This window comes from Rana temporaria, chromosome 6 (assembly GCF_905171775.1).
Source record: "Rana temporaria chromosome 6, aRanTem1.1, whole genome shotgun sequence".
NCBI classification, from domain to species: Eukaryota; Metazoa; Chordata; class Amphibia; order Anura; family Ranidae; genus Rana; species Rana temporaria.
Window position 1 is genome coordinate 151,395,683 of NC_053494.1, and position 288,358 is coordinate 151,684,040.

The 288,358-nt window shown below is 43.2% G+C and overlaps 5 protein-coding genes and 1 long non-coding RNA gene across 11 annotated transcripts; 5 read left to right on the forward strand and 1 right to left on the reverse strand.

Annotated features, from left to right (window-relative positions):
* The first annotated feature begins 218 nt into the window (after positions 1–218).
* On the forward strand, positions 219–56,372 carry LSS (lanosterol synthase). Its single transcript, XM_040357598.1, has 22 exons — positions 219–245; positions 6,339–6,498; positions 10,057–10,195; positions 10,280–10,388; positions 11,254–11,375; positions 15,224–15,320; positions 20,340–20,475; positions 20,549–20,657; positions 25,340–25,458; positions 25,958–26,055; positions 27,160–27,187; positions 29,011–29,067; positions 30,416–30,487; positions 33,138–33,188; positions 37,400–37,549; positions 40,505–40,601; positions 40,847–40,952; positions 43,420–43,485; positions 44,957–45,037; positions 46,135–46,299; positions 52,704–52,782; positions 55,594–56,372. The coding sequence occupies exons 1-22, from the start codon at positions 232–234 to the stop codon at positions 55,738–55,740; spliced, it is 2,202 nt and encodes a 733-aa protein (XP_040213532.1). The 5' UTR covers positions 219–231; the 3' UTR covers positions 55,741–56,372.
* Positions 56,373–61,743: 5,371 nt separating this feature from the next.
* Positions 61,744–70,470, reverse strand: YBEY (ybeY metalloendoribonuclease). 5 transcript variants are annotated; one of them, XM_040357600.1, is made up of 5 exons: positions 70,377–70,466; positions 66,228–66,441; positions 65,995–66,126; positions 63,212–63,280; positions 61,744–61,982 (listed from the first exon to the last, which is right to left on the reverse strand). In XM_040357600.1, the coding sequence occupies exons 1-5, from the start codon at positions 70,445–70,447 to the stop codon at positions 61,890–61,892; spliced, it is 579 nt and encodes a 192-aa protein (XP_040213534.1). In that variant the 5' UTR covers positions 70,448–70,466; the 3' UTR covers positions 61,744–61,889. The 5 variants fall into 5 exon arrangements, with proteins under 5 accessions (XP_040213534.1, XP_040213537.1, XP_040213536.1 ...); XM_040357603.1 differs by having other exon boundaries at positions 70,357–70,460; XM_040357602.1 differs by having other exon boundaries at positions 70,352–70,460.
* Positions 70,471–70,480: 10 nt separating this feature from the next.
* On the forward strand, positions 70,481–142,085 carry LOC120943922 (minichromosome maintenance complex component 3 associated protein). The gene is made up of 30 exons (XM_040357599.1): positions 70,481–70,563; positions 78,386–78,783; positions 78,820–80,758; positions 82,094–82,317; positions 90,777–90,855; positions 91,839–91,965; positions 92,053–92,246; positions 101,391–101,530; positions 104,720–104,917; positions 105,138–105,406; positions 106,188–106,350; positions 108,613–108,773; positions 111,276–111,508; positions 115,264–115,442; positions 115,529–115,629; positions 117,576–117,710; positions 119,445–119,558; positions 121,278–121,430; positions 121,514–121,705; positions 123,638–123,706; positions 123,796–123,924; positions 124,672–124,819; positions 125,290–125,527; positions 126,019–126,116; positions 131,100–131,490; positions 132,509–132,766; positions 133,778–133,898; positions 134,389–134,538; positions 138,217–138,375; positions 141,526–142,085. Exons 2-30 carry the CDS (start codon positions 78,433–78,435, stop codon positions 141,866–141,868), a joined length of 7,056 nt encoding a protein of 2,351 aa, XP_040213533.1. The 5' UTR covers positions 70,481–70,563; positions 78,386–78,432; the 3' UTR covers positions 141,869–142,085.
* Positions 142,086–157,195: 15,110 nt separating this feature from the next.
* Positions 157,196–197,149, forward strand: FTCD (formimidoyltransferase cyclodeaminase). 2 transcript variants are annotated; one of them, XM_040357606.1, is made up of 14 exons: positions 157,197–157,347; positions 166,287–166,470; positions 169,450–169,578; positions 170,374–170,462; positions 177,720–177,899; positions 179,733–179,870; positions 182,394–182,525; positions 185,132–185,193; positions 187,633–187,759; positions 188,093–188,254; positions 191,175–191,218; positions 192,777–192,915; positions 195,249–195,344; positions 197,033–197,149. In XM_040357606.1, the coding sequence occupies exons 1-14, from the start codon at positions 157,294–157,296 to the stop codon at positions 197,114–197,116; spliced, it is 1,620 nt and encodes a 539-aa protein (XP_040213540.1). In that variant the 5' UTR covers positions 157,197–157,293; the 3' UTR covers positions 197,117–197,149. The 2 variants fall into 2 exon arrangements, with proteins under 2 accessions (XP_040213541.1, XP_040213540.1); XM_040357607.1 differs by lacking the exon at positions 177,720–177,899 and having other exon boundaries at positions 157,196–157,347.
* A 25,864-nt stretch (positions 197,150–223,013) lies between these two features.
* Positions 223,014–232,781, forward strand: LOC120943926 (annexin A7-like). The gene is made up of 4 exons (XM_040357608.1): positions 223,014–223,094; positions 227,242–227,270; positions 229,088–229,446; positions 232,452–232,781. Exons 2-4 carry the CDS (start codon positions 227,252–227,254, stop codon positions 232,482–232,484), a joined length of 411 nt encoding a protein of 136 aa, XP_040213542.1. The 5' UTR covers positions 223,014–223,094; positions 227,242–227,251; the 3' UTR covers positions 232,485–232,781.
* A 29,087-nt stretch (positions 232,782–261,868) lies between these two features.
* On the forward strand, positions 261,869–279,903 carry LOC120943927. Its single transcript, XR_005750335.1, has 4 exons — positions 261,869–261,957; positions 263,202–263,231; positions 271,016–271,232; positions 279,819–279,903. It is a non-coding gene; the product is annotated as an uncharacterized LOC120943927 (long non-coding RNA).
* Positions 279,904–288,358: the final 8,455 nt, after the last annotated feature.

Below are 288,358 nucleotides of genomic sequence, written 5' to 3' on the forward strand. Positions count from 1 at the left end.
CTCTGTCACTGCCACAGTGTCTCTGATTGGCTTATCCTTGCTCTGCTCATGTCAGCTTACCATGAGCAGACGGCGCGCTTCATTCTGGGAGATGTTGTCCTCTCTGCATCCTGGGAGCTGAATACTTGTGCTTTAAAAACTACAACTCCCAGAAGTCTCTGCGCCCAGAGGCGATCCCTCTTTATTAAGGTGCTGCATCAGTGATCAGAGAGAGAGAGAGACAGCACAGCTATGAGTGTGGGGACGTGAGTATTATAGATTTGTGTATCTATGCGCTAATTTGGGTTTCTTAAATTAAGTGTTTTTCGGTGTACAGAAACTGCACTTCTAATAATAAAATGCAGGCTTTTTAGTACAGAACACAGCTCCTTTCTTTTATGGAATACTACCGTAGTATTAATTAATTCAACTTCTACATTAAAGTGTGTGACATGCAGGCTGAGAAATAATACATATGTACATTTACAATTACAGTAAAACCTTGGCTTGAGAGTAACTTGGTTTGAGAGCGTTTTGCAAGACAAGCAAAATGTTTTAATACATTTTTCCTTGATATACAAGCGATGTCTTGATATAAGAGTAGCGTCATGTCACAACTGAGTATAAAAAAGAAGAGAGAAGCCTCTAAGTGTAGCAATATGGTTACATTTAATGAAGGTACAACATTTAGCAACTTATTGCTACACTTAGAGCCGGTTCACACTGCGGCGGCACGACTTCAGAGGCGATTAGCAAAATGACTTCTGTATAGAAGTCAAAGCAAATCGCCCTGAGCCGCCCCCGAAGTCGTACAAGAACCTTTTTCTAAGTTGGAGCGACTTGCGTCGCTCCTATTAGAACGGTTCTATTGCATAGAATGGGACGCGACTCGTCCGGCGGCTGAGCCGCCTGACGAGTCGCCCCAGTGTGAACCGGCTCTTAGAGGTGCCTCTCTTCTCTTTCATACCCTGTAAAAAAATGCTTTGATATACAAGTGCTTTGGATTACAAGCATGTTTCTGGAACGAATTATGCTTGCAATCCAAGGTTTTACTGTACTGAAATTCACTAAAAACCTGCATGGTTAGCTTATTAGACTCTTAGGGCCAGATTCACCAAAGAGATACGACAGCGTATCTCCTGATACGCCGTCGTATCTCTGTGTTGGGGCCGTCCTAACTATGCGACTGATTCATAGAATCAGTTACGCATAGCTAGCCCTAAGATCCGACAGGTGTAATTGAATTACACTGTCGGATCTTAAGGATGCAATTCTAGGCCGGCCGCTAGGTGGCGAGGCCATTGCGGCCGGCGTAGAATATGCAAATGAATACTTACGGCGATCCCCGAACGTCCGAACGGCCCGTCGATCTAACTGTACGTCGAGTTACGTTGCGTAAAATTAGGGCTGAGCCCTAGTTGTCCTAAGCCATGTTAAGTATGGCCGTCGTTCCCGCGTCGAAATTTAAAAATCAATGTCGTTTGCGTAAGACGTCCGTGAATGGCGCTGGACGCCATTTACGTTAACGTCTAAGCAAATGACGTTGGTGCGACGTCATTTAACACAATGCACGTCGGGTAATTTACGCATGCGCAGTACGCTCGGTGCGGGAACGCGCCTAATTTAAATGGTGCCCGCCCCATTTGAATTGGGCGGGCTTACGCCGAGCGCTTTTACGATACACCGCCGCAAGTTTACAGGTAAGTGTTCTGAGAATCAGGCACTTACGCTGTAAACCTGCGGCGGTGTAACGTAAATCACATACGTTACGCTGCCAGGAGCAACGTTATTATATGTGAATCTGGCCCTTAAAGCGGTACACATCCTCTAAACTAAAATGTAATAATACATTGCAGCATACCAATGCACATATACAATTAAGTGCCACAATGGGCTTGGGCACTGGAAAATTTCCAAGTTAACTTTTTATTGAGATTTTTCAAAAGGGGAAAAAAAAAACAGGTACATACTTGCATCAGAGAGAACAATAAGCTAGTATTGTTACCATGGAAGAGCATCAGTTAGTAAGCCCCTGTACACATTGAAGCGATTTGACATGTGAAATCGCAACCTATTGCCGGCAACGACACTGTCCAAATCTGTGTAACGCCGACTTTGTGGCGCCGCACCGATTTCCAAAACGTAGTTTCTGCACTAATTTTGGCAACGATTTCAATAGACATCAGCTTGAATCCGCACAGATGTCTTTCAAACCGCCCCCGAACTCGCACTGACTTGTGGGTCTGAAATTCAGCTGAACTCACACAATTTCAAACCCACCTTCAGTGTGACGGAGGGCTTATAGTGAGTGCCGATCCTGACCTCCCTGGGGCCCTAAGCAAAATGACATGTCACATTTAAAGAAGTTGAGAAGCGGGGCGCACTGACATGTCACATTAAAGTTGAGAAGCGGGGGGAGGGGTGTTCTGCTTTCGGAAATTACATCTTGCATTAAAGTAAGAAGCGGAGGTTGCTGACTTCTTACCTCTTCTCCCATGCAGCCAGCGAGTTAAGAAGCGGGGTGAGGGGCCGAAAATGACTTCTCACCAGGCAGGGGGCCTCTAGTAATTTGGGGGGCCCTAAGCGGCTTGCATAGTGAGCCTATAGGGCGGATCGGCCCTGCTTATAGTCATACTGTACATCTACCATATCAAGGAAATTATTGTTTTTTTATAACATAAAAAGGTATATTGCCAACATCTGGTGATAATTTCAACATTGTACTCTTTATATACTGTTCCTTCTACATAACCGTACAAATGAAAGGTTTGGGCACTGGAGGGAGAGAAAAAGGGAAAAATTTGCAGTAACAAAATTAAAAGAAAAGAATGTGTGCACCTGGCTCCAAACATATAACATCATATATAGCAGTAAAACGAGACAGCTCCAGATGTAACAAAGATTCTGTGATAGAGAACAACTTTATTAATGAAAAGATTTAAAAATGACTAGTACTCTGAACACTAGAAAATTTGACAAAGGCTTCTTAATCCCCTTTACAGTGCCTGACCTGTTCATCATTCATAGAGTATATTATACCCCATTGAAGCTTTGGTATATTATACCCCATTGAAGCTTTATACTTGGGGGGGGGGGGGGGGGGCAGACTGTACATTGCACAGGGGTCCTTCGCTGGCAGACATATCCCCACTTTGCAAATACTTTTCTATATTTTACAGGAAGCTTTTCACTACCAAATGGCCCTTAAAGCGGACTTTCACCCATTTAAAAGTCAGCGCCTACAAAAAGTGTAGCTGCCGACTTTTAATAATCAGACACTTACCTGACCCACGGTCCAGTGATGCGTGCTCACAAAGCCCCGCTCTTCTCCCCCTCCTCTCTGAGGTGCCGACATTCTAACTGTGGGCAATCGGCTGTGGCTTCACAGCCGGGCATGCCCTGCACATGAGCTTGCCGTGCTGCGCACTGTGAATGGTCGGGCAATCTTCTGGGACCTGTGACTTGTCCCAGAAGATTGCAGGGAAGGGGGGGGAGGTGAACTTTCTTCTGGTGCAGCGGAGCTCGGGGAGGAAGTGGGAGCTGGGTGCCCATAAAAACTGGGTATCTGCTCCCCCCCTAAAAAAATGACATGCCAAATGTGGCATGTCAGGGGGTCACCATAACTTAAAGTGGAAGTTCCATTTTTGGGTGGAACTCCACTTTAACCAGTGTCAGTATGATCCAACTCGCTCTTTAGAGCCGTTTTGCAGCAGAACTAACACTGGGAGACACTGTGACATTACATACTTCCACAACAGTGGTGTGACATGCTTGACTTTACTCTGCGGAGAGAAATTAGTTAATATATAAACACAGAGGGTGCCCTAAGAAATTTTAAAAGAATCCGCTCATTATGGCTAGATTCTTATTTCTTCTCTGAAGGATAGGCCACCATCTAGTGAGAATTATTGCCACAGTTATTATTTGTTGTGTATGTCCTGGGATCAGTGCCGGCCCAAGACATTGTGCTGCCTGGTACCAAGAATGAAATGCTGCCCCCCCCCCCCAAAAAAAAAATTACGCCAACCAAAATGCCCCCACATCAATTATTTTATATCATGATAACTAAAGTGGACCTATCATGGCTCTATACATGTATATTAACCACAGATTGTGAATCTACCACCGATGAAAGAAATTGCATACTCTTACAGGACTTAGTGTACCCAATGCCAGCAGCACAGAGTCAAACATGCATGGAACTGGACGTGGTCACTCTCAGGAAACAACATGTTAGGTCATTTTCCGTTCAACCTTGTCACCGGACCCAGTCATGGACTCCACCATTCATAAAAGAAAAAGGCCGCCACATAGTGTAAAACCATCAACTATGGGTATTATTGTAAAAGGCAGAACACTTACATCAATGATGATATAAACAGGCGAGATAAGGTATGTGATCACAAATGTGTGATCTGGGGTCCCAGATCATGTTCTATTGAATGAAACCAGTCGGGTAGACTTAACTAGTTCCACGTTACTGCGCTTCTTGGATGTGTTTGTGATCAGATGCCTTATCTCGCCTGTTTATATCCTCATTGACGTAAGTGTTCTACCTTTTACAATAAAACCCATAGTTGACGTTTTACCCTATGTGGCGGCCTTTTTCATTTTATGAATGGTGGAGGCCATGATTGGGTCCGGTGACAACGTTGAAAGGAAGCTAACCTCACATGTTTCCTGAGAGTGACCACGTTCCCAGTTCCATGCCTGTTTAACTCCGTGCCACTGGCATTGGGTCCACTGAGTCCGGTAAGACTATCCAATTGTTTTCATTGGTGGTGGATTCATAATCAATGGTGATTTCTTACTGGATGGTGGCCTATCCTTCAGAGGTCGATTATATTTTCAATTTCAACATTGATTTCTACCTAAACACATTTCAAGTGTTTGGACTGTTTTCCCTCGTGGGTTATTTATTCACAATATTTCACATATATGGACTTTTTTAGTGATTTCAATTTATGAATTGTATTTATATTCATGTATTGCTGTTTGCACCTAGCACTTTATTTTATTTTGCACAGTCAGTGGGCCAGATTCAGATAGGTCAGCGGATCTTTAGATCCGCGTAACCTATCTTATTTACGTTACGCCGGCGCAAGTTTTAGAGGCAAGTGCTTAATTCAGAAAGCACTTGCCTCTAAAGTTGCGGCTGCGTATCGTAAATCCCCCGGCGGAATTTAAATTCCACGGCTAGGGGGCGTGTAGAATTTAAATCAGGCGCGTCCCCACGCCGAACGAACTGCGCATGAGCCGTCCGCTAAATTTCCCAGCGTGCATTGCTCCAAATGACGTCGCTAGGACGTCATTGGTTTCCACGTGAACGTAAATTACGGCCATCCGTATTCGCGAATGACTTACGCAAATGACGTAAAAAATGCAAAATTCGACCCGGGAACTACGCCCATACTTAACATAGGATCCGCCGCATATAGCAGGGGTAACTATACGCCGGAAAAAGCCGAACGCAAACGACGTAAAAAAAAAGCGCCGGACGGGCATCATTTCTGAATCGGCGTAACTCCTCATTTGCATATTCCTTGCGTATACAAACGGAAGCGCCACCTAGCGGCCAGCGTGAGATTGCAGCCTAAGATCCGACGGTGTAAGTCACTTACACCTGTCGGATCTTAGGGAGATCTATGCGGAACCTGATTCTATGAATCAGCCGCATAGATCCGACCGACGGAACTCAGAGATACAACGGCGTATCAGGAGATACGCCGTCGTATCTCTATCTGAATCTGGCCCATTGAGTTTTACTTACTGTTTGCATACTTGCACATAATATGGATTAGTGCTGCACTTAAAATTCCCATTACTTATTTTAATGCCAAGGGTGACAATGCACTAAAATATTGTCATAACAAATGCACTATAACAGTAATACCGGTAGTGCTCTTTCCTCAGTCTGTAGGGTGATGTACACCGAGTGAGGGTTATTTTTTGTATATGACGACTCATGTTTGTCTTCACACTATTAGAGAGTCTTATAATGTTCTGTAAAGGGTTAATTTTTCTGTTACTGGTTTGTCTCAATGCATGCTCTCTGATATGTGCATTACTTTTTCCTAATGACAAATTTGTATGCTGTGACAGCTGTAACAGATGGTTTTTGTATTTTGTTTTTTATTTTTATTGATATTTGAAAAAAAAGTAGTTTAATAAAAATGACTTTTTTTTCCATGGAAAAAAAAATAAAAAAATTCTGTTGGACCTTTTATTTTAGCACATGTTAAAAAATAAATGTGTATGGTTGTTCTCTGCAACACAGATATTTGCTTTCAAAAACAATCATGCCTATTACATTTTTTAACACAAAGTAATTTTTTTCTACTTTTATATCCTACCATCAGGTGCCTGCGGAGAAGGGGGGGCCCTTATAAGACTGAGCCAGCAACAGATCTCACACGCTGGCGCCTCAATTGCAAAGAGGGCAGGCAAACCTGGAGCTATGTGGAAGAAGAAGACCGACCACAAAATGTGCTGGAGGCACATTCTGTAGGACTGACTACGGTAAATAAGAAAACTCAACCATAAAACAAAACATAAGGGGGGTTTTACTAATACTAGAGCACTAAGGCCCCTTTCACACTGAGGAGTTTTTCAGGTGGTACAGCGCTAAAAATATCGCTGCTATACCACCCGAAAAAACTCCTACCCAGCCTTCTCAATGTGAAAGCCGGAGGGCTTTCACACTGAGGCGATGCGCTGGCAGGAGAGAAAAAATCTCCTGCAAGCAGCATCTTTGGAGCGGTGAGAGGAGCGGTGGTATGTATACCGCTCCTTCCCATTTAAAACAATGGGAAACTGCGGCAATACCGCCAGCAATGCGCCTCTGCAGACCCTTTATCGCGGGGGGGGGGGGGGTAATACCGCATCGCTAGCGGCCGAATCCCGCGGCAATTCCGACAGTATAGCGCCGCTTCTTTTTTTTTTTTTTCGTCACCGCGCCTCCCGCCCCAGTGTGAAAGGGCCTTAGAATCTGGTGCAGCTGTGCATGGTAGCCAATTAGCTTTTAACGTCATCTTGTTCAAATAAGGTTTGAAAATAAAACCTGGAAGCTGATTGGTTTCTATGCAGAGCTGCACCAGATTTTGCACTCTTCAGTTGTGATGGCACTGGCATCCTGCTTTACTGGTTTGGGGGGGGGGGTTTGTGAAAAACAGGTGGGGGGGCTTTTTTCTGTCTTGGGGGGGGGGGGGTCTGATTGAGGAAGAAGGAAGTAAAATATTTTCATTGTTCCTTCTCGGTTCTCTAGCAATTCTCTCTTCTCTTCGCCGGTTCTCCACCTCTGGGTTGGAAAATCTGGGACGGAGAATTTTCACAGAGATCGCCAGTGAAGTGCTGAGATCGTACCTCCATAAACCGTTAGTTTCTGTGTCGGTCAGTGACAGATTTTCTGTGTGCTGCGCTGATCAGCGGAGAACCGATAATTATCTGAGATGAACTGCGATCATCAGGATTGCAGCTCATCTTGGTTTCGTAAACGTACACCTTAGTCATGAGAGAAACATGCAGGCTGCCATTTTTTCTCTTTTTTTTTTCTAGTTGTCTATGATGCTGATGCTTTGTATGTACTACTTTCTGAATCACTTGTTTCTGACACTGGACACCTGTTTTGGGTCTGTACCTCAGGAGTACTGAAACCAGAGACAGCCAGGCAATGATCATTTTCAGAATCAGAATATAAGTGAAAGATTCAGTACATCAAGTCCCTAATGCTAATCCTTGCTGCCTATTTACTACAGCTACTAAGAAACGTCCCGTCTGTGTGCTTTTTAGTGCTGCTTGTTACATAGTTACATAGTAGGTGAGGTTGAAAAAAGACAACCTATGTGTGTGATTATATGTCAGTATTACATTGTATATTCCTGTATGTTGCGGTTGTTAAAGTGGAGTTCCACCCATAAATATAACATTACATCAGTAGTTTTAAAAAAATGTCATTAGTCCTTTACGAAACATTTTTTTTTTTTTAGATGCCTTCAAAGTGTTGTTGCTAGGCAGAATAGTTAATCTTCCCACTTCCTGCACCTAGGTGCTTAATGCTTCCTAACCTACACCGCACAGACTCCTGGGAATGTAGTGGGTGTAACTTTCCAGGAGTCTGTGCACTCCCCAGTCTCAAAGAATCATGTGACTTGGACAGCACAGGTGCTGAAACCTGATCTGACACTGCTTGTGCAGCACTGAGCATGTGCGAAGGTCTGCAAGGCTGAAATCCAGGAAGTCATACAGTCTGGCTTCATGATGCCCACACTTAAGATGGCCCCAGTCAATTTCTATTTTATAAAGTGTCTAAATGCTGTAACAACCTAACAAAACGGACCTTAGTTTACAGACTAACTTTACTAGAATACATTAAGCTTGTGTATTATAGGGGTATTTATATTTAAAAAGTGGAATTGTGGCCGGAACTCCGCTTTAAGGTGTTTATCTTATAGTTTTTTTTAAACTATCGATGCTCCCTGCTGAAACCACAGCCTATGGAAGGGAATTCCACATCCTTGCTGCTCTTACAGTAAAGAACCCTCTACTTAGTTTAGGGTTAAACCTCTTTTCTTCGAATGTTAATGAGTGGCCACGTGTCTTATTAAATTCCCTTCCGCAAAAAAGTTTTATCCCTATTGTGGGGTCACCAGTATGGTATTTGTAAATTGAAATCATATCCCCTCTCAAGCGTCTCTTCTCCAGAGAGAATAAGTTCAGTGCTCGCAACCTTTCTTCATAACTAATATCCTCCATACCTTTTATTAGTTTTGTTGCCGTTCTTTGTACTCGCTCCATTTCCAGTACATCCTTCCTGAGGCCTAGTGCCCAGAACTGGACAGCATATTCCAGATGAGGACCAGAGTCTTGTAGAGCAGAAGAATTGTCGTTTTATCTCTGGAGTAAATCCCCTTTTTAATGCATGCCAATATTCTGTTTGCTTTGTTATCAGCAGCTTGGCATTGCATGCCATTGCATGCCATTGCTGAGCCTATCATCTACTAGGATCTACCTGGTCCTTTTCCATCCTAGATTCCCCCCAGGGGTTCTCCCCCTAGTGAGTAGATTGTGTTCATATTTTTGCCACCCAAATGCATTATTTTAAATTTTTCTACATTAAACTTAATTTTCCATATAGTTGCCCACCCCATTAATTTGTTCAGATCTTCTTGCAAGGTTTCCACATCCTGCGGAGAAGTTATTGCCCTGCTTAGCTTAGTATTGTCTGCAAATACAGAGATTGAATTGTTTACCCCATCCTCCAGGTCGTTTATGTACAAATTACCGTATTTATCGCGGTATAACGCACTCCCGCGTATACTGCGCACCCCTAAAGTGGCCCCCAATCCTGTGGGAAAAAAGTTTTTTCGGGTGTCCTCTTCGTCGGGTCCGGGGTCCGTCTGCGGGCTTCGGGTGTCCTCTTCGTCGGGTCCGGCGTCCTTCTGCGGCGTCCTCGCGTTCTCCCCGCTCGTTTCCCGTGCCGAGTTTGAATACTGCGCCGACATATACAGAGCGCAGTACACTCGTGTATTGTCGGGCAGGCTCGGCAACACTGGCGCTCACGTCCTGTACGTCCAGGACGTGAGCGCGGAAGGAGTCGAGACTGGCCGACTATACCCGAGTGTACTGCGCTCGGTATATGTCAGCGCAGTATTCAAAACTCGGCGCGGGAAAGCGGGTATCGGCGTATACCGCGCACCCACGATTTTGCCCTGATTTTCAGGGTGAAAAAGTGCGCGGTATACGCCGATAAATACGGTAAACAGGATTGGTCCCAGCACAGAACCCTGGGGGACCCCACTTCCCACCCCTGCCCTGACCATTCCAAGTATTCCCCATTTATCACCACCCTCTGAACTCGCCCTTGTAGCCAGTTTTCAATCCATATACTCACCCTATAGTCCATGCCAACGCACCTTACTTTGTACAGTAAACGTTTATGGACAACTGTGTCAAGTGCTTTTTGCAAAATCCAGATACACCACGTCTAGGGCCTTCCGTTATCTAGATGGCAACTCACCTCCTCATAGAAGGTTAATAGATTGTTTGTATGAGGTAAATATTGTGTATTGTTTTACACAGAGTGAGTTTCTGAAGGAATTGCCAAAGGCCCTTACAGCCCAGGATGGAGCTGAAAATGGAATGACATTTTATTCTGCTTTACAAGCTGAAGATGGTCATTGGGCTGGTGACTATGGAGGACCTCTTTTCTTAATGCCAGGTAGAGATTTTCAGCATTTTTTAACTTAATCTCAGTCTTCCTTTGATTCTGTACACATAAAGTAAATATGTGGTGTTTTATCAGGTCTCTTGATTGCATGTCATGTAACTCAAACTTCACTTCCTGAGGCAACAAAGAAGGAGATGGTGCGCTACCTCCGCTCTGTGCAGCTTCCAGATGGTGGATGGGGCCTGTAAGTTGACAACATACTTAATAATATAGGATTATTGACCTCCTCCTCACACAATACCTATCAGAGTGTGCATTTTCCGCACTGTAGAGGTGACAGGGACTAACCAATTTGTTTACAATGCCATGTCAAAGACATGACCTTACACTCGTAGAATGTTCTTAAAATATAGTAAATAAACCCCATTGTGTACTTCAGAGTGGGGTATGCCTGTACTATTTATTAGGTCACTAACTTAGCACAAGCATGCATACAGTGAAGTTCAAATATCTCCTAGGTCAGAAAATCACTAATAGTGAAGTCAGGATGAGAATAATGATCACAAACTTTATCCTTTAAAAGCAAGTTAGCGGTGGTATCGTCTGTCCTGACAGATTCCTCCATCCATGTCTGGCAGAATGGAAGCACAAATAAGACAAAACAATATATTTCCAGCTTACGGCTGGACATGGGTGATATGTTTTCTATTTTAGATCAGTGAGAGGGCTGATTGAAAAAAATATGAATGGATTCTCCCATCCAGTGAGGGGGATGGAGGAATCTCCCCCAAGATGTGGTAATATATTCTAAAAGCAGGGACTCCTCCACTGTCGGAATACACTGAGCAGTGCTGCAGCCGCTGATCGAATGATCAGTCCCATTCGATAGAAGTCAGTTGTAAGATTGTGAGCGTGGAACGTCCATAGATAGATAGAAACTTGTCCTGTCCCTGCTGAACCAGTCAAGTTACGACCCATCTATGGCCAGCTTAAGGGTATATACATACCTTAAAGATGGCTAAACGCTTTTTTTTTTATTATGTCAATGAGTGTTATGAAACTTTTTATCCTGACTGAGAATCTCTAGTAATAAATTATCTGCAATTCAGGCATGTTGAAGATAAAAGCACAGTCTTTGGCACAGCGCTCAGTTATACCTCCTTACGTCTGCTGGGAGTTTCACAGGATGACCCAGATCTGACCCGGGCCAGGAACAATCTTCACAGTAAAGGTAAGTTTTATATACAGAAATTTGTCTTCTTGCCTTAACAATTACCTAATTGTTGCAGCTTGGAAAAAAATTTAAGTTAATTTGACCTTCCAAGCAGAGGTCTCATTTAGCTTCCATGAACCTCCTGCAGCAATGTAGAGGTTTCTTGCAGTTTCTCAGTTTTAGTGGGACTGGCCAGGGGATCACATATAGCACCAAAGTGCAGCCTGTCCTGTCTTACATAATGGTACTCTACGATGTAAAGCTACTTGAAGGGGGATCCCCCCATAAAGCACTGAAAGAATTTTGGAATGCTTTATTTTTTTTTCAACAATACATTTTTATTGCAATTTTTTAAATAACAATACAGATTGCCGTTAACGTTTAGTCATTTGTAACCAACATAGTTACATTGGTTCATAAAGATTTTTGCATAAGAGTATAATACAGTGGTGGCTGGTGCTCAACATTTTTGGGGGGGCGCAAACAAACGAAAAAAAATAAAAAATCAATTGCAGCCTCACTGTGCCCATCAATTGCCGCCACTGTGCCTATCAAACGCAGCCAATGTGCCCATCAAACGCAGCCAATGTGCCATAAAATTGTCGCTACTATGCCATAAAATTGTTGCCACTGTGCCATGCCATCAAACGCAGCCACTGTGTCATGCCATCAAACTCAGCCACTGTGCCCATCCATTGTCCCCACTGTGCCATGCCATCAAATGCAGCCACTGTGCCATCAATTGTTGCCACTGTGCCATGCCATCAATTGTCGCCACTGTGCCATGCCATCAATTGTCGCCACTGTGCCATGCCATCAATTGTCGCCACTGTGCCATTGTCACCACTGTGCCCATCAATTGTCGCCACTGTGCCCATGCAATTGTTGCCACTGTGCCATGCCATCAATTGTCGCCACTGTGCCATGCCATTGTCGCCACTGTGCCCATCAATTGTCACCACTGCACCACTGTGCCATGCCATTGTCTCCACTGTGCCCATCAATTGTCGCCACTGTGCCATGCCATTGTTGCCACTGTGCCCATCAATTGTCGCTACTGTACCATGCCAAACGCAGCCACTGTGCCAACAATTGTCACCACTGTGACATACCAAATGCAGCCACTGAGCCATACCATTGTCACAACTGTGCCCATCAATTGTCGCCACTGTGCCATACCATTGTCGCCACTGTGCCCATCAATTGTCACCACTGTGCCATACCAAATGCAGCCACTGAGCCATACCATTGTCACAACTGTGCCCATCAATTGTCGCCACTGTGCCATACCATTGTCGCCACTGTGCCCATCAATTGTCAACACTGTGCCATGCCATTGTCGCCACTGTGCCCAGTTTGCCTGGCACTTACCTGTCTCGGTCAGCCATCCTCGGATCTTCCTCCACGATCCCTCAAAGTAGTCCTGCACTCGATGTCGCTTCAGCCAATCAGGTTACCGGTAATCAGAACCGGTGAACCTGATTGGCTGAGACGCCTGTCAGTGTTAACCAGGGAATGCACACCCCCTGCATACCCTGGTTAACTATTTGAAAGGCGATTACAGCCCTCAGGCTGTAATCAGAAAGCCTATCCGAGCTGCTGGCTCTGATAGACACTTCCAAAACCAACCACCTGCCGTTATTCAGATGGCCGCCGCTCACCAGGGGGCCGGCCATCTGAATAGTGGGCAGCTGCGACAATACATAGATTCATGCAATGCATGAATCTATGTATCGTTTTTCAGTGGCGGTGCAGGAGCGAGAGGGGGCAGCGCTCCTGTGCCCTCTATGGATGCACCGCCACTGGTATAATACTTGTTAACCTGTACCAGTCTACCCCGAATGGGTTTGAGCTGTAGGCATGGACAGGCCTCCAAGTGAACTAGAAATTTCATTACAAAAAATGAAAACAAAAACAGAAATTGCTAATTAGATTAATAAAGTGGGTCACCTTTTTAAAAACCTAGTTTTCAGGCTGTTGTGCTGTTCCAGTTGATTTGATAATTCAATCCACATTATGGAGCAAGTCTAAAAAATAGGAGTTTTGTGTTTACTCTTCGCTTGCTGTGTGTGTCTGTGATTTAAAATGCACTAAATATGGAGGAAGCCTCACAGCTCACCGTTATGTTCCTGGTTAGGGTTAACTGTGACCAGAGCACTGTGTGAAATGGTTATGTTAAAGTTAAATCTGATTATATTTTGCCTTCTCTGTGTAGCGCCCCCTTACTTTTTTTTTTAAAAGCCAGCATCTACAAATACTGCAGCTGCTGACTTTTAAAAAATGGACACTTACCTGTCCAGCGCTCCTGCGATGTCGGCAGCCAAGGCCGATCAATCACTCGTCTCTCGGATGCCCCCGCCACCATCCTAGGTGAGGGAATCAGGAAGTGAAGTGTTGCGGCTTCACTGCCCGGTTCCCTACTGCGCATGCGCGATCTGCGTGGCACGTCCCCACTGGTCCCTGCTGTCTTCTGCGACCAGTGTGTTTCCCAGAAGACAGCGGGGGGGGGGGCGCAAAGAGGCGTGACTCCCGCGGCAGTCTTCCTTAAAGTGGGTGCAAATACCTGTATTTTACAGGTATCTGCACCCCCCTCCCTCCTGAAAGGTGCCAAATGTGAACCAGAGGGGGAGGGTTCCGAAAAGCGGAGGTTCACTTTTGGGATGGACCTCCGCTTTAAATAACTTCAACGTGTGATGATAAGCCTCCATAAAAAAATAACTGAAACCCAATAAAATAAAGGGGTGGGCAATGGACAGTAAGGCTGGGGAGGAAAAGTCTAGATGATGTTGGATGTCTACCAGCCAGGGAATTAGGCAGGTTCTACTGGACTTTCTGCATGTTCTTATGTGCACTGTAAGCAGTGCCGATCCTGACCTCCCTGGGGCCCCAAGCAAAATGACATGGCACTAAAAATGAGAAGCGGGGGGCGCTGACGACAGTGACATGTCACATTAAAGAAAGTTGAGAAGCGGGGGGAGGGGGTGTTCTGCTGTCGGAAATGACATCTTACATTAAATTGAGAAGCAGGGGGTGCGGACTTCTTACCTCTTCTCCCATGCAGCCAGCGAGTTGAGAAGCGGGGTGAGGGGGCGAAAATGACTTCTCACCAGGCGGGGCCTCTAGTAATTTGGGGGGCCCTTTGCAGCTTTGCGGGGCCCTAAGCGGCTTGCATAGTGAGCCTATGGGGCGGATCGGCCCTGACTGTAAGTAGCTCATAGTGAGCAGTAAAATCTGAGCAAGCTATTTCGGTATAGAAAAGGACAGCTGTGCAAGACTAAAGGCAAGGCTGAAGTTCAGCTTTAAATTCTGATAAAGACTCTGCATATGTTTTACGATAATCAAGATGAGACTTTAAACCTTTTAATTTCCAGATGGTTGGATTTAGAAGGTAGAGTACTAGCAAACACAATTTTCTTGCTCTCGCTTTATGTACTTTCCCATAGAGAAATAGGTAGACTGCCAATGCTACCCACTTAAAAATGCTAGTTGCCTGTCTGTTATGTTGGTCCACTTGCTTTAATACTTCCTGAGCCACTGATCTGGAACAAGCATGCAGATCAGGAAAGTCAGATGTCACTATCAGTTACTGGAGTCAGTCACTTAATTTCAAAATATTGAAGCAAGACGGTCAGCGTGGTAACAAGAATTTCCAGAATAAGAAGACAGAAGGCTTTTTTCTTGCGAAAGCTTAGTTAAAATTTTTTTTTTTTTTTTAGGCATATCTAAATGTACATACCAGGGTGATGCTATATGAGCAAGTTTAGGATTTGTAAATTTTTGACACAAATTAAAAGAGTGTGGTAATCTTAAAGACATGGTGGTGTGCCCTTGTCATCTTACCCGCTCTCATCTTCCCGCTGTCACAGGTGGTGCCATTGGAATTCCATCATGGGGAAAGTTCTGGCTGGCGGTGCTCAATGTCTACAGCTGGGAGGGGCTGAATACATTGTTTCCAGAGATGTGGTGAGTTATATCTGTTCTTTTGTACGATGTGGTGATTCTATGATTGAACATTTAGGCATTGGTTTAACATTACAAAATGCATACTACCAAAAGTTAGAATACGAAGCTGCCAAAACCAGCCTCGGGAACAGATCCTTTTCTAAGTTTTTTTGAAAAAAAAAAAACCTTTCGTGATCACTCCTACAAGCACAAAACCATTTTTATTTACCTTCAAACTTTTTTCAAGCTCTAATGAAGAGGCAACCCCTTGAAATTCTGAAATGTGTTGACTTTTATTGAACGTAACTTCCAATAATGTTAAAGTTTTGGCTCTTCACAAAAATTTGTCTGGTACTCTCCTCTTTACATACCAATCTACACTCATTCACTTGCAGGTCTGGAAAATATGGCATTACCCAGAAGTCCCTATTTCTTTTGGAGAAAGTTATTTACACGTCCTGTCAATAATATGTCACATACACATTCTATCAATCAATTACGGAGTAGTGCATAAGGCTGGGTTGACACTGGTACCACGCGACAGTCGTACGACTTTAGATCCAAGTTTGCTCTGCAACTTGAAGTCCGACATCCGTCCGACTTCAACGAACAGGGATCCAACTTTGATCCACGACAATACAGAGATTCCAACAGGAAGAACAGAGGACAGCACAGGACTGACATCACTGAGTCTCACCCCAAATCTTCTAACGATAGAAGTCGGAGGCAGCAGAGACTTAGATCTCACACTGCAGATATACAGCCATAATACTGTAGGCACAGAAGTGCCTTGTCATGTACCTTACTATAGAGCCCAAGATGAGCATGGCCTCTTGCACAATTCCTGTCCAAGCAACCCTGGTAGTGGAGACAGGGACTGCTAGGGCAGTAGAAGGGTGCAGGTGCCTGTAACTTAAAGACACAGGAGTCCTTCCAGTGGTGGCGTGGAGTCTGGTCACAAGCCTTGTTCAGCAGGAGCCAGGCACTCAGGTGCAGAATCGGTTGAAAGGTCAGGGAACAGGCAGAAGTCGGTAACGTAAAAGAGGAAAAGAAGGGCGCATGACCTTGGGCATTACCGATAACAAGGTTTAATTCTAAAAATGTACAAAGATCAAAGCTACTCACAAAACAAGTTAAAATACAAGTGTATACACCACTCCGTCAACAGGGATAGATGCCTCCCGAAGGCCTTCCACTGGAACCAGACAGCCGGAGAGTCCAGACGACATATATAATACGGCTTACGCGTTACGAGGGCAAGCCCTCTTCTTCAGAGCCAAAGTGGTAGTATAAGCGGAAATAGCAGAAATAAAAGCACTACTCCACATATAAATAACATTTTTGGGTTAACAATCACTCTAGAACAGTGGTTCTCAACCGGCCTACTGCCGTGACCCCTTGATAAAATTCCCCAAGTTGTGGGGACCCATAACAGTAAAATTATTTTCCTATCGTGGGTTTTTGGCACCCAAAGCAAGACAAGTAATTTGCACCCCTAACCCACGGACATTTAGCGATCCCTGAGTCCCTTCCACTCGTACAATATTAAAACCTTTTATAGTACATTTTAGGATGTACCAGTCTCTTTGTTCTGCTTTCTTTCCCTTTTATCTCTCTCTATCCTTATTTCTTGTTTGTTATCCCCATCCCTCTCTAGATGTCTTTCTTGTTCTTTCTCTTATTCTTTCTCTCCCTTTTTCTTTGTTCCTCCCCCTCTTTTCCTCTTCCTTCCATGTATTCTCTATTTTTAATCCTTCTCTTACTCCCTGGTGAGGAGTGTGGGATCAGTGGCAGTGCTGGCGGGGAGTTGGGATCAGTGGCAGTGCTGGCGGGGAGTTGGGATCAGTGGCAGTGCTGGCGGGGAGTTGGGATCAGTGGCAGTGCTGGCAGGGAGTTGGGATCAGCCAACTTAGGTGCTCTTGATCAAGGTCATCTGTTGATCTGAAAACTGTAGTGAGGACTTTTAAAGACAACTCTAATCACAGGTAGTGTTGCTCAATGTGTCTCCGACTTTGTGGTTTCTCGTAGCAGTGACACCTATGCTGAAATCAGTAGATAGAGTCTCCTCCAGCCCCTCCCACTTCACATTCCTCACCAGTCAGCTGACCTCTAGTCCCTGCCCCCCAGCTAAGCCGTGAACTGAATGGGCGGCTGTAAAGAGGCCGAGTGGGCGGCCGCAGGCTTCAGGAACAGCCCAGGTTTTGGGGACCCCTGGAAAATCCTCATTTGACCCCCAAGGGGGTCCCGACCCCCAGGTTGAGAACCACTGCTCTAGAACCTATGATTTGCATTTTGGTGGAAATAGGTCATGCGACACACAGCCCAGAAATATTGGCATTTTTTATTTGTGGCCCAAAAGCAGATCGCTCCAAAATGTATATCTTCCTAATCCCTCCACCTAGAGAAAAGTTAATCTTTCAGGATAGAGGTTTTTCTAAAAAAGTTAACAAATGATGGAACTACACCTGGTTTGGATCCTGTGGTGTTTATGATATAGTTTCAATGTAACTAAGGTTGTAATCTCGTAATGACCAAAGAAGAAATAAAGATAGCAACTTTTTCATTTTACCGGAGAATCTAATAACGAATAAAACGCTGGTGACACCATTATGCTTACATTAAACCTCAGAAGACAGGATCAATCCCCTAATCTATATAAACAGTAAATTGTAATATAACAGTTGGAATTGAACATTTAAATGTGAATGTGCTGTAATAAGCTATGATAGCTAGCAGGGCTGTGGAGTCGGTAGATAAATGTTCCGACTCCGACTCCTCAGTTTTATGTACTTCCGACTCCGACTCCTCTGTATTAATATGCAAATGTATTTTATACATTCCTTGAGGGAAAGAAACGCAACCTACCAAAGGACTACTGGCTGGGAAGCCAACAGTCTACTGCAGGGGTCTCAAACTCAAATTACCTGAGGGCCACAAGACAAGTTTACATATCCCATGGGGGGCCGCATGCAAACTTTCAAACTTCAAAAACAGTACTGGTGTCAGCGAACGCATTATTAACCCTGACCACTACACTGCACACTGACCACTACACTACACACTGACCACTCACCATCAGGGTACAGCACATCAGGGCACAGGGCACAGCACACATGAGTGCACAGCGCACATCAGGGTACAAAGCCCAGCACATCAGGGTACAAAACCCAGCACATCAGGGTACAGGGCACATCAGAGCACAGCACATAAGGGTACAGCACAACAGGCCACATCAGGGTGCACGGCACATTAGGGCAGGGCATATCAGGACAGGGCACATGGCACAGTGCAGGACATGGCACATCAGGGCACAGCACATCTGGACAGGGCACATGGCACATCAGGGTACAGGGCACATGAAACAGCACATCAGGGTACAAAGCCCAGCACATCAGGGTACATGGGGCACATCAGGGTACATGGGGCACATGGCACATCAGGGTACATGGGCCACATCAGGGTACATGGGGCACAATCAGAGCACATCAGGGCACATGGGGCATATCAGGGCACATGGGGCACGTACGAGCACACCAGGGCACATGGGGCACATGAGAGCATATCAGGGCACAATCAGGGAACATGGGGCACACCAGGGAACATGGGGCACATGAGAGCACATCAGGGCACAGCACATCAGGACAGGGCACATGGCACATCAGGGTACAGGACATGGCACATCAGGGCACAGCACATCAGGACAGGGCACATGGCACATCAGGGTACAGGGCACATGAAACAGCACATCAGGGTACAAAGCCCAGCACATCAGGGTACCCCATGTACCCTGATGTGCTGGGCTTTGTACCCTGATGTGCTGTTTCATGTGCCCTGATGTGCCATGTGCCCTGATGTGCTGGGCTTTGTACCCTGATGTGCTGTTTCATGTGCCCTGTACCCTGATGTGCCATGTGCCCTGATGTGCTACTCCCCGGCAGCCCCCCTCTCTTCTCGTCCATCTCAGATGATGTCACAAGCAAATGGGGATGGACGAGAAGAGAGAAGGGGCCGCCGGGGAGTAGCAGTGTGACATGAGAGACAAGTGAACTTATGACAGACGCTTCCTGCGCTACTCTTCATGCGATCTACACTTCCGCGGGACACGCCCTGCCTGCGGGCCATTTAAAACCGGGCCGGTACTTTGAGACCCCTGGTCTACTGTATTGCACAGTTTAAGCAAAAGACAGACACAATGAAAACAAAGTTTTTTTATTCTAAAACATGATTTTCCTAGGAGAATCCCATAGTCATGTTTAAAGTTTAAGCTAACAATCGGAGTTTACAAGTTTTTATAGCCTTAGCTAAATGACAGCAGTTTTTCCAATGGTTTACAGCTTCAGTCTTGAACTATTGGCCCTCCATTCCCTTCACTTATACAAGTGTCTCACTCTCTAGTCCTGCAAAAAACATATTTATTTAATCCCTTATCAGTGAGAGGCTAGGTTACACATGGACGCTGCGTTCCCTGTAAAAGCAGAACACAACACTATGGAAAGTATAAGTATTGCAGCTCCTAATAGTGTGTTGCGTGCCATATAGTGAAGCACATGAAAAGCATGCTTCTTCACGGTCACTTAACGTGTTAGTTTTGCGGTTACGTGAGGCACTGCATGCATTGGTCTTTATTCTTACAGTAGAGAAGTCATTAATTATAACTTTTTGTGAATTGGGACATTTAAACTTGCTTTTTTTTTTTTAATTCCAATCTAAATTTAGTAGGAGTCGGAGTCGGAGTCGGTGCATTGTTTGCCGACTCCGACTCCAGGTACCCAAAATTTCCCCCGACTCCGACTCCTCGACTCCGACTCCGACTCCACAGCCCTGATAGCTAGCACTGAAAATTGTGAACCCATACAATGCACAGATGCTTCTTTACTGTAAGGAGGTTGCAAAACCATGTGCTAATTTTTAGACTGTGAACGTTTATTGTGTAAAACCCAATCAAATGTATTTGATATAACAGAAAGAAAAACTACTCCACATAGTATTTTTTACTTGATGTAATCATATTTATATACTTTCTTCAAATACTTTTTCCAGGCTTTTGCCACAGTGGTTTCCAGCTCACCCCAGCACTATATGGTGTCACTGCAGGCAAGTCTACCTTCCCATGAGTTATTGTTATGCCACAAGGCTGAGTTCCTGTGAGGATGACTTGATCCGCAGCTTGAGACAAGTGAGTAGAAGACCAAGAATCTTCATTGTTCATTTTACCAACACGTTTATTCACAGATATTGTTTTCCTTCAGGAACTCTATGTGCAAGACTACAACAGCATTAATTGGCCAGCACAGAGAAATAATGTTGCCCCTTGTGATCTGTACACCCCCCACAGTACACTGCTAAATGTTGCTTATGGTAAGAGGCCTACCTGTAAATTTCTAATGTCTAATGGTGCCAACATTTGTTACAGTCTGATTATATTGCATTTGGTTTATTTGACTTGTCATTCAGCCTTTCTGGTATTTCCATGACTGTATGCAGTGTTGCTGATGAAATATTATTTGAATGCTGCAAACGGATCAAGTAAAATACAGATCAAGCAAAGCAGAAAAATGTTGTGTCCCAATGGCGGACTATGTTGCCAAGGAACCCCTGTGCATGGCTAATTTTGGTCCCCCATTCAACTACTGGCCAAGTAAAATTTATACACTGTGTATTGACGGACAGCTAGATAGAAGTGAGCGGTTTGAAAAAATGTGACAGTGGTAGGGACCCAGCACCCACCCATGTGTACTACATCTAGATAAAATGGGCTCCAAGTCCCAGAGGGTCCTTGTGCAGCTACACAGTGTGCACATATGCTATATCCGCCCTGGGATCTACCTGTAATATATGTGTGCTTGTAGAATTACTTTTGTGATTTGCACATTCACAAGAATTTAATTACTGAGTGAGTTATAAAAAACATAAAACCACTGCAGAAAGAATAATTAATTTTAACAGAAAAGGACAGTCCAATCTAATTACAGTTGCAGTGTGTGTGGTCAGCATAATGTGTAATCAGTAGGGGTGCAACGGATCAAAAAACTCACGGATTGGATCGATCCTCGGATCAGGAGTCACGGATCAGATCATTTTCGGATCAGCAAAAAAAAAAAATTATTTATGAAAAAAAGTCGGATTCAAGTCTGGGCTCTAGCTGGGCCAATGGCGGGCCACTTGCGTGAAAGATAATATTCCGCTAAATTGATATAATGTAGATTTTCAATAAACCAGAACAAAAACCTGAGTAAACATGTGTAGACGCATTTTGAAGCAACATACTATTGCAAAGCAAAACCCTTTTTGTCATTTTTGTAGCCAGTGTGTAGAAATTGCAGTTTATATTTCAGACACTAGGGGGAGTTGCTGAATTTTGACAGATGGTAAAGCAGACATGCATAGCTATAGGGCAGTGGTCTCAAAGTACCGGCCCGCGGGCCATTTGCGGCCCGCGGACCAGTTATAAATGGCCCGCAGGCAGGGTGGAAGTGGGGGGAGCAAAGAGTAAAAAAACATTTTTTTTTTTTTTTTTTTTTTGTGAGCTGGTGCTATCTGCTGGTGAGCTGTTGGTATTACAAGTTATTACCACCAGATGTGAGCTGGCGCCATCTGGTGGTGGCCGTTGGTATTACAAGTTAAGCATTACAAGTTAAACAGCAATTCTAATGTCATTTTACACTCTTTTCACTGCCATCTTCTTCCCTCTAATTAGAACCCCCAAACATTATATATATTTTTTATCCTACCACCCTAGAGAATAAAATGGCGATCGTTGAAATACTTTCTGTTACGCCGTATTCGCGCAGCGGTCTTACAAGCGCACTTTTTTGGGAAAAAATTACACTTTTTTGGGAAAAAATTACACTTTTTTTTAATTAAAAAATAAGACAACAGTAAAGTTATCCCCATTTTTTTTAATATTATGAAAGATAATGTTACGCCGAGTAAATTCATACCCAACATGTTGTCACGCTTCAAAATTGCGTCCGCTTGTGGAATGCCGACAAACTTTTTTATCCTTTAAAATCTTCATAGGTGACGTTTAAAAAAATCTACAGGTTGCGTTTTTTAAGTTACAGTGGAGGTCTAGTGCTAGAATTATTGCTCTCGCTCTACCAATCGCAGCGATACCTCACATGTGTGGTTTGAACACCGTTTACATATGCAGGCGCTGCTCGCGTATGTGTTCGCTTCTGCGCGCAAGCCCGTTGGGACGGGGTGCGTTTTCTGGCTCCTAACTTTTTAAGCTGGCTCCTAGATTCCAAGCAAATTTGTCAAACCCTGCCTTACACCAGTGCTGGTGGTAATAATGCGCTCGCTGACACCAGTACTGTTGTTTTTGAAGTTTGAAAGTTTGCATGCGGCCCCCCATGGCATATGAAAACTTGTCTTGTGGCCCTCAGGTAATTTGAGTTTGAGACCCCTGCTATAGGGAGTTAATAGCTTTGAGCTGTGATTGGTTGGGGTGGAGCAAGATAGCCGCCGCTCCGGAGCTAGGCCGAAGCCGGGGACTTTCCTACGGCCGAGGCCCCGGAGTGCTCCGCGGATCACGTGGTGTGCCGATCCGAACGGGGTGACCCGTTCGGATCATGGATCGGTGACGATCCGTTGCACCCCTAGTAATCAGCTCATAAAATTGTTATATGACCTAAAATACTTAAAGTGGTTGTAAACCTCAGACATTAAATATGAACAAAGCATATCCCTCCATAGTGTGTACTTGTCTCAATTAGGAGCACTAAGTCATAACCCATGGAAATGGGAAAGAATGGGCTTTATAGGCATTTACAATTTTTATTAAAGAAGGGACGTCAACAAATTTAAAAACATATATAAATCAGTGAAAGAATCATCTGAAATCTTTGCCTATGTGAGGTTACTTATGCCACTTATCACCGATATAGATAGACCTACCTAGCTCCAGAAAGCGCGTTCTTTAAGCGCAAAACTAGTCGAGCAAGTCTTATGAATCTCTGAAAAGCAGTATCAACATTTTTTGAACTGGCTCTATTAACCCCAGTTTCATTATTATAGGGTTGTACCCATTCAGGTTATGATGTATATTACGTGTGTTATTACATTGGGGTATTAGTACTTTCAGTTTTCTTTCTGGCCTTCCAGAAAATGTCTTGATTTTTTTGTCCTTTCATTAATAAAAATTGTAAACCCTTTTAAGTATTCGTATAAAGTCAATTCTTTCCCATTTCCATTGGTTCTAAATATTCAATAGGACATGGCATAGTGTATCTTTTTGTGCTGTCAACAGCCCGTTCATATATTTATAGGAGCACTAAGTGTCATTTCTGTCTGTTGCTTCATTCCTGTTATCAGCATTAATTACTTCTGACAAGTTTTCCGGACAACAAGAGAAAAATGGTGACTGGAGGGAGCTCCAGCTGATTGACAGCCTCACCTCTGTTCCTGTGTGCTATGTGAAGGGAGGTGTGTCCCTTCCCTCCAATCAGCTTTCAGGGCTCACCTCACTGAGCTCTGCAGAGTGTAGTTTCAACTCTCCTCCCCCTTTTATTTGAACTCTCAGACAAGCTTTCTCAGTACTTTGAACGGATGTAAAAAAGAGAAGACTGCAGATAGACGGGTACAAAGTATGTAGGAGGATTTATTCAATCTCTGTGTGATACCTGAGGCCAGTCAATTCACTGGGTATATGAAGGGGTTTACAGCCACTTTAACAAACTGTTTGCATCCTGTTACTTTTAAGGTACATCATACTTTTGAAAGCATATAGTTGGTTGTTTAATTTTGGATAGACTGGAGAAGGATTAGCATCCTTGCCAGATTTTTCTGCTATCCAGGGACTTCAATAGAGAGATTTCCTTCACTTACTGTCCCATTGACAGTAGTTTTACAAGACAGAAAGTGAGGGAAAAATTGCAGACCGAAATTAAAATGCCCCTCTTAACAAAGTAGTGGGATGACAGAACCCCTGTTTGATTTTTACCTCTATGTTCCTTTTTTTCCTGTCTGGTAAAACAATTTCACCATGACAGAAATTGAGAATAAACCTCTCTAATGGAGATCCTGACAGCAGTGAAAACCATCTTGGGTTGTAATACATCCCCCTTCAGTCCACAACTAAAAAAAAAGTTATGGCATACAAACATTAAACATTATGGGGTAAATTCACGTAGAATGGCGTAACTTTGTGCGGGCGTAACGTATCCTATTTATGTTACGCCTCCGCAACTTTTACAGGCAAGTGCCGTATTCTCCAAAAAAAGTTGCGGCGGCGTAGTGTAAATAGGCCGGCGTAAGCCCGCCTAATTCAAATTGTGAAGAGGTGGGCGTGTGTTATGTAAATCAGGCTTGACCCGACGTGATTGACGTTTTTCCCGAACAGCGCATGCGCCGTCCGTGGAATTTCCCAGTGTGCATTGCTCCAAAGTACGCCGCAAGGACGTCATTGGTTTAGACGTGAACGTAAATGACCGCCAGCCCCATTCACGGACGACTTACGCAAACGACGTAACTTTTTCAAATTTCGACGCGGGAACGACGGCCATACTTAACATTGGTACACCGCACTTACGCCACCATATAGCAGGGGTAACTATACGCCGGGAAAAGCCTAACGTAAACGGCGTAACTGTACTGCGTCGGCCGGGCGTACGTTCGCGTATCTAGCTGATTTACATATTTCTAGGCGTAAACAGCGTACACGCCCCTAGCGGCCAGCGTAAATATGCAGTTACGATCCGACGGCCTAAGAGACTTACGCCTGTCGGATCTAATAGATATCTATGCGTAACTGATTCTAAGAATCAGTCGCATAGATACGACCGGCCGGACTCAGAGATACGACGGCATATCTGGAGATACGCCGTTGTATCTCCATTGAGAATCTGGACTATGACATTAAAACACTTTTTATTTTTAACCTCAGTAATATAGTGTTCAGATTACAAAAACCCATACAGCCCAAATAAGATTTTAGTTTATTGTGCTCAAGTCAGGGAATGAGAATTTATTTTATGGGTTATTGCACTTTGCCTTTTCCGTCCTTCTCTGTTCATTTTATATGTTTTTATTTTTTGCAGTTCTACTGAATATATATGAATCGTACCACATTCCTTCCCTCCGCCGTCGCGCAGTACATGAACTATATGACCACATTACAGCTGATGACCGCTTCACTAAATGTATCAGCATTGGTCCAGTAAGAATTTTAGCACATGCACTTTTAGTTTTAATAGATTAAAGCTGACCATAGACGGATCAAAATTTGACCTGTTCAGCAGGGACCAGAAGAATTTTGACCATTGTGTGACCATCCCTGTTTGACAGAAGTCGATCGTTTGACTTTGTCAAAGGGACACACTGGAAAACTTTTGCCGATCAGCAGCCAATTGGCTGCAGCTGCTGATCATTGTATTCTGACAAAGCCTTGTCCTGCTGTCACAATACAATGTATTGACAGAGGGATTCATCCATCCACCTCATTTGTATGGATGGAGGAATCTATTTAATTTGTTTTATTATTTTTTTCATTCCGCACTATGGCTGAACAAAAAAGAAAAAGAAAAAACTACCCGTCTATGGCCAGTTTGAATCGATACTGATGGCACATGAATGACTAGATTTCATTGATGGAATTATTACTGATGACATGCAAATAACTAGATGTAGCTAAAAGACTCGCCTTTTATGTTTTACAGATCTCAAAGGTGATTAATATGCTAGTTCGATGGCATGTGGATGGATCAGAGTCTCCTGTATTCAAGGAGCATGTAGACCGCATACCAGATTATCTTTGGTGAGAATATTGCTGCAGCTAATGGACAAATGTTTGTAGCTGGTGTCACTTAGGGAACAGATGCAAATGAACATGGAGTTGCTTCCTTCATGCTTGTAACTGTTTAACCACTAACCCCCCAGGCCAATTTTGATAGATCTCACATACATGTAAAAATCTGCATTTGTTTGCTAGAAAATTACTTAGAACCCCAAAATATTATATATTTTAAGCACAGGCCCTGGAGAATGGTGGGTGTTGAAATTTATTATGACACACGATATTTGCGCAGAGCATGATTAAATGCAAATTTTAAGGATTAACAAACTTTATTGAATTTTAGTGAACAAAAACACAATATAATACCCAATTGTTGGGGTAAAATATAAAATATGAGGTTACGCTGAGTAAATGGATACTAAACATGTCAAAAAAATTGCACACGCCCGTGGAATGGTGACAAGCCATGGTACATTCAAGTATCCATTTGCAAAGCTTTAAATCCTTTACAGGTTACCAACATCGCTTGTGATAGCATGGACCATGACGGGTCCACTTTATGAATTGAATTGGGGTCTGTGTGACCCCGTATCTCTCCCCTGACCTTCAAAGTAGCTGATCAAACGGAGATTGGTTTGATTGGCTGCTTTACAAGCTGGTAAAGACTTGTAAACGAACAAACCAGAAAGAGTGGGATGACACCGTCTTGTGCACCTGATGCGGATGGTGTCATCAGTCCCAGGTTCCCCACTGAGGGAGGAGCCTAAGAAAGGCGGCTGGGGATCCTCTTCCGTCGCCTGTAAAAGTGATCAAGTGGCTGTATAGACATTCGGATAACTTTTACATAAAATATAACAAAACGGTACCAGGATCATGGCTGTGCAACCATGATCCCCCTTATAACCACCTTGATTTGAGGTTGTATAGATGTACCTAGGTATTGGTGTGGTTATAATTCCTATTAACGCTGAAAGTTTACCATCTGTTATTACAAGTGTCTCTTGATCATAAACATGCCTTTACCCTATTATGTTGTCTATCACTAACCAAATCTGTGTAGTCTTTTACTCTTTTTTTTTTATTTGCTTGATGTTCTGCTTTTCATACAGTATTTCTTTATTACAGGTTGGGTCTGGATGGAATGAAAATGCAGGTAAATGCTGTTTTGTATGCTTGTGAACTCTATTTGCTATGTTTGTGTAAGGCACTTTTGAATATTATGTTTCTGAAATGTTTTTTTTGTATCGAAAGCTAGCAATCAGATTCTGTGACCAATCACAGCTGATCACCGTGGTAACTAGGAAGTGCCGGTAATCGGCTTTCCTCAGTTCGCGCTGACAATGCACGAGTAGAGGAGAGCAGATCAGCGGCTCTCCTGACAGGGAGGGTCTTTGCTGACAATCAGCGCAGCCCCCATCAGAGGTGCTCACAACATATGCCACTCAGTGCCTATCAGATGTCAATCAGAGCAGATAAAAATGCCAATCAGTGCCCATCACAGATGCCAATCAGTGCCCATCAGTAATGCCTGCAGTGCCTCATCAGTGCCCATCAGTGCCACTTATTAGTGCCCATCAGTGCCACCTATTAGAGCCCATCAGTGCTGCATATTAGTGGCACCTTATCAGTGCATGTTGGTGAAGGAGAAAACATACTTATTTATAATAGAAACAAAGAAAAGCGTATTTTTTTTGGTCTTTTTTAATTTGTTTAGCAAAAAATAAAAACCCCAATGGTGATCAAATACCACCAAATGAAAGCTCTATTTGTGGGGAAAAAATTATACAAATTGAATATGGGTATAGACAGTGTAGCATGACCGTGCAATTGTCATTCAAAGTGTGACGGCGCTGTAAGATGAATATTGGTCTGGGTAGTAAGGGGGTGAAAGTGCCCTGTATTGAAGTGATTAAAGTCTCTCTTGCGTTTCTTCATATAAGGTTCAAAATTTTATTTACAAGCCACCAATTTGCAGTTTACAATCTAAAAATGAATCCTTTACACTGTGCTCAGTGATTCGCACCACCGCTGTGCCTAAGTGCTCGCCTCCATATGTGGACCTGTCTAGAAACAGGTCACAATCACCTTCATCATTGGGGATCAATCTGACTCGCTCTCTGTTGGTGTTACTCCTCTTTCTATGCTCAAGGTTGATGGCCCATAGATCATCAAAATCTTAAAGGTGTACGACCCCGTTAAGAGTTCGACCTCATTCCGTCCTGCACTCTGCAACCAAACTCAAAAGGCATAGGGACCCCTCATAGTGTAGTATTACTTAAAACCACTTTAGTTTAAAGATTACGATTAAAATGCACTTACAATATTGTGAAAATATACTGGCATAACAAACTGACAGCTGGGCCACATTCCTGCGCCATTTCCCATTTAGGTTGTCTACGCGTGTCGTCACGGTCATATGACTTCAGGGTATCCTACTGATTCTACAGATGATTTCCTTCAGACATGGGCTTTTTAGCAGTGCAGTGAGCAGAATATAGCAGGCCATAGTAAACATTCCCATTCATTTTTAGTAGTTGAACAAATTCAAGATTGGTTGTGGATTACTGAAACTTGTAAATTCATATTTACCTTAATAAAGTATCCAACACTGTAGCTAAGTAATGCAGCCTAGTCAAGGACCCACCCCAACCCAGGTTGTGATTGGACAATGAAGAAGCAGAAGCACTCAAAGCACACAATATAATTGACCCTTGATTGTCTGGTAGTGTTTATCTTCCTTTCGCCATTGTAAATGCTATGTGCAAAAGAATTAAAGGTGGATTTAATGTTTTTTTTTTTTTTTTTTTTTTTCTTCCTATACTTCAGCTTCAACATTGGCAGTGCTCTAATAAATTGATAAGGGGTCCATTGACTCCTGCATGTACATGTATGACTAGTAAGTCAGCATGTAAGTGTAAATGTATCATAAAATATAATGGTTTTAGTCTCTTGCCTTAATGCATTTTTTTTTCACAGGGAACAAATGGCTCTCAGCTGTGGGACACTGCATTTGCTATACAGGCATACCTGGAGGTATAAAAACTGTTTTAATTTTTGCGTTATCAAGTTATTTTGTTTTGAAGAGAGTTGGTGAGGCACAGAATCGCTTTTAAGGTTTTATTGCTTTTGTGTCCCCTTTGGGAATATTTGGCACCACTTGCTGCCTTGTCATGCCATGACATACAGGGGATCACTGGTACAAGAAGAGATTATAAATAGTAGAGACATAGGTAGGAATCGGAGTATGAAACAATGGCAAACAAAATTAAGTATATGCCATAGACAGATGTGGATTAGATCTCTTTCTATAAACGTATAGTAGTTGCATAGGGATTGGCTGAGAGCACATGTGTAATATGTCATTGCAAAGTTACATTTCCATTGAGTGACCATAGCCAGTATAGGAATCCCTGGCTCCTATGAACTTTGCTCGTAGAAGATCAGTCAGTGACATGCCATCTGTCAATACATATCTCTCATGCTGCTGGATAGCTCAATGCCAAAAGTGATGTTGAGCGGCTCAGACAACTCTCCGGTCAGTGAATCGGCGTATCCAGGTAATTTGCATATTCTATGCCGAAAACAGCGCATATTTCAAATTATCTGGAGATACGCCGCCGTAAATGCTACGTGAATCTACCCCTCTATCATCAATAGACCTTCACACAATACAGGGTCAATTAGCACAAGCCAAAATTAAATATCCTTAGAAGTTAGTCTGGATTCAATTTACATTACACAGGCAGCCAGGTAGCTGGAGGTGATGACATCTTTCAATCTTTCAATTAACATCTTTCAATTAACCTGTTGAGTTCAGAATCAACAAACAGTAATAGTTCTTTACAGATATCCTGGAATATATTGTGAATTACAGACTCATGTTAAAGCAACCCAAGATATATTCTGAATGTCCATTATTTTCTGGCTCATACTTTCTAAGAGCTTCTGGGTTCCACTGGCCCTCCCGTTACAGAGGAAAAATTCCAGGAGGTCCAAGATTAATTCATTTTGGTGGGCCATTTCAGAATAAAATGTATCCAAAAAATAGTTTACAGCTTTTAGTCCAGAATAGTGAGGTATCAATGTATACACAGAGATTCCACATTGATACATACGAGGTATCAGTCATCATCTATCTCTGTTGTTTAGTTTGCGGAGGACATCCTTTGTATACCTTTTAAAGGTAGGAATAAGAACTTGATAATGCTTTTCACCCTGCATTTCCACTGGGGAGACAAATGGGGCATTTCATGGAGAAAAAATATGAGGAGTAATTTCTGTAATGAGGTCACAGACAGCAATACAAATCTGACACAAATTGTATATATGTGTGTGTGTGTTTGTATGTGTATTCATAGTATTTTTTTCTTAAAACTTGCAGGCTGGAGCTCACAAAAAGAAGCAGTTTCAGAAAGTGTTGGAGAAAGCACATGAATTTTTGCGTATTTCACAGGTGCAGTACAGTGCTCACTAGGGGGAACAAAATATGATGGAATTTGGATGTGTAGTGTAGATGCACAGTGCATCCAGTATTCACAGCACTTCAATATTTTCCTCAAAATTCTACAAACAATACCCCATAATCACAACATAAAAGAAAGTTTTTGGAAATCTTTGCAAATGTATTAAAAATAAAAAAACATCACATTCAAGTTTTCACAGCCTTTGGCATGACACTCAAAATTGAGCTCGGGTGCATCCTGTTTCCACTGATCATTCTTGAGATGTTTCTACAACTTGATTGGAGTCCACCTGTGGTAAATTCAGTTGATTGGACATTATTAGGAGAGGCACACACCTGTCTATATGATGTCCCACAGTAACCGTGCATGTCAGAACACCAACCAAGCCAAAAAGTCCAAGGAGTTGTCTGTAGACCTCCAAGACAGGATTGTATCGAGGCAAAGATCTGGGGAAGGGTACAGAAAATTTTCTGCAGCATTGAAGGTCCCAATGAACACAGTGGCCTCTTCCACCCATAAATGGAAGAAGTTTGGAACCACCAGGGCTCTTCCTAGCGATGGCCACCTGGCCAAACTGAGGGATCGGGGAGAAGGGCCTTAGTCAGGGAGGTGACCAAGAACCCGATAGTCACTCTGACAGAGCTCCAGCATTTCTCCGTGGAGAGAGGAGAACCTTCCAGAAGAACAACCATCTCTGCAGCACTCCACCAATCAGGCCTGTATGGTAGAGTGTCCAGACAGAAGCCACTCCTCAGTAAAAGGCACATGACAGCCTGCGTGGAGTTTGCCAAAAGGCACCCTGAAGGACTCTAAGACCATGAGAAAAAAAAATTCACTGGTCCGCTTTTCACCTGGACAATACCAAAGGAGTGGATATGGGACAAGTCTGAATGTCCTTGAGTGGCCCAGACAGAGCCCAGACTTGAACCCGACTGAACATCTCTGGGGAGATCTGAAAATGGCTGAGCACCGACGCTCCAACCTGAGCATTCAACCTGATAAAGCTTGAGTGGTCCTAAAAAGAATGGGAGAAGCTGCCCAAAAATAGGTTGTGCCAAGCTTGTAGCATCATACTCAAAAATACTTGAGGATGTTATTGCTGCCAAAGGTGCTTCAATAAAGTCTGTAAATACTTGTGTACATGGGATTTATTTGTTTTTATTTTTTAATAAATTTGCAAACTTCTTTCATATTGTCATTATGTGGTATTGTTTGTAGAATTTGGAGGAAAATAATGATTTGAATACATTTTGGAATCGGGCTGTAACATAACAGCATTTCCGGATGCACTGTAGGTAATGCAAACATGCCAATTACTGATGTATATTTTTGAAGATATGTACTTGATGGCTGTGACAGCTACACATATACCCACTTAATTCTAGTAAAATTTTTAAGTACCCTAAACATTAAAGCGGATGTGCGGCCAAAAAAAAATATTAAAAGCCAGCAGCTACAAATACTGCAGCTGCTGACTTTTAATATTAGGACACTTACCTGTCCTGGAGTCCAGCGCCGTCCGCAGCAGAGGACGAGCGATCGCTCGTCACTCTGCTGCCCCCCCCGCCATCCACTGTGAGGGAACCAGGAAGTGAAGCGCTCCGGCTTCACTGCCTGGTTCCCTACGGCGCGAGTCGCGCTGCGCCCGCCGATTGGCTCCCGCTGTGTGCTGGGAGCCGAGTGTTCCCAGCACACAACGGGGGGTTACGGGATGTGATGCAATGCCCGTCTTTTGCCCGTGAGTGCTGGGCCTGGAAGTGGGTGCAAAAACCTGTCTTTAGACAGGTATCTGCACCCCCTCCACCTGAAAGGTGTCAAATGTGACACCGGAGGGGGGGAGGGTTCCAATCAGCGCGAGTTCCACTTTAGGGTGGAGCTCCGCTTTAAGTTAAAACAGTACTAGCCTCAAAATGTATGAAAATGGTCACCCTCAGATGTTTGTGTTGTTGCAAACAAACACACTATTGTCTTGCATTTTTGTAGGTTGTATATCATCAATATTTTGTTTTCAGTTTTTGTGCCAAGTACATTTTCAGTAAGTATAGAAAATACTTGTTGATCTTGCCAGAAATGCAATTTCTGTAAGATAAAAAGAGAGCTCAAAGAACCTTATCTTTATTGTATAATAAACGAATCCCACCAATTCACCATGTAATGAAGATGATCAAAGGGACACATTTAAAAATGTAGTATTATCGCTCTCACTCTTTTATACTGGTAACTGGAAGGTTAACATGGCACCTCATGGCAAAGAACTCTCTGAGGATCTAAAAAAAGAATAGTTGCTCTACATAAAGATTAAGCATTGCTGCAGAGGTTTAAGGGGTGGGGGGTCAGCCTGTCAGTGCTCAGACCATAAGCCGCACACTGCATCAAATTGGGGTGTGAGGGGTGTACTCACTTTTGTGAGATACTGTGTGTGTGTTTGTGTGTTTATGTATATATGTATATGTGTGTGTGTGTGTGTGTGTGTGTGTGTGTGTGTGTATATATTATTATTTTTTAATAAGCTTTGCCTTTTAGAATGTACAGACATGTTTTTGCTTGGACTTGGGTTCTTCTTTAACTCACAAAACAGAAGCATTATAACATTGTGTAAAGTTTTGTACATTTTAATGTGTGTATTCTTTTGTGTTACAGATATCAGATAATCCTCCAGAGTATAAAAAATACTACAGACAAATGAACAAGGTGATGTGTACTGTGGGGCATATACTGTAGCTATAAACAACACTGTAAAATTATCTTTGGTCAAGCTTTACCCCTATAATTCTGCCATAACATCCATTGTATTAAAGTGATTTTAACTTCTATGTTTTTTCTATTTTTAAAATAACAAACATGTTATACTTGTCTGCTCTTTACAATTGAATTGCACAGAGCGGCTCTGATCCTCTTCTTCTGAAAGCTATGAAAGCATTTAAAAATGTGAATGTTAGGCTAGGTTCACACCACGATTTTACCATCCGATAAACGGACCGTTAAATCGGATGGAATCGTATGTGACAAAATCGTATGTAATCGTATGTCAAAATTTTCACTAAAAAATCGGATCCTGATTTTAAATAATGTCTGGGAAAAAGAAGATTTTTGAAGTTATGGATATTCAGGGGAACCCCGCCGGCAATTTAAAACAAAAATGACGTGCGGTTCCCGGTAAATATCCATAACCAGACCCTTCAGGTCTGGTATGGATATTCAGGGGAACCCCGCCGTCAATTTAAAACAAAAATGACGTGCGGTTCCCCCTAAATATCCATAACCAGACCCATTATCCGAGCACGTTGACCTGGCCGGCCGCAGAAAAGAGGGGGGGACAGAGTGCGGCCCCCCCTCTCTCCTGAACCGCACCAGGCCACATGCCCTCAACATGGGGAGGATGTCCCCATGTTGATGGGGACAAGGGTCTCATCCCCACAACCCTTGCCCGGTGGTTGTGGGGGTATGCGGGCGGGAGGTTTATCAGAATCTGGAAGACCCCTTTAACAAAGGGGACCCCCAGATCCTGACCCCCCCCTGTGTGAAATGGTAATGGGGTACACTGTACCTCTACCATTTCACAAAGGAAGTAAAAAGTATTGTAAAAAAACACACTGACACAAAAGAATAAAGTCCTTTATTAAAAAAAAAAAAAAAAAAAAAATCCAGCGCTGAAAAATCCACTCGTTCCCGGCTTCCAGCGTTGTCCTGATCCTGCGACGGGTGCGGGTGATCTCCCGCGATGAGAAGATCCAGCGTCGGGTGATCTCCGCTCCGGCGATGTGAAGATCCATTCATCCGGCGCAGCAGCATCCCGGACCTCCTCTCACCGCTGGGCACAGCCCAGCGAATGAGCGGCTGAAGCGGTGACATTTCTTATATAGAGGAGGCAGAGCCACCCGTCACGTGACCCTGCCCCCTCTGACGTACCTCTGCTACGTCACTGGGGAAGACCAAGCAGAGGAAAGACCTTTCCTCTTCATGGTCTTCCCCAGTGACGTAGCAGAGGTACGTCAGAGGGGGCAGGGTCACGTGACGGGTGGCTCTGCCTCCTCTATATAAGAAATGTCACCGCTTCAGCCGCTCATTCGCTGGGCTGTGCCCAGCGGTGAGAGGAGGTCCGGGATGCTGTTGCGCCGGATGAATGGATCTTCACATCGCCGGAGCGGAGATCACACGACGCTGGATCTTCTCATCGCGGGAGATCACCCGCACCCGTCGCAGGATCAGGACAACGCTGGAAGCCGGGAACGAGTGGATTTTTCAGCGCTGGATTTTTTTTTTTTTTTTTTTTTAATAAAGGACTTTATTCTTTTGTGTCAGTGTGTTTTTTTACAATACTTTTTACTTCCTTCGTGAAATGGTAGAGGTACAGTGTACCCCATTACCATTTCACACAGGGGGGGGGGTCAGGATCTGGGGGTCCCCTTTGTTAAAGGGGTCTTCCAGATTCTGATAAACCTCCCGCCCGCATACCCCCACAACCACCGGGCAAGGGTTGTGGGGATGAGACCCTTGTCCCCATCAACATGGGGACATCCTCCCCATGTTGAGGGCATGTGGCCTGGTGCGGTTCAGGAGAGAGGGGGGGCCGCACTCTGTCCCCCCCTCTTTTCTGCGGCCGGCCAGGTCAACATGCTCGGATAATGGGTCTGGTTATGGATATTTACCGGGAACCGCACGTCATTTTTGTTTTAAATTGACGGCGGGGTTCCCCGAAATATCCATACCAGACCTGAAGGGTCTGGTTATGGATATTTACCGGGAACCGCACGTCATTTTTGTTTTAAATTGACGGCGGGGTTCCCCTGAATACCCATACCAGACCTAAAGGGTCTGGTTATTGAATTTGCGGGGACCTCCGTTCGGGTTCCCTCAACCCTAGTAATAAAAAATCGGGTACATTTATCGCACAGTCATCCGATTCAGTACGATTTACATTGACCACAATATAAAAAAAAAACGGACACGATTGTAATACGATTTCAAATCAGGACCAAAAATCGTGGGCAGACACGTTTTTTGATACGATTTTAAATCGTATTAAATCGTATGCGGATCAAATCGGATGCACTTGGGGACCTAAATTAATGAATGGCAGTGAATGGATCCGTTTTGCCATACAGATTTGTACGATTTTAAAGCTAAAATCGTGAGTAAAAAACGGATGACAAAATCGTGGTGTGAATGCACCCTTATAGTGAAATTATGTTAAAGGGTAACTCCACTTTCAAGGGGGAAAAAATGAGCAAATCAAAAAATAAAGAATAATAATATAGCACAGGCCTCAAAATTTCAAGTCCTGAGCTACTAGCCAGGCCTTAAGAGTTACTCGCCACATGTTTCCCCACCCAAACCCTACCTTGCCCCGCCCCTAAACACGCCCTTTTAAACGATCTCATGAAATAACAACACTATTAAATGTTTTATTCAGAAGTTACAAAAATAAATAACAACAACCAGTACATGTCCAACGCCTCCCCCAGTACGCCTCCACCTCCAACGCCTCCCCCAGTACGCCTCCACTTCCAACGCAGTACACCTCTACCCTCAACGCCTCCTATAATGCCTCCCCTAGCACACCTCTATACCTATAATACCTCTTCCCAGTATGTCTCTGCCTCCAATGCCCCCCCCCCCCAGCAAACTTGTGCTTTTAAAGACCCCCCAGCACACCTTGTCTTCCCACCTCCCCTCACCAGTGTACCTTTGCCTCCAATTCTGCCCTCCTCCCCCCATTCTATCATACCTATGCCTCCAATTCTGCCCCCTTCCCCCATTCTATCATACCTATGCCTCCAATTCTGCCCCTCTCCCCCCATTCTATCACACATATGCCTCCAATTCCACTCCCCCTCCCCCCATCTATCATATGGTCTGATAGATGGGGGGGGGGGCAGAATTGGAGGCATAGGTATGATAGAATAGGGGGACGGGGGGCAGAAATGGAGGCATAGGTATGATAGAATGGGGGAGGGGGGCAGGAATGGAGGCATAGGTATGATAGAATAGGGGGAGGGGGACGGAATTGGAGGCATAAGCATGACAGATTGAGGGGAGGGGGCAGAATTTGGGGCATAGGTATGATCGAATGAGGGGGGCAGAATTGGGGGCATAGGTATAATTGATTGGGGGGATGATTTAAAGTCTAAATCTGCAATTAACCCCCCCCCCAATCCAGCACATATCTTCCTTCAATCCCCCTCCCAGCAAACTCCCAGTGCCTCCAGAACATCACACATCTGTCTTAATAAACATACCATTTTACTGCGGGCACAGTGCACTCCTTGGATGTGTGGAAGCCTGGGAGGTAGATAGGGGCGGTCCGAGGCGGAGAGGGGCGGTCCCGGGAGGCGTCTGGTATAGTAGTCCTGTGAGACTAGTGTGAGGGACGGTTCCGGGCGGCAGTTCTAGGCACATTTCTATTGGACTGTAGGCGGTGAAGAGCAGCGGTCCCGGGCGGCAGGTACAGTTGTGGGAAGTACTGACCTATAGGAGGTGGATAGGGGCGGTCCCGGGCGGAGCTCATGTCCAATCTGCTGCTAGCCTGTGAAGGGATGGCGCAGCAGCTTAGTTGAATACTGGCCGCAATGTGTGTGTGTCTGAGCGGCACTAGCACTGCACATAAATCTCCTCGCCAAATGCGAGGAGGCGAGCACAAATTTTGAGCCCTGATATAGCATATACAATTGCGACTCAAGTCATATTGTAATTGAATGTTATTAAAAAATTACCTTTTCTTTTTCACTCTGCAGTGCTGTAATTTTCTATAAAATGCAATATTTAGTGTTTTCACTCTAAAAGGTTATAGGGTGAGAGCAGATCAGTTAAGTTACATATTGCTGCAGCTTAATAGCAGCTAGAATGCTGTGCATTGTTCTATATAGCATTGACTTTGTGTTCCTCTGTTTTCTGTATGACAGGGAGGGTTTCCATTCAGCACTCGTGACTGCGGTTGGATTGTGGCAGATTGTACAGCTGAAGGTCTAAAATCTGCCATGCTGCTCCAGGAAAACTGCTCTTTTCTATCTGATCACATTCCAAGGGACAGATTACGACAGGCTGTAGATGTGGTAAGATGCTTTTAGATCAGAAATGTCTAAACATATTATATTGTAAGCCCGACCAAACATGGAGCAAAGAAAGGTTGCTAGAAAGAAATTCGCTCAATTCCACCCATCAACACAGACAGTGATGATGTGGGAATCCCGCCTGCCGGGCCATTGTCTTCACCCAGCAGGGCAGGGGAGCGCGGGTAAAGACGTCTCTGTGGGGAGAAGACAGTGATTATTGCTAGCGGCTATAGCAACCACTAGCGATAATCGCAGGTAAAATCCGGCATGCTGGTTGTACACAAGTTGATCGATTTATTTTTATTACATTTTTCATTTACAACAGACCACAAAAATAAATGAGAAATTTATTAAGGTCAACTTCTATGCAATATATATAAAACCAGCCAAACCACACCCACCTGTACAAAACAAAACAAAAAAGAAAGCGGGGAAGCGGGGGGTACTTGGTACATTTAGCCTGTCCATAGACGGTTCAAATCTCGGCCGGTTCCTGCTGAACCGCCTGAGATTTGAACCATGTATGGCCTGCCTAAGCCCACTTCCAGACATGAACAACTTGATGGAACCACTCAGATTAGGAAAATGGCAATTTTTTTTTAGTATTAAGGGACACAGAGAAAACTGAAAGAATTGTGTGGGTTAGAAAACAAACTTAATTGCACAAAAAATAATAAGAAGAAGAAAGTCCCAAGGTTAATAAGTCCAATTAAGAAAAAATCACTTGTATGATGACTGCAGCTCTTCCAGTAGAGTATTGGATGATCTCTCTGCACTACAATAAACAAAAAAACTGAAGGCGTCACCTTCTAAGTGTATCAGTATGTTGAAAACCGTTTTAAAAATGTAAACCAATGGGGCAATATATCTCCTCTGTGCAGCTCAGGGGTGTCCAATAGATCAATACAAATAGCTATTGTACTGATTTCTTGGACACTTCTGAGCTGCACAGAGGAGAAATATTGCCTAAGGCCCCTTTCACACTTGGGTGGGGGCGGCATCGGCGGTAAAGCGCTGCTATTTTTAGCGGTGCTTTTCCGTAAATTTTGCAGCGCTATTTCCACTGCTAGCGGAGTGGTTTTACCCCCCGCTAGTGGCCAAGTAAGGGTTAAAAACCACCGCGCTTTGCTGGCAGTATAGCCACGGTGCCCCATTGATTTTTAATGGGCGGGAACAGTGGAGGAGCGATGTACACACCGCTCCAAAGATGCTGCTAGCAGGACTTTTACCGTCCTTCTAGCGCACCGCTCCAGTGTGAAAGCCCTTGGGGCCTTCACACTGGAGAGACAGGATCGGCTGTTTCAGGTTGGTTTGCAGGCGCTATTTTTAGCGTTATAGCGCCTGCAAACTGACCCAGTGTGAAAGGGGTCTTATTGGTTTCCTTTTTTAAACTGTTTTAACCACTTAAGGACCGCCTCCTGCACATATACGTCGGCAGAATGGCACGGCTGGGCACAAGCACGTACAAGTACTTTGTTCTCTTTAAGTGCCCAGCCGTGGGTCGCGGTCCGAAGCTCTGCTGGAGTCCTGCGATCGGTCCCCGGAGCTGATGAACGGGGAGAGGTGTGTGTAAACACAGCTTCCCTGTTCTTCACTGTGGCGCCGTCATCGATCGTGTGTTCCCTAATATAGGGAACCACAATCAATGACGTCACACCTACAGCCACACCCCCCTACAGTTAGAAACTCAGATGAGGTCACACTTAACCCCTTCAGCGCCCCCTTGTGGTTAACTCCCAAACTGCAATTGTCATTTTCACAGTTAACAATGCATTTTAAAATATCGCTGATCGCCGCCATTAGTAGTAAAAAAAAAATTGTATTAAAATGCAATAAAACTATCCCCTATTTTGTAAATGCTATCGATACACGCTTATTGCGATTTTTTTTACCAAAAATAGGTAGAAGAATACGTTTCGGCCTAAACTGAGGAAAAACATTTTTTTTATATGTTTTTGGGGGATATTTATTATAGCAAAAAGTAAAAAAAATGTTTTACAAATACCACCAAAATATTACCAAAAGAAAGCTCTATTGGTGTGGGGAAAAAAGGACGCCAATTTTTTTTGGGAGCCACGTCGCACGACCAGGCAATTGTCAGTTAAAACGACGCAGTGCCGAATCGCAAAAACTGGCCAGGTCCTTTACCTGCCTAAAGGTCCGGGTCTTAAGTGGTTAATAAACTGATACACTTGGGCCCCATGCTAAACGAAAAATTCAGAGGCAATTGGACGCTTTTTTCAACTGCCCCTGAACTAATTTAATGTTATCCTATCCTATGATCATGTACACTGTCTCCTTTATTGCCGTTTTTAGGCAGTTGCGTTTTAACAGCGTTTTTTTGAAAAACAAAAAAATGGGTTCAGATGCAAAAGATTTCAACGTTTCAGACGCAAAACGCGACTAAACGCAGCGTTTTGTTTATAGGCATTTTTCAATTTTGGCCATTTAAAAAAAAAAACGGCAAAGCACCACTAAACGCGGCATGTAAACGTGGCAAAACAGACGTTTTAAACGTGGGTTACTATCTGTCAAGTTTAATCATTTAGGAGCCGTTGTAAAAACGTCCTGTGTACATGGAGCCTTAGATGGTGGCACCTTCTGTTTTTTTGTTTATTGTAATTTTGTGAGTTATACCCTGTCTATCCTGCTGAACTTGTCGTGTGACTTGTGATAGATAAAGTCGCATGACACGTCAAAACACATTCATTTCAATGGGTGGCGTCTTAATGCGACTGAAGTTGCAGCGAGAAAAATGCTCTTGCACTACTTTTAAGGCTTATGGGAAGTGTATGATGTATCAGTTGTCTGCTCAGACTAGCACCAAACACATGCTGGGCATCTGCTGAAGCAGTGTGAGTTTTAGTGGAGACCAATATGAACAGGCCACTGGACTTATAAACTTTCCTCCTGTGTAAACTACTAACATTCACAGATGTTCTAATGATTTCACAGCTTCTTAGCATGAGAAATTCTGATGGGGGATTTGCTACATATGAAACAAAACGTGGTGGCCGCCTGCTTGAACTGCTGAATCCCTCTGAAGTGTTTGGTAAGTAGGTGATCTAAATAATAGCATTTTGCATCCCAGAAATGTGTTTTCACATATCTCATTGACTTCCCTGACAACACACAGAGAAATTCAGCAGAAATACACCACACATTTCCCTTAACAAGCATGAATACATCATTTTTTCAAATGTCTACTTTGAACAAATCCTCACTTTGATTACGTTGTCTTAATCACTGTATACATTTGCAAATAGCCTTGTTGTAAGGAAAACATCTATATTTCAGGGGACATCATGATTGATTACACGTATGTAGAGTGCACATCTGCTGCGATGCAAGCCTTGAAACATTATCAAGCCTGGGATCCTGACTACCAAACGCAAGAAATCAGGTAAGCAATCACATACCCAGCTCTGACAGCAGTGTATAAAGCACCAGGAAGTCGAGAGGGGCTGACACACAAACCGCTCTATTCAGCTCTATTCAGACCGCTCTAGATCAGCTTCTAACTTCAGCTTTGACACAAAAAAACTGGAAGATAATTGGTTTCTATGCAGAGCTGCACCAGATTTTGCACTCTCCAGTTTAAGTAAATCAACCCCACTGTTTTTTCAGTTGTATTTCGTTCATCCTTAAAGCGGATCTCCACTCTAAAGTGGAGTCCCGCTGATCGGAACCCTCCCCCCCTCCGGTGTCACATTTGACACCTTTCAGGGGGGAGGGGGGTGCAGATACCTGTCTACAGACAGGTATCTGCACCCACTTCCGGCCCTACGATACGGGCAAAGGACGGGTTTTTTCCTTCCTTCCCGTCCGTCCCCCCGTTGTATGCTGGGAACACTCGGCTCCCAGCACACAGCGGGAGCCAATCGGCGGGCGCAGCGCGACTCGCGCATGCGCCGTAGGGAACCGGGCAGTGAAGCCGGAGCGCTTCACTTCCTGGTTCCCTCACCGAGGATGGAGGGGGGAGCAGCAGGGTGACGAGCGATCGGCTCGTCATCTGCTGCGATCACCGCTGGACTCCAGGACAGGTAAGTGTCCTTATATTAAAAGTCAGCAGCTGCAGTATTTGTAGCTGCTGGCTTTTAATATATTTTTCCCGTGGCACATCCGCTTTAATTACAAAGTTTATTGCAAATTATAATTTGGGTTCCTTGTTAGTACATCAAGTGGATACTAGAGATGCACCGAAATTTCAGCAGCAGAAACATATTGGCCGAAAATTGTGTTATGGCCATTTTGCAGATAAGAAGAAAAGATGGCCATAATGGCTTTGAAAATGCACATGATTTTGCAGTGCTTTTACTATGCTTATGGTGTGTTTTTCATAGGACATGTGACTCAAAAAACACATCAAAAGAGTAACATGAGTGCGTTATTGATGCGTTATTGCTGCATTTTCAATGCATTTCAGCGAAGAGGTGCTTTTTTTTTTCTTTTTTGTAACTGACAAAAAATGCAGCAAGCAGAATTTTTAACACCACAACGGTCTCATATCACATAGTTTAGCAGGGCCGCCATCAGGAATTATGAGGCCCCTTACACAGCTTCAGGCATGGGCCCCCTGGATATCATAAAAAGGTTCTCTGCTCCAAAGGGGCCCCATAATTTCTGATGGCGGCCCTGCTAAACTATGTGATATGAGACTGGAGGGTGGGGCTATTTTTCACTCACTTTCTGGGTCTCTCCTTAAATATATTGTAACTATGAGACTGATATCGCAGCTTACATGCAAGAAAGCAAAGATAGCGTTAATTGTATCTAAGGTTTTAAAGGAGAAACCCAGAAAGTGAGTGAAAAATACTCAGGAATTATGGGGCCCCTTACACAGCTTCAGGCATGAGCCCCCTGGAGCAGAGAACCGGGGGGGGGGGGGTGCTACCGCCTTAAATTGAGAAGCGGCGGGGGTGCCACGAATTGGGGGGGGTTGCCCTGGGGACCTCTGGGCCCCTTACAATAAAACAAATAAATATATATATTTATATATATAAAATTATAAAAAAAAGGGGGGGTGTCATCCGGGGGCCCTGGGGACCTCTGGGCCCTTTTAATAAAATTGAAACAAATATATATATATTAAAAAAATATCTAATTTAAAAAACTAAAAACAAAACAAAAAGGGGGGATGCCATCCGGGGCCCTGGTGACCTCTGGGCCCCTTACAAAAAAAAGGGGGGGGTTGCCATCCAGGCCTCTGGTGACCTCCGGCTCCTTACAGGTGTACTGCCTGTACCCCCCTGGTGGCCGCCCTGTAGTTTTGTGTGATGTATGATACAGACAGACAGCTTTATGTTAACAGTAATACTTCCAATCGTGAACATATTATGTGTTGTATGCTACATTGTTCAAAAAAATGCATCATTGTGTTGTGCTTGACGTACTCTAATCTGTCCCACTTTGTACTCTGAGTTGTACATGACATACTTGGACTGCCCTGCTCTGTATACTGTGTTGGACATGGCTTACTCTGGATAACCCCACTCTTTACGTGCTTTTAATAATATACTTCAGACCTTTCAACTTTTCTACACTGTGTTATAAGTGGAATACTGCAGATTTACTTATTTGTACACCAGGCTGGACATGACATACTGTAGACTGCCTCAATGCTTATGATGCAAGGTACATTACATACTTCACATACTTGCCATGGTAATTAGAGGAAAGCTAGTCACATCCTCCAGGCCTGTTATGTGGCCAGGGGTTGGAAGATGGCTTTGCAGACAGGTAAGGATCTAGATCACAATCTCTTTAAAGTCTTGTTCAGGTCAATACAGCTGGTGTTTCTGTGTAACATATCGCCATATATGTGCTGTAGAACCTTGTTTGATAGTCCATTATTTTATTTCTTTCTCTAGAGAGACTCTTCAGCGTGGGCTTGATTATTGTCGTTCCGTACAGAGAGAAGATGGCTCCTGGGAAGGGTGTGTGTTCATATAAATATATCTTATTCATCAAGGAACGAATTAAAGTATCTAAATTGTTGGTGTCTGTCCTCATTACTTCTACAGTAAAACCTTGGTTTGCGAGCATAATTCGTTCCAGAAACATGCTTGTATTCCAAAGCACTTGTATATCAAAGCATTTTTTTTTACAATGTATAAAAGAGAAGAGAGGCACCTCTAAGTGTAGCAATAAGTTGCTAAATTTTGTACCTTCATTAAATGTAACCATATTGCTACACTTAGGGTCAGATCCACAAAGCGTTTACGCTGGCGTATCTATTGATACGCCGCGTAACTTCTAGGTTGCTCCGGCGTATCTTTTTTTTGTATCCACAAAACAAGATACGCCTGAAGCTGGGCTAGATCCGACTGGCGTACGTCTTAGTACGCCGTCGGATCTAAGGTGCATATTTACGCTGGCCGCTAGGTGGCGTTTCCGTCGATTTCCTCGTCGAGTATGCAAATTAGCTAGATATGGCGATCCACGAACGTACGTCCGGCCGGCGCATTTTTTTACATCGTTTCCGTAATGCTTTTTTCGGCGTATAGTTACCCCTGCTATATGAGGCGTACTCAATGTTGAGTATGGCCGTCGTTCCTGCGTCGAATTTTGAAAATTTTACGTTGTTTGCGTAAGTCGTTCGCGAATAGGGCTTTGCGTAGAATGATGTTCACGTCGTAAGCATTGGCTTGTTGCGGGTTAATTTTCGAGCATGCGCACTGGGATACCCCCACGGACAGCGCATGCGCCGTTCAGAAAAAACATCATTTACGTTGGTTCAAGACGTATTACCATAAAACACGCTCCCATCTCATCCATTTAAATTGCGCGCCCTTACGCCGACACAGTTACACTACGCCGCCGTAACTTACGGCGCAAATTCTTTGAGAATAAGGGAAATACGCTGTAAGTTACGGCGGCGTAGTGTATCTGAGATACACTACGCAGGCCGTAAAGAAGCGCCGCGCTTCGTGGATCTGGCCCTTAGAGTCTGCTTTCTTCTTTTTTTATACTCAGTTGTGACATGACGCTACTCTTATATCAAGACATCGCTTGTATATCAAGGCAAAATTTATTAAAACATTTTGCTTGTCTTGCAAAACGCCCTCAAACCAAACCCTCAAACCAAGTTACTCTCAAACCAAGGTTTTACTGTAAATGTTTTTTTTGTGCTGTGTTGACATAGGAAGCAACTTGAGTAAAACATAGTGAATGGTGAAAATAATAGAGGAAGCAGATTTCCCTTATGCTTGGAGGTCTCCTGTCATGTGTCTTTTTCATTCAGGGCTGCTGTAGGGCAAGATATGTCAGTGCATGGAAAAATGTTGTTCTCCATGAAACATGTAATATCCATAACATCTCTTCTGTTTCTTTCACATAAATCGGTCCTTAAAAAAGGTCAATCTGACATGTTTATGAACATGGCTTTATACTATCTTTGTTTTCCAGGTCATGGGGTGTTTGCTTTACATACGGCATTTGGTTTGGACTGGAAGCCTTTGCTTGCATGGGATATAAATTCTCTGATGAGTAAGTACATATTGGACATTAAAGTCAGATAGCCAGATCTTTCTCTATCATGCTTTTGTTCAAAAATATATATGGGCACACTGGCAGGGTAACTGGCTCCTGTTAAAAATTGCCCTAGTATGGGAATGCGTGTATGTATACGTGCAAGATAGGGGCCTTAGATTGTAGGTTCCTTGAGGGCAGGGACTAATGTGTTGCCATTATATAAATACCTAAACAACCTATAAATGTAGCGCTAAACAAATAATAATACACCAAGTGATCTAAACACCGTGTCCAACAATATATAAATGTATCAATGAATATATATCTATATCAGAAAACATGTGAAAAAAATCTCTGATATGCAAAAAATGATGAATGTTGAATACAGTCCAATGTAAATAAAAGTGCTGGTGCTCCCACATCCAATATGAACCAAGTGAAGTGAAGATGGCCACCACCAACTTAGGAGAGGTGTCCTCTTAGTCGGGTCCGGCGTCCTTCTGCGGCGTCCTCCCCGCTCGTTTCCCGATTTCCCGCGCCGAGTTTGAATACTGTGCCGGCATATACCTAGCGCAGTACACTCGCGTATAGTCGGCAATGCTCGGCTACTCTCGCGCTGACGTCCTGGACGTACAGGACGTGAGCGCGAGTGTAGCCGAGACTGCCCGACTATACACGAGTGTACTGCGCTCGGTATATGCCGGCGCAGTATTCAAACTCGGCGCGGGAACGCGGGTATCGCCGTATATCGTGCACCCACGATTTTGCCCTGATTTAGTCGGTATACGCCGATAAATACAGTATGTTCAAAGGGTCAACTAAACATGGTATGAACCACTGTGAAGATCGAATCCTCTGCTGCAGTTCCCACACAACGTCTCGCACACCAAACCACTTTGCAAAGGGTATGTTGATAATGGGTGCATAGTTTGCCCGCCCAGCACTCTTGTCGCAGCCGCTATCAGTGCGTATATAAATACCTGTAACAAATAAACTGATTATGAAAGGAATACACAGGGATATGCAACACTGGAAAATGCAGGGTTTACAAATGAATAATTATATGCAGTGTATGCATGATTACTCTTTTTTTTTTCTCTGTACCTGTTCAGGTGCCCAGAGATCAGAAAGGCATGTGATTTTCTGCTGTCACATCAAATGAAGGATGGGGGCTGGGGAGAAGATTTTGAGTCCTGCGAAGAGAGAAGATATGTTCAGAGTGCAGACTCTCAAATACACAATACATGCTGGGCTCTGATGGGACTAATGGCCGTAGGGTAAGTTTTTTTTTTTTTTTTTTTTTTAAATGTGTGCCTGACACTTCTGAAGCAAAGTCACACAATATAGAAAAAAGTGTGGTGAACACAAAGGGTCAGCTGCTTGGCACAGGCACCATTCAGAGAAAGCATTTTCTGAATAGATGCAAAGCATTCTCTGAATAGATGTGGTGGCGAGTGTGACATCACTGCCCTTCTCTCCACCTCATTCAATCAAAGATTGCTCTACATTCATTGAGAGAATGCAAAGCAGCCTATGAATGGTGCCCGTGCCAAACGGCTGTGTTTACAATGCAGCAGTCGGCACATGACCCAGAAGCTAGTGGAGATCACTGTATAAAGGGTTATAGTAACAATGGGTGATCTATAGAATGCGCCCTAAAAAGTCGCCCACCGTTGCGCCTATGGAGGAGTGGATGATGCCTAGCAGTGAACAAAAAGAATGTAAGATGATGAAACTCTCTAAGGAGTGTCAACAAATTAAAACAGCGCTATCAAATAACTGTGCATATTTGACTATATAAAATACATTACTACAACCCATATGTAATGATATACAGTGATAATAAACAAAATATATCCAGTTTAAGAAATAAACACTAAACTGTGACTGTAATAATAAACACCCGTGATTGACTTAAACGTGAAGTGAACGCACTGAAAGTGCAAGAGACAGTCTTTAAAAAAATTTAGAATGTGGCCAAACAAAGCAAAGTTCATGTGTATAAGGATCCTGCGATCTTCAAATTTTTTCAAAAACTTCCACCACACCCGACAGTGCTCAGTGATTCCTCCCCCATCAAATGGACACTCACCGGATAGGTATGCCTCACACTCTCGTGTTTTGGCACAAAAAACCTTATCAGATGTAGTTGTTCCCGTCAATAAAGATGTAATCCAAATATGACATCCAATCAGTTCCACATATATGTCAGAGAGAGACAAAAGAAGTGCAAATAGTGTGATACCATCAAAGGTTTAATAGCACACCAAAATAAAACTTCAAACAGTGCACTCACAAACAAAATCTTGTAAAACAGCAGAATATCACATCAAGAAACTCCTTCAAACGTCAAAATGGTGAGAAGCGGTCACGGCGGACCCCCGATCAGCGAGAAAAAGTGAAACCAATTCTCCTACTCACGGTGCCATGGACTTCTGTCAGATGCAGCTGCACATCCACTTAAATAAAAAACTTCAAACGCACTCTGCATCCAAAAACGCAGCACTCACTAGTAAAATTAGACTGTATGGCAATACCCCGACATGTTTCGTTATAAAAACTTATTCATGGGACTAACCACACAGTCATAAATGGTTACCTTATATCTGATGTAGTCAGATCAATCAGCCTATCAGTTCTGGGCGTTTTCCCACTTCCTCCAAAACTGTGGGCGGAAGTAAACGATAATCCCAAACTCCTGTGGGCTGACAGCATCATCCACCACCACTGGCTGGTGTATGAATCAATCAGCCAGTGCGATAGGCGTGGCGCCAGTCCCCAGATTCCAATAGGTGAGAAAGTATGTTAATCACATCCCCCAACAGCAGCAGTCTGAGCCAATCACGTGCTGCACAGCGCATCCCGCTCCGCCTACAACGATGGGCGGGCCTAGAGCGCTTATGCAGCCAAAGCTAGGAGGAAGTCAGCGCCTCCTCCATTGGCTGGCTGTCTTACCCAGCAGCCACAGCGGTAAGCCGACCTGATAGGTCGAGCAGACGCTGCTCATGATAGGCTCGCCGCGGGGAATGGCTTCTAACAACACAACAGGGGCAAATCAGCTGTTGTATAGGCAGACGTGGGCGGCGGAAATGAGAGGAAAAAAAAAAAGCCGATTTCCGGGTGTCCCCGTGACCACGAATCACATCTACAGCACAATCATTACACTGTGTTTATATTGAATAGCCATACAACAGTTCCTAATTAAGTCATCAGCTGATATATATCAATCATGCACTGGAGTATATCAACAAATACATATAAAAACATTTGTCACTGGATGAAGGCAATAGTCAGTTAAAATAAATTAATAACATTTTGCATTAGTACATATTAGTATCAAACGCCAATTGCAAATTCATATAAATGATTAAATATATATAATTAAAATATATCTAAAATATGTAAAAAATGCATTAAAAATTAAACTCGATAAAATCAATCTAAAACTGGAACTAAATACAAGTGGTGAATTAATGATCGCTGAGCTGATCGCAAATGGTCACCGATAACACCACCACTGGAGAAGGGATTAATTAATAGCAAAATATCAGATAAATGAATAAAAGAGTACATATACTGAAAAGATGCCAGAAAGGGTAATACTAAACCCACGGAGGGAAAGGTGTGGGTATGATAAATGTCTAAGAATTATTGATAAAGCAATTCAAGTCTACCTCTATATTCAACCCCCGCGGAAAAAGACATTTTAGCAAGAATATCCAGTGAGTTTCGCGCTGTGAAAGGTCACGGACTCTGTGTGACCCCCTCCAAGATGGGTAAACCACATCTATGCCACAAAATTGAGCAAGCGTGGGGTCCTGGTTATGTACCTTTTTAAAATGCATGGAAACGCTATGTTCCTCAAAGCCTTTTTTAATATTTGCTAGGTGTTCTGATATGCGGATTCTTAGAAGTCTTTTAGTCCTCCCAACATATAATAACCCGCATGGGCACCATAGCAAATATACAACATATGACGAGTTGCATGTACTGAATTCTTTAATGTCAAACATTGTGCCATCGGAGCTGGTAACTTTGTTAATTCCTTTGTTGTGTTCTTTCACCGTGCGGCAGCAAATACACCTTCTGCAAGGAAAGAATCCTTTCAGATCTATTTTCAATTGGCGATCAGGTGGATCCAATATTTTGCGGACCACTCTATCGCCAAAATTGGGCGCACGTCTATATATAAAACGTGGCTGCTGAGGAATCACTCCACCCAGATGTCTATCTCTGCTGAGGATGTGCCAGTGTTTCTTATATATGGTTTCAATTTCCTTATATTGGATGTGGAAGCCCGTCAGGAAGCTCCACTGGTGTTCATTTGTGGATGGTTCTTCTATTTTCTTCTTAAAACAGTCTTCTCTCGGCTTCTCTGCGATCTCTTGAATCATTGACACCAGGTTGATCTCATCATATCCCTTTTGGGCAAATCTCTTCTTCAGTACATTCGCCTGCTCAAAATAATCTGAGTCATCAGTGCAGTTTCGGCGCACTCGGAGAAATTGCCCTTTAGGGATATTCTTTATCCAAGCAGGGTGGTGTCCACTTCTGATCGATAGATAACTGTTTCGATCAGTGCTTTTAAAGTACACCTTTGTTTTCAACCTGTCATTACATCTTTCTATAGTTACATCCAAGAAGTTAACTGAACACGCACTGATCACATATTCCAGTTTAATGTTGTTCACATTGTTGTTCAATACTTCAAGGAAAACTTTGAGATCTGTTTCCGATCCCTGCCAGATCAAAAAGATGTCGTCAATGTATCTCCGATAGAAGATAAGTTGAGATATTTGATCTCTGAAGACACTTTTGTCCTCCCACTCCGCCATAAACAGGTTGGCGAGGCTAGGGGCATATTTAGCTCCCATAGCCACGCCAACCTGTTGTGAAAAAAAGAAACCATCGAACCAAAAATAATTATGCGACATACAGAAATCGAGGGCTTGACCCAAAAATCTTTTTTGTGTAAACGGGATCTCCTCCCTCTTACTCAATGCCCAATTGAGTGCCAGAGCAGCGTCCTCATGCTGTATTATAGTATATAGTGAGGCGACATCCGCCGTCACAAGGAAGGTTTCAGTACCTGGATTTATTCTTATATCCTCCAGGGATATGAGCAGATCAGCTGTATCCTTTAAGTATGCTTTGGTTTCCCGCACACTTGGCTGGAGGAATTTGTCCAAGTATTCACCTAACCTTGCCGTGACGGACCCAATGCCGTTCACTATTGGACGGGCTGGTGGCATGGTTGCATGTTTGTGTATCTTCGGTAAGGTGTAGATAACCGGAACTCTACACACAGAAGGGGCCAAATATGCTTTCTCTTTAATATTCAGGGCATTGATCTGGAAACCCCATTGTATTAAGGAATCCAGTTGTGTTTTGTATGCTTCTGTAGGGTCAGAGTTCAACCTCTTATAGGTGGTTCGATCTTCCAACAGTGTGGACAATTGCTGATGATAATAGTCCTTGTCCATCACAACTACTCCGCCCCCCTTATCAGCAGGGCGGATAATGATGTTCTTTTTGTCTTCCAGTAGCTTGATACCTTCCCTGATATACTCAGGATTGATATCTTTTTTCTGTGGCAGATCTTCTATATCTTTTAGCACAAGCTGTTTAAAGACTTCAATGTAGTGATTGTTGGAATTTTGGGGGTTGAAGAGCGATTTATTCTTCAACCCACTGTCTATGTTCCTATTGGCTGTAGTGCTCCTCATTGATGCTTCGACTGGGTGGCTCAGAAAATATTTTTTCAAATTTAATGTTCTGATAAATTTGTGGGTATCAATATAGATGTTAAACTTATTCATGGCCTTTCTAGGGGCACATTTTAGGCCTGTATCTAATACGTTGAGTTCTTTTGCACTCAAAGTAACCCGACTTAAATTGTAGATACCAGCTCCTATGTTCTCCTTGCTCTTTTTTTTTTGGATTGCTTGCGTCTTCCAGCCCTGCACCCCCTTCTTCTCTTTGCAGGTATTCCCCAGCTCTGTTCATCAGATAAGACTGTCTCTTGCACTTTCAGTGCGTTCACTTCACGTTTAAGTCAATCACGGGTGTTTATTATTACAGTCACAGTTTAGTGTTTATTTCTTAAACTGGATATATTTTGTTTATTATCACTGTATATCATTACATATGGGTTGTAGTAATGTATTTTATATAGTCAAATATGCACAGTTATTTGATAGCGCTGTTTTAATTTGTTGACACTCCTTAGAGAGTTTCATCATCTTACATTCTTTTTGTTCACTGTATAAAGGGTGCCTACTACAGTGCTTACTGGCTTCTAGAGGTATCCCACAGATATGGTATATGCATAATTACATTCTTCCAAGTTGGAAAAATTTGATATTTAAAAATATCCATACCTGATATTTAAACCCAAGAACTAAAAAGGCAGTGGTTTCCCTAGATGCAGTGGCTGCATTCATTTTTACATTTTCAGACTAACAACATTAAAAAACCGATCGTGTCAGAACGCGGTGACGTAAAACACAACGACGTGCTGAAAAAAACGAAGTTCAATGCTTCCAAGCATGCGTCGACTTGATTCTGAGCATGTGTGGATTTTGAACCGATGGACGTGTCTACAAACGATCAATTTTGTTCTATCGGTTAGGTATCCATCGGTTAAATTTAAAACAAGATTGCTTTTATTTAACCTATGAATAAATAACCGATGGGACCCACACACGATCGGTTTGGTCTGATGAAAATGGTCCATCAGACAGTTCTCATCGGTTTGACCGATCGTGTGTTAGGGTCACATCTGTGCAGTTTCCTGCAGTCTATATTTTTTCATGCTAGAATGTGCAATTTTGGGTCCATGAACTTCAATGTAAATGTGTTTTTGGTAGGATTTTTTTTTTTCTCCTTACAAAAAAAACAAAACACATGAAGCATGAAAATGGGTGAAAATGCAACAAAAACACATGAAAAGCATGTGCATAGGTGTAAACCTAGCCTAAACTTCTCACTTTCCCACACCCATGTAATAGAGATAAAGAGAGGAAGATGAGTTTAAAGTCCAGCCTAGGTGGCAACCAAGGTTCTCTCTATAGATACAGTGGAGTAGTTACCTTCTTTCTCCATGGTTATCCTCTAATGCAGGGATCCTCAAACTATGGCCCTCCAGCTGTTGTAGAACTACACGTCCCATGAGGCATTGTAACACACTGACATTCACAGACATGACTAGGCATGATGGGAATTGTAGTTCCTGAACAACTGGAGGGCCGTAGTTTGAAGACCCATGCTCTAATGCCTTGTACACACGGTCGGACTTTTGACCGTGCAAAAGTCCGCCGTGAGTCTGTCGGAAAGAACGAGAACAGGTTCTCTATCTAAGGTCCATTGGACTTCCGACAAAAAAAGACAGATGGAGGCTACACACGGCCGGACTTTCCGAGGGGAAAAAAAGCCCCCCTGACTTTTTTTCTCTGAAAGTCCGGCCGTGTGTACGAGGCATAACAGTACCTTATTACTAAAAAAACAATTATTAATGGCTTCTTTTCTCTTTTTTTGGTATTACATTTTTCTTTACTATTGGCCTTCGACAAACTATTTGTTCACTCAAAAATGTGTTAAATCGTTTTTTGTTCATTTTTACTCATCTTGATTCTCACTGTAATTGCTACAATAATGGTCATATTTCTGTAATATCATACAGGTTCCCAGATGTCAGTGTTTTGGAAAGAGGAATTAAACTGCTCCTGGAAAAGCAACTCAGTAATGGAGACTGGCCTCAGGTATGACTACAACTACGTAGAATATATATCATGTGTAGCTATTACAGGGGTTGTAAAGGTAAAAGTTTTTTCACCTTAATGTATTCTATGCATTAAGATGAAAAAACATCTGCGGATTAGAAGCCCCCCGAACCCCCCCTTTACTTACCTGACCCCTCAAAAGTCCAGTGCCGTGAACTCGCAGGCTTCTCGGCAGTCTTCCCGGCTCATTCATTGGTTGATTGAAAGCAGCGCAGCCATTGGCTCGCGCTGCTGTCAATCACATCTAATGATGCGGGGGGGCGGGGCCGAGTGATACAGTCGGTGGCTATGGCTCGCTCGCATTAAGGTGGTGAGTCCTTGCGGGGGGGGGGGGGCGAGACAGGCGCCGAAGGACCCCAGAAGACCAGGTTTCTCCTTCTTTTTCCCCGACGGCAATGGGAAAAGTTGGCTCGCCGAGATCCTCGGCGGCTTCACATGGAACTCGACGAGCAAAACGATGTGTTTTGCCCGTCGAGTTTCTCGGCCGTGTGTAAGAGGCCTTAAAATTGATCCAAGCTCTCTTGGTGAGCTGCAAAATACCCCCCCTCCCCCTCCCCATGTCGCATAACAGAGGAGAGGGGGAGGTTTTCTGTAATCCTATTACACTTTCTGTTTCAGGGTGACAGCATTTCTTCTTCATAGATACCGTATGGTGAGCATTCTCACCCTAGGACAGGAAGTGTGTTTCTGGCAGGATCACTAAAAGTGGCCTCTGCCTTCCACCCAATTCAGGATATTGTTCTTCTTTCCTTCCTTATCTCCTGCTCTGAACTATCCTAGGTAAATGTCTGTCCGCTTTCTGGACGTGGTGTGTGCTACGAGAGTTTACTTGGCTACTACTTTTGGGAAATCAAATTCCCTCATTTTGCTTCCTTAAAGTGTTACTAAACCCAGTACAGGCGGTCCCCAGGTTACAAACAAGATAGGGTCTGTAGGTTTGTTCTTAGATTGAATCTGTTTGTAAGTCGGAATATTTTAAGTGTAGCTCCAGCCAAAATAAAAATGTTAAGCTTTTTGGATAGCATAGGGAAGGGTTAACACCCCTGTAATGTTTGTTTTGCTGTCTGTGCCCCTGTTCAGAAGATTTCACCTCACTTTCTGTCACAATGATAATTGGATTTTGAAAACTTTGGGTTGTTGTAGAAACAAGCCTTGGTGATAACGCATCAGTGGAGGTACCTTTTTCCCATAATAACTCTTACGGGAGTATTTCCCTTCCTTGGGGGAGATTTCCTCTGACTTCCTGTTGTCTCCCTCTGTTTGTAAGTCAGATGTTTGTAACTAGGGGACCGCCTGTAATATGAAAATAGGTTATCCGCCCCCACACAGTGCCCACAGCTTATAAATCTTCTTTTTACATTAAAATACTGCCACTATATACCTTTTTGGCTACTCTATACCATGGTCACATGATAAACTGCTGGGTTTGTCCTAGTATTGAGCGTTCAAGTAGGAGGAGATTTCCACTATAGACTGAGTTCTCATGCTGTTATGGGAGGCGGATCATCCATCAATCAAGATGTGACATTCCACCCACTGTGTTCTTTTTAGTTACTGCTCATGGAAGAGGAGGGAGGGATTGGGCCGTCATTTAGGATCTGTATACACACCCAAATGTGTGATGTCAATATCATGTGACTTGAAAAGCTCAATACAACAAGGAACTGTTCTCTTCAGCAATAGAGACCAAACTGAGCATGTGCAGCTTTACTACCCTCACTGTGTCTTATCTGGAATTACCAAGAGAGCCCCTGCAGGAGGGGAGGATCTGTCCATACAAGATCAAAGAGCCCTTTTATACAATACAGAGTATTAACCCCTTAGGTTCAACAGTGAGTATAACAGTCATGCTATTCTACATATACAGACAGATTTTACTGATGTGGGTTTAGTAACACTTTAAGGTTCCCACAAGGGCATCCCTGTCTCTCTCTTTATCCCCCATTGCTGGTTCTTTTTTTAGAGCTTGTAGTCCTGAGGATAGAGTTCTTCTATAACCTTTTAAAGTGGAAGGAATTCAAAATCAAACTAAGCTTAAAACCACTCCTATCCCCATTCTAAGCCTATTCTATATACCCTGTAAAAAGAAGGACTTACCTATTCTGAAGTCACTGCAGTCCGGTCACATGATCTTTCCAGTGCCGGCTTCAGTATAGAGGAGAGATCACCGACAATGGCTGCAGAACCTGTGCGATGACCTCACCGATAGACTTTCTACGGGGCATCAGTTGTTTGCTGATACTCCTCTGCACTAAAGCTAGCGTTGGGATGTGGTCAGGTGACCGGACAGGAGTAACTTCAGAATAGGTAAATACAGGGTAGATAGAATGGGATTAGAATGGGGGTAAGTATAGATTAGTTAGGTTTTGACTTTTCTTACACTTTAAGGCTCTTTGTAGCAGATCTCTTAGTGCTGCATGGGCTTTTCAGCATCAGATTTGCAAAACGGTCTTCTGTTCACACGTTTGTTAAGGCGGTGCTTCACCCTAAAGGGAAAGTCCTGCTTTATGCCCCCCCCCTTCTACTTTTGGCACTTTTTGGGGAGTTAGGGGATCGGGGGGGCAGGTACATGGATTTGACAGGTACCCACTCCCACTTCTGGTTGGATCACTGCGGTTTTAGGATAAACAGATATTTTAATGACATGGGTATTTGAATCAAGCTCAGTCCTTAACAAGCCTTTTAGGATAGGTTACATATTTACAGCTTTACATATAAATGTTATTATAGTGGAAATTCACATATTGCTATTCGTATTAATTATATTCTTATATATATTTTTCTGCCTAGGAGAATATATCAGGTGTGTTTAACAAGAGCTGTGCTATCAGCTACACCTCATATCGAAATGTTTTCCCAATATGGACGCTGGGGCGTTTTTCTCGTCTTCATCCAAACAGCCCTCTGGCTGGCATCCATAAGGCCAGATACGGCTGATCCTCAGTGAATACAGGAACAGGACCAACTAACTACCCCTTACAAAACCTATCTACCTCCCAAGTTCTTCAGTCTGCTAAAATGGTTCATTTGTTATTTGATTATTAATTTTTTAAATAAAACCTGACAGTATTTATTCAATATATTTCTTACTATCAGTTTGAGCAATATTAAAAGGATAGCTCTAGAAGAAAAAAAAACACAAATGCGCACATGAAAAAAAAAGAAATGAAAAGCAGTGTATCCTTTTTTTTTTGGGGGGCACCAAATTGTAAAATGCCTACACACTTTTCAACTAAAACCATAATACCATGGGTAAATCATTTTTAGATTGCAACCTCCACTGTGATGGTGTGCTGCTGCAGCCACACTTAGAAACAGCAACATAACATGAAACGGTATGAATTTTGATTGTCAGCGCTCTGATTGTAGTTCTCGTCTAATAGTAAATGACCAGAATGTTGTATAATAATTTTAGTTCAGGCAACCAAGATATATTTTGCATAAAAACATGGGTGACCTAACTGTGGCTATGTAGTAATTTAATTGTTGAAATAATTTGTGCATAGTGAAAGAAAAGCTAACCTGTCACTACTACTTTTTATCTTTGCAAAATAAAGATTTTTTTGTTACATTGTGTTTTCTCTATATCTATATAAATATTGCTAAGATTGGCTTACAAGGACTGTAGAAGTCACAAAAGCTGAAGCCACCGTTCTTTTTAAATGCAGGAACTTCTCTAATTCTCTTGAACATATTTCTATGTTGGGCACGCTCGCTGGCAGCAAAAATAGCTGGATAGGCCTGGGAGGTTTAATCAGTCATTATATTGACTCAACAAACCAGAGCCCCAGGCATCATGGAATTTGTAGTTCCGCAACAGCATGATGGCCACAGGTCGAACACCCATGCCTTACATGATTATTTTTTTGCCAATCATACACTGATTGTCTTGCGACATTATGCTTTCCTGAGTTCAGCAGTACTTGGTTCTTGTTACAAATTCTACAAGAAAGAATGGATGTCTCTTAGGATGCATGCACGGGATCAGATTGTCTGGAAGGTCATGCATGGAAGGTGGAAATTCTAAATTGTGCATTGACGCACGGGTATGTGTGAACCCTTGCTGCTGTAGCTGGCATGGTAACCACTTCAGTACTGGACATTTTCACTCCCTTTCTGCCCAGGCCAATATTGAGATTTCAGTGTTTCTACATCCTGAATATCAATTAATCAATCATGCAACACTGTACCAAAATGAAATGTTTTTGGCGTTTTTTGAGACAGATAGAGCTTTCATTTTTTGGTACCACTGGCCTTTTTTTCTTTTTGCTATATAAATGAAAAAACACATTTATTCTGCTACATTTCTTTGGTAAGAATAACCCAATCAGTGTATATTATTTAGTCTATATGAAAGTTTATAGGGCCAGATTCACATAGAAATGCCCAGGCGCAGTGTATCATACGCTACGCCGACCTATCTTACCTGGCTCAAAGTCGAATCCAGGAAGATTTTGCGCCGTAAGTTACGGCGCCGTAGTGTATCTCTCGGCGCGTAATTCAAAACGGCGGGTAGGGGGCGTGATTCATTTAAATGAAGCGCGTCCCCGCGCCGATTGAACTGCGCATGCTCCGTTTTGAAATTTTCCGCCGTGCTTTGCGCGAAATGACGTCGCACCGACGTCATTTTTTTAACTTAGACGTGAGTTACGCCCTTTCCTATTCACGGACGACTTACGCAAAAAAAAAAAAAATTTCGACGCGGGAACGACGGCCATACTTAACATGGCAAGTCTATCTATACGCCGCACCATTTTTTGGAAAATATATATATTTTTTTTACATACTGTGATTAATGCAGGACAGTATCACCATATGACAGTGTGGCTGTGATTAGGGATACTGACTGGTGACAGCATGTACAAAAATGAAAAAAGATGATCATTTTATTTCCAGATTTTTAATTCTTCACATACTTTGACCGGACCAGTGCAGTGTTACCATAATGACACTGTACTGCTCTGGGGAAGTGATCAGGATTTTTGTTTTTACACTATAATTACTAATAACAGTGATGTTATATTTAACAAACATATTGTTTTAAACTTTTCTTTCAATAGTTTTTATTGAGTTTTTTCATAGAAGAATAGGACACATTGGTACATTCTGTTATACATTGTAGTGCATAATGAGCACAGTGTCACAATCGACCTTAATCATCAAAAGGAGAATCAATGCCAACGTACGGCCAGGGTATCACCCACCATCTCCAGACACCCCACATGGGAGCAAACTGTGTCATAGGGTGGTGGGCGACACAGCCATCAGGTTATCGATATACTGCCAGTCAAGAATGGAAAAAAAAGGATTTTTTTATTAGCGTTTTTTCCAAAACAAGCAACCCCAGGCACCTAGCTGCATATTCACACAGTGGCACCCAGATAGTGCTATATGCAGCGAACCGATACAGAGGGAGACTTCCAAGCTCCTGCAATAGAGATCTTAGCTGCATACAGCACAAAGTAAACTAAACGTCTCGTATGCCGCGGTCTGTTTTTGAATAGAGTCCTGTTTGGGTCTGGTTCAGATACGAATTCAAGTAAAAATTGGACTCTGCACTGGACTCCGGACAGAAAACTGCAGGTGGACAGGTGGAAAGCTAGCCTAATGCCACGTACACACGATCATTTTTCAGCATGAAAGAAAACACAGTTTTTCAGCATGTTTAAAAAACAACGTTTTCCCAACTTCATCATTAAAACGATGTTGCCTACACACCATCGTTTTTAAAAAATGATCTAGCAAAGCGCGGTGACGTACAACACGTACGACGGCACTTTAACCACTTAAGACCCGGACCTTTAGGCAGCTAAAGGGCCTGGCCAGTTTTTGCGATTCGGCACTGCGTTGCTTTAACTGACAATTGTGCGACGTGGCTCCCAAACAAAATTGACGTTCTTTTTTTTTTTCCACGAATAGAGCTTTCTTTTGGTGGTATTTGATCACCTCTGCGGTTTTTATTTTTTGCGCTATAAACAAAAATAAAGACAATTTTGAAAAAAATGCAATATTTTTAACTTTTTGCTATAATAAATATCCCCCAAAAATATATAAAAAATACTTTTTTTTCCCTCAGTTTAGGCCGATATGTATTCTTCTACCTATTTTTGGTAAAAAAAAATCGCAATAAGCGTTTATCGATTGGTTTGCGGAAAATGTATAGCGTTTACAAAATAGGGGATAGTTTTATTGCATTTTTATTCATTTTTTTTTTTTTTTACTACTAATGGAGGTGATCAGCGATTTTTTTCGTGACTACGACATTATGGCGGACACTTCTGACAATTTTTGGGACCATTGTCATTTTCACAGCAAAAAATGCATTAAAAATGCATTGTTTACTGTGAAAATTACAATTGCAGTTTGGGAGTTAACCACAAAGGGGGGGGGGGGGCTGAAGGGGTTAAGTGTGACCTCATTTTTGTTTCTTACTGTAGGGGGGTGTGGCTGTAGGTGTGACGTCATTGATTGTGTTTCCCTATAAAAGGGAACACACGATCAATGACGGCGCCACAGTGAAGAACGGGGAAGCTGTGTTTACACACAGCTCTCCCCGTTCTTCAGCTCCGGGGACCGATGGGCGGGACTCCAGCTGCGATCGGGTCCGCTGGTCCTGCGGTCACGGAGCTTCGGACCGGGGCACGCGCCCGCGACCCACGGCTGGGCACTTAAAGAGGACGTACCTGTACAGGATTGTGCCCAGCCGTACCATTCTGCCGACGTATATGTGCAGGAGGCGGTCCTTAAGTGGTTAAAGGGGAAGTTCCATTCGCCTTTGGGCTGCTTTAGTTGATTCCGCGTTAGTAAGACGATTCGCGCTTTTTTGTCTGTTACAGCGTGATGAATTTGCTTACTCCATTATGAACTGTAGTTTTATCAGAACGAGCGCTCCCGTCTCATAACTTGCTTCTGAGCATGCACAGGTTTTTTTCGTCCTTTTAGCCCACACAAGATTATTTTTTACAACCCGAAAAACAACGTTAAAAAATGCAGCATGTTCGGAAATTTTTTTTTTCGTTTTTCAGAACCTGATAAATGATGTGAAGCCCACACACGATCATTTTAAATGACATTTTTGAAAAAAATAATTTTTTCATGCTGAAAAATGATCGTGTGTACGCGGCATTACTCTCAGCGGCAACTCAACTTGCCTGCAAAATGCCGGATATGTGATATGCCATGCTGCAAAAGCTGCACTTTCAATAGCAGGCAGTCAGAGGCGGTCTTTAAATGTGTCCACATGCTGCACCTCAGAGGGGACTTTTTGGCTTGATGCCATCTTAATCATGCTGTATGGCCCCATACACACGAGGAGACATGTCCGATGAAAACGGTCCGCGGACCGTTTTCATCGGACATGTCTCCTGGGAGCTTTTGGTCTGATGTGTGTACACACCATCAGACCAAAATCCCCGCTGACAGAGAACGCGGTGACGTAGAAGACATTGACGTTCTCAAACACGGAAGTGCAATGCTTCCACGCATGCGTCGAATCAATTCGACGCATGCGCGGGATTTCGGGACGCTAGTTACACGTCATAACCAGCGGACATGTCCGATTAGGTGTACTAACCATCGGACATGTCCGACGGACATGTTTCCAGCGGACAAGAAACTTTTGTCCACTGGAAACCTGTCCGCTAGGCCGTACACACGGTCAGACATGTCCGCGGAAACTGGACCAGTTTCAGCGGACATGTTCGACCGTGTGTACGCGGCCTATGTCTTGTTTTTTTGGGCCTATTTCAGTGCACTGCCTTGGTCAAGAATAAACATAGTCACTTTAAAATTGTGTTGCCAACAGTGATTCCTTGATTATAAACTGCCCGGTCCAGACACTGTGGCCTTAAAAGGCTAAAAAACTGAGTAGAAAATGTGTATAATTTTTTTTCTTTTGTCTCAGCTTAATACATTGGGGTCTATTCATGAAGCAGTATTTTCCTCTTTAAAATTTGGAGTAAAGCGACTCAACAAAAAAATGCTACTGAAATACCACATGCAGTATTTCATTGAAATATGTGGTATTTATCTCATGAGATATCCAGTGGAATGGATACAGTGGAGAAGAAGAATTAGAACCCCTGTCAGTTTTTATTGCTAATAAAGAGGTAAAATGGTTTTAAGCATAAAAATATGTAAACTCACTAAGTCAGTGCGGTCCCTGCAGCATATGTAATAATACATAAGAAAAAAGGTGATTGGAATACCAATTAAAAGGGAAGCTGCTTTTACAGGACACACGTGGTATCAAAAACTAAGGTCCCTTTCACACTTGTGCGACTTGTCCTGGGACTTGGGACAGCAAAGTAGTGTGAAAGGGGTCTAAGTTCAATTAAGTAAATACAAAATATCTTTAAAAATGTTAAATATTGAATGAAAATTACACATATATAAATACCCTTCTTCCATCAATAAAAAAGACAATGGGGCAGATCCACTTACATTTAGATAGGCGCAGCGATGTAACTTACTTTTGAATTCTTTGAATCCACAAAGAATTCGCGCTGTAAGTTACGGCGGCGTAGTGTATCTCTCGGCGCGTAATTCAAATCGGCGGGTAGGGGGCCTGATTCATTTAAATGAAGCGCGTCCCCGCGCCGATTGAACTGCGCATGCTCCGTTTCGAAATTTCCCGCCGTGCTTTGCGCGAAATGATGTCGCAACGACGTCATTTTTTGAACTTAGACGTGACTTACATCCATCCCTATTCACACACAACTTACGCAAGAAAAAAAAAAAATTCAAATTTCGACGCGGGAACGACGGCCATACTTTAACATGGCAAGTCTATCTATACGCCGCAAAATAGCAGCTTTAACTATACGCCGGAAAAAGCCGACTAGAGACGACGTAAGAGAATGCGACGGCCGCGCGTACGTTCGTGGATCGACGGAAAAAGCTGATGATTCAGATAAGAAAGAATTAACCAACCATAATAACTCAAGGTCATCTGCTTTATTTACACTTTACTATGTACAAAGATGTAAAAAAAAAAATTGCACTTCTCTGTGTATGAGCACTTAAAAAAAAACACTTTAAAAAGCAACTCCACATAGAAATGTTCTAGGTTACAGATAACTCCATTACTAGTGGTCAAAATGGTTTGTCGTCAATGGCTTTAATGCAGATCCAGTGGCTTTATTTATTTCACATAGAACCTCATTTTCTTTAGCAAACATCTGTTGACAAAAAAAAAAAAAGAATATTTAATTGCTATACTATTAACCTCCCTAGCGGTATGATTATTTCAGAAAAAAAGGTGCTGAAAGCGGTACCATTATTTGCAAGGAAATTTGGCGTTTTATACTGTAGGCCTGTCATTTGTAGGAATAACTCACTTAAATCTGACCAAACAAGAGTCTAGTAGGCATCCCGGGTATGACATTTTTTTAAAAACAAAATTATAATATAATAAATAATTATAACAAATAATAATATAATTATAATAAAAATTATTCAATAATGTAATCAACTGAAAATCACTGAAATTTGCTCAGTTGCAGAATTGTCACTGTCATTACTTTTATTTTTTTATGACGAACTTCCCCACAAATCGCTATCGCACAATTCTGCAAGTGATTATAATTTATTATCGCTGTTTTCTAGCTGCTCTAAAATCATTTTTGACATAAAGGGACACTTTTGGTTGCTATGGACAATCTACAGATTGCAGTCAGAAAGAACAGTTTTTATTATATACAAAGGTACATGTAGGACACTGGGCAGACCACTAGGGACAAGGGGTGTGTGTATTTTTTTCATACAGTACTGTAATCTATAAGATTACAGTATATTGTATGTATAGTGTTTGTTTACCTTTTTGAATTTGGCGCCGTTCTCCGCTCCCATGCGTCATAACGTCGCAGGAAACGGAGATCGGCGGCACACAGAGGCACTGTGTGAATCGAGCGAGGTCCCGCTCGCTCACACAGCGCGGTGGCATCGCTGGATCCAGGGACAAGGTAAGTAAACCCTGCCTATGGATGCTGCGAGGCGAGCCCGAGTCTGACTCGGGGTTACTGATCGCAGCACAAAAATGGAACCCCGAGTCAGACTCGGGAATACCGCCAGGGGGGGTTAAAGGTTTGTATTGAACACAGAACAAACACAATTACAAAATGCAGTATAAAACATATTTTCCTGTAAATTACAAAAGATATTAGTAGTTAAGAGACGTTTGTGATCTAAGTTGCTGCACATAACAAGCAGGCAGAGGGTACTTCTAATGAACTAGAATGTGCAGAAAAAATAAATAATAATGAAAATAGGGTTCAACCTGAGTTACAACAAAGTGTGTATTAAGCTGGCTGATATCATAGTATACTTTTTTTTTTGCTGTAAAATGTTAAAATTACAGGATTTGCCAATTTCATGCTTTTGTAATTTTTTTTTGTGTGCATACACCAACCTGTTTCCAGTCTTCTTGTCTGTCATGAGTATAGCCAAGAAGATGACAAAGGCCATGTACTGCTGTCACCTGACAGAGAGAACACCCAAGAAGTATAAGTCATATGTTATTTTCTAAAACCCTTATTTACATAATTTTTTACATTAAATTGACCAACATATAACCAACAAACATTAAATACCTTTTGTCACACCGCAGCTGTGCGGTCACATGATCCCCCTGCTGGCTGACCCCGATCTATGGAGAGAAGCCGGAGGGGCCGAGATCCCCCTGTGCTGGCCATTTGACGTCATAGGGGAATCTCAGCCCCTGCTGCTTCTCTCCATAAATTGGGGTCGGCCAGCACAGGGGGGATCATGTGACCGCACAGCTGCGGTGTGACAAAAGGTATTTAGCCATTTCATTTTTTTAAAACATAGTGACTTTACAATCACTTTTAAAGTGAATGTAAACCCGATTCATGGAATTCGACCTAGGCACATCTTATCTGTAGTGTTTACTTATCTCTCTCCAAAGCCCTGAGTCCTGTGTCTTTCTGCCATTTCATTCCTCTGTTATCAGCAAGATAACGTATGACAGAAACAGGGGATAAAAGCAGTCTGAGATTTGTGTCAAGGAAGTTGCTATAAATAGATTAGCAGAGAGCTTGTCTTGTCACAGCACAGCTCTGAAAGTATCTACGTTCTTCTGCCTATGTGAAGTGGGGGTGTGTTCCTTTCCTCCAATCAGCCATCACACAGCGTAAGCCAAGAATCCACAGCCAGTGCTGAATGAGAAAGTAAAAATTTTAACACAATGTAAGAATTCTAAAGAATACAGCAAGCTGAAGACAGCAAATATACATGTACAACTTATGTAGGGAGAATAGTTTCATCCCTGCTTATCATCTAAAGGGCTGTTCACTTCACTATTTATGGGAGAGGGTTTACATCTACTTTAAATTCTGTGACTAAGGACACTGTATAGAAATTCATCCTCAAACTTCACTACAGAGGCACTAAAATCTTAGGGCTGGATTCAGGTAGATTTCGGCGGGCGTAGCGTATCTCAGATACACTACGCCGCCGTAAGTTAGAGCAGCAGGTCCTGTATTCACAAAGAACTTGCACTGTAACTTACGGCGGCGCAGTGTAACTGGGCCGGCGTAAGCCCGCCTAATTCAAAATAGGCTGGTTGGGGGCGTGTTCTATGTAAAATACTAGTGACCCCACGTATTTGACGTTTCTAACGAACGGCGCATGCGCCGTCTGTGGACGTATCCCAGTGCGCATGCTCCAAATGACGTCGGCAAATCGTCAATGCTTTCGACGTGAACTTAATTACGGCCAGCCCCATTCACGGACGAGTTACGCAAACGACGTAAAATTAGAAAAATTTTACGCGGTTCCGACGTCCATACTTAACATTGGCTGCGCCATCTTTTTGGTGGTTTATCTTTACGCCTGAAAACCCCTTACGTAAACGGCGTATCTTTACTGCGATGGCCGGGCGTATGTTCGTGAATAGGCGTATCTAGCTGATTTACATATTCTAGGCGTAAATCAGCGTACACGCCCCTAGCAGCCAGCGTAAATATGCAGTTAAGATACAACGGCGTAGGAGACTTACGCCGGTCGTATCTTAGCAACATTTAAGCGGATCTCAGTTTGAGCATACGCTTAAAGTTGCGACGGTGCGGATTCGGACTTACGACGGCGTATCTACTGATACGTCCGTCGTAAGTCTTTATGAATCTGGCCCTTAGCTTTTTTCTATGGGGAAAAAAAAATTCCAACAGCCTAACAATGTGACAATTAGCAAGTGTTTCTAATCTTTGAGAATGAATAATTTCATAATACAAGCAGCTAGCGATGGCTTCTTTAAAACGCTTAGGGCCAAATCCTCAAAAGAGATACAACGGAGTAACTGCTGTTACTCCGTCGTATCCCTGGTCCTAACTATGGAACTGATCCACAGAATCAGTTTCCCATAGTTAAGACGAAGATCCGACATGTGTAATTGAATTACACTGTCGGATCTTAGGATGCAGTACCGCATCCGCCGCTGGGGGCATTTCGCGTCGAAATGCCGCCTCGGGTATGCAAATTAGGACTTACAGAGATCCACAAAGCTTTTCAGCTTCGTTTTTTCTACGTAAGTTTTATTTTGCAAACGCAAAATTAGGGCTGCTTTTACAAGGTGTAAACTGTTTACACCTTGTAAAAACAGACCTTTCTTGCTAGCGACGCGATTTTTTTTTAATTTTAAATTTTTTTTTTGGCGCCGTATCTTTTTTTTTACCCGACGCAACTTTATTGTCCCGTCGCGATCCACAAAGCCCGGCGTAACATAATTTCGCGCTATGCACGTCGGGAAAATGACGTCACGAGCATGCGCAGTACGGCCGGTGCGGGAGCGCGCCTCATTCAAATGGGAATCGCCCCCTGGAGAAGAGGAACGGCTTGCGCCGGCCGGATTTAAGTTACACCGCTCAAAATTTCTAGGTAAGTGCTTTGTGGATCGGGCACTTGGGTAGGAATTTTGCGGCGGTGTAACTTAAATAGGAAAAATTACGTTACGCCCGCTGGCTGAGGATTTGCCCCTTAGTACTTGTTAAGAATATGTAAATGAATCAATATCCACAAACTGGGCACAGGTGCAATAATGCTGTAATAATCCCTTCAGAATTATTCCAGTTGGCAAGTGACTGTTTACAGTCCCCTATGAATAAAAAAGAAATTGTTTCCATTCACATCTTTATCAAATAATGCTCATTTATGAATAACACTTGGCATATAATTCACCGTTAGGTTGCTGTTAAAATCCTCTTGTGCTTCTTGACATTGTTTATATATAAATTCAACACTGAGGTAGATATCACCCAGATTATATTCATCTTGAAATGATGGCTTGGGCAGAAATTCAGGATGAAGATCCTACAAGTGGGCAAACACAAAATACATATAGTATAGGACAAAAGAGGAAACTATCACAATAAAATGTCTGCGATTCTAAAAAATGTTGCTTAGCTTTGTACCTCGTGAAATGGGAATGACAGTACATCTGTTGCTGTGTCTTTTTTTCTATAACTTTTATTCAGTTGTCTAATCTTGGCATTGTTGACACATATCACACCCACATCAAAATGCCTCACACGAAGGCAACTTCTAGCAATCTCTAGATTCTTGCGCAACGGAGCTCTGCGAACATGGACCACACTCTGCAGGTTCCGTATGAGTAGAGACATCATTCTGTAAAAAAACAAAAAGAGCTATATTGTAGAATAAAGAAGAGAGGGGTGGGCATCCGCGCTAGCTATAACATAACATCTACATAAGCCAGGGCTCGACAAATCGCGGGCGCCAGGTCGCCATGGCGACTAGAAATAGTGTCCTGGCGACTTGGCTTGGAAGGTGGGCTGGCGCCATCTGGTGGTGAGCTGTTGGTATTACAAGTTATTACCACCAGATGTGAGCTGGCGCCATCTGGTGGTGGCCGTTGGTATTACAAGTTAAGCATTACAAGTCAAACAGCAATTCTAATGAAATTTTTCACTATTTTCACTGCCATCTTCTTCCCTCTAATTAGAACCCCCAAACATTATATATATATTTTATCCTAACACCCTAGAGAATAAAATAGCGATCGTTGCAATACTTTCTGTCACGCCGTATTTGCGCAGCGGTCTTACAAGCGCACTTTTTTGGGAAAAAAACACCTTTTTTAATTAAAAAATAAGACAACAGTAAGCAGCCAGCACAGTTTGTTGATTGTCAAACAATAAATAGACTTGATCCAATCATAGAGTACAGCTTATAATGGGCTGTATTGATTATCCAATCAATCGGTCAGTGATACCCTGTTTTTCAGGATGGGAAACCTTAAGAAACCCGAATACCTGGAGGAAACCCACACAAGCACATGGATAACATGCAAACTCCAGGCACATAGCATCCTGGACAACTCCTGGATACAATCCTGAAAAATAGGGTATCGCTGACCTATTGATTGGATAATTACATCTACCATATCTTTGGAGTTTGTGATTTTGATGGCTTTAACCACTTCCGGACCGCCGCATACAGATATACCGTATTTATCGGCATATACCGCGCACTATTTTGCCCTGAAAATCAGGGCAAAATTGTGGGTGCGCGGTATACGCCGATACCCGCGCCGAGTTTGAATACTGCGCCGGCATATACCGAGCGCAGTAGACTCGTGTATCTTCGGGCAGTCTCGGCGCCTCTCGCGCTGACGTCCTGAGCGTACAGGACGTCAGCGCGAGAGTTGCCAAGCCTGCCCGACGATACATGAGTGTACTGCGCTCGGTATATGTTGGCGCAGTATTCAAACTCGGCCGCAGAAGGACGCCGGACCCGACGAAGAGGACACACGAAGCCGCAGACGGACGCCGGACCCGACGAGGCCGCCGATGGACGCCGCGCAAGACACCAAAACTGTAAGTACAAAAAAACTTTTTTCCACAGGAATTCGGGCAACTTTAGGGGTGCGAGCTATACGCGGGAGCGCGCTATACCCCGATAAATACGGTACATTGGCTGTTTGAAGGGGGTTACCTCTGTTATGGCAGCTGCTAACCCAGGTATCCTCTTCTTCAGCCTGCGGTCTGGTTTTCTGATAATGGTGGTCTCTGTGGTGGATTCGCCGTCAGATCACCGTTATCTGTGGGGAGAAAGGGGCCTCCCGTGCCCTCCGACGCTTACCGGAGCCGTCGGCAGCGGCGGAGGCGATCGGGTCCTTCTGGTGGCTGGGGATGGAGACGAGTGAGGGGAAGATGGCTACCACCCATCTCCATACCATAGCAGGGCGGAAGTGGTGTCAAAACGTCACTTCTGCCCATAGGTTTTAAAGGGCCATTTATTTTTATTTTTTAAATGACAAATTTTTTTTTTAATTATTGCATTTTAGTGTAAATATGATATCTGAGGTCTTTTTGACCCCAGATCTCCTTAGGAGGACCTGTCATACTTTTTTTTTTTCTAATAGAAGGGATGTTTACATTCCTTGTAATAGGAATAAAAGTGACACCATTTTTCTTTTAAGAACAGTGTAAAAAATAAAAGGTAAAATAAAGAAGGAAAAAAAAAAAAATCCCGCCAAGCTCGCATGCAGAAGCGAACACATACGTGAGCAGCACCCGCATATGAAAACGGTGTTCAAACCACACATGTGAGGTATCGCCACGATCAGTTGAGCGAGAGCAAAAAATTCTAGCCCTAGACCTCCTCTGAAACTCAAAACATGCAATCCGTAGAATTCTTTAAACGTCGCCTATGGAGATTTTTAAGGGTAAAAGTTTGTCGCCATTCCACGAGCGGGGCGCAATTTTGAAGCGTGACATGTTGGGTATCAATTTACTCGGGGTAACATTATATTTCACAATATGAAAAAAAAATTGGGCTAACTTTACTGTTGTCTTATTTTTTTATTAAAAAAAGTGTATTTTTTCCAAATAAAGTGCGCTTGTAAGACTGATGCGCAAATACGGTGTGACAAAGTATTGCAACGACCGCCATTTTATTCTCTAGGGTGTTGCAATTGTTTTTATAATGGTTCTACGTAATTTTCCAGAAAACAACTTGTTTTTGAAGAGGAAGTAAACCCTCTCTAAAAAAAATTAAAATAAAAAAAAAACACCCTGCAAAGGCATCATACTAGCTCATTATGAATTACTTACCTGAGATCGAAGCCCCCACTGCCGTCCTCGGTCACCGCCATGATATGCGGTGTGACTTCCGGGTATCGCTGCTCTGGTGCTGTGACTGGCCGGAGCAGCGATGACGTCACTCCCGCGCATGCACGCGGGTACCGCCACTAACGGCATTATCGCCGTTAGAAGCGGCACACTCAGTGAAGTGAATAAGTGCCCAAGACATGGATGAGCGAGTTTGGGGTCGAGGAACGCGCTGCACAGAGTCCTGACTTCAACCCAAAAGAACAATGAATAAGAGCGGCGACTATGAGCCAGGCCTTCTCGTCCAACATCAGTGCCTGACCTCACAAATGCGCTTCTGGAAGAATGGTCCAACATTCCCATAGACATACGCCTAAACCTTGTGGACAGCCTTCCCAGAAGAGCTGAAGCTGTTATAGCTTCAAAGGGTGGGCCAACACAATATTGAACCCTCCGGACTAAGACTGGGATGCCATTAAAATTCATGTGCGTGTAAAGGCAGGCGTCCCAATACTTTTGACAATATAATGTATGTCATTTGGAGGCAGGACACCGATCCTGAGCTTTAGGCACTGGAGGAAAGAACACAGCGACAGAAATCATGGAGCAGCCTAGTCATGCCCAGACTGTAATAAGGGTATGTAGGCATTTTGTGTATGCACATACGATGTGAAGCACCAGGATTTACATACATTACTGACAATGATCTCATATGGGGTCGTAAAAACAGGTGGCTGAGCCAACCCCAGCTTCCCATCTGAATTTTAACAATACAGCCTGACCAAGGCCGAATCTAGGGTCACAGGCGCCTGGGTGCAGAATATTTCTGGCGCCCCTACATGGGCGTGGCCATCTTAATAACTTCTCCCCTTTAAAAATGTTTATATGGCAACGACTCAAACACAGAGATGCTCCCCTAACACGGACAAGGAGAACACGTCAGGCAAGGACCCCCAACGAGATCCGCCTCTGGACACAGACAAGGAGAGGAGGAGGGAGGAGAGCACTCTGGCGCTTCAGTGCCCCCACCTCTGTGGCGCCTGGGTGCACTGCACCCCATGCACCTGCCTAGGATCAGCCCTGAGCCTGACAGACCACACCACAACTACGAGTCAAATGCTTGGCTTGCAATTGCGGCACAATTCTGTAATGTAAAATTGCCATTCGCCAAATAACCTGTTCCTGAAACAGGTGTCAGTAGTGCCTCCTGAATGCGACTATACTGTGCTCTAAAAAGCGACCCACAACAGGTCTTATTTCAGAGGGAGGCTAGCATTACCACTTGTCTGAAATAATTAAAGCATTCAGGAGTTCCTCTTTCTAACAGAATCTAGAATATCTATAATTGTTTCACAGATCTCAGTCTAAAGACCACTATGGCACACTTCTCACTGGATGAATAAGTGCATTATACATTTTTCTTTTGGGTGTTTAGATTATTATTTTAATGGTTGTCACTTAACTGTACAATAAAGACGCTTCACTTGCTCAGAGCTGCTCTCTCCGATCTGTGAGCTGCAGGACTCCCTCCATCTTCTGCCAGCAGGAGGCGGGAACATTCTGCCACCGGAACTTTTGTTTCAACTCAGTGACCGGGGGAGCAACTTATCCGGATGGACAGGAAGTGTTTTTCACGAAAGAGGAAGCAGAGCTGAGCTTGTTTAGAGGAATGGAGGTGAGTGCCAGTGAAGGGGTTTGTAGAGTTTTTGTTATGAATGGTGTGAGCTGTGAATGGCTGGATTGTGGGGGCTGCAGTTTGAGCTGTGAGTCCGGGGAGTGTACTGGGGATTTTTCGTGGCATTTCTGGTAAGAACGGATGTTTTCTGTGCTTGCTGAAAATGTTCTTAGCCTGATAAAAGTAAACACATTCTGCCACCACAGATTGGTAAGCTCTAATACCTCTCTTTCTATATCTATCTTTGTTTTGGTGTTTAGATGCTGTATATTAACCACTACAATACAGGGCATTTTCACCCCCTTCTTGCCCAGACAAATTTTTATTTTTCAGCGCTGTCGCATTTTGAATGACAATTGCGCGGTCGTGCGATGTGGCTCCCAAACAAAATTGACGTACATTTTTCCCCACGGATAGAGCTTTCTTTTGGTGGTATTTGATCACCCCTGTGTTTTTTTTTTTTTTGTGTGCTATAAACAAAAGAAGAGCGACAGTTTTTGGGAAAAAAACACTTTTTTTACTTTTTGATTAAATAAATATCACAATTTAAAAAAAAAAAAAAAAAAGAATGTTTTTTCCTCAATATTGGCCGATATGTATTCTATATATTGTTGGTAAAAAAAATCGCAATACGTGTATATTTATTGGTTTGCGCAAAAGTTATAGCGTCTACAAAATAGGGGATAGATTTATGGCATTTTTATTTGTTTTACTAGTAATGGTGGCGATCTGCAATTTTTATTGTGACCGTGACATTGCGACGGACATATCGGACAATTTTGACACTTTTTTAGGACCATTCACATTTTATACAGCGATTAGTGCTATAAATATGCACTGATTACTGTGTAAATGTGACTGGCAGGGAAGGGGTTAACACTAGGGAGTGCTGAAGGGGTTAAATATGTCCCTAGTGAGTGATTATAACTGTAGGGGGACTCACAAGGGGAGGAGACCGATGTGTGTTCCTCTATACTGGGAACACATACCGGTCTCCTCACCGCTGACAGGACATGAATCTGTGTGTTTACACACATCCACAGTTCTGCCGTGATTGTGGGCAATCGCGGGTGTCCGGTGAACATCGTGGTCGCCGGGCCCCCGCGTGCCCCTGCCCCCTAGACGGCCGGGAAGCCCAGGATGTCATGGGATCTCCCATCCTGATTGGATGTCATATATGTGGACGTCATTTGACTATGGGCAGGACCTGAAGTGGTTAAGAATTCTTTCAGAAATAGTAGTGTTTCATGTTTATCAATAAAAAAAATGGAAAGTAAATGAAGAGAAATCCAAATCAAATTGATATTCGGTGTGACCACCCTTTGCCTTCAAAACCACATCTGTTCTGTTTTTGACCTCCATTCTTCCATTACATTTTTTTTTGGGTGTATCTGGTTCCACTGGTTTCTGCCAGTTCTGTGCTGATGGCTGGATATCTTCAGATGTTGATGGGGAAGTAAGCATGATGTATCATCTGCTACATTTACCAGTTCTGGACCACCCACTGCACATTTACTGGGGCAGGGCGACCCGGCTGTGCGAAACAACGTACCTGTACGTTGTTTGTGCTTCCTGGTCTGGGACACGCGCACCATCGCGACCCGCTCCCGCTGTGATTGGACATAGCGGAAGCCAATCAGGTCCGGGGGCCGCGATGGCAGCCAACCACTGGTGATCGTTAGGGGCAATGACAGAATGTTGGTCTGCCTATGTAAACAAGGCAGGCTCTAGTTCTGTCACAAAGAAAGAGAGAGATCTGTGATTCCTCCTAATCAGGAACACAGATCTCTCTTTGTTTAGTGTCGGCATCCCCCACACAGTTGGAAAGCACATTTAACCCATTTGCCCCTGATGTTAACCCCTTCGCTGCCAGTGTCATTAGTACAGTAACAGTGCATTTATTTTTAGCTCTGATCTCTGTATTGGTCCCCAAAAAGTGTCACCTGGTGTCCAACTTGTCTGCCGCAAGGTTGCAGTCCTGCTAAAAATTGCTGATCGCCGCCATTACTAGTAAAAAAAACAAAAATCATTTCCATAATCTATCCCATAGTTTGTAGACGCGCAAACCAATACGCTAATTGTGATATTTTTTTTCTACCAAATATATGTAACAGAATACAAATTGACCTAAATTGACGAAGAAATTTGATTTTCTATTTTTTTTTTTTTTTTTTTTTTTATGTTTTATAGCAGAACTTTCCCAGAATACTGTGATGCCTTGGGCTCCATGTACACTAGCAGCTCCTAATTTTGAGTGTATCCATGCACACAGGCTTTTAGCAGAGTTTAGAAGCTGCTGTGGTTAGGTGAGGTTCAGCCTCCCTCAACCTCTCTCTCCTGAACGCAGAAGAATCTCTTTCAAGATAGGAACGTTTTGACCTGCAAAACCATGGGTCTCTTCTGTCTGAAATAGCCTGCCTGTTAGCATTTGTTTGAATTGGTTTAACCACTTGCTTACTGGGCACCTATACCCCCCTCCTGCCCAGGTGAAATTTCAGCTTCCGGCACTGCGTCGCTTTAACTGACAATTGCGCGGTCGTGCGACATGGCTGCCAAACAAAATTGGCGTCCTTTTCCCCCCACAAGTAGAGCTTTCTTTTGGTGGTATTTGATCACCTCTGCGGTTTTTATTTTTTGCGCTATAAACAAAAAAGAGCGAAAATTTTGAAAAACAATATCCAATATTTTTTACATGTTGCTATAATAAATAGCCCAATTTTTTTAAAAAAACATTTTTTTTCTCAGTATAGGCCGATACGTATTCTTCTACATATTTTTGGTAAAAAAAAAAAAAAAAATTGCAATAAGCGACTGGTTTGCGCAAAAGTTATAGTGCCTACAAAATAGGGGACAGAATTATTATTTTTTATTTTATTTTTTTACTAGTAATGGCGGCGATCTGCGTTTTTTTTTTTTTTTTTTATATTGGGACTGCGACATTATGGCGGACATTTCGGACACTTTTGACACCATTCACATTTATACTGCGATCAGTGCTATAAATATGCACTAATTACTGTATAATAATAATAATATATATATATATATATAATGATATATGACTGGCAGGGAAGGGGTTAACACTAGGGCGTGAGGAAGGGGTTAAATGTGTACCCTGCATAGTGTTTCTAACTGTGGGGGAAGGGGACTGACTGGGGGAGGTGACCGATCTGTGTCCCTATGTACAAGGGACACAGATCGGTCTCCTCTCTCCCTGACAGGACGTGGATCTGTGTGTTTACACACACAGATCCACGTCCTTGTCTGTGTAACCGCCGATCGCGGGTGCCTGGCGGCCACCAGGCATGCGCATCGGCATCTCAGTGATGCGGCGGGCACGTGTGCGCCACCATTGGCGGCGCTAGCGCGCCCCCTAGTAGCGGAGGCCGTGTATATACGGCTTCCCAGCAATTGGCATCCACACTGCGGCCGTATAAAGTCATACGGCCGTCAGGAAGTGGTTAATACCACTGTAAGAGATTTTTCACTATTGCTTCCTAGTTTCTTGCCTAGGCAAATTATGTCATACATCCCAAGAGTCTTCAGGAGGGAAGGAAAGGAGTAGGGGGTTTTCTCAGCTAAGCACACTCTCATGCATGCTTGAGTTAAGGGCAGATGGATTCCAGGAAGTAAATGCTACATGAATCATCTGCCCTCAAGATGTCGATGGCCACAAATGCTAGGGGCTGTTTTTTAAAGTGATTTCTCAGGAAAATTAAGCATGAAGACATGGATGGGGGAGTTTGCTTTGAATATTAAATAGAAAATAATGTTTTTGGTTTGTGGTGCTCGGATGCAGTGAAGATTCACTTTAATGTAATAAAGGTGTTGCAATCCTTTGCGCCCACTATTTTGTCTGAATATGTAAAAGGGTGGCAGAATTGCCTTAAAGGAGTTCACTTTTATATAAATAAATAATAAATGCACATCTTTTTGCAGATAAAAAAACAAAACATTGGTATTTACTATTTTTACTTGCTCTGGAACCTATGATCAGCAGATTGCGGGTGCCATGCCAGGATCCTGCAGACTCAGTAAGCTGTCTGACCGTACCTCCAATACAGGCAATACTATGAGAGCGCTCACCAGTGCCCTCGCAATTTATTGAGAACTGCAAGCTGTCAGCCACAGTGGTCAATGGTACTTGTAGTTTATTCATTCACAGAATGCTGCTTTTGAATTGTGACAGTGGGTGAGGAGAGAAGATCCCCTGCCTGCTGTCAAGGGTCTAATCAGGGGAAGAGGAGGCAGGTGCTGGAACATGTTGCATGCTCCACCCTAAATACAGTTGGAACATGTAACATGTTGCCAGAGCTTTTTTTCTCAAAAAATAGGTGCAGGAACTCAACCACGACCCCATTCAAATTTCACAAACAGTAGAAGGGTCTTAAAGGGGCATTAAATACCAGGATTGCATTGCATACACAGTGCAGAGTTCAGGGGGTTACAGACAGAGTGCAGAGCTGTCACTTGTAAACACAGAAACCAGACTTCTGTGTTTACAAGTGATTTTGGTGAGCAGGCACCAAAGGGTCTGAGCCAGAGGTGGTGGAACTGAGTTCCCTCAAGTTCCCCCTGAAAAAAAGCCCTGCATGTTGCAAAGGTAAACTTGGCCTCTGCACCTGTTTATGGCTGGATTCACACCTATGCATTTTGTTTTGTGCTTTTTGCATTTTGCAGATTTGTACTACAGTCCATGTACCACGGTTTCCTTCTGTAGTGCAAATCTGCATAGGTGTGAATCCAGCCTAAGAAGTGGTCCACATTATTTCTTAATTTAGTGACAGATGAGTGGCTTAAAGTGGATGTAAACCCGAATATTTAAATTTATTTTGTTTGTTTTGATGTCCACCTGATATCACGACTCCACCCACCGAGCTCCAGAAAACAAATCCACCCACAGAATCTGCAGTTTTTCAGTTCTTATAACAGACAGAGGGGAGACATTTGACAGGTAAGGATACATGCAGGAGGCATATATATCCTTATAGATCAGCACTATGGCGGTAGTTTAGAAAGGATGAGAGTGGGTTTACATCCACTTTAACTCTGCTGGAAACTTGTTGAGTACTTTAGACAAATTTGCAAATGTGGTGCGTCACTTGAAATTTTTATAGCTGCAACAGGAAGACTATGCAAATTAAATCACGCACAAACAACGACCTTGAAACAATGATAGATCACAGAAATTAATGTGGAGTTCCACCCACATTTTTCAATCTTCACCATACAGCACTAATGTGCACCCTTAAAATTAATTGGCAATTAAATATTTATTTTTTCTGTTCACTTACCTGATTTATGCCTGTATCTAATTTCACTTCCTCCTTTAGTGGCCGCAGCGCTGTATGTCATTTCCAGCTTTGCATTGGCTCCTGGGAGATGTGTGTCATCAACCCCAGGAGGCAATGGGCATCGCCGGCTCGTAGCAAAAACCCAACCTATTGCTAGTGTACTCGCTTGCACCGCACTGCGCATGCTCGAGATTGGCAGGTGCATGCTGGGTAGCCAGTATGCACAGAATCCAGGAAGAACACTGAGGCTTTGAATGCTCACACTGGAGGTGGCCGCACTGTGCAGGAACTTCACAAAGTAAGAAAACTATGCTGCACACATAGGAAACTGGGCATAGTTTACAGTATACTAGTTACATTGCATGAGGCATGAGTATTGTAGGGGTATTTTTCTTAAAAGTCATATTTTGGCCGGAACACCACTTTATAGCAATACAAAGTTTCTTCTTCGGTTAAAGATCATCAGGTGTATGGTGAGGTATAAGGCTCAAAGCTTGAGAAAGGGGGTGGACCCCCAAAGTGTGTTGTCATACCCACCTGGATCGAATGACATCACTGGGCTTCCCTGAGCTTGAGCTTGTATAGTTGGATCTCGGGCCAGTAGAGAGGGACCTCTTAGCAGTGGTGATTCCTTGCCGGCTGGGTAGAGCTGACTCCAGGCTGGATGGGAAAGATGAGGGGTGCTTCTATACCGGACAATTTTTGCTTTTCTGTTTCTTCAGGACATGTGAGTAGCCATTTTTAAGTAGTCTTGCAAGAATAAAGATTTATAATACTGCACTTAACTGCGCCCTCCCATTTTTTTTTTTTTTTTTGTGTATTGCAAATCCTTTCAGCCAACCTTTATGATCCAGGATCCCATAACAGACCTAATGGGTAGGAAGATCCCTTTTCTTCCTGGTTCAGATTTGCTAATGCTGGATCATCTCCCAACTGGTTGGACAGAGGGTGATCATGCTAAATAATTTTTAGTGGTAAAGCAGCAACATAGAAAGCGGAGCCAGGAAATAAGAGTCAGTGGCTTACAGTATGGCTAATGTGTGTCAGTTACAAGACTGTCTATCAAGAATTACAAATCTTTTGGGAGTTAAACCTGCAAACATCTCTATTTAAGCTATACATTTAGCTGTTTTATCTGGCATTTCAGTTTAACCTCAAAGTAAATGTGTATAACAATTTTAACAACAAACTAAAATCTTTTAGGTGGAGGGAAGTAAAAATAAAATAATATGGTTGCATAAGTGTGCACACCCTTAAACTAATACTTTGTTGAAGCACCTTTTGATTTTTATTACGGCACTCAGTCTTTTTGGGTAGGAGTCTATCAGCATGGCACTACTCTTTGCAAAAACAGTCCAAATCTGTCAGATTGCAAGGGCATCTCCTGCGCACAGCCCTCTTCAGATCACCCCACATATTTTCCAATGGTTTCATGTCTGGACTCTGGCTCGGCTGTTCCAATGCCCAGACATATGAAGAATACGGGAGATTGTTATCACATGTACCACACAGCCAGTACTTGCCAGATATGCCTGCAGCTCCTTTATTGTTGCTGTAGGCCTCTTTGCAGTCTCCCTGACCAATGGCACTGGCAGTTGGAACTGGTTGGCGGTGGCGCTAATTTGCGGTGGCGTTGGCAGTGGTGGGTGACACTGGCTGGCACTGGCAGGTGGCACTGATTGGCTGGTGGCACTGTCAGGTTTCCCACTGAGACGAGTGTAAGTGTATGTGAAATTGACAAGTAACAGAGAGTGCTGTCAAAATTGAGCTCCATGTGGGGGTGGGCAGGACCCGACCGGGGTGGGCGAGACCCAGTATCTATATTACACCAGCCAATGATTGAGCTGCTTAAGAAATGGGGCGGGGCCACATACACGTAGCCGCCCGCCCAATATACCATCTCATTGGCTGTAGCTGCTGGGTCCTGCCCCACCCCCAACATCAAGCTAAATTTTTGACAGCTCCTCTGTTACTTGTCAGTTTCACACACTCAGTGCGGCAATTGATGCTTGCCAGAGCTGCGGAGTGTGGAGAAGGGAGGGGCAACGACGGCCAGTATAAAGTATCAGCCTAATTTTGATAATAATCGGCCATTTTATAAAAAATGGCAAAATATCGGCCAGGAGATCGGTCGACCTCTAATGTATATTTCATATATGTACAGTGTTGCATGACAAAGCAATTGCCAGTTAAAGTAGCACAGTGCTGAATAGCAAAAAACGCCCTGATCACGAAGAGGTAAAACCTTCCAAACTGGTTAATAATGAACCAGTCGCTCCCAATCTGAATGAGTATGCAGTGAGTCTGGTGAAAGAGTAATATCTTCGCAGGAAAAGGTAGGGATCTGCTACAACTATCATTAATATTTTATTGTACCATACCAACCCTTGCATGTGGAGACTATTTATCTGTTGTGGCTATTTTATTATTGCTGACAAGGAAGCTTAAAGTGTATATTATTAGTTATGGTTTTTTTTTGCCAGTTTTTATTAACTTTAATCCTGTTTTATTTACTTTTTCTTTTAAAGGTTTTTAACATCTGTGCATAGACCTGCAATACTCCTCTGCTTCAGACATGAATTCTAATAATCCATTTGGAGGACCTCAAAACACTGGTAATGCCAGTCAGAGTGCTGCATTGTTTGGACAGACATCTGTATTTGGCCAGAGTGCTGGTGGACTTTCTGGCCCTTCATTTGGACAGTCTTCATCCATGTTTGGTCAACTCGGTACTACAAGTCAGGCTGCTCCTGTGTTTGGTCAAAGTACTCCTAGCCAGAACCCTGCGTTTGGACAGACTACTGTGGCACAGCCTATTCCATCATTTGGCCAGACAAACAGTGGTTTTTCTTCGCCTATGTTTGGTCAGGCATCCACAGGACAATCAGCCCCTGCATTTGGACAGTCTGGTCCTGTATTTGGACAGGCCACATCTGGAACATCTAACTCTGTTTTTGGGCAGACCACATCTGAGCAGCCTGGTCCCATATTTGGGCAGGCCAACTCTGGACAGTCAGGATCTATGTTTGCACAAGACAGCTCTGGACAGTCTGGATCTGCATTTTCCCAGGCTACTTCTGGACAATCTGGATCTCTATTTGGGCAGGCCACCTCCGGGCAGCCTGTGTCTGCATTTGGTCAGGTCACTTCGGGACAGTCTGGATCTGTATTTGGGCAGGTTGCTTCTGGACAGTCCACAGCTATATTTGGGCAGGACAATTCGGGACATGCGGCACCTACATTTGGACAGACAGCCCCAGCATTTGGACAAGGAAATACTGGACCATCTGCTTCCCCTTTTGGACAGACATCCACTACCCAACCTTCTTCTGCATTTGTGCAGCCAGGTCCTACATTTGGGCATTCAAATTCTAACCAAACACCTCTGTTTGGACAGGGTGCTAGTAGCCAGTCAGCATCCCCCTTTGCACAAGTAACAACTAGTCAGTCTAATCCACTTTTTGCTCAGCAAGGTAACAACCAGTCCACTTTGTTTTCTCAGTCCAATATTAACCAGGCAGCTTCCCCATTTGCACAGACCGTTTCTAGCCAGTCGTCTACACCCTTTGGAAGTAGTGGCCCAGTATTTGGACAGGCAGCTTCGGGATCTTCTGTGTATGAACAGTTGAGTAAACAGTCTCAAGGGGAATCAAGTCAAGGTTCAGTTTTTGGACAGTCAGTGTCTGGCACGACCTTTGCTTTTAGCCAGCCAGCTTCTGCACAGAATCCTTTGTTTGGGCAGAACACATCTGGGCAAAGTTTGGGCCAGTCATCATCCACCCAATTAAGACCAGATGGATCAAATCAAAATGTTGCTTTTGGACAGACAACTACTGATCAGAATAACTTGTTCAACCAAACACCTAAATTTGGACAGCCTCCCTCCGCTCAGTCTTCTAAATTTGGGACTGTATCCACTACACAAACTGGTAGAAATAATACATTTGGAGAAACAGGTGAAAAAATTTCAATCTTTGGTCCACCGCCAAGTACTGCCACCTCTGAACAGACTAAAAGTATTGGTCTAGCCTTTGGTGGAGCTACTCAAATGACTACCAATTCTAATGTTCCAGAATCCAAAGTGTCAACTAGCATGGCTTCCTCCCCCTTTGCACAAATGTCTAGTATAGCCTCATCCAATACAGCTTTCAAACCAATCTTTGCAGGTGCTGGTCAAACTCAGGAAGCATCGGAAAAGCCTTTATTTGGGAAACTTTCTGCAGCAGCTTCATCAGGGGAAAGGCAGAAGAGCAGCTTATTCTCTTTCTCTACAGAAAATAAACTCAAAGATGAATCTGGGCCTTTTAGGCCTCCATTTGCAAGCGCTGATAGTAGTTTCACCAGTTTTAATGAGGAGGTTGAAAGACAGGAGACACATAAGGCATTGAAGCAAAAGGAAGACCCAGGCCACTCTACTGGCAAACACGAGTATGCCCCCTCAGACAATACTCCTCCCGATCTGCATCGTGAAGACCCTTCAGGAAGGAGGTCTACCCGAATGAATAGAGAGATAAAAGCAAGTGCTAATATTTTGTATAAAAGCTTGTTTGATGCTTTAAAAAGTCAAATGAAATCCCAACAAAAGGAGTCCAAAAAAAAAGATACAGATTCTAAGTTGCCAGATCCGGACACAGCATCAAGTCAGACAGCTGCAAGAAATCATCCAACATCTGAATCTAGGCAGCATGGATTGGCTAAACCCCAAGTACAAGCTGTACCCATTCAGCCCCCACCGTACAAGCCTCCTCCCCCTGCTGGCCCGGGAACACCGAGCAGGACAGTTACAGTTGTTGGACCAAACTTCCAAAGCCCTGGCAGAGACAGTTCTGTGGCTGGACCTAGTCAACTATTACCTGGCAGAATTCGACCTTTGATGGAACTAGTGATGCCTCAAACTCCACGTATGTACAATAAAAAGTCCACATTGTCTTCTTCATTACAGTTTTAGTGCTAACCACTAACAATGACGAAAACAGAAATGAATGAGCCCAAGACCCCTTACTGAGGCGGTTTTCAGTTGTTTCAGTGCTAGAAGAAGCGCCTGAAAACCATCTCCCATTCATTTCAGTGTGACTTTTCACACTGGGGTGGGAAAAGTCCTGCAAGCAGTATCTTTGGGGTGGCAAAATGCCCTTCCCATTGAAATAAAGGGCCAGCGCTTCCAAAGCGCCTGAAAAGCGATTTTGGAAGCGCCACAACATGGGCACTTTTAACCCCTTTGACCCCCTAGCAGGGATGAAATGCACCCCGCAGCGCCCAAAAAGCGCAGCTTAAACAGCAGTAAAAGGTCGCTGAGACGAGCTGTGCTTAACCGATACCACTCAGGCGCCCCTAGTGTGAAAAGGGTCTAATTCTAGTTTGTGGGGCTTCTATCATAGATTACTTTTCATTTGCAAAATATTCCAAAATCTATTTACTTTATTGCCTATTATTATTATTATTATTATTATTATTATTATTATTGGTCCTTTTTATGTCTCTATTAAAAAAAAAACCCATAAAGCACATATTTGTTTTATTTTCATCTATAGATCTAAAATTATTCTCTGAGAAATGGGTATACATGCAATTTGTTGCCCATTAGCTTCTTATTTAATTTGTTTATTGACTTTTGAGTGTTAGTATTAGAATAAACCTGTACATCTTCAGATGAGTTGTGCAGATTGGATGGCATAAATGCACATTGATTACCGGTTCTTTTTAAACCTTCACGCATAATGCAGTATTCCTGCAGAGAACCGAGGGGAGGAGTTTTGGTAACTAGGATAAAGTGATCAACCTGACGGCCAGAGAAAAGGGTGAGAAAAAAGGGGGGGGGGGCTGCGGTGGACAGATCCAGTAGAACTATAAGGACAGGAGCTCTTCATCAAAATGCCCACTAGCTTCTATGCTTTTAGTCTCCGACATGGAACATGTTTATCAGAAAGTAAGTCATAAGTTTTTCTGCATAATTTTTTTTGAGTTAGTGACTCAAAAGTATTGGAGTCAGCAGGTCAGAAAAAATCAAGGAGAAACTCTCCTGTCCTGGATCCTAGAAATGTATGTGGTCAGCAGAATGTGTGATGCGGGTTACACTGTGGAAAGAAATAGTCTTAGTTAAAATATCAATTGAGGCCTGCACTAAATGACCTGACAAGTGTATAATGTACTTTTTATAGTATGTTGACTTTTTTAACGGTTCATTTATAAGCATAATTTTGCTGAAAATAACTCTTAACATTTGATTTTCTGTTTAGCTTCCCCTACTAAGACGCCATTACGCAGAACTAAGCGCAGTGACAGCACTGATAGTATCGGACCACTGTCTCCGAATGAACAAACTTGCATCCAGTTAAAGAATCTCCCCCCGCATCTAAATAAGAAACAGGCTTTGGAAGCATTCTTTAAGAAGTTTGGTAAAATTCAGCGGACGTATTGCAAGCCTGGGAACACAACGGCGATTATTCACTTTGCCCAGCATGTAAGTTTTTTTTTTCAAAATTGTTTATTTATTAAGAACAGGAAACAGGCCCGCCGGACCCACAGCGGCAACATATACATTACAACCATAATTGTATGGGCTAGGTAGAGTACAAAGAAATACAGTACAGGTAGGGGTGGGCATACATCCCAAGTATTACAATGCAGTTGACATCATACGTATTTTACCCATTTGTTCCCATCCAGTACTCAGCCGCCCAGCCCACTCATCTCGCAGTCTGTTTGCCATGGTCCTACGGGACCGCCACCCGTCACTTTTTTTAAAGGAATAGGGTCCAGAGAGGGAAAAAAGAGGTTAGAGAAGGTAGCCTAAGGGAAGGCTAGAGAGTTGCCGGGTAAAGCCCGGTTGAAAAGGGGGCAGAGAGAGAATAGCAGATATGGGGGGGGGGGGTACATGGGGGGGGGGAGGGATCCGCAGACATGAACTCACATTTCGCCCGAAGTGTTTTATTAGTACCGAGGGCCGTCTAGCTAGAAATGCGTATTCGAGCTTACAAGACTCTTCTGAGATTTCTAGTGCGCTCCTCTAAGTGCTTGTCCCTCATCTGAGTACTTAAACATATTCCAGAGTTGCCACGTCTTAGAATATGTTTCGCTTCTGTTTTGGCTCGTAAGGATCAGGTCTTCCAGTCTGCTAATGTCATCCACTCTCCGCAGCCACATGGCGACCGTCGGGGGGTGGGGAGACTTCCAGCACAGTGGAATGCACGCCTTTGCTGCGTCAAGAAGATGGCGGATAACTGATTTCTTATATACACGCATAGGTACGTTGTTTGCGTGCAGCAGGAAGTATGCCGGTTCGTCGGGTATCACCCGGTCAGTAAATTTTTGCGAGATTGTTCGTACTGCTTCCCAGTATGGTCGTAGGGTCGGGCATGTCCAAAAGACATGCAGCAATGTGCCTCTGTCTGTCTGGCATCGCCAACAACGGTCCGACGTTGTCGGGAAAATCTTACTCAGAAGGGCCGGGGTCTTGTACCACCTTGTCATGATCTTATAATTGGTTTCTTGCACTTTGGTGCAGATTGACGACCTATGTGTAAACGTAAGGATGTGTTGTGCCTGCCCCGACGAAAATGTACACTGCATATCTCGCTCCCACTTAGCCAGACTTGGAATTCTGTAGTCCTCCGCCGGTGTGACCAATATTGTGTGGATAAGGGACAGGGCATGCGGTAGCGTGCCCGATTCCGAACATATCTCTTCAAAAGTTGAGAGAGGGTGGTCAGGTCGGGTGGGGGGGGTCATTGTATTCAGAAAATGGCTAAGTTGTTGCGCGCGCAGGAAGTCCAGCTGAAATTGACCCGTTGGGTCCGTGAGTTCTGTCGGTGTTCTCCACCGGCCCGCCACACTGAAGTGAGAGGCCTGGAATAGGCCAGCATCTCTTAAGGCGGAGAATTTTGCATCCCTCATGCCCGGTTCAAAAGAGGGGTTCCCTAGTATTGGCCGTAACGGTGAAATCCCCGACGAGAGGCGCGATTGTGTCAGAAGTCTAGCGCAGACTTTAATGGTGGTCCCTATCAACGGGTGGTTTTTAGATGGTTTCCGTATTGCCGCTTGGCACCACGGCGCTCGGTCCAGAGGGGTCTCACACTGTAATTGTTCCAGTGTCGGCCACAATTTAGTGGTCTTGTGTCTGCACCAGTCTACAAGGCGGTTCAGATGCGCTGCGTGGTAGTAGGTCCTGATATTTGGCATGGCCATGCCACCATAAAGCTTAGGGAGGGAAAGGATCTTCTTATGAATTCTAGGGCGTTTCCCGGCCCACAGAAACGTCGTGAACGCGGTTTGGGTTCGCTTGAAGAATTCGGCTGGTATATGGATAGGGAGAGCCTGCAAGAGATATAGGAATTTTGGCAGTATGGTCATCTTGAGGATGTTGCTCCTACCAAACCAGGAGTGGAATCCCGAGGTCCACTGTGTCAGCAGCGTCTGGACCGATCTAAGTAGGGGCGGGAAGTTTAGTTTATATACTTGGGAGATCTTTGGTGGAATTCGTGTGCCCAAGTAGGTCAGGGCCGTATTCGTCCACTTCAGGGGGAAGCTGCTACGGAGACTCGCCAGTTGTGCCTCGGTCACTCCCACCCCCATCGCTTCCGATTTTGTGAAGTTTATTTTTAAATTTGACAATCGCCCATATCTCTCAAATTCTTCCATTAAGGTGGGTAGGGATATTGATGGTGACGTTAACGAGAAGAGCATGTCGTCAGCGTACGCTGATATTTTAAATTGTTCTTCCCCTATCTCTACACCCCTGATGTTTGGGTTTAATCTCACATGTCTCAAGAAAGGTTCCAGGGACAGAGCAAATAGTAGGGGCGAGAGCGGGCATCCCTGCCTGGTCCCATTGGCGATTGGAAATGGCTCTGATAGTGTACCATTTGCTCTAACTCTAGCTGTCGGGTTCGTGTACACCGCCGATATCCAGTTTATCATTTTTGGTCCTATTCCTATATGTCTCAGGGTGGCGAACATGAATGGCCAGCTAACCCTATCAAATGCCTTTTCGGCGTCTGTCCCTAAAAAGACACAGGGGGTTTTCGTTGTCGTGGCTACCTGGATCAGATTCAACACTTTGACAGTGTTGTCTCTGGCCTCTCTAGTCGGGACAAATCCGACCTGATCGAGATGTATTAGGTCTGGGAGATGTTGTTGGATCCTGGAAGCTATTATCTTGGTGAACAATTTAAGGTCCGTGTTCAACAGCGAGATCGGGCGGTAACTACCGCACTGCCCCGGGTCCTTCCCGTCTTTATGTATCACAGCTATTTGTGCTTGTAGAGTGGAGATGTGCAGTTTCGACCCGTCGCTTAGGCTATTAAGAAGTGACACCAAATGGGTACCCAGGGAGGGAAGGAGGGTCTTGTAATAGGCAGTGGTTAGTCCGTCTGGGCCTGGGGCCTTATTCAGCTTGGTCGTACCAATTGCAGTCGTGAGCTCCGAGAGGGTGATCGGCCCTTCAAGGAGGTCCCTCGTCTCTGCGGCCAGTGTCGGCATCAGCGAGGAGGTTATGTAGGTCTCTGTCGTGCCAGCGTCTGGGATCGGGGAAGTGGTGGGTAGGTTATATAGATTATGATAGAAGTCTCTGAATTCTTGGGAGATGTGTTGGGGTGTTGAGATCTTCCGACCTCCGCGGGACATGATATGTGGTATGTAGGCTGATGTATTTTGTGCGCGGATAGCTTGGGCAAGCATCCGTCCGCATTTATCGCCTGACTCATACACTTTACGTCTACATATCTGAAGCGTCGCCTTAGCTTTAAATTGCAGTAGTTCAGTGACTTGTCTGCGGGTAGTGTCCAAGTCTATGCTAAGCTGTGGCGTCTGGGCCTGTTTATGCTGTGTTTCCAAAGTCTGGAGTTTAGAAAGTAGCGCATTCAGTTGTTCAGATCTCGTTCTCTTTATTCTAGCTCCGTGCTTAATAAGTATGCCCCTGACAACTGCCTTATGGGCCTCCCATACTACTTCCGGATTACTATCTGGGGTAGAGTTCTCCCTGAAATAGTGCCCTATTTCCCTTACTACTTCCGTCATGGTGTCTTGGTCTTGTAAGAGGGATTCGTTCAGTCGCCATGGGCGTCTCTGGGCGGGTTGTCCTTCAGACAGGGCATAAACCAGCCTGATCGGAGCATGATCCGACCACGTGATGGAACCTATTGTGGCGTCTTTAACGGCTGCTAATTGTCTGTGTGGGATCAAGAAGTAGTCGATCCTGGAGTAAGATTGGTGGGGTCTGGAGAAGAAGGTATAATCCCTCTCTCCGGGATGGAATAGGCGCCAGGCATCTATCAATTGGTTGGAATGTAGCAGTGTCTGGATGTTTTTCCGTAGGGCCCCAGAGGTCGAGGACACTCCCGAGGAGGTGTCTTCATGTGGTGACAAAGGAATGTTCAAGTCGCCCCCTACCACCAGTTGTCCCTCTACAAAATTGGTCAGTTGTTTAATATGTCTTGTCAGGAACCAGTCTTGTCGGTCGTTTGGGGCGTAGATGTTCGCAAATGTAATTCGCGTCTCTCCTATTTTACCTTTTAAGAATATAAAGCGACCCTCCGAGTCTAGTTTCACGTCACCGTGCGTCCACGGCACTTTCGCAGAGATCAGTATGGATACTCCCCTGGACTTGGACCGCTCATATGTCGAATGGTGGACTGTGGGGTAATATTTGTTTTTTAGCATAGGGTATTGATTCCCCTTAAAGTGCGTCTCTTGTAGGAGGATAACGTCCGCTCGCAGGCGGCGCATGTCATTCAAAAGCATCCTCCTCTTCTCAGGGATATTTAGGCCCTTGGCATTGAGTGATACAATTATTAGTTCGTCCATGTCTGCGGATATGGGGGGAAAAAACTGGAGTTAAAGAGGGGAGGGGGAGAGGGGCCGTAGGGCAGTCAGAGAGTGACCACACGGGCCCCTGAGCAAATGGGATGGGGAGGGGAAGAGGTTAAGATCTAGGTAGAGAGAGGTAGGCTACTGCTCCCGAAAGAGAAAGCTTAGGGCAGTAGGCCGCTACTAGGGTGTGCGGCACCAAGTAAGAGGTCTAATTTAGCCAAACGGGCTAAAGCGCTCTCCAGGTAGACCCTGGATATTGAGCACGGTCCTATGTGGGTGGTTGGTTGAACAGAGCCTGCGGAGCAAGCCCACCGGCCCTACCAACCCCCCCCGGCTAGTATTTAAAATTGGATCAAATGTCGGCAAAACAATCAAACAAAACAGTGCAATTTAGTAACATTAATAATCCTTATAGCATTTATAATCTTTAGTAACGTTGCTAGGCCCGGCATTGCTACTTCTGAGCCCCTCAGACATGTGGGGGGTTTCCGGTCTATACGGCCGAGAAATATGGTCTGACCAACTAATAGTCACCCCAGTTCTTACGTGAAAAACATCGTTCAGCACCCCTCATCCCTCTCAACCCCCCCCTCCCCCCCCTGAAACACACACATCAGAGTCTTCTGTAAGACCAGTAGGGGTCTCCCCATCCCCCCCCCCCCCCCCCCCTAGTAAGACATCTCATCTCCCCCTCTTGTCCTGCGAGCATGTCATTTTGCTGTGTATACTGCTCCAAAACCCTCACGGACACGATCACTCCGAGCAGGAATTCACAGAGGTTCGGGGGTGGTGGTGGTCTGGGTCCTGAGCTCCGTAAGTCCCAACAGAGTAAACATGAACCCAAGAACAACAGGGGGTATCAGAGCTCAGGATTGACACCTGTTAGGGCGCGTCCTAACAACGCGGGGGCCCATAGCTACACCCGGCTCGGGGACTTCAGCATAAATCTCTGGTTCCTGCACTGTATACCCCGGGGGCTCACCTCATTTTAGTCTTCAGCAGGAAAGGTGGGAGCTTGGTATGCAGGGTGAGGGGGGCATGGTGGGGGCACATTGGTGAAACATACCAACCAGAGGTTCCTCTATCTGCTCCGGGTGCCGTATAAGGCCTGTGAGGGGTAGGGTGGGAGTCAAACGGGGTGTGTCAAAAATGGTAAGAACCTGGGGTGCTGGCCAAAGGCCTACTCACGTCTCTCCTCCCCGGAAGGTGCTCGCTGTCTTCGTCTGCCGCCTCTCTGCTGCCTGGGTTGTGCTGCCATTCTATAGGTGGAAGGGCCAGACCTGCCGACGGAGCGTGGTTGCAGTTGTAGCCAGTCGGGGACGTCTATTCGTTCCGCGTCCATGAATCCGAAGAGGGCCGGGAGATCCGCTGGAGTCTGCAGAGTGAAGGCTGAGCCCTCCTTCCGGAAGGAGACCGACAGCGGGTAACCCCATCTATAGGTGAAACCCTTCCGTCTCGCTAGATCCAGGACAGGGCGTAGCATGGCCCTACGTCTCAGGGTGGCTCTCGAGAGGTCTGGGAGGATCTTAACCTGAGCGTCTTCCAGGAGCCCGTCTCTGCCGTCCCATGCGTTGCGTAGGATTCTTTCTTTCTGGGCGAATCGCAGGAGTCTACATATTACGTCGCGCGGTCTGGCTGGATCTGTTGATCTCGGGCCTAAGGCCCTGTGCGCCCTGTCAAGCTCCACCTGCGCCGACGGCTCGTCTAGTACCGTGCGGAACAGCTCTTGCAGCCTCTCCTCCAGGGTCTCCGCCTCCACAGTCTCCGGTATTCCGCGTATCCGCAAATTATTGCGGCGGCTGCGGTCTTCCACTTCCTCCAGGTGGAGCTGGAGGGCGACCGCTGCGTCTCTGTGTTGGTCCCTGGATCTCTCAAGGTCAGCGACTCTTAACTCCAGCGCGGTAAGTGATGTCTCTCCTGTGGTCACCCGCTCCGCTATCGTGGAAACCTCTTCTCTCACCTCCTGGAATTCCCGGCGGTGTGTCTCCTCCAATTTGAGGATAAGGGCCTCGATGTCCGTTCTCGTGGGTAGGGCCCGCAGGAGGGCCCGAATATCCTGGTCTGCCTGTGGGTGCTCCGGGGACTGCGACGGGGAGTCCATGGTGTCCCAACTTGTGGGTTGTGCTGGCGCTTGTCCGTCCCTTGGTTCCGTTGGCCTCCGGGTGTCTGATGAGGAGACTCCCTCACTCCGCTCCTGGTTCAGTGCCAATGGAACTCTTACTGTGCCTCGTGGCGTCGTAGCTCGGGCCCCGGGAGAGATCTGCTGTTGGGTCGGGAAATAGCGGTGTAAGTCGCCCGCGAATGCGCCAGATCGGGTCACTCGGGTGTGCACTCTCCTTCCCTGTTTTTTGGAAGATTGCATGCCTGTTTTGATGGTCTGGTAGCCGGCGGAGGAAGGCTCAGGCCGGGAGCTCAGATGAAACACAGCTTCACACGGCCATATCCAAGCCACGCCCTGAGCATGTAAGTTTTGACCAAAATGTACTTCATTTATATTAAGTGTGTGTATGTATTCTCCATGCCCAAGAGGGTTAAGACGGTGCTGTAAAATAATGGTGGCCTCACAAAATATTGGGCCCAATTTGGTTATTTTCACTTAGGGGTGTACTTGCTTTTGCTGCCAGCGGTTTAAACATTAATGGCTGCGTGTTGAGTTATTTTGAGGGGACAGCAAATTTACACTGTTATACAAGCTGTGCAGTCACTACTTTACATTGTAGCAAAGTGTAATTTCTTTAGTGTTGTCACATGAAAAGATATAATAACATTTTTACAAATATATGTAAGGAGTATACTCTTGTGAGATACTGTGTGTCTATCTAATAAAAATAAAATGTATATTTATTATAAAATTAGAGCTGTACGATTAATCGTTAGGGAATTCTACTCCCCTTCCGATCTTGAAAAATCATTTTCCCATTCTATGTAACAAGTGCAGAGCTCTCTGGGAAAATCCAGGCAGCCTGCCAAGTTATTCTCAACATCAGAGATAAGGAGAAACATTGCAACACTTGGTACTTTTAGATCAAAGGAATGAACTTCAGTCTGTAAATGAGGTCAGTTTAACCACTTAGAGGAAGTAAACCCTGATGGGTTTTACCTCCTCCTTATTTCCCTGCAAAGGTAAAGCATAATGGGCTTCTATGCATTGCATACCTGAAACCTGCGCTGTTCCCACTGGCTGGAAGCGTCCATCTTCACCCTTCTTCTTTACCACGGAGTGGTACAGGTTTTGCTCAAGTATATCCCTGTATTTATCACCTTCCATCTTTCCCTCAACTTTGACCCGACTGCTGAAAAACATCCCCACAACATAATGCCACCACCATGTTTCACAGTGGGGATGGTGTTCTTTGGGTGATGTGATGTGTTGGGTTTGCACCAAACGTAGCCTTTTCTTTGATGGCCAACAAGTAAAATTTTAGTCTCGTCAGACCAGAGCACCTTCCCCCATACATTTTGAGAGTCTTCTACGTGCCTTTTTGCAAACTCCAAACGTGCCATTTTTGTTTTTTGCTGAAAGTAATGGCTTTCTTCTGGCCACTCTGCCATAAGACCGGGACACAGACTCCCAAGCTCGCAGGCAGGGGGGGAGAGCACAGAGGAGACACGGTGGCTGATGGGGGCATGTAAACTGACCACGGTGTCAGGGCTCAGCAGCCACGATAAACCGTGGTCATTTTACAGAGGGGAGGCCAGAACTGGGCAAGGATCAGCCAGGTTTTTTACAGCTTCCAGAGGGGCAGGTTAGACAGCACAACACTGTGCTGTTTAACCTGCTATAAGGCTGGATTCACACCTATGCATTATTGGTGCTTTTGGCAGATTTTCACTACAGAACATTTACTTTATGGTTTCCTTTGGAACACGTTCTGTAGTACAAATCTGCAAAATGCAAAAAGCACTAAAAATGCATAGGTGTGAATCCAGCCTAAGGGAACACGATATCTATCCCCCCAACCCCCCTTTTTTTAAATGTTTTTTAATCGGATAAATGCGGTTTTCTAATTCTGCTTTTCAGAAGTTACCAATTTTGAGTTCTCATTGAGCAAATACCTCACATTTTAGTGGTCTATACAGGTTAATACTATTCTGTTTTCCCTCTTTGTGCAGAAAGCAGCAGCAAATGCCAAGAAAGCAGTAAAGAAATTCCACGCAAACGTCTCTGTGTTTTGGTATCGAAAGAAGTCCAGTGAGTGAAACTTCATATTAGTTGCAGTTGTAAAGTGATTTATTTTTGTGTGTGTTGTGACAATTTTAAATCCTCTAATGCCTGTGTCTCACAGCCATTCACAGTCAAGTGTGTTCTAATTTCCACTTGTCTGGGTCACAGACTAGTTGACTCTTTACTCAGTCTCTAGTAGAAGAAATAACACGTGTGTGCGTTGTGCTGTTGGTGGAAAATGAGTGACAGGAATCTGTAGCAGCGGATTGACATAACATTTTGTGTGAAAATTGGCAAAAGTGTGAGTGAAACTTTAGCTCTATTACAACAGTCTTTTTATGGTGACCATTCCATGAAAGTGTTCTTAAATGGCATAGGCGGTTTAAGGAGTGGTGGGAAGACGTCCACGATGATGCAAGAAGTGGGCAGACGGATGCATATGTAAACAGTCTGCAAACCTTCAAACTCGCTCATCCACACTATATTGTCAGGGTGAAATATGGTGTGGGGGGGGGGGGGTTTGCCTTCCAGGGGTTGGGCCTGGCCCCTTAGTTCCAGAGCAGGGAACTCTTGTGGCATAAGCATATCAAGGCATTTTGGCCAATTTCATGTTTCCAACTTCGTGGGAACAGTTTTGGGGATGGCCCCTTCCTGTTCCAACATGAGGTCCATAAAGACATGGATGAATGAGTTTGGGTGGAACAACTTGACTGACCTGCACAGAGTCCTAACTAGAACACCTTAGGGATGAATCTCCGTACCTGACCTCATGAATGTGATTCTGGAAGAATGGTAAAGCATTCCCATAGACACATTCTTAAACCTTGTGGACAGCCTTCCCAGAAGAGTTGAAGCTGCAAAGGGTGCGCTAACTCAGTATGGAGGAAGACTGGGATGCCATTGAAGTTCACAAGCATGTAAAGGCAGGCGTCTCAATACTTCTGGCAATATAGAGTATGTAGATAGATGGATTACATATACATGTTTTAGTTTTATTTATTTTTGTTTAGGTCCGGGCAAGACACCACTGCCTAAGATAGAAAATCGGGAGGAGGAAAGAAAAGAAATGCAGAGTGAACAAGAGAGCAATGTGCTTGCTTCCCCTGTGCGCAAGCCTATTTTCCGTACAATTAAGGGGTAAGTGCATGCACAGTTTGGTCTTGGTACCTGCACAATGAGTATATTGTGTTGCTTTTTGACATTTTTGTGTTTGAATTTCCATAGATCTCCTCAAAAGAAATCTCAGTTTGCGAAGACTCTTCAGTTTGATGTTGATAATACAGATGCCCCAACAACATCTTCTGACTCTGCAATTCCATCTCTGCCACCTTCACTTTTGCTTCTTGTGGGAACTGTGGCAGAAACTCCTGAAGAAAAGTATCGCCTGCTGGACCAGAGGGACAGAATCTTGCGACAAGGTAAGAACAGATCTTCTTTTTCTCACTTCCTGTTTCTCTTCAGTAAGCTTGCCCCCATCATCCGAGCTGTTCTGGCTGGGGGTTAGTCAGCCAGAACAGCTTACTGAGGAGAAACAGGAAGTGAGAAATTGAGACACAGAAAAAAAACATTTAGAAGGGAAATCGAAGGAAAAGGTAAGTGAACCAACAATGCACTAGCTTAAAGGAAACTATTTAGAAAATACAAAACTAACCTTTACAAACGGCTCCTTTTAAGCTTTGCCTTATGGGTCAGGTCAGGACTGTCATTTATAGCTGCCTGCCATGTTATTCCCCTGACGGCTGACCCCTATTCTGTTCCTAAAAGTGGACTCTTCCAGATTCCAGGGCCTCTACCCTCAGGGAACAAGTCTCTCTTTTTCTTTAACCCATTCACCTTTTACAGCATCTATCATCGGCCCTACTCAAGGGTCACAGCGCCACCACCTGTTTTCTTTATCGTACATCACGGGACACAGAGCGGCATTCATTACTATATGGGTTATATGGAGTACCTTCAGGTGTAGACACTGGCAATCTCAAACAGGAAATGCCCCTCCCTATATAACCCCCTCCCATAGGAGGAGTACCTTAGTTTTTCCGCCAGTGTCTTAGGTGTTAGTCATGGTTTAGCTTGCCTCCACATCCTTGGGATTAGGTGAGCTAACCGGTTCTGTCCAAAAAAGCCTCAGCGCTAAAGTGGTCAGTAACCGGACCCCAAACCCTTGGGGTATAGCCCATAATGCTTTTCTTTTTAGAGAGCTGGACCCTGGGCCCAGAACTTAGAAACCTTTGGGTGCCTAATGTTTCTGTTGCCAGAGTGCTATATGGGCCCAGGACAGTGGATCCTTCATAGGAACCCAGGGCCTGAAGGTCTAGACATCCCCACCGAGATGGGGGAAGATTGGGCCTCTTGCTTGGCAAAGTCCTGCGGCATGGAGCAGGTAAGTGAGGGGAAAACTTGCGGAACTTGGTTCTTAGCAGGTTTTTTCTGGGGGGTCACAGGGGACATGCCTAAAGTTATGCACTGCATCTGGCAAACTAGTCACATATCATAAAGATAGGATGGCTCTATATGTATTATTCCCCATAAGATGTGACCTCCCTTGTAGTGTTGGAAAAGCATTGAGTGGGGCCTGTGTGATATAAAAGTATATGTGTGTGTCAGAGAGCTGTGCTTACCTGCAAGCCTCCAGGCGATGCTCCATTCAGTCTTCCTCCTCACGGCCTGCAAAGCAGGCAAAACGCCGACCTCTGGAGCAGAGAGGTCCCTTCCTCCCAACCCCACCCCCCCCCTGTCGGGAGGGGCATTTCCTGTTTGAGATTGCTGGGGGGGAAGGGCGGGTCAGTGGCTTAAGGAAGGGGCGGCCCTTCCTTGTTTGTTCCATATAGCTCATTCAATACTTTGGAACTGAGGAGGAAAGACCAGAACGGCAAGCACGGGGCGCCGAGGACACACAGTGGCCAGAAAGAATATTGCAGTCTTCAGAAAGACTGTTTTCAAGCCTAGAAATAGGCTGTTTCTTTTCCATCTCATAGTTTTTCTTGCAATACTACTCAGGGGGACAGAATGTTTTTTCTTTCCTAGATTTGAAAAAAAAAAAAAAAAAAGATTTTTTTTTTGAAAAAAAAAAAAAAAAAAAAAAGTGTCATCTAGGGGAGAGGAAGCATTTTTTATCCCCCAAACAGGTGTTTGGGCATTTAACTATTTATAAGTCCCAGGTACCAATAAGTAGCAGGTGTACCTCGGTATTGTACCATGGCATCAAAAAACAAGGGTACAAGAGGTGGGGAATCCCCAGAGAGTCTGAGGTCTCGGACAATGCTATGCCGCTGCTTTCCCCACAGGGAGCCTTGGGGCCATCGGGATCTGGGGCTGGAGCTGACGCGGGTCAGTCCAACCCTAAGATGGTCACGGAGGAGGTATTACTCACCTCTTTAAAAGAGATGCAGAAAAGCATGGGTAAAATGATAGCCGCAGCTATGCGGGGCAGTAAGCGGAATAGATCTCCGTCGCCCGAGCGCGGACCCTCAGAAGAGGAGGTCCTTTCCTCAGGGGAATTGGACGACCTCTTGGACAAGGACCAAGTAGGTTCAGGGATCGAAGATCCGGATACAGAGGAGTCTGGGGCAGTCTCCCTGAGGGAGAGCTGGTGGATTCAAGGATTGTCGGACTTGGTCCATAGGGCATTCAACTTGCCAGTACCAGATCTCCAGGTATCGACGGTTTCAGCTTTGGGCTCACTGAGGGCGCCTCAAAGCAATGCTGTGTTTCCGATCCATCCTCTATTAGAGGGAGTTTTGTTCCAAGATTGGAACAAGCCAGATAAGATCTTCTTACCACCTAAGAAGTTCTCTGTCCTATATCCTATGGAAGAAAAATTTTCCAAAAGATGGGCTACTCCTGCAGTGGACGCAGCCATCTCATGTGTTAACAAATCGTTAACATGCCCTGTAGAAAACATACAGGTGTTCAAGGATCCAGTTGATAAGCGCTTGGAAGCACTACTTAAGAACTCCTTCACTACTGCAGGGGCAGTAGTACAGCCAGCTGTGGCTGCGATTGGGGTCGCTCAAGCATTATCGGATCAATTTAAGCAGATGCTTAAACTTATTCCTGCCCAGCAGGCAGAAGAATTTTCGGATGTCCCTAAGGCCATATGTTTTACGGTAGACGCAATCAAGGATTCTATCCAGCAAGCGTCACGTTTATCGTTATCCCTTATCCATATGAGAAGACTCTTATGGTTAAAAAGCTGGGAGGCTGAGCCCCCATGCAAGAAGCTCCTGGTAGGGTTCCCCTTCCATGGAGGACGACTCTTCGGAGAAGACCTAGATAAATACATTCAGACCATTTCAAACGGCAAGAGTACTCTCTTGCCAACTAAGAAGAAGGTTCAGGGGCCTGCGTTTAAACGACAGTATTCCCCTGGGCAGGGGCCCTCTAATGCCAAGCAGTATCGACGGCCTCCTGCAAAAGCAAACTTCGGCTTCAACAGCAAATCACAAGGACAGGCTGTTAGAGGCAAAAGGCAGTGGTTTCGCAAACCAGCAAAACCAGCCCCCAAGCCAACCTTATGAAGGGGCGCCCCCACCCACGAAGGTGGGGGGAAGGCTGCGACTCTTTTCAGAGATTTGGGAAGCCAGCATTCCCGACGAGTGGGTACGGTCTTCCGTGGCCACAGGCTACAAATTAGATTTCCTAAGGTTTCCTCCTCCTCATTTCCAGGAGTCGAGGATTCCAAACGATCCGCCTCGGATTCCGGCCAGTCCTGGAACAGGGGCTGGGTTTCTACTCCAACCTATTCATCATCCCCAATGGAGATGTCAGGCCAATTTTGGACCTAAAGATGGTAAATGCATATCTAAAGATCCGCTCATTTCGGATGGAATCCGTGCGGTCAGCAGCTGCCACACTCCAGAAGGACGACTTCATGGCGTCCATAGACATAAAGGATGCCTACCTTCATGTTCCAATTTATCAGCCACATCAAAGATATCTACGCTTCATGGTGGCTTCGCGTCACTTCCAATTCGTGGCGCTTCCCTTCGGGTTGGCTACGGCCCCCCGGGTGTTCACGAAGGTCCTAGCTCCGATCCTAGCCAAGCTAAGGATCCAAGGGGTCACGATCCTAGCATACCTGGACGACCTCCTAGTCATAGACCACTCGTCTCCCGGCTTGGAGCGAGCAGTGGCCCTCACGGTCCAATACCTCGAGAGGTTCGGCTGGGTCCTAAATCGAGAAAAGTCAGCTTTCCAGCCCACAAGGCAGTTGGAATATCTCGGCATGAGATTAGACACAGAACAACAAGGAGTGTTCCTACCTCTGAGGAAGGTAAAAGCCATCAAGGAATTAATCCTACTGGTTTTAAGCAAGAAAGAACCGACTATTCGCCTATGTATGAGGTTACTAGGCAAGATGGTGGCCACGTTCGAGGCGGTACCATACGCCCAGAGCCACACTCGAATCCTACAGGCAGCCATCCTGTCAGCATGGAGCAGAAGGCCACAGGCCTTGGATATCCCGTTGCCGCTCTTATCAAGAGTCCGACAAAGTCTGTGTTGGTGGTTAGACCCTCAGAATCTACTGAAGGGGAAGTCTTTCAGCCCAGTGGCTTGGAAGATAGTGACCACAGACGCCAGCCTGACGGGCTGGGGAGCAATTTTGGATGGTTGCACTCGCCAAGGTACTTGGGCAAAGCCAGAGAAGCAGTTGCCCATCAACATCTTGGAGCTCAGAGCTGCTCGACTAGCCCTCAGGGCTTGGACGTCAAAATTGCAGGGGTTCCCGGTGAGAATTCAATCAGACAATGCCACGGCCGTGGCATACATAAATCACCAAGGGGGAACCAGGAGTCAAGCCGCTCAGAGAGAGGTGAGCTTGATTCTCCTATGGGCAGAGGCGCATGTGCCCTGCATATCGGCAATATTCATTCCAGGAGTGGACAACTTTCAGGCGGACTTCTTAAGCCGCCAGACTCTATGGCCGGGGGAATGGTCTCTGCATCCACAAGTCTTTCAAGCTCTCTGCCAAAGATGGGGAGTGCCGGACGTGGATATCATGGCATCGAGACTCAACAAGAAACTAGACAGGTTCATATCCCGCTCAAGGGATCCGATGGCCTGCGGAACCGATGCGTTGGTTTGCCCTTGGCATCAGTTCAAACTTCTTTATGCGTTTCCCCCGCTCCAGTTACTACCCTGCCTGCTGCGCAGGATCCGGGTGGAACACATACCAGTCATCCTGGTAGCTCCAGCATGGCCCAGAAGGGCATGGTACTCACTCATCCTAAAGATGGTAGTGGGAGACCCTTGGACTCTTCCTCTACGGCCAGACCTGCTATCGCAAGGTCCGATCCTCCACCCTGCCTTACGGCATCTAAATTTGACGGCCTGGAAGCTGAATCCCTGATTCTCAGGGGTAGAGGTCTGTCTCAGAAAGTAGTCTCTACCCTAATCAGAGCCAGGAAACCGGTCTCTAGGGTGATTTATTACAGGGTCTGGAAGGCCTATGTAGGCTGGTGTGAGTCCAAGCGATGGCTTTCTCGCAAATTTACCATCGATAGAGTATTAAGTTTTCTCCAGCTAGGAGTGGATAAAGGATTGGCATTAAGCACAATCAAAGGACAGATTTCTGCTCTGTCAGTGTGGTTTCAGCGGCCGCTGGCCACCCACTCGCTGGTTAAGACCTTCCTTCAAGGGGTCTTACGTATTAGACCTCCAGTTAAATCCCCGCTTTGTCCGTGGGATTTAAATCTTGTTCTGTCAAGTTTACAGAAACAACCGTTTGAGCCGTTGGCTGAAATTCCTTTGGTTCTACTGACAAGGAAGTTAGTATTTTTGGTTGCCATAGTTTCCGCAAGAAGAGTTTCGGAGCTAGCGGCCTTATCCTGTAAGGAACCATATCTTGTTTTTCATAAGGACAGGGTCGTTCTCCGCCCTCATCCTTCCTTCCTACCGAAGGTCATATCCAGTTTTCATTTGAACCAGGATTTGGTATTACCATCCTTCTTCCCTAAACCTACTTCCAGAAAGGAAGGGTTGCTGCATACCTTGGATATTGTCAGGGCCATGAAGGCCTATCTTAAAGCTACAAAGAAGATCCGGAAAACAGATGTGCTGTTCATTCTACCGGATGGGCCCAAGAAGGGGCAGGCAGCTGCAAAGTCCACCATTTCTAGGTGGATTAAGCAATTAATCACTCAGGCCTACGGCTTGAAAGGGTTGCCTCCTCCAGTATCATTAAAGGCTCATTCTACTAGAGCCATGGGCGCCTCCTGGGCAGCACACCACCAGATCTCTATGGCTCAAGTTTGCAAGGCGGCAACCTGGTCTTCTGTCCACACGTTTACAAAATTCTACAAGTTGGACGTAAGAAGGAATACTGATACTGCCTTCGGGCAGGCAGTGCTGCAGGCTGCAGTTTGAGACCCTCGGATTCCGGGGGCTCCTCTTTTTTGAGTTAAATTTAAAATTTAAAATTATTTTTCTCAACTAAGTTGGATTTATTATGATTTGAGTATATCTCTAAATTAAATCCTTTTGTCTTGGAGATGTTCTCCCTCCCCTCATTGTAAGCATTGCTTTGGGACATCCCATATAGTAATGAATGCCGCTCTGTGTCCCGTGATGTACGATAAAGAAAAAGAGATTTTTAATACAGCTTACCTGTAAAATCTTTTTCTTGGAGTACATCACGGGACACAGAGCTCCCACCCCTCTTTTTTGAGGACCATTTTGGGAGGCATACTGCTTGCTACAAAACTGAGGTACTCCTCCTATGGGAGGGGGTTATATAGGGAGGGGCATTTCCTGTTTGAGATTGCCAGTGTCTACACCTGAAGGTACTCCATATAACCCATATAGTAATGAATGCCGCTCTGTGTCCCGTGATGTACTCCAAGAAAAAGATTTTACAGGTAAGCTGTATTAAAAATCTCTTTTTTCCGATTTGTGTTTTTCAAAACCATTTTTTGACAGGAGGCAATTTGAGCCTCTGCTTATCCCTGGTTTGACTGCAACTTCTCAACTGTTTAAGTCCATTATCTAACCCCAGCAATTGACTCTTGTTCTTCTCTTGGACCCGTTGCTGCAATTTTTTGCTGTTTATCCACCCATCAATTTATTGCTTTGGGCCTGCCATGGTCTACGAATCAACTCCTGTGTCCTGTACTGTACGAATAATTTAATTGGAATTTTGCTTAAAGAAAAAACAAAAATTGCGCCTTACAGAGTCGGTGGGGTTTTATGGGTACATTTGAGGGGTGGTTTCCAGCAAAGCTTTTTCCAGAGTCCCAGAGGAGGAAAAAAAGTATTTGATCCCCTGCTGATTTTGTACGTTTGCCCACTGACAAATGATCAGTCTATAATTTTAATGGTAGGTTTACTTTTCCGAGACAGAATAACAACAAGAAAAACACACTTCAAAGTTTTAAATTGATTTGCATTTTAATGAGTGAAATAAGTATTTGACCCCTTTGCAAAACATGACTTGGTACTTGGTGGCAAAACCCTAGTTGGCAATCAGAGGTCAGACGTTTCTTTTAGTTGGCCACCAGGTTTGCACACATCTCAGGAGGCATTTTGTCCCACTCCTTTTTGTAGATCCTCGCCAAGTCATTAAGGTTTTGAGGCGGACGTTTGGTAACTTGAATCTTCAGCTCATGCCACAAATTTTCTATGGAATTTAAGGTCTGGAGACTGGCTAGGCCACTCCATTTTCATGCTGGAATACCTATTTATCACCCATTTTCAATGCCCTGGTTGAGGGAAGGAGGTTGTCGCCCAAGATTTGATGGTACATGGCCCCGTCCATCGTTCATTTGATACAGTGAAGTTGTCCTGTCCCCTTAGGTGAAAAACACCTCCAAAGCATAATGTTTCTACCTCCATGTTTGGCGATGGGGATGGTGTTCTTGGGGTTAAAGGCAGCATTCCTCCTCCCCCCCCCCCCAAACACGGCGAGTTGCGTTGATGCCAAAGAGCTTGATTTTGGTCTCATCTGACTACAACACTTTCACACAGTTCTCCTCTGAATCATTCAGATGTTCATTAGCAAACTTCAGACGGGCCTGTACATGTGCTTTCTTGAGCAGGGGGACCTTGCGGGCATTGTACGATTTCAGTCCTTCATGCCTTAGTGTGTTGTCTATTGTTTTCTTGGTGACTATGGTCCCAGCTGCCTTGACAAAATTCTCCTGTGTAGTTCTGGGCGGATTTCTCACCATTCTCATGGTCATTGAAACTCCACGAGGTGAGATTTTGCATGGAGCACCAGACTGAGGGAGAATTACAGCTATGAGCAGGGGATCAAATACATGGTTGTTGAAACAAATCATTTGAGTTTCCATTATTTCTCATGGGTAAATTCGCTTTGATATACGAGTGCTTTGGATTACAAGCATGTTTTCCGGAACAAATTATGCTCGCAATCCAAGGTTTTACTGTACTTTCTTCCCTCCCTGTATATATAACCCATGGTCTAAAGCTGGCTGCACATTATACAATTTTCTTGTACAATTTTCCTTTACATTTACCAAAACCTTATATTATGAGTTCAAACATAAACACTTTTAATTTGTATGCAATCAGGCAGGCCATTGCACTACATAGTTAAAAGTAAATCTAAAGGAATTTAAACCAAATAAATTGTATAATGTGTAGCCAGCTCAAGAATCGACTCCTGTGTCCTGAACTCCATGATATGGAATTTACAGGTACGTTCATGAGTACGTCATATTTATTTATTATTTTTTTTTTTTTAAGTTGTCTTTATGTTACTATGGGTTTGTGAGGATGTAATTTTTCCTAACAATTTACTTTAGCCTTCCCAACATTTTTTTTCCTTTTTTTTAACTCTAATACAATTATTTTTGGTGGATAGTTTGGGGAAAATGTGTGAAATTTTCATAGGAAGAATAACCAAGGGATTGTTGCATTTTGAGTATTTTTTTTTGCAAGTTTGCATTAAATTTTTGCATGATTGCATGTTTCCTTAAGCTATTATAGAGAATAGTGAACATGCATGTTTATTTTGTGAGATAGGGCAGACCCTCTGGGGTAGTAACCCTTTCCTAAAAATCTCACCTGGGACTTATCTAACCCCACAGATGCCGTTTTTGTCCTAAGAGATAAATACTTTAAGGGCTCTTTCACACATGCGGGACCGTATGTCCGCTTTTTCATCCATCCGTGTACGGATGAAAAAGGGACATACGTTGGTCCCTATGAGATTGCGGGTGTCAGCGGATGAACATCCGCTGACACCCGATCTCGCCCGGTTCTGCAATCGTCATATTCTGCAGACGGAGGAAAACCCTATTTTCCATCCGTCTGCGAATAGGGTGAACACGGACAGACGGTCCATGTTCATCCGATCCCCCCCATAGAGGAGAGCGGAGAAAAGACAGGGCGGTCCCTGTACAGTGTGCGGGGACCGCCCTGTCATCCGCCGGCTCAGCGGGGATCAACGTGTGAAAGAGCCCTAACTCTTTGCCACATTTATTATTACTATGCATGGGGAAAATGAAAAACGTTTTCAAAAAGTTTCTTTGTAACAAGACAGGTCAAGCAGTGTTTTGTTCCATTTGTAAAGGTTTTTTTTTTTTTTTTGTTCTGTTTTGTAGTTCGAGTGAAGAGGACAGAGCTTGATCAAGCAAACGTGTTTGTAGGAACCTGTCAAGATATGTGCCCTGAAAAGGAAAGATACATGAGGGAGACGCGCAACCAGCTTAGCATCTTTGAAATTCTTCCAGGATCTGACAAGGTATTATTATAGATGTTATAAATGTGCATCCCTGTACCTCTACTTAAGAAAATATAAAGCATTTGTCAAGGCAAAAAAATAAAATAAAATCTTAATCGTAGATTATGGGACTTGGGAGGAGAAGTCGAGTACATAGGGTTATGTTGCTCCCTTTCACTGGTAAACAAAAGCTGTGGTTCAGTTTATCTACTTCCAGCATTCCTCAGTTTGCCAGTGTCCTTAGGAGAACAGATGTATTTTCTCTGCTATGTGAGAAGCAAATCATTTCCGGTTTCCATGAAGTGCTGTACCTGGATCCATCTAGATAGAAGCAGGGCTGGCATGTAATGTTGGCCACGGAATTCTGATTTAATGGCTTACCTAGGCACATGGCAGGGTGCTGTACAGTACTATGGTCCACTTTCCTTGATGAGCCATGTCCCTGAAAACCACTTGGAGCGTGAAGACTGCAGGATGGGAGTGGGATATGTCCCCTATGCTTTGCTTTTCTGCCTGGCTTGGACCACAGGAAGTGTTGGGTCCACCACTGTGGAAAGTCAAGGCTGTGGCCCTTCTGGGAGCTTAGAGTTGCTGAGCTGACTCTCCTAATTGTTTACTCTGTTGCTCCAGCTGTCTACTTTGGTAACCTGTCAAGCAGTGACAGATCCACTGCCATTTTGGTTTTGGCACCACTTTTTGGATTGGCTACATATTTACATAGTCTGGTTGAAAAAAAAAAAATGTAGTCCTCCTTCAGTGATGGCGACCCTTGGCACCCCAGATGTTTTTAAAACTACATTTACCATGGTGCTTATGTACTCTGAAGTGTAGTTGCGCATCATGGGAAATGTAGTTTCAAAACATCTGGGGTGCCAAGGTTCGCCATCATTTTTTTAGTTCAACCAAAAACACACTAACAAATAGAGAAAGTACATATGCACAATCCTATACCCACAGTTGATCCATGGAAAAACCCATTAAAGCATGATTCAATTTGCCCCAAGAACAGTGAACAAATTCCTGATTCTGATTTGCCCAGAAGGTGATCTGCCAGATGGATCAACTACCCCTGGTGCTAATACATAGAATTTTGGGCTGGGGAAATTAAAGATTAATTCCTCGATTAATCTTTAATTTTTTTGATCGATCAAAATTCTTGACGTCACCGGACAGCCTGGACAGTGAGACTTACCCTGCTGAATGCGAGCAAACTGCACCCATTGGATTGAGGTACCTCTGCATCTGTGGAGCAGGAGGATGCATCGGGCTCCATCATGGGAGGGGGGCAAAAATAACCATTGTTTTCCTGTCCTAAGCAGTTTTGTGCAGACAATTCTTTGTGTATCGGCAACATCTGTTCCGTGTGAAAGACTGTCCAGTTCTTCAGGGTATATTGTATACCCAATAAAATGCGATCATGTCTGCTTCCAGAAAATGTAAACACTCTGGTATGTCTGCGTGATTGGCTAAAGTGATGCCTACTTGCCTACTATAAAGTGACTGACAGTCAATATACTAGATAAGTTTTATAATTAAAGTTAAACTAACTTTCTACGTTTTTTCCTAATGTTTAATAAGAAAAAATTACTTGTCAGTGCTACAGTTTGAATTTAAAACGTATTTGTGTGAACTGTGAAGTTAAGTCATGGATTGTGGAAACTAACTGATTGTATATAGTGTATACCACATTTACCTTTGACTAATGCAGAGTTGCAATGCAAGGAGATCAGCTAAAAGTAGTTGGATCTGTACGTACGCTATAATTAATCGAAATTAATCGATTAAAAAAAAAATCGATTAATCCAGTGTTTCTCAATTCCAGTCCTCAGGCCCCCCCAACAGGTCAGGTTTTCAGGATTTCCATTATTTTGCACAGGTGATTTGATCAGTTTCACTGCCTTAGTAATCACCACAGCCTTTTCATCTGAAGGAAATCCTGAAAACCTGACCTGTTGGGGGGGCCTGAGGACTGGAATTGAGAAACACTGGATTTATCGAACACGACAATTTTAATCAGTAACAGCCCTAATATAATTATAAGTATCCAGTTATATTTTGTGTATTTAGATGAACGCCACTCCGCCGAGCCTCTAAAAAAAAAAAAAGGGCTCCGCACCTGATGCTGGCTCCTGCCAACTGATGGCTCCACCGCAAAATTCACCAAGGGGCGGGGCCACCTCATAACTGGGGCGCACGGTGGGAGGCAGGGGAATTGGAACACGGGGAAAGCCAGTGCCCATGTGGATTGTTTGTTCTCCTTCCTTCCTTCCTCCCTTCCTTCCTTTTTTTTTTTTTTTCTCCTTTTTATGCAGGTCCGGCAGAGCGGCATTCATAGTCATTGACGATGGATCTACATTGGGGGACAAAAAAAAAAAAAAAAATATATATATATATATATATATATATATATATATATATATATATATATATATATATATATATATATAATTTTTTGTCAAAAACGGTCTCCGGGCTTATTTACCCTACTCCCCCGTGAATGAGTAGGGGTCCTATGTACACTATACTCATTCACATATGATGGGGGGGGGGGGTTGTAAGATGGCATCTGGGGGACCCCACACCGTTTGTATTTTTGACGTGGGGTTCCCCTTTAAAACCCATTTACTTGTGGGATTTTTATGGTCTAGAGTGGGGCCAATTGCTTTAGGGGAAGATTTGGTTGAAATATTCTTGGCAATTAATTCTTGGTGGTGGTATGACGAAAGGCGTTGGCTTCTATATTAGTATTCTGTGGTGTCTAAATCAGAGCGGTTAATTAATCTGAAGTAGAAATAAATAGCTAAGGCTTCATGCACACAACTGTATAGGGGCTGTGTAATGGCTGTCATTACATGTACACTGCCTGTTGTGAAACCTTAGAACAGGCGGCTATATGCAGTTGTGCGTCAAGGGTTGTGTGAAGCATCCACACAGGCGCTGACATATGATCCGAATGCAGGTAGTGTGCATTCGGAGCATATACATTTGAGTGCTCCGCAAACCCTGGCACACGACTGCATACAGTCACCTCTTCTATAGCATCTCAATAGTATGTGGTGTCAGCAGGTACTAGGAACGTCATTATAGACTCAGCACACTGTATGGCTGTGTGCAAGAAGCCTAACTGGTTTCGTTTATGTTTAAAAATAGAACTTGGTGCTAATCCGTAAAGGTATAACTTGCATACTGTACACATTTTTATTTCCTTAGATTGACCACGCTACAGCCATTAAAGAGTATAGTCGTTCTTCAGCTGATCAGGAGGAACCACTCCCCCATGAACTCCGCCCTTTGCCTGTGCTGTGCATGACAATGGATTATCTGGTTACTTATATCATGGATAATGGGGAGAACAATTACAGAGATTGGTATGATTTTGTTTGGAACCGAACACGAGGAATTCGAAAGGTAAAAATGGACTAAGATTTGCAGAGAAAACATTGTGACCGCTTAAAGTAAATCTCACTAACTCCATTTTAGACCAATATGGTTTTGACTGTTATAAAAATGCTTATAGGTAGGATTTTTTTATAGGTTTAATTCTACTTTGTCATTACATGTTTCCTTTTTGAGGATTTTGGAGCATACCATCTAAATCATAAAGAGATTTTGCTATGTTTTCTTATAGGACATCACACAGCAGCACTTGTGCGACCCTGTGACTGTATCTCTAATGGAAAAGTGTATGCGATTTCACATCCACTGTGCATATGAGCTATGTGAAGAGCCTATGTCAGCCTTTGAACCAAAGATCAACAATGAGAACTTAACAAAATGTCTGCAGAGCTTGAAGGAGATGTACCAAGACCTGCATAATCGTGGGGAGACTTGTCCTTGTGAGCCAGAGTTCAGGGGTTACAGTGTCCTCCTCAACCTAAACAAGGGAGATATTCTCAGGTAAATCACTGCCATATTTACTGATTCTAAAGTAAATTTAAACTTCAGCTGAATAGCTTTTTCTCTTGCTAAAAACTTTGGCTTAAATTATACCTAAAGGTTAGAGGCGCATCGAAATTTTGGCCGAAAAAAATATGCTGATAAGACACTGAAAAGGGGGAGGTCCACCCCGGCTGCTGCACATTGCGGGTGTGTTATTCTGACATGCCCCAGTCAGTCTTCACCTTCCTCCTCCTCACCTTGTCACGCAGAGCGGTGATCTCCCTCTGTGTCACAGAGCTGAATTGTTCAGCAGCCGCTGTAACAAAGTCCCGCCTCCTGTGATAGATAGCACACTGATCCAATGTCGGGAAATAGAATCAGGGTGATGTTTATTATAGGAGGCAGGACTTTGTTACTGCGGCTACCCAGCCCGGGCAATTCAAATACAGCTCCATGACACAGTAGGTCACCGCTCTGCGTGATCCAGGCACTGGTGAGGCTGCATTGATCTCTTGTATCATATCTGCAGTCTCTGACCATTTCCTGTGTGTGTGTGTATTTATGTATATATATATGTGTGTGTGTGTGTGTGTGTGTGTGTGTGTGTGTATATATATATATATATATATATATATATATATATATATATATATATATATATATATATATATATATATATATATATATATATATATATATATTATTTTTTTTTTTTTCTCAATTCAGTTTGTTATAATGCCATACCAATTTGTAATTGTGTTATGTTCATATTGCTATGTTTTTTTTCATCTGTATTTAGAGAAGTGCAGCAGTTCCAGGAGTCTGTTCGTAACTCAGCGGAAGTGAAATTTGCTCTACAGGTCTTCTCTGCATTCAACAGCACAAACTATGTGCGTTTCTTCAAACTGGTCCGCTCTTCATCATATCTTAACAGCTGTATATTGCATGGATACTTTGGCCAGGTATGGAGAAAGCTTTGATGTTGTTCACACGTTCATTTTAACTTATAATGTATATTATATTGGCTAAATGGCTAAATAAATATGTTTACATCACAGTACATATACTATTTTTGTAATCTGGTCACTTGCTTGAGGAGATTTTACTGGTTTCCTGGTCTGGGAATAGTTGAGCCAGTGGGACTTTACCCATAACAACTTGATAAAAAATATTGTTCTTTAGGAAGAAACATACATTCCCCGTTAATTGTGCAAACTCAACAGTGCTTAAAAATGCCTAAAAATTGAGTTTAACCGAGTATGTGCAGAGTGGAGTGAAACTGTGTTTTACTGGATAAACAGCGTGGACACTTCTTTTTAATGTTTTACATATCTATACCTGCAAAAGGGGCCAGCCTAAAGTAATCTAGCAGGACTTCCGTCAGAAAATTAAGTTCCACTTTAATGGGGGGCACAGCAATTTAAAACTGACAGTTTCTACGTTTTTTTTTTTTTTTTTTTTTTTTTTTTTTAACTCTACTAAAACAATTTTAAAAGAAAATGATGATCATTTTGTTTGGAGTGGTTTTAAAACTAATAGGACAGATGTGTTTAAAGGGATTCCTTACACTGAGAGTATGGTGAGGCGTGCCAATCAGCCACATCTCCTCGCAAGTGAGACCTGGACAAGTAATCAGGACACTGATCATCGGTGCCCTGATTACAGGAAAGCCCCAGTGGTGCCCATCAGGGCCAACCACTGCTGCCTATCCATGCTGCCTAATCAATGTCCACCAGTGCCCCCTTTCAGCGCACATCAGTGAATGGGGGGAAAAATGTATTTACAAAATCTGACAAGAACAAACTTTTTTTTTTTTACAAAAAAAAAAAACCCAGCAGTGATTAAATACCACCAACAGAAAGCTCTCTTTGTGTGGAAAAAAATAAAATTTGGGTACAGTGTTGCATGACCGCGCAATTGTCATTCAATGTAAATTTGACCTGGGCAGGAAGGGGGTGAAAGTGCCTGATATTGAAGTGGTTAAAGCAGTATTTGACTCAAAAACTAAAATGTAATGTATACCAGTTAGATGTAGTAGCTGCATTTTGGGGTTTTCTTCTTAAAAATCTTAATTTGTTGACCTGGCCAATTAAGCCAGGGTACACACTACAGTTTTTTTTTTTTTTTTTTTTTTTCGTGCAGCAGGTTGCGTGAAAAAAAACTCCCCTCCGGTTGGAGTCCCTGTACTAACCATGCAAGGTTAGTTCGACAATCTCCCCCCACTAAGCTGTTGTGTTTTGACAGGGTTGCCTCCCTCTAGCCAGAACACTCCATTCAGCACTGTTCGGTTGGCTGCTGGTTTTCCAGCATGCAAGTCCCGACAGAAGCCGGCCAGAACAACACACAGACACGCATGGGCAGAATGTCAGACATTTCTTTGTGTCCCGCCATTCTGTCCATGTGTACGGGGCTTAAGTCTGGCACTTTCCTCTTCTCCAGGTGGGGCCTGCTGTTTGAATACAATCGGCACAGTGGGAGATTTTTTAAACCGCACTTCTACTTAGAAGTGCTCTTTCAAATGGAGATGGAGTTTAGTAAACTCAGGCACCTGCTGGCTTTATATATATATATATCTGTTCAATATAAAATAAGTACAAATATCCAGAAGGGAATGTGTGTACCCTTTGTTATGTATCGAGCAGGTTGGCAGTGCATATCTTGTCAAAGGAATGACCAGGAGAAAAAAGAAACTCTTGTTAAAGTGGTTGTAAACTTTAGACCTCAAATATGAACAAAGCATATCCCTCTATAGTTTGTACTTGTCTCATTCCAGAGACAAGTACAAACTATAGAGCACTGTCATTTCTGTCGGCTGTTTTGTTCCTCTGCTATAAGCAGGAGTCACTTCTGATAAGTTTTCCTGACACCAAGAGAAAAATTGTGACAGGGAGTAATCTCCAGCTGATTGACAGCCTCAACTCTGTTCATGTGAAGGGGGTATGCCAATTTTCCTCCTTCAGCTCTCCGCCCTCTGCTTTTCAGAGTGCTGAGATCCTGTATAAATTCTTTACTTTGGATGTAGGGGAAACTGGCGGTAAATAGAAGGGTACAACTTATGTAGGTGCATTTTTTTTAAATCTCTGTGTATCACCTGAGGCCAGTCACTTCACTTGGATGTATGTAAGGGTTTACAACCACTTTACATTTTCCTATCCAGCATCAGACAGAAAATCTATTATCAAACCCGCTAAAGTCTAATTTTCATGTGTATACTTTTCTAACAGATACGTCGAAGGGCTCTGCAGGTTATGAATATTGCTTATACATTTAGTCCCCAGAGGCCCACCTTATTTCCATTAGAGGAAGTTGTACGTCTTCTGTTATTCCAAGATGCTGATCAAGCTACTGGATTCCTCACAGCTTATGGCTTAAGTGTGTCAGATGGGTAAGTAGATCAATTATACAGTACAAGTGATTTATTTTTATTTTTTTACATTGTTGAATTAGAAAATCTTGGCTTTCCAAAGCAAATGTGAAACATTGTGAACTGCCGGATTATAGAGGGCCTCGTCCGTGCTACATCTCTGCCATTTAGAGAAGTCCTTGTATTTTTATCAATGAATACAGGTTTCCTTCGATTGGCGAAGGTGGGTGGATGTAGTCCTCAGTCTCTACCTCGGCCAATCAGAGGAAGTTTTGTACTGTAAAAAATACAAGCCTCCTAAATACTTAAGATACAGTACAGACGACTCTTTAAATCTGACATTAGAAAGGAAGTGGTTGGTGCTACTACCAGAACACAGCACCACTTACTGTATATAGCACAAGCTACTACAGTAGGTTACAGTATAAGCATCAGCCAGTCCAGTCTGGCAAACATATAATTCATTTTGTACAAGCTTGCTCAAACTAATTATTTAAAGTGGCTGGAAACCTGCAATTCTCTCTTAACCACTTTTGGGACCGCCCACCGTGTATTTACGTCGCTACTTTCAATACCATTGTTATGGCAGCAGATGGCTGCATAACCCCAGCATTTTCTTCAATGGCAGGTGGTCTGCTTTAAGATAAAAGTTGTCTCCATGGTGGATTCCCGAGATCGCTTTTATCAGCAGCAGGAAAGGTGCCTACCCCCCTCCCACCGCGTCCCGGTTGTCTCTGCCGCTTACTGGAGCCGTCGGTAGTGGCAGAGATGATCCGATGCTGTCCCCTGAGAGGCAGGAAGTCAAGTGAGGGAACGATGGCCCCCGATTCGATGCCATTGGTGGATGGAAGTGCCCAACAGCCTTAATGGGACAATTTTTTTGAATTTCATTTAAGTGTAACTGTGAAATCTGAGCTCTTTTTGACATCTTGAAAAAACCTTGTCTGGGGAAGAAAAGGTGAGCGCTACCATCGGTCCTGTGTCATGCCAACTTTAAAGAATGCTGAGACCTTTTATGTGTGGGGTTGCTTCTCTGCCAAGGGAGTGGGCTCACTCACAATTTAGCCTAAGAATACAGCAATGGTACAGAAGTATACTCTAAAAGCAACATCTCCTAACCATCCAAGAACAGTTTGACGAACAATGCCTTTTCCAGCATGATGGAGCACCTTGCCATAAGGCAAAAGTGATAACTAAGTGGCTTGAGGAACAAAACATCAACATTTTGGGTCCATGGCCAGGAAACTCCCCAGACCTTAATCCCATTAAGAACTTGTGGTCAATCCTTGAGGCAGGTGAACAAAAACCCCCCACAAATTCTGACAAACTCCAAGCATTGATTATGCAAGAATGGGCTGCCATCAGTCAGGATGTGGCGTAGAAGTTTGACAGCATGCCAGGGCAAATTGCAGAGGTCTTAAAAAGGAGAGTCAGCACTCCAAAAATTGACTCTTTGCAATGTAATTGTCATTAAAAGCCTTTGACAGTCTGAAATGCTTGTAATTATACTGCAGTATACCATGGTAACATCTGACAAAAACATCTAAAAACACTGAAGCAGCAGACTGTGTGCAAATTAATATTTTTGTCATTCTCAAATTTTGGCCACGGCTGTACAGGTCGGATTGTAACATTTGTGTACCCTTTACAACTCTTTACAACCACTTTTTACTAAAGGTAAGCCTATAATAAGGCTTGCTTGTAGCTACCCCGGATATCTCCTAAACCTGCATGGTTTAGGAGATATCCCCTGTATCTAAAAACACTGAAGCAGCAGACTGTGCAAACTGTATCCCCTGCATGTGCCGACGTCATCGGCACATGCACACTGAAGCAATGGCACATACGTGCCATTGTTTCAGTTAATGTGCCATTACCGGTGGCGCCCACGCGCATGCGTCGGAGTGACGTCATCGCGGCTCCGGCCAAACACAGAGCTGGAACCAGCGATGCCCGGAATGAACACCGGGAGCGATCTCGCTGGCCGGAGTGGTGTACGAGGACCGCTGCGGGGGCTTCGATCCAAGGCAAGTAATTCACAATGAGCTAGTATGCTATGCATACTTGCTCATCATGCCTTTGTCTTACAGGTTTTTATTTTTTTGCTTTTTTGTGTGTTTACAACCACTTTAACAGCAGTCTTATTTGACAGCTAAATACATGATTTAAAAGGTGGGGCATTTTGATGGATGACTGCATTCCAGCAAGCTTTGACCAGAATTGATAGAGCTTATAGAGAAATTATCTTTGAAAGCTCACCTGGACCCCAAGCTGCTTTTCAGTTGCCCCCCCTCTTATGCTCTCACTCCCCTCTCATTTCTTCTTTGCTTTCCAAACCTATGTACAGTATGTTAAAAAATAAAGTACTATTGCATTGGTCCAAGTGGTAATATTTTTATACGTTCATCTTTATCTTTTTCATAAGTAAAAAAAAAACTATAAAAATCGAAAAATGTTGGTTGCATAAAGCAAAACCACTAATATGGTTTTCAGATATAAATATTTTCTTATTGTTTCTTTAAGCTTTGTAGAGATAAACCGATCGGCTTTTGCTGAGCCTGAGGCTCCCTTACTGCCAAAGAAGAGTCCATTGATCAGCCACAAATGTAATGTATCTGTGGGACAAGTGGTAAATGGAGCCACGCTACCAACAATCCCTTTGCACACACCTGTGTGTAGCTTTGACGCACAGAACAGATATACAGGATTTACCAACTCAACAGAAATAGTAGTTAAATCGGGACCAGAACCAACAGGTTAGTCACAAAAAAGTGTAAAGTGTGTCCAAACCTAAAAACAAAAATGATCTAATGGCAGCTTACTTAGTTATTAGATGTGATTGGTGCATTGGTTTCCCTTATTTTCCTTTTGTTACATGTTAATCCTGAAAATAACACACTTCTGTCCTATATGCTTACTCTTTAAGTATATAAATGGTAAGAAAGGGAGGATTCGATCGTCTTGGTCCCATAAAGAATGATGAAGGGAATCTGCTTACTAAGGATGTAGAGATGGCAAAGATATTGAATTTCCTTCGGTCTTCAGGAGGGAATCGGGGGTGGGGGCCATCAGTAACCAGAACTGCAATGTTTATCCCCACAACTCGTCACAGGAAGCACTCTCATGGCTAACAGAGGTCAGAATTAGAAATAGACTTGAAAAACTTAACATTAATAAATCACCAGGATCAGATGGCTTGCATCTGAGGGTCCTTAACCACTTAAGACCCGGACCATTATGCAGGTAAAGAACCTGGCCAGTTTTTGCGATTCGGCACTGCGTCAATTTAACTGACAATTGCGCGGTCGTGCGATGTGGCTCCCAAACAAAATTGGCGTCCTTTTTTTCCCACAAATAGAGCTTTCTTTTGGTGGTATTTGATCACCTCTGCGGTTTTTATTTTTTGCGCTATAAACAAAAATAGAGCGACAATTTTGAAGAAAAATATTTTGCTATAATAAATATCCCCAAAAATATATAAAAAAACATTTTTTTTCTTCGTTTAGGCCAGTACGTATTCTTCAACATATTTTTGGTAAAAAAATCGCAATAAGTGTTTAACGATTGGTTTGCGCAAAATTTATAGCGTTTACAAAATACGGGATAGTTTTATGGCATTTTTATTTTTCACTACTAATGGCGGCGATCTTTTTTTTTTTTTTCGTGACTGCGACATTATGGCGGACAAATTGGACAATTTTGACAAATTTTTGGGACCATTGTCATTTTCACAGCAAAAAATGCTATACAAATGCATTGTTTACTGTGAAAATGACAATTGCAGTTTAGAAGTTGACCACTAGGGGGCGCTGTAGGGGTTATGTGTGACTTCATATGTGTTTCTAACTGTAGGGGGCGGGACTGGACGTATGACGTCACTGATCGCCTTTCCCTATATCGGGGAACAGACGATCAGTGATATTGCCACTGTGAAGAACGGGGAAGGTGTGTTAACACACACCTCTCCCCGTTCTTCAGCTCCTGTGACCGATCGCTGGACACCGGCGGCGATCGGGTCCTGCGGCTGCGGTGCTTTGGACCGGCTGGTGGGCGCGTGCCTGCGACTGGGCACTTAAAGGGGACATACAGGTACGTGCCTGTGCCCAACCGTGCCATTCTGCTGACGTAAATGTGCAGGAGGCGATCCTTAAGTGGTTAAGGAACTCAGTCAAGTAATTGCCAGACCATTGTTCCTAATTTTCACAAACCGTCTACTGACTGGAATGGTACCAGCTGATTGTAGAAAAGCCAATGTTTAAAAAAGGGGCAAGATGTAACCCTGGGAATTACGGACCAGTTAGCCTAACTTCAATTGAATGCAAGCTCTTGGAGGGGATGATAAGGGACAAGATTTTAGTAATAAGAATGGTATCATTAGCAGTAATCGGCGTGGATTCATGAAGAATTGTTCTTGCCAAACCAATCTATTAAACTTCTATGGAGAGGTGAGCTGCCATCTAGATAAAAGGCCCAAAGACGTGTATCTGGATTTTGTGAAAGCATTTGATAGTTTCCTAGGGCTGTAACTAACGATTATTTTCATAATCGAGTAGTTGGCCGATTATTGGTTCGATTTACCGGATAATAGCCTTAAAAAAAAAAAAAAAATTTAAATTTAAAAATTTTTTTTTTTTTTTTTTTTTTTGGGCCAATTTGGCCAGCAGCTGAAAAAAAATCCTGGGTGGGAACGTGTCCCATAGGAAAACATATAAATGAACTGTAGTGTGTTTCTGCAAAAAGCACCAAAAAAAACGAGGTGTGACCCCGGCCTGAGATGTTTGGTAACATAATGGGGTTAAAAAAAACAAAAATAAGTACAAAGAGCAAATAATCGCTACTGTAAGGGGTTAATTTTTTTTTTTTTTTTTTACTGTGGGACAGTGAAAGTAGTAATTACAGTAGCGATTTGCTTTTTTGTACTATAAAGGGCTAATTTTAGTTGTTTTTAACCCCATTATGTTACTGGCCGATTAATCGATTATGAAAATTGTAATCGATTTAATTTCATAATCGATTAGTTGTCGATTAATCGATTTGTTGTTTTGGCCCTACAGTTTCCCATAAACGTTTACTGTACAAAGTAAGGTCCGTTGGCATGGACTAAAAGGTAAGTACATGGATTGAAAACTGGCTAGAGGGGCAAGTTCAGAGGGTAGTGATAAATGGGGAGTACTTAGAATGGTCCAGGGTGGAAATTGGGGTCCCCCAGGATTCTGTCCTGGGACAAATCCTATTCATAAACAACCCGGAGGATGGGATGAAAAGCTCAATCTCTGTATTTGTAAATGATACTAAGCTAAGCAATGCAGTAACTTCTCCGCATGACGTGGAAACCTTGCAAGAATATCTGAACAAATTGATGGAGTGGTTAACTACATGGTTTAAGCCCCATACACACTATCGCTTTTCCTGCAAGTTTTTCTCTTCCGGTTTACCAAAACCATGTAGTGCAAGGGCCTGCCTGATTGCATTCAAATTGAAACTCTTAAGGTTTGACCTCATATTAGATGGTTTTGGTAAACCTGAAGAGAAAAGCCTGCAGGAAAACTGACAGTGTGTATGGGGCTTTATTGTAGAAAAATGTAAAATAATGCTTTTGGGTGGCAAAAATATGAATGCAATCTACTCACTGAGGGGAGGGGGGGGGGTCTAGGATGGAAAAGGAGGTCTTAGTAGATGACGGGCTCAGCAATGGCATGCAATGCCAAACTGCTGCAAGCAAAGCAAACAGAATATTGGCATGCATTAAAAAGGGGATTAACTCCAGAGATAAAGCGATAATTCTCCCACTCTACAAGACTCTGGTTCGGCCACACCTGGAGTATGCCCAGTTCTGAGCACCAGTCCTCAGGAAGGATGTGCTGGAACAAAACTAATAAAGGCACTGTAGGACAGGAAAGGTTATGAGCGCTGAACTTTTTCTCTCTGGAGAAGAGACGCTTGAGAGGGGATATGATTTCAATGTACGAATGCCATACTGGTGACCCCACAATAGGGATAAAACGTTTCCACGAAAGGGAATTTAATAAGACATGCCACCATTCACAAAAATTGGAAGAAAAGCGGTTTAACCTTAAACTGTGTTAGAGGGTTCTTTACTGTAAGAGCGGTAAGGACAGGCGGTGGTTTCATCGGGGAGCATCATTTATTTTAAAAAACTATTAGGGCCAGTTCACACCAGACAGAGTTCCGTACAGTTTTGTGTGCATTTTTTCTGCAGAAACTGACCTGAAACTGACTGTATGGTGTGAACTGTGAACTAGAGCCATTAAAATACATGGAAAACGCTGTGCATGCATTTTGTGCAGAAAAAAGCACACAGAACTGAATGGAACTGTGTCTGGTGTGAACTGGCCCTTTAAATAAAGCACCTGAATGACCACAACATACAGGAATATGCAATGTAATACTGACATAAAATCACAAACATATGATGGACTTGTGTCTTTTTTTTTTTTTTTCTTTTTTTCCCCAACCTTGCCTGCTATGTAACTTTGTATGTTTTTTTCAGTTATTATAGATAAACCAGAGGTCAAAGACTCGGTCCCTGAAGATAGGCCTATCAAACGTACGATTGTGCTTCTAAAAGACGACCAGGAATCCTCATCCATTCCTTGTCAATCAGTCTTCCAGCCCATAGTGCCACCTGAGGTCCCTCCATCCCCACCCAAGCCAGCTTTTACTGATGTGGTATGTTTTAGATGCAAATTTGGGTAATAACATGTTCTTCTTCACCTTTTTTGCATAACAGTTTTTTATTTTATTTACCAATATAGGATGTTGCTGCCGTGCTGCTTGATATTGTGGAAGAGACAGTGAAAGAATTTAGTGTGGAAATCGGCCAGACAGGAGCTGCTTACATTTCTGCTGCACTTGGGTAATTAAATAAATAAAACAAAAACTGCTGCAAAGAACGCTGGTTAAATATTTCATGCTTAGGCCCCATTCACACCTAAGCGACAAAACGCCCGACGCGGGACGCTTCTGTCGCTTGAGGGGAGAATTCCCATTGCCGTCTATGGAGATGGTTCACATCTCATAGACGCGCAACGCCTGTCGCCTGAAAAAAAGTCCCGGACCCTTTTTTTCACGCGACAGGCGCGTTTTCCCATAGACAGCAATGGGAATACTTTAGAAAAAAAAAGAAGAAACATTTGTAATCGCGGCAAATCTGCCGCTACACGCGTACGCGGCTGTCGCTTAGGTGTGAATGCAGCCTTACAATAACATTTTAATGAGTAAATATAGATCTCTGCACTAGTCTGGTATTGAACTGCTGCAACCCAAATCTTGGAAGTGATAAAGTAAATAAAAATGACTAAGTGTGTCCCGTTCCGTTTAAATGGTTAACTTATGTAATGATAAACAAAATTGAATAAATCAAGGATTTGACCAAATTGTTTAAACTTAAAATTTTGTCAGTGTATGAACAAACAACGATTACAAATTAGTGATGCAAAATACCACAACAAGTGCATTAATCAAATATCAATATACAAAAGATTGTTAAAATAATTAAACTCAAGTCCATCCACTTAGACCCCTTTCACACTGGGGCGGTTTGCAGGCGATATTGCGCTAAAAACCAACCCTAAACAGCGGCTGCTGTTTCTCCAGTGTGAAAGCCTGAGGGCTTTCACACTGGAGCAGTGCGCTTGCCGCATCTTTGGAGTGGTGTGTTTACCGCTCCTCCACCGCTCCTGCCCATTGAAAGCAATGGGACACCGCGGCTATACGGCCGGCAATGCGCCTCTGTAGAGGCACATTACCGGCGATATTAACCCTTTTCCGGCCGCTAGTGGGGAGTAAAACCGCACCGCTAGCGGCCGAATACCGCCACAATTCCAACAGTAAAGCGCTGCTAAAAATAGTGCCGCTTTACCGCCACCGTACCTCCTGCCCCAGTGTGAAAGGGGCCTTAATGAAAAGTGTGAGTGGAAAAAATATTCAAGAAAATGGCTCAGTGTTCCATAAACAGAGTGGCCTCTTACCAGATCTGATGGATCCCTATTGCAAAGATCAAGGAAGTTTGTGCCGGAATGATCACAAGTGTGGAGATTTCAAACAGCATTGTTACAGTCTTGTTACACTTGCAGGGATGAGCTCCATGCGTTGAAAAGATCATGTATGAAAAGGAAAAGCCTCATAGTGTAAATCAGCCAATTTTATTTGAAAAAAAAATAGTATAGCTATACTTACATAGAGGTTCATTTCCAGCATGAATAATATCTGTAGTGGCAGTGGCAGTCTGCCAACTAGCTCAAATGGCATTGGAAGTACTCTCCGATCCTGAAATCTGCACTTTTTTTTTTTTTTTTTTTTTTTTACAAAGCTTTGGCAAAATTTGTGGACTTTTGAATCTAAAGATATTTATTTTGAAAGTTGTTTTAATACACAGCTTTGTTCCTGCCCAAATATCCTGTAGAAGAAAACATACAAATGTTTAGTTTTCCTTTCCTAAAATGGCAGCTTATATATAAGACTAAGCAGCCAAGTTATACAAACGTTGGTTATCTTTTATTTCTGTGCAGGTGTCAATAGTTATTTATGTAAATGCAATGGGTAATTTTTGTAAAATAAAAACAATTTTAGATACAAATATTGTATCTAGAATGATCTCTTTAACCCATTGAGGAAATACGCATACAGCACATTTAGAGAAGATTCGTATTAAAACCACACTTTTAATTTCATAACCATTTTCCCATTTTATCATTAAAGTCAACAACTAAAAATTGTAAATGATATGCAATCACTTGTTCCAGTATCCAGTTGCCTTGCTGAAGATTTATTATTTCTTTTTCCATGATTCTGCTATTACAGAGAGTCATCATTGGTGGCTGACCGGCTTCTTGCAGAAGTAATCTTGGATTTGTCAAGCACTATTACAAAAGAAGAGATGAAAGCACAGACTGAGAGAGTGTTGGAGGAAAAACGAAGAAAGGCAGAGGAAGCCAGGCATGTTTTTTATAGCCATTATAGATAACCAACTTTTAAATATCTACCAGCTGATCATCTTTACCCAGCATTTTACAGTTCCAGATGTCAGAGTGTGTGTGTGTGTGTGTAATATATGTGTGTGTGTGTGTGTGTGTGTGTGTGTGTGTGTGTGTATATATATATATATATATATATATATATATATATATATATATATATATATATATATATATATATATATATATATAGTGTGTGTATATGTGTGTGTGTATATATATATATATATATATATATATATATATATATATATATATATATAACACTCCTCTGTAAAAATTAAAAGAACACTTTGAGAACACATCAGATCTGAATGGGAAAAACATATCATGCTGGATATCTTTACTGATATGGACTGGGTAATGTGTTAGGAATAAAAGGCTGCCACAGCAATTAAAAATGGTACCCAGTAGTTTGTATGGCCCCCAATGCTGTATCCTGGCCTAGGCCAACAAGGCCAAGGCCTAGGGCAGCACTTTGCAGGGGGGCAGCACGGACAGTGCTACACTGTTGGATAAATTAGTCTATCGCCCCCATAAATCGACCGCACTGCTTCCAGTATGTGGGCAGTTGGCATTCTGCAACTGTGGGGGGGCGGGGCGTCGCCGCTTCTAATTTTTTACCATCCCTGTCCCATTGCAGAGATTTCCCTTTACTTCATGTCCCATAGCCAAACAGGAAGTGAGAGGAAATCTATGCAAATTAAGGGAATCCATTGCCCCCCCCCAGGCCATCAGAACTAGTGTCCCCACTTGAAAATTTCAGGGTGGGTCTTAAAATGCAAGGGGTGTGGCCTTGACAGGAAGGGGTGGGTCATATATAAATTAGGGGGTGCACAAGTTTAGTCAGGCCTAGGGCTGCACAAAACCTAAATGCACCCCTGGAAACGACTGCTGGTGTCCTTGAGGCATTTCCTCCCAGATCTGGACCAGAGTATGGCTTGGCTCCTAAACAGACTGAAGTGCAACCTGGCGGCGTCTGATTTTTTTCTAATTTGTATCCGGATTTATAGAACAAATAGTTGGAGCAATTGTATGCTAATTTATTATTTTTTCATTGGTAAGATACTATTGTCTGGAAGTTAGCATGATAGTTCAGAATTTATACCTTCTCTGGTAATTTTACTACCTTCCTGGTGTTCATGTACTGGGAAAGGTGAGATTAAGCCCTGGTTCACACTGGGTACGATTTGGAACGATTTGAGATGCGATTTGACATGTCAAATCGCATCTCAAATCGGCGGCAATTGTCGGCAATGGCACTGTCCTAATCAGTGCGACGCCGCATCTGCGATTTCAAAAAGTAGTTCCTGTACTACTTTTTGCGATTTCGGGCCGCAATTTACATTAAATTGCGGGCAAAATCGCAGCCGCGTAATCGCGGTAAAATCGCGCATTTTACCGCGATTTTGAATTCGCAGCAGTGTGAACCTAGGCTAAATGATCATTCTGTGTTTTCCTCCACTTCCTTATTCATGGGTAGTTCTTCACCTGTGTGTGTGCTTTCATGGAAATTTGATGAAAATTTGATGAAAAGAAAATTAGTGCTAAGGGTAGTTATGTTTTTTGACTTCTCTAAGCTTGTAGAAGCGGATTTTACTGCATTTGCAAATCATCATTTGTGTTTAATCTGTCTTTCTAAAAAATAAATCATGTTTTGAAATGTTTTATTCATTTTTTTTTCTTTTTTTAACAGGCGAATTCATGAAAGGGAGCAGTTGCTTTCTGAGATCAGTCAGTATGAGTGTGACAGTCTGTTAAAAATAGTGCTTCAGGAAAACATCAAAAAAATATCAAGTGAAGAGCTGCAGTGAGTATTACCTGTGATTCCTTTTTTATACTTTTTAAGATCCAACGCCGCTTTTTCATAAATAAGACTTTTCTTTCCTAACCAACATTCAGTCTGGCTGCTTTCGTTTTAGGCAATATGACTTTGTTTAACCACTTAAGCCCCGGACCAAAATGCTGCCTAAAGACCCAAGGGGTTTTTACAGTTCGGGACTGCGTCGCTTTAACAGACAATTGCGCGGTCGTGCGACGTGGCTCCCAAACAAAATTGGCGTCTTTTTTTCCCCACAAATAGAGCTTTCTTTTGGTGGTATTTGATCACCTCTGCGGTTTTTATTTTTTGCGCTATAAACAAAAATAGAGCGACAATTTTGAAAAAAATGCTATATTTTTTACTTTTTGCTATAATAAATATCCCCCAAAAACATATATAAAATTATTTTTTTTCCTCAGTTTAGGCCGATACGTATTCTTCTACCTATTTTTGGTAAAAAAAATCGCAATAATCGTTTATCGGTTGGTTTGCGCAAAATGTATAGTGTTTACAAAATAGGGGATAGTTTTTTTGCATTTTTTTTTTTTTTTTTACTACTAATGGCGGCGATCAGCGATTTTTTTTCGTGACTGCGACATTATGGCGGACACTTCGGACAATTTTGACACATTTTTGGGACAATTGTCATTTTCACAGCAAAAAATGCATTTAAATTGCATTCTTTATTGTGAAAATGACAGTTGCAGTTTGGGAGTTAAACACAGGGGGTGCTGTAACATTTAGGGATCACTGTGTATGTGTTTACTAGTGTAGGGGGGTGTGGCTGTAGGAATGACGTCATCGATCGTGTCTTCCCTATAAATGGGATGACGCGATCGATGCGCCGACACAGTGAAGCACGGGGAAGCCGTGTTTACACACGGCTCTCCCTGTTCTTCAGCTCCGGGGAGCGATCGCGACGGAGCGGCTATAAACGAATAGCCGCGCCGTCGTCCCGAATCGCTCCTGAAGCCACGGGGACCGCCGCATGTACGGGGGGGGTCCCGATCGGACCCCCGACCCACGTCAAGCAGGGCACGTATATATACGTTGATGTGCCTGCCTGTGCCATTCTGCTGACGTATATGTACATGAGGCGGTCCTTAAGTGGTTAAAGCCCCTCTCTAAAATGTTCCCCATCAAAACTGTCTAACTGGTCGGTGTAATAAAAAAAGAAGAAAAACATTAAAATCCCTTTTTTAACTTACCTGAAACTACAATCATATGACACTACCAGCCCAAGTCTACTCTTCTGTTTACTTTCTGGAAGGGCCCTTCTTTGTGTGTCCACATCACTACCTTTGCGATATGGACACTTCCTATCGGTTGGCTGCTGGGTAGGGTCCTCTCAGGAGAGACAAGAGGACAGCATCTCAAGGGGGGACGGGGGGTGGCAACGACTGGTGATCTTGAAGTGTCTTCGCAATGCTGGATCAGTGTTCCCCTGCACAGACCTGGACTGGGGGACATAGGTGATTGTATCTAGTTTTTGCTCAGAGTGGGGCTTTTAATAGTTTGATTTTATTCAAGAAACTTTTTTACATGAGGAAAAGCTAGTATAAATAAAAATGAGAATTTCTTGACTTCAAACAATGGTAATTCTTCAGTTCTTCTTCTGTTTTTTTATTTCCTTTTATCTTAAGAAAAAAACAAAACAAAAAAAAAACACTTGTCAATTGCTTGTGACATCAAATGTTTTTCTTGCAGGAAAGCCATACAAAAAGATCACAATGAACGCATTAGCCGATGCTCTCTACATATCAGTCAGCAGTTTGTGGATCAGTTTGTGAAAGAAGAACTCGACCAAATAGCCAATGAAACGCTCTATGAGATGCAGCTCTGCCGGAAATACTTCCAGAGGTCTTGCGTGCAAGCTTGTATGAATCTATAATAACATTTATGACCGTTGTTCGGTTGGAATTGATCAACTGTTTTGTTCTTAGGTGGCGGGAAGTTTTGGGTGCTCGGAAGAAACTAAGGCGTCAAATGCGAGGATTTCCAGCTGCTCCTGGTTTAATGGGCTATAGTGGTACACTGAAGGCATTGATTCCCAGTGCTATGCAAAATTTCCAAACTCAGCCCAAAGGGATTGTGAATTTGGGGAATGCAGGGAAACTGTTTGTTTCTTTCATTAGGTGAGCTTTATGTTATTTTTTTCAAACTGTATTTACAGATTATAATTGGTATGCTGCAAAAAATGGCTAGGGAAGATGCACTATGTCTTCATTTTGTATTTGAGTGCTTTGAAAAGTTGGTGCTACACCCCAGTTAATGCTCTGGTAAACCTAAGCCCTTATTAACCTGCTACCCTGGTAACTTTAAAGTAGGCTAGAACTAAAAGTTCTCTCTGATGGGCACAACAGGAAGTGAGAGGAAACCGCCACAAAATGAAATGCCTAGTAGTCAACTGAGTTATCAGAGCTAGTGTCTTTTATTATTTTCCTTTTTTTTTTTTTTCGTGTTGGTAAAAACACAATTTGCGATTTTTTTTTTTCTCTCTCTCCATCACTTTTGGTGAGAACAGTCACCTGGACAAATGGACAGGGTGACTATCCCTAATGGAGACACTTTAAAAATCCATATATATTTTGTTTACAGGTATACTTTCATTGACAAGATCATCTTTTAGTGCAATTGTCATTTAGGTAATTTTCCCTGCAGTCCCTACTGTACAGCCCTAATCTGCATTGCATAGCCCTTGCAAAGAAAACATCCTAGATGATTCCTCTCTCTATTCTTTAAAAAAAAAAAAATTGCCTTATGCAGAAAACAAGGTTAAAAGCAGTTTACAGAGCATAGGTATGCTAAAGTCAGCCTCAAGCTATCCGGAGTATGGTTATAGGAGTGAATGGTGCCTTGATGTGCTTGTACAGTTAAGATAATGGGAACAGGTGAACTGCATTCATGGCAGTTGGGATGGTTACTGAAGGTAAAGTTAGGTAAGGTAAAAAGTCCCTTTTGAATGAAGGCTGTAAGGGTGATGTTTCTCATTCACACTTTCATTTTTGTGCACTTTTGATATGCATTGCTATACACTGATCAGCCATTACATTATGATCACCCACCATTTCATTTTGAGCACTTGTCCCAGATAAGTGATGCGCACACACAGCCGGTCATCCACTTGAAGTAAAAGAATATGTGATTCAGCAGATCAGGCCACCTTCTTCCATTATATACACATAAAATGAGTGTGCATACACACAAATAAGTCCACAAACCTCAAGTGAAAACATCAAAGATGTGCAAATCTTTTAAAAAAAAAACAGTAGTCCCGTAACAAGTGAAAAAGTTCAACTATCCACCAACTCCATAAATGGATCCTTTAGAGATGACCAAGACACTCATGGCCTTTCCCACAAATAAGGTTGGACTCTTGCCAAAAAGATCAGGTTGCACCACCTTCTATTACTCCAGGGTCCAGTTCTGATGCTCCTGTGCCCATTGTAGGCACTTTTGACTGTGATCACGGATCAGCATGGGCACCCTGATCAGTCTGCAGATACGCAGCCCCTTTTGCAACCAACAGCAATGTATTGTATGTCTCTGTCAGAACCAGCATAAACTTTTTCAGTAATTTGAGCTACAGTGGCTCTTCTGTTGGTTTGGAGTATACGGAGGAGCAATTTAAACCCCACGTGCAAAAGTGAGCTTTGACCACCCATGACCCTGGCATCGGTTTACTGGTTTGCCTTTTTTGGACCATTTTAGGTACGTCCTGACCACTACAGACTGGGAACATCCCCCAAGAGCTGAAGTTGTGGAGTTGCTCTGACCCAGTTGTCCAGCCAATACATTTTGACCCTTGTCAAAGTCTTTCAAATCCTTATTCTTGCCTGCTTTCAAATCATCAACTTCAGGGATATGCTCACCTGCTGCCTAATTTTTCCCACCCACTTTCAGGTGCCATTGTAACAAGATAGTCAATGTTATTTACTATACCTGTTAGTGGTTATAATTTTATAGCTGATTTATGCATTTCACTGCTTTAAACATGACAATGTTTACCTTGCCTATTATCGTCTTATTGCTCTATAGTCGATCATGATTGTTTTCTCACTTTATAGCCCACAGCAGCGCACAGAACAGATTCTACACACAATGAAAGTCCAGCATTTCTTTCAAGAGCTGCTTTGGTTTGTATTATATATTTTTTTAACTTTTGTATGGATTTTTTGTATCATGTGTACAATTTTTATACAAATCTGTCTGTTCATAATCTCAGTGATGCTGCATGGACGCCGCTGGAGCTGCCATCTTTGATTGCAAACAGCCTGCCTTCATGGAAAAACTGCATATTCTGGAAAGTAGTTCTGGCTCTGCCAGAAACAAGTCAGCCTGATGATCTTAACAGGTAGGAGGATTGTTTCATGTAAACTATGATGACATTGCAGAGTATGTTTAATATACCAGCACTAAAAATTTACACTCGCCTGCTCGCATTTTGCGAGTAAATTTTGAGGGCTGGCGAGTGTGGGCTGCCTGGGAACAGGGGGGGCGAGCAAGGAGAGGAGAGTCGCGTCGCCGCTGATGCCTGGTTGTTCAAAGCGCAGGGAACATTACAGCTTTCAATTCAATAGCTGTGTTCCCCGCCGCGCGTGTCATATACAGCTCCTCCCCCTTGTCCAGACACTTTGATAGATCACCCGTGCAATCCTGGGATCTGTCTGTCTATCAAAGTTTCCCGGACAAGGGGGAGGGGCTGTATACGACGCTCGTGGTGGGAATCACGGCTATTGAATTGAAAGCTGTTCCCCGCGCTTTGAACAACCAGGCGGCTCCGGCTCCTCTCTCTTACCCAGCACAGGTAGGCTGCAATGTGGGGACATTTGGCTGCAATGTGGGGACACGTGGCTGCATTTTCGGGCACGGATAAAGTTGTTGTTAATATTTATTTTTATAATTTGATTCTGCATAAAACATTTAAGTATCACTTCATGACATAATTTATGAGGGCGTGTCTATGGGCGGGATTAGGGAGCGGGACATGGTAGGGGTTGGGCGGGGCAACTGGTGGTGAGTACGCCTTAAGGCCTGGCTAGTAGCTCAGGACTTGAAATTTGGAGCCCTGTAATATACTAATATAACTTTTGTATTCCAGTGTTCTGTCTAAGTGGTTGCAGGCAAAGTTCTGCTGGGCAGGAATTCAGCCGGCAGATGCCCAGAAGCAGCAACTTCAAACACTAGCACTCTACAACTCATTAGTGTCACAGGAAGGATTCCCCGTGTCTTTAAATGTTTGTGTAAAGGTGAGTGTGTGTTTTTTTTTTTCTCTCTTTGAAATAAACTGCTTTTATATGATTTTGTTTAAATATATTAAACTTCTAACGTAAGTGATTACTAGATCCTTCTATAAGCCCCGGTTCACACTGAATGTGACTTTGAAATCGTGCTTTTTCACTTGAAGTAGCAGGATTTAGAAGCCACAGGTCAGTGTGATTTTAGGTGCGACTTGCCTGATATCTGTGCGACTTCATGTACAGACATCTATGCAAGTTGCATCTGAAAGCTAGTGCAGGGACCTTTTTTTTAAATTGGTGCGACACTGTAAAGTCAAAGTCGCACCAATTTAAAAGGTTCCATTGCCGACAATGTGGTGTGACTTGTCATGCGATTTGGGGCTGTTAAATGACAAGTCACACTGGTGTGAACGGGGGCTCATTGTTATTGCATGATCCTGTGAATGATTTTTTTGTTTACATATTTTGTCTTATGGCAGGCAGTACATGGACCTCTTGCAGACTCTGAGCTAGACAAAGCTGAAAGTCAGAATGAGTTATGGGGAACCAACAGCCTTGTTTTTCTCTTGCCTTTTACATATGAAAAAACTGAAGAGTACTGGATTTCGGCAATCTTGCAACTAAAGCAGCTCCTGAATTGTAAGCCCTTTTGGCCAGCACCAAGCCTTGCTGTGCTGGTGCCAGGATCTTCAAATGAAGAGAAAAATATAGAGGAAGGTCAGAGTTTGTTTTGTTTTCTTTCTGTAGTATGATCAGAACTGTTACATTTAAATTCTTTTAAATTCCGACTCCCCGCGGGGAATGGGCGTTCCTATCCAGATGGAAGGTGATTGACGGCCGGCTCTGGCACGTCACGCTCCCCGAAGACAGCCGGAGTAGGTCTCGGCTCTTCACGGGGCTATACGGCCCCTGCGCACAGACTATGCGCAGGCGCCGTGAAGAGCCAAGTCCTATTTAGGCTATTTCCGGAGAAGCGTGATGTGCCAGAGCCGGCCGTTAATCACCTTCCCTCTGGATAGGAACGCCCATTCCCCGCGGGGAGTCGGAATCTTCAATATACAATTGCACAGTGAGTACCGGGCTAAAAAAATAAATACAGGCATACTGTAGCTCGCGCTACTATGCCTAATTTTATGCTAGGAAAAAAAAAAATGTATTTTATTTTTTATAGGGTGAACCCCCGCTTTAAAGTGCCTTTCTTTCCACAGAACTTGGCCTCCAGGACCTAGTGTCATGTGAACTCATCTCAGATTACATAGTTCTGTCGATACCAGAAACTGTGACTAACATGAAAGGAACTGAAGTGGTAAGTTACACTGCATTATTTCACATCATTATTAAACTTACTCAATGTAATTGTTAGCAATAAAGATGAGTCTGCCATACCTTTCTCAATATATGCCCTCTTTCCAGCTGAATCATTAGTTCTCTGTTAGGACACAGGAAGCTTCTCAAGAAAATGTTTGCGCACGTCGTAATATTCGATCTAGAACTGATTAAAAACTGTTTGTTATAGCCGTGAGCATTATTAGTCCTGACTGTATTTGTTTTAGAATCTGTTAGTGCGTGTGATTTAAAAAAGGAAAAACACTTTTTCATCTGCGTATAGAATCAAGTCAATTAAACTCCTGGGATATTGCTCTGGTCAGTTAAGTAGAACATATATATATTAATTATAATGGCGCTTACGGTGGTATATGAAACCTACACAAACTCTTACAATATGCTAAAGTGCTCCAAATATAGTGTATACAACACTTGCAATAAAGATGAAGCAATAAAAATGCATCAATATTTTGAAAAAACAGTCTCTTGCAATGTGCTCATTGGAGCACTTAGCCGTGGAGGGGCGCGGAGCGCCCGTCTCAGCAGCTCGTTGAGACAGCCATCAACCAGGGCAGCTGGCGGATCCAGACTTGGACGTCGTGATGACGCGCTGCCCCGACTGATGGCAGGGATGTCAGCGGAGAGCAGACTTTAGACCGCTCTCCGCTGAAAACGGGTCACAGGAGTGCAAAACGAATTGCATTCCTGTGACCCAGAGGAGAAGCCCAGCCTAAAAAGCTCAGGACTTCTCCTTTAAGCAGACAAAGAGGACTGATTTTATTAGGCAAATTACTTTGTTATTGTTTAGTAACATCTGATAGAATTATGTTGACAATGGAGGTTATTTACGAAAGGCAAATCTACTTTGCGCTACAAGTGCAAACTGCAGTCGCTGTAAATCTGAGGGGTAGATCTGAAATGAGGGGAAGCTCGGCTGAATTTATTATCCAATCATGTGCAAGCTAAAATGCTGGGTTTTTTTTTTGGTTTTTTTCCTTGCATGTCCCCCTCGGATCTACAGCGACTGCACTTCCAAGTGCACTTTCAGTGCAATTTGAAGTGCACTTTGCACTTGTAGTGCAAAGTGGATTTTCCTTTAGTAAATAACCCCCAATGTGTGGCAATTTTGTCACATCTTCACACAAAGCAGTGGGCATGAAGGATCGCAACCCATTTGTTATACTGAACTGTGACATTCTGATGAGTCTAATGGGGGGGAAAAAAATGACTTTTTAATTGAGAAAAAGCTTAGAGCATTGACCACATATGTTTTTAAAACAAACATCTTTATTGTACAAAAATATCAAGACTGAATTACTCAAGGAACCCACAAAATTATCATGTTCCCAAATACAAGAAATAAAAATTTTGGAATGCTATAAAAACATCCCTGTGTCTACCGAAGCTACCAACAAACACTTATAAATTACTGTATTTATTGGCGTATAACACTTTTCAACCCTGAAAATAGAAGGCAAACTGTGCCTGCGTGTTATACGCAGGGGGCTGTGGAAAGTTTTTTTTCCTGAAACTTCCCTCTTAAAGTTAGGATGCGTGTTATACGCCGATAAATACGGTATTTGTAAAGAAGAAAATGAAAAACAAAATACACAAATGTACATAAACCTACAGTTCGGTCCATATATATTTGGGCACAATTTTAGCTTTTCATATTCAAGCTGTAGTTATATAATGGATATTTAGCAACTCGCATGGTTGATGATTAAAACGGGCACATCGAAGTATGCAGGCATCTGGGGTAAAGCTGTTCACATAGACCATCCTCCTTACCGCCATCAACGTCGCCCCTTCCATGCTGTGCTCCACGAGCAGTTCAGGCCTCGCTCTCAGATCGCTCTGCTGCAGGGTAGTCTTCCTGGTCATGATGGCAGACTGACAGCGGTGAGGGCCGGCAGTGTGGGGGATGGTCTATCTGGACAGCTTTGCCCCGGATGCCTGTGCCATGTGCCTCTTTTAATCATCAACCATGTAAGTTGCTAAATGTTGTAACTTCATTAAATGGAGCCATATTGCTACACTTAGAGGCGCGCCTCTCCTCTCTTTTTTATACTCTGTAGCTCCTGCTGAATTTTGCTTCAAATCCCCTTGCGGAGGCTTCCATTTGTGGATGGACATTTTATGGTTATGTAATCTCATTGCTACAGTCTTTATCTGGACTATAAACTGAAGGACTTGTGAATAAATGGTTGTGGAACAAATCATTTGAGTTTCCATTATCTCTTATGGGGAAATTTGCTTTGCAAATACAAGTGCTTTGGATTACAAGCATGTTTCTGGAACAAATTATGCTCGCAATTCAAGGTTTTACTGTATATTCATTTGTCCAATTGCATTTGAGCCCCTGAAAATGAGGGGAATGTGTATAAAATGGTTGCAGTTCTTAAAATTTGTACTTGATACTAATGTTCAACCCCCTTGAATTAAAGCTGAAAATCTGCATTTCAAATTCATTTGGAGCTTTTCCTTTTAATTTTATTCTGGTCTACATATATATGGACCTAACTGTATATAAAGCAAATGTGTATGAAAAAGAAGAGCAGCTGCCACTAAAAAATGCAATCACCACTTGTGTATCAATGAAAATATGTAACAAAGTGAAAGCGCTCCCGGACAAAAATAACTCTAATCGCCTAACGCTTCATAGTAGTGAAAAAAATAGCGAAGCAAAATAGTTATAAAAATACATAAAGTGAATATTTACAAACATGAAAGAGTCCCTTTCACAATCCAAATTGAGTGTCCATAGATTATACGAAATATTGTGCTATGAACATATATTTCCACACCATCTGAAATCTTCCACCAAACAAATTTTCACCCCTGTGCCCAATTGGGTGTCTCTTAACCTGGAAAAGTGGACCCCTTAATTTCTTAAGATTGACTTCTGTGCTTTGGTAACATAAGCCACAGGTCATCAGCATCCCGATCTGATTCAAATTCCAATAGTCCACAGTTCTTGCACAGGTGGCTCAGAGAACATACACTATATTACCAAAAGTAATAGCGGAGCGCCTGCCTTTACACGCACGTGAACTTTAATGGCATTCCAGCCTTAGTCCGTAGGGTTCAATATTGAGTTGGCGCACCCTTTGCAGCTATAACCACTTCAACTCTTCTGAGAAGGCTGTCCACAAGGTTTAGGAGTGTGTCTATGGGAATGTTTGACCATTTTTTCAAACGCACATTTGTGAGGTCAGGCACTGATGTAGACAAGAAAACCTGACTCGGTCTCCGCTCTAATTCATTCCAAATGTGTTCTATCGGGTTGAGGTTAGGACTCTGTGAAGGCCAGTCAAACCCTCCACCCCCAAACTCGCTCACCCATGTCTTTATGGACCTTGCTTTGTGCACTGGTCCAAATCATTTGGTGGAGGGGGGATTATGGTGTGGGGTTGTTCTTTAGGGGTTGGGCTTGACCCCCTTCGTTCCAGTGAAGGGAACTCCTTAAGGCATCAGAATACCAAGACATTTGGCAATTTCATGCTCCCAACTTTGTGGGAACAGTTTGGAGATGGCCCCTTCCTGTTGCAACATGTTTGTGCACTGGTGTGCAGTCAAGGTCCTTAAAGACATGGATGAGCAAGTTTGGGGTGGAGGAACTTGACTGGCCTGCACAGAGTGCTGACCTCGACACGATAGAACATTTTTAGACATACTCCTGAACCTTGTGGACAGCCTTCCCAGAAAAATTGAAGCTGTTGTAGCAGCAAAGGGTGGGCCAACTCAATATTGAACCCTATAGACTAAGATTTGGATGCCATTAAAGTTAGTGTGTAAAGGCAGGTGTCCCAATACTTTTGGTAATATAGTGTATATGCAGGGAGAATCCAAATAGTGTAATATTGCAAAATAGATTTATTGAGTAAAAAGATTTAGAAAGAGACACATACTAATGCCTTTGTGCTAATGCATTTAGGGCATCAGGACTAAAGAGTTTAAAAAAAAAATTTGTATGCAAGTCTCATAGATTTAAGCCCTGTTAACACTTGCAAATGCCCACTTGTTTTCCTGTAATTGCTGCAATGGGATCCTGACAGAACACCCAGCTATTCACAGCAACTCACATGCAATCACTCTTGTAGCAATTACATGCGCATGATTGGTCCTGGACACGGACTGTCTTTGTGGGTGATCATCCGCAGGTAGTCACTGCATGTGCCACCCACCTTTTGAACTGGTATGGAATGTTTAATGTCTGCATATTCACAGTATGTTACAAAATATGTCTACTTAGGATTGTTATATTACCATCTGTTTGGTCTTGCACTTATAATGGGTGCCTCATATCGGCTTACACATGAATGGAACACATTTCTAATTCCTGATGGTATATCAGGATAAATTAGCATGCCTAGATATCGGTTTGGCTTGCATTTAGAATAATTTAGGAGAGTTCAGTAAGTCCACTTCAGCAGATACAGGTATGTTTTTACAGTGTTTTGATTGTTTTTACGCTAGATCTGGCAACATCATTTAGTGGGTATCTTTACTATTTCTATCCTTTTTGATGTTATATTTTTGTATTTGGAAACATATGTGGTTGACGCATTAAGCTTTTTCATTTAAGTCTGTTTAATTTGAAGTCTTTGCACCACCAGTTACAGATTGTTTTGGTGTACCCAGGATGCTACTCTTTGCCAAGTCCTGTCTATTGCAAGGCCTTCATCCCATCATTTAGCAATACAGTGCCAGAAACTCTACTGGGTTCTGGGATGAGGTCGTTGATTGATGAAATGCATTGATCAGTGCTGATTTAAACTGTGCCATTCAGGTTTATGCATCTACATATTCGATCTTTTTAAAGCTCGGACATTTTTTCATAATTTGATTTTTTGCATTTGCTCTTTGCATATCATAGTAAAATATGCATTCAATCACTGTGTATAACCAGAGAAAAAAAATATTTAACAAACTCTCATTCTCACTCTTTCTTCTTTTACAGGTAACTTCTGCTGTACAGTTCTTGCTTTCCCATTGTCCCCGCTCTCCGCAGCTACATGCACTTCCATTCCGACAGTATATAGAGGATGGCGTATATCATGCATTCAGCGATCCTTTCTACTATGACATGTCAAACCGTAGAAAGTTTGGCCTTCCCTCTCAGGACCCTGCAGCGATCATTGATTTATATAACGGCGCCATTGCCTATCTGGCAAAGGTAGTCTCATCAAGCCGACTTGTGGAATTGTCCTGGCCTTTGACCGAGTTCACATCTTCAAGGGGAAGCTTTGTCATGCCACCTATGGACTGGAACAGCCTAGAACACCTTTCTTGGCTAAAGAAAGCTGTACTTTCCTTTCAAATTCCAGAAATGGACAAGCCTCCAGAGGGAGGTGAGTAGTTCACATTTAAAAGTAAATTTATTTTTAATGTTGCATGCTGGTAGCTTGAGCTATTTAATGACGCTAAACTCTGGCTAAAAATATATTTTAGTGTGTATTTCTAACAAGAGCACCTTATGTTCTACACCTCCTACAAATCTATTCCTTTTTGTTTGCTGCTTTGATCTGACTTTGCTAGAGAATGGCTACATTTGTTCTATCGGGTTGAGGTTAGGACTCTGTGCAGGCCAGTCAAGTTCCTCCACCCCAAATGCGCTCATCCATGTCTTTCATGAACCTTGCTTTGTGCACTGGTCCAAATTATTTGGTGGAGGGGGGATCATGGTGTGGAGTTGTTGCTCAGGGGTTGGGCCTGGCCCCTTAGTTCCAGTGAAGGGAACTCTTAAGGCATGAACTTACGAAGGCATTTTGGACAATTTCATGCTCCCAACTTTTGGGGATGGCCCCTTCCTGTTCTAAAATGACTGCGTGCCAGTGCACAAAGCAAGGTCCATAAAGAAATGGATGAGCAAGTTTGGGATGGAGGAACTTTACTGGTCTGCACAGAGTGCTGACCTCAATCTGATAGAACACCTTTGGGATGAATTGGAGCAGAAAATGCGAGCCAGGCCTTCTTGTCCACATCGGTGCCTGACCTCACAAATGCGCTTTTAAAAGAATGGTCAAACATTCTCATAGACACACTCCTAAGCCTTGTGGACAGCCTTCCCAGAAGAGTTGAAGCCGTTATAGCTGCCAAGGGTGGGCCAACTCAATATTGAACCCTGCGGACTAAGACTTGTTTAACGTTCATGTGCATGTAAAGCCAGGCGGCCCAATACTTTTGGTAATATAGTGTATGTTATCACTCTGCACATACAAAGGAAGGATGGGGTGAATGAAAAAAAAAATCAAGCCTTGGAAACTAACTTAAAAGGTAGGAGGGGGAATCGACACACCAGCATCGAACGCTAGTCAAAGTATGTTGTAGTTGATTTTCTAACATTGTTTTTTCATCTCTTCTTCATAGCTCCCTGGCAACCTGTGTGTTCCATGATTAAGGGTTATGTATCTCAGATCTCCAAATCTTCAGAGGCTTTGCCTGTGTTGAACTCTGAAGTACAGATGCTTCTTGGAGGTGTTTGGGACCATTGTCTGGAAAATGGTGAAAGTGAAGGGTCAGACTCTGAGCTATTTGTACATGAAATCCCTTGGGATGACTTAATTGCTCTTTGCATCAATCACAAGTTGAGAGACTGGAATCCTCCTTTTAATGAACATGTTAAAGGTATAAGTATATGTGCCCATATTTTTTAATAGAATGTATATAGACAGTAGTCAGGAGATAGGTTTATCTCTATATATTTCTACTTTATCCGATTCCGAATTAATCACATGTCACAAATGGCAATTCTCTGCGATTTACAATCCGCTGTTTTTTGTAGATGAGCAAACTATCATGTGAATTTGCCAGGAGTGCCTGTTTTCTGATATGCTACTCACGTAAAATATTTTGGCTTGCCAATTCTTGGATGTAGTGGCTGCAGCAGTTTACATTTTTCAGGTGAAGAACCATTTTCAGCTAGTACAGAAAATGGAAATCTTTTCTTGAAGTCCAATAAAACAACCCTTTTAGCTTTTGGATTATACTGACATCTACAAGGGGGATTGGAAACTGGAAAACAAACTGTAGGGCCAGACCATGATAACCATTTTTTAATGCAGTACTGAGAGCATGATCATACACACAGAGGGTGGGACTTGTGTCCCCAATAGACTCCAAAAAAAAATGTTTTAGTGATTACAAAAGTCATGTTTTCATTCTCATTAATTGAAGAACACAGGAAGTCTTTAAAGCATTCTAATGTCTAATAACATTTTACCTTAATGTATTTCTTGCATTAAGGAAGCAATGTCCCAGTACTTGTGGCTCTATCTCCAAACACTTACCTTACTAAACACTTTACCGATCCAGTGCTGTCTGATCTGCAGCACCACTGCTTTCTCTTGAAATGAGTGCCTTTAACCACTCTAGTACTACTGCGGCCACCACTAAAGAATAGTAAGCTACAATATATTAGTTTTTTTGTTTTTGATGAAAGTAGCTTCCATCGGAGCCCTCTTGCTATTTTACTTTTGTATACGTTTCCCTTTAAGATCCAAATGTATTTTCATAATTTCTCATACCAGCATTATATTTTGCTATATTTCCAAGACTATAAAAATAGCTACTGATGTTCACATTATCAGTTTGAGTTGTAAATGATCTTTTTTATTTGCCTTTTTTTTCCCCCCACAGGTTCCCTGGAGGACCTTTATGTTTATTTCTTTGAAAAGGATTTGGAAAATTTCAAATTGCCAGAATCATGGCTGAAGGCTTGTCACACTACAGATAAAGATTTACTGATGCCCAGTGATAGGTGATTATTCAATGTAACGATTGTTCTTGATGCTGAACTCCAGGGAAATAAATAAAAACCTCCTGCACTGTAAAGGTTAAATGCTATTTTTTTGCACCTGGGGAAAAAGACTTATCCCTCACTGCCCTGGCAGGTGGTGCTATGTTCTCTCTGACACACCAGGTGTCTGGTAGGATAGTGAGGGATTAAGGTAAGTACGATTTATTTTCCTGGTACTCTAGGTAAAGGTGAACATTCCTTCTTCAATATTATTATTTTATATTTTTTTAGGAACTTTCTCTGCAGTTTATCTCCAAGTTTTACTTTTTATATTCTCTGCTTACGGTACATATGCTGTGCTTTATACCCCTCCCAACTTTTTTTTAACCACTGTCCTCTGCCTGGGTATAAGCCTTTTCCACAAAATCATATTTGTAGAATATAGTGATAGCATCGTGTACATACAGTATTTAAATATCTGATCCAACTACTGTGCTATGCTTCTTTCTAGTTCATCATGCAGAAGGAAACGTAAACTGCAGCCATCTCAAACAGCACAGTCTTTTCTTACCCGTGAAGAAAATACTCAAAAAGATGTTAAAAACTTGATGTCTCTTCATTCGCATCTCAGTCAGTTTCTGCTGGAGGAGGAGAATGAAAGGTAAATGTTTTTTGACCTGCTTACCTCCTAATTGCTTTAGGGTACCGATTTTTTGATGATGCATGCAAGTTCTGGGTCAATTACATAGGAAGTATTGAATCCAGAGACAGCGAGACAACTAGAAGGCCAGGGGGGCTTGCAGAAATGTTCCCAACCCCAAATCTTTTTTCATTAAGGTGAAAAAACACTAGGGTTTACAAACCCTTTTTAAGGTTTGTGATGGATTATGCAAGAGAGCGATTCTAAGCATTGGGATGTTGAATCAGGTAGACACCTGTAGAATTTCCCTTGCACCCTTAGTTTCTTAAAGGATGCCTTGATAGACTATTCAACAGCTCTCTCATGTGGGTGTTTTTTCTATGTATATGTGCAAGTGTTGGTCAGCAGCGATACCTTGTAAATAAGGATGAGCTTCGAGTCAAACTCATGTTTGTCTCGAACATTGCCTCTTCAGACAGTTAACAACTTGGGGTGTTGGTGGCAAATTCGAAAAGCCGCGGAATACCCTGTAAAAGTCTATGGGAGAAATCTAAAGTGCTAATTTTAACGGCTTAAATGCAAGTTATTGTCATAAAAAGTGTTTGGGGACCCGGGTCCTGCTCCAGGGGACATGTATCAATGCAAAAAAAAGTTTTAAAAACTCAAGTTTTTCGGCAGCAGTGATTTTAATAATGTTTAAAGTGAAACAATAAAAGTGAAATATTCCTTTAAATTTCATACCTGGGGGGGGGGGGTGTCTATAGTATGCCTGTAAAGCAGCGCTTGTTTCCCATTTTTTAGAACTGTCTCTGCACAAAGTCTCATTTCCTGAAGGAAAAAAAGTAATTTAAAACCACTCGCGGCTATAAGGAATTGTCGGCTCCCGGGAATACAGAGAAAAGTCATTGATAAAAAAATAAATGCGTGGGGGTCCCCCCAAATTCAATTACCAGGCCCATCAGGTCTGGTATGGATTTTAAGGGGAATTCCACCCCAAATTTTAAAAAAAATGGAGTGCAGTTCCTCCCAACAATCCATACAAGACCCATTATCTGAGCACGCAACCTGGCAGGCTGCAGGAAAAGAGGGGGGGACGAGAGAGCGCCCCCCCTCCTGAACCGTACCAGGCAACATGCCCTCAACATTGGGAGGATGCTTTGGGTTCTGTAACTCCTCAAAGCACCATGTCCCCATGTTGATGGGGACAAGGGCCTCCTCCCCACAACCCTTGCCCAGTGGTTGTGGGGGACTGCGGGTGGGGGGCTTAACGGAATCTGGAAGACCCCTTTAACAAAGTGTACCCCCAGATCCCGCCCCCCCCATGTGAATTGGTAATGGGGTACATTGTACCCCTGCCATTTCACAAAGAAAGTGTAACAATTGTAAAAAAAAAGCAAAGTCCTTTATAAAAAAAAAAAGAAAAATTCCAGCGGTGGTAATGCACTCTCGGTCTCTGCTCCAACGCTTTCGGTTCAGCGATGAGAAGATCTCTTCATCCAGGTCCAGGATCCAGCTAAAGAGATGTCCATCCAGTGCAGCGCATCACCTGTCAGCCGGCCTGCCAGGTTGCGTGCTCGGATAAAGAGTCTGGTATGGATTTTTGGGGGGAACTTCACGTAATTTATTTTTTAAATTTGGGGTGAAGTTCCCCTTAAAATCCAAACCTGAAGGGTCTGGAATGGATATTTGGGGGGGAACCCCACATTTATTTATTTTTGACGCGGGGTTCCCCTTAATATCCATACCAGACCTGAAGGGCACACCCCCCCGGTACAAAATTTAAAGGAATATTTTACTTTTTATTGTTTCACTGTAAACATTATTAAAATCACTGCTGCCGAAAAAACTGCAGTTTTTTAAAACTTTTTTTTTTTTTTGCATTGAAACATGTCCCCTGGAGCAGGACCCAGGTCTCCAAACACTTTTTTAGGACAATAACTTGCATATTGACCTTTAAAATTAGCACTTTAGATTTCAAACGTTCGAGTCCCATAGACTTTAACAGGGTTCTAAATGGGGTTGTCCCGATACCGATACTAGTATTGGTATCGGGACCAATACAGAGCATTTGCGCGAGTACTTGTACTCGCGCGAATGCTCCCCCGATACTTTTTTTTTTTTTTAATGTAGAGTGGCTGGAGAGGAGCCGGTGTCTGGGGAAGGCAGGAGAGGGCGGAGGAGTGCAGGCGGAGTTTGGCTGTAGAGGGGGCGGGAGGCACACGCTGGGGGGGTATCGGGCCGGTGCTCCCCTTCCGTGACTGAAGAGGACAGCGTGGAGACAGCGGGTGGCATGGCGGTGACAGGGAGGCAGTGACACACAGGCTGAAGCCTGGCTTTGCGGGGGGTCGGTCGGCAGGCACACCCGGGACCCAGCCGCGGCTGTGACTGTCTCACATTTTGTGTTTTCATCGGACAAATGTTCGCTGTGAATGCTCTCAAACTTTTCGGCAACAAATGTCAGATGGAAGATAATCCAATTGTGTGTACACAAGTCCATCAGACTAAAGTCCAAAGTACAAACAAGCATTCTCAGAACCAATGCTAAAGATCAGATGATAATAGCAGAAGTTGACCAAAGGGTGGCGGTAAAGAGCTGAAAAATCAGTTTACCCTCATTTTTGCCTTCCCTCAGCTGAAGCTTCTGCCCCTACTGCTTTGCAGGATATGATTGAAAGGGATTCTGGTTACTTTTGTCACTCCAGCCGGAAAACATGGTACTCTCCTGTTGCAAAGGTTCAATCTTCCATCCTGCTCTTTGGTTGCTGGCTTTGTGTGATTTTTTTTTTTTTTTATATTTTTTTTTTTTATTATTCCTATGCTTCTAGGACTAGGTAGGTGAGTTTGCAGAAGATTTATTTTTAGACTTGGAAGTCTTATTTTGAGTGGTGTGCGGCCCAAGTTCGTCCTTGGAACACATTGTAGATTTTCTGCAATTAGGAGTAGACAAAGTTTTATCCGGAGTACCATCAAGGGTCAGATTTCTCGTTTGGCGGTTCTCTTCCAAAAATTCATTACCTACAGCAGGGTTCGACGAAATCCGGATGCCAGGTCACAATTGCGACTAAAATTAGTGACCTGGGACAACACCGAATTTGCGCAGCGCTCTTACAAGCGCACTTTTTTGGGGAAAAATCCACTTTTTTAATTAAAAAAATAAGAAAGTAAATTGATACCCAACATGTCACGCTTCAAAATTGCATCCGCTCGTGGAATGGCGACAAACTTTTACCCTTAAAAATCTCCATAGGCGACGTTTAAAAAATTCCATAGGTTGCATGTTTTGAGTTAGAGGAGGTCTAGGGCTAGAATTATTGCTCTACCAATCGTGGCGATAGCTCGCGAACACCGCTTTCGTATGCGTTCGCTTCTGCGCTTCTTTTAATATGTTTTCTATTCCTATTTGGGAATAAACTATGGGTTTGAGATTTGCATATCATTGCATTCTGTTTCGTTTAATTTTTTTTTGCAATTTTTGGGTTTTACATCGCAGGACACAGTGATCCCACTCTTTCTATGTTGTTCATGGCTGGCTACAAAACCCAGGATGTGCCTTGCTGGATGGGTATCATCTGGAAGGGGATTACTGTCCCCTTTTTGTGTTAAATCACCTGAAAGTGGCAGCATACCCATATCATAATGTACATCAAGAACATAATCCAATTTTTGCTACACTAAGCTGTTGTATTTTTCTTTATGCAGTTCTTCAAGCAAAAAGAGGAGTGTGTTGGTGCCATCTCAGCCTTTGGAGTCTTCCTTTGTGGCACATATGGAAAATGCACAGACGGATTTAGACCGCCTCAAGTCTCTTCAGTCACAACTGAACCAGGCCTTGTTGGCAGAGAAACAGGAATCTGAAAAGTAAGGTTTTGTTATCATATTGTAACTGTGTTTTCTTGTATCCAACAGAGAACTTGTTTCCAACACAGCCTTGGCTGTGGAAGCATGGAATGCTCTGGCTTGTAGTAAATAGAGGAGCGCTATGGCATGTAGTAAATAGAGGTCCCTTTCATCAGATCAGGACATCTTATCTTGTTTCTTCCTGTAGAGCACAATGCCTGCCCCCTACTAATAATATAGTCCCATAGTATCTGGGATGTTGGGAACAAAGTTATGTTTTAAAAGATGATGTCTAAGGCAAAGGCCATACATGTGTTCTTCTTTTTTTTTTTTTTTTTTTAAAACAGCGGATTAAAAAAAAAAAGAGGCAATTTCCCCATCCACACATTCAATATGGGTCAGTGTTGCTGGTTATAGCCGGAAGCACTAATCGTGGGGATAAAACACCACTGTGGATTGGCCAAATTTAGATCCAAGTTGTCGAATTTCGATCCCATGTATGGCCAGCCGGTGTTCTAATGATATGGTTCCTTTATCAGGTGGGGTCCGGCATCGACTGTGCAGGCAGTCGCACATTCATTTTCAGTTGACTAAAATGTACTGGAGATTTTAGTCAACTAAAATACGATGACTAAAATGGGACTAAAACTAAAATGGCATTTTAGTGTAAAACTAAATCAAAATTTGCTGCTAAAATTAACACTGGCCACCAGCGCCCCTACACCTCTTGCCACAAACACAGTACTGCATAAACCAGTGCCCCTGCACCAGCAGTGGTTGTGGAACGAATCATCTGAGTTTCCATTATTTCTTATGGGAAACTCGCTTTGATATACGAGTGCTTTGGCTTACAAGCATGCTTCTGGAACGATCTATGCATTGCTCGTAATCCAAGGTATTACTGTACAAAGCTGCTAGTACAAAGATAGTGTTCATATGCCTCTAAATAAACCAACAAAACAAAAGAAGTGCAGTGCTACATAAAGTCATAATAAATCACTACAGGTATTGAGTGATACAAATTAAAAGAAAAAAAGCATAAATGGGTGGATTCCTTGATAATGTTCACAAAACGCGCCGGGAGGGGTCTGATCTCATCTGCATGTTCAGGAGCAGCAGCTTTTGTTGCAAGTCTGGCCAGTCTTTTTATTTTTTTTAGCGTTGTATTGTTTTGCTTAACTCTTTAAATAAAATGCTGCATAATATACAGTTTGTGAGTTATTTTATGCAGCTTACGTTTCCCTGAGCAACCCCCTTGTCTAAATGACAAAAGGAAGTGGGGGGGGACTCTATTCTAAAGAAATTAAGGCATATTTTCATCTATTTTCTGTTAAGTGTGCATGCTGATGGAGGCTCACAAGTGTTGATTTGGTTACATCACATCTGGTGGAATACACCTGTTGATAATGCTGGTATTTGAATAAACTTCTGACTTATTTGTATACTTGGTGGAGATTCAATCCTCACTTTTAACCATCATATTGGGATGTCTTACGATGTCGAATGGAAATAAGCATCATGTCTTTCATCTACCAGATTACGTTTCCTTGTCCGGCCACTGCGTCTACAGTCCTTAACGTTGCTTGTTTTTGTGTTGCTTCAAAACAGTTTTGTAACGGTCACCACCGTTTACGATATCTCATTCCATCAGCCACGACAGCTTATCTGACACTCCAACCATCCAACAGACACGATCTATATGGATTTCCCCAGAATAAACGAGACAAGCTCCATTCTCTGAGTCAAAATGTATGAACGAACTTTAATGGTTAGCTCTCAGCTTTTTATGCAGTACAGGCATGTTACAGGGACAATGAAACTCTCCACCCACACATCACACAATGGGGGGGCTTCAATCACATTCATTTAGAGAATGACATTCAGAGAAGTTAATTATTCCCCAGACGTCCGGACTCCGATACTAAGTGATTCACCTGCATAATACACATTTCTATGTCAGACGTTTTGGCACCGATTTAACATGACCTAATTACTACAGCTGAGAAGTCGCATTCCTTTACTAAACATATGGATGGAAGGTCTTGGGAGCAGACGTACTTGGTTAGCATCTCAACAGCCTAGGTTAAGCATTGAAGTATACACTCTTATTGACCGGTTGTGGGTCAGCATGAAATCAAACTGTAATATTCCAAGATATCCTGCAAAACATGAGTTATCAGTAATGTCCCATCTCATGTAATTTAATTTTTCTCAGTCACCCTATGCCCAAAAGGGGCACAGGGTGACCCAAGAGTTATTAGTGACGCTGGCACAGGAGTACCCCTCATCCTTCAAAAGTCTCTGGGGGTCATTCCGTTACAAGTTTGAACAGCATATCTTGAAACCCCAGTCTGCTTTGAAATATTTGGCTGGGAGTGACCTCGTTGATGCAGTAGAACTACCTTGTGTCTTGTTGCTTTGCTCAGTCTTTCCATTGTGTATGACCTACGATATAAAAATGTCTTCCACAACCTCACGTGACAGCAGAGTTTGGTTGTTCCCCATCCTCTTTAAAGCCTCCTACACAGCTGTTTCTCTTTCAGTTAATGTCTGTGTTTTTAACCTACATATGAAATCAGAATAAAGAATAAGTCAAATGTAGTGGGGCAAGTAGGGTTTCTCTGGTACCATCACAAAGACATTATAACAACTCTGTTAAAAAAAAGTCATATGGACATTAGAATAGTATAGATTTTCTAATTCCAATGTTGAATAGAAAACACATTTTTTAACAAAGCTGTTGTAATGTCTTGTGATGGTACCAGAAAAAGCCTACTTGCCCCACTCCTTTTGTCATTTTTATTTTAATATGATTTTGGGATGTAGGTACATGTAGCTTTTACTATACATTTTTCTGAGCAGCCATTTCTGACTTCATATGAAATTGATGATCATTGGCACCGGTTTGGTATAATTGGTTAATTATACACCTGACTCTAATCCTACAAAATCCCTGACTTGGTGCTCACACCAAATATTGATTTGATTTTGATTTTTCTTCTGTTCGCTCATTTTTACATCCTGTAAACTGATAAAGAAACAAAGCATTCTTACTTTACAGCATTTCTTCACACCTGCCTAAGACTTTTACACAGTACTGTACAGATTTTGCTGTCTAGAAAATGATCATGGTAATCGATAAGCTGTTAACATTGTACTATCTGCTTTCAGATTCAATGAAAAGCTACAACACCTGCTTGAAGAAGAACCTCTAGATGTATCCCTTAGCCTTCCTTTGTATCTTCCCAACACATCTTTACAAGGGGCTCTAGAAAATGCTACAGTAGTTCGTTCTCAGCATAAGCCTTCAACAGACGGGACCCTGCATTCCAATTCCCAATCAGCTTCCTTGATGAGTGATGTACATTCTCACTCATCTCTTAGAGATCTCATGAACAGCTTGCACACAAGCATAAGAAGGTATAAAGATGAAGATATTGCTTTCGATTTGCACATGAGCAACCTGCTTGATGTGGCAGAGATGAGCAGCTCTCCAAATGAAACCAACATGTAGAGACAGTTGATCAACCAATGTTTCGTCTTTTTTTTTTTTTTATGAAAGAGTTCAACTTTTATTTCTGTAAATATCCTGTGTCATTTGTTAAATGTAAAAGCTTTGTTTTCATATAGTAAATACATAGAGAAAACCAGCAATAGTTTAAAACCATGGCTGTCAAAGATAATTATTTTGTTATTTCATTTCTTGTGTCCGAATTAAAATGTAAATTGCTTAAAAAAAAAAAAAATCGCAGTTTAAATAAAACATCTCTCATCACATAAAGAGATCATAGACAATTTAAAAACGCTAGCGCTACAGCGGTGCTAAGCCGCATTTTTACATTCGTGTTTTATTGCGTGTTTTTTTTTTTTTTTACATTAAAACACTCCCTATAATGTGATAAAAACGCCAAACACGGCTAACAGCTTGTTACAGCATTTATGGGCGTTTTTTGTTTCTACGGCTCGTTTTTACTGCTCCTGGAAGCACAGGCTGTTGTTTTTTTCTACTGCCCCCAAACACTTCTGACGGTTTGTGTGCATGGACACATAGGTTAACATAGATGGGTGTTTATAGAGGCAGTTTAAAAAAAACGTCCGACGCCCCTAGCAGCTGTAAAAATATACAGTATGCATGAGGCCTTAGTCACACTGGATGTTTTTTGGACGTTTTTACAGCAGCGGTTTATGGCTGCAGACGTTTTTTTCTACAGTCAATAAACTCTCCATGATGTGTCCATACACATACAGGCTGTTTTGGGCAGTGGCGTTTTGAGGTGTAAAACAAACTAGTGGGTTCCGAGAAGTGTTTTTCAGCTGCAAAAACTCTGTATTGTCAAAAAAAACGTGGCTCGTTTTGTACAGTTTTTGATCCATTGAAAAAAAAAAGCCAACGATGAAAAACGCTATGGCTAAAACTAGGGTTGTCCCGATACCACTTTTTTAGGACCGAGTACAAGTACCGATACTTTTTTTCAAGTAGTCGCCGATACCGAATACCGATACTTTTTTTAAATGTGTCCCCAAATGCAGCCATGTCCCCCCCCATATGCAGCCATGCCCCCCACATATGCAGCCATGTCCCTCACATATGCAGCCATGTCCCTCTAGCCATGTCCCTCACATATGCAGTCATGTCCCTCTAGCCATGTCCCTCACATATGCAGCCATGTCCCTCTAGCCATGTCCCTCACATATGCAGCCATGTCCCTCACATATGCAGCCATGTCCCTCTAGCCATGTCACTCACATATGCAGCCATGTCCCTCTAGCCATGTCCCTCACATATGCAGCCATGTCCCTCACATATGCAGCCATGTCCCTCTAGCCATGTCCCTCACATATGCAGCAATGTCCCTCTAGCCATGTCCCTCACATATGCAGCAATGTCCCTCTAGCCATGTCCCTCGATGCGGCGGCAGCGGCGGGGGGGGAAAGTATTCTATTTAGGTATCGGGGGTATTTGCGCGAGTACGAGTACTCCCGCAAATACTCGGTATCGGTCCCGATACTGGTATCGGTATCTGGACAACCCTAGCTAAAACGTTGAAAAACTCACTGCATAGCTATTTGTGTTTTTATAACATTGTTATAACATCCAGTGTGTATGAGGCCTTAGAATTCAGATAATAAAAAACAACAATGAATGCAGTCATGCCAGGGGAACTCTATTACATATATTCTGGGAATGTTTGCTGTTTCACCTTTTTTTGACAAAAATCCAACTGGAGTAAATCTAGGGGCTGACCTTTCAGCTTTTCTTCTACACATGTCCCTTTCTAAGACCCAAGATATAAAAATAAAAAAAATCACTGCTTATCCACCTTATAAACGTGGTGAGATCTTGTATCCCACTGAAATGGAGAAGCATGAATTCCCTTACAGCGGATTTGTACATTTCCAGGGTTAATGAGATCAAAGGAATGCATCCCTGGAGCACAAGGAAGATCGATAAATGTTGCTCATTATGGTTTTACTGGCGTGATTTCAGTTTCTCAGAGGAATACCGTATTTACCTTGAAACTCCTTCTAAGCCTACCAGTTGAATCTCGGGTTGCCTGAGAGAGTACCCCTATTTTTTTTTTTTTTTTACTGAAGCCGGTGGGCATCTTGGTTGGTGGGAAGATGTCCGAGAGGAGGCCGAACCTGGTTCTTTCAACGCTTTCCTTCACGCCCCACATACAATTCTACTTTTTTTTTTTTTTCTACTACTTCACTTTTTTATATATATTTTATATTTGTATATTTTTTCTATATTGAAAATTCAGTCCACACTGTGCTTATGAGAAGTCACATTAACAAGGCACATTTATGTATTTTTTTTTTGTGGATTGCATAAATAAAGCATTGAAAAAATGAAAGCAGATGAATGTGTTTTTATATATATTTTTTTTATTTTCATACAACTAGTATAGATCCAATTTGGTCTTTATCAGCTTCCTCTAATCTCCTGCACAGCAGCATTCAAACTGGGAGAAGGAACAGCACTAGAAACTAATCAGACTTGACATGAGAAATGTTTCTGTGCAGTATCCCTACATACCTAACAAATACTGAAAAGTACACACGGCATACACTACAGTATATGAGAAGTGGTACTGTGTGGGACACTGCAAATTACACCCAGCAGGACATGAAAAGTGCTATTGTGCAGTGACAAGATTTACTCTATACAATTCAAAGCGTACGGGACATTAACAGAAAAGTGCTACCATGTAGAGTAGCCATAACCTATCCTGGGAATTAAACTAGGGTATAAAAAGCACTATAGTGCAGCTTCCAAACAAACATAACATACTGAGATTTAGACCCAGTAAAAACATAAGAAGTGTTTTACTCTCCAACAGACATAATATGCACTGAGGAAAACTGCTGACTGCATGAGAATTTCACCTAGAATATCTGCCAAAAGTGATTTTGTGCACCAGCTAAAAATTTCACTGAGCATGCTAAACCGTAGAAGTGCTACTGTGCATTTTCTATGCAAACATACAGTATATTGAGAGTTTAAAGGGGTTGTAAAGGTACAATTATTTTCCTAAATAGCTTCCTTTACCATAGTGCAGTCCTCCTTCACTTACCTCATCCTTCGATTTTGCTTTTAAATGTCCTTATTTCTTCTGAGAAATCCTCACTTCCTGTTCTTCTGTCTGTAACTCCACACAGTAATGCAAGGCTTTCTCCCTGGTGTGGAGTGTCGTGCTCGCTACGTTGCAGATAGAGAAAGGAGCTGTGTGTTAGTGGGCGTCCTGACTCTCCTGTAGTCCAAGGGAGGGGGGCGAGCACGACACTCCACACCAGGGAGAAAGCCTTGCATTACTGTTTGAAGTTAGACATAAGAACATGAAGTGAGGATTTCTCAGAAGAAATAAGGACATTTAAAAGCAAAATCGAAGGATGAGGTAAGTGAAGGAGGACTGCAATAAGGTAAAATAAATTGTACCTTTACAACCCTATTAACCACTTAACAACCGCCCCAACGCCAAAGTACGGCTACAGGGCAGTTGCTTAACTCTGGGAGGCCGTTAATTAACGGCCTAACAGAATCGCGTGCGCACACGGGAGTGTCCGTGACCGCCGAGTCCAGAGGACCCGGCATCACGGTAAATCGCCGCTGATAGCGGCGGTTTACCACGTGATCGCCCCGTCCAATGATGGAGCGATCACTTGTAAACAAACTGGTTCCTCCCTCCCCTCTCTGTACCGATCGGTAGAGTGTGAGAGGAGAGGGGGAGAGAGCGGAGGCAGCAGCAGTAGTGCTGTGAGCTGGATCTGTGACAATTGCAGTCACAGATCCAGCCATCCATTCATCCTTGCTCAGCCATCCCTGCCCAATACTCTGCCCATACAGTGCAATACTTTGCCCCATACAGTGCAATACACAATACTCTGCCCCATACTGTGCAATCCCTGCAATACCCCACAATATGCCCCCCCCCTGCTTCTACCGACTCAACGCTATGATCGAAGCCAGGATTGTGTTTTTTTATTTTATTTCAGGCTTCCCAGCCTAGAGGTGAGATGTGGGGTCTTATTGACCCCATATCTCACTGTAAAGAGGACCTGTCATGCCATATTCCTATTACAAGGGATGTTTACATTCCTCGTAATTGGAATAAAAGTGATCAAAATGTTTTATTTTTTGCGGAAAAACGTGTCAAACTAAAATGAATAAAAGTAAAATGAACAAAATATATATATTTTTTTAAAGCACGCCTGTTCCCGTGTGCTTGCATGCAGAAACGAACGCTTACGCAAGTCCCGCCCACATATGAAAACTGTGTTCAAACCACACATGTGAGGTATCTCTGCGAATGTTCGAGCAAGAGCAATAATTTTGGGGCTAGGCCTCCTCTGTAACTAAAAACATATAACCAGAAAAAATATTTAAAGCGTCGCCTATGGGGATTTTTAAGTAGCGAAGTTTGGCGCCATTGCACGAGTGTGTGCAATTTTGAAGGGTGACATGTTTGGTATCTATTTACTTGGCGAAACTTCATCTTTCACATTATGCAAAAACATTGGGCTAACTTTACTGATTTGTTTTTTTTTAAGCACAAAACTGTTTTTTTTTTTAAGCACAAAACTGTTTTTTTTTTTTGTAAAAAATAGGTTAGAAAAATAGCTGCGCAAATACAGTGCGAGATAAAAAGTTGCAACAACCACCATTGTATTCTCTAAGGTCTTTGCTAAAAAAACATATATAATGTTTTGGGGTTCTCTATGTAATTTTCTAGCAAATAAATGATGATTTTTAAATGTAGGAGAGAAATGTCAGAATTGGCTTGGATGCTCCAGAAGGCCTGATGGTGCTCCCTGTATGTTGGGCCTCTCTATGTGGCCATGCTGTGTAAAAGTCTCGCACATGTGGTATCGCCATACTCGGGAGGAATAGCAGAATGTGTTTTGGGGTGCAATTTGTACTATGTTGTGTATGAGAAATAACCTGCGAATATGAACATTTTGTTAAAAAAAAAAATCTTGATTTTGCAAAGAATTGTGGGTCAAAATTACAACTTCAAAAAACTCACCATGCCTCCTTTCTAAATACCTTGAAATGTCTTCTTTACAAAAAGGGGTCATTTGGGGGATATTTGTATATTTCTGGCATGTTAGGGTCTCAAGAAATGAGATAGGCCGTCAGTACTTCAGGTGTGATCAATTTTCAGATATTGGGACCATAGCTTGTGGACTTTCACAAAGACCAAATAATATACACAAATTTGTACTTATTTTTACCAAAGATATGTAGTAGTATAAATTTTGGAAAAAAAAATACTAATTTGCTAAATTTTATAACAGAAACGAAGAAAAAAATTATTTTTTTCAGAATTTTTAGTCTTTTTTTTTTTTCTTTTATAGCGCAAAAAAAAAAAAAACACAATGGTGATTAAATACCAACAAAAGAAAGCTCTATTTGTGTGAAAAAAGGGACGAAAATGTTACATTTTACAGGACAGGAGATGGTGCTTCTGTTCAACATCCATACAGATAGCATTGGGGAGATATTGCTTCACTTTCTTTCCCCAGATAATCCACCCAATAGGACACAGCAATAAAAACCTAGCTAAGGTTGTAACCCAACCTTGCACTTTCCTATGCAAACCATACCGGGGGACTCTCTTACCAAATACTATTGTCTGTCTGGGTTTCCATCAGCTATGTTTATATTACCTGGGACAGCAGTGTCACTCCTTCAGCTAGCAGGAACTATAGAGAGCCAATAGAGGAGTCGGGGGTCTGTGCGCTCCTACCCTTCATGTGGCCAGAGGGAAATGAACATTCCTGCATCCTGGGGTAAAGGTAACAAAGGGCAAAACAAAAGCAAACCGATCTCCAGTAATTTTTTTTTTTTTTATTATACAGGATTTATATAGTGCCAACAGTTTGCGCAGCGTTTGCCATGATGCTTTGTTGTCCACGTATTTGTAACATTTGTTTCCTTGCTTGCGTCAAGATTAGCATTATTTTTGCCAAGGTAACATCAAATCGGGGAACAATATTACTATAATTTAATCTTCTGGATGCCTGTGACTATTTTGCACCACCACTGAAACTGCTTTTATCCCTTTGATGGGTTTTAAGTCGCAGGTCTTGCTGTGCAGTTACACATCCTTTGGCATGTAAAACTACAAATCTATTGTTTTTTCACTTTGATATTAAAGGACCACTATAGTAAAAATATTGTCTTAGTCTTACAGTACAGGTCATAGGTACTTTAGCCTTCAACCATGGCTTGAAGTGTTACTAAATCCACAACAGTAAAATCAGTCTGTATATGCAGTAAAGCATGCTTGTTATACTCACCGTGGAACCCAAGGGATTAATTCTCTGCACTGTATAAAAAGGCTGTTTGATCCCATCTTCTCTGGTACTCCCCTTTTTCCACTGTCCCCAATCCATCTCCTGATTAGTACAGAGCATTGGGGGCACTCTGCACATCCTCGGTTTGGTGTGTATTGCGAAAGATTTATTTTTTTATTCTTGGGAGGGTGCATGTGATTGGCACAGAGCCAATCGGCACTGTCCAGACAGAGGGTTATGGGTCCTACAGCCTCATAAGACAGCGAGAGGAAAACCCTTCCTACAAGCTTTAACCAGACACTGATACAAGTCAAAGACTGCTATATACTACGGATGAGAAAATGTATTTGGCTGTTTGTTTACTAAAATAATTGCATTTCCATGTACTGTGGAGGACCAGATATAGTGAATGCAGGGTCCTAGGATTAATAACACTTTAAATGCAGCTACTGTTCAGGTGACTGGACACTGGCAAAAAAGCTGCTTTTTGTTATTGTCCTAAGGTAATGGATGCCTCTACTGAAAGACTCTTCTTTTTTGGTGGAGTTTTTTTTTATTTATTTTTTAAAGATTTGTTTTTTATGATTTCTAGCTGTACCTATAGCCACAGAAAGGAGGTAGAAGAAATCTCCAGTTATCATGTAAAACAGAAAAAAAAATGCAGAGGCGCCTCTAAGTGCAGACTGATTAAAAAAAAATTGGGTACAATATAGGAGAGTAACTCACATTTTTAGCAGTAAAAAAAGCATGTAAGAATAGTCCACTGTACTTGGCATAACCCTCACCCTGTGCCGCTGGCGTGCCTGCTCAGCTGGGTCCCGGAAGCCGGTTCTGTGTGTGTATACACATTGGATCTAGGAGAGAGGACTCGAACGCTTTTTTCTGTTTTACATCAACTGAATTCTTTACTGAAGAACATCTTCTCACAATACAGAATAATACATTTTCACAGTAACATGAACTGGTATGGCTGCCCCTGGTACCCTGCTTCCTTATCCGGTCCATACCTTGGTTAGCTACATTTCAATGATTGAGCAAAAGTCCAGACTGGGTTCCCACCAAGGGGGTGCTAAAGAGCAAAGCCCCTTTACATGCTTACAGAAGTCCTCTGACCATTCTTATACAGTATACATGGACCAATCGCTCTCTAGAGGCAGACTTCCCCTGATATTTATGGCCTCCACCAGGGGGCAGAGTGATAAAAATCAGGCAGAGGGCATGCTCAGCCAAATAACTCCTCCCAACAGGGGTGCAGAAGCAATGACCGACAATCACAGAACACATAGAGATCATGATAGTGAGGTAGCAGCATTTTAGTAGGCACCCTCCTACACACTTTTCTTATGCCAGAGATTCGCAGCTAAATGTAAGGGACCTGGATTGGACAGCAATACCCGCCAAGCTGTCCCAGGTCCCGCCCTACTTCTTCTCCATATAGGAAATACAAATACCTGTCTTTTGGAGAAACTCTGCCATATTGTATCGCCAATACTTCTTGCCAGAGGCCCACCTTCTCATATATTTCTGGTCAGAGGTCTAGTACCCAGAATAATGAGTGACACCGAATGCGTTTTTAACCATTTTCTTGAAGAAGAGCTTTACATACAACACTGGTACAACGACATGTATTCCTCTGTTCAGTGAAAGACACCAAGTCTTACAGTGCATAGCACATTCGTTTCAGAGACTTGTCTTGTTGAATATTGGCCATAGTCCACTGAACATACCATCCCTACCGTGACACATGGTGGTGGCAGCATCATGTTGTCGGGATGCTTTTCTTTAGCAGAGACAGGATAGCTGGTCAGAGTTGATGGGAAGATGGAAGGAGCCAAATACAGGGCAATCTTAGAAGAAAACCTGTTAAAGAAAATCTGCAAAAGACTTGAGACTGGGGTGGAGGTTCACCTTTCAGGACAACAACCCTAAAATACAGCCACTTTGTGATGGTCTATCACATAAAATACATTTACGTTTTTGGTTGTACCATGACAACATGTGTGAAATTTCAAGGGGTATGAATACTTTTTGAAGGCACTGTATGCTATCCATGAACATTAGAATAAATTATGATATCTCATAATGAAATTAGGTCTTATGAATACCAATCGTATGCTGTTTATTTTTCCATGGATCCTGTATTGTTTCTTTAACTTTTATATACCTCTGTCTATGTTTTGAAAGAAATAAAAAGATATTTAAAAAGAAAAAGACATTGCAGTGCAGGGCAGCAAGATGTGGGTGTTATGTGTACAATAATGCCCACTGTGGTGTGAATGGGCCCTAATGGTCCTGAGGCTGTGGCTACTAAAAATACTTTGACTAGATCTCTCATTTAAAAGAATAAATGGTGATAGAATTATGTAGATTACCATTGCTGATCTACTTCTGAAAATACAAATTCCTTAGCTTTTTGTATAGTGTGTACACAACTTTCCACATTCAATTCAAACTTTCCAAATTAAAATTTCCGAAGGGACAAACTCCAAACTTTTTCTCGTCGGTGAACAGAACAAATCTTCCAGGGCCTTAAGTGGTTAAAGGGGTTGTAAAGGTTCATGTTTTTTCACCTTAATGCATCCTATGCATAGGTGTGCACACATGGTGTGCCAGGTGTGCCCAGGCACACCCTAATCATCCTGTGCAGCACAGATTCCCCCTACACCCCTAGCCCTTCCCCCCCACAGCGCTTCCGAATTCCCGCCTCTCCTCTCCTGCCTGCTGTCGCTGTGGGGATATTTCAGAGTGAGTGAGGGAAGGGGCAGATAAATATTTAATTTACTGGCCCCTTCCCATTCTGAATTAACAGCGAGTGATTGGTAGTGTGTGTTTGAGCTTTGGGGTGCACACCCTAATGCATTTGGCTGCGCACACCTATGATCCTATGCATTAAGGTGAAAAAACACTTAGCCGTTACGGGCCCCCCAGCCCCCCGTTTTACTTACCTGAGCCTGTACACCTGCTCGGCGTGTCCCCTGGCGTCCTCTTCTCTAGAGAGTCTCGGCATTGTATGGATAGATTGATAGCGCAGCCATTGGCTCCCGTTGCTGTCAATCAAATACAATGACGCGGCTGCCGGGGGGTGGCACCGAGTCATACACTTTGCGTCTATGGACGCTGACTGTATCACACGGGAGCGCACCCGCAAGCTAACCCCCTCGAAAGAGAGCTTCCTAAAGGGGGTTGGCTATTGTGTGGAGGAGCCGCGAGAGCCGCCGAGGGACCCCAGAACAGCAGGATCGGGGCCACTCTGTGCAAAATGAACTGCACAGTGGAGGTAAGCATGACATGTTTGTAATTTAAAAAAAAAAAAACCTTAACAACCACTTTAACCAGTTCAGCACTGCAGACAGAAGCTACAGAGAACAGCTGCAGCCAGTGTTTCTCCAACTCTTTATTCTTAGCCAAGCACCTGGCTACACTTTTTTTTTAAAACCAGAGTTAAGTGTCACTTTAATACTCTCCGAGTCAAAGATTGAAAAAGCAGGTAAGTCAAAGCCAAGTCAGAACACCTGATCTGCTGCTTATACTGTATCATTAATTCATAGCCATAGATCAGCATGACAGTCAAGCAACTAGTATTTTTTTTTTTATTTACGAAGGTCAGCAATAGTAGCCATTATACAGTATTAGGTAGATTCAGGTAGAGTTAGGCCGACTTATCAGTAGATCCCCAGGCTGTTTTTTCCTGATGATAATCCACAAGCAGCTGGTTACTAGCAGGTACTTGCATAATTTAATCAATGAAGGTTCCTGATTGGGGGGGAGGGGGAGGAGGTGATTGGGATGGGTGGGTTTTATTTTTTCACATGGTTTGATTGGTGACAGCTTTCTATATATATTTGTGTACTGCATTGTGTTTGTATCTTTTGCCTGACGAAGAGGTCCTGCGTGACCTCGAAACGTTGCTTTTTGGATCGCTATTATGCATTAAATTTTTGGACGTTTTTTCAATGATCCTTGGTGTGCTGGCGAATATGTGTACATTATCAGTAGATAAGTCGACCTAACTCAGAATCTACGCCGACCTATGTTTAAGCGTATGCTCAAACAGAGATACGCTTAAACATATCTAAGATAGGACGGCTTGCGCCTTCCTATCTTAGGTTGCAATATTTTGGATGGCCGCTAGGTGGCGCTTCCATTGCGGCCGGCGTAGAATATGTAAATGAGTTTATACGCCGATTCACGAACGTACGCCCAGCCGCCGCAGTTGATTTACGCCGTTTCCGTAAGGCATTAGCAGGCCTAAAGTTATTCCACCTATTAGGTGGAATAACAATGTTAAAGTATGGCCGCCGTTCCCGCCGCGAGATTCAAATTTTTTACGTCGTTTGCGTAAGTCGTCCACGAATCGGGATTTACGTTGTTTACATCCACGTCGAAATCAATAGGCCCGTGCGGCGTACGTAGCCGCAATGCACACTGGGAAATGTAGGCGCCCGGCGCATGCGCACATAAGAAAAAAACGTAAAAAACGTGAGGTCAAGCCTCATTACCATCAAACACGCCCCCCTGCAACACATTTGAATTCGGCGCCCTTACGCCCGCCCGCTTTAGGCTACGCCGCCTTATATTAGCAGGCAAGTATATTGAGAATCATTACTAGCCTAGCTAATTTACGGCGGCGTAGCCTAAACACACTAAGCTACGCCGCCGTAACTTTAATCCATTGTACCTGAATCTACCTATATATCTCTCGGTATACATTTCCTTTCCTCATCTGTGTTATCTTTGCAAGTTTACATGGAAAATGAATGCAATGAGGTAAAAGGAGAAGAATCTTCCATTCCATTTCCCTATAAAATGCAGAGCGCCACATTTTTCCTTGAGGATCATTATACAAGCTCTGCTTCTGCAAGTGATTTCAGAATCTGTGATCTATCGTAATGCAGTACTTGTTTAATAAAAAAAAACCTTGTACATGTGAAAACCTGTTTGACCAGAATGAAGAATAAACAGCAGTCAGTGAAGCATCTGGTCTGTTTCAGATTCTCTATGGGAAAAAGACCATCCCTGCCTGCAGGCTCTCCCACTCACCTGATAAAATGACTACTGCTCTCAGAGATGTGTTTTCTTCTGGTTTAAAAAACCACCATAGCAACTACCGGTGCCAAACTACCAGGGCCGGCCCTATGATGGGACCGGGTGGTACCATGGGTACCAGGCAGCACTTTTAGGGGGGCAGCATACTGATGCCCGCCAGCCCGTTCCGCCAGCTCTGCTACCCAAATAAAATTGATGTCCTTTTTTTCCCACAAATAGAGCTTTCTTTTGGTGATATTTGATCACCTCTGCGGTTTTTATTTTTTGTGCTATAAATATATATATTTTTTTAACTTTTTGCTATAATAAATATCCCCAAAATTTTGAAAAATAAAATTTTTTCTTCAGTTTAGGCCAATATGTATTCTTCTACATATTTTTGGTACAAAAAAAAAAACACAATTAGCGTACATTGATTAGTTTGTGAAAAAGACATTGTGGCCGCCAGCAATTCACAGGTCCCTTTATACTCCTGGATACATGTATAGAGCCATGGCAGGTCCTTTTTATACGCCTATATGCATGTATTGCACATGATTGGATGATAGAAATCAGCAGAGCTTCCCCCCATGTCAGAGCTTCCCCTCAGATCTAGAGCAACTGCACTTGCCCTATTCTCCAGATAGGGCACACACATACCTGTCTTTTGGAGAAACTCTGCCATATTGTGACACCAATACTTCTGGCTAGAGGCACACTTTTTCCCATATTCCCACCCAGAGGTTTATTCAGTGCCGATCCTGACCTCCCTGGGGCCCTAAGCAATGTCACATTAAAGTTGAGAAACGGGGGGGGGGGGGGGAGTTACATGACATGTCACATTAAGGATTGAGTTGAGAAGCGGGGGACAGGGTGTTCTGTTGTCGGAAATGACATCTTACATTAAAGTGAGAAGCGGGGGGTGCTGGCTTCTTACCTCTTCTCCCATGCAGCCAGTAAGTTGAGAAGCGGGGTGAGGGGCCGAAAATTACTTCTCACCGGCTTGCATAGTGAGCCTATAGGGCGGATCGGCCCTGGGTTTATTACTCAGAGTAACGATGCCAAATGCGTTTTTAACGATTTTATTGAAGAAGAACTTTACACAACACACTGGTACAATGACATGTATTCTAATTAGTGAACGAACCACAATTCCATTAAGGCTGGGTTCACACTGGGTTTCCCTGCATCCAATTCGCATGACAGGAAATTGTGACGACTCTCTATGGAGCCAGTTCACATATCTCCGTTGCGGCTGCGGAGCGGCTTGGCTCCGTTTCAGAGCCGAATTCAGGCAAAAATTCAACTCTGATTCGTCCCTGAAAAGGAGAGCATAGGATGCACTGGACCCCTGCTGTGAGCCGCATCTGTCGGAGGTGTGAACCTAGCCTAAGTCTTACAGTGCTTAGTACATTCGTTTCAGAGACACATCTTGATGAATATATTAGCCACTTTCTCAGGCATTCTATAATGAGCTCCTTAACCATAAATCTTTCCTGGGACTCCACTGTCGTAGCCAGGCCCAGAAGGCTCTTAGGCTGCATTCACACCTGAGCGTAGCAGAAATGGGGGGCAGAAAATGTGCGTTTCTACCTGCATTTTCAGAAATACAAAAAACGCACCCTGGGCTTGTATCAGTCCCCTGTTTCGTGTGAAAACTGAATGCAAAACACAGAACACAAAACATGCTGGTCTCAGTGCCAAAAAAGGCTAATTTGGAGTGTTTTTCATGGGCAGGGAAGCCCATTCAAGTGACTGGGCTTCCCTATGCTGCCACACGACATACGTGCACAAAACACCCATGCGCAGGTGTGAATGCAGCCTTACACTCAGGCTAGGTTCACACTAGAGATCACAGCGGCTCACAGCAGGAGGCCAGTGCGTCTCCATTCACTGTTTCAGGTCTGATTTTTGCCAAAATTTTGGGCTGAATTCTGACTTAAAGCGGACCAAAAGACGCACAGGACTCCTGTGCAATTCGCACTGGAGCCCGCTGCGGAGATGTGTGAACCGGCTCCATAGAGAGCTGGTCACAATCTCCTGCTATGCGAATTGAATGTGGGGAAACCCTCATCCAATTCACAATAGTGTGAACCCAGCCTTAACTTAAGACCTGCTAAGTGAAGGTCAGGCTTCTGCCTCCTCCCTTGTGAGTTCCCCAACATGGATCCTCGCCTCACGTCTCAGGACAGTTCTTCTCTGTGGGGGCTCCTTCTTTTGCACAGATCACTGACCTACATGATGTTGGTCAGGCCAGGGGTGACTTGTGCAAGGAGTTTTTTTAGCCTTTTTCTCCACTTTAACTATACACACTTATTTAAGTAAGCACAAAATACAGTCACCAGATTTAATTCTATTTAGATCAGTGTAGCGCTACCCCCGAAGGAGCCGCTGATATGTTTTTTGGGATCGGCATATTTAATTACCCTAATGTGGCGTATGGGTGCAGGTGGATAACAAAGCAGTGAGCGAAGGTCCAGACAGTGAATAAAGAGTTTTCCAATGCTTTATTCCAGGCCAAACACGGCCAACATCAACATTTAGTGGGAAGAGCAGGTTGATGAAGAAGAAAGAAGAACCTTGCAGTGTCAGGCCCGGATATTAATTGAGCAGTACTTATACAGTGCTCAATATAGTAACAAACTGTTATTCATCGCCACTCTACTTGGAGTGGGTAAAGTGCCCCCGGATGGAGCGAATCCTCCCAGTAGGTTTTTAGCATAGGTCACCGGATGACAGCAGCACATACCTGTCACCATTCCGGTCACCAGATCCCCGATTTGCTCGCTCAAGCCCTCCCCAATCGAACGGCCTCCGGGTTCCCCTCAAGCCGACTCCCCAATCGAACGGCACCCAGCCTGGGATCCTTTCAATAGAATCGGGAATCCAGTAAGTCACTGGAGTCCCTTTTTTACCTCAGGATGAGGGTTTAGGTAGACTGCAATTTTGGCCTGGTGGGCCTCGCTGGCGGGGTCCATGGATGCGGGCACCCTGAAGGTGGATGCCGCACCTGGAACCGGGACCCCGCGAAACTTGGTTAGCACATGACACCTGTCACAGATATACCCCTCCCCAGCATGCCTTGCGAGGGAGAAACTTCTCTGATTGGCTGCTGGGTAAAGTTGCTCTGCCAGAACCCCTCTGGCGCCAACTGCCGGCCAGGGATGGTATTGCATCCCTGGAGCACAGACTGACCCAGTGGACGTTTCTGGAGTGACAGAAGTCCCAATTTTAACAAATACAGAATGGGAGCAAAGTAACTCTCCCATTCCCCACTAACTTTAGCGTAGTGTCCATACTGAAAGTAAGGGGGCGCTACATCAGCAAAAGATTTATTCTGATGAGCTGGTATGTGTTAATACACTTTGCATTGTCTTCTTAAATAAATCTGACATGATTAGAATAGATTTGGAATAAGGCCTCTTTCACACGGAGCGGATCCGTAATTGATCCAAACCGCGTGTGTCCGTCGGCTCAGTGGGGATCCCCGCTGAGCTGTCGGCGGACAGGGCGGTCCCCGCACACAGTGAAGAGACCGCCCTGTCTCTCCTCCGCTCTCCCCTATGGGGAATCGGATGAATACGGACCGTGTGTCCGTATTCATCCGATCCGTTCCGCCGGACGGAAGAAAAATAGGATTTTCTTCCGTCCGCAAAAGCGGATCTTTGCGGACGCGGATGGTTGCGGACGTTAGCAGATGCATCATCCGCTAACGTCTGCAATCCCATAGGAAACCATTACAAGTCCGTAAACGGACTTGTAATAAACGGACCGTTCGTCCGTACGTCTGAAAGGGGCCTTAATGTGTGATCACAAAATGCACACACAATCCTTTCATTTTGGTTTGCTTAGCAAAATTTGCACAGCAACCTGTTAAATATTAAATGGACATCGTCACTGTTGATGTTTGTCTGGACATATGCCCCCTTTCCGGCAGACGACATTTTGTTTTTTTACACTTTTTACAGACACATCCTCCCTCAGATCAGCCGAAGCCAAAGATAATGAGTTAATAATTAACACCTGAAAATAGCAGACTTTCTGAAAGCTTAGTGAGGCAGCCACACAGGGGGATTAAGCCATTCCACTAGAAGGGCTCAAGAGAAACCAACCATGGCCAAACTAGTGGAATGTGTCCCAAATTTCTCAGAAGGAAGGAATAAAGAGGTAAGGAAAATTATAATTAGTTTCCAGGTGTTTAGAGAAATTTGTTGCATTGTTTTGAGATATTCCTAAGGCCAGATTCATGCTTTTATGATGGGTGGCAATGCATGTTATGCTCTGCAAGGCCAATAAATCTGAATTGCACTGCAGTGCATAATGTGTGTTGCAACTCGTTACCATTATGGTGTAAATAAATTTAGAATTGTATCCCAATGCATGGTGGTGCGAAAAATAGTGCATTAACCTGTTTGGTGTGCCAGAAAGTAATTTCAAATGCATAGGCTGCCTTCATGCATGTGGCATAATGTGCAAAGATATACCTGAACCCTTAATATTCTTGTGTATGTCAGTAAAACCGCCAAGGTACATTCAAATTACTAATCTCTAACTGGATTTTGTTTTATTATTATTATTATTATTATTATTATTATTATTATTATTATTATTATTATTTATTATTATTATTAAAAAAATGATATAAACTAATTGCGAAACTGAAAAGAAAAAGCAATAACGGTACATACATACCTCCCAACATTTAAAAAATCCAATGCAGGACATCTTGTTGAGTGAGGGGCCGGGGATCAAAGTTAAAGTTGTTGATCGGGGGAGCGGGGGTCAAAGTTGTTGAGCAGGGGGGGGGGTTCTCCTACCTGTGCAAATACCGCTCTGTCACGACTCCCCGTCTGCTCCATCCGCCTGCTGCGCAGCCCGCGCCATGGTGTATGACTGACTGCACTGTGCCGTCGCACTGTGATTGGGCGTGTAGCGGTCATGTGCGGAGGCGGGACTTCTAGACGATCGCTGACAGGCCAGCCGCCCAATCACAGGGCACCGAACTCAAACATGGCGGCGGGAAACTAAAACAAACATGGAGGCACGGAATGTCGCCCCACCAAATGTCGCGCCCGGGGGCCCTGTTTTCCGGGACTCTAGTCTAGTCCGCGGGACACACTTTAAATTGCGGGAGGATCCCGCGGAATCCGGGACGGTTGGGAGGTATGTACATATACAGGTTATACCTCCATTCTGCTAAATAAGAAAACCAAAAGGGTTGACAAACCATGCATACCAGATTTAAGATAAAGCCTATACTGTAAGGTGGACAAACCATTTGCGCAGAATCATAAGAACCCTTTGGAACTTGGGGGCCCATTTATATTGGATCTAACTGTAGCCTGGGGGTGCTCTCCTGCTGTAATGTAAAACTAGACATGGCCCGCATCTATCTAGGCATCATTGATTTTGGTGAAAGGGGCCTTTAACTCTGTCCACCATGGTTTAGAATGCTGGTACACTTGATTCTATAAAACTATCAATGATTTATGGGAGCAGCCATTGCTGACTTGGTTAGGAAGGTGCTGGCTGCATGATGTCGATCCTTATCTTGTCTTCACTACTTGATTGTGCCACTGACCTGCAGGGCCAGATTAAGAACATCATGGGCCTGGTGCTGAGGATTTTGGTGGGGCCTTTTAGGCTGCATTCACACCTCCGCGACAAGTAACGCCGCGTACGCGGCGTATTTTGCCGCGAATAGTGTAACTTATTTTTACAAATCCTTCCTATTGCTTTGTATGGCTGAACGCCAATGCCGCCTGAAAAAAAGGGTCCGGGACTTTTTTTCATGCCGCAGGTGTACGGCGTCTATGAGATGTGAACCATCTCATAGACAGCAATGGGAATTCTCCCCTCCAGCGGCACGAGCGGCCGGCGTCGGGCGTTTTGTCGCGGAGGTGTGAATGGGGTGTAATAAATAATAAATAAATGCGTGGGAATGACATGAACGCAGCCCAGCCAAGGCAAGTGACCAAAGGCACAGAACCCATAAGGAAGACCGGGTGAAGATGGAAGTGCCCGGGCCCCGCCTGATTCATCGCAGCACTGGAGGGCTCAGTCTGAAAATTGAAGTGTACACTAATGTGCTAATATGCTGTGCATACTTGTACGTTGTGGCATAACCTACCCCAGGGCCTCTAAAAAGTAGTAATGTCAGGAAAGTTTACTACCGCTTTATTATCACAGGATCCCAGGAGCCTCTCATGGGGCCCCCTACTGACCCGGTGGACGATGGCTCTTGGGCAGTGCCTAAGTGCACAGTTGCCAACATTTAAAAAATATTTTCAGGGCCACTGTTTTATATAAGTGCTATATTTAGAGTAGCTGAGATCCCCGATGTTCCTCTATACATCACAGTAGTAATCACAAAATTAAATGAGTACTAATAATGGGGCAGAACAAATATGAGAACTGATATTTCCTTTAGTTGAACTAACAAAAGTGTGTCCATTCTAGAGCTGGTAACATTGAGGATATTCAGTATAATTTTAAAGAACTGTTTTTGTGGGTAAGCGACATAGGGGAGGAGTATGGACGGTATATAAGTGGGAAGTATGTGCAGGTGAGGGAGAGGAATGTGGAGGGTCTAACAGTGGGCACTATGTACAGGAGAGGAGTACAAAGGGTACGGAAAAAAGCACTATGTACAGGAGAGGAGTGTGAAGGGTATGACAATGGGCAGTATGTACAGGAAGAGTGAGGGGGTATGACAGAGGGTAGTACGTACCAGAGAGAAGTGTGGAGGGTATGATGGGGCAGTATGTACAGGAGAGGAGTGTGGAGGGTATGACAGTGGGCAGTATGTACAGGAGAGGAATGTAGATGGTATGATAGTGGGCTCTATGTATAGGAGAGGAGTGTGGAGGGTATGACAGTGAACACTATGTATAGGAGAGGAGTGTGGAGGGTATGACAGTGGGCACTATGTATAGGAGAGGAGTGTGGAGGGTATGACAGTGAGCAATATGTACAGGAGAGGAGTGTGAGGGTGCGACAGTGGGCACTAAGTACAGGAGAGAAGTGTATGACAGCAGGCACTATGTACAGGAGAGGAGTGTGAAGGGTATGACAGTGGGCGCTATGTATAGGAGAGGAGTGTGGAGGGTATGACAGTGGGCACTATGTACAGGAGAGTAGTGTGTAGGGTATGACAGTGGGCACTATGTACAGAAGAGGAGTGTGGAGAGTATGACAGTGAGCACTATGTACAGGAGAGGAGTGTGTAGGGTATGACAGTGGGTACTATGTATAGGAGAGAAGTGTGGAGAGTATGACAGTGGGTACTATGTATAGGAGAGAAGTGTGGAGAGTATGACAGTGGGCACTATGTACAGGAGAGGAGTGTGGAGAGTATGACAGTGAGCACTATGTACAGGAGTGGAAGGATATTTAGGGACTGAGTAGTGGTTAAGCGGGTCATACATGGATTGAAATTACGCCAATTATGCAGAGACCAGCCATAGTCAATCTATGTATGGGCTAGCTGGTTTTACACAAGTCAATCTATTAATCAAAGGAAGAAAATTACCGCGCTAAAAGACAATAAATTGCTAATAAAGCTGCAACAACGGAGTGTTATACAAACACAACAACATAGAACAAAGGGGAAAGGTTGTTGCGCTAAAATAAAAAATCTAAGCAATAAAATTGAGGAAAATTAATTATGAAGCCAGTAACCCAAATCAATGAGGGACTAGAAAGAGGATAAATTCAGTCCTACTGCGTCCACAAAAATAAAGTTCATATAAGAGTAAACAAATGTTGTAATCTTTTAACTATTATACGTATGGTTTAAACGAACTTCACTATGTGGGCTCTATCACTCCCTTTATGTACCCATTGAACACGGAGGACACTTAGGACTATCATTACAGCCCAGGAGTTTAAAGGCCCAGGCTAGGGTTTTAGCCACTTGCTGATGTTCATACATGTTCTGGTAAGCCTCCTACTTATAGGGTGCTGGTGATGGTGGTTCTCAAAGTCACTTTTTACCTATGTGTGTGCTGATCAAACATACTTCACCATTGAATGTTTTCTTCCTGTGATACGGCTCACTAATCTGGTTTTCGGTGGAGACTTCAAGAATCCTCTTCTCTTTCCACCTCCCCCTGCGAGGATCACCTTAAAGGCCCTGGCTGGGGTTTGCAGCCGCAAGCACACATTGCTTGCCATTTGGTAAGCCTCCAATTCTTACTGGTTCAAGGTGTTTTTATTTGCTCCTCAACATTTGTTTACTCTTATATGAACTTTATTTTTGTGGACGCAGTAGGACTGAATTTATCCTCTTTCTAGTCCCTCATTGATTTGGGTTACTGGCTTCATAATTAATTTTCCTCAATTTTATTGCTTAGATTTTTTATTTTAGCGCAACAACCTTTCCCCTTCCTTCAATCTATTAATCAACTTGAGTACAACCAGCCCTGTTTTTTTTTTCTTAAAACAATCAGTGCTGCCCGCTAAAGTTAGCAACACTGATCATTGTACGCACTGGCAGAACACAATAACACTGCAGGAGTGATTCCCCCATCCACAGGTCAGCAGGTGAGAGGGTGTGTGGGGACAGGCTGGGGAGAGATACTAGTCAGTGGCTGGGTAGGCACTGGTAGTATCAGAGCCAGATACACACAGGTTACATACGCCACGATCGTTAGAGCGAGAACAATAATTCTAGTACTAGACCTCCTCTGTAACTCTAAACATGTAACCTAAAAAAATGTAAAGCATCGCTTAGGATACCAAAAAAAATTGTGCTAACTTAACTAACTGTTTTTTTAATGAATGAAACCTTTTTTTCCAAAAAAACATGTTTGAAAAATTGCTGCGCAAATACCGTGCTAGAGCTGCACAATTAATCGTTAAAAAAAATCGTGATCTCGATTCAACCCCCCTGACGATCTTCAATGCAGAGTTTGCTGATTCTTTCATATAACAAGTGGAGAGACTTTCAGCTGTCAAAAGAAAATATCTGGGCAGTCTGCCAAGTTTTTAACAGGAAACATTGTAACTAACCTTCCTTCTTAGATCAAAGGGATACACTTCTGTGTGTAAAGAACAAATCTGGGCAGTCTGCGAAGTTTGTAAACAAAATGAAACATTGTAACTAACATTGTAACTAAATTTAACCACTTAAAGTCCAACACTTGTTTCCTAAGTTAGAAAGTAATATTATTTGCTAGAAAATTACTTGGAACTGCCAAACATTATATATATTTTAGCAGAGACTCTAGGGAATACAATGGCTATTGCTGCAATATGTTATGTCACACTGCATTTTCCCACTTCAATGAATAATAAAAACCATAAAAACAAAACAGTGAAGTTAGCCCATTTTTTTTTTTTTTTTTTTTTTTTTTTTATGTGAAAGATGATGTTGCGCCGCAACAATCGTGAGAGAATCGTGATCTATCTTCTAAGCAAAAAAATTGCAATTCTCATTTTAGCCAGAATCGTGCAGCTCTGTACCCTGCAACATAAAAAGTGCAAAGACCACCATAGAGTAATTTTCTAGCAAAAAACTAATTATGATTTTTACATGTAGTAGAGAAGTGTCAGAATTGGCCTGGGTGGCAAGGGGTTAATTACCATGAGTAATATACAAATAATTATTATAAGCACTGTGATCCTATCAGTCTGCTGTAGTGTGTCAGCTTGTATTTATATTGGCCGCTCTGAATGTAGCTTCTGACAGGCTATGCAAGCAGGCCCTTATCTCCGGAACCATAAATGATAGCCGTCCCATATTTTAACCAGTTGTGGGGTAGGTCTTTTCCCCCCCGGCCCACTCCCTAAATGTGGGGTTTCTGTGACCTCTGGTCGTCGAGCTACAACCCCCCAAATTCGATCTTAGAAAAAAAAAAATCTTAAAAAAAAAAAAAAAAAAAATATTTTTTTATTTTTTTTGGGGCAAATGGGCCTATCTTGAGAAAGGGGCCTGGAGCTGCAGCTCCATCAGCCCCATTGTTAATCCGGCCCTGCTGACCTGGAACAAGCTTGTTCAGCTGTTGGGACACCTGGTCTCCATATACTTGCATACTCCTGTTCTTGAAAACTGGAGCTTAACTGAAAGTGCTTCATAACTGTCAGATGGAGCTCAGTCTCCCCTATCACATGTGCATGGCATAAGGGAGAGTTTGTTTTCAAGAAAAAAAAAATTGTTGGGGGAATTCAAAACTGTTAATCCTTTTTCTGGTGGCAGTCCCTTTTTAAAAGACTAAGTTCACCTTTCTGAATATGTCCCACCTGCATTTAGGGTGCAACATGTTCAGCATGCCCCCCCCTCCCCCCCCCCTTTGACAACAGACAGAAAATCTAAGCCACGATTCGAAACCAGTACAGTGCTCTGCCCGCAGAGCCTCATTCATTCATTCACAGTTTTCTATGAATGAATAGACTACAAGTACCGTCGGTCATTGCGGCTAACGGCTTGTAGCTATCAATGAACTGTGGGGGCGCTAGTGAGCAATCTCATAGTTCATTGCTCTCAAGTAACTGCCTGTCCATATCAGAACTATAAGTAAGAGGGCTGTCCTGGTATTTCACCCGCAATTTGGCAGGTGCAATGCACATTTACCTGAGCAAAAAGGTGTCGTATTCTTTAACCACTTAAGGACCGCCTCCTGCACATTTACGTCGGCAGAATGGCACGGGTGGGCACAGGCACGTACCTGTACGTCCCCTTTAAGTGCCCAGCCGTGGGGCCCGCGACCCGGTCCGAAGCTCCGTGACCGCGGGACCTGATCGCCGCCGGAGTCCCGCGATCGGTCACAGGAGCTGAAGAACGGGGAGAGGTGTGTGTAAACACACCTTCCCCGTTCTTCACAGTGGCAATGTCACTGATCGTCTGTTCCGTGATATAGGGAAAGGCGATCAGTGACGTCACGCCTATCCCCTATTTTGTAAACGCTATAAATTTTGCACAAACCAAACCAAATCATTAAACGCGTATTGCGTTTTTATTTTTTTGTCACTTTTATTTTTGTTTATAGCGCAAAAAATGAAAACGGCAGAGATGATCAAATACCACCAAAAGAAAGCTCTATTTGTGGGGAAAAAAAGGACGCCAATTTTGTTTGGGAGGCACGACCACGCAATTGTCAGATAAAGCGACGCAGTGCTGAATCGCAAAAACTGGCCAGGTCCTTTTACCTGCATAATGGTCCGGGTCTTAAGTGGTTAAGAACCACATGCGCCTAATTCAGGCAAATATTTGCAGCAGTGTCAATAACCTTACCGACACATATTGTAAATTCATGTAGTTCTTGCAACTGCCACTTTATAAACCTATCACTAGGGCGGCACCACATTCTAAAATTACTGCCAGTTCTCAGGCTGGTGATAATGGAGCCCAACTCTGAGCTGACGTATAGAGGTACACCAGTACTCAGAGCTGGCAGTACCTACCTGCACAGAGCTGTATCCCTAGCCAAAAGCTAACAAATATGATATCATTGCCCCTTTTTAGGAAATGATTGTCACTGGGTGGTTGGTGCTGATAGGGAGCTGAAAGACGCGTTCTCCATAAGGTCTGCTGTACTTTTGATTGACCGAATTTGGCAGTGGGCGGATTTGATGGCTGCTATTGGTCTGAATAGCGATTTATGAATCCACACTGTTGTGAGCTGTCAATCAAAGTTGGACACCGCCTTTCTCAGCCTGACAGGTGTAGTGGCCAGGGAGGGAGTGCATTGGAGTGCCAGTGTGGATAGAGTGCAGACATGGAGAGATTCATCTACCTGTCTGACTCAGGTGTCTATGAATTCTCATGTGTGTGTCCTAAACTGACTTGACCATGAAGAGGGCTACTCTTCTTGTAAGCCTTTTTTTTTCTCTCTTCTTGTTTTTTATTGGTGAAACTGGATGAGATTCTTTCAGCCTAACTATGTATATGCAGGGGAGGGCTGAGCCAGGGGGCAGGGTGGCAATTGCCTCCCAGGCCGCACAAACTTATGTTCAAAACGGCCACTACCATTTTCTTTTTTATTCTGCTCTAGGAAGTGGGGACGGGGGCACGGCCACAGCGGCTTACCCTAGCTGTTGCATTCCGGGAGTTGTAGTCCACGCTCAAGCTCCCGTGGGTGGAAATCAGAGCAGCGCAGTAGAAACTACAACTCCCTGGGCCCGGATTCTTGGAAGCAGGCAGAGGCAGCGCGTGCCAGGGAGTCGGGACGCATGACTGCAGGGCTGGGCGCTGGCTGCAACTTGATCCCAGGAGCATTACCCCCCCAGGAGGCTGTGGTGTGCATTACCCCCCCCCCAGGCTGCATTAATGGGCACTGGAGTTGGCTGGCTGCATTGAAAAACCAGGTGGGCCATGGATGGTGAGCTGATTCGGCTGTTCAATGGGCCACTTGACTGGACTTGCCCCCCAGGCCTAAGGCTGCCAGCCCTCCCTCCCCTGTGTATATGGCTGCATTACACAGGGATTCAAGTGCTAGAGACAGATTGATTGTAATAGCAATCTATAAAGAATATTTTCAATTCATAATCTGAATCAAAGTACTGGTATTAACCTAATTTCCTCTCCTGTTCACAGTTGTCACCAAACTCAGTTCTGCTACTATTTTCTGTTGCATCTCTGGGACTCGCTGTGATCACTGACCGCAATGAAGGCAGGACAGGGGTTTTGGCTGGAGTTAGTTTACCCGTTTGTTGGCACAAATGTCACACAACTGTAGATGTAATTACTGGCTAATACCATGGTGATATCTTTGTTGGTTCAAGAATTTCTGGATTAGGGCCAGGACTTGCCCTCCATACCGTAGATAAAAAAATCTACGGTACCTCGGTGCACATTACCAAATGTATGGTGAAGGTCTGAACCCAGTCTGGGGGGTAAAAAATGTGTAACTCCCATATTGCATATTTTCTGTATATACTTTTCATCATTGCTATTAACACAATGTAAGAAAGCTCCTTCGGAAAGTTGTTCTTGTAGGCTGTCGTTGAAACATTTTATAAAATCCAGTTGTTGACCGCTGTCATTTTGCCTATCTCCAGAAGTTGTTACTGAGAAACAATGTGTGGGTTTTTTTTTTTTTTTTAATGGCTATTTAATTGATATCCCTGAATAAAACAACCCATATTTACTGAATATTTATCTTCAGATTATTGATGCAATAGCTGCAGCTATTTCACAGACGGAGGGATGTCGCCTGCTAGATGTCGATCCTGGAGCCTCCACCAACCGCACAGTGTACACCTTTGTGGGTTCACCAGAGGCGGTCATCGAAGGAGCTCTGAATGCAGCAAGGGTTGCTTTTAAGATGATAGACATGAGCAAACACAAAGGTGAGCAAGTGACTGTATTCATACCTCCTAAGACCTAAGTATATTCAATGCCCTTCATGAAAGGTTGTTTTGCATGCAGTGTCCTTCTTTTAGCATGCATACCTCCCAACCTTTTAAGATGGGAATGAGGGACACCTATCAGCGAAAGTATGCAGGCATAGGACACACCCCTTGCCATGCCCCCTCAAAGGAGAATTGTAAAACAAAAAAGATTGGTTAAACCCACAAGTGCTTTTTTTTCCCCCACTACTATTCCTTTTATATTGGCTTTTGGTATTTACAAATGCAGCAATTTAGAAATCAGATGAAAGGTTTAGCACCGGAACAGTTATTGATAGATAAAAAGTACATTTTATATACATCTATATAGATCAGCCCAAAATGAGGGACATTGCTCCAAATCAGGGACAGTCCCTCGAAATCAGGGACAGTTGGGAGCTCTGAGCATTTGAGATTTTTTTAAAACCAATGTACAGCTTAAGGTCTCAATACAACAGGTAATGCATAAAAAAATTACAATACAATAGGGGCCCATTGGGTCAATAATAGTGAGAGCAGTGCAAGATAAGATGGCTATTGATACAAAAAAGGCCCCAGGGCCAAGCTTCAGATATACAGCTGCGTAAAGGAGTTCATGAACTCGCAGGGTCTGCATCTCGTAGCTGGTTGGGGACACCAACACCCTAATGGAGGTGATATTTGCCCCTGAACAAACTAGCAAACAAAGTCCATGAGGGCCCAAAACAATAGGAGGAGGAGAAACGGCAGAGGGGAAAAAAATGGAGACAAAAGTGGGGGGAGGAGGGTACATACATTGTCCTTCATCTTCATGTATAGTGCATTTTGATGGAAACGGCACCAAAGCTTCAGAAGGCAGTCTTTCATTTATTTTTAGTGAACTGCATCTGCAATGCAAAACTGATGCTGACCTCCTCCTTGTTGGTTGTGTGTGTGTTTGTTCTTTTTTTGTTTTTTCCCCTCTAACCTGTAAAAACTTAGACAAACCCTACCAAAACCTGTTTTTGCATGTTGGCTGCCAAATAAATGTGCATCAAAGGTTTTGATATTTGAGTTCTTCCAGCATTGGGGATGTGTTTTACTTTCCAGACTTCAGGGATTGTGCCTTTTTAATGTAGGTGTAAGAACACTAACATAGTGCATTTAACAAAAGCAGTATTGATCTAAATGCATCTGCACACTTGACAATCTTATTTAGGATGTCATTTTCAGTTTTGAAATTAACTCTAATAAACTACATACAGTGCATCCGGAAAGTATTCACATCGCTTCACTTTTTCCACATTTTGTTATGTTGATCTTAATCCAAAATGGATTAAAGTAGTTGTAAACCCTTACAATACACGTTTTGCTACAGGTAAGTATATATTACGGCTTACCTGTAGCTACCCTGGATATCTCCTGAACCTGCACGGTTTAGGAGATATCCCCTGTGTCTGCATGAGCCGAAGTCATCGGCACATCCGCACTAAAGCGATGGCACGTCGTGCCGTTAACACGTGCATGGCAGTGATGTCATCGCGGCTCCGGCCAATCGCGGTGCCGGAGCCGTGATACCCGGAAGTAACCCCCGGGAGTGAAGTTGCCGACCAGGTGCTGTGTACGGGCACCACAGCGAGGGCTTCGATCTCAGGCGAGTATTGCATAATGAGCTAGTAGGCTATGCATACTAGCTCATTATGCCTTTTTGTCTTGCAGGTGTTTTTTGTTTTATTTTTTATTAAAGGTGGGTTTACAACCACTTTAAGTTTATCATTTTTCCTCAAAATACTACAACCAATACCCCATTATGGCCCTATGAAAGAAGTTTGTTTAAGCTGGAAAGATCAGAGAAAGGGTGACTACACTGCTGGAAAAAATGTGTTCCCTAATGTGCTATACAAATTAAATGTGAATGGGGCTTGTCAGTACTTTATAGTAATTTTCTTTTAGATGTTGGTGTTAATATTTTGAATCTTAATTGGCCGCTCAGCTTTTGTGATTTAAGGTTTGTTTTGTTTTTTTGGAGGTTTAGGTCCTAGTGACTGGTCTTTAATATAGATTTCATGTTCATATTTGGTCTTCTAATGTTCAGTGCAAAATAAAAAAAGGGTGTGGGCTTTCCACCTCTTGCTATGCAGTTTCTTATGTTTTTAAAAGGTGTCTGTAGTGCTTTGTTTAAGGGGTCCAGCTTATGATTCCATGTGTGGTTTTTTTTTTTTATTTTTTTTTTTTTTATTCTGTTACTCAAGGCTACATTCTGTGTTATGTAATTAATGACACAGTGCTGATTGCTATACCCCCCCTCATTTTCCTTTTTAAAAACTGAGAAATGCATTTAGAAAAGTTGCCTTCCTTTTTTTTTTTTTATTTGTAACGAACTTCCACTAATCATCTTCCATCAAGCCAATATGTTCTGACCTTGCTTTTCTTAGTTTTAGCTAGCTGCTGTGACTGCACTATTGCATTCCTTGTAGTGTTGGAATGGCGACAATGATCCTTGGCTCTTATTTCGACATCTGCTATTTGTAATTTGTAGATCTAGCAATGCGTTCTTTCTAGTTGGGGCATCTACCAATTGACACATGGAAGTTGTCCTGCAAGACATTTCAAGAAATTACGAGCCTTGGATGAGTGAGCAGTCCATCTGCCCATTGATGTCTGTATAATTAAATCCCACTAACATTGCCTTGCCACCTTTCCTTATCTGTAACAGAAGATGCCACCTTTCCTTATCTGTAACAGGAGATGCCACCTTTCCTTATCTGTAACAGGAGATCAGATCAGACATTGTTTTTCCTTTGAAGCTTCAGCCACAAGGGTTCCACCTCCTCAGTTGCTGTTGAGAAAATCCAGTCGAATGAAAAATATATTGAACTGTGCACATCATTCTCTGTTCCCAGTCTTTTTTAAATAAATGAATTCTGTGTCATTTTAATCTGGACGGTCATTAGTATTAACTTGTCTAATCATGTGTTTCAGGAGAGCATCCTCGTATGGGAGCACTGGATGTCTGTCCCTTTATTCCTGTCAGGAACGTAACAATGGCAGAATGCATATCCTGTGCAAATATATTTGCAGAGAAACTAGCTAAAGAACTGCATGTTCCAGGTAGTGAAACAATCTTTATTATTATTATTATTATTATTAATAATCGGGTTCTCTGTTCATCACTTGGGTTACTTCAGATATAAACCCATAATGCGAGAAATACAGATTGCTAAGCTTCTTCTAGATCGGCTGGCGGACCTCCAGCTGTTGCAAAACCACAAGTCCCATCACGCCTCTGCCTCTGGATGTCATTCTTGTAGCTGTCAGTCTTGCTATGCCTCATGGGACTTGTAGTTCTGCAACATATGGAGGTCTGCTAATTGCATATCCTTTCTAGCCTATGTTTTTAGTGGAGCTATTTTTATTTTTTTGTGGGTGTTCAGTTTTTAGTAGTTTTGCTCCTGTTGTAACATGTGACTTTTCCCTACAGTAGCTGGCAAAGCATTGTATCTGCAATCTGTGGAGTACAGTGCAATGTCAGGCACCTGCAATTCTTTTATCAGCCCTCTGCCTGTACCTCCTATATGAGCTTCTTTTAAAGATGGAGAAGTGTCAATGGATTACGAGTGTGTGTGTGTGTGCTGATTACCACATTCATGCTCCATTTGATAACTACAAATCTGTCTGCAGATCTGTCTCACATTTAAAAAGCCCTGCACAGCCGTTTGGCTTTTTAAATGTGACAGCGGCTTTGGGGGAACAAATGCCCCTACACTTTTATGTGGAAGGGGTTCTGGAGGTAAGGGGTGGGTACCTGGTTACATGTTTACACCATAAATATGGATGTGACCTAATGCTAAAGGTGGGGTTGGACTTTAATCTTTTTTTTTTTTTTTTTTTTTTTTTTTTAACCAGTTTACCTGTATGGAGAGGCAGCTCGCAGTGAAAGTCGAAAAGCTCTTCCAGCAGTGAGAGCTGGGGAGTATGAAGCGCTTCCCACTAAGGTACAGAGGGTATTCTGAATGAGTCAGTTGTCTGCAGGCCACAAAATTGGCCAACCTAGAATAAGCATACAGATTAAAGCGGGGGTTCACCCTAAAAAATTTTTTTTTTCTAGCATGCCATCAAGCATACTAGCGCGAGCTACAGTATGCCTTTATTTAATTTTTTGGCGCCGTACTCAGTTTAATCCTATAGTGAAGTTTCAGACTCCCCGCGGGGAATGGGCGTTCCTATGCAGAGGGAAGATGATTGACGGCCGGCTATGGCGCGTCACGCTTCCCGAAAATAGCCAAAATAGGACTTGGCTCTTCACGGCGCCTGCGCAGTCAGCTCCTAGTCTGTGCGCAGGCGCCGTATAGCGTTGTGAAGAGAGCGAGACCTACTCCGGCTATTTCTTTATCGTACATCACGGGACACAGAGCGGCATTCATTACTATATGGGTTATATGGAGTACCTTCAGGTGTAGACACTGGCAATCTCAAACAGGAAATGCCCCTCCCTATATAACCCCCTCCCATAGGAGGAGTACCTCAGTTTTTCCGCCAGTGTCTTAGGTGTTAGTCATGGTTTAGCTTGCCTCCACATCCTTGGGATTAGGTGAGCTAACCGGTTCTGATTAGGTGAGCTAACCGGACCCCAAACCCTTGGGGTATAGCCCATAATGCTTTTCTTTTTAGAGAGCTGGACCCTGGGCCCAGAACTTAGAAACCTTTGGGTGCCTAATGTTTCTGTTGCCAGAGTGCTATATGGGCCCAGGACAGTGGATCCTTCATAGGAACCCAGGGCCTGAAGGTCTAGACATCCCCACCGAGATGGGGGAAGATTGGGCCTCTTGCTTGGCAAAGTCCTGCGGCATGGAGCAGGTAAGTGAGGGGAAAACTTGCGGAACTTGGTTCTTAGCAGGTTTTTTCTGGGGGGTCACAGGGGACATGCCTAAAGTTATGCACTGCATCTGGCAAACTAGTCACATATCATAAAGATAGGATGGCTCTATATGTATTATTCCCCATAAGATGTGACCTCCCTTGTAGTGTTGGAAAAGCATTGAGTGGGGCCTGTGTGATATAAAAGTATATGTGTGTGTCAGAGAGCTGTGCTTACCTGCAAGCCTCCAGGCGATGCTCCATTCAGTCTTCCTCCTCACGGCCTGCAAAGCAGGCAAAACGCCGACCTCTGGAGCAGAGAGGTCCCTTCCTCCCAACCCCACCCCCCCCCCTGTCGGGAGGGGCATTTCCTGTTTGAGATTGCTGGGGGGGAAGGGCGGGTCAGTGGCTTAAGGAAGGGGCGGCCCTTCCTTGTTTGTTCCATATAGCTCATTCAATACTTTGGAACTGAGGAGGAAAGACCAGAACGGCAAGCACGGGGCGCCGAGGACACACAGTGGCCAGAAAGAATATTGCAGTCTTCAGAAAGACTGTTTTCAAGCCTAGAAATAGGCTGTTTCTTTTCCATCTCATAGTTTTTCTTGCAATACTACTCAGGGGGACAGAATGTTTTTTCTTTCCTAGATTTGAAAAAAAAAAAAAAAAAAAGATTTTTTTTTGAAAAAAAAAAAAAAAAAAAAAAGTGTCATCTAGGGGAGAGGAAGCATTTTTTATCCCCCAAACAGGTGTTTGGGCATTTAACTATTTATAAGTCCCAGGTACCAATAAGTAGCAGGTGTACCTCGGTATTGTACCATGGCATCAAAAAACAAGGGTACAAGAGGTGGGGATTCCCCCAGAGAGTCTGAGGTCTCGGACAATGCTATGCCGCTGCTTTCCCCACAGGGAGCCTTGGGGCCATCGGGATCTGGGGCTGGAGCTGACGCGGGTCAGTCCAACCCTAAGATGGTAACGGAGGAGGTATTACTCACCACTTTAAAAGAGATGCAGAAAAGCATGGGTAAAATGATAGCCGCAGCTATGCGGGGCAGTAAGCGGAATAGATCTCCGTCGCCCGAGCGCGGACCCTCAGAAGAGGAGGTCCTTTCCTCAGGGGAATTGGACGACCTCTTGGACAAGGACCAAGTAGGTTCAGGGATCGAAGATCCGGATACAGAGGAGTCTGGGGCAGTCTCCCTGAGGGAGAGCTGGTGGATTCAAGGATTGTCGGACTTGGTCCATAGGGCATTCAACTTGCCAGTACCAGATCTCCAGGTATCGACGGTTTCAGCTTTGGGCTCACTGAGGGCGCCTCAAAGCAATGCTGTGTTTCCGATCCATCCTCTATTAGAGGGAGTTTTGTTCCAAGATTGGAACAAGCCAGATAAGATCTTCTTACCACCTAAGAAGTTCTCTGTCCTATATCCTATGGAAGAAAAATTTTCCAAAAGATGGGCTACTCCTGCAGTGGACGCAGCCATCTCATGTGTTAACAAATCGTTAACATGCCCTGTAGAAAACATACAGGTGTTCAAGGATCCAGTTGATAAGCGCTTGGAAGCACTACTTAAGAACTCCTTCACTACTGCAGGGGCAGTAGTACAGCCAGCTGTGGCTGCGATTGGGGTCGCTCAAGCATTATCGGATCAATTTAAGCAGATGCTTAAACTTATTCCTGCCCAGCAGGCAGAAGAATTTTCGGATGTCCCTAAGGCCATATGTTTTACGGTAGACGCAATCAAGGATTCTATCCAGCAAGCGTCACGTTTATCGTTATCCCTTATCCATATGAGAAGACTCTTATGGTTAAAAAGCTGGGAGGCTGAGCCCCCATGCAAGAAGCTCCTGGTAGGGTTCCCCTTCCATGGAGGACGACTCTTCGGAGAAGACCTAGATAAATACATTCAGACCATTTCAAACGGCAAGAGTACTCTCTTGCCAACTAAGAAGAAGGTTCAGGGGCCTGCGTTTAAACGACAGTATTCCCCTGGGCAGGGGCCCTCTAATGCCAAGCAGTATCGACGGCCTCCTGCAAAAGCAAACTTCGGCTTCAACAGCAAATCACAAGGACAGGCTGTTAGAGGCAAAAGGCAGTGGTTTCGCAAACCAGCAAAACCAGCCCCCAAGCCAACCTTATGAAGGGGCGCCCCCACCCACGAAGGTGGGGGGAAGGCTGCGACTCTTTTCAGAGATTTGGGAAGCCAGCATTCCCGACGAGTGGGTACGGTCTTCCGTGGCCACAGGCTACAAATTAGATTTCCTAAGGTTTCCTCCTCCTCATTTCCAGGAGTCGAGGATTCCAAACGATCCGCCTCGGATTCCGGCCAGTCCTGGAACAGGGGCTGGGTTTCTACTCCAACCTATTCATCATCCCCAATGGAGATGTCAGGCCAATTTTGGACCTAAAGATGGTAAATGCATATCTAAAGATCCGCTCATTTCGGATGGAATCCGTGCGGTCAGCAGCTGCCACACTCCAGAAGGACGACTTCATGGCGTCCATAGACATAAAGGATGCCTACCTTCATGTTCCAATTTATCAGCCACATCAAAGATATCTACGCTTCATGGTGGCTTCGCGTCACTTCCAATTCGTGGCGCTTCCCTTCGGGTTGGCTACGGCCCCCCGGGTGTTCACGAAGGTCCTAGCTCCGATCCTAGCCAAGCTAAGGATCCAAGGGGTCACGATCCTAGCATACCTGGACGACCTCCTAGTCATAGACCACTCGTCTCCCGGCTTGGAGCGAGCAGTGGCCCTCACGGTCCAATACCTCGAGAGGTTCGGCTGGGTCCTAAATCGAGAAAAGTCAGCTTTCCAGCCCACAAGGCAGTTGGAATATCTCGGCATGAGATTAGACACAGAACAACAAGGAGTGTTCCTACCTCTGAGGAAGGTAAAAGCCATCAAGGAATTAATCCTACTGGTTCTAAGCAAGAAAGAACCGACTATTCGCCTATGTATGAGGTTACTAGGCAAGATGGTGGCCACGTTCGAGGCGGTACCATACGCCCAGAGCCACACTCGCATCCTACAGGCAGCCATCCTGTCAGCATGGAGCAGAAGGCCACAGGCCTTGGATATCCCGTTGCCGCTCTTATCAAGAGTCCGACAAAGTCTGTGTTGGTGGTTAGACCCTCAGAATCTACTGAAGGGGAAGTCTTTCAGCCCAGTGGCTTGGAAGATAGTGACCACAGACGCCAGCCTGACGGGCTGGGGAGCAATTTTGGATGGTTGCACTCGCCAAGGTACTTGGGCAAAGCCAGAGAAGCAGTTGCCCATCAACATCTTGGAGCTCAGAGCTGCTCGACTAGCCCTCAGGGCTTGGACGTCAAAATTGCAGGGGTTCCCGGTGAGAATTCAATCAGACAATGCCACGGCCGTGGCATACATAAATCACCAAGGGGGAACCAGGAGTCAAGCCGCTCAGAGAGAGGTGAGCTTGATTCTCCTATGGGCAGAGGCGCATGTGCCCTGCATATCGGCAATATTCATTCCAGGAGTGGACAACTTTCAGGCGGACTTCTTAAGCCGCCAGACTCTATGGCCGGGGGAATGGTCTCTGCATCCACAAGTCTTTCAAGCACTCTGCCAAAGATGGGGAGTGCCGGACGTGGATATCATGACATCGAGACTCAACAAGAAACTAGACAGGTTCATATCCCGCTCAAGGGATCCGATGGCCTGCGGAACCGATGCGTTGGTTTGCCCTTGGCATCAGTTCAAACTTCTTTATGCGTTTCCCCCGCTCCAGTTACTACCCCGCCTGCTTCGCAGGATCCGGGTGGAACACATACCAGTCATCCTGGTAGCTCCAGCATGGCCCAGAAGGGCATGGTACTCACTCATCCTAAAGATGGTAGTGGGAGACCCTTGGACTCTTCCTCTACGACCAGACCTGCTATCGCAAGGTCCGATCCTCCACCCTGCCTTACGGCATCTAAATTTGACGGCCTGGAAGCTGAATCCCTGATTCTCAGGGGTAGAGGTCTGTCTCAGAAAGTAGTCTCTACCCTAATCAGAGCCAGGAAACCGGTCTCTAGGGTGATTTATTACAGGGTCTGGAAGGCCTATGTAGGCTGGTGTGAGTCCAAGCGATGGCTTTTCTCGCAAATTTACCATCGATAGAGTATTAAGTTTTCTCCAGCTAGGAGTGGATAAAGGATTGGCATTAAGCACAATCAAAGGACAGATTTCTGCTCTGTCAGTGTGGTTTCAGCGGCCGCTGGCCACCCACTCGCTGGTTAAGACCTTCCTTCAAGGGGTCTTACGTATTAGACCTCCAGTTAAATCCCCGCTTTGTCCGTGGGATTTAAATCTTGTTCTGTCAAGTTTACAGAAACAACCGTTTGAGCCGTTGGCTGAAATTCCTTTGGTTCTACTGACAAGGAAGTTAGTATTTTTGGTTGCCATAGTTTCCGCAAGAAGAGTTTCGGAGCTAGCGGCCTTATCCTGTAAGGAACCATATCTTGTTTTTCATAAGGACAGGGTCGTTCTCCGCCCTCATCCTTCCTTCCTACCGAAGGTCATATCCAGTTTTCATTTGAACCAGGATTTGGTATTACCATCCTTCTTCCCTAAACCTACTTCCAGAAAGGAAGGGTTGCTGCATACCTTGGATATTGTCAGGGCCATGAAGGCCTATCTTAAAGCTACAAAGAAGATCCGGAAAACAGATGTGCTGTTCATTCTACCGGATGGGCCCAAGAAGGGGCAGGCAGCTGCAAAGTCCACCATTTCTAGGTGGATTAAGCAATTAATCACTCAGGCCTACGGCTTGAAAGGGTTGCCTCCTCCAGTATCATTAAAGGCTCATTCTACTAGAGCCATGGGCGCCTCCTGGGCAGCACACCACCAGATCTCTATGGCTCAAGTTTGCAAGGCGGCAACCTGGTCTTCTGTCCACACGTTTACAAAATTCTACAAGTTGGACGTAAGAAGGAATACTGATACTGCCTTCGGGCAGGCAGTGCTGCAGGCTGCAGTTTGAGACCCTCGGATTCCGGGGGCTCCTCTTTTTTGAGTTAAATTTAAAATTTAAAATTATTTTTCTCAACTAAGTTGGATTTATTATGATTTGAGTATATCTCTAAATTAAATCCTTTTGTCTTGGAGATGTTCTCCCTCCCCTCATTGTAAGCATTGCTTTGGGACATCCCATATAGTAATGAATGCCGCTCTGTGTCCCGTGATGTACGATAAAGAAAAAGAGATTTTTAATACAGCTTACCTGTAAAATCTTTTTCTTGGAGTACATCACGGGACACAGAGCTCCCACCCCTCTTTTTTGAGGACCATTTTGGGAGGCATACTGCTTGCTACAAAACTGAGGTACTCCTCCTATGGGAGGGGGTTATATAGGGAGGGGCATTTCCTGTTTGAGATTGCCAGTGTCTACACCTGAAGGTACTCCATATAACCCATATAGTAATGAATGCCGCTCTGTGTCCCGTGATGTACTCCAAGAAAAAGATTTTACAGGTAAGCTGTATTAAAAATCTCTTTTTTCGGGAAGCGTGACGCGCCATAGCCGGCCGTCAATCATCTTCCCTCTGCATAGGAATGCCCATTTCCCGCGGGGAGTCTTAAACTTCACTACGGGATTAAACTGTGAGTACGGCGCCAAAAAAATAAATAAAGGCATACTGTAGCTCACGCTAGTATGCTGGATTTAATGGTAGAAACTTGTTATTTAGGGTGAACCACCGCTTTAAGAAGGTTGGGGCTTCTAACCGGCAAGAGTGCTGAAGCTAGGAGATTAACCAAACTAGTATCTTCAAAAAGGGAGGTCCGCATCAACAGCAGCCAAGTTTTCTGTGTACAAGTTTCCTTTAAATGTTTTGGTGTCTCAAAATCCATGCTGGATTCCTTTTTTTTATTTATTTTTTTTTTTTTTTTGTATCCAATTGGAAGTCCAGGCTATGAGTATAAAGCAGTGTTTCTCAACTCCAGTCCTCGGGGCGCACCAACAGGTCTTGTTTTCAGGCTTTCCATTATTGTGCACAGGTGATTTGATCAGTTTCACTGCCTTAGTAATTACCACAGCAGTTTGATCTGAGGGAAATCCTGAAAACATGACCTGTTGGTGCGCCCCGAGGACTGGAGTTGAGAAACACTGGTATAAAGGATGGCTGAGGAATGGATTTGATGGTAAAGGGTGAGATCTTGCAACCAATATGTCAGGTTATTACAGTATTTATTTTTTTTGTCCTTTTTAAGACTCTGGTTTTACGTGCATGCTAGTTTTAGGATATAAAGATGTAATCCTCCTTATTATGTTTTTGCTTTTATTATTCTAATTTAATTTAACATTCTTTAAGTAATGCTGTTGGGGTTTTTCCCCCACAATATTTTATCTGGGTTCCACCACATCTGACTCTTTCTTGTTTGACTGTAGCTTCAAAATCCAGAATGGAGTCCAGATTTTGGGGATTCCGTATTTGTTCCAAGCTGGGGGGCAACTGCAAGTGGTGCTCGTAAATTTCTTATTGCATACAATATTAATTTACTGACTACCAAAGAACTGGCTCATCGCGTTGCCCTGAACATCAGAGAAGGAGGTCGTGGGAAAGATCAGGTGAGAAAATGGTGGTTTGAATAATACTGTATTCTTAAATCTATGTATATGCCGTTTTTTTTTCTTTGTGCCTGATTCCTGCTGTAGCCAGTAAAATAAACAGCAGGTTAAAAGTATCCACTATAGTACGTGATATTTAGTGGGAATGCTCAATGGCATTCCCAGTATTGTTTTTCATTTTTTATTATTGGGAATGCTTAATGGCATTCCCAGTATTGTTATTCGTTTTTTTATTATTCTTAATTTAAATTTTTATTCCATACGTTTTTCGGCTCTGCGTAACTTCTGCAAACTTTCAGCTTTTAAGAACATTTAACTTTTAAAATGTTCAGCTCTGTCTGTCAGCTAATGATGGGACTTCTTCAACTTTTTTTCTACTATTTTCTACTTTTTAAAATATTAAGTTTTTTAACATTGAAGTAATGCTTCAAATCCTTAAAATCTTGTTCCACTCCCAAAAGTTACAGCTCCTTCATACTTTCACCTACAGACACCAAACAAACTTTAAAATGTTCACAAAATATTCAGCTATCCGGCTATATCTTTTCAGTGTGATATCTTTTCTTTTTTTACAGTTTTTGTGAAAAAGCTGTTTACGTTTTTAGTTAACATTTTCCAAAATGTTATAGATTAAACAGTGTCTATGGGGTTGCTTAGAGTGGATGATGTCATCGCTACAGCACAGGGCCTTAAAAAAATTATATTCGTTCCTTCTCTAAAAATTGCTCACAAGATCTACTTTTAGAACACAATTTATACATCAAAATGTAGGTATTGTTGTTTAGTTTCAGGCAATGTGCTCAGTTTTGTGATACACCTTTTACTTTTGGCTGGTTGAGCTTCCAAATGACAGGAGTTCTACACTTTCTTCCATTGAATGTCCTGTATAAAATTCTTCACATTTCCCAGCAAAACGCACAATGAACTTATGTTTTAATTTGCTGACATGCCCACATTTTTTTTAGTTTATCAACATAAATTTTATACCGATACATTCACAAAGACCGTGTGTCTCTAACGGCGAAGTCGCTGTTTCAATAGCATGTACTGTTGTGGATTTATTAAGGCTTGTTTGGATGGTTCTCTCACTTATTAGGTGTGGGATTAGGGGTTATTAGGGATTAATAATCAAAGAGAGGCTTTATAAGTACTGAAGGAACACTGCTTGTATGTCCTAAAGATAGTGTAGTGGTTATGGTGAATGGCTTTGGTGTGGGTTTAGCTATTCAGCATTCCCACGCATTTTCTGCAGGAAATGCATTTTCTAGTTTTTCTATTGACTTTGCTCCAGCTTTGTGTTTTTATATAAATGTATGTATATTACATGACTGCCTAGCAATTTAACTACACTAACCAGAATGAAAAAATGTTTATTTTGAGCTGGGTTACTCATCTGAAATCATACCAGTCCAAAGTACTCAGACCTACCCTTTATGGTAAATTGTAGAAATCAACACTATTGTACAGTAAAGCAGTATCATGTCTTCACCTAGTTGTAAGCAACCCAGACATGGATTAAAAAGCGAACTGCAATTGAAATGCCTGCATGATCGTTTGTAACATTCGTGATTATCAGGAATGGCTTTTACAATGTTAGATTTAAGCACTCTGCTCTTCCCCCACCATTCAATTTTTTTTTTTAGCTGTATAAAAAGTCTAATCCAGGCCTATGGCTGCTACTTTAAAATAAAGCTATTTTAGTGCTATATTTCATGTTTTTAAAATGAACGGAAGCTGTGATGTATGTTAGGAGAAAATTACTGCATTTGGGTTGGGGAATTGTGGCATGAGCAGTTAATCCTCAGGCTCCTAAATCTGTTTCTTCTTTCCTAGCCTGGTCGTCTGAAAAAAGTGCAGGCTATTGGATGGTATCTTCAGGAGGAAAGCATGGCACAAGTGTCTGCAAATTTACTAGATTATGAGGTCACTCCACTACATGTGGTGTATGAGGAGACCCGCAAGGATGCCAAGGTACCCACTCTGTTTACTGTGTAATAGAGCGCTTTTGAACTACATTCCCCAGAGAAGTAATTGCCCAGTGGAGGGCAAACTGTTGCATTTTCCTAGGCTGTATAGGGCATCATGTCCGCTCTTCGTGAGGGAGACCAGAGTGTGCACTAGGCTGCTGCATATCGGCTGCCTGAGTGGGATCCGGAGCACTGATTTTTTTTGGGGGGGGGGGGGACAGGCAGCCACCTGGGTGTAGAGCAGAGTGTTAACTATTTGCTGTGTGTGTGACCGGATAGTGAGCTGCAATATCGCTGGGACTAGAGGGCTGTGGGGAGTTACTATCTGCTGCTGTTGAGAGACTGTGCCCCTTAGGAACCGATCATACAGCAATCTAGTAGCCTTATTTTTTACCTGTAGGCTTGAATGGGACTATTTTTTTGTGCACCCGTCGTTTAAAACTGGGTCCCAATGCTAGCCATTCTTATGCTAAGGTACCTCTCTCTCTGGTGAAAATTGCACCAAATCCTAGTCATTCTCCTAGAGTGCACTCTAAACTAGTTCTAGTATTCACATTGCAGTTAATGCTTGTATGTTTATGTTTAGTTCTCATTTATGAGTTGACCACAGTCTAGTGGTACAGAACTTGATTTTTGAGTTTGGCATAGTGATTATACTGTCTAGAAGACTCTGTGTCAGGACTAGGCAGCCCTCCCTTCTCAGTGCTCGGGTGGCTCAGCTGTCGGTTAATTACCAGCACTCATCGTTTCACAGCAGCTCACCTGAGGATCATTTCCTGCTCGTCAATTGGGCCTACAGCTTGCCCCTTCTGGCTATTTTAAGGCTGGGTTCACACTATTACGACTTGGATTTGGGTTTCCCTGCATCTAATTCGCATTGCAGGAGATTGTGACCGGCTCTCACATTCCCCGGAGCGGCTCCAGTGCGAATTGCACAGGAGTCCTGTGCGTCTTTTGGTACATTTTAGGTCCAAATTTAGCCAAAAATTGGGGCTGAAATTGGACCTGAACTGGTGAATGGAGACGCACCAGACCCCCCCTTGCTGTGAGACACTCCCTGCTCTAGTGTGAACCCAACCTTAACTGCCTGGTTAATTTTTGCCTTGTCCAAACGTATATCCGGAGACTCTCTGCTGTGTTCCTGTTGAAGACTTGCCTGGCTAACTTTCCTGTCTGCTGCCTCTGACTAAGCTAATATCTTGCTTCCTGGTTTTACTGACTAGTTCTGACTATCCCGCTTTTGGCTACCGTACCCTGGCAATGTTTTGACTAAGTTTACTATTTGTACTTTTTTATATAGTTCATTTTTTTTTTAAAGGGGGTTGTAAAGGTAAAATATTTTTTCCCTAAATAGCTTCCTTTACCTTAGTGCAGTCCTCCTTCACTTACCTCATCCTTAGATTTTAATTTTAAATGTCCTTATTTCTTCTGAGAAATCCTCACTTCCTGTTCCTCTGTCTGTAACTCCACACAGTAATGCAAGGCTTTCTCCCTGGTGTGGAGAAAGCCTCTTGAGGGGGCAGGCAGGAGGGTCAGGACGCTCTCTACTTTGCAGATAGAGAAAGGAGCTGTGTGTTAGTGGGGGTCCTGACTCTCCTGCTCTCCCCCCCCCCCCAAGAGGCTTTCTCCACAACATGGAGAAAGCCTTGCATTACTGTGTGTAGTTGCAGACAGAAGAACAGGAAGTGAGGATTTCTCAGAGGAAATAAGGACATTTTAAAAGTAACATCGAATGATGAGGTAAGTGAGAGGACTGCACTAAGGTAAAGGAAGCTATTTAGGGAAAACTTTTTTTTTTTTACCTTTACAACCCCTTTAACTGCATTTTCTCTCTACCTTCTGTGTGCTCATTATGCTCAAACCAACATTTTATTCTAACCCTTACAAATACATTGAGTTAATTTACCACTAAACTAATTGCTACCTGGTACTAATTCACAGCCAAATGAAGGGCATCTACGCTCATGTTCTTAGCGGTGCTTGCAGTAACTTTAGCTCAAACTGGTGTGTAGAAAGTGCTGAGGTTGTTATTGAAGTCGAGGTGCAGAACAGAAAACCTAAAATACCAAGTGGCTCTTGCAGGGATAGCACTGTCCTCTGTCTTCATTATGGCCTTTTTTTTTGAATGTTGAACCATACAAAAGTCAGTCGTGAACCAGTAAGGGTACATAACTAGGTCACAAAACATAACAGAATTCTGAGGGCCATAGTGTTGGATAAGGACCCATCGACAAAATCAAACCTATAATCAGCAAGAATTGTGAACCAGGTGGCCGCACAGCATGGAAGTCAAAATATAAAAATGTGTAAAGTACATTTGCAATTTAATGGAACATAAAGAGTTGGAAAAAATATTGTGAGGATCCCTTTTCTATGCATATAAATGAACCTTTGACATATTTTCGAATCGCTGTATTGCATAGTTTTAAAAGTCTTTTTATTCCCCATTCTTGATGCCTTTCTTTACAACACTTTGTATCTTCCCTTTACTTGTGGAGCTGTAGATTCTGATCTGCTTCTGTTTTAGGAGTTGGGCCTTCCAATATTTGGTTCGCAATTGGTTGGTTTGATCCCCCTTCAAGCCCTGTTGATGTCTGCAGAGTATTATATTAAAGAGGAAAATCTCTTCTTGCTGGAAGAAGAGCACAAAATCCGCTTGGTAAGATATAGTGTGTGTCAGCCCATTGCTGCCTTTCTTCTTTTTTTTTTTTTTTTTTATTAGATGTAATGCAGGACTTCATTCTTGCATGGTTTGACCACAAGCTAGCTCCCAATCAAATCTATGTGATTTAGCCTTTAGATCTGATTCAAAATATTGCTTTTAAATGGCATGCTGCCTGGGTGAATAGCCATCTTTTATTGTCCTGTAATCCTAGGACTGCACTAAAACAGGCATAGAGAAAACAGAAAATTTCCTATCAAATACTTTACTGTAGTTTTCCTTTCCTGGTGGACTCCATGGCAGCCTACATGTGGGTTTACCCTGCTTCCTCTCCAATGCTATAGGACCCATTCACATAAATTTGTGCTCGCGGCCAGAGACGGCATTCTGTACTAGCCAACTCTTGATCCATGGGAAGGAACTCTGCCATGGAGTCCATCAGGTAAGGATAATTGTGGTAAATATGTGAAAGGAAATGTTCCATTTTCCTGACCCTCCATGGCAGCCTATGTGTGGGAACTAACTAGCCTAACCACATGGGCAGGATTGCTGAACAAAAAAGGTTTTAATTTGCCCCTTCAACTAACAGGATTCTAAAACCAAAATTCACAGAATAAGTATGCAGATTCCCCGCAATAATGCGCCATGAAGGTGTTGATAGAGGCCGTCGGGCTGCCGTCCAGAAAGTTGAGATGCCACTGGTTGAGTGTGCTATCACTGCCTCGGGAGGAGCCAAACCCTTTGCCCTATAGCCCTGCTGGATGGCCTGGACAATTCAAGACAGGATTGTTCTAGACTAAGCATGTTTTTCCCCTGTTTCGCCCGGAGAAAGGGGACCAAAGGGGCAATAGCTTGGAGGTACTCCTTCAGTGTCTCTCCCACATCTAGGGGATGAGCATCAGTAGCTTCTGGTGCCTGAAGGTAGGAAGGACGATATCCTGGTTTTTGTGGAAGACCGATTTAACTTTCGGGTTTGAGTCCAGCATGGGTATGAGTACTACCCGGTCTGGGAAAGGTTAGAAATTACTCTTTAAGATTGGGGCATTCAGACACACTCTCTTTTGGCTGATGTGATAGCCACACAGAGAGCGGACTTGAGAGAGGGAGATCCTTAATGGATGTCGGGCTCACTCCCTCGGTTCCGAGCTCTGAGGGTGCGTCCAGGACAAGTGGGAGTTCCCCTATGGGGAACCTTGACTTCTGGATCGACACCTAAGGAATGAATCGACCTAAATGTCTCCACATGGAGAGACCACTTGTCCAGTTGGATACCGAACAAAGTCTGCCCGAGTATTCTGGGCACCGGAAATATAAACTGCCGAGATGTTGGCCAGATTCTTCTGGGCCCATGTCATAATTGGCTCCACTTGCTGAAGTAGGAGGAAGACTGAGTCCCTCCCATCCACCATCAACTCTGCTCAATGTAAAGGGGCATGCTTGAAAGCCCTGCCTACAACTGTGGTCAATAAGCCTAACGTCAGCCTGTTCTGCAAAGGTAAGCAGACTGGAGGTGGAACCTTTTCTTTTGTAAAAAAAAAAAAGAACATGGTGCCACAGCATGCTGAAGGGTTGAGGGTGTCATTAACAATTAATTACACTGCTGTGTATCGAAAGGGCAGCACATTTCTGTGGTGTCAGGAAAGTGATTTTTTTACATGTATTCCTGACACACACGCGCACACACACACGCACACGTGAACGTAGGCTAAATGCCTGTTACATTGGTAGTCAGTGTAAATCTTCTCATTACATTAGGGTTTAGTGTACAATTCTTTCTTTCACACTAGTGGTCAGTGTAAATTCTCCTGTTACATTAGAAGTCAGTGTAAATCCCCAATTACATTGGCCAGTGTAGAAACTCCTCCTTTTTTATATTGGTAAAAAAATACAAACTTGTACTTTGTGGTCAGTTTCAAATTCTCCCGTACATTGGGGGTCCATGTAGAAGCCCCTTTAAATTTATGGCGAGTATAAATCCCATCTCGGTCCAATTTGGTGTACCCCCTTTTAAGTAATCATAGTCCATCCTAGTATCAGAACTAGCCCCCGTTTATAACCTTGAATATACTGCAAGTTGTAAATACGTTCCTTTTTTTTTATTAGAAGAAAAATTGTGGAAGAATATACTTGTAATAGAAAAGGAAACTAATAGCTGCAAGCATGCAACATCAATGTTCTTGACATTGACATCAGCTGGTATGAACAATGGACTTCACTCATCTCAAAACCACCTTCCTATCCTTATCCTTTTGCAAGTGTAGCTTCACTTCCCAAAATTAGAATGTGACACATAATCCAGGCAGTGACTGTTTCCACCATGCGTCTTGCATATGACAGAATCTTTTAAGCTAAGCAACACATTGGTTGCGTTTCTGGGACGAAATCATTCCAGGTCATTTTCTTTTCAAAGGGAAAAATAGGGCTATATCATTTTATAAGGGGAGGGGTGCTGTATCTTTGAACAGTAAAGGCCATATCCTTCCTAGACTCATTTTTTATAGATGCCAGAAATGTAAATGTAACTATGCATGCAGTTAAAATTGACACAATTTTATAGATTTGATATGGTTTACATCCACTAACTTAATAATGTGTAATAATAGGTTATTAACCGACTAGGACTGGACTCTCTGGCTCCCTTTGAACATAGGAAAAGAATAATTGAGTAAGTGGTTTTAAAACAGTTGATATATAATGTATAAGACTATTTTTATTTGGTGCTATGGGATGAACCGAATGCTGGGTTAAGGCACCTAAGGCTGATGCTCATCAGATTCCAGAAAAGGTGTTGGTTAATATAGACAAGATGTTGGTCATGGAAATCGGAATCCACTAAATGGTGTGAAACAACTCGCCTGCCGAAACGGCTAGCCCTGAAAAAATGGATGGCAGAATTCTCGCCGCCCCCCCCCCCCAAAGGTGACAAAACCACAGAGCGCAGGTTGGCCTGGGATAGTCTGCCCCACCACTCCATCGCCGGGGCAATGTGTAGTGCCGCTCTCCTCGAGCACGGCCGGAAGCAGGCCGCCTCACTCCCGGAGCCATTCGCATGTTCATTGGGGAACCCGGTGCTAAATCATTCGTAGACTACCTTATTCTGAGTCAGTGTTTTGCGCATAGTGGAGCGGCTACCTCGTTGTGATCTATTGAAAGTCATCCCCTAAACCATGCATGTTTGTGCCAACCCCCCCTTCTCCCTCCAGCCCAGGGAGAGCTTGGGCCAGTACCCGACGGAGCCAAGTGTCCACGGCCAGCTCAGTGAGGACTGCGGGTAGGAAGACGAGGCACATACAGGACACTGACACAGGCTTAAGGGTTGTTGGCCTGCTTGGCACGGGATTCTTATGGCGTGGGACAGGAGGGAAGGCAGAATGCTTAAGTCATGGTGACCTTGGGCACCTATAGATAAAACTTATAGTTATCTGCAACTAGTACAAAATATAATCCAATCTGCAACTAGTACAAAATATAATCCAATCTTGTGAATAAATGTATTGGGTGGTCTTTTTTTGTTTTGTTTTTTTTCCGATGTTGGAGTGTCCAAGTGTCTAACTGCTAACTGTCTAGTCGTGCGCCAGACCTTATTTTTTTTTTCACACTGGGGCGGTTTTCAGGCGCTTTGGCGCTGGAAATGGCCACCTCCCATTCATTCAATCGTGACTTTTCACGCTTGGGCGGTGTGCTTATGGGACGTTCCAAAAAGTCCTGCAAGCAGCATCTTTGGAGCGCTGTATTTAGCGCTCCCAAACAGCCCTGCCCATTGGAATGAATGGGCAGCGCTTCCGAAGTACCTGAAAATCGCTTCGTATGTGCTGCAACCCGGAAGTCTTTAACTACTTCTTTGGGGTTCAAAGCGCCCCACTAGTGGCTGAAAAGTGCCGCTAAAACGAGTGATGCTTTGCCGCAGCCCCAGTGTAAAAAGGGGTCTAAAGCAGATCAGTAAGGGAACAGTTTATAGCAAAAGGGGTCATAAAAAAAAAAAACCCACCACACTTGTGTTTAATTTTAGAGCTCATCACAGGAATCCTATCGTTAACCGTTTTGGAATATTGAGATGGTGTTGGCAAACAGGGATTATATAATCTAAAGCAAGAGGCTTTAAAGTTATTGCACTAAATGGTATTTGTTACACACTTTTTAGCTGCCAAAGTGTTAAATGTGGCTCTGTGATATGGATGGGGTTTAATAAACTGGAGAGTGCAAAATCTGGTGCAGTTGTGCATGGTAGCCAATCGGCTTCAAACTTCAGGTTGTTCAATTTTTAAAATAGAAGTGTAGCCAAAGCTATATTTCTCCTATGCATTACAGTGCAGTTCATTCTGCACTTCAGTGATTTATTTTCAGCTGACCACGGGCTGAAGCCCACTGACATCACACAGCGGGTCCAGGCTTTGAAAGGATCCTGACCATATGGTCTGGATCCACTGCACTATATGTGTCTGATCTATCTTTGTACTGATTTTAGAGTATATGGAGATTCAAGTCTTTAGTGGTTTCAGGCGTGGCAAGATCTAGTGGGATTTGGACCTTCTTTTGATTAAGTGGTCCATGGCTAAAGGGCGTGTAAGTATTTTTTGGTCATGGCACTTGTGGTTGTATCAAACTATTGCTTGACCTCATATCTATCCAATGTGCATCATGTAAAGCTTTCTAAAGGACAAATACTGAGTAGTGTGCACAGGGCCGCCATCAGGGGGGTACAGGCAGGATTTTTTTTTTTTTTAGGGGTCCGAAGGTCCCCAGGGGCCCGGATGGCTACCCCCCATTTTTTTAATATACATTTTTCTTTATTTTTTATTTTTTTTTGTAAAGGGCTCTCCCGCTTCTCAATTCCCGGCAGCCCCCCCGCTTCTAAATTTCAGGCGGCAGCACCCCCCCCCACCGCGGTTCTCTGCTCCGGGGGGGGGGGCCATGCTTGAAGCTGTGTAAGGGGCCCCATAATTCCTGATGGCGGCCCTGAGTGTGCAATGTCAAAGATCTGGAGTAACATGCAGTTCACAAACTGTGTGTAAATTAAACCAGGTTCTCTAAAAACGGTAAACAGTTGGTATTCTGTATTACAACCACAGTATGCATTAAACTTTTTAAAACTGTATAATTTCAGGTATCTTGTACAGGATACCCTTTCTGGGGCTCTCATCACACAGACGGTAAAAGAGTTTGTACGCGGTGTGGGTGCACGCACAGCTACGCCTGGTGGGGGCTCAGTTTCGGCTGCTGTATCTGCTATGGTGGGTAGTTGGGATGCAATTGGTAAACATTACACAGCATTGCTTTCTGCCAGCTGAAGACGCTGGAAAGCTTGCATGAGTCATTCCTAATGAGAAAATCTACCTACGTTTTTAATGGAGCCAGAGAGCAATAATATTTGCACAATGCCCACTAACTCGCTGCCATACGGATTCTCATCCCCCCCACGCCCTTTTTAAGGCCATCTTTCCTACTGGAGTCGAACACCAATAGAATAAGTGCCAGCCCCCTTTACCCCTTTTACACCACTATAGCTTTTTCTTGTAATGGCTCATATAGTGTACAATCTTGATCTAATGACTATTCTTTTGCAGGGTGCAGCATTGGGTTGCATGGTGGGACAGATGACTTATGGAAAGCGTCAGTTTGAATCTCTGGATGGTGTGATGAGAGAATTAATTCCTCCTTTCTATCATGCGCTGGGTGATTTGCTGGACCTCGTAGATGCAGATTCAAATGCCTTTTCAAGCTATATGGTAACCAAGATCTTTCTCCTATCAGCTGTTTTAAAGTATAAGTATACCCTTACCTCGTAAAAAATCATCCCATTCAGTTTGAAATGGAAAATCATTTTGTGTATACATAGAAAATATTTTAAATACCACCTCCCTAAATTTTCTTCTTCCTGTTTTCAGCTACATAAGGTGCTCAGAGCTAGGGGAGAAGAAACCGCAGCACACTGGTCTTCCCAGTGAGGGGCAGGGATGGGGTCAGCACAAGTCTGATGATCAGCAAGCAGCCTCCATTCCCAGCACAGCTAGAAAACTAACCATGCTGTGCTTGCATGCCTAGTGTGGTCAGTTTGTTAGTAAAGCAGGGGCATTGGCAGAATCACCAGGTATTTCACAAAAAGTAAATCCAAAGGACAGGATACTGTTTCAAACAAGTACATTGTACAGTAGGCACAGATTGGGAATTTGAAATGTTGGGTTAACATTTGTTTGAGTTAGTAACTTTAAACTTTGAGTGATTGACAAATTCTGCTGCTACTACCCTATAGTAGTATGAATGGTTATTGTATTTAGCCAGTCATATGGTCAAGGCACTGATGCCATATTGCATAACCGGGTATGTGGTCTCCCCCTTTCTCCATCAGTTATGCTTCGGCTCAGGCTACAGCTTGCTAATCTATTCTCCAGTTAATTGCAGAGTGAAGAAGAAGCAGATCACCACTTTGATTTTCCCTCCTTTTATCATGTTCAAACTGTTTAACAGTACTGTGCAAGTAATATAATAATTATTGGCTAAGAATGCTGCATCCTTAACCACTTCAAGTGGTTATACCTCCCTGCGTCATGGTTGGCTCTTGTAAAAGCAATCCTAGTGGCTACGTAGCCACTTTATTACTTTTTGGAAGGGACACCCCTGGAAATCTGAAACAAGGAGCAAGCAATAAAAGGTTGGCTTTGGTTCTAGACCTCCCTACTGTGCTCTACTGCCCTAGCGTTTTGTGTTGTGAGGGGTGTTTTGTTTTTTTGTCCAGAATGCTCCATTTCCCAATCCTAGTAAAACCATTGACTTTAGAACAATAACTTTTCTACTCTTGAGACTCAAACTTGGGCATGGTTAGGCAAAACTCTCTTTTTTTAAAAGACATTTGACGGTGGTATGTCTTACCTTGCAGACTCACTAGATTGGGATTTTTTTCATGTATTCCTGTAAAACATCTGAGTAAGTAATGACTCCGTGGGTAAAATGAAGGGTGTATCATGAAAACATGCCAGATTCCTTGCATACCTCTAAAATATCAGATCATTTTTGAAAATGCAGTTTACGATGGGTATTCTGTTCCGAGTTTAACCTAGATTTATATACTGTACATCCATACATTTAGAGAGAGAAAAAAAAAAGATTACATTTAGCCAATATTTGCTATTAATGAACAATAGTGTACGCTGGAATATGGACTGATCTTGTTCCAGGACTCTATGTAGAGCAGTGGTTCTCAACCTTGCTAGTGCCGTGACCCCTTGATAACATTTCCCAAGCTGTGGGGACCCCTAACAGTAAAATTATTTTCGTATTGTGGGTTGTTTGCACCCCTAACCCACAGACATTTAGCTCCTCCTGAGTCCCTTCCACTTGTACAGTATTAAAACCCCGTATGGTACATTTTCAGATGTACTACTCTTTGTTCTCCTTTCTCTTTCTCTCCCCCCCCCCATTCCTCTCTCTAGCCGTCTTTCTTGTTCTTTCTCTCCCTTTTTTCTTTGTTCCACCCCTCTTTTCCTCTCCCTTCCATGTATTCTTTATTTTTATTCCTTCTCTTACTCCTTGGTGGGATGAGTGGATTAGGTGCTCTTAAAACAAGGTCACCTGATCTGAGAACTGTTGTGAGGACTTTTAATGGCAACTATAATCACAGTTAGTGTTACTCACTGTGCCTTCAACTTTGTGGCATCTCGTAGCTGTGGCATCTATGCCGGAATCAGGACATAGGGGCCCCTCCCACTTCACATTCCTCACCAGTCAGCTGACCTCTAGCCTCTCCCCCCCCCCCCCCACCCATGCCGTGAACTGAATGGGCAGCTGCAAATAGGCTGAGTGGGAGGCCATGGGCTCCAGGGACAGCCCAGCTGGGTAGCCGCAAAAAGGCAGGGAGAGTGGTGCGGGCTTCAAGAACAGCCCAGGATTCGGGGACCCCTGGCAAATCATAATTTGACCCCCGAGGGGGTCCCGACCCCCAGGTTGAGAACCACTGATGTAGAGGCTCCGTTCTGTGCTGCACCCTTAAAAGCTACTTCATCACCCCCAGCCATTAACCTATAGACTGTCTCAGTCTAGCTATAACTGTTCTGAAAACTTTTTTTTCACGGTTCCCAAATGTGAGTGAAAAACGGTTACTGCTGTTTAGAGTCTTTATTTTTTTTTTTTTTTTTGCATCGCCCTAAATCCCCCTCCCATGTTTCTACAAATAATAAAATACCCCCCCCCCCCCTCAACTCAGTTGTTTGGGGTTCTGAGAAATGTGCAAACTGAAGCAACTCTTAGCACTTAGGTCCCACAATTACACTTTTTTAAATTTATCTTTTTTTTTTTTTAAACCCTGCTTACTCTTCCTGTCATATTGGTTAAACCCTAAATTTGTTACAAAATAATAAATTCGCACCTCTCGTTTACCGATCTAACTTCAGTCCACAAGTTGTACTACCCTTAAAGATTTTTAAATACCCTTAAAAAGTTTATATGTAAACCCCTGCAACCTGCCTCCATTGAGTCCCCACAGGGAAATTGCGTGTGTGTGTGTTTTTTCATAGATCCAGTTTAAATTCTTAACTTGCCTCCATCAGTAGTCCATGTTAAATCTATACTATAGGCAACTTCTGTTTTGACATATGGCTATTTTTAAAATAAATGTGTTGTGTTTCCCCCCCCCCCCCCATCTTGTGGGGTCAGGCCGCTCTCAAGCTTCCAAAGGGCACAGAAGAACAGCAGCAGAAGTAAGTTTGCCCTAATGATTCTTTATCTTAAATGTTTGCTTTAGTGGGTGGGAATAATTGAGTGAAAAGGTGTAGTTGCTGTAAGTGCACAAAAGATATTTGAGAATTTAAGTCCTTTTTGAGTTGGAGTTAAAGTGTATGTCAAGCTAGGCCACCCCTTTTACTTTAACCCCAACAGAACGTTCTGTAAATTGGCTAAGTACGTTCCAGGTGTGGCATTTACACTCGGATCCCACACTGCAGAGATTTTTGTGCATCCTATGCATTAAGGTGGGAAAACTTCTAGTGACCACCCCTCTTTCTCCTTCTGGGTTCTCGGCTCTTGATTGGATAGATTGAGCGCAGCCATTGGCTCCTGCTGCTGTCAATCAAATCAAATCCAATCACGTGGGCCGAGTCCAACATTCGGCATCTATGGACGCCAAATGCTGGACTCAGGAGCGCGCTGATGGACCCCAGAAGACGATGATCGGGGCCACTCTGTGCAAAACTAACTGCACTGTGGAGGTAAGTATGATATGTTTGTTTAAAAAAAATAAAAATAAACCTAGCTTTACAATCGCTTTTAGATTATCCAGACAGAGCTGGCCACTAATTGCTTTTGGCTTCTTATGCATAAGTTAGTCCTATGGGGGAACCGGACTGTCTGAGTTGGTCATTGTCATGGTAATAGGATTGGCTGTACTGTATAAAGTGACCATTATGAGAGTAATCCTTATCTCATGGTTTTCTGTATAAATTCAGTGTGTTTCTCAAAGCGGTTCTTCTAGTTCACTCCAAGACTGGTGTTGTCTGGTTCTTGGGGTTTCTATAGCCAGATCCATTGGTCTTGTGTTCCAGGACTTGGGAAGCGGATTTGTGGCTTAAATACCTAACAGGGTATCCGGATTCCGTCACAATAACTATGCAATAAACATGTACAAACTTAGTCTCAATCATGTGTTTTGACGGACATGCACCATTCCCGTCTCCGCATCTGCTGTTGCCAGACAGAAATGGAACAGCGTTAACGATATAACACTCTAACGATCTCTAAACTTTTATTGAAAATCTGAGTTAACCTGCAGGATGAAAAATTATTTGATTTGGTGGTTAGTTTTGCAGATTGCAACTTAGTCCATGTAAACCTCCTGTGGAAGTTGTACCTATAGGTAAGCCTAGAATAAGGCTTACCTATAGGTACTGTAAATATCTCCTTAACGTGTGCTGTTTAGTAGATATTTACTGTGTTTTGCACCAATGTAATCGGCGCATGCGCTGTGAAGAAATGGCCCCATGGTCGTTTCTTTGCGAGTGACGACATTGAGCCGGAGTCCGCGGCCCAGGAGGGAAGAGGGGTGAAGATGAATATGGCCTGCAGCAGGGACAGCGTGTGCTACGTTTGCAGGTAAGTGTCCCATAATGTGCTAGTATGCGATGCATACAAGAACATTATACTTTTACGTTGCATGGGGAAAGGAAGGAAGTAAAACCCATAAGGGTTTACTTCCTCTTTAATAAATGTCACTGGCATACACGTGTTGTCTCTCTTGTTTAAAAACCTTGTGATTTCTCGCAGGCGGTTTGCTGCTCTACAGGATGGCCTAAAGGAAGCGGTGGGAGTTCCATTAAGCCTGGCTGAGAAAGTCAACACTTTGTGGAAGCCCTTGCTAGAGCTTTCTAAACACGGCAATACTGCATGTATATCTGACCTTCAGGTAAATGACATGTTTAAAGAAAATCTGTGGTCACATACACCTTCATTTTAGAACATCAGAAATGTAATGGTAATACAAACAATAAATGGTTATTCGACAATCCAATGTAAACTTGCTTGAAAAATTTGCTTTTCATGTTGCGAGTTCTGCTGGCCCTCCTTTCTACAACTTTTTGGATTCCCTTCTTTTTCTGCTGTTTACTTTACAGTCAGTGATTCTTGTACTGACTCTGTCTCCTGAAAACTCTTCCTCTCAGCAGCTCTGTACAGGGTGGCTGTCGGAAACCATGGGGCCCTATACAGACAACTTGCTACGGGCACCCATACAGCCAACGCTTCCGTTATGAATCACCAGTGAGTGATCGGTATGATCACTCATTGTGTTCATTTTAGGAAAGGAAGGGGTTGGTAAATATGACCTGTTTACCTAGCCCTTCCCCCACTCTTAATCTTGAAGGATCCTCCTGTGTGCTTGCACCTCCCGGCAGAAAGAGGAGGGGGGGGGGGGAGCCAGCAGTGCTGCATGGGTAGAAGGGGAATTGAATGGTGCATGTGGGGAGTGGAAATTGCTGCAATCAATCCTTTTTGTATGGCTCTCTGCAGCAGCTAAAAGCCATCAGGAGGGGGAGAGAGGGCCATACAGGGGATTGGTTCCAGAAATTGCCCCTCTGCCATACCGATCACCCTTCCTGCCCACATCCAATTCACCCTGCTGCTTGGGGGGGGGCCCTTCTGACCCAGACCTTGTGCCCAGACCCTGTGGATTGGTGGTACCCCCTTATCTACAGTCTCGGGATAGGCCTGGTGACCTTGTTAACTGAAGGGATCCAGTACACAATTTTGTCTTGCGGTCCACCGGATCAGCTTAAAGGCTCTTTTGCTGTAAGACAGGAAGTTTGGGACTTAAATCCTGTGGCAGAGGATTCCTGGCTATCCATCTTTTGTTCTCAGATGGTCTGTGGCAGAGACTGTACTGTCCGTACATCATTCCGGCTGCTAGGCCATGTGAGGGGGGGGGTCTATCCGGGTGAGCAATACCCACTCAGGATTGAGTGGCGAACACTGGAACTTTGAATACTTTTTGTGCTTTCTGTACAGCGTACTTGAATCTTCCTCTTCTCTCTATTCTCTACTTCCTTCACAAGTTTAAGCATCAAAAATAAAACCTAACAGTTGAAGGTTTTACATCTTGTGTGGACATTGCAATTTTTACAGACTTTCTTCCCTGGACAACGAACTTGGAGGTAACGTGCAAAACCCAGATCTAGACCAGCGGCTCCTACGTGGGTGGTGCTGCATAAGCATTATAGAAAATCTTATTGCAGACTTTACCGGCTTCAGATTTTGTTTTATTTTCCATAGGAATTTAGGGGGTAATCCACAAAGATCCTGCGTAACTTAATTTTTTCCATTTAAGTTACACTGCCTTAAAATTTCTACCTAAGTGCCCGATCCACAAAGCACTTACCTAGAAATTTTGGGCTGTGTAACTTAAATTCCGCCGGCGCAAGGCGTTACTATTTTCATGGGGGCGATTCCCATTTAAATTAGGCGCGCTCCCGCGCCCGCCGTACTGCGCATGCTCGTGACGTCATTTTCCCGACGTGCATAGCGCGAAATTACGTTACGCCGAGCTTTGTGGATTGCTACAGGTCAATAAAGTTGCGTCGGGAAAAAAAAAAGATACGCGAAAAAAGAAATTAAAAATTAAAAAAAAATCGTGTCGCTGGACAGAAAGGTCTGTTTTTACAAGGTGTAAACAGTTTAAAAACAAAGCTGAAAAGCTTTGTGGATCTCCGTAAGTGCTAATTTGCATACCCGAGGCGGCATTTCGACACGAAATGCCCCCAGCGGCGGATGCGGTACTGCATCCTAAGATCCGGCAGTGTAAGTCCCTTACACATGCCGGATCTTCTGCCTAACTATGGGAAACTGATTCTGTGGATCAGTTCCATAGTTAGGAACAGGGATACGACGGCGTAACAGCAGTTACGCCGTCGTATCCCTTTTGTGGATTTGGCCCATAGGCCTTGTTACTTCTCAAAACGAGTGATAAGTGAGGGGGTCTGCCCTTACTAAATTTACATTAATATCAGTTTTAGAAGAAAAAAAAAACGGTAGCCCCAGAACCTCTTATCTGGAAAGGCATGTTTTACACATTTAATCTCTGTGTTAGTTATATAGAACATTTATTTTAAAGACAATTTTCTTCAATGTCTATTATGTTGTCGCTGATCGCAAATCTCAAAATACCATTTTCATTCGGTTTTAACAAATATACATGGACCCATTCATCAAAGTTTATTGACCAAACTAATTTTAAACCTTTCACAGGTGGCAGCAAAGGCATTAGAGACTGGAGTGTTTGGGGCTTATTTTAATGTCCTTATCAACCTTCGAGAAATAAAAGATGAAGAATTTAAAAGCCAGGTAACAAGTGTTGCATAAAGTATTCATTCATCAGCTGTATCAGGCTGGAGGACTGGGCATATCTACTGTCTTCCGGAAACCTGGTGGAAATGGCAAGCCCACCACAGGAATAATCTTCACAAAATGCTTTTTGCCAGACTATATATGGCTTTGTTGCTGGAAAGGAATAAAGCATGATTCCAGACAGATAATTTTTTTTTTTTTTTGCATGGTTACATTGGTATAATCTGCACCAATGCAAGCATGCATATGCCTTAACTGTGGGATCACTGTAGTATAAGCAGCTTCCATGTCACGTGCCATGTGACTGCCCAGGTGTATAGTTAACACATGGTTGCTCAATCGGCATAGGTGCATTTCACAGAATCGGTTCAAAAAAATTGATCATGGGAACCCAGCAAAATTGTGATAAAGGGGTACACTCCTAATATTGTTGAGGCAGGGTGTGATCAAAATGATTTGTTATGAAAAAAAAAAAGATAAATTGAACATGCACACCCAAAAAAGTTGCCTGTATATTAGTACAAAAGATCAGCATCGCGTACCAAAAAAAAAAAAAACCCATACATTTTCTCAAAGTAACTCATTTGGTTGTGTGTTTATTTCTTTTTTTAAATTGATGTCTTTATCCAGGTTCTCCACCTCTGCAGGGGAAAAGGCGCCCCTGTAGAGTGACCACTTGTTTTCATTATACAGCAGGGTAACTGCTTGGCATGGGACCCAAAAGAATGTGGCCATCACTGTAGTAGTTGTTACTGCTTCCATAGCGATGCCACAGATATGGCATATTCATACTAAACTGAACAAATGTAACTATTCAAAGAAACTCATAGGCCCCGTACACACGTCCGAGAAACTCGACGGGCAAAACACATCGTTTTGCTCGTCGAGTTCCTTGTAAACCCGCCGAGGATCTCGGCGAGCCAAATTTTCCCATTGCCCAACGAGGAAATGGAGAACACGTCTCCCATCAAGTTTCTTGCTGAATTCTGCCGAGAAAACCGGTCGTGTGTATGGGGCCATACCCAAGTTCAGCTTTAAATGGATAGCATGAGCAGAACAGCCAAACCAATGGTATTATCAGGAGGTGGTCAATTATGACCTCTCCTTTTGAGAAGTATTGGGTATATACAAAGCCACAACTGTTTAGGATGACTCAAGCTTGGCTTTTCTTTTTATAGGGGACTTTAGACTGCAGGCTTCACTTGATTAGGACATAACATGATGTATTCTATACAATTTTTAAAGGCCAAATGCAGCTTTTGCCAAAATATAAAAATATATGGCACCCACATTTTGTAGAGAAAAAAATATGTATGGCACTCTCCCTCCAGCTTCTTCCTTCCTCCAGCTATCTGTACCCGGTATGGACTTTCAGTTAAAGAGCTGGAGGAAGTGTCAATGGGACTACAAGTGCGGTAATCGCTGCATCTGTTTCATTGATAATAAAGTCTGTATTTGTCATTTATTCATGCAACCTCACTGATTTAAAAATCTGACAGCTGCCACTGGGGAGAAGAACTATCGGACGTTGAGGGGTCAGCTTGACATCTGGTTACTCTAAATATGGGTGTAACATACTAAAAAAAGGTTGCGTTGGCCTTTTAAAATAAATCCTCCTTTCTAAAAATGCATTATGTTCCAGTGAATGGCAGTTGAATAAAACGCTTTTATTTTATTTTTTTCAGACCCACGGGAAAGCTACCCAACTATTGGAAGAAGCAAAAAATAATGTTCAGTCTGTTTTGCTAATTTGTGAAGGGCGCAACTGAATTTTCAAAATAAATAACTGCTATTGCACAATTCATTGTTTTTTGTCTTATTGATGGGAAACCTATATGATAAATTCCTGTTGTAATGGAATTGCCTTTATAAAAATAGCTACACTAACTTACAAGCAGGGTTGCCGACTTTCAGTAAATTTATGAACAGTTTGTAAAATCTGTACATTTTGCATCTGTCCTTGAATGTCCATTACGGACATGTAGGCCCATTACGGACCGTAACTGACATTCATGGACAGATGCGACATTTCTAGATTTTACAAACTGTAAATTTACTGAAAGTTGGCAACCCTGCTTACAAGGTCCAAACAAACTAGACCTCCCATAAGAAAGATGGATTGTGTGTGTGTGTGTGTGTGTGTGTGTGTTTGTTTTTTTTTTAACACACAGTTCCTCGTAACTGATACAACTCCCATTTGGCAACCAAAGTAAAATCTGTAACAAAGTAGTTTATGCAAGGTGGGAAGATTGGAAGCTGTTTAACAACTGTAGCACCCTCTACCCTTTTAGGTAGGTGTAGGTTTTGTGTAAGCTGCCAGCGCAGGTAAATTTAGGCAGGCCTTTGCTGTGAGCTAGGCCTGTTTGTTTTGATCTGGGGGGCAGGGGAGTGGTTTAGTATAGCAGTAGATGATTGACATGTGCCTCCTCTTCTTCTAAGGAGAAGGTTCTGGAAAAGGGGCAGGGAGCTGGAGTGACATGGGGTGCATGTGGGATCTCTGGCACATCCCCCCCCCCCCCAACTAGTATTGGCAGGGGGCAGGCCTCCTACATATACCCATGGTCTGCCTGTTGGGGGAGGAGTTGTCGGCTGGATGATGGAGTGTTAAGTGGTTCCCTCAGACACGTCAGTCTTTCTAGGAGGGGGTGACCCTCAGATGGGGAGCGGGGGAGGCTCTCTTTACACAGTCAGAGAGAGAGGTGTCCTGGAACAGGAACTGGAAGAGACAGTTGGAAGCATGTCCGGAGAAAGTCATTCAGGAGGGATCCAGACCAGGTGTCGGTGAGTGGCGTGGAAGCACAGTGGAAAGCTCTGGAAGAGACATGCCAGGAGTTTTATGTAGAGGGATAGACTGTGGGTGTTGTGTCAAGTCGCTGCAGCCAGGAGGGCAGACAGGATTTGCAATCGGACTCGCTGGGATCAGTAGTCCTTCAAGTACATTTATTCTTAATCAAATTTGGTTGCTACCACAAAGGGGTACTGCAGACCCCAGCCTGCAAAGGCCTATCAAGGAAGGACAATAGGACTTATTCAGAGTAAGGCATAGTTATGTGCTAATGGTGTGACAGAAGACTAAATTTGGACAGTGAAGCAAGTGATCCAAAGTAGTGTACTGGAGGAGAAGTGAAGTTGGTAATCCAAAGTGGTGTGCAGGAGGAGATGTGCTGAGCAGGAGACTGTCAAGTTTAGAGTCAACCATCCTTTATTCTGCTAAGAAGTATACGCGCAACTACTTTTATTCTACTAAGAGCTACTCATCCTATCGTTATCCCATGTCCCTTTTCCCCAACCAAGTTCAATCTCATAATAATAATAATAAAAAAAAAAAAGCGAGACTGTTCATTGTCTGAGGAAGTGTGCTTAAAATGGATGTCTGACCAGCAGGATGAAATGTGTGGATGCTATAACACTTAGCAACCCCACAGGGCCTTCGCTACACAACTTTTTGTAAATCATTTCCCTTTGCTTCTTCAGCACTGGTGTAGCGCAATTGAATTTAACCCCCCCCCACCCCCAATTAACAGTCCATTCTCTCTCTCTCTCTCTCTCTCTCTGGGTCCAATACAAAATCTTTTTCAAACAGGGGTTATCTTGTAATTTTATTGCTTGAAACAGGGGAGGGATTGGGGCATGAGAAGCCAGTCTAAACCCTCACAGCTGGGGACCATGAGGCAACTCTCCTTGGCACCCGGTTATCCTGTACAATTACTAAGGCTGCTTTCACACTGGTGCACTACGGTTTACCTGCACCTTAACCGACCTCAATCTTAATTTTCCCTCAGGATTCCTGCAGGTATTGCTGGCTGCTGCTGTCTCCTAGGTGGGTATGGCTGGTGACTGCTGCTGGCTGTCCTTCAGTGTGGGTACAGCTGGTGGGTCCTGTTGGCTGGTACTGTTTTCTGGTATTGGTGGGTACTGATGGCTGGTACTGGTGGGTACTGCTGGCTGATACTTGTGGGTAATGTTTGGTACTGCTAGCTGGTCCTTCTGGGTACTTTTTGGTACTGGTGGCTGGTACTTTTAAGTACTGGTGGGTGGTGCTTCTGGGTAATGGAGGATACTGCTGGCTTGTACTTCTGGGTACTGGTGGGTGGTACTGGTGGGTGGTGTTGGCTGGTACTGGTGGGTACTTTTTGGTGCTTCTGGGTACTGCTGACTGGTACTGATGTGTACTGGTGGCTGGTAATGATGTGTACTTCTTCTGTCTGGTATTTCTGGGTACTGGTGGCTGGTTCTTGACCCCCCCAGACTTGCCATCAGTGTTGCAGGAGCGGCGCTGGAGGAAGCATATGGCTGCAGTAGAGATGAGAGCCGTTGCTTCCTGCATCAAGCTGGGAACTGTCACAGGTGGAGCACATTTGGTATCGCTTCGCTTGAGACAGAAGCCGGCGCTGTACGGGAAGCATCGGCTCTGCTTCCTCTAGTGCCAGCTCAGATCTTCCCGCTGATGCTCGTGGATGGCGGGTTGGGAACTGGGGGGGGGGGGGGTACTAAAGCACAAAGTAGATGGGCTGACTGAGTTTCAGTGCCACAGTTCCTAAGCTGAGAAGCTCAGTTTTGGGCTGGTTGGAGGATCTCCCAATGACCACAGATCTTGTCTTCAGGTCTCTGACACAAAGACAGATGCCACATGATCAAATGTGGGCCCCTGTAACTGGTCTTTACTGCCACATTTGTCTGGAGGTATCTTATCATACAACTATATTGTATAACTGGATAAAAATAGGATAATCGGTATCTGAAACATCTACTTGATTAGGTAGGAAACCTATTGTACAGCTAATGCATAATGGAATAAATTATATGTAAAAATATTTATTTTGGTAATCCTTTATCCCTAAATAAAAACTCAAGGCAAGGGGTCCATGGCAGGTTGCCAATATTAGAGGGCAGATATTCATCAGTCATGGTCTCTAGGGCTTTTTGCACATGGCTGTATATTTAGATGTACACCGTAAAGCGTAACTAAGAATTTTTGATCAAATTTTGCACCATTCGTGGGCTGCAGCAATGCCCATCGAATTTGAGTGATCAAGCATGTTAGTTGTTGGGAAAAACAAATAAATGTTTAACCAATGGGAGACGTGTTAAAAATATAATCAAAAAATAAATGTGCAAGAGCCGTGACCTGGAAAGAAAAGATTCCTGGCCACAAAATGTCTTCCGTAGTAACATGCAGTGAAATTTAAGGCTCGATTGCTCGAATTTCAAAATCCAATAGTGGCACCATCGGATCACAAATCGCATAAAATTTCTGATTTTCTACAGCAAATTCATTCAAAATTAGACCCATGTATGACCAGCACAAAATAAGTTGCTTGTTGTGGCTCCTGGGAGCCACAGCTGCAGCATATTTTTGCTCATAGACATACATTAAAAAATATGCTTTGCATTGTTTTTTGCCCCCTCCCCACCACCATTCGTTGATAGGATGCAGGCAGGGTGCACAGCATCTTTGGTTGGCAGGACACAGGTGGCCAGCACTTGATAGACATGTGCATTAGTTTTCGTCCAAATGCATTTTTGTCAGAATTTTGGGGATTTTTGGGTTTGTTTTGACAAACGATAAGTAAGTGCAGAATCTGAAATCCAAAAGATCCGAAATAAAAAAATGCTTTATTTTCGTATCCATTATATTTTTGTATCCATTATATTTTTGTATCATTGCGATAACAGTTCAATATAGATAGATGGAAGATTTGTCATGGCGGTGACAATAGCGATCTATGTCTATCGAATCTGCGGTTGAATGTGCCTAACTTAAATATTAGTCCAAGATTATTCGACATAGAGAGAAAAGTTTCCCCAATTATAGAGACATGAAGATTCGACGAAGCCACTAAAAACATACGATCCCCGCCAGCGGACATTTAGGGTCAAATGCTCTGCCCATAGGCTATAGAAGAGTTCTAATGTTGTTTGACTAGTAATATTAATTAATAATTATTTCTAGTCAAACATTAGAATTCTACTATAGCTTGTGGGCGGAGCATTTGACCTGAAATGTATAATCACGGAGTCGTACAGTTTAGCTGCTCCGTCGAATCTTCTCAGAACATCCAACAGACACCATATACCTTCAATTGATGGCTTCAACCTTAATTTGTTTTTTTCGACCAATGCATTTTTTCACCAAAACAACTAAATACATTTTTTTTCGGACAAAACCGAAATTTCCGAAACAAAATATTTCAGTGTGCACATGTCTATTACTTGATAACCAATTAACTAATTTGAAATCCAACTGCCATGAAAAAGTTTACATTTTGTTTACATGTTCTTCGGCTGCATGTGGTTTTAAAATGTTTTTTGCCTTTTCAATTTCTGACTAAGAAAAGAAGACTTCTACGCTGTGAATATTGTTTTCTTGGCTTGTTATAACAACCCAATGATGCTGTGCAACCCAGGTGCTGAACATACAGAAGGCTGGTATGTTTGGTATGGACGCTCCCTTTTCCCCCACCCTGTCTCCATGAAAGCCTAGCCTCATGGGTGACATGGCCCTGGATACAGATGTATACATTTTCATCACTTCCTCTGTCCTGAATGAGAGATTATGCCTGGTGTAAAAACACATTGGGGTGGATTTACTAAAGGCAAAAATACTGTGCACGAGGCACGTGCAGGTGCTCCAGAGCTTGGTATATACTATAAAAATGCTATTATTTTTTAGTTTTTTTATCTTCTTTGCATGTGATTGCATGTGTGGGTATTCTGTGTAAAGTGAAGCCTTACCTCATTTACAAAGCTCTGGTGCAAATGCGTGTGCACAGTCTATTTGCCTTTAGTAAATCTCACCCAATCACTTCCTTTTTTTTTTTTAATAAAAGAAAAGCAGTGAGCTAATAACATTACAAAGGAAAAAACTATGTGTGTGTGTAATATATATATATATATATATATATATATATATATATATATATATATATATATATATATATATATATATATAAATATAATCAGTGGCGGCTGGTGCTCCATTTTTTTGGGGGGGCGCAAACAAAACCCCAACCAACCCCCCCCCCCCCCCCATTAATGTCACTCACAGACAATGTGACCTGCATTTAGACAGAGGGATAGATTGGATAGGACAGATAAAGAGATAGATAGATAGATAGATAGATAGATAGATAGATAGATAGATAATCAGACAGATAATAAGATAGATAGATAGATAATCAGACAGATAATAAGATAGATAGATAGTCAGACAGACAGATAATTAGATAGATAGATAGATAGATAGATAGTCAGACAGATAATTAGATAGATAGATAGATAGATAATCAGATAGATAGATTGATTGAATATCTATCTAATCATCTGTCTGACTATCTATCTATCTGACAGATAATTAGATAGATAGATAGATAGATAGACAGACAGATAATTAGATAGATAGATATTCTATCTGATTATCTATCTATCTATCTATCTATCTGTCTGATTATCTATCTATCTATCTAATTATCTGTCTGATTATCTAATTATCTATCTGACTATCTATCTATCTAATTATCTGTCTGATTATCTATCTCTATCTATCTATTTATCTATCTATCTCTATCTATCTATTTATCTATCTATCTAATTATCTATCTAATTATCTATCGGTCTAATTATCTATCTATCTTATTATCTGTCAGATAGATAGTCAGACAGATAATTAGATAGATAGATAGATAATCAGATAGATAGATAGATAGATAGATAATCAGATAGATAGATAGATAGATAATCAGATAGATATTCTATCTGATTATCTATCTATCTATCTGATTATCTATCTATCTATCTATCTATCTATACACTTTAAAGGACCTTTTTTTTCTTAAAGGGCCAAAAAAAACCATTTTTTTTTTCATTTTATTTTGTTAATGGCTTTGGGGTGGGGGGGGGGGGGGGCGCCCAGGCGCCCCCTATGGACGGGCCGCCACTGGTATATATATATTAGGGTTGTACCGATACTAGTATCGGTATCATGTATCGGTATCGGGACCGATACCGAGTATTTGCGCTAGTACTCATACTCGCGCAAATACTCCCGATACCAAAATAGAATACTTTTTTTTTTTACATCGAGCCGTGCATAGAGGTGAGCGGTGCATAGAGGGGGCGGTGAACGGGAGCCAACGATGGACTGGGAGTCTGGGTGAGTATTCATTTACCTGGCTCAGGCTGCACGTATCTGCATGTACCCGGGGTCGGCGGCGCCGTCAGCCAATCACCGGCGTCCATCACTGCTCCCCTCCCAGCGGCGTGACGTATCTCAGGGGTCACGGCCGTATGCGGGAGGGGATGGGAGGAGGAGCATGGGAGGAGCCAAGCCCGAGGAGAGAGGCCGTTCAAGCTAGAAGAGGAGGCGGAGCCAGCGCCGCCGAGGAGGAACGAAGAACGGCGATACAACGAGTCAGTGCCACCACCACCGCACCATTGCCAGGCAGCAAGTAAGACTAACATGTGACTAATACATCGGATCAAACTGTAGTCGGATGCCTAAGATTATGATCTTGATCAGTGATGACTGGCTGCCATTCAGATTTGTTTTAATATGCAGCATGGCGAGGGGGGGGGGAGGGGAATGTACTGTCTGCCACCACCGGTCATAGTTACTTACTGATGTGATATGTGTATGAAGATTATGAACTGTGACTCACAGTTCATAATCTTCATTCATACACTTATTATTACATCAGTTACTATGACCAGTGGTGGCAGACAGTACATTCCCCTCCCCCCCCCCCTGCCATGCTGCATATTAAAACAAATCAGAATGTTCTGTTCCCACATGAAGGCGATTGAAGGTATAACTGATAATAGCTGTGTGACTTCTTACCTTCGTATCCAAGCAGTGGGGCAGACAGGACCGGCAGATGTTCAGGTTAGATGGATCCAGACTCAGACATGAAGATGAAATCAGCGTGGGTTTATTCAATCCAGATAAGACAACAAACGGTGATACAATACTGTTCTGTAGTAGTGGTATCAATGCTGACTTGTTAGAATATGTCCTGAGGCTAGCTGCTGTGGCTGCAGAGCTGCTGCTGAGCTGCTGCTAACTACTGCTGACTTCTGCTGACTTCTGCGTGGTCAAAAACTGATGCCTTCTCTCGAGCCCAAAAATGTGGAGTGTCTAGTCACACAGCCATGAGGAGATACTGAAAATGGCTGCTCCCAGTGAAGAGACCTGCCCAGCAAGAGTCCACGCCTCTGAATACAAAAAACTTTACTAACAAGAACAGGGACGTGTGGCATGCAAATTCTGGCCAGCAGATGGCAGCAGTGAAAGAAATGCATGAAAACAAACATGGAGAAATAAAAATTAAGAATGCAATGTACAAATAACTATAAGGGGAACAGCACACTCCCCGTCTGAAATTTACGTAAGGAGATTTCACTATGACGAATGTCCATAAAAATATAATACAACCTGTAACAAAGAACATGTGAAATTCAATAAACATGACATAGTGGGTTGGCTGACCCATAGCGGGTAAAACTGTGAAGTTCGAGTTCAGTCCTTTTTCATCCTTCAGGAACGTTCTCGATGGGTAATATTAGAATGAGTTCGTTAATCGGCCTTGCAAAAGTTTTAAGCTCACCCTTCCTGAAGATCTTCAGCTCCACCTTTCGGACCTTGCCATCCTTGCTAGGAAGAACCTTTGTAATTAGTCCCATAGGCCAGGTGATCCTTTCGGTTTGTTGCTCCTTCATTAATACGAGGTCTCCTTCTTTCAAGTTTGGTTTTTGATGTTGCCATTTCCTCCTTCCTTGAAGAATATTGAGATACTCTTTACGCCATCTGTTCCAGAAGTAATCTGCCAGGTGTTGTACACGTTTCCAGTGTTTTTGGTAGATATTCCCATGGGTAAATTCTCCACTAGGCGTGAGCATATTGTCCGTTTTTTGGGTAAGTAGAATAGCCGGAGACAGTATGGCTGGTGTTTCAGGATCCATAGATACTGGCACAAGGGGTCTTGAATTGATGATAGCTGAAACTTCAGCGAGAAGAGTGACGAGAGTCTCGTGCGTAAGTCTTGAAGAGTTTACATCCATCAACATAGAATTTAAGATGTTGCGTGAGATCCCGATCATTCTCTCCCAGGAACCCCCCATGTGGGAACTATGAGGAGGATTAAAAATCCAGGTGCAACCTTTCTCCGCCAACTGATCTTGGATAGGCTTAGTGTCGATGTTCAGTTCTCTACAGGCGCCGATGAAGTTACTTCCCTGGTCTGACCTCAACTGTTTCACTGGTCCTCTGATGGCGAAGAACCGTCTTAAGGCATTAATGAGGCTGGATGTGTCCATAGATTCTATCACCTCTATATGAACGGCTCGCACACTCATGCAAGTAAATAGCACGGCCCAACGTTTACTGTTTGCGTGACCACCACGGGTTCTACGTGCGGACACGATCCATGGTCCAAAGACGTCTAGGCCAGTGTAGGTGAAGGGCGGCTCTGTGCATAGTCTATCCGCGGGCAAGTCGGCCATTTGTTGGTGTAGCTGTTTTCCTCTGGCTTTACGACAGTGCACACAGTCATGCAGTAGTTGGGCTACACGTTTCCTCATACCTATAATCCAAAGACCCGCAGACCTTAACTTGCCCTCAGTGATTTGTCTGCCCTGGTGTTCAGTCTTTTTGTGGTAATGTCGGATCAGCAACGTGGTGATATGATGTTTGCTGGGAATAATGACAGGATTTTGCTCCGCAACTCCTAGGTGGGCTTGATTCAAACGACCACCAACTCTGAGCAGGCCAAAAGTGTCCATAATTGGATTTAAGTTAGCAAGAGGTCTTTTTATAGGAATCTGCTGTCTGTTGTTCAAGCACTTCCATTCTACGTTAAATTCCTGCTGCTGGACATGACGTATTATGAGAGACTCGCTATGAGAAATGTCCTCAGCAGAGAATGGTTTATGACAGATGTGCCAACCGTGACAATCTTTATCTTCTTGAGTGTTGTGATAACATCTGGCGATGTGCACTAACCTTGCAATGGTTCTGACAAGTCTCATCCAACTGGAGAAATGTTCAAAACGATGACAGTCAAGCCTGGAGGTCTGCTTTGTTTCAGTGACTAATGCGCTAACTTCGGCGCGGATTTCTGGATCATTATCCGGATCCTGGATGCTGTAAACTTCCTGTTCACATTTGTCTGCCCGTCCTAGCAGAAACTCTGGGCCAGTAAGCCAAGTAGATTTAGCAAAGGAACCCACAGACGTAGGCCTGGTGGCGTGATCTGCTGGATTAAGTTCGGATGATACGACAATGTGTTCTCTCGTCTCAGGCTTGCTGTCCATGGTGCGCTGAAGAGAGTTAGATCTGGATGGCGCTTGCTCCTGATTGTCCGGGAGTCTTACCCTGGTGGTTCCGTAGGGTAATGGAGAAACCCAGTGATTGGTTTTGTCTTTAAAGAACTCTCTGTCTTCTACTGATAAGGCTACCTTATCGTCATCCTTGGATGTGTGGAAGACTGATCTCCCCGAATCGTCAGCAAAGAGGGGAGAAATGATGTCAGGTGGTTGTATGAGGTCTGGAGACTTCTCCTTCACTTCATAGTGATGAGGACACGGCTTAATGCAAGTTGTGCGTCCGTCTCCACGCACGTACGTTTTGAAGGAGTCGATTTCTGGTTGATCCAGGCATACGTTTCCTATGACTACCCATCCCAGGTCCAGCCTCTGGGCAAATGGCGCGTAGTCAGGACCATTACTCTGTTGGCGCACCTTGTGCACCCTTAGATTGTCTCTGCCAAGCAGGAGTAGAATCTCAGCATTGTTGTCCATAGGTGGGATAACGTTGGCTAGGTGCCTTAGGTGCGGTTGGTGAAACGCAGCTTCTGGGGTAGGAATCTCATCCCTATGGTTGGGTATTTGATCGCATTCAATCAGTGTTGGTAGGGGTATTTCGGTATTCCCACTGATGGGGGAAGCAATGAATCCTTGCGCCCTCCTGCCGCTAGTCTCAATGCGGCCTGAGCAGGTGTTTAAGATGTAGGGTTCTGATGGTCCCTTTATCCCAAAGGCTTCAAAGAATTTAGGTCCTGCTAGGGACCGGTTGCTTTGGTCATCGATGATGGCATACATTTTTACTGCCTTTTCTGGTAGTCCCTCCGGATAGACCTTGATTAGGCATATTCGGGCACAACATTTCTCACCCTGGCCCTCGCCACATACTTCCAAACATGAGCAGGAAACAGCGGCGGCTGCGTTAGCGTGGTTCTGGGGCTCCCCGCCATGACTTGGAGCGGGACTGGTGGTGACGGCAGCTGGTGAGTCTCTGGGCAGTGGAACTGGGTGCATAGCCGAGGCATGTCTTTCACTATGACACTCCTCACACTTGTTGATGGATTTACAGTCCTTAGCCATGTGCTCCAATGAAGCGCAGCATCTGAAACATACCCCAAGCTCGCTGAGGAACTTCTTGCGCTCCTGTATGGGTTTGGATCTAAACCCTCTGCATTTGTTCAGTGAGTGTGGTTTTTTATGAATGGGACATTCACGATTGAAGGACTTGTCTCCTGATGAGGTATTGTACTGTTTACCCGTGGGTGCTGCATAAGATGGTAGGTTAGTCTTTCTAACACTCACGCTGCTCTTAAAGTCTCTGTGTTTATGCATGGCACTCTCATACCTTGGTGATGGTGTCGCTGGAGCTGTAGTGTTGAACTCCAGGAAATCGAGGCTGGGGTCATTCCTCATCTGGGACTGTTCTTCAATGAATCTGCAGAAATTAATAAATGGGGGAAAGGTGATGTCATGCACCCTTTTGTACCTTGAGACTGATGCCGCCCACTTTTCTTGCAGACTGTATGGTAGTTTCACGACAATTGGGTTCACTCCATGGGCGGTATCCAGGTAGCATAGCCCGATCAGACGAGGGTCTCTTTTGGCAAGCTCTAGTTCCATGAGCAGGTCACTCAAATCCTGAAGCTTATGGACGTCCTTAAGATTGATCTTTGGAATGTTCTGCAATCTCTTAAATAGGGCCTTCTCTATTGCTTCTGCACTGCCGAAGGTACGTTCGAGTCTCTGCCAGGCGGCAGCGAGACCTGCTTCTGCTTGTCCCACATAGACAGTTCTGAGGCTCTTGATGCGATTTGTGGAGCTTGGACCCAGCCATGAGATCATGAGGTTGAGCTCCTTCTCTGCGTCTAGTTTGAGGTTGGCAATGGTGGCCTTGAAAGTTGCCTTCCAAGCTCTGTAGCTCTCTGCACGGTCATCAAATTTTGAGAGACTTGTGTTAATTAGCTCTCTGATCGCCATAATCCTGGCCAACTCAGACATATCTGATTTCTCACTGCTTGTTGCCACGACAACCTGTGGTGCCGCCGGGGCGTGTAGGCTTTGCGGCGTGAAAGGGTGAGATGCATCCAGGTAGAATGATGCTGCTGCAGGGTTGAGCTGTGATCTAGTCTCTGTAGATCGTGAGGACTGCTGCTTGAGCTGTGGAGGTAGGCCGGGAAACGCCTGATGACCCTTTTTGTAGTTTTGTAATAACTGTCCTTGAGAAGGCACATCTGGGTGAACACCATCAGGTTGCTCGGGTGCTGTAAATGGCACTGTAGGTGGAGATGACTTTGAGGTTTCGGCGTTGTCGGCTTGGACAGTACTGCATACTGGGGGTGATGCAGATAATTGTTTCAGTACATAGTCGCTGGTGCGGTCAGCTGAATCTTCTACCTCCTGTGGTAGCGAGCAGACTGGATCAAGACCTTGGCTTAATGCTTGCTCAAGTAGTCTTACTTTAGCTAATGCAACTTCCTCTTCCATCTCTGATTCAAGAATCTTTATTCGAGCCTCTGCTTCTGCGTCTGCCCTCTTGGCCTCTGCTTCTGCCCTCTTGGCCTCTGCTTCTGCTTTTGCCAGAGCTTCTTTTTCAGTGAAGGAACGTCTGGCTTTGGATTGCTCTGCATTTATGCGGGCCTCTAGTAGTCTGTCGCTTAGGGTTGAGCTTCTTGAGCACGATGATCTGTATGACCGAGAGGAATGTTTGGATGAATTTGATCTGTGTGATCTAGTTTCTTGCAAATGGGAGATGCGGAGTTCCGCTTTATCTTTAGCAAGCAGCACCATGGTGTCTCTTTGAATGTCTATAGATTCTGCCTTGCTCAGTTCTGAAAGGGCTTCATCATTATTAACGTTTTTTAGAAAGGTTATATACCTTGTGAACAGTCTCTTGTATCCTTCATGAGCTGTGTTCAGCCGCCTGATGCCAACTTGTAAGCTTGAGGTATCACCAGAGGATTTAAGTCCTGACATGAGGGAGGAAACTCGCTCCCATAGCTCTTCCAGGTTATCGCATAGCTCATCTTTTGTGGTTTGATAGTTTTCCCTGACCTTTATTGTCGGTTTGAGGGAGCGTCTTGGTCGCACGACTTGGTCTGCTGGAAGTGTGGGTTCTGCTTCCTGTGCTTCTTGGTGATCAGTATCAGGCTGCATTAGCTCTGTTTCATCACTGGGGAACTGTGCAAGGTCCTTTTTGTCCATTTTGATTTAAGGTGCGCTGTCTCTTTAAGAAAATAAACTTTTGAATTGGGGGCTGAAAATTGCAGTGCGGCTGCGCTGGGGCACTCTGGCAAGGTTCCTCAGGTGTTTTAAGTGATTTGCGGGGGTTTAGGTTAGAGAGGGACCCCGTGTGCGTTAACAGTTCTGCTATGCGAGCAAAGATTGATATGGGGTATAGGAAACGGCTTGATGAGTTGTGGAGGGCTTTCAGGCAACAGTAAAGATACTGTGGACATGCGGTGCTTGCCCTTAGACTTGTGGAACATGCACTGTAGCTGGGCAGATTCGCTGCAGATAGGCCTGTTGCAGGGCGATTCCTTAGTGTGGTAACTCTGAGGGAATCTGTGACTGGGGTGTGGACATTAAGGCAGTTTTTGACTGTTCTGTTCCCACATGAAGGCGATTGAAGGTATAACTGATAATAGCTGTGTGACTTCTTACCTTCGTATCCAAGCAGTGGGGCAGACAGGACCGGCAGATGTTCAGGTTAGATGGATCCAGACTCAGACATGAAGATGAAATCAGCGTGGGTTTATTCAATCCAGATAAGACAACAAACGGTGATACAATACTGTTCTGTAGTAGTGGTATCAATGCTGACTTGTTAGAATATGTCCTGAGGCTAGCTGCTGTGGCTGCAGAGCTGCTGCTGAGCTGCTGCTAACTACTGCTGACTTCTGCTGACTTCTGCATGGTCAAAAACTGATGCCTTCTCTCGAGCCCAAAAATGTGGAGTGTCTAGTCACACAGCCATGAGGAGATACTGAAAATGGCTGCTCCCAGTGAAGAGACCTGCCCAGCAAGAGTCCACGCCTCTGAATACAAAAAACTTTACTAACAAGAACAGGGACGTGTGGCATGCAAATTCTGGCCAGCAGATGGCAGCAGTGAAAGAAATGCATGAAAACAAACATGGAGAAATAAAAATTAAGAATGCAATGTACAAATAACTATAAGGGGAACAGCACACAGAAAGCCAGTCTGTGAGGGGGAGGGGGGGTGGAGGAATGTACTGTCTGCCACCACTGGTCATAGTAATGGATGTAATATGTGATATGTGTATGAAGATTAATTATGAACTGTGACTGCCATTCAGATTTTTTTTAATATGCAGCATGGCGAGGGGGGGGGGGGGGAGGGGAATGTACTGTCTGCCACCACTGGTCATAGTTACTGATGTGATATGTGTATGAAGATTATGAACTGTGACTCACAGTTCATAATCTTCATACACTTATTACATCAGTTACTATGAAGGGGGACAGGACATGGCTGCATATGGGGAGACATTACTGGATACGGGGGACATTGCTGGATACGGGGGACATTGCTGCATACGGGGGACATTGCTGGATACGGGGGACATTGCTGGATACGGGGGACATTGCTGGATACGGGGGACATTGCTGGATACGGGGGACATTGCTGGATACGGGGGGACATTGCTGGATACGGGGGGACATTGCTGCATATGGGGGGACATTGCTGCATATGGGGGGACATTGCTGCATATGGGGGGACATTGCTGCATATGGGGGGACATTGCTGCATATGGGGGGACATTGCTGCATATGGGGGGACATGGCTGCATTTGGGGACACATTAAAAAAAAGTATCGGTATTCGGTATCGGCGACTACTTGAAAAAAAGTATCGGTACTCGTACTCAGTCCTAAAAAAGTGGTATCGGGACAACCCTTTATATATATATATATATATATATATATATATATATATATATAATGTGTAGCGCCTGTGTACTTATCAGTACAGGTGCTATCGTTAAATTTAGTGGGATGAGAGACTTACTTGCTCTCATCCATGTTAATTTATTTAAATTTGGCTGTCGCCAGCCCTGAACTGTCCTGTGGGTCATTCTGGCTCCAGAGATGCCGTTTCATCTCTGGATGACAGGTGGCGCCGCTTCTTCCCATCAGCCAATTAGAGGAGTTTTCCCTCGCGGAGCATGCTGGGGAGGGGTATTTCTGTGGCAGAGGCCATTTGCTTGTGGTTCTTCGCGGGTTCCTGGTTCCAGGTGCGGCACCCACCTTTAGGGTGTGCGCACATCACGGGCCCCAGCGATATGGCCTATCAGGCCGGGGCGCACATGCTACGCGGAGTTCCTGACTCTGGGCCCTCATGGCCCGGGGCAACTGATGCTGCAAAGGGGCCCCAGGGATTGACTGGGTTCCCCATCCCTCATTAAGAAGATCCCAAGCGAGTTGTGCTGTTCGGTGGGGAGTCGGTCTGAGGTGAACCCGGAGGCAGGTGATCCAACAGGGCTTAGACGAACCATTGGGGATCTGGGTGACCGGACACTGACAGGTTGTATGCTGCAAACTGTCAGTGGGTGACTCAAGGACAAGAAGTCTACCTGAGGGAGATTCAGGCTGATCATTAACGGGGGGGGGATTCGCTCTACTATTCACGCTCTTGATACATTGGGCCTGTGGCAGGGGTCCCTTACCAATCCAGAAAATCCAATCAAGCCGGGTCTGTGGCAGAGACCCGTTCCTCCCTAAAAAGCTCTAAGTGACGCTCTGGCTGCCAGGCCTGTGAGAGGGGTCTGTCCAGGGGCACTTTACCCACTCCGGCTGGAGTGGCGACGTGACAAGTGAAGTTATTGGAGGCAGAACTGCTTCTTCTATCCATAGCCTGAATCTGTGAAGTTTATTCTCTTTTCACCAATCTGCACTATCTACCTCAAGTTGACTGTTGGTCACGTTGGGCCAGAAATAAAGCATTGAAAACGTCAACCAACAGTCTGGACATTCCCTAGACACATCACGGAGGTAACTTAAATACGCCGATCCCAAATCTAACCAGCGGCTCCTGAGGGGGTAGCGCTACATTTTTTATATATATATATATATATATATATATATATATAATGTATATATATACAGTCATACAAAAAACAATGTAAACCCCATGGAACTCGTTGATTATTTCAGCATATTTGAACAGGCAAACATTAAATCTTCATTTACACTGTGCCTACAGATGAAGGGATATATTTTTCAATCATTTATTTAACAAAAAAATATCATTGGATGCAACTGTGCATTGTTGAAAAGTAAGTAAACCCTTGGCCTCCGCCGGTATTGCCCCCTTTAGCAGTAATTACTTATTGTAAGCATTTCAGCGTGATTCAGATCAGGGCTTTGACCAAGTTAGTCTATATTCATAAAAAAAAAAATTTAAGCTATTCCTTAGTGGCACTTTCATTGTAAATTTTCTGAGTGCTTCAGTGTTAAAAGATTAACTTCAACTTTCAGATAGATGTCCTCGCCTTCTTAATAGTCACACTTTGACATTATGTGGAATTCGTAGTTCACTTGATGATTACAAGCTGCCCAGGCCCTGAAGCCACAAAGCAATCCAAACTCATAATATTTTCACCACTTTGCCTCACAGTTGGTACGAAGTTCTTCTACTAAAATGCTGGCAGGGAAGGGTTAACACTAGGGGGCGCTGAAGGGGTTAATATGTTAACTAAAGTGTGTTCTAACTGTAGGGGGAGGGAACTCACAAGGGGAGGAGACCGATGTGTGTTCCTCTGTACTGGGAACACAGCATCGGTCTCCTCACCTCTGAAAGGAGGTAGATCTGTGTGTTTACACAAATCCACACTCCTGCCGTGATCACCGGCAATCGCGGGTGCCTGGCGGACATCGTGGCCGCCGGGCACGCGCGCCGGATCACGGGCTGTGTGGCACGGGCGCGCCGCCAGCGGCGATCGCGCACCCTAGATTGCTGGGACGAAATGACGTCATATGATGTCCACCCGGATCAAAGGAGGGTTCCTGCCAGCGTCATTTTACAATGGCCCGGTAAGGAAGAGGTTAAAGAGAAACAATAAAAGTGAAATTTTCCTTTTAAATTTTGTACGTTTTTTTCTTGGAACATTTTATTATTTATATATTGTTTTTTTTTTTCTTTTCTTCACTCCTCACATATACCTATTATGGTTTAGCACGTGTATATGTTGTCACGGATTTATTTTCACATTTATTAATGATTGTTCAAAATAATTTTTGCACATAGCGCTACTATTTTGTTAATTCAGAGTTCGGTAACCAGGATGGGTATTCAGAACAAGCCAGAGAAACAGAAGTCCAGAGATTAGCGAAGTCTGGTTCAGCAAACAGGATCAGGAACCAGAAGGGAAGTCAGCCAAGCAAAAGTCTTTCACAGGAAAACACAGCAGAGAGAGTCCGGATATGTTGACCAAGGCAAAGGCACAGAAGATCTAATCCAAGGAGTTTATATAACCAGCAGCTCAAGCTGACGAGCAGGAAATGAAGACCAGGTGAGTCACTGTGGAAGGAAGAGTCTTTGGCAATTAAACATCAGATGATCACAGAGCTCAGAGTAGGAAGGGCTGAGTGTGGGAGTTCACCAGTTCATAGCAATTACATCTCCTGGGATCAGCTGTTTCCACAATCAGATTGGGTGTCGGCTCTGTTTGCAACAGAGACATAGAAATAAAAAAAGATGCTGGATAGCTGCACTCCAAATATTCAACTTTATTTAAAAAATTTTTTAATCAAGGCATCATATGTAGATACAGACCAACTGAACAGCTAACGTGTTTCACACCATATATGGTGCTTAATCATAGCTAAAGTGCCACACATACACGCGTGTGTATATATATATATATATATATATATAAATACACATCTAGTAATCTAGACAAACAGGCAAAGCATGCAGAATGTTAATTGTCAAATCGGAAACACCTGTGAACGTCAAACCTGCAGATTAACCATTGAATAGGTGAAAAAAAAATATTGGGAGGGGGAATTGGGGAAGGGGAACAGTATAAAAAGCCTAGATGATAGATTATAGTTGATCATTCATAGAAGTGTGAGATATCCAACTCAAGGTTGAGGCCAATTGGCCTCCTGGTATTGATATGGAATATCCAATACACTTCCCTCTTGCAGAGTAATTTAAACTTGTCGCCTCCATTTTTTGATAGCAATATCCTCTCAACTCCCTGGATACATAGGCTACTGACGTCCTTATCATGACACAAATTCTAATGTCTCGCTACGTTGGTGGAGTGGTCTTTAGATATGTCATGCAAATGATCGTATAAACGATTAGTAAAGGAACTGTTATTACCATACTTGAGATTTTCACGTCTATGGGCTATTTTTGAATATATTTATACCTATTGATTTATTTGCACATTATGACACATATCATATTTTTATTTATTAGGCGCTGCACTTTTTGATAGTTTTTTTTTTTATGAAGGTTTGGCCAGCTGCTTTCTTATATTGACTACTGCTGCAGACAGACTTGTACTTGTCAATGGTTAGCGATAAATGCTGCACTCGTAGTCCATTGACACTTTCTCCACCTTGCTAACTAAAAGCCCCAACGGCTGTATAGGCAGAAAGCTGGAGGAAGAGTGTGCAGGAGACTGACATTGCACCCGTGAGCCACTGATCATGGGTACAAAGCTTCAGGTTCCTGGGTGAAAAATACATACATTCTAACCAGGTGCTTGACTGAGAATGGAAAGTGAGAGAAACACTGGCTTCCTCTCTCTGTAGCTGCTGCCCTGCGGCACTGAACTGGTGAACAGCTTTATCAGCAATAGGAGGAAGCTGCTGAGCAGGAAGGGTTTAATAGACTGAGTCAGTAGTACTGCACCATGGAAACTGTAGTCCAGCAGAGAGAGACTCTATCATAATTGTAGCAAGGTGTCACTTTGGAGCGTAGCTTATGGACTAGTTTGTGACTAAAAGGAACTCAGTTCCCTTCGGTGTCCCTTTATTATATTGCTGCAACTTGTTTGGTTTAGCTTTTATGGTGCAATGCATGATGGACATTGTAGTACAGAGAGACAGAGACTCCAGTACTGTGGTTTGGAAATAGGCTATAATTCCCACAGTACTTCTGTGCTACCAAAGTGCATTGCACCACGCACAGCCTGCTGGGGGGATCTATTTAAGGCGAGGGAAGGCTTGGTTCCGGCCTCTGGGGACGCCATCTTCAAGCCAGCAGGAAGCCTGTGCTGAGGCCTGCTACCCGTGTGCCTAGGCCCGAGAAGCTTGGGCCTAAAGTCACCAGAGTGGATCGCCTAGTCCAAGAGGGATCCTTGCAGTGTTTGTTATCGACACTCCACAGCACCTGGAGTCGCCTATCCACCAGCACCTTGTGAACGGCTGCGTGGAGGACCAGGGACTGCAAGCTGCAGAGAGGCTGAGAACCTAGAGATTCCAGATTGAACGTACCGGCGAGACGAGGCCTCATTTGGTGAGAGAGCACCTGCCCACCAACATAAATAACTGTGTTGCAGGAAGGTGGTTCTCATAGACTCACTTACACTTTTGAAAGTTGCAGTGCCACGTGTAGGGACACATTGCATCCGGTAGTGACATTGCTCTGGGAGGATTAGCGCTTTTGTTGCCAACACGCCACATACTTGGAGAGTTTGTTTTCTCTTATCTTCATATCTTCCGTTGGATTACAAATTACTAAAAGTGCACCAACTAAAGCTAGCAGAAGATCACCCTTAACCTTAAGGAACAATTGTAAATTCTGTTCCTTCGTTTAAGCTGTCACAGCAGAACACGTGTCAGTGGAATTGTCCGCTAGAGGGAGCCAAAGAGCATATAGATTCACACATATGGTATAACTGTCTGCATTCATTTGTTTAGTCGTTTGTTATTTCTGGGAGCTGGGTGAGACCTGGTGGAGAGGTACTCCAGTGCTGGCATTATCGCATTGGGAGATTGCTCCACTGTGTACTTACTTAGGTCGGATCTCAGGTCGTGTTTGTCTATGCCATTTGTTTAGCTTAATTCTGAGCCTGTTTTTTAATTCCATACCATTGACTCTTACAGGGCCCTGTTTGAAGTCAACTGTTACTGTTTAATCCTGCTCTATACAGGCATACCTCACTTTAAGTACACTCACTTTACATACACTCGCGAGTAAGGACATACCCGCGAGTGTATGTAAAGTGCCTTACAAGTACTGTACAGACATTTTGCAGCCGCAGCAGAAGGAGCTGAAGCTCTGAGAGCATAGCCCATCCTCTTCCAGTGTGCACCTGACACCCCCACTACAGCCCCTGGGACCTCAACTACAGCTCCTGAGACCCCCACTACAGTCCCTGACCCCCCACTACACCCTAGAAGTGAAAAAGGTATTGTTTCACTTTAAGTACATTTTCGTTTTACATACATGCTTTGGTCCCATTGTGTACTTAAAAGTGGGGTATGCCTGTATTTTTTTCTTTACCAAGTAAATGCCTTATTCTTGGTTAAAGCGGGGGTTCACCCTAAAAACGATTTTCTAACATTACATCCAGCTCACTCTCTACATTGACAGTATGCCGTTAGTTTTTTTTTGCTGTACATACAGTGAGGAAAATAAGTATTTGAACACCCTGCTATTTTGCAAGTTCTCCCACTTGGAAATCATGGAGGGGTCTGAAATTGTCATCGTAGGTGCATGTCCACTGTGAGAGACATAATCAAAAAAAAAAAATCCAGAAATCACAATTTATGATTTTTTAACTATTTATTTGTATGTATGATACAGCTGCAAATAAGTATTTGAACACCTGTCTATCAGCTAGAATTCTGACCCTCAAAGACCTGTTAGTCTGCCTTTAAAATGTCCACCTCCACTCCATTTATTATGCTAAATTAGATGCACCTGTTTGAGGTCATTAGCTGCATAAAGACACCTGTCCACCCCATACAATCAGTAAGAATCCAACTACTGACATGGCCAAGACCAAAGAGCTGTCCAAAGACACTAGACAAAATTGTACACCTCCACAAGGCTGGAAAGGGCTACGGGGAAATTGCCAAGCAGCTTGGTGAAAAAAGGTCCACTGTTGGAGCAATCATTAGAAAATGGAAGAAGCTAAACATGACTGTCAATCTCCCTCGGACTGGGGCTCCATGCAAAATCCCACCTCGTGGGATCTCAATGATCCTAAGAAAGGTGAGAAATCAGCCCAGGACTACACGGGAGGAGCTGGTCAATGACCTGAAAAGAGCTGGGACCACCGTTTCCAAGGTTACTGTTGGTAATAGACTAAGACATCATGGTTTGAAATCATGCATGGCACGGAAGGTTCCCCTGCTTAAACCAGCACATGTCAAGGCCCGTCTTAAGTTTGCCAATGACCATTTGCATGATCCAGAGGAGTCATGGGAGAAAGTCATGTGGTCAGATGAGACCAAAATAGAACTTTTTGGTCATAATTCCACTAACCGTGTTTGGAGGAAGAAGAATGATGAGTACCATCCCAAGAACACCATCCCTACTGTGAAGCATGGGGGTGGTAGCATCATGCTTTGGGGGTGTTTTTCTGCACATGGGACAGGGCGACTGCACTGTATTAAGGAGAGGATGACCGGGGCCATGTATTGCGAGATTTTGGGCAACAACCTCCTTCCCTCAGTTAGAGCTTTGAAGATGGGTCGAGGCTGGGTCTTCCAACATGACAATGACCCGAAGCACACAGCCAGGATAACCAAGGAGTGGCTCTGTAAGAAGCATATCAAGGTTCTGGCGTGGCCTAGCCAGTCTCCAGACCTAAACCCAATAGAGAATCTTTGGAGGGAGCTCAAACTCCGTGTTTCTCAGCGACAGCCCAGAAACCTGACTGATCTAGAGAAGATCTGTGTGGAGGAGTGGGCCAAAATCCCTCCCAGTGTGTGCAAACCTGGTGAAAAACTACAAGAAACGTTTGACCTCTGTAATTGCAAACAAAGGCTACTGTACCAAATATTAACATTGATTTTCTCAGGTGTTCAAATACTTATTTGCAGCTGTATCATACAAATAAATAGTTAAAAAAATCATACATTGTGATTTCTGGATTTTTTTTTTTGATTATGTCTCTCACAGTGGACATGCACCTACGATAACAATTTCAGACCCCTCCATGATTTCCAAGTGGGAGAACTTGCAAAATAGCAGGGTGTTCAAATACTTATTTTCCTCACTGTACCTCATACCGCGCCGTATAGTGCCGACTTGCCGTTCGGCTTCTTTCGGCAACTCGTGACGCTCCTTATGCGACGGGTGGAGGACGTTTTTGTCATCACGTCAATAACCTGCTGGAGAGGAACGTCCACTCCAGCGGGAGGCCCTACCCGGAAGCCGGGGAAGAAAATAGCTGTACGAGGTATGTACAGCAAAAAAAAAAAACTATTGGCATACTGTCAATGTAGAGAGTGAACTGGATGTAATGTTAGAAAATCGTTTTTAGGGTGAACCCCCGCTTTAAACTATATCTTGTGTGGAATCTTGTCTGTTACAGCTGTGGGCAGATGACCAGTATAAGGTAACAATATTCAGTTGCCTATATAATACTGTATGGTATCATTGTGGTTCCCAACTGTCAGTGGGTTGCACAATCACAGTGTTGTCCAGTTGTGCCAAGGGAGGGTTCGAGCCAAACTTTCTGGGGTTGATAGGCAGAGCGAAGACCCAAAACTAAACCAGCAGCTCCTACGGGGGTAGTGCTACATAATCGAGAGCTTTTAAACGGCATTTCCCAGAGGGATGTTGCCAAGAGTAGGGGGAAGAGCTGTTTTTTCTCAGACTGTACAGAACACAGGTTCCTCTTGCTATGAGGGATCCCAGAGAGTGCACATCGGTGACTAATGTGCACCGCCAGAATCCAGACTGCTGAGTCCTGCTGACCTGGAAATAAAATATTACCAATATTTGTAAGAATTGTAAGAATTAAAAAGGGAACCTCTCCACTAGGATGGGACCAATGACCCCCTTGTTCTGCAATCCAGAATTCCTGCCAGCTCTAGCAACTACAAAATATTTCAAATTGAATATATTGGAGAACGCAAGGGTGGCCCAGATGCTAGTGGAGGGGAAATAACCAAAAATGCAAGATCTCGGACCCGAATATAAACATAAGTGGCTGCAATACCAACAATTAAAAACATATATTGAAATAAAGATAGTAATACCTTTAATAAATAGACCAAAAACGAAATTTGAACAAATTTTAATAGATGAACAAAAACCAACTAAAAAAATATCTAAGGTACACAACCTAATGCTCTGCTCTGGACCACTTAGGCCCCGTACACACCATAGAATCCATCCGCTGAAAAATCTCAGCAGATCGGTTTCAGCGGATAGATTCTATGGTGTGTACATTCCTGCGGATATTTATCCGCGGGAATTTCACTATTCCAGCAGATAAAAATTTGTAGACATGTCTACAAATCTATCCGCTTGAATCGATCCCAACGGATTGATCCGCTGGTCTGTACAGACTCACCGGATCAATCCGTCCGAAGGGATCCCCCGCATGCGTCGTAATGATTCGACGCATGCGTGGAATTCCTTATATGACAGCGTCACGCTCGTCGCCGCGTCATCATCGTGGCGACGGCGCGACACGTCATCGCGAGGGGATTTCGGCGCGGATTTCGATCCTATGGTGAGTACACTCCATCGGATCCAAATCCGCTGAAATCCTCGAGAGGATTTATCCGCGGAAACGGTCCGCTGGACCGTATCCGCGGATAAATCCTCTCGTGTATACTAGGCCTTAGAGAAGTAATGGGAATGAAAAAATGGGAAAAAGAAATAGAAAGATCAATATCAGAGACTGAATGGGAAAAAAATATTTCTAACAATCTATAAAACATCCTTAGCAACTAAATATCAAGAAAGAAATTATAAAATAGCAATGAGATGGTATTGGAGCCCAGTAGCCTTAAACAAAATAAATAATGGATAAACAGACATCTGCTGGAGATGTAAGGTTAAAAGGGGAACTATGGAGCATATATGGTATAGTTGTCATTCGGTTAGAAATTTCTGGGTAAAGAATCGGAAAGTGTCAGGGGTGGAGAGTAATTTGAACATAGAGTATTCCATGTTATCTTTAACTCCAGACAATTTAAAGAGCAGTAAGAAAGATATCTTTCATTATATGACAACAGCAGCTAGAACAATAATAGCTCGTAACTGGAGAAACAATAAAGAGCCAAATATAGAGTGGATATGTGAAATGAACGAAATACAATATATGGAAAGGCAGATAAGAGAAGAAGGATATATAAACAGTCAAATGCCAGTAATATGACAAAAATGGGATGAATTTCGGCACTCATAATACACAATACATATAAAGGAAAAATAGGTAAAATAACTGAAGGAGGACAGAGAGGAGAGGGGGAAGAGGGAAGGGAGGCTTTTTTTTTTGGGAGTAGTTTGGAAATGGGTAAGAATGAATGATGAAAGTAATTTTAAAGGCAGAAGTTTTTTTATCTTGATACATTCTATGCATTACAATAAAAAGCATTATGTATGCAGCAGCCCCCCTCAGCCCCCTAAAACTTACCTGAGGTCCCTCTAGATCCAGCAAGGTTGCAGGAGTGTCTTTGCTGCCCCGGGACTCCCCTTCTCATTGGCTGAGACAGCAGCACAGCGCCATCGACTCCCACTACTGTGATCAAAGTCAGTCAGCCAACAAGGAGAGAAAGGGGTTGGCCGGGCCACAGCTCTGTGTCCGAATGGACACAGGAAGCTGTGACTAAGCTGTGTGCCCCCATAGCAAGCTGCTTGCTGTGTATGCACTCAACAGGAGGGAGGGGCCAGGCGTTCCGAGAAGGGACTTGAGAAGAGGAGGATCTGGGCTGTTCCGTGCACATCCACTGCACAGAACAGGTAAGTATAACATGTTTGTTATTTTTAACTAAATAAAAAGGAGACCTTTAAATCACTTTAATGCTTGTATGCACTGTTTATTGCTGACTTTGCTGATGTATGTGTTGATTCCAGGCTTGTGGTACAGAACTCTATTCTAAGTTACTTTTGTCATAGTGATTATGCAGTCTTGCAGACAACCTATCTCCTGTATGCTTATTTATGCTTAAACCTCCATTTATACATTTATAGTACAGTGTATTGGTAGTTTAATTTATGAGTTAATTTACCACTAATTAGCCTTTTGTCTATTTGCTGATACTAATTCACTGTAGAGTTAAATGAAATTAACCTTGCGTTCTTATACGTGCTTGCAGAAACCTTTGTTCAATCAGGTGTTTTGGAGGGGCTGAGATTGTTCTTGGCATCTAGAGCAGAAAACCTAAATTACCAAGCGGCTCCCTCTAGGGTGGCGCTACATGATTTTTTTTTCTTTAACCACTTGGTATCTAGGCCATTGTACTTTGATGGCCACAAGGTGGCTCTACAATGTGGGGAGGACGTCTATTGACGTCCTTGGCCCCCCCGGCCACTGGGGGGCACGCGAGCGCCACCGGCGGCGCACACATGACCGCCACGTCACTGAGGTGCCAATGCGCGTACCTGGTGGCCGTGATGTCCGCTAGGTACCCGCGATCGGCCGTTACACAGCCAAGGACTTGGATCTGTGTGTGTAAACACACAGATCCACGTCCTGTCAGGGAGAGAAGACCAATGCTGTGTCCATTGTACATAGGGACACAGTTCGGTCACATCCCCAGTCAGTCCCCTCCCCGCTGCGATTTTTTTTTTACCAAACATATGTAGAAGAATACGTATCTGCCTTTTTTAAATTGGGATATTTATTATAGCAAAAAGTAAAAAATATTGTGTTTTTTCCAAATCTTACGCTTTTTTTTTGTTTATAGCGCAAAAATAAAAAACCCAGAGATGATTAAATACCACCAAAAGAAAGCTCTATTTGTGGGGAAAAAAGGACGTCAATTTTGTTTGGGAGCCACGTCGCACGACCGCACAATTGTCAGTTAAAGCAACGCAGTGCCGAAAGCTGAAATTTCGCCTGGGCAGGAAGGGGGTATATGTGCCCAGTAAGTAGGTGGTTAAAGGTAAACTAAGCCATAACTGTGATAGTTATTTAGATTTTTACATTGTATTGCTATATTGCTAAAGCTTTCACTATGTCTTTCACTATGTCTCCAAAGGTTTAAAATGTAAAGTATACTTGGATCATTTATATCATCATCATGAAATCCCACTAAATAACTGTACTTTTAAGCATTGCCTTATAATTTAGGGTTAAGGTTTGCAAACCATCTAAAGTTTATCGTACATGTGGAAGTATCCATAGCTACGAGGAATTTTTCTTTGCTTTGTAGGCTATGCATGATGTCAATGGAAATAATAAACCTGTCCTGGTCCCGCCTCTTGTACCTCACACTCCCCTTGTATTCTTATAAGCCTAGCCAGTATTATAGTGAACAGAACTTCGGCAATCCCCTGAGAGGTATGCATGACATTTCTCCCTTCTGTGTTATTTAGGATAAAGTATTGGCTGAATCCTATCCGAAACTGGATGTCTTTCCAGCTCCTGGGTGCTTCTAATTTCTAGGTGGCTTTTCAAAATAACAAATGCAGTAATATAGAGGTTGGATAGAAGGTTTTGTGCAGCATAATGCTTTTGGTAGAAAAACAGTACATTTTGTCAAGAGATTTAGGCTGCATTCACACCTGAGCGTTTTGTCGCCTGAAGCATGAAGCTCCAAAACGCTAGAGGGGAAAAATACATTATTCTCTATGGAGATGGTTCACATCTCCACTCCAAAATGCCTGAAGCCAAACACCTGAAGCTCAAACAAGTTCCGGACCCTTTTTTGTCGCGAATTGGGTGGATTTGGGCGTTTTAGAACATTTGTATTCCAATAGAAAGTAATGGAAACGCTTGATTCAAGCGTCTAGCGCGACAACGAGCGTTTCTACGGGCGTTTTGTCGCTTTAATCTGTTCTGTGAAATAGAACATTTCACCCAGGCATAAGATAAAAAAATCTACAAACATAGGGCCAGATTCACGTAGAATCGCGGCGGCCTAACGTATCGTAGACCTAACGTAACGTATTGTAGATACGTTACACCGCCGCAAGTTTTTATCGCAAGTGCCTGATTCACAAAGCACTTGCGAGAAAACTTCCGCCGGCGGCCTCCAGCGTAAGCCCGCGTAATTCAAAGGGGCCTGTGCCATTTAAATTAGGCGTGCTCCCGCACCGAACCTACTGCGCATGCTCCCTTTTGAATTTGCCGCCGTGCTTTGCGCGAAGTGACGTCATTTTTTCGAACGGCGACGTGCGTAGCGTACTTCCGTATTCCCGGACGTCTTACGCAAGAAGGAAACATTTTTACATTTCGACGCGGGAACGACGGCCATACTTTATACAGCACATACGTGTGCTGTGTAAAGTTAGGGCACCTAAAACGACGACTAACTTTGCGACGGGAAACTAGACTAGCAGCGACATAGCGAACGCGAAAAACCGTCGTGGATCGCCGTAACTACTAATTTGCATACCCGACGCTGGTTTACGACGCGAACTCCCCCCAGCGGCGGCCGCGGTATTGCATCCTAAGATCCGACAGTGTAAAACAATTACACCTGTCGGATCTTAGGGATATCTATGCGTAACTGATTCTATGAATCTGTCGCATAGATACTCTGAGAGATACGACAAAGTATCTGAGATACTCCGTCGTATCTCGGCTGTGAATCTGGCCCATAGCAACAAGTGATGATAGAGATGAGCATTTTTCCTATTGGCTAAAATAAAAAAACGTCGAAGTTCAAAAACGTCAGACAACGCTGTATGCAAACGCGCGAATATGTGTGAATACGCATGACAAAACGCCGGAAAAAACAACCAAAAACGCTACGCTCAGGTGTGAATGCAGCCTGAGACATAAGACCAAAAAGAGTGACTACCGAGGCTGCACGATGAACAGAATGATTTGGTCTCAAAAGGAGCACAGTCCCTCCAAATGAGGAATAAAGAATCAAAATTACCTGTAGCAACCAATCACATTTCAGCCAACCCCAGTTATGTCTGAGAAAGCTGAATTGCAAATTCTTGCTGTGGGTCATTTTGGGGTGGAGGGGGCATTTATCAAAACTGGAGAAGCCAGCACCTCTGCTCCAGATTCTGATTTCTCCACTTTTAATAAGTTCCCCGTCATTGTGTGTGTAGCCATAGTGCGCAGGGCTATGCTGCATGTTTATTCACAGATATTCAAAGCTGTTTAATCTATGACTATGCAAATTCTTCCGGTGTTCAGGTACAGTGCCGCACAATCTAAGGTGACCTGTTTGCTTTGCGATCAAGCAGTGCATATAAGTGATTTTACCAGCTGATTTGAGCTGATAGGAGTTTATTGCAGTATGCATCAAAAGAGCCATATCAGTTACAATCAATAACTATATATCAGTAATGGCTAAAACATACACTTCACTATGCAATGCAAAATATCTTTCGAATGGATATAATATTATTGAAGTGTTTATAAGTTGTCCTACATTTTGCATAACATTTTTGGCCTTTAATCATCTGTATTTGACCTGATATTCTGTATAGTAGAACCCATCCCTAAATAAGGAGGGGTTAATGCTACCTGTCTACCAACATTGCATATTGGGGGATGGTGTGGATCATACACTTAGAATGAGGCACTGTCTGGATGGTATAGTACATTTCAAGGGTGTGGAGCAGCCTGTACATAAACAGGTTTGGCAAGAGATCTGTGTGACGAATCCTACATAAATCTATTACTAAAGTTCCACTTTAAGTCCAGATAGATCACTTTTGGCTGGCCTATTTTGCAGGTATAGCTACAGTATGTTAAACCTGTTTTATAATACTTTGCTAGTGCATTAAACTTTGTTGTAAAAATTTACGAAGTTGTGCTGGTAACGTAATCCTCCCTGTAGTTAAACAGAGATGCTTCTATATATATTACTGCAGCTTTCTTGCCGGATTAGCAAAGCGAGTGTGAGCTTGTTTAATCATTTATCATCATCATCCTACCAGCAGGCTTTCTTCAAAAGTATATTGGTCAATTATTCTGAGCTCCTGTTCCTTTCAGTGTCAAGTTTTTTTTTTCTATGCAAATCTCCTTAAAGCCTCTGTGAAGGGGCAGATCGAATAGACATGTAGAGAAATTAAAGTGGCACTAAAGGCAATTTTTAAATTTGGTTAGTGTAAGGCCCCGTACAGACGACCGAACATGTCCGCGGAAACTGGTCCGCGGATCAGTTTCAGCAGACATGTTCGGTCGTCTGTACAGCCGAGCGGACAGGATTCCACCGTACATTTGCCCGCCGGGCCTTTTTCGAGCGGGCAAATATTTCTAAACATGTTTAGAAACATGCCCGCTGGAATCCTGTCCATCGGACATGTTCGGTCGTCTGTACAGACCTACCGTACATGTCTGAGCGGCCGCCATCCCTTGCATGCGTCGAATGACTTCGACGCATGCGTGGAAGCATTGAACTGCCAGGGCCGCGCACGTCGCCACGTCATCGTCATGGCGACGGTGCGGCCTCGTCGCCGCGTATCGAGTACGCGCGGATTTCTGTACGATGGTGTGTACAGCCATCATACAGAAATCTCCCGGCAGACATGTACGCTGAAAACGGTCCGGCGGACCGTTTTCATCGTACATATTTGCTCGTCTGTATGGGGCCTTAGAGAGAGTTATAACCAATGTCAACTTGTTTTTTTCAATCTGTACTCCATTGGGGAGATTTCCCTTCACTTCCTGTTCCATATTAAAGCAGGAAGTGAAAAGAAATCCCTCAGGGGAATCCCTGGTTGTCTCCCCAGTGGAAGACTCACCCTCTATTCCTGTTCTGGTGACAATCCAAAATGAGGGATTTTCTATCATTTGCACTCTGGGTGACAACAGCCAGCACGAAAAATAGAATCACACTCACAGGACACAGACCTAAAAAAAAAACCTGATCAATGTTCTAATTCCTCTTAATGCGGGGGTTCTCCCTAAAAAAAATTTTCTAGCATGCCATTCAGCATACCAGCGCGAGCTACAGTATGCCTTTATATTTTTTTTTGGCGCCGTACTCACAGTTTAATTGTGTAGTAAAGTTTCAGACTCCCCGCGGGGAATGGGCGTTCCTATGCAGAGAGAACGTGATTGACGGCCGGCTATGGAGCGTCACGCTTTACGAAAATAGCCAAAATAGGAGTTTGCTCTTCACAGCGCCTGCGCAGTCAGCTCCGATGTCTGTGCGCAGGCGCCGTGAAGAGCCGAGACCTACTCCGGCTATTTTCGGGAAGCGTGAGGCGCCATAGCCGGCCGTCAATCACGTTCCCTCTGCATAGGAACGCCCATTCCACGCGGGGAGTCTGAAACTTTACTACGCAATTAAACTGTGAGTACGGCGCCAAAAAAAAATATAAAGGCATACTGTAGCTCGCGCTAGTATGCTGAATGGCATGCTAGAAACTTGTTTTTTAGGGTGAAACACCGCTTTAACTCTATCCAAAACTGAAAATTATTTTGTTATACTTTAAATAAAATAGTTTTTTGGTGGTGAACATTATTATTTCAATTTTTGTTTAAGGTAATCTTGTGTTCATTTTTATTTTACCAGATCTACCAACATGTGGAATCCAAACCAAGGTAAAGCCAACAAGATCTAATCTATGGACTCATTTTTGTGCTCCTCTGACGTTTTCCGTCCATCATATCTGTTTACTGACACTTGTAGAGCCAAATTTCAGTTCTGCATTCACCAACCTCCTTTGCTGTGCCTTGAATTATAACCTCATAGATAAAATGGGTGTTCTTCATATAGCAAAACACTCATTTAATCAGTTTTATCACTATGCAATACAGTATCCCAACAACAAAACAAGAATATATTGGGTTACTTATATAAAAACAGCAGGAAATGAAAATCAGTGGTTGCATTTTGTTGTGTAGATTGGAAAATTAGTCTGTATGAGATCCCTTATAGGGTTCAGGCTGCCCCTCATCCCATGCCCAACTATCTTGACCCGCTTGGATTCATACTTTTTAATCATTGCTAGGCCATGCTCCCTATAGTCAAGGCTCTCTTTCTCTATGGGATCCTTATGGGAATAAGGGGCCTTCATTCAAACACAAAACACAGCAAAGGCCTGCATCTGACCTGCTTTTGCTGAACTTCAAACATATACTAATAAACATACTGGCCCGGATTCACAAAGGACTTACGCCAACGTATTTCGAGATACGCCGCGTAAGTGTAAATATGCGCCGTCGTATCTATGCGCCGTGCCCATAAACTGAGATACGCCTGAAAATAGGCTTCATCCGACCGACGTAACTTTCCTACGCCGGCATATCGTGGGCGCATATTTACGCTGGCCGTAAGTGGCGCTCGCATTGATTTCCTATTCAAATATGGTAATGAGGGAGATACGTCGATTCACGAACGTACTTGCGCCCGGCGCATAATATACGCGGTTTGCGTAAGTTGTATGTCCGGTGTAAAGTTATTCCCCATATATGAGGCGCAACTCATGCTAAGGTATGGACCAGGGAACACAGCCGTCGTATTTTACGTCGTTTACGTAGTTAGTGAATAGGGCTGGGCGTAGGTTACGTTCACGTCATAGACAGTGATCCGTTGTATCTTAGGGAGTAGTTCCAACGTGATTCTGAGCATGCGCACTGGGATACGTCCACTGGACGGCGCATGCGCCGTTTGTTTTAAGTACTTGTATGGCACTCGGCCCATCATTTGCATGGGGTCACGCCTCATTAGCATGGCTCACGCCCACTTCCACCTACGACGGCTTACGCCGAGGGAACCCAGCGCAGTTTGGGAGGCAAGTGCATTGTGAATTTGGTGCTTGCCTCTCTACGCTACGTTGGCATAAATATGCGCCAATGTATGTGAATCCGGGCCCATCAAATGCTGTAGAACAAAGCCTGTGTACACAAACAATGATGAATATTATTTTAGTTCTCATTGTATTATACAGACTTCAGCCATATTATGTTGTTTAGCCATATTCAATGAAGGATCACAAAAGGCTACAAAAAAAATTGCATTTATACAGGAATATGGTAGGTTCCTCCACTATTTGCATCTGCTGTCAGTCTTCTGACTGGGGCTGGAATGCATGTCTTGTAGGCAGGGCTGTCTTAATGAGAGGGCACACCTGGGCACTGCCCAGGGGCCCCATCTGCATAGGGGGCCCCTGCCCCTTTCCCAAAGCAGCTAGTCCTTGAGCCTGGGCTGCCCCTCTACATCCCAGATATCCCCCCAGCACTCTGACCCCGCTACACCCTAGATATCCCTTACCTGCTACCTACTTGATTTATGTTTACCTGCACTGTTTCCATTGTAGGGGCCCCAGAGCATTACTTTGCCCAGGGGCTCATGATGCTATTAAGATGGCCCTGCTTGTAGGCACCAACTGATAAGTTTTTCCTATTTTCTGTTTTAGGAACACCATATGGGCAGCCTGGATATCCAGCCCCTGGATATCCAGCCCCTGGATATCCAGCCCCCGGCTGTCCTCCCCAACAAGGGCCTTATCCAGGTCAATATCCTGCTGGTGTAAATCCGGGATACCCTGGACCTGCTCAGCCTCTTCCACCTGGTGGATATCCCGGAGGGTATGCTCCTCCTCCATGTCAACCAGGACAATATGGGCATGGAGCCCCTGGGTGCCCTCCTCAGTACCCTACAGGATATCCAGGCGGTTGTAACCCACAGGGAGGGCATCATCATGATAAGCACAAAAAGCATAAGCAACATGGACACGGACACGGACATGGTCATCATGGGCATGGGCATGGAAAGGCAAGTATTTTCATCTTACATGAGACTATAATGTTTATTATTCCATAATGTAATATAAAAGCTAAAGTTGTATTCATGCATACTAGTTGACATATAGAAAAAGCCAAGTCACTACATTCAGCCAATACTCGTTTTTGTGCTTATTGCCTATAGCTCAACATCCTAGCAATTAGAGTATAACGCTGATCTTGTCCCCAAATACACAGCAAACTCTCACTGCAACTAGAACTATTTAAAGTGTAAATTTGTTGTTCATGACACGCATCAAAAATAAACATGTGTCTACAGTATACCAGAGATGGCCCTATCCCGAATGGCACATTGCATGGTCCAAATAATGCAAATGAAAAGGTTCTGTGCTACTACCCATGCAATGCTTTCTTAATAGAGTTTACGGTTGCTTGATCCACAGTTGCTCGTCTGAGAAAGGCAATCCATAAAAATGATCCGCACAATCAGATGTTGCTCTAAAAATCTTGTTACTTATTCAAAAACCACAGTGTGCAAACGCAGATAAGGTCTGTTGACACGTTTCAGCCTACAAGGCCTTAGTCATAACTCATGTTATGATGGGCACTGAATGCTGTGCTGTATTCTTTTATAATTTACACAACTAATTATCACAGTACTGTCCTATAGAAGGTATTCATACCATTTAGTGTTCTCAATTGCACTCTGTTCATGAACAGACACTTTTGCTTGTGTATATCCAAAATAGTAAAAAAGTGTTCCCTTAAAAAATGAAATAAATAAATGGCTGAGTTTTTAAACGTTTAACAATAGCTTCATTTGTGTGTGGAACCAATTGCAAGTACGTACAAAGAAAATAAAGCCAGCAGATTAATTTCAATCAGAGAGAATATTGTTTACCACACATTTTAGGCTTTATACAAATCTGTTTAATCTGATGGCATATAATATCGCTTTATTTATTGTAATATTCTTATATCTGTATTTAGGAATGAGATCTTTTTAGAAGTTCAGGAATTACATTGCAGAGATATTGCAGAACGTCTATAAACCACAATAACAAATCTGAAGCCTTGTACACACGACCGGTTTTCCTGCCAGGAAAACTGCCAGGAGAGCTTTTGGCCGGGAAAACGGCCGTGTGTATGCTTCCTCGCAGTTTTCCCGAAAGGAAAACTGCTCGGATTCCCGGCGTAAAAATAGAGAATCCCGGCGGTTTTAAACCCAGCAGTTTTCCTATGGGGAAACACTGCGAGGCAGCATTCACACAGCCGGGATTCCCGGGCCAAAGTTCTTCCCACAGTTTTCCCGACTTTATACCGCCGGGAATCCCGGTCGTGTGTACAGGGCTTAAGATATCAAATAATTGCCCTTATTGTGCAAACATTACAAACTTGTGACAAATATTAGTATGGTTCAGGAATATGGCTCGGTAATCAGACTTTCGTATTACCATATGGGCCTAGCCGCAAGGTTGTATCTCTTGCTACCTCCGACATGGATTCAAAATCTGCCAAAGGAAAACCAGACTTCTTAGTAATCAGTTTAAACCCTGTGACATCAATAATGGATGCTTTGGCGGGGTTTGCCAGGAGATGAGGGATCACCAGTCCAGTAGCCGAGGATCCCATAAAAAGTGTAGAATAACCCCCTAACTCCATTGACTGCCACTTCAGGTAATTATCTACCAATTTCTTTTGTTCTAAATAAGCATATATTGGCTTCACCTTCAGCACTGGTATAACTTTCTGATATTGGTAGCACCAATGTACACAGTCCTATAGCATTAATAGGTACACATTACTAATATTATTTGTCCCTGATGGTGCCCCCGGGCAGTGCCCGAATGGTTTTGTTTGGAAAGAAACTGGTTCATGAATAAAAATAAATAAATAAAAACTAAAGGTAGCCCGATTTTGTATTTTTTGTATAATGTGAAAGATGATGTTATGCCGAGTAAACAGATACATAACATGTCATGCTTTAAAATTTGCGCACACTTGTGGAATGGCGCCAAACTTCAGTACTTAAAAATCTCCATAGGCCACGCTGTAAATCTTTTTTACAGGTTACATGTTTAGAGTTACAGAGGAGGTTTAGTGCTAGAATTATTGCTCACGCTCTAGCGATAGTGGTGTGTGTATGTGTATCTGGCTCTGATACTAGCCAGTGCCTCACCAGCCACTGACCTCACCACACTTCCCTGGAGTACAGGGGACAGCTATGACTAAGCACTGAACTCCAGTGCGAAACGCGTCAGCTATACACCCCACTGCTTGCTGTGCTTTGTAGTGCCTGTCTTCCTTTTACCATTAAAGGCCACCTTTTTTAAAAAAATTGGTGTGCAGCTGTCCATATCTTCTCCTCAGAGTACAGGGGGCAGGACCATGATGCCCCACACTTTACAGGATGCCCAGCATTGTTTAACCCAGAAGACAGAGGACACCAAACTGCAAAAAGCAGTTACTGGGACAGTGCTAAAGAGGGGTGGGTGTTGCAGGCAAATTCTTCCTGGGGCCCTATATATATATATATATACAGGGCTTTTTTTCAGGGGGAACTTGGTGGAACTCAGTTCCACCACCTTTGGCTCAGACCCTTTGGTACCTGCTCACTACAAACACTTGTAAACACAGAAGTCCGGATTTTGTGTTTACAAGTGATTTACAGCTCTGCACTCTGTGTGTAACCCCCCTGAACTCTGCACTCTGTATATAATGCAATCCTGGTATTTAATATCCCTTTAAGACCCTCCTACTGTTCGTGAAATTTGACTGACCACACCCACTGTTTGATGTGATTTGGAGGGTGTGTGTAGGGGGGAGGGATTTTGTGGGGTCGTGGTTAAGTTCCAGCACCTATTGTGTGAGAAAAAAGGCCCTATATATATATATATATATATAATATATATGCGGTTGGGCAATAAATCATAAATTGACTGGTATAGTGTTTTTATATTTTTTTATGTTCTATGAAACATAAGACTAAAGTGAAGTTCACCTCTAAAGTTAAACTCTCTCCTTTCTCTTTTGCAGCATGGGTCTAGCAGCAGTTCAGACTCAGACTGAAAGGCAACAAGATTGGATCCTTATTTGAAACTAGATCTGCTGTTTTTTAATATTGATTTAGTGCTCAAACTAAGGAAAACATTTAATTCAATGTATTCATGTATAGAAAACAATATGTACATGTTTCAGAATGAGTATATTTTTTGTGTATGCTGCTGTGAGATAATAAAAACATGAATCTGTGTGTCTCACATGGATATTGCTGTAAACCTCAATACTCATTTGACATGTTGCTTTACCTGCCACCTCTGCTGATGGACAACCTACATGCAATATTCCAATAAACCTATCCCAGTATGTTGTGTTATTTGGATTTATAATAGATATAATTCTGACCACATTTTGACTGTAGCTAGCTTTTTGAGAGCAGTTTCATATTAAAGCCAACCTGACACAAGACCTTGCCCCTGCTGACCTTCTTCTCCTGAAAATGCTAGTGGCCTGGCTGTTATGCTGAGCCTCTAGATCCAGTACATTGAGTCACTAGCCTGAATTATGTATGCAGATCAAGGATGTTGTAGTGAAGTCAGAAGTCCTCATCTGCATACATGTTCCAGTCGGTGCCCTAAATTCATGAGAAATATATAGAGAGGCATTGCCAACCTCATTTTAATGAATGCAAATTTCCTGCCTGTCATGCTTTGATGATTTGCCTCAATGCATTCGGAATCTTTGGCCTAAAACATCTATAGAGGAAGATCTTTTCGACACTCATTTGCAGCATGCTTGCTCCTGGTCTGTGACCAGGGGCGGACTGACAACTCATTGGGCTTCTGGGCAATCGGAGATTATGCCCCCCCCGGGCAATAGAAGATTATGGGGCCCCCAGGCAATAGGAGATTATGGCCCCCCCGGGCAATAGGAGATTATGGGGCACCCAGGCAATAGATTATGGTGCCACACAGTATACACACACACACATACAGTATACACACAGACACACAATATACACACACAGTATACCGTATTTATCGGTGTATAACGCGCACTTTTTTCCCCTTAAACACAGGGGAAAATCGTGGGTGTGCGTTTTACTCCGATCCGCGTTGTCTGAGCGCTGCCGCCGACATATACGGAGAGCAGTACACTCGGCTAAGCTCGGCCACACTCTGCTCCGCTCGCGGTCACGCCCTGTCCCGCCTCCTAGCCTTAATGCGAGAGGAGCCGAGCGTGGCCGAGCCTAGCCGAGTGTACCCGAGTGTACTGCGCTCGGCATATGTCGGCGGCGGCGCTCAGAGACAGCGCGGGAGAAGCGGGGAGGACACCACCAAGGCCTCAGACGGACGCCGGACCGGACAAGGCCGCCGATGGTCGCTGGGCAAGACACCGACGAGGGGGCATTCAAACTGTAAGTATTTATTTTTTTCCTTAAAATTCCCTTCTAGGTTTGGGGTGCGCGCTATACGCCGGTGCACAATTTACCCCGATAAATACGGTAAATACACACAGAATACACATACACACACTGAAAAGGTACTGGAGAGGCGGGGCAGCTATTATCTTGGGATTTTTTTTAAAACACCGATTTTTACATACTGTCCCTGGTTTTACTGAGGCTGGCAACCCTGATGGGGCCCTCGGGCAGTGCCCGAATGGTCAGTCCGCCCCTTGTCTGTGACTCAAGTATTGCAGTCTGAATAGCAGGCAACTCACATTTTCAAAAGAGAGCCAACAATGCCAGCCAGTGCCACCCTACTTTTTTCATAACAGAGCAACTTTAATGCCAATTTGAAGATACACCTCTTCTTCTCTTTATAGTCCTACCCCACCAAAGGTTTTGATTTTTAATGCATTTTGCTTGGAAATGCCTCCTTTATGTTTTTTTTTCTAAATATGAAGGTACAATACTTCTGTGCCCCACTCCCCACTACTGAGCAATCACTCTTGCATTCCTGTTCTATGTGCTGGTATAGCTGAGTAATGACCCCCCCCCCCCTCAACACAAGTGTTCTCCCAGACTTGTAGTGCGGTGGAAGTGGAAGGGGATGTGTCTGACCAGGTCTGTTATGGCAGCACTGCCAAACTTTGCTGACTGTTGGCTATGAAATCCAAGCTTGTTAGTACAGTCTATCTAACTGAATATATAATTTTATGACTGGGCTGGGCTTTAATGTACTAAGGCATGGCAGTCAGAGAACTACAATTTTCAAAAAAAGAGCAGAGATGGCAGCCTTCATGTGGTTTCTATAGTTTTTTTTAAATCTTCCTATAAATGATTAAAAAAGGTTTCGTAATTCTTCCCCTCTCAGCCTTGGTTGGTCTGATCTACATAGCAAAAGCAAACATCCATTACATGTGGGTGTTCAGTCTTTGGGCTATACACTCAAATACTGCACTTGTCAACATTTTGTGGTTTTCATACTTCAAAGAGAGAACATTATACTCACCTCAGTGGATGCAACATCCATCTAAAGCTGCATCTGTTACCCGCCAGCTCTGCAGTGAGATCTGAGTAATCAAACACCACTGATCGCTCTGCTCTCCCCTCCAGTGCTAACTGGAGCTCTGGGCTGTGGGTGGGGCAGGAGGGGCTGGGCCAGGTGCCAGTCATGGCTTCTGGGTGGATACCTTGGACCGGCTCTCTGATGTCAGCTAAAAACGGGTCACAGGAGTGCAGAACAAACTGCATTTCTGTGATCCATAGAAGTACAGTCAAAAAAGTTTTGGCTTTACCTCTCATTTCACTATGTAATTTACATACATTGGGCTCCCCTGATCCACCTATGGGTGTTCACTGAAATTCTACGCTATGACAAAATCAAAAAGTGGCCATGAATGCAGTGAAAATACTGGTAGGTTAGCATCACCCTTCTTAACATTATAGCAATGTAGCACCCTCTAGGTAGGTAGGTGCTAGAGGTAGGATTCTTGGTAAGGTTAGGTAAATTTAAGCAGACCTGGCTGGTTGCTAGGCCTATTTGTTTTTATTCTGGGTTGGGAGGGGTTTAGAATAGTGCTGGGAGAGTCACAGGTGGTTCTAGGGCTTTCTGGAAAGAGAGGTTGCAGGGGGAGGTGGAGTCGCCTGGGGTTTATTGGGGAGCCTAGACCAATTGGATTGGCAGGGGCAGGCCTCCTCAAATACCCAGGGTCAACCCAGTCAAAGAGGAGTGGTTGGGTGGAAGAGCTGGAGTGAGAGAGTGTGGAGGTTGTCTGGGGGGGGGGGGGGGGTGGGTGACGTGACCTGGGCTCGGGTGCAGTCGGAACCACCTTCAGGAACCCATGAAGACGTCCTGAAGAACAAGAGAGAGCAAGGAGAGGACAACGGGAGAGAGCACTACTAAGAGACTCCAAGGAGAACAACTGGTCCTAGCAATGAGGGCTGGTGAGTGAGGCACAGTCAGAAGGACTGGGGAGGCACGTCTTAGAGGACTGGGAGCTTGCAGTCTGAGATGGGTGCAGAACCATAAGTGTGGACTGTGGTGGAAGGGGCATTGGAAAGGGGCAGCTTCAGCCAGGAGGGGTGGCAGGGCCTTAAGAAGGCTAACTGCGATTATTAGCAGTATATGGGACAGTTAGCACAAGGACTTTTTGCTATTTTCTCTGCTACACTATAGGGACCCGCGGTCCCTGCCTGCAAAAGGCATTTGCTGAGGCCTGGCTGAGCCAGTGTCAGGCCTACTCATAGAAACGTGCTAGCTGTCCTGGGAATTAAGTGATGTGCTGGAGGTGACAGAGTGTAACAGTCTGCAGCAAGTGATGTGCTGAAGGAATGAGGAGAGGTAGCTTCAAGCAAGAGAGTGCAGGAGGAAGTTAAAGGAATATGTACAGGAAGTGTACATAGTTTGTCCCACGCTAATTGTTGTTGATGCAATTGCTATTGATTCTTTACTGGGCATCCCATATACTCCATCCCCACCCAAGTTATATCCCTTAATAAAAACAAAAAAACAAAGTTCAGTGACTGTTTCGTGACTCAGAGTGCTTGAATTGAATGCAGGGCTGGGCAGGGTGACAGACAATCGACAATTCTAAGCAGTGCCTAGGGGGGTACCGCTACAGCAACATAAAACAAAACAGTAGTATTTGAGGTAGACAGATGCTTAAAATAACAGAAGCATGAACATATAAACCAAGAAAAATAGCTGTACTTTGATTGGTAATGGGTTTCTGAAAATATTGTACAGTAGGCTGTATACCTTTAATGAGCAATAAAAGTTAAAAAAGTGGCCTGCAAGTGCTGACCTTTTGAAAACGCTAGCCACCTGGCTCATATTCTCAGATCTTTTAAATAACTTATTTTTTTCAGATTGTTGTTTTTATTACAAAAACATTTTTTTAACTTTTTTTTTTAGTCCATACAAAATTGAACGTTAAAAAAGAAAAAAGAAAAAACCTCTCTTCCTTCCAATAGTTTCAATCAAGTAAATACAATGGACATGGGGAGGACAAATAGCATTACAGTGGTCCACTTGTGTAAATGATGTGCAGAGTTGCTCATACACGAATTGCAATGCATAAAATGTAATAGGATCATTGATTTCCAATTTTTTTTATAGCTTTCAGGTTGTTCACTTCTTTTCATAATATAAAAACATAGGGGAGGAAATTACTCTTCCATTGCATTGTAACTACAATAACCGTATCAAAGAGTGTGCAACTTAAAGTGAGTGTAGGGAGAGAGCAGTAGGGAGAGAGCGGGGTCTACATCTACATCTGCAGGAAGCTTCCCATTGGATGTGGACTGCCCATGCCCTACTTTGCTCCTTGTGGGAGATGCTATCGGCATCCCTGAGTCTTCTACTGCTATCATTCTGTGCATGCTCGTAAGTAGCTGCGGATGAGTGAGTTTCCAGTTGGGTCTGTTGAGCTTTTGGCTGACTGTTCAATACAACGTTCTTTGAAAATCGTGACTCTTCTTTGGCTGTAAAGAATAAGAAGGTTTAGTTCCACTTTAACAAATAAAGACAGGGGCCTGGATGCAGAGAGCAATTGCGCCTGCGTAACCATAGTTACGCAGCGCAATTGCTGACTTGCTCCGGATTTACGAATGCTCCTGATTCAGGAACATCGTAACGCCGACTGCAGCCTAAAATCTGCGTGGCATAAGGCTCTTATGCCACGCAGATTTTAGGCTGCATTCTTGCGATGACCGCTAGGGGGCGCTCCCATTGTGCTCAGTGTATAGTATGCAAATTGCATACTAACACCGATTCACAATGTTGCGCGGGCCCAGCGTACGCAAGTTACGGAGTTTCCGTACGGCGTCTTTAGCGTAAGGCTGCCCCTTCTAATAGTAGGGGCAGCCAATGCTAAAGTATACCCGCCGTTCCCGCGTCGTGAAATTTGAATTTCATGTCGTTTGCGTAAGTGATTTGTGAATGGCGCTGGACGCCATTCACGTTCACTTGGAAGCAAATGACGTCCTTGAGACGTCATTTGCCGCAATGCACGCCCGGAAAGTTTCCCGACGGAGCATGCGCTCTACGCTCGACGCGGGAGCGCGCCTAATTTAAATGATTCCCGCCCCCTACGGGATCATTTACATTAGGCGCCCTTACGCAGGGCAATTTTAAAGCGCGCACACGCAATTTACGGAGCTACTGCTCCGTGAATCGCGCGCAGCGCAGTAAATTTGCGGGGGCGCAGGGCAAAAACGCTGCCCTGTGCCTCCGTAAAAAAGGGGCAAATTCTACCTGAATCTGGGCCAGGGAGTTGCATTGTTCCCTAAAAGAACCAAGTATATAATATTGTGCTAAATAACAAGTGACACAAATGTGCTCAAACAAGTGAAATTAAGTCCACTCCACAGTTGGCAGTGATGTTCACATCAAATGTGTTTTCTTCTTACACCACACAAGTTTTGCAAAGCAGCTTTCCACAAAATCAAAACCCAATGACAATGAGGTCTGAATGTGCTCAATGCAACCAAAAAAAGGATCTCTGTCCACTTAGGCATTATTGCATCTCGAAAGACAGATGACACAAACGCCAATCCCAAATGGTATGCTTCAGGCCCCGTACAGACGAGCGGACAGTCCGATGAAAACGGTCCGCCGGACCGTTTCCATCGGACATGTCCGCTGGGAGATTTCGGTCTGATGGCTGTACACACCATCAAACCGAAATCCGCGCGGACAGAGAACGTGGTGACGTAGACGACACCGACGTTCTCTATCGCGCGAGTTCAATGCTTCCACGCATGCGTCAAATCATTTCTGTCCACTGGTTAGACGTACTAACCAGCGGACATGTCCGCCGGACACCTTCCCAGCGGACATGTTTCTTAGCATGCTAAGAAACATTTGTCCGCTGGAAATCTGTCCGCTAGCCTGTACACACGATCGGATCTGTCCGCTGACACTGGTCGGCGGACCAGTTTCAGCGGACATGTCCGGTCGTGTGTACGAGGCCTTAGAGAGAAACAGAGATAAAACTCAATGGTGTAGTACCAAAATACTTACTCACAAGAGGCAAAAGCAAACAGAACAGCTCTTCTCTCCGGATGTTGAGCAAGAGTGAAAACATCACTGCTATAGCTCTGCCCAACGTGCGTTTCGTCGTCACAGACGTCGCCCGGGGGCTCTTGCCTGTGCTCCTATACAATGTTTGTGTTGATGTATCTTCCTTTTTCAGGGTAGTTAGAATGGGAGTTAGGAGGAGCGTGGGAGCAATTTTAAGCTTGGTTCTGACCTGAAATTCCATTTTAAGATAAGAAACCATGTCGGGCTGTTTTTCAAAGAGAGCTGTTGTTAAGCTTACTGTAAGGAGACAGTAGTTTGGCCGGTGCAGCAGGAACAAGCCTAATTTCCATCAGTGTTTGACTATCCTTGTTCTACAGAAGTCGATTGTTTGATTGATGCAAGGAGATTCTGGAAATCTTTGGTTGAACAATGGCTACAGCCAATCAGCCACTGATCAGCGGTGTGCCCCACTGTCAGAATACAATATCCTGGTGGAAGGATTCCTCCATCCACCTTCATCTATGGCTAGTTTTAGGGAAAAAGGGAACAATTCTCGCTGAATCATTGGCCTTGAGTCTTTTTTCAACCTCACCAACTATGTAACTATTCCACATGCAGTGGTTTCAGCGGGGAGCATCGATAATTTCAAAAACCTATTAGGTTTTACTGACATAAAAGCACACACACTTGGACTTGATAAACTTGTGTCTTTATTCAACCTCACCAACTATGTAACTATGTAACCGTCTTCTAAAAATATCTGACTGTCTCTCTGTATTCAAACTCAATGAGCCACCGCCCTAGAACTAGCATGTAGCAAGTGAAGTTAGGGGTAAAATCAGAAATCCTAATCTGCAGACTCGTTGCAGTCTAGTGAATCTAAAAGTGCGGAAACCTCTGGATTGCCATAACAGCCAAGGAACAATCACTAAACCTGCAAGCATCATTCCGGTATAACCACTGAAAGTCCAGCAACATACCAGTACGTTGCTGGTCCTTGTTGGGCATATATTGTAATATTCTTTTTTTTCCCATGCAGCCTGTGGGCTGAACGAAAAATATATTTTGGCCAATAAATTTACAGGTACAGCTAGTGTGACTCACATGTAAAAATGCACCTGGTTGTCAGAGACTTCTTGAATCGCTACAAAATAATGAACTGTGATGATCAGTGCCCTGATTATCAGTGTAAATGTACCCTTTCACCGGTTATCGGCTTTTCTGTCCTTGAGCAGTGACAGCACTGAGGAAAGGAAATTACGATAACCGGCATTTGTGTAATCAGCTGTGATTGGACGTCATTGGCTCTATACCCTGATTGGTGATGCGCAGTGACCAAGGCACATAGCTCACCACCGTTCGCCGCGGTGCACATCAAGACCTCTCAGAACAAGAGCGGTCCCGCCCAGCCATCATTGTACAATGGGCCAGACAGGAACCGGTTAAAAGTCTCCTTTTGGTTGGTGTGCTCCTGCACCTTTAAGGAGGGGTGGCTCCCCTTCAGTCCACCTACCCTCCACTATCCATTAGAATGCATGTGCCTCCATTGTGGGGACACTCAGGTCCAGATTCACGTAGATCGGCGTAACTTTGAGCAGGCGTAACGTATCCTATTTAGGTTACGCCTCCGCAACTTAGACGGGCAAGTGCAGTATTCTCAAAACACTTGCTCCGTAAGTTGCGGCGGCGTAGCGTAAATAGGCCGGCGTAAGCCCGCCTAATTCAAATGTGGAAGATGTGGGCGTGTGTTATGTAAATGTTATATGACCCCATGTAAATGACGCTTTTTACGAACGGCGCATGCGCCGTCCGTGGACATATCCCAGTGTGCATTGCTCCAAAGTACGCCGCAAGGATGTATTGGTTTCGACGTGAACGTAAATGACGTCCAGCCCCATTCACGGACGACTTACGCAAACGACGTAAAATATTCAAAATTCGACGCGGGAACGTTGTCCATACTTAACATTGGTACGCCGCATGTACGCCTCATATAGCAGGGGTAACTTTGTGCCGGGAAAAGCCTAACGTAAACGGCGTATCTGTACTGCGTCGGCCGGGCGTGCGTTCGTGAATTCGCGTATCTAGCTGATTTACATATTTCTATGCGTAAATCAGCATACACGCCCCTAGAGGCCAGCGTAAATATGCAGTTAAGATACGACGGCGTAAGAGACTTACGCCGGTCGGATCCAATACAAATCTATGCATAACTGATTCTAAGAATCAGGCGCATAGATACGACGGCTTGGACTCAGAGTTACGACGGCGTATCTGGAGATACGCCGGCGTAACTCGTTTGAGAATCTGGGCCTCATTGTTTAGTGTTAGGACCACAGATTACAGGGTGCCTTGGCACGGCTCTGTGGCTCACGCATGCGTTTGCAAATGCGTACGGACAAAACCCCTGTTTTTAACGCAAACTGTTAGACATGTTAATTGGTTGTTCTGCAAGCTGGTCGGTAAGTAGGCTTGGTTTTTCCCTGGGCATTCCTCAGGTTTTGTTGTTAAAAGTCTCCTTACAACAAAAAGTTTAGAGTGATATTTTACTATAGCACTATTGTAGAGCTGCATTCTAGTTTTTTACCACTAGAGGTCACAAAAAGGTAACAGATGAATACGCCTTCGTTCACAGGGCTGTAACAATGTTACTGATGTTTTCCAGGAGAAAAGTTCCTAATGATCACTAAAATACTTGCATATAGATGCATTTGAACATGTAAAGACACATACGTGTACATGATGATAATTTATTTTCCCCCTTTGTCTGAACTTACTTTAGGTGCTTACACGTATATGTGCTTTTGTAGGCATAAGCATGTAAATCGCATGTTCTTCGAGGCAGATTTTTTTGATTCTGTGTTATGGATCTGAATGCAGTGAGTGTTTATGCTTCTGTGTAAATGCCTCCATTGAAAACAATACAGCTGTGTTCAGATCTGTAATAAAAAAACGCATGTATATGTGTTTTTTACGGATGTGTGAATGAATACATGGTAAAAATATAGAGCATATTGCAGGTCACTAATTTGAACTTCATTGTATTAAGATATGGCCTCTGCAAAATTCAGGATATAGTTGTCAAAACATTTATTTTTTCATTACCTTTATGTTAGATGTTTATGGGAAGACCTGCCTTTCTCTAATGAATGACTCCATATTCCAATCATATGACCAGTGTTATCGTACTGCTTGAACTATATAATAAATGCTTCACTATCCAATCCAAATTTCTTTATGCTGGCCTTCATTAAGTAACATCGGGCCAGATCCACGTACTTTGGCGCATCTATACGTCCGGCGTAGCGTATCTCAGATACACTACGCCGTCGTAACTTACAGCGTATTTTCTGTATCCTCAAAGAATTTACGCCGTAAGTTACGGTGGCGTAGTGTAACTGTGTCGGCGTAAGGGCGCGCAATTCAAATGGATGAGATGGGGGGCGTGTTTTATGGTAATTCCTATTGACCCCACGTAATCAACGTTTTTTTTGAACGGCGCATGCGCCGTCCGTGGGGGTATCCCAGTGCGCATGCTCGAAATTAACCCGCAACAAGCCAATGCTTTCACCGTGAACGTCATTCTACGCAAAGCCCTATTCGCGAACGTTTTACGCAAACGATGTACACAACGGAAAATTCGTCGCTGGCCCGACGTCCATACTTAACATTGGCTACGCCTCATATAGCAGGGGTAACTTTACGCCGGAAAAAGCCTTACGGAAACAACGTAAAAAAATGCGCCAGCCGGATGTACATTTGTGGATTGGCGTATCTAGCTAATTTGCATACTCGATGCGGAAATCGACGGAAGCGCCACCTAGCGGCCAGCGTAAATATGCACCTTAGATCCGAAGGCGTACTAAGACGTACGCCAGTCGGATCTAGCCCAGCTTCAGGCGTATCTTGTTTTGTGGATACAAAACAAAAATACGCCGGAGCAACCTAGAAGTTACGCGGCGTATCAATAGATACGCCAGCATAACTGCTTCGTGGATCTGGCCCATCATGTTTTTCAGTATGAGGTCCAAGGAACTGGGTAAGCACAGAGAAATGTGGTTGTAGGAGTTACACCATAAAAGTCAGTTATGTAGATCGCAGAAATACAGAGCTGATTGGAAAATGATTTAATATGGTTTATATGGTTTAATATATCCCTTAGCATGGCTAGAAATCGTGTATTTTGTTGTGCAAAAAAGTGTGAAAAATAGGCACCATTCACACTGGCAGACTCCACCAGCGGATCTGCCTGCTCTGCAGGGGATCTTTCCACTGATGCAGAGCGGACACAGACACAGCCTGCTTTCCTCAATGGCTGGGCAGATGTAAACGGACTGCCTGTCCATTTCGATCCAACTGTCGTCCGATCCCCCCCCCCAAAAAAAATGTCACCCCTCCTAACACAAATCCTCTGACCCCTACAATTTCCCCTCCTAGTACACATCTTCTCACCCCCCCACTTCAAATCCCCCCTCCCAGCACAAAGTTCCCCTAAATCCCCCTCGTAGTACAAATACTCTTCCCCTAAACCCCTCACACCACAACTCCCCCTAAATCACCACTCTTAGCACCAACCCCCTCCCAAATTTCTCCTCCTAGAACAAGACTTACCCCTCTCTCCTCCCCAATCTCCTTGTAGTGCCCCCTCCACCTCACATAAAACCACAGTGCCCAGAGCAGCCGCCCCTCCTGCCCATCCCTCGTCCCGACCCTGCCGTTTACATCTGCTGCTCCATAGAGGGCAATGGATGGTCCTATCGGGTCTGACTGTACAAGAGCTCCATGAGAGCTGATTGGAGGGAAGGAACACACCTACTTTGCACACCAAACAAGAACAAGGTTGAAGCTGTCAATCACAGTCTCACAGTGTGCTAAAGCTCTATCCCCTGTCACCTTTCTACCTCTTGGTGTCAGGAAAACTTGTCAGAAGAGACTCATGCAGATAACAGAGGAATGAGGCAACAGAGAGAAATGACTTGTGCTTTGGAGAGAGGTTCAGATTTCATGTCTGAGGTTTAAAACAACTTTAACCTGTTCTCATTGGCCATACTGCACATTAAAGTTGTCCCAGTTGCTGATGAATTAAAGCCATTACAATGGAAAATTCTAGAAGTGTAATATATACGCACTTGTTTATTGACCATACAGTGTTGACTTATGTATCAAAACCAACAAATATAGTCCCTGTAATTTAATAAAAAATCTTTGTAATAGTATTATTCACTTTCAGACCGCCCCATAGCAGATATACTGCTATAGGGTGGCCCTTCTGTGCAGAATCACATATATATATATATACGTAATTTTGCACTGCTGCCTAGGGGGCACGCTCGCGTGCCACCGGCGGTCCACTTCTGCTGTGATTGTTTACAGTAAAAGCCAATCTGCAGGTGCCAGGCAATGGACATTCACCAGCACCCGCCGATTGTCGGGCATAGACATAGAACCGAGAACTGCCTGTGTAAATAAGGCAGAACCTTTGTTCTGAAGAGGGGGGGGGGGTGATGGATTTTGAGTCCCTGTAAAGAAGGGAATAAAATCCATCACTTCCCTTAGTAAAAGCCCCTTAGTAAAAGCCACAGTGCACAAAAAAACTGGCCAGGCACGCAATTAACCTTTTGATCGCCCTAGCCGTTTAACCCCTTTCCAGCCAGTGTCATTAGTACAGTGACACTGCATATTTTTAGTACTGTATTTGTGTCACTGGTTCCCACAAAATGTCAAAAGTGTCAGTTAATGTCCGTTTGTCCAAAGCAATATCGCAGTCTCGCTGTAAGTCGCTGATCGCCACCATTACTAATATAATTTTTTTTTTTTATAAATAAAAACTCTAGTATATATACCATAGTTTGTAGATGCTATAACTTTTGCGCAAACCAATCTATATATACATTTATTGGGATTTGTTTTACCAAAAATATGCAGCAGAATACATATGGGCCTAAATGTATGAAGGAATTAGATTTTAAATTTTTTTTATTGGATATGTTTTGTAGCAGAAAGTAAAATATATTGTTATTTTTTTCAAAATTGGTCGGCCTTTTTTTGTTTATAGCGCAAAAAATTAAAAATGCAGTTGTGGTCAAATACCACTAAAGGAAAGCTCTATTTGTGGGAAAAAACGTATATACATTTTTTTAGGTACAGCGTTGCATGACCACAAAATTGTCAGTTAAAATAACGCAGTACCGTATTACAAAAAATGGCCTGGTCATGAAGGGGGGGGGGGGGATCTTCCAGAGGTCATGTGGTTAATAACAAAATATGCCATAAACAAAGTTTTTTGTTTCTATTTCTCTGCTAATATAAAACTATACTGAAAGTGCAGAATTTGATTGAGTTCACAAAAGCTTGGCTTACGACTGGACTTCAAAGGGTTAAAGTCCTATATACAGTGGGGCAAAAAAGTATTTAGTCAGCCACCAATTGTGCAAGTTCTCCCACTTAAAAAGATGAGAGAGGTACTCCAAACTGACTTGCTCCAGTTTACCTGGAACTATAAGCGTCATAGAATCCCCTGGTCGGTGTTGCTGGCGGCGAGGTCGGAAGGGGGTCTGGCCTACCCAGATCTAGTTAAGTACTACCAAGCGGCCCAGTTGAAGGCAGTAGCCTCCAGGTTCACGTTACGCTCCTACAATAAATGGACACAAATAGAAAAGCTGTGGCTAGCCCCGGTACATCCAAATAACTTATTATGGAGTGCGAATGCGGAGGTTGATCCCGGCCGCATGTTAGGTCCTATGACCCAGCTCAGACGCACGTGGCGTAAATTGATACGCCAGCACAAGCTAACCTCCGACAGCTCCCTCTTGACCTCTTTCGCCGGCAACCCCGAAATCCCGGATAGCCTCACCCACAGAATGTCCGCTCCATGGACAAAGAGGAACCTTTTCCACTATGAGAACCTAGTGGATCCCCTGACCCGCAAAATGCGCACATTTGCGGACATACAGGCCAAGTACGACTTGCCGCGCCAAGAGTTCTATGGATATCTCCAGATACGCCATTATGCACTGACGTTCGCTCCAAACCTGCAGTTTTCCTCCCCAACGGCTTTTGAAAGGCTGATATTGGCGGGGACAGCACAGAGGGGCTTGATCTCTAACATATATAAAATATTGAACTCTAGGCCGGTAGACACTGTGAGCAAACACGCATATATGCTTCGGTGGGAAAAGGCCCTAGGCGAGGAGATCTCCATGGAACACTGGCGAATGATCTGGTCCCAAGCAGCAAAAAGCTTGATCTGCACTCTCTACAACATGGGTCTTCAAACTACGGCCCTCCAGTTGTTTAGGAACTACAATTCCCATCATGCCTAGTCATGTCTGTGAATGTCAGTGTGTTACAATGCCTCATGGGATGTGTAGTTCTACAACAGCTGGAGGGCCGTAGTTTGAGGATCCCTGCTCTACAAGGAGAACATATATAAAATCCTCTACTTCTGGTACATGACACCTGACATTCTTCATTCCATTTACCCGAACACCTCAGATCGCTGCTGGCGCTGTCAGCAGGACAAAGGAACGCTTATCCATGTTTACTGGTGCTGCCCACTGATCGTCCCCTTTTGGAACTCGGTCCAGCAATTATTGGACCGGCTTCTAGACAGGACGCTCCCCCTGACTCCGAAGGTTTACCTGTTAGGATTACCCCCACTGAACGTCCCAGCACCCTACAAGAAACTGACCAGACATATCCTTACAGCAGCGCGGTGTCTGGTGGCTTTACACTGGAAGCGTTCTGCCCCTCCCCCCCCTGAGGCCATATATGCCAGGATAAAAGATGTGGAATTATTGGAGAAGATGACGGCCAGAATGCTCGACAGACTGGAGGCCCACGACAAGGTCTGGGAGCTTTGGCACCGCCGGGAGGAGGTAACCTGATCAGGTAGCTGAACCACATTGGTGATTTCCCTTCCCATTCCCTTCCCGTCCACTCTCCTTCCCCATCTCCCTCCTCTTTCCCCCTCCCCCTTCTTCTTCTTTTTGCTGTTTCCTTTCCTTTCTTCTTCTTTTCTCTTCCTGTGAGCCCACTGGTGATATGAGATTGTTCACTAGTACAATATTGCACTGAAAAGTTTATCTCGTATTTTGCACTTAACCGGCTCCTGTAGCTGATACTTGGTACGAACTGTTCGCTACCTCATGAGTGGACACATAACTGGTCAAGCAGACCTTTAGACATTGTCAAATATGTATTAATGACCACTCCTCTAGATATTGCTTTCGAGAATGATCCTGCATGTATACGTGTATTGAAAATTTTCTGAATAAAACTGTTATTGATAAAAAAAAAAGATGAGAGAGGTCTGTAATTGTCATCATAAGTATACCTCAACTCAACTATGAGAGACAAAATGTGGAAACAAATCCAGACAATCACATTGTCTGATTTGAAAATAATTTATTTGCAAATTATGGTGGAAATAAGTATTTGGTCAATATCAAAAGTTCATCTCAATACTTTGTTATATATCCTTTGTTGGCAATGACAGAGGTCAAAGTTTTCTGTAAGTCTTCACAAGGTTGTCACACACTGTTGCTGTTATGTTGGCCCACTCCTCCATGCAGATCTCTTCTAGAGCAGTGTTTTGGGGCGGTCGCTGGGCAACATGGACTTTCAACTCCCTCCAAAAGGTTTTCTATGGGGTTGAGATCTGGAGACTGGCTAGGCCACTCCAGGACCATAAAATGCTTCTTACGAAGCCACTCCTTTGTTGCCCGGGCGGTGTGTTTGGGATCATTGTCATGCTGAAAGACCCAGCCAAGTTTCATCTTCAATGCCCTTGCTGATGGGAGGAGGTTTGCCCTCAAAATCTCATGATACATGGCCCCATTCATTCTTTCATGTACGTGGATCAGTCGTCCTGTTCCCTTTGCAGAGAAACAGCCCCAACGCATGATGTTGCCACCCCCATGCTTCACAGTAGGTATTTTGTTCTTTGGTTGCAACTCAGTATTCTCTCTCCTCCAAACACGACGAGTTGTGTTTCTAACAAACAGTTCTATTTTGGTTTCATCTGACCATATGACATTCTCCCAATCCTCTGGATCATCCAAATGCTCTCTAGCAAACCTCAGACTGGCAAGGACATGTACTGGCTTAAGCAGTAGGACACGTCTGGCACTGCAGGATCTGAGTCCCTGGCGGCGTAGTGTGTTACTGATGGTAGCCCTTGTTACATTGGTTCCAGCTCTCTGCAGGTCATTCACTAGGTCCCCCATGTGGTTCTGGGATTTTTGCTCACCGTTCCTGTGATCATTTTAACCCCACAGGGTGAGATCTTGCGTGGAGCCCCAGATCAAGGGAGATTATCAGTGGTCTTGTATGTCTTCCATTTTCTAATTATTGCTCCCACAGTTGATTTCTTCACACTACTTACGTCGGTGTAACGTGTTATACATCGGTGTAAGTGCTTTGTGAATCTGGGCCATTTTTGGCTATGGCACTATGGAGTTGGTAACACATCTTGCTCAGTTTGGCCAGGGGAGAAAATTGTCCATCTAGGACCAGGCAATAATTCCATTGGCTTTCTATGGACTGCTCAATATACTTTCCACCCTAATGTTCTAGTAAGTGGGCAAGATATCTTCATTAGTCTATCAGAGACTGAGCAATAAATATTCTGCTGTACTTGGCTTATACAGTAGTTTTGCTATACACATTTTACAATACTATCTGTAATGTCATCTAATAAATTCAATATAACCATAAAGGCATGTAAATTATATGATAATAGGATGCTTCATTACAGTTGAAAATAATGAATAATACTGAAACTCCATTACCATTCAATCATGTCTGTGATATGTAATCGTGTCATATTATCACAATGTTGTCTTATCTTCTAGGATAATACATCTGTGACCATGACTACATAATATAACGAGCAACATCATTGTGTGCATTCATTAGAACTATAAATTATTCTAATGTGTCATTTAATAATCTGTATCTGTCAATGCCAGCATTACTTTGGCAAACTGTGGTATCACTTGACAAGGCTTTTAACATAACAGAAGCCCCGACACAAGACAAATGAAGACATGGTACTACGTTGGTTTCCTAATTAGAAAAAGAAAAAAGATGGACTTTTGAGGTGCCAACACAACACAACAATGTATAAAAGATAGCAAATTTTATTATAACAAAATACATAACCATCATTTTTAAAACCGCATCATGACACCCAGTATATATAGTGGACCTCCCTTGAAAGCCTTTCATGACATCAACTCGTAATTAACAATAAATTGTATATGAGGTTCACTATTACTAGATGGGTGTCTATCGTGGGCAGACAGTTGCTTAGTTCCTTGACATGTTTTGTGGGAACAACCCGCTTCTTCAGGAGACAAAGGGGGCTAAAAATGTAAAACAAACAAATCAATACACAAAAATATATAACAAGACGACAAACTATACATTCATAGTACCTATTTAAACCATAAGCAAAACACTTTCACTGAGTCACAAAAGTACAGGCACCAACCAAGAGATGGCCCAAAAATGTGGCTAAATGCATATGTCAAAATCACCCTAAGGGGCAGGAGTGGGAGTAATGCAAGATGGTAGAAATAGCAGTAAGCAAACAGGAGTTACATAGTAATACTAATAACCAGAATGGCTCTGGGCCCCACAAGTGAAGGGGGTGGGGGAGGAGAGGAAGGGGAGAGAAGAAAAGAGATGGGGGGGGGGGGGGGCTACCAGAAGGCCTATTGTCACCAGCCCATTCAATCAATAGGATGCCAAACACTGGTTAATAATGGCTAACAGCCTTATGGATCTATAGTGGTAGAGGGTGTCATAGTAAGAGGCCACTGATGCAATCAGGCAATGAACAACAAGAAGCCTAAGAGGCCAAAATCAAACCTGTCTTACTTTTGCAAAAATTACAGGACACCAAGCCACCTGATAGGCTGAGAAAAACCCACTTAAATACTCCCTCTGGGAGAAAAAACGCCCAATGCCGATCCCCCAGACTACTTTGGTTTCTTAAAGTGGAATTCCAGCTTAACTCAAACGTACCTATTTTCAACCTGCTCTGGTCTGGTCACGCGATTTCCCTTGTGTCAGTCAGTGGCAGCTGCTGGGGAGAGAAGAGAGAGTGCTTTGACAAAGGCCAGTAAAGCCTGGAATGGTGACCTTACCCATAGGCTTCAATAGCCCTTCTGTTGTTAGTGTTCCCTCCTCTCCCCTGCAGCCAAACTGGCTGACACAAGGGAGCGGAAGCACATGACCGGACTGGAACAGCCTGGAACTAGATACCCATGATTAAGTCACGTGTCTAGTGATGTAACGCGTGGGGGAAGAGCTACGAACAGGACGGATTGCACATCCGAATGAGGAGACACATCGTATGCTGAGCAGCCAAATGAGGATTGTTTGTTTGCTGATATTAATTGGTGGATTCGTGAGTGTGACCTATCTCAAGCTTGTCAAAATTGTTTCCATATGGTTGTGTGTTATCTGCACAATGAGGATTTCTCTTTTTGTCTCTCTGTTTTTCACATGAGCTGCACAACTGTGGAAGATCTGATACTCAAATGTGAAGCAAATCAGCTTGGAGTCTGTAAAATTTGATCACCCCATACTTATCTTTCAAGCCAGTACACAGCACTTGCACTCAGGAGGTGTATTGTAGTTGCATGCTCAGTAGCATGCATTTGGACTAATTATTTTTATACACATGTACTGAATTTGAATCACCTATGGTTTGTGGTTCCGGTTCACATCACAAAAGTTAATACTCAGCGCATATTATTATTATTGACTGGAACTAGATAAGTATATACATCGGCCCGGATTCACATACATGGGCGCATATTTATGCCGCCGTCTCGTATCTTCTTTACGCTACGCCGACGCAGCGCAGAGAGGCAAGCCCCGAATTCACAAAGCACTTGTCACCAAATCTGTGCTGGTTTTCTTAGGCGTAAGTCCTCGTAAGTGGAAGTGGGCGTGAGCCATGCAAATGAGGCGTGACCCCATGCAAATGATGAGCCGAGCGCCATAAAGATACGAATAACGAACGGCGCATTGGCGCCATCCCGTGGATGCATCCCAGTGCGCATGCTCAGAATCTTGTCGGAATTACTCCCTAAGATACGACGGATCACTGCCTACGATGTTAATGTAACCTACGCCTAGTCATATTCACGTACAACGTAAACGACATAAGATACGACGGTTTGTGTTCCCTGGTCCATACCTTTGCATGGGTTGTGCCACATCTATGGGAAATTACTTTACGCCGGACGTACGACTTACGCAAACCGCATATAATATGCGCCGGGCGCAATAGGAAATCAATGGGAGCGCCACCTACGTTCAGCGTAAATATGCGCCCACGATACGCTGGCGTAGGAAAGTTACGTCAGTCGGATGAAGCCTATTTTCAGGCGTATCTTGGTTTCAGAGTCCGGCGCATAGATACAATGGCGCATATTTACACTTACGCGGCGTATCTCGAGATAAGTCGGCGTAAGTGCTTTGTGAATCCGGGCCATCTTTCCTACACAGGTTAGTAATTATAGGTGTTAGGAGGGAGTAGGGGGCAGTTAAAGCGGGGGTTCACCCTATATAAAAAAAAGATAAAAATTTCCCTCTAGCATTAAATTCGTCATAGTAGCGCGAGCTACAGTATGCCTGTCTGTATTTTTTTATCCCCGTACTCACTGTTATATCGTACATAGAAGATTCCGGGGAATGGGCGTTCCTATGGAGAGGGAAGGTGATTGACGGCCGGCCCTGGCACGTCACGCTTCTCCGGAAATAGCCGAAATAGGCTTGGCTCTTCACGGCGCCTGCGCATAGCCTGTGCGCAGGCGCCGTGAAGAGCCGAGACCTACTCCGGCTGTCTTCGGGGAGCGTGACGTGCCAGAGCCGGCCGTCAATCACCCTCCCTCTTGCTAGGAACGCCCATTCCCCGCGGCAGACGGAATCGTCTATGTACGATATAACCGTGAGTACGGGGATAAAAAAATTAAGACCGGCATAGTGTAGCTCGCGCTACTATGCCGGATTTTATGCTGAAATGTTGTTCTGCAGGGTGAACCACCGCTTTAAAGAGTGGTCATAGTAAAGCTGGAATTCTACTTTAACTTCTTTTTTTTATAGCACAGCAGGTCCTCTTTATTTTAAAATACTTTTTTTGAAAACTGGTGTATATGTATATTGTACTTTTTAAAATATTTTATCTATTGGGTTGAACAGGTAAGGGGGATTTGGGGGGAGCTCTTGTTCTCGTATTAAAAACGTCATACTCACAACAGAAGGATAAGATGAGATACAGCGGCTTCTCAAATTAGAACAGTGGCCCAGATTCAAGAAGCAATTGCGCCTGTGTAACCATAGGTTACACAGCGCAATTGCTCACTTGCTCGGGCGTAGCGAATGCTCCTGATTCAGGAACATCGCTACGTCGACTGCAGCCTAAGATCTGCGCGGCATATCTTAGGCTGCATTATTGCGATGACCGCTAGGGGGCGTTCCCGTTGTGCTCAGTGTATAGTATGCAAATTGCATACTAACACCGATTCACAACGTTGCGCGAGCCCTGCGTACGCAAGTTACGTCGTTTCCGTACGGCGTGTTTAGCGTAAGGCTGCCCCTTCTAATAGTAGGGGCAGCCAATGCTAAAGTATACCCGTCGTTCCCGCGTCGCGAAATTTGAATTTCACGTTGTTTGCGTAAGTGATTAGTGAATGGCGCTGGACGCCATTCACGTTCACTTGGAAGCAAATGACGTCCTTGCGACGTCATTTGCCGCAATGCACGTCGGGAAAGTTTCCCGACGGAGCATGCGCTCTACGCTCGGCGCGGGAGCGCGCCTAATTTAAATGATTCCCGCCCCCTACGGGATCATTTACATTAGGCGCCCTTACGCAGGGCAAGTTTACACAGCGCACACGCAATTTACGGAGCTACTGCTCCGTGAATCGCGGGTAGCGCAGGAAATTTGCGGGGGCGCAGGGCAAAAACGCTGCCCTGCGCCTCTGTAAAAAAGGGGCAAATCTACCTGAATCTGGGCCAGTGTTCACAAGATCATTCTTTTACAAGCTGGCTTGTACTGCTTACGCACACAAGACAGAGGACAATGGAATCAGCTGACACATTGCTCACACTGCTTATCTCCAGTAGTTCTCCAGTATCTATACCTCTCATACCTACTTAGGCTACTATGTATTCAGATAGGTTCTTGACTGTTTACACAGATCTGCTACGAGTACAACCCTGTCTATCAGGGCAGGGGAGCTGATTTTTCTTGCTGCAGTTTAACTTTCACTTACAGGTCTTTTCCCCACCCTGTGACTGGACAGGGAAAGGAGAAGCAACACAATTATAAGCTCTTTTCTCTGTCAATCTGCAGGTCCATACAGCCGACTGCCTGTCATTGACTTGAACAGGGTATAGATTGATACGCCCATGTGAATGAGGTCTTTGTGTATTGAGGTACCATTGGCAGACTGAAAAGAATAAACAACACTGTAATATAAAGCCCTACTGCTCATGTTGATGCTCATGGTCAAATTTTATTTGTTACACTATATTATCAAAAGTATTGTGACACCTGCCTTTACACGCACATGAACTTGAACGGCATCCCAGTCTTAGTCCATAGGGTTTAATATTGAGTTGGCCCCACCCTCTGCGGCTATAACAGCTTAAATTCTTCTGGGAAGGCCATCCACAAGGTTTAGGAGCGTGTCTATGGGAGTGTTTGACCATTCTTCCAGAAGCGCATTTGTGAGGTCAGGCACTGATGTTGGACGAGAAAACCTGGCTCACAGTCTCTACTCTTTACCATCCCAAAGGTATTCTATCGGGTTGAGGTCGGACTCTGTGCAGGGCAGTCAAGTTCCTCCACCCTAAACTCGCTTATCCATTTCTTTGTGGACATTGCTTTGTACACTGGTGTGCAGTCATATTGGAACAGGAAGGGGCCATTCCCAAACTGTTCCCATAAAGTTAGAAGCATGAAATTGTCCAAAATGTCTTGGTATGCTGACACCTTAAAGTGGAGTTCCACCCAAATGTACTCCACTTACATTCCACATTTGGCATGTAATTTTTTGGGAGTGGGTGACTAGTTTTGAGTGGGACTTCCTACTTCCGACTACTGTCCACCTAGGCGACTCCTCCTCTCCCCTTAGGCAGCCCCTCCCTCTAGGCAATCTTCTAGGACACATCACAGGTCCCAGAAGATTGCCTGTTCACTCGGACAGCGCAGTGTGACTCACGCAAGCTGTCACAGCCAGGTGCCCACAGTTTCAGTGGAGACACCTCAGAGAGGAGGGCGAGAGGAGCGAGGCTCCGTGCGGCCGAATCCCTGGACCGTGGGACAGGTGAGTGTCTGTTTAATAAAAGTCAGAAGCTACACTTTTTGTAGCTGCTGACTTTTGGTAAACAAAAAAAACCTGGAACTCCGCTTTAGGGATTTCCTTCACTGGAACTAAGGGGCCAAGCCCAACCCCTGAAGAACAACCCCACACCATAATCCCCCCTCCACCAAATGATTTGGACTAAACATTCCAATAGACACCCTCTTAAAGCAGGGGTTCCGCGGGTTTTCGTTTTTTTTTTTTAAAGGCTTCTGCCGCTCTTACCTTGTGAATGTAATCGCTCATGTGTCCCAGTCTCTTAGCCCGCTGCATTCTAAATCGCGATAAAAGAATATGTTTTAAAATTCCAAGATGGACGTTTCCATCTTTACTGTGGGCACTGTGAAGCCCAGCTCCTTGTCCTTCCGGGATGCGGCGAATGCTGATGTCCCAGCAAGTCACATGACCCGCCTGACTAGTCACGTTACCCGCGAGATATCGTGGGATTTCAACACAGCGCGTCTCCTGGGATTCTCAGGACTCACTCCCAGGAGACATAGCGCTGATCGGGGAATTTTGGAAACCACGCCCACTCCCGCGGGGAAAAGTGAGTGACAGCTCACAAAAGGCCATCGTATCAAGGTAAGGAGGCTGATAAAAAAAAACGGATACATAGCGAACAATGGCTGCTGGTTTTAAACAGCAAAACTTGTAATTTAGGGTGAACCTCCACTTTAAACCTTGTGGACAGCCTTCCCCATTCTTACGTTAAAAAAATTGTGGCTGGAGTACAGAACATGTAAAGGTTGAACTTAAAAAACAATTATTGATGAAGACGCATAGACGCATAGACAACTTGAACCCACATATACTGTAGCCTGATAAATCGGGTCTTCTGGCATATTCCACCATGTTACCAGTCAGGGCATGATCTGGATGACAGATAGGGAAAGACTCTTTCATTGGTTCAATCATCAAGGCTGTGATTACCTTTCTTGACTACATGAAGTGATAATAACACTAAGGATGTTCTTAATTTTGTATCCATTAATTGCCATCATATGCAATGACACGTATCACTTTCAGCAGGTAAGTGCCTTTGATTTCCATTTATAACAACTGATTATCTTTTATTGGGTTCCAAGAAGTCAAGAATTCTGTCATTAAATTTTACATTATCATGCTCCTTCATTTTATGGTATTACCAACCCTTGTGATTGTATCAAGGGAGTCACCCTCAAACATAAACACAGGTTGCTACAGTGAATAATATAACCAGAATGTGAGTTACACCATCCACACCGCCAATTTACCCTATGAAGGTACAGACAAATAATGTCATAGGTAAGTGGGCAGCACCCAGGCACACCATTTTCTTTTCTTTAGTGTCTATTTATTTCCTTCTCTATTCGCCTATGCATATACCCTTATGCGTTAAACTGTCAGTACCAAAAAGAGAAGAGTAATTTAATGGACTACTGAAAATAGTCATAAGACACTCTGCAACTCTTGCTGGCAGCTCTGTTTCTACGCTGGCTTTGTGTATTGCACCTTCCAATGTAAGTCCTGCACATATACCAGTTAGAATGAAAATAAACTTAAAGGGTCACTAAAGGAAAACATTTTTTTGCTGAAATTACTGTTTACAGGGTATAGAGACATAAAAGTTAACCGATTCCTTTTAAAAATGATTAAAAATAGATTAAATTCAATCATATAATGTACCTCTAGTTTCACTTTCGGTTTTAAACTGGTTTCATGTGTCTGTGAAGTAAAGAGACCCACAGAACAAAAACAAACAAATCCAGGGCAGTGTTTTGTTTTTAAAATGAATCTGATTGGTTCTGTTAAGTTTTAGACACACAGTAATGACAGCTTAGACCACCGTGAAAAGCTCCCAGTACTGTGGTTATAAGGAGCCAGACAACCAGGAAGTGTGGAGATCAGAGAAGAATTACAGCAACTTCAAAGCAAAAACTAACAATAAGTACATGAAACCAGCACTGCAGTAAGGTAAAGGAAGCTATTTAGCGGAAATTTTTTTTTCCTTTAGTGAACCTTTAAAGGGGTTGTAAAGGTTTGTTTTTTATTTTCTAAATAGGTTCCTTTAAGCTAGTGCATTGTTGGTTCACTTACCTATTGCTTCGATTTCCCTTCTAAAGGTTAATTTTCTTTGTTTTCTTTGTCTGAATTTATCACTTCCTGTTCCTCCTCAGTAAGGTGTTCAGTAAGCTGTTCTAAATGACTTCCCACCACTCGGATGATGGTGGAAAGCTTACTGAGGAGAAACAGGAAGTGAGAAATTCAAACAAAGAAAAAAACATTTAGAAGAAAAAGGTAAGTGAACCAACAATACACTAGCTTAAAGGAACCTATTTAGAAAATAAAAAACAAACCTTTACAACCCCTTTAAGTCTGCACTAACGTGAAACAAAAATATACCAGCAGTTTGCAAAAAGACTGATATATAAAGACTGTCAATATCTATATATTAATATAAAAAGACGTAAGCGCTTAATGAAAACCCTCTGTATATAATATATAGGGATGGGCCAAAATGGCCGCTGACAATTGCTTTCATAATTTACCGGAAATTGTCTCTGAACTTACAGCAAACCTGTCGTTTGCCCTTTCCATCCCCCACCCCTTCCCAGCATATACTGTACTTACCTGTCCTTCCCTCTTTTGCTACTCTGTTCTGAACTGGGAGTCAAAGGCAATGCTCGGTACTTCTGGGTAAAGAGTATCATGTGACACACTAAATGTGAAACCACTGGTCCAATCTATGCTTTCATGTAGAGAGTTCATTTTCCTTAAACTCATAGGGGCGATCCACATACATTTGCGGCGGCCGCAGCGTATGTAAGATACGCTACGCCACTGTAACTTACTTTGATTTTGTTTGAATCCTCGCCATAAGTTACGGCGGCGTAGCGTATCTCTCGCAGCGTAAGGGCGCGGAATTCAAATTCGGCGCGTAGGGGGCGTGTTTCATTTAAATGAAGCGCGTCCCTGTGCCGAACGAACTGCGCATGCGCTGTCCGTAAAAACTCCCAGGGTGCATTGCTCCAAATGACGTCGCAAGGACGTCATTGTTTTCGATGTGAACGTAAATGGCGTCCATCCCCATTCACGGACGACTTACGCAAACAACGTCAAATTTTCAAAATTAGACGCGGGAACGACGGCCATACTTAACATTGAGTACGCCACCATATAGCAGCTTTAACTATACGCCGGAAAAAGCCGAACGGAAACGATGTAAAAAAATGCGACGGCCGCTCGTACGTTCGTGGATCGTCGGAAATAGCTAATTTGCATACTCGACGCGGAATACGACTGAAACGCCACCTAGCGGCCGCCGGAAAATTGCATCTAAGATCCGACGGCGTACTAAGACGTACGCCTGTCGGATCTAACCCGGATGCCGTCGTATCTTGTTTTGTGGATACCAAAACATAGATATGACGCAGGAAATTTGAAATTACGCGACGTATCAAGAGATACGTCGGCGTAATTTCTTGGAGGATCTGCCCCATAGCTTACACATGACTTTCCTTTGCTCCCAGTGTTACAACCAAACAGAAAAGCAAGCAATAGCTTGATGGGTTCCAATCACCCCAAGCTAAAAGTTAAAATGTAAAAGAAGGGAAAAAATGTTTTTTTTTTAAAAAAGTATCTAAAATGTTGACATTGAAAGAAAACTACCCCAGCACTGGAATTCAAAGAACCCAAAAATAATTTGTTAAAGTAGATGTAAACCCAACCACTAAAATCTCATAAAAGCTTTGACATCATAATATCACTTGGAAAGTCTATTTTAATTGCTAGCTTTCATGAAAATAATAACTGGTGATACTTACTGTATATAAAGGTCCTTGTTTGAACACTTGTTTTACGAGATTACAAAGCTCTGCATCTGTCCTCTGCCTGTAAATCTCCCTGTCATATGCTTTTGTAAAGTTAAATATTAGCTGCTGTGCCAATGCACTTTGCCCAGACATATTCCACTGTTGCCACTATTTAAAAAGAGGGCTTGTGAAGAAACCAGATATGGCAAGCAACAATTAGGGAATATGCCCAGTGAAAAAATTTAACAAAGTCAGAGAGGCAAGTACTGTATTCACAAAGCACTGGGGCCCGGCGTAAGCGCGCCTAATTCAAATGAGGATGGGGGGCGTGTTTTATGTTAATGTTTGGTGACCCGACGTGATTGACGTTTTTTACGAACGGCTCATATCCCAGTGTGCATTGCTCCAAAGTACGCCAAAGGACGTATTGGTTTCGATGTGAACGTAAATTACGTCCAGCCCCATTCACGGACAACTTACGCAAACGACGTAAAAATTTCAAATTTCAACGCGGGAACAACAGCCATACTTAACATTGACTTGGCCAGCTATTTGTTGGAATAACTTTACGCCGGAAAACGCCTTACGTAAACGGCGTATCTTTACTGCGACGGGCGCACGTACGTTCGTGAATCGGCGTATCTAGGCTTTTACATATTCTACGCCGAACTCAACGGAAGCGCCACCTAGCGGCTAGCGTAAATATTGCACCCTAAGATACGACGGCGCAGGCCGTCGTATCTTAGATAGGTTTAAGTGTATCTCAGTTTGAGCATACACTTAAACTTACGACGGCGCAGATTCCGAGTTATGTCGGCGTATCTACTGATACGCCGGCGTAACTCTCTCTGAATCTGGCCAATAGTTTTATTACAAAAAATAGCATATACATACAACAACAAAATACAAAGATACGAAATAAAACATACAGGATGTCAAGTATGAAAAATGTCCCCTGTGCGTCTACGCGTTTCCCTGTGAGGCTTCTTCAGGACCAACAAGAGAAGACAATAGTGGGAAATAAATGTCACTATCTGTAATGAGACATCGTATAAGGAAAAATAAAAACATAAAGATAAAAATGCAAGTTTAATGGTTTCAAAGAACAGACATGCATTTAAGGTTCTTAAAGCGCACCAGTTCAGACAGCATACATCTCATATATCTAAATATATCCATATGTCGGAACTTTACAGGTAGGGAAATTCCATAGTAGAATAGAAAAAGCGTAGCCAAATAAGGTCTATTGGAAACTGGATTAACTGCTTGAAAACCACAGGTACACCTACGCTATACCCACAATGTGGCCAAACTAGTAAATAGATAACATGTAATCACTGTTTTGTTGGCATGCATGCTGTGATGTAGCAATTGTTAAAGTTTATATTTTAGGGTGATTAAATTGTAACAATTTCCACTTGCCGACCGTGATATGTATACAGTATCTCACAAAAGTGAGAACATCCCTCACATTTTTGAAAATATTTTATTATATCTTTTCATGTGACAACACTGAAGAAATTACACTTTGCTATAATGTTATACTGTAAAGTAGTGAGTGTACAGCTTTTAAAAGGCCCCTTTCACACTAGGTGGACTCTGTCTCAGCGGAGTCCGCCAGCTCAGCAGGAGATCATTCCGCTGAGCCGGCGATGACAAATCCCTCTCTGCTTACTGAGCAGGGTGGGGCTTGTGCAGCCCCGCTGTCTCCTATGGGGAGATCTGATGAAAATGGACAGCATGTCAGTTTTCATCATATCTCACCCGATCCGATCTGCCATGGACGGATGGGGACGTTTCGCCATCCGTCCGATTTTGGTGGATCGGATCGGGTCGGATGTCAGCGGACATTTCTCCGCTGACATCCGAAGCTCCATAGGATTGCATTGAGTGTCCGTTCAGGTCTGCCATTAAAACTGACAGGCGGATCTGAACGGTCCCATCGTGTGAAAGAGGCCCTACAGTGTAAATTTGCTGTCCTCTCAAAATAACTCAACACAGCTATTATTTTATAAACCAATGGCAACAAAAGTGGCTGCCTCAACCCTCTTGGACATGGAGTTCACCAGAGCTTCACATGTTGCAGCTGGAGTCCTCTTCCACTCCTCCATGACGACCTCACGAAGCTGGTGGATGTTAGAGAACTTGCACTCCTCCACCTTCTGTTTGAGGATGCCCCACAGATGCTCAATAGGGTTTAGGTTTGGAGACATGCTTGGCCAGTCCATCACCTTTACCCTCAGCTTTTTTAGCAAGGCAGTGGTCGTCTTGGGGGTGTGTTTGTGGTCATTATCATGTTGGAATACTGCCATGCGGCCCAGTCTCTGAAAGGAGAAGATCATGCTCTGCTTCAGTATATCACAGTACATGTTGGCATTTATGGTTCCCTCAATGAACTGTAGCTCCCCAGTGCTGGCAGCACTCATGTAGCCCCAGACCATGACACTCCCATCACCATGCTTGACTGTATGCAAGACACACTTGTCTTTGTACTCCTCACCTGGTTGCCGACACACACACTTGACACCATCTGAATCAAATAAGTTTATCTTGGTCGCATTAGACCACAGGACATGGTTCCAGTAATCCATGTTCTTGGTCTGCTTGTCTTTAGCAAACTGTTTGTGGGCTTTCTTGTGCATTATCTTTAGAAGAGGCTTCCTTCTGGGACAACAACCATGCAGACCAATTTGATGCAGCGTGTGGGATATGGTCTGAGCATGACAGGCTGACCCCCCCACCCCTTCAACCTCTGCAGCAATGCTGGCAGCACTCATACATCTATTTCCCAAAGACAACCTCGAGATATGATGCTAAGCACATGCACTCAACTTCTTTGGTGGACCATAGCGAGGCCTGTCCTGAGTGGAACCTGTCCTGTTAAACTGCTGTGTGGTCTTGGCCACCGTGCTGCAGTTCAGTTTCAGGGTCTTGTCAATCTTCTTATAGCCTAGGCCATCTTTATGTAGAGCAACAATTCTTTTTTTTAGATACTCAAATGGTGTTTGCCATGTGGTGCCATGGTGAACTTCCAGTGACCAGTATGAGAGAGTGAGAGCAAAAACACCAAATTTAACACACCTGCTCCCATTTCACACCTGAGACCTTGTAACACTAACGAGTAGCATGACACCAGGGAGGGAAAATGGCTAATTGGGCCCAATTTGGACATTTCACTAAGGGGTGTACTTTTGTTGCCAGCAGTTTAGACCTTAATGGCTGTTTGTTGAGTTATTTTGAGGGGACAACAAATTTACACTGTTATACAAGCTGGACACTCACTACTAAAAGATATAATAAAATATTTTCAAAAATGTGAGGGGTGTACTCACTTTTGTGAGATACTGTATGTATAATGATTGGGGGTTATAAGTACAAAATACAGATTTTTACTTGTAAACAAAAATGCCAAAAAAAGGCCTGGTGTTCAAGTGGATATACTGTACTTTCAAATTCATAGCAAACACTATCTCAGTTTTCATGGAAGTAGTGAATGATACAAACTTTTATTTTTATATCTACCATTAAAAGCTTATATCTTTGTAAAGGGTGTGTGTTTGTGATACTGGATTAAACTCTAAGCAATATTTTCAGCATTCTGCTACTATGCTTAAATTGTTAAACTTTGTACATGGTAACAGACTATTATATTTTTCTCCATGAGAGCGTGACTACCTGGGATTGTAGTTAGAATTGGTATTTCAAGGGAGTGTGTTGTTGTGATAATACAACAAAATGTTGTAAATGGAATCTCTTTCTCTGTCACCAGTTTTGGTCTGTTTTCTCGCTGTGTGATATTTTACATTGCCCCTCCCAATGCTCCTTTTTCCTATAAATAAAACGTTTCATCTCAAAGAGCAATCATAAGATCTTGACTGGTCAATCCCACTCAGAGGTATGTGTTCGGGTTACTTGTGTACATCTTTTATATTAATAACATATGTTCAGTCGCTGGTTTTAAGATTTTCATTATATCTGCATTGGTAAGAATAGTGATAGGAGAATCTTCTAAGGGTAGTTTTATGTACAGTCTAACTATACACATTGGAAGGTTTACTGTACATTTAAATATTATTTTTGCCAAAATATTGTTTTATGATGACTGTATGTGTTCTAAACAATGTAATTGCAGTATTCAGTATATTCATTTTTATTTCACGTACCTTCATACAAATTTTCCTGCGCATTTACATGTAAAGCAGAGCTTAGAGCGATTTTCTTGCTTACTTTAATGTCCCCATTGAAAGATATATCTGTAAAGCAGAATATATATATATATATATATATATATATATATATATATATATATATATATATATATATTCTGCTTTATATGAACATTTCTAAATATATACAGCACATTGCTCAACTGCAGAAATTTTAAGGTGTGGAAAATCCTCCAGTGGGGACACCTGTTCCAGAGAGAACTCTTCAAACTGCAGTTCTTTACTTTTTTTAAAGACTGACTTTCATTTCTTGTTGTGTCTGCATGAGGAGCAGTGAAGTAAAATCTCCTTAGTGGGACAAAACGAAAATTACTTGGAACCCCCAAACATTATATATATATATATATATATATATATATATATATATATATATATATATATATATATATATATATATATATATATATATATATATATATATATATATATATAATTTTTTTAAATAGAAACCCTAGAGAATAAAATGGCGGTTATTGCAATATTTTATGTCGCACTGTATTTGCTCAGCGGTCTTTCAAATACAATTTTTTGGGAAAAAATTACTTTAATTAATTAAAAAAAAAACTAACCAGTGAAGTTAGTCCAATTTTTTTTGTATAAATTTAAAAGAGAATCACGAGAGAATCGTGATCTTTATTCTAAGCAAAAAAATTGTGATTCTCATTTTGCCCAGAATCGTGTAGCTCTACTCAATAGGGATTTTAACTCTTCCCTACCCTAAATCTAAATCTAATCTAAAACTACAACATTGTACAGATTCTTTAAAATAACTGTGTATGGTTGATAGCCTGTCATTAGTAAGAAGCACCTTAGATATATGTTATTTGTACTACTTTCAGCATTTTCAGACTGTATTCATTGCCCGTATGTAAATACACATTCAATAAATGCCATTAACTGTCCTTTTTATTAGGTTTTGCCATCATGGACCATTCACATCACGGTAAGGAGATCTAATAACCAATTTGCGGAACCCCTGTTACAAGTTGTGTAACTGTACTGATCATTTCACGCTCTGCCTAAATTCCTTCTTGCCAATCTAATGTTTACCTAACCACTCCTTCCTACCATTATCTATATTTCTTGTTTAAAGCGGAGTTCCGGCCACAATTTCACTTTTTAAATATAAATACCCCTGTAATACACAAGCTTAATGTATTCTAGTAAAGTTAGTCTGTAAACTAAGGTCCGTTTTGTTAGGTTATTACAGCATTTAGACACTTTATAAAATAGAAATTGACTGGGGCCATCTTAAGTGTGGGCATCATGAAGCCAGACTGTATGACTTACTGGATTTCAGCCTTGCAGATCTCGCACATGCTCAGTGCTGCACAAGCAGTGTCAGATCAGGTTTCAGCACCTGTGCTGTCCAAGTCACATGATTCTTTGAGACTGGGGAGTGCACAGACTCCTGGAAAGTTACACCCACTACATTCCCAGGAGTCTGTGCGGTGCATTAAGCACCTAGGTGCAGGAAGTGGGAAGATTAACTATTCTGCCTAGCAACAACACTTTGAAGGCATCTAAAAAAAAAAAAATTTTTCGTAAAGGACTAATGACATTTTTTTAAAACTACTGATGTAATGTTATATTTATGGGTGGAACTCCACTTTAACAAAAACCTTTTCTTTCCTCACATGTTTATCATACAAGTTTTTCCTATTCCTGTGCACTTTTATTTGATGGCCTTTAACAAAAACATATCACAATGTAAAATACCAGGTCAAATGCTGTCAGATACTGACTGCCTTATTTAATTTAAAGTCTAAAGGGGAATGATTAAAAATGATAAGAACTAGCACTAATATAAAATATTGTAAACAAATCATAAAACAATATTGTGTAAATATCCATTCTATACTATCATACTATCATACTATTCATACTATAATCAATAAAATAAATTCTATTAACGCAAAGTGATCATCCAAACATATAGTAATTGTGAATCAAGTGAAACTATCAGTGAAAAAACTGTCAACAAAATAAAAAGTGAGTGAGTGAGAAACGTATATAGCGCAACACATGCAAACTCTCCGTCCTCCTTTGGACTTGTACTAATCAGGTGATAATCATACCCTGATTATCTGGATAATTGTCTGAACGGCCTCTCAATGTTTATGATGTTATTGATGTCTAATACTTAGTCTGTAACTCAATGCAAGCTCTCTCTGTTTATATGTGCCTATGTCCATGTACCCACTCGTGGCCTTGCTGAAGACCTAACCTGATTACCAAATTCTTTTTTGGTTACCCCCCTTCCCATTTATGCTCCAATTTTGTTACATGTACAGAGCAAGCAAGGAGTGTTCGCTACTATGTTAAGTGATCATTCACTTCTTGTTTTCTTTTAAAAAAAAATAATATTGAAACAGAAATGCATTTTATGACTCACTTATGTATAAGGGGCCATTGATATATGGTAAGCCTTTTACCAATCCGAAGAATATAGAGCATGGCGGTGGATACACTGTAGAACTTATTAATACAGACTAAATACCATAAAGAAATCTTTAAAGCCAAAAAAGAGCATTTTTCCAACATTATTGCAAACACCCTAAACCGCCCCCGCGAACTCTTCAATCTAGTCACCCAGACCATGAACCCAGTCTGTCTAGAGGCCCCTAATTCTGACTCACAAGAATTTTGCAAGGAACTATCGGATCATTTCATTAACAAAATTTTAAAAATCAGAGAAAGTATTCAGCAAAATAAAACCGGCATCGACCCTCCCCAAAATCACAAAGCTAATACCCACAACAATCCGCCGCAATCAACTAATTTCACGCTTAAACCCATTTCCATCGATGCCACCAAAAATATCATTGGTACTCTACGAAACGGCACAGCGCCTAATGATATCATCCCCACTAATCTGCTGAAAGAATGTGCCGATATTTTGGCACCTGCCATCATTCAGCTCCTAAATCAGTCTTTCAAGGAGGGCATGGTGTCAACCTTGCTGAAACAAGGCATAATCAAACCAATCCTAAAAAACCCACCCTCGACCCCAAAGACCCAAACCACCGTCGACCCATAACAGGCCTAAATGTCTTCTCCAAGGTAATGGAGAAAGAAGTTGTACAACAGCTACAACAGCATGTAGACACCCATAAATTACTCGATCCATTCCAGTCCGGTTTCCGTCCTGGTCACGGGACAGAAACTGCACTCCTCAAAATATGGGATGACGCTCTTGAGGCAGCAGACGAAGGAGAATCATGTCTTCTGGTACTGCTGGACCTAAGCGCAGCTTTTGACACGGTAGACCACAAATTATTACTGACTTGGCTAGTCGAAGTAGCCAGAGTCGTGGAATGTGATTTATCTTGGTTCTCCTCCTTCTTGGAAAACCGATAACAAATAGTGAAACTTGGTCCTTTCACTTCCGAAAAACGCACAGTGTCATGCGGAGTCCCTCAGGGATTCCCTTTGTCGCCAGTTCTGTTCAATATCTATCTCCGCCCTCTCTTTGAAATCATCAGTAACCAGAAGTTACTTTACCACTCTTATGCAGATGACACACAACTGTATTTTCACATCAGCAACAAAAAGGATCATTATCTCGGACTAGAGAAATGCCTTACTTTAATAGAAAACTGGATGTCGAAGAGTTATCTTAAACTCAACGGCTCTAAAACAGAACTTCTCCTGTTTCACGCCAATCATTGCACAAAAGTCCAGTGAGCCTTCTATTCACTTAGAGCACCTTATGCTTTTATACTTATAGAGGCAGTTATATGGTCGTTGTTATGTGAGTATAATTATGTATAATGTGCTACCTTGAATGCTTAAACATAGTACACTATAGTTGTGTTTTTGTTTTGATGCCAGTCCTGGGCGTGGATTATTTTGATCCAGTGTTAATTTAGTCGACTAAAAAGACTAAAACATTTCAGTCGACTAAATGAATACTATTTTAGTCTACTAAAATACGTCTAAAACTAAAACAATTGAGATGACTAAAATACGACTAAAAATGGCATTTTAGTCAAAAGACTAAAATGGGACTAAAACTAAAATGGCATTTTAGTCAAAAGAAATTGAAAGTTGATTTCAAAATTAACACTGGTTTGTAGTGCATGTTCATGCCTCAATACCATAAATAATAACAATATAAGATTTTTTACTCCAGCAGTATATAATGGAGTTTGGAAATTGTAGAGAAATGTTAACTAATGCATTACAATTTAATTACACCCATTAGATTTTAGATGACTAAAATTTGTTTTAGTCGACTAAAATGTACTGGAGATTTAGTCGACTAAATACAATTGCAGAAGACTAAAATGGGACTAAAACTAAAATGTCATTTTAGTCCTAAGACTAAAACTAAATCAAAATTTGCTGCCAAAATAACACTGTTTTGATCCTGTGTGTATGATTTTTAGAAAAAGGAGAAAAAACGTGACATCTTGCTAAGTTGATGAGTATATGTAAGTTGATGAGTATATGTATTTGACTTGCTTGTAAATCAATAGGTCATACATTTCTGGTGAGCCTTCTACCTATCTATAACATTGAAAGCTGAGAGACTGTTGTGGTCATTTCTTTGGGAGTAGATATTCAAGTTTTTTGATACATACTACACTATGGAATTGTTTCTGTTCTAATATTGCTATTACGTTAAGGTACAGTGGCGGAAAAGACTTGGAGTATGTTTCCATTTATCTATCTAGGCCATATGTAAAAGTCCTGGTCAGGGCTGCCATCACGGGGGTACAGGCAGTACACCTGTAAGGGGCCCAGAGGTCCCCAGGGGCCCAGATGGCAACCCCCTTTTTTTATTTATTTTTATAAAACATTTATTTTATTTTATTTTTTATATATTTTGTATTATTATTATTTTTTATTAAAGGGCCCAGAGGTCCCCAGGGCCCTGGATGGCAACCCCCTTTTTTGTATACATTTTTTTTATTTTGAATTTTTATTAAAGGGCACAGGGCAACCCCCCCCCCCCAATTCGTGGCACCCCTCGCTTCTCAATTCACGGCCCCCCGCTTCTCAATTTTCTCAAATATCGGCAGCACCCCCACGCTTCTCAATTTGAGGCGGCAGCCCCCCCCCCCCCCGTTCTCTGCTCCAGAGGGCCCATGCCTGAAGCTGTGTATGGGGCCCCATAATTCCTGATGGCTGCCCTTGTCCTGATGGAAAGAGGAGAGCCCCATACAGTATAATTCTTGAAAAGCATTTTATGACTCACTTATGTATAAGGGATCATTACTATCTGATAAGTCCATCCGAAGAATATAGAGCACAGAAGTGGATACACTGTTGGACCTATTAACCAAATAATTTTATTTTGCGGACAGTTTTTCACTGATATTTTCACTTGATTCATTATATGTTCAGGTGATCACGCTGCACTAATATCGTTTTTCTGGGATAGTATGGCTTGAATGAATATTTGCACTTTATAGTTTTGTGATTTGTTTTATAATAGTTTATATATGTGCTGGTTTATATAATTTTTAGTAGTTCTAAACACCAGGGGGTGTAATTGTTTTACCAGCAGTGTTTTCAGCAGGGAATAAGATATTGTTAAAAGGGAATGATGTGAAAAGTGGAATAACTCAAAGCAATCAATATCGATCAATGCAGCTTAATTGTTTAAATCTGAAATTGTTTAACCACTTGACCACTGGGCACTTAAACCCCCTTCCTAACCAGACCAATTTTCAGCTTTCGGTGCTCTCACAATTTGAATGACAATTACTCAGTCATACAACATTGTACTCATATGAAATTTTTGTCCTTTTTTTCACACAAATAGAGCTTTCTTTTGGTGGTATTTGATCACCGTTGGTTTTTTTATTTTTTGCGCTATAAAAGAAAAAAGACTGAAAATTCTGTAAAAATAAATAAATTTTTCTGGTTTCTGTCATATTTCTCACACACAGCATATGCATAGCACAAATTACACCCCAAAACACATTCTGCTATTCCTCCCGAGTATGGCGATACCACATGTGTGAGACTTTTACACAGCGTGGCCACATACAGAGGCCCAACATGCAGGGAGCACCATCAGGCTTTCTGGAACACCCAGCCCAATTCTGACATTCCTCTCCTACATGTAAAAATCATCATTTATTTGCTAGAAAATTACATAGAACCTCAAAACATTATATATGCTTTTTAGCAAAGACCCTAGAGAATACAATGGCGGTCATTACAACATTTTATCTCGCACGGTATTTGCGCAGCAATTTTTCGAACGCGTTTTAAAAAAAAAAGTTTTGTGCTTAAAAAAAAACAAAACAGTAAAGTTAGCCCAATGTTTTTGCATAATGTGAAAGATGAAGTTACGCCGAGTAAATAGATACCCAACATGTCACCCTTCAAAATTCCACACGCTCGTGGAATGGCGCCAAACTTTGCTACTTAAAAATCCCCATAGGCGACGCTTTAAATATTTTTACTGGTTATATGTTTTTAGTAACAGAGGCGGTCTAGGGCCAAGATGATTGCTCTCGCTCTAACGTTCGCAGAGATATCTCACATGTGTAGCTTGAACACCGTTTTCATATGTGGGCGGGACATCCGTGTTCGTTCGCTTCTGCATGCGAGCACACGGGGACAGGGGCGCTTTAAAAAAAAATAAAACATTTTATTGTTCATTTTACTTTATTTATTTTAGTTTGACACTTTTTTCCCCAAAAATACATTTTTGATCACATTTTTTCCTATTACAAGGAATGTAAACATCCCTTGTAATAGGAATATGGCATGACAGGTCCTCTTTACAGTGAGATGTGGGGTCAATAAGACCCCACATCTCACCTCTATGCTGGAAAGCCTGAAATAAAAAAAAATTATCCTGGCTTCAATCGTAGCGGTATTGCGGAGTATGGCAGGGTATTGCAGAGTATTACGGGGTATTGGCAGAGTATTACGGGGTATTGGCAGAGTATTACGGGGTATTGGCAGAGTATTACGGGGTATTGGCAGAGTATTACGGGGTATTGCGGAGTATTGGCGGGGTATTGCGGAGTATTGGCGGGGTATTGCGGCGAATTGGCGGGGTATTGCGGGGTATTGGCGTAGTATTGGCGGGGTATTGCGTAGTATTGGCGGGGTATTGCGTAGTATTGGCAGGGTATTGCGTAGTATTGGCGGGGTATTGCGTAGTATTGGTGGGGTATTGGCAGCGTATTGCAGGGTATTGGCAGGAATATTGCACAGGGATATTGCTGCAGAGTATTGCACAGGGGTATTGCTGCAGAGTATTGCACAGGGGTATTGCTGCAGAGTATTGCACAGGAGTATTGCTGCAGAGTATTGCACAGGGGTATTTCTGCAGAGTATTGCACAGGGGTATTGCTGCAGAGTATTGCACAGGGAGGGATGGATGGCTGGATCTGTGACTGCAATTGTCACAGATCCAGCCACAGCACTGCTGCTGCTTCCGCTCTCCCCCCTCTCCTCTCACACTGTACCGATCGGTACAGAGAGGGGTGGGAGGAACCGGCGTCATCACATGACGCCAGTTTGTTTACAAGTGATCGCCCCAGGTGGCGCGCGAGAGGAGAATTCTGGGAGGACGTCCCAGGGACGTCCTCCCAGAACAACTCGACCGCGCTGTAGCCGTCTTTCGGCTATGGCACGGTCGTCAAGAGGTTAATTTTGATTGTCATGCAATATATCACAAACTAACAAGTAGCATGTGAGTCAGCGCTCACTGGCAGTGTTGAAGATAAATCACGATAAATACATAAATCAACAAAGATAAATATGGCCCATACAGTCCTTAGTGCTGGGGATAAGTCAAAGTAGAAACCCCTGGAAGGATGAATCCACGGGCAGATGGAGATGGCAAAGAAGAAAGTGGAATTCCCTCAGATAAGACAAAAAACGGCAAAGGGAGGGCACAAAATAAGTTTAAAAACAGTAACACTTTATTAAAAACACATCAAGGTGTCTTGTGAGCAGCATAGAGGGATAGTGTGGTTTGCCATGCAGGCAAGCAACTGTCACATTCAGATAGAGAACCACTGAAAACCAAGCGTCTGGAGCTCTTGCATGCCACTGACAGAGCCAACACAAGTGAGGGAGTGGCCGAGTAGCAACGCGTTTCTGAGGCCCCTCCTCCTTTGTCATGCTCTGTTACATCCCTGAATGGCGGGTCCGAGCTTGGTTTTCCGTGGTCCTCCATCGGATCGTGACAGCTGCTTGCCTGCATGGCAACCCGCACTATCCCTGTATACTGCTCACAAGACACCTTGATGTTGCTTTTTTTTTTATTTTGTCTGCTAAGAGTTGGATGCACTCTATAAAACAGTTTTGCCTTTAGTTATACTTTATCCCTTTGGGAGTATCTCGCCCAAAATTTTATTTTTGTTGCAGAGGATGCTAAAAATGTGACCTGTCTCTTAGTGTAGACTTTTGGCAAAATCAGTAAACCAATCACACAAGCAGGAAATTACAGTTCTGAGGAAGTTCTGTACACCATGTACAGAAGGCCTCCAGTTGCCATATTGTTTTGACTTTTTTCTTCAATACAAATAAATTATAATATGACTTGTGTTACAATTGTAAATGCTATATCATTTTGACAGGTAAATCTGCACTAGCATTAGTTAGTTAGTTGACATTGTTACAGTGATATTATCACTGTTTGTTATTGTCCCCAAAATATGCATACAAGTCCAAGAAATTATGTATTATTAGAGGTGTTTGATATCTGCAAAACAAAAAAATTACCATGTTTACCATGTTCTGTTTCAGGACCACCCCATGGTCATCCACCAGGTCATCCACACCCTGGGCCACACCACCACCCACACCCTGGACCACACCACCACCCAGGGCATGTTGCACCACCTCATGGAGGCCATCATCCCCCTCCGCATGGACATCACGATCCTCACCACCAGCCTCCTGGCCACCATGGACCGGGCCCACATGGTCACCATGGAAAACATTAACCCTTTGTAATGTGCAGGTGGGTGTTTCCATATGTAAATGGAGAAAGGAAGGAAAGAAGGGAGGAAGAAAGGAAATTGCTAGTATAAGTATAAATCAATGATGTAGTTAGTAGACACTATGGCCCGGATTCACAAAGCACTTGCGCCACGTAAGTGCAAATATGCGCCGTCGTATCTGTGCGCCGGGCCCAAAAAACGAAGATACGCCTAAAAACAGGCTTCATTCCACCGACGTAACTTGCCTATGCCGGCGTAGAGTGGGCGCATATTTACGCTGGGCGCATTTGGCGCTCCCATTGATTTTCTATTCAAATATGCAAATGAGGGAGATACGCCGATTCACGATCGTACTTGCGCCTGACGCAGGCTACGACTTTTGCGCGTAAGTTGTACGTCCGGCGTAAAGTTAAGCCCCATAAAGGAGGTGTAACCCAGCAGCAGACATGCAAAGGTCTGCACCAGGAAACTCAAGGCGGCGTATTTTACGTAGTTTACGTTGGACGTGAATATGGCTGGGCGTAGGTTAAGTTCACGCCGTAGGCAGTGATCCAGCGTATCTTAGGCAGTTGTTCCAGCGTGGTTTTGAGCATGCGCACTGGGATGCGTCCACGGGACGGCGCATGCGCCATTTGTTATACGTATCTGTCTGGCACTCGGCCCATCATTTGCATGGGGTCACACCTCATTTGCATGGCTCACGCCCACTTCCACTTACGCCGACTTACGCCTTGGAAATCCAGCGCAGTTTTGGGAGCATTGGCTTTGTGAATTCAATGCTTGCCTCTCTGCACTGCGTCAGCGTAGCGTACAGGAGATACGCTACGGCGGCATAAATATGCACTGCTGTCTGTGTTTCCGGGCCAAAAACTTTGCTCAAACCAATCAATATATACGCTTATTGGGATTTTTTTTTTACCAAAAATATGTAGAAAAATACACATTGGAAGAAATTGTTGAAGAAATTTGTTTTATTACATTTTTGGGGGGATATGTACTGTATTGTAGCAGAAAGTAAAAAATGTTGTTTTGTTTTCAAAATTGTCGGTCTGTTTTGTTTATGGGGCAAAAAATAAAAACTGCAGAGGTGATCAAGTACCACCAAAAGAAAGCTTGTGGGAAAAAAAAGGATATCAATTTTATTTGGGTACAGTGTCACACGCATTTGTCATTGTCAGTGTTCATAAACAGTGTTCAAATCACACATGTAAGGTATCGCCGCGATCGTTAGAGCAAGAACAATAATTCTAGCAAAAGACCTGTAGCTCTGAACATGTAACCGTCACCTATGGAGATTTTTAAGTACTGTAGTTTGTCACCATTTCACGAGTGCATGCAATTTTAAAGTATATATATATATATATATATATATATATATATTTATTGTTTATTTGTATTAACCAGTTTCTGACTGGCTCATGCAGATATATTGCGGCAGAATGGCTCTCCTGGGTGAAATCCTGTACATATAGGGCTTCGCCCAGGAGAGCCACCAGAGGGCGCGATCGCGTGCACAAGCAGCAGCACGGGAGTTTGTGTGTAAACACTCAAATCCCTGTGCTATCAGAGGACAGTAGAAACAAATTACAAAGTAGAAACCACAATCTGTCATTTCCTATAGTGAGTCCCCTTCCCCCCACAGTTAGAACACACAATAGGGAACACATAGTTTGCAGATGCTATAACTCTTGCGCAAACCAATCAATATACGCTTATTGCAATTTTTTTTTACCAAAAATATGTAGAAGAATACATATCAGCCCAAACTGTTTAAAATTACATATTTTTTTTTTAAATTGGGGTATTTACTATAGCAAAAAGTAAAAGATATTATTTACTAAAGGCAAATACACTTTGCAATACAAGTGTACTGGAATTGCAGTCACTTTAGATCTGATGGGAAGATCTGAAATGAGGGGAAGCTCTGCTGATTTCATCATCCAATCATGTACAAGCAAAAATGCTGTTTTTTATTTTCCTTGAATGTCCCCCTCAGATCCACAGCGACGTCACTTCCAAGTCCATCTGTAGTGCAAAGTAGCTCTGCCTTTAGTAAAAAAAAAACATTGTGTTTTTTTTTTTCAAAATTGTTGCTCTTTTTTTGTTTATAGTGCAAAAAATAAAAACTACAGAGTTGATCAAATACCACCAAAAGAAATCTCTATTTGTGGGAAAAAAAGAACATCAATTTTGTTTGGGTACAACCGTGCAATTGGCAGTTAAAGCGACGCAGTGGTGTATCGCATAAAATGGGCTGGTCATTGAGCTGCAGTGGTTAATTTACAAATGCAAAATGAGAGAACAGAAAAAAATCTAAAAAAAAAACAATATTTGGTGTGACTACACTTTTGGCTTTAAACCAGCATCACTTGTTACACCTGCACACTTTTTCCACTTGCTCAAAGTCAGAGATTTTGTAGGATTCTGATGTATGATTAACCAATTATATCAAACAGGTACTAATGATCCTCAATTTAACATGTAGGTTGAAACACAGTCATTAGCTAAAACAGAAACAGCTGTGTAAGAGGTATAAAACTGGGTGAGGAACAGCCAAACTCTGCTACTAAGGTGGGGTTGTGGAAGACAGTTTATTGTCACAGGTCACACACAGCACAAGGTAGTTATACTACATCAGTAAGGTCTCTCCCACGTACTTCTATATAATAAAAACTGTTCTTTCTGCCTGGAAACTGGAGATTGTCCATAGCAACCAAAAAGTGTCCCTTTATGTCAAAAGTGGTTTTAGACTTAGAATTAGAATCACTTGCAGAATTGAGCGATAGTGATTTGTGGGAAAATTCCTCATCAAAAAATTAAAAGTAATAATTTGTATTATTATTATATTATTTGTTATAATTATTTATATGTATTTATTATTCTATAATTTATGATTTTGTGTTTCAAATTTTATTATACCCGGGATGTCTACTAGACTCTTGTTTGGACAGATTTAAGTGAGTTATTCCTAAGAATTGCAGGCCTTTGCAGACAATATAAAACGCCAAATTTCCATGCAAAATAATGGTACCGCTTTTAGCACCTAAAATCTGAAATAATCATACCGCCAGGGAGGTTAAATGGAATAGCAGGACTGATACAGACTTTTTTTTACTTATTTTGAACCATGTGTCTACTAGCCCACATTACGTTTCAGAGGGCCCACACATAAGGATATATCGCCTTTCCATTATGATGGAATGCCACAACTTAAAAAAAAGGGATTTTTTATTTGTTGGATCAGTTTTTCTAAGCCCCATGTCCATCAGCTGCAGTTGTGCAAGAAGTGACTGACTAAAATGTCTGACTAAAAATGTTATTTCTGATAAAAAATGAAATAAAGGTCTACTTAAAAATGTTATCAAACTCACTAGAATGCCCAACATAAACGCACCAGATTCTAAGCTGCACTGGGAATTAATCGTTGTAGTTGAAAGATTGAATTTGCTTGGTGATATGGGGAGATTACTAAAACTGGCGCACACAGAATCTTGTGCATGTGCATAGTAACCAATCAGATTCTAACTTCAGCTTGTTCAATTAAGCTTGGACAAATAAACCTAGAAATGAATTGTTTACTGTGCACAGTTGCACCAGATTCTATGTGCACCAGTTTTAGTAAATCTCCCCCCTATGTGACAATAAGGACCTTTAAATAAAAATATCTTCTTATTCAAGTCGCATGTGAAATTTTGATCTAACAAAGACTTAATGTGGAACTAAACTGTATCTGAGCACCACAAACCGAAAATGCTATTTAACCTCCCTGGCGGTATGATTATTTCAGATTTTAGGTGCTGAAAGCGGTACCATTATTTGCAAGGAAATTTGGCGTTTTATACTGTAGGCCTGTAATTTTTAGGAATAACTCACTTAAATCTGACCAAACAAGAGTCTAGTAGGCATCCCGGGTATGACATTTTAAAAAAAACAAATTATAAATTATAATGTAATAAAAAATTATAAATAATTATAACAAATAATAATATAATTATAATAAAAATTATTCAATAATGTAATCAACTCAAAACCACTGAAATTTGCTCAGTTGCAGAATTGTCGCTGTCATTACTTTTATTTTTTTATGACGAATTTCCCCACAAATCGCTATCGCTCAATTCTGCAAGTGATTATAATTTATTATCGCTGTTTTCTAGCTGCTCTAAAACCATTTTTGACATAAAGGGACACTTTTGGTTGCTATGGACAATCTACAGTTTGCAGGCAGAAAGAACAGTTTTTATTATATAAAGGAACATGTAGGACACTGGGCAGACCACTAGGGACAAGGGGGGGGGGGGGGTGTATTTTTTACATACAGTACTGTAATCTATAAGATTACAGTATACTGTATGTAAGGTGTTTGTTTACCTTTTTGAATTTGGTGCCATTCTCCGCCCCGTGCGTCGTAACGTCGCAGGGAACGGAGATCGGCGGCACATAGGGACACTGTGAATTGAGCGAGGATGCCGCTCGCTCACACAGCGGGGATGCATCGCAGGATCCAGGGACAAGGTAAGTAAACCATGCCTGTGGATTCAGCGAGGCGAGCCCGAGTCTGACTCGGGGTTACCGATCGCAGTACAGAAATGTAACCCCGAGTCAGACTCGGGAACACCGCCAGGGGGGTTAATTAATTTTTAATATTCAAACATCTTTTTCACCTGGAACAGAAACTAGGAAGCAACTAAAAAAAAGGGGAACAATAAGATTAAAAAATATAATATACCGTACCTTCCTATCTATTTGCTAATGCTAGCAGCATAAGGATTAAAATATGTAATGTTGATTGAGAGGGTTTAGATCCACTTTAACTGTTATGGATTAGATGCTCTGGATTACAAATCATTTATGTATGTAGCTTTAGATACCAGAAATAACTCATGCCATATGCAAATATTTATAGACAGTAATTGCTTCCCAGACTTTATTAAACACTATGCTAATAATGTCTTTACATTTTTGTTTTCTGAAGTATGGTAATTAGCTAAACACATTGCAATGACTGTATCACTACAAAATATCACAGAGGATAAGTCTTTAGAATTTTGACAGAAAGAATATGACAGAAAGTGTATATTCTCACTACTACTAGAATCAACCTTGGTGAGTTAAAGAGGAAGTAAACTCTAGTGGGTTTTTCTTCCTTTCTACTTCCCTGAAAAGTAAAGGCATAATGTGCTAGTATGCATCGTTACTATGGTAACACTGTATTGATCTGGTCACTGTATGTAAAACAGTTTGTAAATTTTTTTTTTATAATGTAATACAAAAGAAAGAGATTGGAAAAAATATTATAATACTTTTTTTTTTACATACTGTCACCAGTCAGTGTCCCTAATCACTGCCACATCAGTTATATGATAATGCTATACTGCACTGGTGACAGTATGTAAAAAAAAATATATTTTTTAAATTAATTAATTCATTTTCCCTAAAATTGTGACAAAAAAATTACAACTTCAAAAAAGTTGCCTCTTACTAAATACCTTGGACTGTCTACTTTCCAAAACAGGGGTAATTTGGGGGATAGGTGTACTGTCCTGATATTTTTATGCCTCAAGAAATAAGATAGGCCATCAGTACATCAGGATCGATCGCAGGGCTGCCAACTTTCAGTAAATTTACAAACAGTTTGTAAAATCCGTAATCTTTGCATCTGTGCATTAATGTCCATTATGGACCTGTAGTCTGTATGTACGTAATGGACATTTATGGACAGATGCAAAAATTACGGATTTTACAAACTGTTTGTAAATTTATTGACGGTTGGCAACCCTGATTGATCGTTTATTATATATATATATATATATATATATATATATATATATATATATATATATAGCATAGTTTGTGGAGTCTATAACTTTCATACAGACTAAATAATATATACTGATTTGGGTTATTTTAACCAAAGAAATGTAACTGTATACATTTTGGCCTAAATTTATGAAGAAGGATTATTTATTTGCAAAATTTTTATAGCAAACAAAGAAAAGCGCAAAAAAAAAGATGTTGGTCTTTTTTCGTTTGTGGTGATTAAATTCCATAGAAAGATAGCTCTATTTGTGTAAAAAAAAATTATAAGAAATTTCATACGGGTGCAGTGTTACATGACCACACAATTGTCATTCAAAGTGTGACAGCGTTGAAAGCAGTAAAAAATTTGTTTGGGCAGGAAGTGGGTAAAAGTGCCCGTTTATTGAAGTGGTTAAAGGGGACCTAGAATCAAATATATATTTTCATGTTGCTTGTACAGTATGCTAAGTGTTGTATAATGCCGCGTACACACGATCAGTCCATCCGATGAGAACGGACCGATGGACCGTTTTCACCGGTTAACCGATGAAGCTGACTGATGGTCCGTCGCGCCTACACACCATCGGTTAAAAAAACGATCGTGTCAGAACGCGGTGACGTAAAACACGAAAAAAATGAAGTTCAATGCTTCCAAGCATGCGTCGACTTGATTCTGAGCATGCGTGGATTTTTAACCGATGGTTGTGCCTACTAACGATCGTTTTTTTCCCATCGGTTAGGAATCCATCGGTTAAATTTAAAGCAAGTTGGCTTTTTTTTAACCGATGGTTAAATAACCTATGGGGCCCACATACGATCGATTTTGACCGATGAAAACGGTCCATCAGACCTCTGTTTAACCTTAGTGTCATCAAAAAAGTCACAGCGCTTTTTCTGATGAATCCTTCATCTTTCTTTCTTCTGAGAAGGTCAGCACTATCTTTGCTAGGGGATCATCCAAGGTCTTTTCTACAACCTGAACGAAAATTGTGTGTTTCAGCATCATAGATGACACCATAACATAAATTCTGTTGCTTGCACTATGATGCCTTTATGTTCTTGAGTGTGTAAACATTAAGCTTTACACACCTCACTTCCGCTGCCTCCCTCCCAATGACTTGCCAGAGGACCTACACTGCATCTGAGCGCCACAAACCAAAAATGCTATTACAATTATTTTTCTAATATTTGGAGCAAACGCACCCATCCATGTCTCCATGCTTTATTATGCTGAGAAATCACCTGGAAAACACCCCCTAAAATTTATGGGCATGGCCATCTTGAGTAAGGGCAAATGATTCAGGAAAGTAACATTTACTTGCTGGAATCCATTTGCTCAGGCATGCAGGCAGGAGGGTGTGCTTAGCTGAGAAAGCCACTCCTAAAGACTCCTGGGATGTATAATATCATATCATTTACCCAAGCCTGGAAACCAGGAAGTAACTGAAGTAACGTTTAAACAAGTAAATATAATGTACTTTCTTTATTTACTAATGCTAGCATAAGTGTAAGCAGGTGTAGGGTGTAGCGGCTTCACAGAGCGAATCACAGGTACTGACTTTATAAACCAGGCAACGTTTATTACCGGAGAGACGGTAGTAGAAAGAGTATTTACAGTGGTAATGCAAGTAGTTTCAAGCATGGAGGCACAGATACACAGCACAGTCACTTCTGATGTAAGCGGTAGTTGTATGCGTCAGCACTATAGGCACTTTCCACTGACTGACACAGTATAAACCCAAGCACACAATGCTTATCTGTAGAGGCTGATATTCACACACGTTACCCGGTATAACAGTATTCATTCAGCAGATGGATATAGGCATCTGATGCACTTTTATTGTCCGCAACGGGGAGTCTTTCATCTGACCAGGATTGCTGATACAGGACTCCGTAGGAACCCTGAGCTATCCCTCACAGGCCGGAACATGCTCCCTACCTTCTCCTAACTCTCCCTCACAAGTGGGGTCTCTGTCCCTGTCCATAAACACATGTGTTCTGTCCTAAACGTGCCTGGGCTTTCCTATATAAGGTATCCACCCAAAAAATGGCCGACTAAATCTCCCGAGATTTGCTTGTCCTATCAGGACATCAGGCTTCTCCAAAATGGTGCTGGAGACAATTATAGAGGCCAAACAGCTCTGAACATATGTACACATAAACTTATCAAATTGGCTGAAAAGTGAGTATATACACTTGCTAACCCACTTCCTCTTGCAGCCAGCTAGGCTGCCTTGCACTACAGCTGCCTACATAAGGATTACAAATAGTCAATGTTGATTGAGAGAGTAAAGTTCCACTTTAACAGAATAAGGACTAGGGAAGAGGAGACTGATGTAATAATTCCTCCTGCTTGCAGCAGATAGATGGCATCATTTTCCCAAGATACCTTTTTCAGACCTATGGACAGACTCTTGATGGAAATTTAGGGATTTTAATGACAAAATGTGCATGTGGACGCCATGTCAACTCCAGAATACTGTGGGAATGGGTTAGAACCTATTTTTTTTATTTGTGCACTTTCTAACACCCATCGCCTATCTACCGTCATCTTGTCAACTGTTTTTTTCTATCTTTTTTGTTGGGTTTTGTTGAGGAAATGTTCATTATTTTAAATACTAAAATAGTTATAAAGATTACAGCAATTTCATATAGAATAATATATATATATATATATATATATATATATATATATATATATATATATATATATATATATATATATATATATATATATATATATATATTCCTTTTTAATCCATTATTTCTTACTTTTTATGACCCAGCCTTTCTGTTTTCTATTACAGGGTAACCATGCTAGCAAGATGGCAAAGACACCTTCAATTATGATTTCACTTACTTATAGAAATATAATAAAGTCTTTCAAAAATTGAATTTTTTGGGCTAAATGTGATTGTATACTGTGCAATGAAAAGCTGTGATTTTCTTGTTGTTTTTTTTATGGTGTAAAACTCTAATAAAAACTATTGAAACTTTAAAAAAATATGTCAATTTTTAACATCTAATGCAGTGGTTGTCAACCTGGGGGTCGGGACCCCCTCTGGGGTCGAATGGTGATTTGCCAGGGGTCACTGAATCCTGGGCTGTTCCTGAAGCCTGCACTGCTCTCCTAGCCTTTTTGCGGCTGCTCAGCAGGCTGTCCTTGGAGCCTGGGGCCGCCCAGCTGGGCTGTTCCTGGATCCTGTGGCCGCCCACTCAGCCTCATTGCAGCCACCTCTTCAGTTCACACATGGCTGGGGGGCAGAGACTAGAGGTCAGCTGACTGGTTAGGTGAGGAATGTGAAGTGGGAGAAGCTGGAGGAGACCCCATCTCCTGATTGCAGCATAGGTGTCACTGTTATGAGACACCACAAAGTCGGAGACACAGAGTAACACTACCTGTGATTATAGTTGCCATTAAAAGTCCCCACTACAGTTCTCAGATCAGCAGATGACCTTGATCAAGAGCACCTAAGTTGGCTGATCAGAACTCCCCCCAGCATTGCCACTCATCCCATTCCCCCCCACCCCTCACCAAGAAGTAAGAGAAGGAATACAAATAGAGAATTCATGGAATGGAGAGGAAAAGAGGGGGAGGAACAAAGAACAAGGGAGAGAAAGAATAAGAGAAAGAACAAGAAAGACGGCTAGAGAGAGGGATGAGGAAAAAAAAAGAAAAGAAAACTAGGATAGAGAGAGATGAAAGGGAAAGAAAGGAGAACAAATAGAGTGTAACATCCTAAAATGTACCATGGGGGTTTTTAATACTGTATGAGTGGAAGGGGCCCAGGGAGCGCTAAATTTAAGTTTAATTACTTGTCTTGCCTTGGGTGCTGACAACCCACACTACGTAAATTATTTTACTGTTAGGGGTCCCCACAACTTGGGAAATTTTATCAAGGGGTCACGACATTAGATAGGTTGAGAACCACTGATCTAATGGCTTATTACATTTCACTAAGAAACCAGTGCTGAGATTGTGCTACTCATTTGCATCTCCAGTTCTTCCACAAAACAATAGGGAGTGGGTCAGTCTACTGACTACTTAAGTGTTTAATTATTCTGTCTTATGAACAATGCACATGAAAGTGTCAACATACCAACAATAAGTTAAAAAAACATGCATCCATCTAGTCTAATACTTAACCCTCCTGGTGGTATTCCCGGGCGTGACTCGGGGGGGATTTTTTGTGCCAAAATCGGTAACCCCCGAGTCACGCTCGGGGTAGCTATGCAGAGCCTGCAGCGCGCGCTGGCTTACCTTTATCCTGGATCCAGCGATGCCACCGCGCTGTGTGAGCGAGCGGGACCTCGCTCGATTCACACAGTGTCCTCCTGTGCCGCTGATCTCCGTTCCCTGCGACGTTACGACGCAAGGGGGCTGAGATCGGCGCCAAATTCAAAAACGGTATACAAACACTATACATACAGTATACTGTAATCCAGGGCTCAAAATTTCAAGTCCTGAGCCACTAGCCAGGCCTCAAGAGTTACTCGCCACCAGTTGCCCCACCTAATTCATACACTGCCCTGCGCCTAATTGCACCTGTAAACACGCCCTCGTAGATTATCTCATGGAATGACAATGTTTTATGCAGAATCAAGTTACAAAATTAAATATTACCAACAACAACTTTAACAAAATGGGAGAGGGCACTGGGGGCAGACCAGAGGGACAGGGCACTGGGGGCAGACCAGAGGGACAGGGCACTGGGGGCAGACCAGAGGGACAGGGCACTAGAACTGGGTCTCTTCCCCATTCTTTTGCTGTCTCCTCTGCAACTCCCATCCATCCTCTCTCCCATTCATCTCATCATCAGGAGCCTGTGTGTGCGGCTCCAAGCTTGCATGTCCCCACTTCCCCCTTTTATTCAGGCTGACAGAGAGGAGAGGAGCTGCAGCACAGCGGGAGGGAGTACAATCCAGCGCTGAGATCCACACAACTGCACAGCCCTTGACACCATAGCACAGCGCACACTGACAGCGCACAGCACACATTGAGACCAGTCTGTTCACAGTGCTCAGGCTGAACTTACATAGAGCACAAGGAAAAGAAAACTGCACAAACTAGAAGGCTGCCGCTCTCATGCCAGGGCAACTTTCAGTGAGCGCTGCACCGGAGTGGTAATTTTTGCAATCCTCCACCTCACTCATTACTTTCTGCTCTCCAGCTACATTGGTCGGGGGGGAGGGGGCAGGCTCAGAGAGGTCATACTGTTAGGTCCCATGGCTTAATGAGAATTGTAGGGAGTGCACCTGTGTACTGCTCTGCCTGTGCGCGGCTCAACAGACTACTTTTCCCGAGCATGCACCTTTCCTCTTCGGCCGCCAATCTCATCGGGACTCTAAGTGTAGGCACAGATTGGAGGGAGATTGGTCATGCAGCCCTGTCATCACTCGCCCCCAGCTTAAATCCACTCGCCAAATGCTAGTAGGCGAGTGTAAATTTTGAGGGCTGCTGTAATCTTATAGATTACAGTACTGTATGTAAAAAATACACACCCCCCTTGTCCCTAGTGGTCTGCCCAGTGTCCTACATGTACTTTTATATAATAAAAACTGTTCTATCTGCCTGCAAACTGTAGATTGTCCATAGCAATCAAAAGTGTCCCTTTATGTAAAAAATGGTTTTAGATCAGCTAGAAAACAGTGATAATAAATTATAATCACTTGCAGAATTGTGCGATAGCGATTTGTGGGGAAATTCGTCATAAAAAAAATAAAATAATGACAGCAACAATTCTGCAACTGAGCAAATTTCAGTGATTTTGAGTTGATTACATTATTGAATAATTTTTATTAGAATTATATTATTATTTGTTATAATTATTTATAATTATTTATTATATTATAATTTATAATTTTGTCATACCGGGTATGACTAAAATGTCATACCCGGGATGCCTATTAGACTCTGGTTGGTCAGATTTAAGTGAGTTATTCCTAAAAATTACAGACCTACAGTATAAAACGCCAAATTTCCTTGCAAATAATGGTACCGCTTTCAGCATCTTTTTTCTGAAAGAATCATACTGCCAGGGAGGTTAAATAACTTATATGCTTTGAAGGCCTAGCTTATCAAGAGGAAGATAAAATACCCTTATAAACTATAAAACAACTTTCCTGTGCGTAGATGTGATGAAACTGAAATGTTTGTTTTAGAAAAACATGCAACTCTTTTTTTTTAATTCTTTTGAATCTGCTGAAACACAGCTCTTGCATTTGGAGAATAAAGCTGGCCATGAATGGATCAGTTTTTTTTTATTAGCCACAAAGCTGTTTGAAAACACTGAATGGATTCCCCCATCTATGCAATCAAGGTGGATGGAGGAATCCTCTCTGGCTTTTACCCGAAAGCACATCGGAATTCCGACAGAATTCCATCGGAGTAAAATAGAACATGTTCTATATTTAAACTCCAATGGAATTCATCGGAATTCCGATGGAATTTCTCCAATGGGGCATACACACGGTTGGATTTTCCGATGGAAAAAGTCTGTCAGACTTTTCCCATCGGAAATTTCGATTGTGTGTACACGGCATTATTATATTAAGAACCCCTCTGCTGTCAGAATACATTGATCAACACTGCAGGCAATTAGCTACAGCACAGATCGAAGAATAATTTTCCAACAAGGCGGTTAGAAAGAAGTCAATCATTAGATTCTTCTCCAGAATGGGAATGGCCATAATGAAGCAAAATGTGTCCAAGTCTGCATTACCTAGATGAATTTCAAGCCATCTATTGGCCAGTATACAGCATACCAGGGGCCACAGACACCTCCTAATTTCTGCAAGGACAGTTGATTTTTTTCTGATAGTGCCTTGCTTACTTTTAGAAACAAGTGCAATGATAAAGGAAAAGGCAACCAGATGTCTTCTCCTTTCAGCATCTCCTTTCCTTCTTCAGCAAATGGAGCCAATAGAGAGGAGAGGAGAGCAGAAAGGGACCAGCCACAGCGTTAGCCGGTAGAGATCTGATTGCTTTTCACTGTATTGTAGCAACCAATTTTTAAGGTAAGCAGGGAACATAACTTTGTATGTAGGCACCAGAAGGTAACTTCCCTATTATGCAGGCAACAGTTGTACTTGGCTTGAATGGCCATTTAAATCCAAAGCAATGGCCTTGTGTCCTTTGCGGTGAGCTAAACAACATAATTTCACTTTGCAATAGCTAGAATTTTGGTAGAAATGTCTCACTAAAGGTATAATAAGACTGTGGTTCAAATTTCCAGCAACCCTACAAAACTGAAATGTAAAGTTTGGATGGTAATGACCACTAAATTTGCCTACTATGTTTAATAATACATGTCAGGCTGCATTTTCATATTTAATCATTTCAATCATGCATATTTCAAGCATATGTCAAAGGAAAATAAAACGTACAAAACAATGTTTGCCTATGAATAAATCATATTATTCACGTGGCTCAATATGTGTTCATTGCTAATTACATAATGTGAATATTTCCTTTATATGGAGATTTACAAAATGTATCTTCTACTCTTGTGCAGTAAAGTGTGTGAGAGAATACGTTATTATAGATGGCAATCCCTTTTACAATGGGGTAGTACACTTTCTTCTTCTTTTACCGTTTTTTTATAACATTTTCTGGCCACCAGAGCACTAAACTTTATGAGTGAACAAATGGGCTACTAAAGCAGAAACATGAGCCAAGTAAATACACAGAAAAATGCCTTGGCTTTATGTGGCACACACTACACTACCCCAGGGTTGCCCAACGTTTTGGAGAGCATGGGCCACTTAATCAACTTGGTAACCGGTCGCGGGCCACAATGAGCAGAGCGGGTGGATGGCAGCCCCCTCTATAGGGCCCACAACTTTCTTTTTTAATTTTTTTGTGGATCGGATTGGAGGTAGACATTTGTAAACAGACACAATTCCATTTACATCTGCCACTCCTTAGAGGTGAATGGAGGGTCTGATTGGGTTGGACTGACCATGTGAAGGGGGCCTAAGGCTGCTTTCACACTGATGCACTGCTGTTTGCCCACACCGCGGGTTCACCTATGGCTTTCCTGCAGGTTATCTGCACTTTGCCATAGACTTCTATTATATCCTATAGGTGTGGTGCACTTTCAGAAAGCTCACCAAACTTGCAGGTAATAACAGAAGTCTATGGCTCAGTGCAGGTAACCTGCTGGTGCACTGCTCTGCACCTGCGTATCAGTTGAATGCAGGCCAGTAACCACTGCAGAACACATATGCCCATATATACACTGTGGCCCAGATTCACAAAGGAGTTACGACGGCGTATCTCCAGATACGCCGTCGCAACTCTGAGTGTGAGGCGTTGCATCTCTGCGCCTGATTCATAGAATCAGATACGCCTCACTGTTGCCTAGATACGAGCGGCGTAAGTCTCCTACACCGTCGTATCTTGGGGTGCATATTTACGCTGGCCGCTAGGTGGCGTTTCCGTTGATTTCCGCGTTGAATATGCTAATGAGCTAGATACACCGATTCACGAACGTACGTGCGCCCGGCGTATCAAGATACGTCATTTACGTAAGGCGTCGGACCGGCGTAAAGTTACCCCTCATAAAGCAGGGGTAAGTCATGTAAGGTATGGACGTCGGAATTGTCCGAACAGCGTCATATTTTACGTCGTTTGCGTAAGTCGTCCGTGAATGGGGCTGGGCGTAGGTTACGTTCACGTCGCCTAAGCATTGAGCGGGCGTAATTTACTTTAAAAATTTGATGTAATACTGAGCATGCGCGCGCATGCGCCGTTCGTAAAGCGCGTCATTTATGTGGGGTCACGAATCATTTAAATACAACACCCCCCTACCAGCCCATATTGAATTACGCGCGCTTACGCTGGCCCATTTACGCTACGTCGCCGTAACTTAGGACGCAAGTGCTTTGTGAATACTGCACTTGCCTCTCTAAGTTGCGGCGGGGTAGCGTAAATAAGATACGCTACGCCCGCACAAAGTTACGCCGCCCTACGTGAATCTGGGCCTGTGATTTTAGTAATAAACTTACCTTTAATATCAGTATTTTATTCTATTCCATCCCAGAGCAGAAGGTCGCAGGCCAGATCAGAGGGCTCCGCGGGCCACAAGTGGCCCCTGGGCCACTGGTTGGGCACCAATGCACTACCCAATTGCAAAGTATGTCCAGGAGCAAGACAACACGCACTGAAGTTGTTTATTTAAGGCAAATAGACTTGTGTAGCGCTCACCCCCGAAGGAGCCGCTGGTTATAGATTGGGTGGCATGTTACCTCTGTGACTCCGCAGTCTAGGGTAGTTGATGAGAGCCAAAGCAATGGAATGTCCACACAGCAGATGTCTTTTCTTGTGCTTTTATTTTACCCAACACGGTAAACAGTAAAACTTAAGGTAGATAGCAAAGATGGAGAAGGAGAATAAATAGCAGATTCAGGCTTAACGATACGGAAACAGTCCTGCTTCCAACGATACTTTACTTTCGTCGCCACTCCAGCCAGAGTGGGTATAGTGTACCTGGACAGGCCTCTCACACCGACCTGGCAGCCAGAGTATCACTTGGAAATTTGAGGGAAAAGATCTCTGCCACAGACCCTCCCTAGAACTTAGATTATGGAGACAATCCTCCTTGGTAGAATTTAAGTTAGAATCGCTTTCAGGTAGTATTTTCAATCAGGTTACCGACTGACAGGTTACTGACATCCAACCTTTCAGTGTCCGGTTACCTTGATCCCTGATGGATTGTCTAGGCCCTGTTGGATCGCCTGCCTCTCTTGGCTCTCCTCAGGCGGACTCCCCACCGAACAGCTATCTTGCTTGGGATCTTCTCAGAATTGGGAACCCAGTCGATTACTGGGGCCCCGCCACAGCTTTAAATGCTCTGGGCCAACATGGTCCCAGAACCAGGAACACCGCGTGGCACGCGCACCCTGGCCTGGTAGGCCAAATCGCCGGGGGGCCGTGATGTGTGGTCACCCTAAAGGTGGGTGCCACCTCAGGAAAAGAACCCCACCCCAATAGCGTCTGCTCCAGAAGTACCCTCCCCCAGCATGCCCCGCTTAGCTGCTGGCAAGAGGCACCCTAGCCTGGACTCCACTGGCGCCACCTGTCTCTCTGGGGTGGTATAGCACCCCAGGAACAACAGAATGGACCCACAGCACAGCCCAGCTGAAACAGAGACCCTTTGTAAAATTGCAATCAAAATCAGAGTCAACTACACTCTGATTATCCCTTAACTTTTAATAGCACCGGTACTTGGAAGTACACAGGTGCTACACTTGCTTTCCAAGGGAAGATTCACTTTGAAAGAGCATTTTACCTTAGCTAAGTCAATGAGGTGAAGCTTTGTTGACTGCCATCATCTAATCTTGTGCAAGCAATGCATTTTTTTTCCTTGCATGTGATTGGGTATTCTTTGCAAAGTAAACTTTTACCACATCCATTAGGTTCTGGGGAAAATTCCCTTTCAAGTACAACCTACCTTGCAAAAGTGAACAGACTGTTTGCTTTTAGTAAATCAAACCCACTGTGTTAGATGTGTATAACATCCTTATTATTACCGTTAAGCTTATTATATTAAAGGTAGCAGCGTCAGTAGACTAAAACAATCCCAGAACCAACGTATTCTTGGGTAATTCACGGTTTTACAAACTAGTCAGAATATATAATCCGTTCAGAATAATCAAGATAGATAATTTTGCCTCCCAAATTGTACATGGTGCAGCTCTTCCGAAGGTCCATCTTAATGAGGGGACATTAATAGATTTTGCTTTTGCAATGTTTTATTTCCCTCTATACAGCTGAATATAAAAACGCATACATGACTATTTCTGAAAATACAGATACAAGGAGATTGATCAGCAATGCTGGCAGCACTCATACATCTATTTCCCAAAGACAACCTCTGGATATGACACTGAGCATGTGCACTCTAACTCCTTTGGTCGACCACGGCGAGGCCTGTCCTGAGTGGAACTTGTCCTGTTAAACCGCTGCATGGTCTTGGCCACCGTGCTGCAGCTCAGTTTCAGGGTCTTGGCAAACTTCTTATAGCCTAGGCAATCTTTATATAGAGCAACAATTTTTTATTTCAGATCCTCAGAGAGTTCTTTGTCATGAGGTGCCATGTTGAACTTCCAGACCAGTATGAGAGAATTAGAGCGATAACACCAAATTTAACACATCTGCTCCCCGTTCACACCTGAGACCTTGTAACATGAATGAGTCACATGACACTGGGGAGGGAAAATTGCTAATTGGGCCCAATTTGGACATTTTCACTTAGGGGTGTATTCACTTTTGTTGCCAGCGGTTTAGACATTAATAGCTGTGTGTTGAGAAAGGCCCCTTTCACACTGGGGCATCAGCGGTAAA

Coding starts and splice junctions, on each gene's coding strand:
- LSS (XM_040357598.1), top strand. Junction 29,068..30,415: donor CTATACAGGCATACCTGGAG/GTATAAAAACTG, acceptor TAAAACTTGCAG/GCTGGAGCTCACAAAAAGAA. Junction 30,488..33,137: donor AATTTTTGCGTATTTCACAG/GTGCAGTACAGT, acceptor TTTGTGTTACAG/ATATCAGATAATCCTCCAGA.
- YBEY (XM_040357600.1), bottom strand. CDS start 70,447: ATGTTCCCGCCTCCTGCTGGCAGAAGATGGAGGGAGTCCTGCAGCTCA. Junction 66,442..70,376: donor ATCGGAGAGAGCAGCTCTGA/GCAAGTGAAGCG, acceptor GTTTTTTTACAG/AATGATGTCTCTACTCATAC. Junction 66,127..66,227: donor TGTCATTCCCATTTCACGAG/GTACAAAGCTAA, acceptor GCCCACTTGTAG/GATCTTCATCCTGAATTTCT.
- LOC120943922 (XM_040357599.1), top strand. CDS start 78,433: ATGAATTCTAATAATCCATTTGGAGGACCTCAAAACACTGGTAATGCC. Junction 101,531..104,719: donor TTCTTCCAGGATCTGACAAG/GTATTATTATAG, acceptor TTATTTCCTTAG/ATTGACCACGCTACAGCCAT. Junction 121,431..121,513: donor TGCCGGAAATACTTCCAGAG/GTCTTGCGTGCA, acceptor TTTTGTTCTTAG/GTGGCGGGAAGTTTTGGGTG.
- FTCD (XM_040357606.1), top strand. CDS start 157,294: ATGGCCAAACTAGTGGAATGTGTCCCAAATTTCTCAGAAGGAAGGAAT. Junction 166,471..169,449: donor AGACATGAGCAAACACAAAG/GTGAGCAAGTGA, acceptor CATGTGTTTCAG/GAGAGCATCCTCGTATGGGA. Junction 182,526..185,131: donor AAGAGCACAAAATCCGCTTG/GTAAGATATAGT, acceptor GTGTAATAATAG/GTTATTAACCGACTAGGACT.
- LOC120943926 (XM_040357608.1), top strand. Junction 229,447..232,451: donor ATGGGCATGGGCATGGAAAG/GCAAGTATTTTC, acceptor TCTCTTTTGCAG/CATGGGTCTAGCAGCAGTTC.